Source organism: Uloborus diversus, chromosome 1 (genome assembly GCF_026930045.1).
Source record: "Uloborus diversus isolate 005 chromosome 1, Udiv.v.3.1, whole genome shotgun sequence".
Lineage (NCBI taxonomy): Eukaryota > Metazoa > Arthropoda > Arachnida > Araneae > Uloboridae > Uloborus > Uloborus diversus.
Window position 1 is genome coordinate 96,464,131 of NC_072731.1, and position 244,458 is coordinate 96,708,588.

General features: G+C 33.0%; 2 protein-coding genes across 3 annotated transcripts; one reads left to right on the plus strand and one right to left on the minus strand.

Annotated features, from left to right (window-relative positions):
- The first annotated feature begins 89,244 nt into the window (after positions 1-89,244).
- On the plus strand, positions 89,245-219,681 carry LOC129232853 (RNA-binding protein fusilli-like). Its single transcript, XM_054866989.1, has 14 exons — positions 89,245-89,559; positions 146,991-147,134; positions 161,737-161,959; positions 166,735-166,824; positions 181,925-181,979; positions 200,830-200,940; positions 205,372-205,547; positions 206,890-206,985; positions 207,793-207,836; positions 208,075-208,290; positions 209,512-209,745; positions 211,595-211,790; positions 212,685-212,866; positions 213,883-219,681. The coding sequence occupies exons 1-14, from the start codon at positions 89,437-89,439 to the stop codon at positions 214,042-214,044; spliced, it is 2,052 nt and encodes a 683-aa protein (XP_054722964.1). The 5' UTR covers positions 89,245-89,436; the 3' UTR covers positions 214,045-219,681.
- Positions 219,682-223,912: 4,231 nt separating this feature from the next.
- LOC129229643 (integrator complex subunit 8-like) lies at positions 223,913-235,248 on the minus strand. 2 transcript variants are annotated; one of them, XM_054864998.1, is made up of 9 exons: positions 235,118-235,248; positions 234,884-234,965; positions 234,661-234,763; positions 234,545-234,578; positions 233,397-233,456; positions 233,237-233,298; positions 232,158-232,276; positions 227,980-228,179; positions 223,913-224,592 (listed from the first exon to the last, which is right to left on the minus strand). In XM_054864998.1, exons 1-9 carry the CDS (start codon positions 235,202-235,204, stop codon positions 224,293-224,295), a joined length of 1,047 nt encoding a protein of 348 aa, XP_054720973.1. In that variant the 5' UTR covers positions 235,205-235,248; the 3' UTR covers positions 223,913-224,292. The 2 variants fall into 2 exon arrangements, with proteins under 2 accessions (XP_054720973.1, XP_054720311.1); XM_054864336.1 differs by having other exon boundaries at positions 234,545-234,593.
- Between the last annotated feature and the right edge of the window lie 9,210 nt (positions 235,249-244,458).

Sequence of the window (244,458 nt, forward strand, 5' to 3'; positions counted from 1 at the left end):
CAGATCCTACGTTTTTAAGCATGTTCTTTCAGAAAAAAATACTTTTAAAATTTTGTAAATGACCCCATTGCAAACAGCCTAGTAACCACCCTCCACCTTCGCCCCGATTCTGTCAGGTGATGGCCATTGCATAATATTAATAGAACCGTATGTTCGTTTGCATAGTTGCCACTTTCCTTATATTTATCTGTGGGCGAGATCTATTATGTTACTAAATTATATTTATTTCAGGGCTCCCAAATGGTCCGCTTTTCCCGCCAAAGTCCGTTTTTTAAGGTTAAGTCCGCTTTAGACCGCTTTTTAACATTTTGGTCCGATTAGTCCGCTTTTATATTGTTTTTACTTAAAAATCAGATTTTAAAAGTTTCCATTGTGTTCAAAGATACTGTACACCCAAACACGCGGCCGCGGCGCCTTAACCTGACTTTCCCGTATTATTTCGCTTCAGATTGACGTCATTACTCCTTCAACCGCTGCAGCATGGAAATCCATAAAAAAGAGGTTTGGGGGAAGAGTTATGACGTCGAATCGCGGAGCAGGGTGCTACCGATATTTCTCGGAATTGCAGCCTCACGTTTGCAATAACGAATGAACTTTCCGATCTCGGATCTCGATAACTCGAATATTCATCTCAAAGTTTTCATTGGATCCCAAGCTCTTGAGACTGTTGTGTCGTGCGTTGACTGTAATAGTAACGCTGCTATGAACCACCTCTTTTGCAAATAAATTCGGAAGTAATCTCGTGGCGCATGCGCCATTTTTTTTACAGGCGCATATATGTTCGTAAATTTTACGCCCTTGAAAAACCTTGAAAAGTTCCTGAAAAATATAGTTTTTTTTCCAAGTGCTTGAAAGCCTTGAAAAAGTATGGAAAGTTTCTTTATTGCTTGATTCTTTCAAAAATCATTACAAGCAATCTAAAGCATACTTTAGATTGCTTGTAATTCTTTTAAAAATATTTCATCAGTGCAATTTTCTGAACATAGGTTCGATATGCAGTATTGCGAAAAATTGCTTTCGTGTTTGAAGTTTCAATATTTTTGCATCTTGTAAATATTTTGAAGTTTTTTACAATCGGAAGTTATTTTGACATGTGCTACCTTAGATTAGCTTATTTTTCGTTTAATTTCAATAATCAACGAAGGAATTAGTTTGGAAACCATGACAACATTGAACTTACTCAAACTTTGCGGAAAACTGCTTCTCGCGTTTTGAAATTAAAATCCTTTTGCATCTTGTAAATATTTTGATGTTTTTGACAGCAGGAAGTTATTTTGACATATACTACTTTAGAGTAGCTTATTTTTCGTTTAATTTCAATAATTAACGAAGGAATTAGTTTGGAAACCATGACAACATTGAACTTACTCGGACTTCGCGGAAAACTGCTTCTCGCGTTTGAAATTTCAATCCTTTTGCATCTTGTAAATATTTTAATGTTTATGACAATGGGAAGTTATTTTGACGTATACTACTTTAGATTGGCTTATTTTTTGTTTAATTTTGATAATTAACGAAGGAATTAGTTCTGAAACCATCACAACATTGAACTTACTCGCACTTCGCGGAAAACTGATTCTCGCGTTTGAAATTCCAATCCTTTTGCAACTTGTAAATATTTTGATGTTTATGACAATAGGAAGTTATTTTGACATATACTACTTTAGATTAACTTATTTTTCACTTAATTTCAATAATTAACGAAGTAATTATTTTGGAAATCATGGCAACATTGAACTTACTTGGACTTCGCGGAAAATGGGTTTTAGTGTTTGAAATTTCAATCTTTTTGCATCATGAAAATATTAAAATATTTTGCCCAATCGAATGTTATTTTCCCAAATGCTACCTAAGATTAGCATGTTTTGTGTTTAATTTAGTAGAAAATAAATAAATTTATTTTATGGAAAGTATGCCAAAATTGAACTTGGTTCGTGAAAATTTGCTTATCTGAGCTTTCAATCGTTTTGCATCTAATAAATATTTTTATATTTTTGGCAATTTGAAGTTGTTTTGACATGCTGCATTAGATTAACTCGTTTTAATTTTTATTTAAATAACTAAAAAATTAATTTTTTTTTAAATTCAAATTTCTAGTTTTGCAACCTTAACTTGCAAACTTAAGTTTAATTATTATTAGCTTATTTTCGGTTATTACTGTTTCTTATAGGGGGGGGGGATATTAAATGTAAACAATTGAGTGCATAACATTTTAACTTAGTTTTTGTATTTAAAACAAAGTTGAAATATAAAATTTTATAAAGGTGGTACAATCGTCCCCCCCCCCACCCGCATAAAAGTTCAAAGCACTCATGGTCTTGCAATCATGGAGTTTTTTTTTAAATCTAAGTTGATCTGCTTCTCTTTGTGATTAAGCATTTCAGACATTTTTAGGAAAACTTTCAATACAGTAAATCTTTTATTAAAGTGTCTCTTGTAGAAAAAGCAGTTTGTTTTCGTATACTTTTTATATTAATTTCTTTTATTTATATGTTAGCATTAAATGAAATCTGCATGTAATATTTATAGTGCGAATTTAGGGTAGTACCTTGAAAAACATTTTTTTACACTTGAAAAGTGCTTAAATTTTTTTTTCTCCTTAAAGGGTATGAACTGTGTGATAAAGAGATTAAATTTAAAATTCAAATATAAAATAATTTTGTTATAAACTCAGTTGTAGCTTTGTTGAAAATAAAAACAATATTTTTTAGGTTTCAGTGTGAGTCATGAGGAAGTGCAAATTTCTCAGCAAATGGTTAGATGAAACTGATGAAGATGGGAACAAAATTAGAGACTGGGGAAAACAACAAGAGAATAAAGTTTTTTTTTTGTTTGGTGTATGATAACGCTATATTAAGAAACATTAAAAGACAGAAAAACATAAAAATAATATTAAACTAAATAAAGATGAAGTCGTGCAACTTCACCTATCCTTCAGTGAGACGTGAAAATGTATCATTATGCCTATTTAGTTCTAAAGAGGCTGCCTTAAGTGCTGAACTAAGTGCCCCCCCCCCCTATGTTTTGCACTTTTATCAATGGATAAAAAAAAATCAGTTTCACTGGTGATAAAAGAATTGTATCTCTCGTTATTATAGTAAATTAACGAATTATCTTCACAAATTTAGCAGCTGGCAACTAATTTGCCTTTTGGTGCTTCATGGGTTTAACTATGAGTGGTCCTCCCAAGGTCCTCTTTTTGATCCTAACTGGTCCTCTTTAGTCCCCTTTTTGATTGAAAATGGTCCTCTTTTACCCTTTTCTGAAGCTAAAATGTGTTGGGAGCCCCCTGTTTTGATATTGCTTGTTTTGTTTCTTATGTCAGGCTGTGAGGGATAAAAAGTTGTTATCCCCATATTGCAAAAAAAACTCTTGTTTAATTAGAAAAATGTATAAAAATTGTAAGCACAGTTGCAGATTTTAGGGGAGGGGGAATCAGGGGGTCTGGGCTCCTCCCAAAAGGATAAATTAATTTACCTATTTCATTTATTATTTCTTAATTGACTTCTCTACAACATAAGGCTTTTTTTTTTCAGTTGTTTAAAGATAACATAAAACACTCACAGCATATTTGAATTAAAGCATTTTTGTTTGCTAAAGAAGTAATACTGAAGTCAGCGGTCAGAATGGCAGTCACTGGTTTTGAATTCAAGGAAACGTAATATCGCGATTGGTCCAATAATTCTTCATTTATTGAATCAATAATCAACATTAAAAACAAAAAATGTGTAGAATTACATAGAACAATTATTTCAATTCAGGAATTTTTTTTGCAAAATAATATATTTCTTTTTCAGCTTATAAAAAATGCAAAATAAAAGAAATCACATGGTAGTGTCTTGAAAAAACAAAAATATTAATGGAAACGGCATGTAGCATCAAAATGTTATCCCAACTATATCATGGTTTTAAGACAAATCAGCAATGACTTAAAAATTAGCAAAGAAATAGTTTTTGAATTCTTGGATAAAACTTATGTATTTAATAGCTTTGAATGTCTTAATTACATGTTATTTTGTTGTTAAAATATAAATTAATTTATAAAAACTCAAGTATGGTTTTGTTAATATACTTGCCCTCAAGTTATTAGCATTATTACAATGTTCCTAATTAAAACCAATCATTTTATAGCATCTCCGTGAAATTATATAAAACTGGCTTGAAATGTTAGAAATATTTTACGTCCACATTCAAAGTATATTAGTGCAAAATATTTATGTGCTTAAAAGTAGATTAATTGGCTTTCTAAAACAGAGATCCTAAAAAACATTTAAAAATTAAATTACGAACACTTTTTTATGAAACATTGTATGGAGGGGAGCCGCTTTTCAATTTCCTTTGCCCCCTCCAAAAAATATATCTGTATCCGCCCCTATGTAAGCACAATGTAAAAACTGCACAATGAGGACAATTAGCAATAGGGCTTTCGTATAAGTGTTTCAGGGCTACAAGGAACAATTTTTTTAACAAGGGGGGGGGGGGCGGAGGAAGCTTATGACTGCATCTGGAAAAAGTAAAGATGAGAACACATCTTTACTTTTTCTGATGCCTTGTCATCTATATGCTTTTTCTTTTGCATTAAGGGGAGAACCAGTTTAGACGTATTTTTTTATGTCATAAAATGTTAGTAGAACTATTCAAGAATATGTTACCAAAATTTCAATTTAAAATTCAGTTTAGTTCCAATCCTATGAGCACTTAAAAAACTGAAGATTCAAAAATGTTCACAGCACTTTTTTCTATTGCGTTTTTCTCGAAACCACATTTTTTCAACTGGTGTGCATTCTAGCACAAAACTTTATTGGCCAATCATTCTGAAATTTTGTGTTAATATTCTTTATTCAATTACACTCTATATGAACCTATTTCTGGGATGATATTATTATAAAAAATATTTTTTTATGTGAAAAAGGCGAACAAAAATGGTAGAAAAATGTGCATTTTGTGATCAAACACCTCAAAAGCATGAAATGTTTTTTTTTTCTGTAAACCAGAAACCATTAACAATAAAAGAAATTGTAATGATAACAGATAAAAATTGTGACTTCAGAAATGCACACCAATAACAAGCTCTGATAGCTACCATCCATGGACATCAGCTTCTAACCCTTCTATTTCTGGCAGAAATGACTTGAAAGAATTACAAAGTGTGCTTCAAAATATGAGTAAAATATCCTTCAAGATTGAACAAATTTTGATTATTCCTTCCGTGTTGAAAAAAATCACGAAAAACACTAAAATTTCTGCCTCCTAAACTGATTTCCCCTTAAAAGAATCAGTTTTTTGTAAACCTGAAACAGGTGTAAATTTTTATCGTTTCTTTCACAATTTTATTTGTAAAATATGTTGTTCTCATAATTTGTTTTCATAAAGATAATTCTCACTTTAGCTTCTAAATTTTTAAAAATAATTTTTCGCTCATACATGCAATTATTATTAAATTTATGTTGCAACTTTACTTTAATATCAATTTTTGCATCATTTTGAGTAAATTATTATTATTATTATTTATTTATTTTTGTAACTCAAAACATTTCCAAAAGTTGTGTGGGAAAATAAGAGATAGTACAGTTTTATGCTTTTTTAATTTTTATTAGCTAAGTAGGACCAAAAATAGTCAAATCGATTAATGTAACCCAAATCTGCTACCTGTTGTGGAATAACACTGCCAACAGGCAACAATGCTAGTGAAATAGATGAGTCACAAATAAGTGGTTTGAGCAAGATAAAAATAATAATTCAATTTAGTTAAAGCAGACAGAAACTGTGTAATTGGGTGAAAGCAGGGACGTAAGTGCACTGTAGAATCTCAGCTCAATCTTCACATTTTTTCCTGACTGCTTAATTGCCACGATGAATCTGGAAGCAGTGCCTCACAGTCTAACCAATTTTATCCAATTTTCTGGAGCCGAACAAACAACTTTTGATCCCTGTTGCAACTGAGTTATGATCTTCGATCTATGCACTCAAATCACTTTACCTGTGCTCATATCTGGTGTGAATTAACATAAATTCAGAATTTTGTTACATCCAGGATTCTTGAAGTCTGATCATCAGTTAACCTAGGGTGGCTCCAGCGCCAGGCAATCTGGGTGACCGTCCAGAGCCCTGGTCTACTCATTAATACACCATGTACTGTAATGAGAAATGATTCCTAATTAACTTTTCATCATTTATGCATCTTTAGAGAGAAAGCTTGATGTGGTTCAAGGCTCGTAAAGTCTTCTTTTCAAATACAAGACTGGTGAAACCCGCTGGTTTGCCACTGTTGACTGAAAAAGCGACTATTGCTACTATTTTTAAAGAAAGGCAACTATGGCCATTATTTAAGACAAAATATAGCTAAAAATGACTATTTTGGAATTAGTTGCAAAAAACAGCAACTATTTTAGAGAAAAAATGACTGAAATACATAAAAACTCTTTCTTTTTTTTTCATCGGGTGTAAATTTGTTAAAAAATTTTTTTAAGTTTGTTTAGTATGCCCCTTATTTTCGAGGGAAAAAATAGAAACATTTTACTGCATTTATTTTTTTTGAAAGATTTTAAAAGTATTAAACTGAAATGTAATAAACATATTCAAGATCAGAAATATGTGATGTTCACATTTTTGCATGAAATGTTTAGTTTTTGTGATTGCAATTTTTGTAATGGGTTAGTTTCTACGATTGTGATTTTTGCAAAAAGTTAATTTTTGCTAGTAGTAATGTTTTCACTGTTGTTTGCTCTCTTAAATGACTGGTAGTAAAATTTTGTATTTAATTTCTTGTAACCTTATTGCATTCATTTTTGTAATGGGTTAGTTTCTACGATTGTGATTTTTGCAAAAAGTTAATTTTTGCTAGTAGTAATGTTTTCACTGTTGTTTGCTCTCTTAAATGACTGGTAGTAAAATTTTGTATTTAATTTCTTGTAACCTTATTGCATTCATTTTTTTGAAAATGAGTGCTAATTTTCACATGATTGGGAAAAGCCCTAATGCAGCCCTTCTATTTATTTTTACACAGTCAATCTTTTACTGTTGTTTTTAATTTACAATCAGACACTGAGGAGTTATACTAAAAAGTCTTCCTTTAAAAAGATTGTTCTGAAGTCGGAAAAATGTTTGTTAAAGCCTCTTTTCTTTATTTCAAGGGTTATTTTTGGAAAATATTTGCAGCATTTGCCCCTTGTATACATTTATGCTCCTGCTGTGAGTAGTTCCGCTTACATGCCATTCAACCAAAATGTGTTCATTTATTGAAATATCATTGCATCAATACAGTGGTGCCCAACCTAAGGGCTGTGGGCCACATGCAGTTCCTGAAGCTGTTCATGCAGCCGGTTTTCTTGTTCAGTGCTACAATTTGAAACCCAAGAATAAAGTTCCAAATCCAAAACTACCAATGTCACAAATTTGCAGCCAAATATTCAGAAATTGGTTTCTGGAAATCAGAGGCAATTAATGAAACAAGCACCAATGTTTTTTTTTTCCTTTTCTGTTTTTTTCTATGCTACTATGAATTTTTTAAAAATATTTTTAAAATTTTGTATGTGTTCCACCCCATAAGAATCGTTTTAATGCTACATTGCTTGACAATCGCTAAGTAACAGTTATTGTTTAGAGTGTGTGTATTGTGAGACTTAGCGTTGAGTTAAAGACAAATGGGGTCGTTTCCAAAATTTTAAAAGTTTTTTTTTCTGAAAGAGCATGCTTAAAAACATAGAATCTGACCATTTTTTAAATAATTTATTTAAGTTTAATATTTTTAAAAAAAATTACTTAAATCGGTGCTCTTTCATCGTTTAACGCTTCTGCGGATGACATCACAAATGATGAAATGCCATTCTGTGTTGCCATTCACAGTGCAAAATATTTATTTCGCATCTTTACTCACGTGTATTGGCAACGATATGGTTGATAGCAAGCATAGAGCGAAATTTTAATTCGCTGCTTGATCATCTCAACGTGGAAACATAGTAGAAAGATGCGGCAAAGTGCATCATTTGTGACGTCATAAAGACCACGCCTCGTTCGAAAAATTGGACACTTAAAAAAATTAATTAAAAAAAAAACTGTTGGGAAAATAAAAGCATTTTCTGGGTCCATGTTACTATTATTTTTTTTTTTTTTTTTTTGCTCATTCTATCCATTTCAACGACTAAAAGTAGTACTTTTGACAGAGAGAAACCACCCAGTTGTTGAAAATAATTGAATTGATAAAATAAATCTCTTTTCTTTTTCTTCTTTTTTTGCATCTCATTTGTTGATTATCAAGTGCTAAAAGCTCAATTTCCTTGATTTAACCTCAAAACTATCTGATTAATTCAAGCATATCCGATTTTTCACAAACTAGCGCTAGTTTAAATATTCATATAAATATCTTTAATTTATTTCTACATAGTCAATTATCAAGCCGAAACATGTGAATCACGAACTATACTCAGTTTTTGAAACAGTTTCTCCTGTTTTTCTTTAAAAAGATGTCTTGTACAAAGACTAATTATAGTAATAACTCTTGTATCTGTGTTGGGGGGAGAGGGGCCCTATCCCCCCAAATAAATACTAAATAAAATGAAATACTAAACTAATAAAAATTAAAGAAGTAAAAAGAATTTTCTGGGCCTCTCGGGCAGTCAAACCGTAGGGGATCGTTCAGGGGGTCAAGGGGGCATCTACCCCCTCACTTTTAAAAGTCACAGGACCTTGCTTCCTCACTTTTCAGAGTTAAGAATTAACGATCGATTGAAAAATGATTTTTTACTCGGCGGATTGTAAAATTTAATATTCCAGATAAATAGAATGTTCTGACGTTATTTCATAAAAATGGAAGTTTGAATTGAAAGGGGAAATCTAAAGTGGCCATTCGTTTTGCATTTTGATGCCGAATTCCACATTTTTTTTTCAGGTCATTTAATCAGCAGTTTTAAAATTCAATAAAAAAGCTTAATTTTATTTTAAAAAATAAAGATAAAGAGGGGAAAAGTCCAATTTTTAGATCTCTCCCTCTAGCCTCCACACTTCTTTTGAATCTCCATTTTTTTTGAAACGCCAGACGCCTATGAGTCAAACCTTCAAACCATTAATTTTTAGTCACTGGCTAAAACAATTTTAGCCGTTTGAAGGTCCCTGAAAAACGGGTGCCCTTGGCCTAGTCAGTTATCAGGCTGTGAGTAAAACGCATGTTGTCGAAATATGTTTTTCATTAGAAAATAATATGGAAATTAAAGTCGATTTTTCAGTGTGCTGAGTAGTTAACACATCTGTCAATAGATGGCAGCACTAGCTATAACAGGTTCGCAAACAATAATACTGAAAATAAATCCCAAGAACATAAAAAGGTTGACAAACTGGACGTGTGAGAGAATGAGCAGTCGGCATACATCAACTCCATTATTAAAGAATACCGGTTTGGACAGGTGAATTACGCACGTGATATTCCCCTTGGGTTTTCTGTCTGCATTCAATGATGTTATGGTGCACAGGATATCTGGTCTAGTGCTTTTTTCAAGATTATTAGAGAAATAAGTGGTTCTTATTTTCTTCGTCTCCACAGTATACATAGAGAATTTTGCCATTGCTGCCAGCTGTTCTTCTCTTTCTCCACTGCCTTCTTTTCAAGCAATCTGAATCCTTCTGCTCAATTGCAAAGAATTGGCATTGTATATTCATTTAATGGGGGTCTCTTTATCGAACTCAAAACCAGAGATGCCCAAACAGAGGGGGAGGGGTCATTGCGTATTGAAATTTGGAGATGGGGAGTTATCAAAAAAAAAAAAAAAAACACTCCCCACTAAAAAGTTTTCTCTTTGGAGAGTTTTGTGGCATTTAGGGGAAGTGGACACTTCTGACAAAACTTTGCAAACTGCATTTTTGAACACCCTTCATGTGCATTTTTGAGCCCTTATGGTCATGGGGGCTCCTTGTAATTGCGATATGATTAATCGGCAACTGTTCATTTTAGCATCAGAGTGGTGCCAAGCCCTCATTTCAAAGTTTTCCGGCCGGGAGGGGGGGGGGGAGACAATGCAAATTTTATCGGAAAACAACAAAAACCACGCCCACTTATGTATAAAAATATTTATTTTTTGAATAAATTTAGAGGGGGGGGGGGGCGACTACTTCCAAATGACAGGCCTGAGTGGTGCCTTTTTCTGCTCGCCTTCCAAACATCTTAATACTGAGATGAATCTCCCGAGCCGGAACCCGTTTAAAGTGTTAAAATATATTTAAATCTTTTTTTGTTTACGATGGGGAAAAATCCTTAAATTGCGTTAGTACAGATAAAGATTTTATGGCCAATATTCACCAGTACACTAATCAGAAAGATTATTTACAGCGTATAACCTTATGTTTTTTTAAAAAAATTTTTATCAATATTAAATGATGGGAATTAGTAAGCTGGAAATTTTGTATTTAGATGAAGTTTGGCTGCTTAAGTTCATCTGTGAAAAAAATGTAACGTCCTTTAAGACGTAATTTCACGCAAAAAATGTCTGTCTGTCCATGTGTGTGTGTGTCACGTATGTGTGTGACCATAGTTTTTTGTGGCCGCTCTAGAGCAAAAACAACCGCATGAAATCGAACGATATTCGGTACACGTATGTGCCACTATGTAAACTTGTGTCCATTGGATTTTGGCGCGAATTCCTCAAAGGGGGTGGAGCAATCGGACGTTTCTTGAGTTATGCGTTACTGCTATTTCCCAGGAAGTAATTGGCAGAATAAAAAAAAATTTGGTTCATACGTTGCCCTTAACATGTACAGGCGCTGATTCAATTTTGGTGTTTATATCTCAAACGGGGGTTGAGCTACAGAACATTTTTGTCGTCAATTGTGACTGCTGTATCTCAAGAAATAATGAATGGAATCAAACAAAAATTGATCGACAAGTAGCACTAAGAGGGTATAAGAGCCGATTCTATTTTGGCATCAATAGCTGAAAAGGGATTTTTGTCCATCGAAAAAAAAAACCACGAATGGATGAATTTACCGCCCCCACAAGTGCCCCCCCCCCCCAAACCGGGAAGCAACGGCAAGGGCCCTTTCTTTTGCTCCCCCGTAGATTTGTCACTGCATTTGGTTATCATTTTAGGTTGCGATGAAAAATAACCCACAAATAATTTAAAACCTGTATTTGAAATTCAATTGATTTCATGTCATGTTTTGCTAAGACCAACCTTCTCAAACTAGCACAAATGTTGCTCGGGCTATCCATTCATGCTGAAAACCCAATAAGTGTGCATGCACGGCCATATGGGGAAGGGGAAAGTGGGGGCTCAACCCCCCCCCCCCCCCCGCTCCTGCCTAAGAACTTTTTTGCTTTTAGTGCTTTTTTTCCTTGCAAAAATGTAAAAATATTTCTCCTCCAGCTAAAAAACAGGAATGGATGAATTTACCGCCCCCAGAAGTGCCACCCCCCCCCCCCACACTGCCGGGCAAGGGCCCCGGCTTGCTCCCGCTAGATTCGTCACTGCCTTTGGCTATCGTTTTAGGTTATGATGAAAAACAACCCACAAATCATTTAAAACCTATATTTGAAATTCAAATGATTTCATGTCATGTTTTGCTACCTTCTCAGACTAGCACTAATGTTGCTTGGGCTGAAAAGAACCCAATAAGTCTGCATGCACGCCCATATAAGGAAGGGGCAAGTGGGGGCTCAAGCTCTCCCCCCTCCCCCCGCGCCTAAGAACTTTTTTGCTTTTAGTCCTTTTTTTTGTTTGCAAAAATGTAAAAAACATTTCTCCTCCAGCTATTAATGAATAAGTTATTAAAAACGTCAAACTTTCATAGTTCTAATCCGTACTGAAATCGGTTTCTATGGAGAAAATATCTTGCTAAACCATGGGGAAAATATCTGAGCCCCCCCCCCCCCCTCCTTTAATATTTTTCATGTCGGTGCCCATGTAACTGTGGATTGATTGAATCTTGTTAAAATTTATAGAATAATGTATTAACGTCTCACAAATTTTTACCCTGCGTATTTATCGTATGCAAAAACCGCTTTTCCTCTGCAAATTACAATGCAATGGTAATAACTAGTACAGTGGAAGTCGGTTAATTGAATCAGTGGCTAATTGAATCAACCGCTTTAGTTAATCAAATTGTCAAAAACATAATAAAATCCAGCTTTACTGAGTTAGCCGCTTAATGAAATCAAAACTGTTTAGAACAATCGCGATTCATAAAAGCCACTGTAGTAGGTTTTTTTTTTATTTTACAAAATGCATTTTTATTGTTTATAAATTCACGAAACAATTAAATGTATATTCTCGTATATATATATATATATATATATATATATATATATATATATATATATATATATATATATATATACTTGGTTGATTAACAATATTGTTACAAATTCTGTAAATAGTAATTATTGTAGGAACGTAACCTGTAAATAGTTTCCCGTAATGAATATACAACCCCTTTTTCATTCGGCTAAAGTATATGACCCCTATTTTCTTTCTTTTCGTTGATAACGGTCTACGCATTTCGCGAAGAGGTAAGAATGTTGTGGAAAATTCTTTTCGGTGTATAAAAGCCGTTAGCGATGGATAAACAGTTAGTTTCGATTGAGAGTTCGAACTGAGTGCATTTTTGCTCTGTTTATTGCGAGGCATTTTCGCTGTGTTGTTTTCGTATTTGGAAGTAAATACGTGTGTAAACGTTGAGTTTACGGTGTTGTGTGATAATTGCTTAATTGCTGATGAATAATTTAGCAGTTGTTGAAGATCTTTCCTGTACATAGTGTAAATAAATTTCCTGTGTTTTTATCAAGAACTGTGTCTTCATTTCAAGAAAGTGGAAGTCGCACCGAATCCGTTACAATTGGCGCCCAACGTGGGGCTTCTTCTGGACTTTCTTGGAGTAAGTGTGACTTTGGACATTTTTTCATAAAGACTGTTTGAATTTATAGACTTTGTTTTTATGGTGATTACTCGCGCAATGGATGACCAATTAAAACAACTTCTGGAAGCAATTAATGCTGCGAAAAGTGACTTGGCTGAAAGTTTGGCGGCTAATCAAGAGCAATTAAAAAATGATATGGCGGCTAATCAAGAACAATTAAAAAATGATATGGCGGCTAATCAAGAACAATTAAAAAGTGATTTGACTGCAAGTTTTACTGCAAATCAAGAACAATTAAAAAATGACATTGCGGCTAATCAAGAACAATTGAAAAGTGATTTAATGGTACTGAAAAATGATTTAGCTTCTAACCAAGAGGAAATTAAAAACGACCTTACTTCGGTAAAGACTGTGATGGAAAACAAATTTAATGAGATAGAGCATCGAGTTGATGCTTTTGATGAAAAGTTTGAAACAGTAGAAAACCGTATCGCAACAGTTGAAAATCATGTGGATGAGAAAATTAAAAACATGGAAAGGAGATTGGCGATCGCGGAAAGCAGCTCTGTACAGTTTGGCGCTCCCACATCGGTTGCTCGACCGTCCATTAAACTTGCCACATTTGATGGGAAAACTTCGTGGCAGGTTTACAAAACTCAATTCATGATAGTGGCGGAAGCGAACGGATGGGACTCTGCTACCAAGGCCTGTCATCTTGCAGCATCCCTGAGAAGTGACGCAGCGGACATTCTTCAGACCCTTCCGGACAGCCAGCGCCTGGATTTCGCCGCCCTCACATCTGCGTTGGAGCTTCGCTTCGGTGAGAAGTGCCAGAAAGACTTCAGCCGACTCCAGTTGAAGTCCCGTTTCCAGAAAACCGGGGAAACCCTGCAAGAGCTAGCGGCGGACGTCGAGAGACTGTCTCATCTTGCTTTTTGCGACTGTCCTGCGGATGTTCGAGACAACCTGGCACTCAACTACTACATCGACGGGTTTCGAGATCCGGAAATCCAGAAAGCTCTACGGATGGCGGATGTCAAGGACCTGAGTTCGGCTGTTGTGTATGCGATGAAGTTGGAGGCCGCCCAGCAAGCAACCCGCAAGGATCGCCATTCAATCCGCGGCGTGAAAACTGATGAGCCTGATCCGGTTTCGTCACGCTTTGCTGAACTGGAAAAGCAAATAAAAGAAATTGCAGGAATCCTCAAAAGGACTTCGGGTCCCAAGTACCAAAATGGACAATCACTTAAGTGCTGGAAATGTGGCGGCGAGGGTCACTTACGAAGAAACTGTGAAGCTCGCCAAGAAACCAGAGGGAAGAGCACCTCTCCCTCGCAGGTCCAGGAAAACTAAGCCATGGCAATCTCGCGGGGCGGAGGTCGCCAAATTGGAATGAGCCCCATCTTAAAGTTTTCCAGATTTCATCGACGAGTGGCGGCAGTAATGGACTGTTTGTTTACGCATACGTAAACGGGTTTCCCTGCGAACTGATTATTGACACTGGAGCCAATGTTACACTCATTAGAACAGATGTGGCTCGTCAATTTGGACTCAACATTCTATGGACGCCGCCCTGCGTTACCCTCCAAACTGTGACAGGTGACAAGATCGAGATTGAAGGTAAAGTAAACTTAGAAATTGTGTTTGGAAATGCCACTTACCATCATACGGCATTCGTTGCTGCTATCACGGACCCCTTCATTCTCGGATTGGACTTTTTGAAGAAATATGACTTCACTCTCGACTTCAAGACTAACGAGCTGCACTCGATGAGAGAAGACATAGCCGTTTTCCCTGCAGAAAGTGATGTAAAATCCGCTCATCAAATAATAGCCCAGACAGATTTATCGATTCCCTCAAGGTCAGAATCATTAATACCTGGCTCCATTGAAGAAAGCAATAGTTTTCGATTTGGACTCATTGAATACCCCAACTTAAGCAATAGCCCAAAAGGAGTGCTGGTAGCATCTACGCTGGTGGACCTTTCTAAAGATGTAATTCCTGTGCGAGTCGTCAACGTGAGTGAAAGGCCAAGGAATATCCGGAAAGGTGAAGTGCTGGCAACTTGTACTCCAGTAAACTGCATCATTAGAAGAATCAATTCGAACGAGACTGTGTCTTCCGAGTCCTTGACATCGAAGTTAATTGGGAGTGCGCCGTTATCGAAAGATCAAAGAACTGCTGCGGAACAATTGGTGGATGACTTCAAGCATCTGTTTTCATCTACACCGGAGGATGTTGGCCGTACGAATTTAACGCAGCATAGGATTTACACTGGAGAACACCCCCCTATTAAGCAGCATCCAAGACGACTACCGTTCGCCAAGAAGGAAGAGGTTGAAACCCTCCTGAAAGAGATGAAGGAGAATGATGTCATCGAACCTTCATCCAGTCCTTGGGCCTCTCCCATCGTCTTGGTCCGAAAGAAAGATGGCTCCACCAGATTTTGTGTCGATTACCGACGGCTGAATGAAATCACCAAGAAAGACAGCTACCCTCTTCCACGGATAGACGACACCTTGGACACTCTTTCCGGACACAAGTGGTTTTCGACCCTGGACTTGAAGAGCGGCTACTGGCAGGTTGAAATACACCCTGACGACCGAGAGAAGACAGCGTTTACAACTGGACAAGGCTTATGGCAGTTTAAAGTGATGCCCTTCGGCCTCTGCAATGCACCAGCTACGTTCGAGCGTCTTATGGAGACAGTGTTAAGAGGACTCTCTTACGAATCCTGTCTGGTCTACTTAGACGATATCATCATTGTGGGACGCAGCTTCGAAGAACATCTGGCAAATCTTAGGAAGGTGCTGCAAAAGCTTAAGGAAGCCAATCTGAAGTTAAGCCCGTCCAAATGTAATTTGTTCCGCCGGGAAGTGAACTACCTTGGTCACATCATCTCTTCTGAGGGTGTACAAACCGATCCAGAGAAGGTATCTGCGGTCAGGAGTTGGAGTCGTCCCGAAAACATTCATCAGTTGCGAAGTTTCCTGGGGCTCTGCACGTACTACAGGAAGTTTGTGAAGGGTTTTTCCAACATTGCACGACCTTTGCATAAGCTGACGGAGAGCAAGCAAAAGTTTGAATGGTCCAAAGAATGCGAAGATGCATTTCTACGACTGAAGGAGGCTTTAACATCAACGCCTATCCTCGCCTATCCTCAGCCTGAGAAATCCTTCATCCTGGACACTGATGCGAGCAACGAGGGCATCGGAGCTGTTTTATCCCAAGAAATTGACGGAAATGAACATGTCATCGCTTACTGGAGCAAATGCTTATCAAAGTCGGAGCGAAATTACTGCGTCACCAGAAAGGAGTTACTGGCCATAGTGAAAGCTGTAGAACACTTCCATCATTACCTCTACGGCCGAAAATTTCTGCTTCGGACAGATCATGCCTCATTGACTTGGCTTTTGAACTTCAAAAATCCGGAAGGCCAGATAGCCAGATGGATACAGCGGCTCCAGGAATATGACATGGAGATCAAGCATCGAAAAGGGTTATCTCACGGTAATGCTGACGCTTTATCAAGGAGACCCTGTCCTGAGAACTGCCACTATTGTTCCCGAATCGAGAAACAGTATGGAACGACTAGCCCTACCGCCTATCAGGTGACAGTGACTCCAACATCATCAGAACCTGATCCATGGAGTGATGACCAAGTTCGAAAAGATCAACTTGAAGACCCCGACATAAAACCAATTTTAGAGTTCATGGAAAGTGACAGTCGACGCCCTAGCTGGCAGGACGTTTCCATCTTCAGTCCTGCAACAAAAAGATACTGGGCTTTATGGAACTCACTCCATTTACTGAACGGCGTGCTACACCGGAAATGGGAATCTGACGACGGCAAAACATCTAGGTGGCAGTTACTACTTCCCCGATCAAGGATTTCAGATGTTCTGAAAGAAATACATAGTAGTGCGACTGGAGGACATTTTGGTGTCTTGAAAACCCTCAATAAAGTTCGGGAGCGCTTCTTCTGGAGTAAGGCGAAGGATGACGTGGAGAAGTGGTGCCATTCTTGTGACGCCTGTGCTGCTCGTAAAGGACCGAAGAAGAGAAGCAGAGGGAAGCTACATCTGTACAACGTTGGAGCTCCTTTCGAACGAATTGGGATCGACATCCTGGGTCCTCTACCAAAAACTGCTGATGGGAACAAATACATTCTCGTTTCCATCGACTACTTCACCAAATGGCCGGAAGCATATCCCATTCCAGATCAAGAGGCTACCACCGTAGCAGAGACTCTAGTCCAACATTGGATCTCGAGATATGGAACACCTTTGCAGATTCATTCCGATCAAGGGAGGAATTTCATCTCTGCTGTGTTTAAGGGCCTATGTCAAATTTTCGGAATTGAGAAAACTAGGACAACACCACTACACCCACAATCGGACGGCATGGTGGAGAGATTTAACCGCACAATCCTAAATAATCTCTCGCTTATGGTCTCCAGAAATCAACAGGATTGGGACAAGAAGCTACCTTTGTTCCTGCTGGCCTACCGCAGTGCTGTCCACGAGACTACCGGATATGCACCATCTCAGATGCTCTTCGGACGAGAGCTTCGGCTACCTTGTGATCTCGTCTTCGGTCGTCCTCCGGATGCGCCTGCATCGCCTGAGGAGTACATCCAGGATCTCCAGGCCCGGTTGGAAGACGTTCATAACTTCGCACGAGAGCGAATCAACATCGCGGCGGAGAAGATGAAGACCCGATACGACACAAGGTCTACTGGACATGAATTCAACGAGGGCGACAAGGTTTGGTTATGGAATCCCATCCGACGGAAAGGTCTTTCACCCAAATTGCAGTTGCATTGGGATGGACCCTACAAAGTCGTTAACCGACTGAATGACGTCGTAGTGAGGATCCAAAAATCACCTAATGCAAAACCTAGGGTTGTACATTATGATCGGTTAGCCCCATACTATGGCCATAGTTCATGAGTATTACGTAAACAACCATGGTTGATAACATAAAAGTTGTAGATAATTTTTGCTTTTAATGTTTAGTAATATTGCTTGTTATTATTGTGTTTTCTGTATCTGTTAGTTATTAATTAATGTGTATATTTGTAAACTTGTGATAGAAGTTTGGCACCCTTTCTGGGGATTGTACTGCCCGGGACGTGCAGTCCTTAGGAGGGGGGCAATGTTACAAATTCTGTAAATAGTAATTATTGTAGGAACGTAACCTGTAAATAGTTTCCCGTAATGAATATACAACCCCTTTTTCATTCGGCTAAAGTATATGACCCCTATTTTCTTTCTTTTCGTTGATAACGGTCTACGCATTTCGCGAAGAGGTAAGAATGTTGTGGAAAATTCTTTTCGGTGTATAAAAGCCGTTAGCGATGGATAAACAGTTAGTTTCGATTGAGAGTTCGAACTGAGTGCATTTTTGCTCTGTTTATTGCGAGGCATTTTCGCTGTGTTGTTTTCGTATTTGGAAGTAAATACGTGTGTAAACGTTGAGTTTACGGTGTTGTGTGATAATTGCTTAATTGCTGATGAATAATTTAGCAGTTGTTGAAGATCTTTCCTGTACATAGTGTAAATAAATTTCCTGTGTTTTTATCAAGAACTGTGTCTTCATTTCAAGAAAGTGGAAGTCGCACCGAATCCGTTACAATATTGTATGCCAGAGGTGCCTTCTTCCGCTACATACCACTAAAACCCTCAAATACCAGTGAAAACACTTCTCTACAAATTTTATCGGCGCAGTTTATATGTGCCGGGACCCTAGGTACTCACCCTTCTATAAGCACATAGAAATCACTGACCTTTGACCCAGACGTTTGAATTTTGATATACTGCTATGATTTGTTAAGTAAAGAGTATCATTTGATCATGAAATGAGCAATGGAAACTTATGTATTGTAAAACGCGCTTTTACATTTTGCGGAAGCGGTAAAATTCCTGCTATTAAATAAACCTCAACATAAGTTGTTATTAAAATATGTTGTGTATTTTTCCATGCTTTGCAAAATGCTGAGAGATTAAAGGGCTTTATTTAAAACATCCGTTAAATAAATAACGCTTTGCATCAATTTAAAATAAATTATTTAATGCACTTCTCCCCCCCCCCTTTTTGAGAACAAAGATGGGTTGAAAATCCTCTTTTATCGACCCCCCCCCCCTTCCCTCTGAAATCGTAGGCAAAAACCCTGCTGTTTATCTACATTTCCGAATCAGCACTTCGAATGCGGATTTGCATGTGTTTCCAAATCTTGCTTAATCTTCAGCAAGATCATTTGAAAGTAATAATTACCAGATACGGTCGAACGGTTTCTCGCTCTAGCTGATTGAGGAGCTCTGTGCCCATACGGCCCATACAACTCTCACGGATGAGTAGGTCGTATAGATGCAGTGAATATTTGTCGTACAGGTGCAGTAGTGAGCATTTTAGGATATCTTTCGAAGTTTGGTTGTTGTCTTTGGTTGAAGAGCGAATGCAATTTGTGTAGTGCAGCTAAGTAACAACACAAGGAATTATGGGGGAAGATGTTATAAATTATGCAGGAGTACCCACAATATCAAGAACAAGGTCCAAGATCTTAAATTACACTACGCAACAAAAAAGAACTTATTGTCTGCATCCTGCTTTTTATTTGTCAATTCGTACTAATTTTGGGTCGAAACAAACAAATATGTGAATGGTTTTGTTTTATTTGCTCTTATTTTTAAGTACACAATATCCCACAGGACACAGGAGAAAGAAGCATAGCAAACCATGCATTGACTAGAAGATAAATTCAAAGAGAGAAAAAAAAAAATCCTATGTAATAAATGTAATCCAATGGTCCGGTTTCGTTAAACAATGGGTATTTTTCAGAAAACAGCTGTAGTTTTTAGCCTATTGCTGTAAAAGCTTTATTTTTGATTGCTTCTTGTACGTTAAAGAAGGATCATATTTTGTGATAGTCCAGCAATATTTGACGTGCATTAACTAAACTTAATGACCCTGATATCTGTGATCCATTGCAGAGATATCTTGGGGAAACCTCTTCCCAAGCTCATCACTCAAATCCGTAGTTTTTAGGTAAAATATCCTGGAGGAGTGGAGGAAATGGAGTTTTAGCTACGTACATTGCATCAATCCAGGATAGAAATTGTCCTATAGTTCCTAAAATTTCATATTTTGTCTCAAAATTCCTAAAATTTTGAATTGTCCTAAAATTCCTAAAATGTTCATATTTTATTCCCTACTTGCGCAGAAAAATGAAATTCTACCTAAAAATGAAATTTTTCATTGTGATATACCTGCATTTTAGGACAAAAAAAAAAAAAAAAAACTCCGTAGACCTTAGGGTGCGTGATTTTTTTTTTTTTTAAATCAAAAAAGTCGGATTTTTTTTATTCAAATCAAATTTAAAAAAATTATCTTAAAAAAATTTGTGGTTTTTAATTACTTTACATTTATAAACATAATGTATTTCTCACAATAGATGAATCCATTCAGTTTACTTTTAAAACAAAGATAAGTTCTCTAACTATTCAATACATTTTAAAGATTTTATAAATACGTTATAATACCTAGATGATTAGAAGTAATTTTGTTTTATACCTTGCTTAAAGATAAGGTATCCATCATCATGTACGTTTTAGTGTGAAAGAATATGTTGAGCAATTACTTTTCTTAACTATATTAATGATGGCGTTTTCGAAAAATTGCAATTTTTTATTTGGCTCTGCACTAAATTGAACTGTAATTTTGAAGTAAAAGCAATACTGCAAGGGTGAAAATCTGTTTCACGCACAGAAAGAGCGATCTATGTACCATATTTTCCTGCGTATAATCCGCGGATTATCTGCTAAAAAATTCAAAGTTTATGAGGTGCGGATTATACGCAGCCGCGAATTATCTGTGATTTTTTTTTCACTTAACACCAACGCATTGAACCTCAATATTTTTGCAGTAGGATTCACCGATCGCGACCATACGTCGACTGAATGTTGTTTATTTTACGAAGCATGCTTGTTCTTCCTCGCTGCCTGCCTGTATGTTGGTTATTTTACGTTGCTTGAATGTTCCTTTTGGCGATTCAGGCCATGTAAAATAAGCAACTTTACAGTGAAATAGGTAGCCATTTGCACAAGATTAGACCGTTTGCTCCTTTGTCTTGACTCTGCTTTTCAAGTAATTAGCGTACTGTTATCAAGATTTCAAGAAGAAATCATTATATTTTTGATTATATTTCAGATTAATTTCGATTATGTAAGTCAAAGTAATTACTTTTTCACGTTTTTAGTTTAGTTGCTCAAATGGTATGTTAAATTCAAACTTAATCTTTTTACATCGTATTATCCGCGGATTATACGAAGCTTTTTTTTTCTTCAGGACGATTTTAGGACGGATTATAGCCGCCCGCGGATAATACGCAGGAAAATACGGTAGTTTTGCCTGTTGAAGTTAAGACAGTATAATGCAGTGTAGTTATATTTAGAACAACACATTCTAAAGAAGCAAAATTATTTTTTAAAAATAAGATGATCTCATTTTAATTTTTGGTTTTGTTAAAACTATCACTTGATTTAAATCATGATTTTAATCAAGCTGATTTGAATCAACGAACCCAAGTAGACCCTAAGATTTTTTTTTTTTTTAAAGAGAAAAACCTATGCTGCTGCTCGGCTTTTTTTTTTTTTTTTTTTTGAGAGAAGGGGGGGGGGATGCAGTTGACCAAAACAATTTCTCAATATAAAGCTGTTTGTTTTATCTAAACTTAGTTACTCTTGCACTTATTCCTCTTCTGCAAAAGAGATATAAAGTGAAATAAGAACTCAATATAAACACAGGGTTCAAAAAATATATTTAGAGCAAAATTTAAATGGGTTGTCCCCAGGTGGGAAGTTGCATTTATTTTTATAGTGCTTATCTTGTGCTGTAGTCTGAGCATTAGCTTGTTCTTCCAGTATAGATTCAGTTTGGTTTGTGTTTCTATTCAGTGAAGTTGGAATTGAAGTTGTATTTCTTGCACATATAATTTTTAAGTTTAGTTTCTAACTTTTTGCTTTAAAAATGTGAATAGTAATTTGTTTTATTAAAATGCCACGGAAAACGAAACTCTCTTCGTTGTAATTGCAAAAAGCAGACAGAAACAGATGCAAAATCAGCACATGGTGCCATGCAGGAAAAGATCTATTCAAAGCATTTTGTTCTGCTTGTAAATTATCTTTCCAATATTGAGAATCAAGGATTTTCACAGGAAATTTTTCATGCTGATGCGGCAAAACATGATATGTTGACAAGTAACTTCAAAAATTCAAGCTGTATTTAAAATTCCATCTCCTTTGTCTTCCACTGAAAACAAATTAATAATGATGCAACAATCCAAAGCTTTTGTTCCAAATTCACTCCAAGGTAAAATTTCGGAAGCAGGAGTTTCTTAGTTGCCGCAAAAAAACAATTATTCATTTCCGTATTTAAATGATTTATCTGTAATTTACAAGGATATTTTTGATGATTCTGGGAGATCAAATTATGTGATAAAAGTCAAGTAAGTACGTAATAAATTTTGGACTTGTACCCTACTTTTAATTCCTCCTTATTAAGGATATTTTTTCAACAACAACAAGGCATATAAATTGCATTTAAGATTTAAAAAAAACTTGATATTTGTTGTCCTAAAAATGTCCTAAAATTTTTGAAATTACCACTCCGACCCCTGTCAATCCTCACAGAGTTTTTGTAGGAGTTATTTGACTAGCTGTTTTTAGTTCTCGTTTTCTCTTCTGCTTAAAAATTCTCGTAACACACCCTTAAAGGCTTCCAAGGTGTTTTTCTCTTCCTCTCCGAAACTTTTATCAAAAACAATGATCTTCTTTATCATAACGGAATTTTTTGCATCAATTGCAGAAAAACTTGCTCTTTCGAGTGATACATAATATTAATATGGGCAAAGAATTTTCCATCACCATATTTGGAAATTTATGTGAGAATTGTGTCTTGAATTGGAACAAAACTTTGTCGATTTTTTTTTCGAACTGGTCTCTAAACCTCTCCGAACAAACCAAAACTCCGGAAAGAAACAATCTATGAAATTTTTGGCAAATTCGGCTGGATAGTTCTCGATTTTATCATGTCTAAATTAACTCACACTTTTTGGAGAATTCATATTATACTGTATGCAGAAAAGTTCCCTTTTACTTTTAGATGGCATCAATATTTTTCAAATAGACAAGATATGCACAAGATGGTATACTAATTTTTTTCACGATCAAATAAAAAATACTGGGTTCTTATGAAAAATAAGTGCTATCAGGGGCGTAGCTAAGGGGGGATGGTTTGGGGACAAACCCCCCCCCCCCCCGAAACGTTAGTCTCAAAAAAAGAGAGAGAGAGAGAAAGAAGAGAGAAGAGAAAGGAAAAAAAAGGAAGAAAAAGAAAAAAAATCAAAACGACTTTTTTCTGAGTAACAAAGGTCAAAAATTCACTTCGCTAATCCCCCCCCCCCCAATGACATTGAAAATCTGCTCCACGTGTGACCCTCAAGCATAAGCCCTCTGCTGCGACAATTTTTTGATAATTGAGTGAAATTTGACACTTTGCTTTAGAAATGAGATTGATTTGTTAAATCTACGTATATGCAGCCTTTCTTTGTTTTAGATTCTGCAAATTGTTAAATATGTTTAATTTTATGAGCCGCGCAGTGGGAATATTGCATACAGTCGAATCTGTATAATTCAAATTTCACATTAAAGAAAACAATCGAGATAAAGAGGTTTTGAGATACGGGGGCTTTAAGTAAATTTTATAGAAATTTGAAGTATGATAGTGAAAATTTGAAATCGATACTAAAGACAATATGGGCTTTTGATTAAAATTCCTCTTATTAGTTTTGCTAGGTATTTATTCTATTACTAGTGGTACCCGCACGGCTTTGCCCGTAATAGAAAAATTAAAAGGTCTTTTGGTTCGCCTGTATATTTAGAAATAATGTATGGTGAATTTTCTCACCAATTGGCTTGTACCCATGTTACGGTTCCACGTTATGATAATTTCGTATCTCGCCAATTGGCTTGTGCCCATGTTACGGTTCCACGTTATGATAATTTCGTAATTTACTCGTCCATCTTATGACTTTTTTGTTCTTCAAATTGGAATAGAAAAAGAACCACATCGAATTTTCGAAAAATCGCTTCAAGGTGCACACCCCCATGTTACAAACTAACTTTGTGCCAAATTTCATGAAAATCGGCCGAACGGTGTAGTCGCTCTGCGCGTCACAGAAATCCAGACACCCTCCGGACAGAGAGACTTTCAGTTTTATTATTAGTAAAGATTACATTATTAAGTGCTTTATTGCGAGTTTAAGGAATCATTTTGACAGTAAAAGAAACTTTAAGCATATCTTTTTCAAGAAAAAGTCTTGTATTGCTTGAAAGTGAAACATCCAATTTACAGGCGGAAATGGAAGTATCTATTAGCTTTCAGGGATATCTCAGCTTTTGTAGATGTGTGTTAGCCTCTAAATTAAGCAGTCACACTGAAATGAACGGAACACGCTCATCAGATATTTGATTTCCCCCTGATTTGGATAGACTGGTTTCGACAAGACGTTGCTAGAAAATTTCACTTTAAATTAAATGGAGGGAAAAGAAAAAAAGTTGAATTTTCCATAACATTAAAAGAAAAAAAATCTTATTTTTTGTTTTGTTTGACACAAGTATCGGAATTGGGGCACCCCATTCCAAAGTATGTAAGATTCACCTCCCTCTTATTATTTTAAATGCTAAAAAAATTTGCATATATATATATATATATATATATATATATATATATGAATAAAAGAAGTAACCCCCCCCCCCCGAAAGTCGGGTCTAGCTACGCCTCTGAGTGCTATATTTTTTAAATGCTCTTATTTTCACTATTATTCAGATGACTTAATTGTTTTTCATTGAAAATTGCTGATATCTAAAAACTTAAGTTGAAATGTTCTGCATTTGTTATGTGTGTATTTACTCATTAAATCGCTCTCATTTCGAAAAGAACTCGACTCGAATTTTCAACCTTTTCCTTTTCTGTAAAATATATTTTTAAATAGTTATTTCTACCGCAGGATTATTGGTAATTCTGGTATTCTTAAATCAATGAGATATTGACATAGGAGCTGTTTTCACATGCACACGATTGAACTATTGATTTAAAAACGTACACATTTTTGTATGCGAAGAGCGAAAACATTTATGATTATGCCTATACCTATTTAATTGTCTGTGTTGTGTTTTTAAAGAAATAGGGTTGTTTCCGTCAGTCAAAAATACGATTTTTATTCACTGAATGTGCAAAAAAAAAAAAAAAAAACCTTAGAGCCAGAAAAAAAACTTTTATTTTCCCAACAGTTATTTTGCGGTATTCGCTAATGGCATCAGTGAATGTCATTTCATCTCTTGTGATGTCATGTGCAAAAGCGTAAAAAAATGAACTTCAATCTGCGCACCGATTAAAATAATTGATAAAAAAATAAATATTGTCAAATTACTTATAAAATGGTTAAATCCTATGTTTTTAAACATGCTCTTTCAGAAAAAAATACTTTTAAAATTTCGGAAACAACCCCATTTCGATGAATGTAATAAAGATTATTCGAAATTTAACGCTGCACGGCATCAGCAGTTTGAGTGAACAAGAAGGAAGATAAAAAAGTACATATATCCTAGAACCTAGAAACTTAGAATGATATTCGTTGATGTATAACTGAGCACCCCTTCCCCACTCAAACAATTAAAGGGTTGGCGGTCTCTTATAATAACCGAAATTGCTCTCTCTAGATTTTTTTCTCCTCGACGATCTGGAAAAAAAAAAACTGTTATCATCTCCAAGTTCATCGGCCATATGTCCTTGACTCCTTGGAGATGGCCTTAGGAATAAAATGCACGTCTGCTTAATGAAGCAAAGCGGACCTCACATTTTCAGCTCCATCTTTTTCTTTTCTGTTTTTTTCTGTAAGGGATGGAGGGCCGGATTCGAAGCGTTCCATAAGAGAAAATTCCCCTCGGAGAATTTTTATATGCCATTGATTAAACAATACATCCCTGCGGGGTTTTGATTTCTGTTGAGACTTACAGCAGAGTAAAAGTGTTCCATCTATTTTTGTTCTACTCTGATGCCTTCCTTTATTGTTTTGAAAGATAAGTAAATACAAAAAAAAAAAAAAAAAAAGCGATTCAGAATGAATAAGACAAAGATAATACATTTGTTCCTGTACTGTTGATCCATTTGCTCCAACACAAATTTGCTGCGAATACACACTCTCTCAGTGTCTAGAGATGTGTGTTCGCTTCTTGTCAATCGTAGCAAAATGCACCTGATGATATGGGATCACAGAACACCCCTTCTGTTACTGAACACATGGTTAGAGCATGTCCCTAATGATAAGAGGTTAGAAAATGTCTCTCATGCTGCGAGGTTATACGATATGTAATGCTCCTCGTTACGGGGTTAAATAATGTACGGGGGCGGAGGGGGTGATCCACTCGTGGTGTCACTCTTCTGGGGGTGACACCCAAAGTAGAATTGCAAGTTTTTCAAAATATAAATACTTCAATTCAATTTCCCCCAATACTTAAAATAATATTTACTGTATCAAACGCAAGAGCATCAACACGGGGAAGGGGGGGGGGAGGGGGAGGCGTTTGCATTGGGAGACGCTATCTAAAGAACTGCTGATACCAAATTGAATTTAAGAGTCAATGAAAAATATAGATACTTTAGTTCTGAAAACTGTTCTGTCCCCAACATTTTGAATTTTCAAACATGGGAGGGGTCGTCATTTGCGCCGGCTGACACTCTTCTGGTTGGTGATCTGCGGGAATACCCGCTGCTCTTGGATACCTACTAAGCATCTTTATGGAAAAAAATCTCCACCATCCTTTAGAAGTGCTGTCAGATCCAAGACTTGTCATCGCAACACAGAGGCGTAAGGATTGCAATACCGGTGTACCGAATCCCGGTATTTCGAACTATTTTGCAATTTCGTAATACTGGTATTTGTTGAAGTGAAATACCGGTATTTTCGGTATTAGCTGAAAGAAATAAAGTTTGTTATTAAAGAGTTTTCAATTTTACTTATTAGATATTTACTATTATTTTGAATTTGCATTTCCTTTCGATGAGGCAATACCAAAATCAATCAAATGATGTAAAAAGTTGGCTTGAAAAGTACTAATTAATTGAATATCAATAAATATAACAAGCAGAAATGATACAAAATGATGTTTCTATCATTAGATGGTGTGATGAATCTCATCTTCGTGCTTTTATGTGCACCATGTGTTTATTTTTTTTCTCTTTCTTGATCATTTGCTTGCCCTTTTTTTGTGAACGTTAATTTCAAGAATAATTACAAATGTTAATAATTTGTTTCAACCATCAATTACAGCAATACTTTGTAAAGTATGTTTTTTAAATATTTGTATTTACTGTACTGAATGCCGAGAAAAAAATTTCTTGCTCGATAACAAATGGTAATTTGTTGTCCCCGGCATTCGTGTGGTGTACTGTGTCACTATTTAACTGTATACATGACAAGATATCATTTAGCAATTCTATTACCTTGAAAATTTGTATAGAGAAAAGACACAGTTATCTGAAAAATATTTTCTGATATTAATATAACTGCAAAGAGTTTTGAAAAGAGAACGATAAGAGAAACTAGATCATATTGAATTAAATTCATTGCAAATTTCAAACCGAAGGGTTAATAAAAAGAAAAGGCAAACATAAACCCACCCTGATCGAGAGAAAACCGTTGAAATTATATTAAAATCGGAAAAGGATCGTCTTTCGAAAAGAAATCATATAAATAAATAAATTTAAAAAAAAAAGAAGAAAAAAAGCTACCCACAGTACAAAAGAAATACACGCAAAAACAAAAAAGATGTATCAAAATCAGGCAAGTAAAAGACCGAATTATTAAAAGATGAAGGACTTCGAGGCAATTAGAGGATGCGTCTCTCACATTATTAACAGTACCGCCGAACAGTGTGAATTCAGATAGAGTAGTTGTGCACTTGTTGAATGGGTTCCATGCTTAGTGACAATTCAATAGATGCATTTTGTTTCTTACTACTGTTGATGTTTTATTATAAAATTTGTTCCTTCATTTTAGATTTGGTAACAAGGAATTTTCATAATTAATGCATTTTTTGCACAAAATTATGAAATACGGCAATTAAAAACATGTTTTTGATAAGATTTTTGAGAAGTTTAGAATACCGGTATTAAAACCGGTATTCCGGTTCTGAAAATACCGAATACCGGTATTGCATTTTTGGTCCGGTATTGCAATCCCTACAGAGGAGAAATCATCTTGAATTTTTCGCACTGGAAGCAAAGTTTTTTTTTTTTTTTTTTTTTTTTTTTTTTTTTTTTTTTTTTTTGCGGGACGGATGCAGGGATAAAAATGAGCTAACAAACATTCTTTTCCAAAACAACAAACCAAAATTTCGTGTTCCATTAGAGCTGTGGGGTCTTCATGTTTGTTACTATTGCGTGCGCGTTTCTGTAGCACACGAGCATACCCGTGCTTTGTAGAAAGTGTATATTCATGCATGCGTACAATACATAAATATTAATTGAGTTCGTAACAGAAAACAACAGTTGAATGAACTGTATGTCGAAAATTTGTAATCTAACTTTCACATACAACATATGCCCTTGACAGCTGCGGAGTAAAACAATTTGTAAGGGGAATATTATTGCGATTTTGGTCAGTAAATTAATTTTATTTAGTAGCTTATCAAATCTGTTGATGAAAATTAATTTAAAAAGAAGGGGGAAATGAGAAATTTAAAGGGAGAGCTTGATTGATTTTTGTATTGGTTTATTTTTTGCACACCCCCCCCCTCCAGTTCTTTTTTTATTTTTTTTCCCTTTATTATATGACAATAATTTTTACGTTCTCTAACAAAAAAAAAAAAAAAAAAAACTGGCAGACTAAAATCATTCTTTTTTTAAGATAAAAATCGGTCTTCAACCTTTACGGACGCCTTTCACGATAAATATTTTAAACATAGAGCCTCGTCTTTGCAACGTACTGAAGCTGAAGTACGAGTAGTTATACATATACCAGCTTGAGTTCCTGAATCTGAGACGAGTTCTTCGTCGACTAATCCGGGAACGGGTGGGGGGGGGGGGGGGGGCAGAACATTTGTCTCATAAATATATGTGTGTGTGTTAAATTACCAGGATTGGCATCAGGACTGAAAACCAAATATTTCGGAGTGCGTAGTGCTTAATTCTAAACAACTCTTCGTTGCCCTTGTCAGGATTCGAATATTTCTCATTGACGTCCAGTAGTTCTAAAAAAATTGTGACAGATATATAGTACAGAAGTCATTGTGTGATGAATATTTTTCTCATTTTTTCTTTTAACCTATCTTAAATCTATGCAATGTTTCTACCTTGGTAAGCGTTTTCTTACTAAACCTTCAGCGCAGAATGTAAAAGACTAGCTACAACACTTTTCTTTCTGAAGTACATGAAGAATTTTGTAGCTATAAAAATACCATTTAATTGTCATAAAGGAGATAAATAATTCATTGAACTATTAGACGCAATTCTTTCCTTTGATAAAGATGTTAGCTATCAGTTGGGTTTCTCCCTTTGTTTTTTTCATATGGCCTCATGCTAAAAGAAAGATTGAGAATCTTTCTTGTTTCAACTTTTGTCATACAATCAAGTGTTAAAATCAGATGAATAAGGCATTAATTAAAAATAAAAAAAGAAAAAAAAAGAACTTTTGAACTCGACGGACAGATGAAAAGTTTCGTCGTTGTTTTTCCAAGAAAATTATTTTATGCTTCAGAGAATAATTTAAAGCGTTTGCAAAATTTTTAGTTTTTGGCTGGTATTCTTCATATTAAGGGAATAATTTTCAATTCTGAACGATATTTAAGAATTCGGTATTACATTTTCTCTCTTCCACGTAGGGCAACTGCTTTAATTTTCAGAGAATAATTTAAAATGAACACAAAATATTTTGAAACAAAAATAAGACAAACTATGAGTGTGATTTTTTTTTTTAAAGAAATAGGGTTGCTTCTTCTTTTGAGAGGAAGTGGCCGACAGAGTGAGATTTTCGGTTAGTTTATATGTGGCAGGAAAATTAATTGAGCCCTTGATTATCGGTGTCAAATAATTGAATCAGTTTTCAGTTAAATTTGTGCTACAGATGCTGGATAAATTGATTTTTTACTGGATATTTGAAATGATTGAAAATTACTGCTCACGTCACATTTTTCATGTACTATTACATGAAAAGAGTGTAATAGAACTAATGTTTTTGCTATGCCAACAGCAGACCATAGTAGATATTTTGAAAAATTTATCATTCTGATATTTTTTCTTTACAAGTTCTAAAATAATAGTTAGTCGTTTTTAGTAATAATAAATTAGTAATGGTTATCCTACTTATTGCTGAGTTATTCGTGGTCGTTGTTGTCTGTAGTATTTCATAGTGCAGTGGAATCCGCTTAATTGGACTACCGGTTAATCGGACCAGTCGCCTATACGGACCAATTCCTAAAGAACCAAAACAAATCCCATTGCACAAGCCTAATATTATTTGCTTATTGGGACCAAAAATCCGTTTAATCGGAGCAAGGAACATGAGAAAACACCGGAAAACATTAAATATCTCCCACTTGAAGCGAGTTTCATGTGGATCAATGAACTTAATTATTAATTCAATAAAAATTAATTATAGTTCCGCGAAACTTTCAATTAGCAATATTTATTGCGGAAAAAAATGCTTAATGAAATCCCCATTACATTGGGAACAGTGTTCTAGCAGAGATCAAAATTTCAGTGGATATTCAAATTTCTTCAGTTCAGTTAGCACGTTCAATAATATGTATTTTGTTTCAAAAAAGAAAATCTTTAACTGTAAAACTTATAATTTACATATCACTAAAAATTTAAGAAATCGATTAATTCTTAATTGCACTTATTTTTTCACTCTCACATTTTTTGTAATTTTCTTTATTGAGAATCAATATTGACTGGAAGTAATAACTAAAATCGTATCTTTCTGATGACGTTTTTGAACGAGTGTAAAATTAATATTCGCTTTATTTTAATTTATTTTTTAATGGAAAAATTTCTTAAACAGCAATTTTCTTTGTATGCTCGCCACATATATGGGGCTCACATATTTGTTTATTGCATGTTGATTTCGCTGTTATAGTTCGAATTAGCATTTTGTTTTGAAACATTGGATGAGTTTCTTTGTTTAAAGTGCATGCGACGTAATTTTAATTTTATACACGGTGCCCTCTAAATTCTTTTGTCACACCAATAATTCCTGAAAAGCAAGAGCTAGAGCCATATAAGAGTTGTCTGGGTATAGTAAAACTTACATGTTCTACACAATGAAACTCTTTAAAGCTCCACCTAGCGGAAAAACTTGGAATTAACGTTCTTATTTTAGAAACGGAACGATAAATAAAAAAGTAGATTAAAGTTTGTTCATCATCAGCAAATTAAGAAAGAAAAGACATCTCCATCACAGTGATGCTAAAATAGTAGACGTAAAATGAACTTTTTTTTTTTTGAACAAAACTGAACTTGCCGGAAATGAGCCTCATCTATCTCTAATGCTCAAAACGGCGTATTTCAGAACAAATACTTATCTGAACACGGGACTGCACTTTCCATTGCACATCGTACAACATGGCAGGGTACACGCTGACATAAGCATACGTAACACGGTTTCATAGTTCCTGCAGTTTTGGCGGAAAGGGCGCATACACTTGCTGTGTGATGTATTCAGGTCGTGGTGGCCTGACCGTTAAGGCGTATGGCTCGTAACCGAAGAATCCCATGTTCGATGTCAGGTGATCAAAGACCTTCGATGTTCGTTAACGGTGACTGGGTTTCGTTAAATCTGTCGTAACAAAATCCTCCTAATGAATCAATACCTCTGGAGTTGCTTGTCCAGGGTTTGCTCAACTTTTGGTCTGGATCAAAAATCAAGACTTAAAGACCCCATCCAACCAGTTAAACCACAAATAGTGGTAGGTACGAGAAACCCTGGAGTATCAAATGATATGTACGATGCATTCTTACCAAAAAAGGTCGTGAGGGTTCAAGTCAGGTGAACGTGGCGGCCATTCTACGCAATTACCACGACTTGTGCTAAAACGACTTGTAGCTGGAATACATTTTACACCCTCTATTTTTAACATTACTGTGCTGGAGGTACCTTTTCTTTCTTTATTTGATGATGCAGAATAACTTTTTGTCGACTTTTTTCCTGTGTCATACTCTTTCTGAGATATGAAAGCTAATTTTGAGTTTCGATAGCAGGCGGTACTGCCAGTGGCTTTACTGTGTTGCGCATGGCAACCCACTTTGGTTACTAAAGTTCTTACCGTTCGGAAATTTTTGAGAGGACAGCGGACTTTAGCCACTGACATAAATAGTACCCCCACACCTCCTCCTGAAAACATGCAGCAGAATTCATCCAGTCCTTGGGCCTCTCCCACTGTGATACTTACACTTTTCTTCCCTCTTTTTTAAAAATTAATTCAATTGATAAAATTGTTAATTTTATTATTTCGAGATAAGAAACAAATAAGTTGATTTTTGTGCTTGTCGTCGCATTTTTTTTTTTAATTTGTTGTAATTTTAGCTTCACTACGCTATTTTAAAAAACTGCTACTTTTATTTATTAAATATATGTTGGTCACAACTGTATTGGAGAATGAGTAATTAATTAAAAGCATCATAAGTTCATTAAAGTTGTGTACATTTTTTTACTAAAGTCCTAGTGGAATTTGAGAAATGTTAGTTTGTGTTCACATTATTATAATCTAATGAAGAAAATTATAAATAGTGTTATTTTTGGAAACATTACGTAGAAAACTAAAATCCATAAATAAATTGCTAATCTAATGAAAATTCTATGTATTTTTTCATTGGGATCAAATATCCCCCATGAAGGGATCGTGTGTCCCTTGATGTGAGGATACATGATCCCTTTATGAAATTATTGAAAACAATTGTTTTACCAAAGCCATATGGTGAATTTCAAGTAAAAAAAAATACACTCTCAAAAATAGAGGAAAATTAGCTTTATTCATGTACTAAAAAAAAAAAAAAACTAATAATTTTTGCAGCAGAGGAAAAAAAAATGAAAACTGTAATACGGATCAAGCATCCCCAGTCTCTCCTACCTTAATTCTTGAAAATTTGAATTAATTATCGTGCATATGGAACAAATCTCCTGCGTTTTTTCAAGAACTGTGTCTTCATTTAAAGAATTTCTTGAAGTCTGCCGGACTCCTTTTGTATTTATAACAGTATGTTATAAATACAAAAGTTACTTTATGCTCAAGTTCAAGGTCATAATTCTCATGCAAAAATTTGTTAGCATTATTTGAACTGAAGCCCAGCATAGGTATGGTATTTATTCTACGGTTTTCTGAACAATTGAAAGAAAAAAAAGAAAATACTAATGTAAACGAAGTTTCGACAATACCCTCACATATAATGGTTACATTTAGTTCATTTATTTATTTCATCTTCCGTAACAAGCCTGCACGTCCATTAAAATCAACGTATATCACGTGATGTGTGACGTTACAGACACCTGAATCGCTGGGCATTTTTGAACAACGCGGATTTCCCGGTTATTAAGAAGCGCCGCTGTTACGCGAAAGCGGGCTTCATTAAATCGTTTGTGTTATTCTCCGGTATTTTTTCTTTTCTTTTTTTGTTACTATCTGAAATGAATGGAGGATACTGGTGGATATTCAAGTGAATGGGTGGGAGTGTGAAGGGTAGATGAAGGATCATCGCCCTCAACCTTTTTTTCTCTCTATGTCTGGTAAATAGCGGTTCTAATTTCAAGCTCATAGCGGTCAAACATTGAAGTTGACTTTAGGAGTGGTGTTAGCCCTAAAGAGAAGAACTTGAAAACGAATCAGCGAAGGAATACGTTTTTGACATGGGGGAAAAAATGCCATTATTTTATTTTTAAGAACAGAATATAATGTTAAATATGGGATATTGATGTTGTTAATAAGGAATTCTTTAAAATGTGGTGGTAGTTATTCGTTGATTCAGATTGAATTTTAGGAAAAATAAATAAATAAATGAATAAAAATCATTTGAATTTTGACGTCTTCAATTCCAGTTAGGTTTTTTGCAATCATGAATTGAGATTGGGGTTATTATTTTTACAAATGGAAATGGCCATAAAATTTGCATCTGTCATATTATGACTGATGATTTTCTATTATGCGTAATGCGAGGAATATCCATAAAAATAGAAATGGTGATTAGGAGCAGTAATATAGATAAAGATTTTATGGGCGATATCTGCCAGTACCCTTATTATAGAGAATATTTACTGCGTATAATGTTATGTATTCTTATTTCTTATCAATCTTAAATGATGGGAATTAGTAATCTGGAAATTTTATATTTAGGTAAAGTTTTACTGTTTAAGTTTATCTATATAAATATTTTTCCTGAAAAAACGCAGTTTTACACAACAAACCTTTTTTTAATGCAAAGTCTGCTTGAATTTGGTCCTGTAGAAAATCAAGCCGTAGACGACTTGTAACAATGACAACAAAAATTTCGCTCTCTAAATAAATATTAAAAACATGCGCATTCATAGCAATCTGAAAAACCAAAGCAACATCAACTTTGATAAAGTGAGGAATAATAAATAAATTCGTGATTGCTCTCAAAAAAAAAAAAAAAAGGACAAAAATATCAATTGTCGAATTTGATTATAAAAATACAAGATCATTAGTATGTTAGTCAAAATATTACAGTAAATCTAATACGATACGAAGGTATGAATGCAATTAAATTTAATGTAAAGCCTAAACAAAGCACACATTTTCAAAACAAAAAAGTGCCTAGTTTTGATGCAGCGGTCGTCTTTCTTTATTACTGCAAAAACCACTGCTTTTTGTACGGTTGGTAAAAGGCTGTAGTAGGTGACTAAAATGCTCATTTTCCGATATTTTGACATGTGCCACATTTATTCATTTCATTTTGTTCTGTGCGATAGTCAGACAATGCGTTTACCAGAAATATCCTGGAGACATCTCCCTGCCTACAAGCTCAGAAAGTAGAGATATTATTTGCACGAGTTGTGAAATCCTCAGCGTTTATCTTCTATCGAAGGGTTCCTAAGCAACATCTTTGAGTTCTAGGTAAAGCTGGACCACGGTGGGTGACTTTGTAGAGGAGCAATCATTTGTATCATTTGTAATAGGTAGGAGCAGCCAGAAAACGCCGAGTAGTATGAGGCGCGCTCTCGCTAATCCAACTTATACAAAATAATAACAAACAACCTATCACAGATGTCCCAAATGATGCTTCCGCTTCAAGGTCATCCGCTATCTATCTGTGGTCAAGCTTAATCAATTTTAAAGTGGGTCATTCTCCAGAAAATGTAACTTTTGAACTCAAATATTTTTCAATTTCGAAACTTTTTTTTAAAATTCTTACATGAAAGTGTTACCTACCAGAAGTAACCATAAACAGTGGACCAGCTAAGTTTCAATTAATTTACTCATAAATAAAAACGATAAATAAATGCCTTGTTCACGGAAATAAAAAAAAAAAAAAAAAGAAAAAAACTTTTAATGTTTAAAAATCGAGACCAATTTAATATCAAAGTGGTAATTTTGTTAATTGTGCAAACAATGAGCTATTTTAATGATCAATGAGAATCTAATACAGTAAAACCTGTAAAGTTGACCACCTTTGTAAGTTGACCACCTGTCTAAGTTGACCGCTACTTTCAGGCACAGAATTAGATCTATATAAAGTAATTCAACCTCTGTAAGTTGACCACCTGTTTAAGTTGACCACTAAAGTAGTGCACCGCAAGTGGTCAACTTACACAGATTTCACTGTATTAAGCTCTCTTAATTAAAGTACGGCTTAATTAGTAGTTATCCTTTTAGTTCAAATGTGTGTTAAAAATAGTATTTAGTAGATTTGAGAATATTCTGCCATATTTATGATTTTGGTAGAATGCCTAAGATTGATGTATTTCCCCTCCATCATTTATTTTCACCTCAGAAATAATGACATTGATAAGATGGTCTATCACGGTGGTGAGGAATTTTCCATTAATATAGGCCTAATGGATACATTTTTCAGGGAAATATTTTTTTCTTCGTTGCTACAATCTGCACATGTTAAGCATATGAAAACATGTTCACTTCTTTTTTTACGTTAATTTCCATCCCCGAAATTCAAGTTCACGGAGGTGAGAAAGCACAATAACCACACCTAGTTTTTAAACCAAAATCTATCCTCTTGTTTTTCGACAAAAATCTCACAACTTCTTAATGGCTGAAAATAAACAAGGGGGGGGGGGGGGCTCCCTTGTATCATGGAAAATAAAAATTGATGTCATTACTGCTACTTGTTAACGAAGAATGGCATTTTGAGTTTAGGTAACGGAGGTGAGAATTTATTGTGTGACATGATTCCTTATAATACTAAAACGAAGTAAAACACACTATTAAAAATTAAATGTATTCAAACAATTAGTATTTGAGACACTTGTGAAATGAATAATGATTAGATAAGTATATACTTTTAACTAAACAAGTTATTAAGCAACATAAACATTCACACAAGTTGTGTGACATGCCACGGAGGTGAGAATTCACTTGTTGTGAACCGAAAAAATATTAAAAAATAATATTATTAAAAAATTGTTGGCAGGTTTAAATAGATATATTTTTGATGAAATTAAAAGGCATTGTGAAATAAATTGTTCCTCTTTTCTGCAAAAGGCGTGTGACAGAAAAGTTACACTTTTTGAAGAATGACTCATAAATAAGATACGGTAATCAATTGCTTGTTATTGATATCGAATTTGTGCCTTACTTTACCAGACAAAAAAAATTCTGTAGATCGTCTGGGCAGGACAAATATTTTTTCTTGCTAGAGCATCCTATATGGATGGAACCAAAACATATGCAGGAGGGTGGCAATCACGGCAGTTATTCGAAGGGTGCACGACAAATGGATTCCTGCGTAACATCCTGAGCAACATTAGTCTCCTCTAGCATAAAATCACGCATCAGGTTTTCGTGAGTTTATTTGACTACAGAAATCATTATGGCGGTCTTGCGTGATGTTAGGGACACGGTTGAGAATATGTGCATAAATACAACAGCATAGGTGTTTGGCCTTACAACGCACGATGAACGGTCGAAATGCGTAATAGACTGGCTTTATCATACTAAAAAGAGGATGGGCGTCTAAAAATCTCTGTACAGTTTTGTTGCTCTCTTTTCTTGGTATGAATATTAAGCCAGATTTAAGACGCCCATTTTCCCCCATATCCTAAAACCAGTGAGGGTCAATTTTTTATAAGAATTTAGACTTGATTCCAGTACATTCTAAATATTGTAATCAAGACATTTATCAACTCAATTTTACATGTTTCAACGAGTAATCACTTCAAAAAATCACGCTCCTTTACATTAAAAGCAAGTTAATCCATTACTTGGAAGCTTATAAAAAGAACATATTCTTGGCGCTAAATTTTTTCAGCTTTGCCGATCTATTTAGAATGAAACGATAATTGCCAAAATTACCTCAAAAGTTCAATTTAATTTTAAGGCCTGGTTGTGACTGGATTATAACAGAAAATTATTGGATCAAAAACATGCTTCAGACGACTTTTAAGGTGCTTGTTTTCAGAAAAATAATTTTACTGAGTTCGTATTCATGTAAGCGTACTATTCTCGGTAAACTAACAACAAAAGCTTTTTTACTCGAGCCTCTTGATAATAATAATAATAATAATAATAATAATAATAATAATAAAACGTTCATAGCAGTGTAAAATAGAATTTTAGAATATTGCTACTTGAAATTTTTTAACTCATTTCGAAAAAGATACAGAATTTTTTGTCCTTTTTTCGTATATTTTAAGAGGAAAATCATACCTAATACTTCAATTCGTTGTTTTTTCTTCTACTAGAGTAGTAGCGTGTGAGATTTAAGTTTTGAACAACTGGTACGTAGGAAATGAATCTCAATACTTTTTTGCTCATTGTCGAGTTGCTCCTTTAGTGTGAGCAAAAAGTTTAATTTCATTTGTCCAAATGAGAAAAATAAATAAATAAGTAAATAAATACTATTTTTAAAAAATAATATGATAAATGAAGTTTCAAGCGTTATTTTACATCTATACGATAGTATTTACGTCCATACTCATGTTTAACTTTAAGTGTGCCTATCTATGTTGAGATAAAATCATTAAAATGTTTTTTAGATAATTGAAGCATAAACGTTTCAAAGATCACAAAAGACACATCAAATCAACGTTTAAATATATTCATGTTTTAAAAATCGATTTAAAGCGAAAATTTTATAAATTTCCTCTTTTACAGTTGCAAAAATTCTTGTTTTTTTTTTTTATTTCTTTTTGTTTTATTTGAAGCAATTACATTGCTTATTGTTCTCACTTGACTGTACTTTGCATTACGTTGATTTTATTCCCCCCCCCACCCCCCTCTACTGCACCACCGTTGACAAGCTCCTCCCGATGCTGCTCCTCTAGCGAAAACCGTCTCCACATTGCGTCCATATCCTACACACACAAGCATGCAAACATACACCTACACACACACACATACACACACATACCCATACAAACACACACGCCTACATATACACACGTGATTGCGAAAAACATAATTTGAATTCAAAATGTCACAAAATTCAATTTTTTTTTCTTTCACAATTTATATAATGGGGTTGTTTCCTTCAGGCAAAAGTACTACTTTTATTCACAGAAATTGATAGAATAAGCAAAAAAAAAAAAAAAAAAGACATGGATCCCAACAGTTATTTTTTAATTATTTTTTAAAATGTCAAATTTTTCAAACAAGGCGTGGTCTTTATGACGTCACAAATGATGTCCTTTGGCGCATTTTTCACTGCGTTTCCACGTTATGATAATTAAGCAGCGAATTAAAAATTGCCTCTACGCTTGCTATCAACCATATTGTTGCCAGTACACGTGAGTAAAGATGCGAATTAAATATTGTGCTCTTCTGAATGGCAACAGTGAATGGCATTTCATCATTTGCGATGTCATCGGCAGAAGCAATAAACAATGAAATCGCACCGATTAAAGTAATTTTTTAAAAATATTAAACTTAGTCAAATTATTTAAAAACTGGTCAGATCCTATATTTTTTGCTCTTTCAGAAAAAAAATAGGGGTAAGGTGTACCTCGGACATATGTGCACCTTGGACCTAGGCTGATTATAGCTCTGCTTCTTAAAATAGTTGAATGGTAACATGTGTAATTAAAGTATTTGCCACTAGAGGTCTCAGTGCATACCTTTTTGCTTTGTTGAAAGCTCATCTGATTGAAATATTATTAAAAAAGGAAATCCACCATTCAAAAGTAAGTTTTTTTCAGATACTTTTATGTATTTTTATTATGAAACATATATTGTTTATTCTAAAATGAAGATTATGCATTATACAATCCTGTTGTAGCTATAACACCATGTGCTTGAAACAAAGTTAGACCTAACTGTAACATAATGGTCAGCTACTTTGTTTTTCATAACCAAGTGGTGTACCTCGAACCCAAAACAAGTGGTGTACCTTGGACTGGTCCAAGGTACACACTTTTGCATCGCTATTACAACTCCTAAAATTTTACTTGGTGATGGTTAACTAAGTGATGGTTTTACTGGCTTTTTACTTTATGATGTTACTGGTGTGTCAATATCTGAAGCTAGTGGGTACTTCTTTGCCAAGCATTGTCTTTCCTGAAGAAATAAAGCCATATTCAAAGGCACTAACGAGAAAACAATTCTGTAGGAGGAAGATCTAAAAGAAAGTCTTGTATTTTGACTGATACACCCGAGAAAGAGCGTCTTGAAATAGAAAAGGCTAAAAGGGCAATGAAAAAAGTAAAGCAAGCTAAGACAGTAAGAGCCCCTACCAAGCCAGCTAAGAGAAAACTTGATTATTCCTCAGAGTCTGAACTGGAGAATATTGAAGATTTATATGAGGAATTCGATATTTCAGAAGAAGATTTTAATGAGCTAGAAGATCCAGATAACGTCAATATTCAGATTGGTGTTTTTGTATTGGTGAAATTCGCTGGCAAGAAAACTATCAAATATTTTCTTGCAGAGATTATTTCTGTTGCTGATGATGGGATATGAAGTTAAATATCTGAAAAAAGATCCAAACTGCCAGAAGTTCACAAGAGAAGATCCTTCCATTTATGAAGGTGACAAAAAGGATATCATATTCAAGCTACCACACCCAATACTATCCGTTGAATCCAAAGGCAGCTCGAGAAGTTAACATTTGGACTTATCCAATTGCAATCTTAGTTATAAATAAGTGTACTTAAAATACACCACCAGCTCAGTTATTCCATCCGAGGACTGCAGTTTCGTGCTTTTTAGCACTCATCAGCCCGGAATAGGAATCACATGAGCTGGAGACGAAAAATCTCTTAACGGAGCCAAGGGAGTCAAACAAACTGGTAGCTAAACAAACTGTAACTTACTACAAAATAAATAAGTGTAGCTTTAAAAAATAATCTTGAGTATGGTTTTCAGAAGCAAGAGCATCTTGTTATTTTATTAAAAAAGTGAAACGTAATAAGATAATAAGATCTAAATTTTTATTTGACAAATTTTTGTTTGAAACAAATAAAAAAATGTATTTCTAAATTTATGTGTGGTTTACTGGTTAATAAATAGTGATGTTTTTATTGAAAATTATGTTTTCTTTACCTTTTAATTATTGGTCCAAGGTACACCATCCCAAGACCCAAGGTACACCACCGGTGGTGTATCTCGGTACTAGTTTCATTCTTCTGTTTTTCTTTCAAAATGTAATTGAAATAATTTAAATAAACTTTAGACTAAAATAAACTAAGATAATTATATGTCGTGTAAAAAATCATAAAGTTTTAACTATAGGTATTTGTATTTAGAGTTTGCAAATAATTATGAAATTAAAAATTGAAAAGTGAAAATAGGTCCGAGGTACCCCACCTTCCCCTACCTTTAAAATTTTCGAAACGACCCCAATGAAAAACTGCTGAGCATATATGATCTGAAGTTTTGATTCGAAATTGGGTAATTTTTTTTCCAAACATTTTTCAAACATAAAAAAAAAAACAATATATACTCTCCGATCTTTTAACGCGAAACCTTACTTGAATTTGCGCATGCGTCAGGCCTCTTCTGATTTTATCGAAACAGGGGTGATATCAAGAAGAAAGTAAAGAGCAAGCAAAAACTGAATGCATCGTGAAGTGCGCTTCCTTAAACCATCACCCCTATTTCAATTGGAGCCGTTCGCAGCTGCTAGTCGCGGAGTTCGAGAACAGACAGTACACTGTACAATAAAAGTCTTGATGTTTCACAGCAAGCCTCACGTTTCAAAAAGCCTTTGTTATCGAAGCGTAAGAATTATAATGCAAAACCTGTCTTTTCCATTTTCCGCGAGCTAGTTTTCATAAATATCTCATACTCAAAAATTAGTTTCCCTGTCATGGGCCATGGGATGAACATTCGCCTATGGGTGATAGTTCATAGATTACTTTCTTTCACATAGGACTTTTTCAGGGAATAACGCTGTCTCTCATTTATTCTGGAAGCACCAAAGGAGGTCGTTTATAGCAATTAACCCTCTTGTTAGAAATACGTTTAAACCGACTTTGACAAGCCAAAGAAATGGCGATCATATGAGGCATCAACAATTCTGCGCAAGGTATAATTTATCTTACTCAACTCCAACCCGGAACTCTGGTACACTGTTGCACAATGTAATATATTTACATACATTTTCATTAAATGGTTAAATCTCATATCAGCTGCAGTAATCAATTCGAGCTAACATAAGTTTCATCATCATTTGGTCGATTTGTTCTTTCTGCTAAAATGAGGTTAAGAATTGAATCGAATAAATGATGATATCTTCGCATCAGCTATGGCAATCAATCTGAACTGACATCGGTTTCATTCATACCGCTAGTAGCCCTTTGGAAGTAAAAATGGAATTATAAGCCGGACCGATTAAATACTGTCAGCTTCATAACAATTATGATCTTCAGTACTATTTACTACATCATTTTTATCTTCAATTCGGAGAAACAGTACATTTGTTTCATCTTCATTATTTTTATCTTTATTGGGAGGTCAAATGAGATAAAGAATAAAGTTAACAAAAGTTGACTGTGTAAAGAATCGTCTTTACTTTTGAATTTTCACCAATATGTATATGTGCTGATGTCACAAGTGAACAAATCGCTATGATTAGCAGAATCAAGTTTCAGGACATTGCCAAACTTCTCCAAATGAGTATTCTATTTAATTAACATTTTTCGTTCCGCTAATAATTGCTCGGAGTGAAGAAACACCAAAAGGCGATATCTTGCCAGAAAAAACAATCACGCGCTCTAATTCAAGATGGCTGTCTTCACTTGTGACGTCACATGATGAGACATTTTGTTTTAGAAATCGGACATTAAAAAAAAAATTTAAAAATAAATGTTTTCGAAACTAAAAGTATTTTCTGGATATTATTATTTGCTTAATCTATAAATTTCAGTGACTAAAAGTAGTACTTTTGACTAAAGGGAACACCCCCATCTATAGATACTTAAAATAATACATTTAATGATACAGACGGATCTCCATGTATCGAAGTAGCATCTTGCAGAGAAAAACTTCGCTGTATTGAAATTTCGATTGGAAGCGAGCTAATGTTATCGTAATTACTCCGAAAACATTTAAGTTAAATAGAATTTTTCATCCAAAACTCCATTTCTAATTTATTTGAGAACTAGTGGTACTCGCACGGCTTTGCCCGTAATAGAAAAATTAAAAGGTCTTTTGGTTCGCCTGTATATTTACAAATAATGTATGGTGAATTTTCTCGCCAATTGGCTTGTACCCATGTTATGGTTCCACGCTATGATAATTTCGTATCTCGCCAATTGGCTTGTGCCCATGTTACGGTTCCACGTTATGATAATTTCGTATCTCGCCAATTGGCTTGTGCCCATGTTACGGTTCCACGTTATGGTAATTTCGTAATTTACTCGTCCATCTTATGGTAGTTTTGTTCTTAAAATTAGAATAGAAAGAGAATCACATCGAATTTTCGAAAAATCGCTTCGAGGTACACATCCCCATGCTACAAACTAATTCTGTGCCAAATTTCATGAAAATCGGCCGAACGGTCTAGGCGCTATGCGCGTCACAGAAATCCTACAAACATCCTGCAGACAGAGAGACTTTCAGCTTTATTATTAGTAAAGATTACATTAGATGAAAGTTGATTATTGAAAAAGAATTAATAAGAAAAATTTATTATTATTTTTAGATAAATAGTAGTAATACAGACATAAGTTACAATCATAGTTCGTGATTTTTTTAAATTTTTTTTAAAAGACAGATTTTAAAAATTTAAATCGGACTTTTTTTGATTAAAATCAGATTTAATTTTTTTTTTAAGTTCAAAAATTTGGAGATATTAAATACTTTACATTTGTAAGCATAATATATTTCATACAATAGATGAATTCATTCTCAGCTTACTTTTAAAATTAAGATAAGTTCTCTATATATCTTTACTAATAATAAAGCTGAAAGTCTCTCTGTCCGGAGGATGTCTGTAGGATGTCTGTGACGCGCATAGCGCCTAGACCGTTCAACCGATTTTCATGAAATTTGGTACAAAGTTAGTTTGTAGCATGGGAGTGTGCACCTCGAAGCGATTTTTCAAAAATTCGATGTGGTTCTTTTTCTATTCCAATTTTAAGAAACAAAAATATCATAAGATGGACGAGTAAATTACGAAATTATCATAACGTGGAACTGTAACATGGGCACAAGCCATTTGGCGAGATACGAAATTATCATAACGTGGAACGGTAACATGGGCAAAAGCCAATTGGCGAGATACGAAATTATCATGGGTACAAGCCAACTGGCGAGAAAATTCACCATACATTATTTGTAAATATACAGGCGAACCAAAAGACTTTTTAATTTTTCTATTACGGGCAAAGCCGTGCGGGTACCACTAGTTCAATAATATTTTAAGATTTATAAATACGTTATAATGCTTTGATAAGATTTGATTTTTTTATGCTTTGCGTAAATATAAGTTTTTCATCATCATGTACGTTTTTAGTGTAAAATAATATGTTGAACAATTACTTTTCTTGACTAAATTAGTCATGGTGTATAAGAAAAACTGCAGATTTTTATTTTGTTCCAAACTGTAATTTTGGAGTGAAAGCAATATTGCAAGAGTGAAAATCGGTTACAGACACAGAAAGAAGAACTTATGTAGTTTTCCCTGTTGAAGTTAAGAGTGTATAATGCAGCGTAGTTAAATTTAGAGCAATACATTCTAAAAATGCAAAATTGGTTCATAAAAATAAAATCAACTGATTTTAATCAATGCTTTTGTTTGTTAAATCATGATTTCAATCATGATTCAAATCAAGCTGATTTAAATCCACGAACTCTGGTTACAATCATCATAGTTTCATTTTATAAAACGAAAAATAAACTATGAAAGTCTTGCTGAATACATGAAATACGCCGCCAGCTCAGTCATTTCCAGCCGAAGACTGCAGTTTCGTGCTTATTAGCACTCATCAGCCAGGCATAGGAAAGTGACTGAGCTGTAGATGGAAAACCTCTTAAGGAAGCCAAGAGTGCCAAACAAACTGGTAGCTAATACAGAATTAGCACAGACCAGACGAGTGACCGAAGCAATGGTTCGATTCAACTCGAAGATTGATGGCAAGGCATGGTATATTCAGTAATTTACAACCGATTAGCCAGGGCTAAAGCTTGTTGAATAGCCTGTTTTGCGAAAAGTTCACCAAAAACTTTGCATTTACTGAATTCACCAAAATCTTCATCAGAAACATTTTTTGTTTAATGAAGTCCAGGACGTAATGTTTGAAATACCTCTAGTATTTCACTTTTCTACGGCATGAATTTTTTAGATTTTCATGAGGTTTAGCAGATATAGGAATGAAGAAAAATTGTCTGAAAAAAGGGAAAAGCTTTTTATTGGTTTTACAAAATGAGTCACAACATAGAATTGGAAACGACTTGGTTGTTTGTTCTAAAATTCATAAGTTTCTCCATTGGTTTGTGTACATCTTAATCTCAGTTGACTGACTTGTGGGGTTCGTAGTGACAATCACTAAGCTTTCTTTTTCTCCTGACTTCAATTTTTGTGAAGTAAACGGTGTAAAGTGAAATAAAATCTCCTGCTGTGTACAAAAAAAATTTCGATATATAGAGATTTTTTTCGATACATGGAAACAGTTTTTCAATGTAATGAACATGGAGACTAACTAGAAGTTCGATAAATAGAAAATTTCGATATGTGGAAGTTCGATATATGGAGGTTCTACTGTATACTATGCAATTTAAGATTATTAATAATGTACCAAGCGTTTTTACATTCAACAGTGCTTGTTAAAATGCAGGGCTCATAATCCACCTATATCTCCTATATTTCCTATATTTTCACACACACACACACACACACACACACACACACACACAATTTGTTAGATATTCGCCTATTTATTCTACATTTTCTAACAAACTTCTATATTTATTTCATCAGATGTTAAATACTACCCAAAAATGCAAAAACCTTCAACCCATTTTTTTTTTTTTCTCTTTACTCCCTTGCACTGTGCACTCTTACATCTTTAATGTTGGAATACATACTGAACTTCTGTTTACTTTTTTTTACTTTTATTAATTTTACAAAATATAGAAAGATAATTTTACTTGCAACTTTTAACTTTTTTAATTAATAAATTTATACATTCTCTTTTAATGAAATTATTTTGCGCAATTTTAATAGTATAACAGGTTAACTTTAAGAATACTGCTGTAAAGATTTTGGAAGCTTTTAATTATGTTCCACATAATCTTACCCGTAGTTCAAATACTGTTTTTGAATTACATGTGACAAATTTAGTATATGAGATCATACTCATTTTGTGATTGCTGCTTTTGCTAAAGATGTAAAATTTCCAGAAATTTTGAGTTAGTGGGGGGGGGGGGACATTTTGTTTTCAGGAAAAATTGGAAAAGTTGATTTTTTACTCATTAAAAGGCATATAACAGCTATATATTCTCAGAAAACATACTTTTTTTCCCAATATTTAAGGATATATGAAATCCATGTTTTTTTTTTCTTTGTAACAGAAAAAAAAACATGCATGAATATATACGTGTACATCTACGCACATTAACTCAGTTATCGATGTTGGCTTTAAAAAGCTGTTACAGTGAGCGCCAGCTAGTTGAATTAGCTGCTTTAATGAATGAATTCCTCAAAAACAGAACAAAATCCAGTTTTAACACTTAAAAATTGCTAAATATTTGAATTAAATATGCCGCTTAAATCAATCGAGTGTAAGTGACAGACCATATTCCACAAACATGTGATGCATTGGCACAGACTTCTTTTCTTTGCCTTTGTTTTAGTAAAATGAGGTTATTTTTTAAACCTGTAAATAGTGAAACAAGGGGGAGGCAGAGTGTTTCACACTTTCAGTGACTTTTCTCAGGAAAAGTCCAACAAAACCAGTGATATGGAGAGAGACATGGAGTCGACAGGACTTCTGTGCTCTCGGTTTTCTCATTGTTAGTGTTAGCATTGAAGAGCAATGAAGTACCAATACCGAGGACTATAGGTAGATTTATGACATTGGAAAAAAATGTCTGAATTAAGTCTTACCTATTTTTAGCTATCAATAAGAGATGCCTTTTTCGAAGTAAAATCTGAATTTTGTAATTGTTTTTTCATACTGTTTCACGATAAAATTCTTTAAACAATCAGAGAATGGATACTTTGATGGAACGGTACACTTCTAATGATATCTCGTTTAATTATAAATTGATCTTAAATTTTCTGTAGAATTCCATGTTAAAAAAAATACAACAAAAACATTATTTTGCTTCATTGAATCAAAATTTTTTTCAACAAACATGATTCATATAAGCTGTAGTAGGGTTGTGATAATTTTCCGAATGTGCTCCGACCGCTTATTTTCTTGTTTGAGTGTTTCACTTTCACTAATTCCTGTGGGTACGAGGATTCATTTGCTCTAGATCTCTGTTACTCTTTACATTGCTGTAACTTCACACCTTGTAGAATCGTATTGATAATACAGCATTTTTTTTCTTTTTCTTTTTGTACATATGCTCCAAACATACTAGATCCTATATTTTTTAGAAACTCCTATATATTTTTCTACCAAACTCCTATATATATTTTTTTCCTTTTAAACTCCTATATAGTTTTTCCCACTTGCTATGAGCCTTGAATACATAAAACGCAATGAATCCCTTCGCGTTTCGACTCATCACAATCAATTCATGCATACAGCTTCTCACTACCATTCACCAGATCGTGAACTGCAAATGTGAGGGAAGAATGACTTAAAGTTAGCTTCTCACGTTTGGATCCCATCCCGAAACGATTAGGCAGAAAATATCGTCTCAGAAGGCATTCTTTTCTTTAAAGATGTTTCGAAAAAACTGGAAAAGCGCTTCTTTATGTCTCTTAGTTATCGTTTGTAATCTGAGTCAATGATCCGGCTGACAAGATTTTAAGGATTAGCAGTTACGATGGCATTGAGAGAGATTTTCGTTTTCTTTGTGCATGAGTCTTTTACGTGCAGTTATTTGACAAACGGTTCAGTTTTTTTCCCTCGGAACACGTGTGCAAAATCATGTACAACGAAATTTTCTGAATTTGCAACTAGGCATGCGGAGTCGAAGGGAAAATGACCGACTTCGAGTTCTTTATCCCAAAATCAGTGACTCCACGACTCCAACTCTTACATTGTAGCTCTGCCATACTTGTGAACTCGGAGAGAAAATGAGGAACTCCGACTCTTGGAATTTCAAAACCTTTGACTCCCAACTCCGATTCCGACTCTTAGAATTTCAAAACTTTTGACTTCCGACTCCGACTTTCGGAATTTTAAAACCTTTGATTCTCGACTCTTTTGACTTCAACTATTTTACTCCAAAATCAGTCCGACTCTTGCAATTTTTCGTGAATAGCCCTCAGTGGCACCACGAACTTAAAATTTAGGGAGGTCGTAGATTCTCAACGCAACTCCAAATTTTGCTGAATTATGATTTTTTTTCCGAATTGAAATACAAATTTTGCCGAATGATGATAATTTTGCCGAAGCGTCAGACAAAATTTGTCTATCAAGGAAAGTTTCGGAAGGTCGCAGTGACCTCCTATCGGGGCGTCCTTGACAGCTTTTTTTAAAACCTTTTCCTCTCAATTTGAACTGAATTTTGTCGCAAGGACTTACATGTAATTTGGTGGGTGTCCACAGGAACACAGTTTCGGTATTTTATTTTTTTCAGTGAATTTTTACGACTTGGATGGAATGCTATATTTACGACTATTTATGCATAAGTATGGATATAAGTCCTGAAGAATATTTTGCCTTCTGATTTTCTTTTCTTTTTGATTTGAAATTAAGACTTTCTTTGACGCACTCTGAGGGTTACATCGTCCTCAAAACCCATTGCCTCGAGATGTGATTGCCGATTATATTACGTTTAATAGAGATACATCAGCTGGCATTTTGACCTCCCGTATTTGGAGAGGACACTGTGCAAGTTGTGGTATGGATATGTTGGTGGAAGTGGTATTGACAGATAGCGGTATTTGTAGGCACTTCCACTATTTATTGACTGACATTTTTGAAGCAAAACCGTATGCATTTTGTCACATTCCAAGCAACACATACATCATTTTCAAAATCTTTTCAGTTGATTTGTTGTTCTCTGAAAGTCGAATTTAAAGATGCAATTGAATTTACAAAATATCCTTTGGGTGGTTTTAAAAAGTAGTAAAAAGCACGATAACTGACTGACATTAATGCAACCAGCATGTCATTCAGTTACCATGTTTTTAAGTATTTTTTAAAAATCGACTAAAAGTTATTTTGAAAATTTAACTACACCTTTAAATTTAGCTTAAAAAAAAAACAATAATTGAGGGAAAAATATTTTTTTAATGAAGAATAAAATAAATATGATTTTACTCCAAAAATGTCAGTCAGTTACCGGCGGAATTCCCCACATGCTACTTGATATAGTAGCAATAGCATGGTGCAGTAAGCATCGTGATGTGTTGTGGAGAATCACATTCGAAATGGTGATCTTTTGATTACTACTGAGCTGAAATTTCGCATTCAGTTCCAACTGGACCGGCATGATCCTGTTTGGCTAGAAAACTATTCATGTTGTGAAGATCACTGTCTAGAATTTTCCTCTTCTTCCTTCAAAAATCTCTGACCATCTGTATGTTAAAGTGACTTTAGAGATTCCTGGATGGACGCTCTCACGAGTACACCACACAGGCGCTTTTTTTTTCTTCAGTGAAGTGTCTGTCGCTTTAAAGTTTGGTACCAAAACATCACTTTTTTTCTATATGGAACAGGATCTTGTCAGCAAATTGAAACCGAATATCAAATTCTGGCTGAGTGGTAGTCAAAAAAAAAAAAATATCCTTTTGAATATACTCCTTCGTAACATACGATGATGCGTATCGAGTCATGCCATAGATACTACTGTAGATTGCACATATATTGCTATCTGTCGTTACCACTTTCACCACTGTATCCCCACCACAAATCACACAGTGCCCTCTCCAAGGTTAATATGTCAGACCCTGTATATCTGTTGACATCGCTGTGAACTGTTATACAGGAAAAAAATAAGACCGAAGACTGAAAAAACTCAACTCGACCAGATGAGTTTGTACAAAAATTGAATGAACGAGATGCAGCTGTAGGTAAGAAAAAAAAGGTAAATGCTTGTTGAAATGTTGTTTTTACTTCCTTTTACAAAAAAGGTATTCGCGAAGGTTTTGTATTCGCGAAAAATTGGCCTTAATTTCTATTTTTCTCACCCCCAAATGAATGTTGAGTTTTTTTTCGACCCGAACACACGTGGATATATGCCTAGGAACGTACAGACACCCGAAATATCCATTTTTACGCCCCCCCCCTAGTTTATTACAATGAATTTTCTCGTGACGTCCGTATGTACGTATGTATTTGCGTATGTGTGTATGTGTGTATGTATCACGCATAACTGAAAAACGGTATTTCCTAGAACGTTGAAATTTGACGCAGACTCCAAGTGGGGTCTAGTTGTGCACCTTCCCTTTTGGTTGTATTCGGATGTGCCTGAAGGGGTCTTTTGCCCCTTTTTGGAGGAAATCATTGTTAATTTCGATGTAAACTCCAGTTGTGATATAATTTTTCGGACACTTGGCGATACACCGCCAGTCTTTTGGTCGCCAAGTTTAGTCGCCAACTTGGCGATAAATTTGGTTTCAATTTGTCCACTGTTGGTGATATTTAGAGAGTAAACAATTGAATCATATTAAATTTGCCAATAATGAGGAAATTACATTAAATTGGAGTAAAAGGGGAAGTCATGTGATGCACACATCAGCTCGTTTAGTCAATATTCAAATGATTGCGAAGTTTAAAACTACTTAGTGTATGGCTTTTCCCTTTACACATATAAGGACAGTATTAAAATTCTGGTTACGCCATTGTACTGTCGGTTTACTCTGTAAAGTCTGTAATCTTTACCGATGATACACAGTACTAAAGTGTTTCTAGTTATCAATTTAAGAATATTCCAAGTGCTTTGTATCTGGGTTTTGAAATTCCTTCCAAAAACCTACTGTTTCCTATACTTTTCTATGTAGCAAAACTAGCAGATTCGCTTTTCAGTTTCTCCTGAATTTATCAGTGAAAGGTTTACACATAGTATACGGTAAAAAAGTATCGAAATTTCATCTTGCTCTGTTGTCACTATTCTAATGACCTATAAAATTAAAATTTCCCAAATCATAGCGAATTCCGAAAATAATATCTTGAATTGAATTCGCCTGGAATTCTACTTTACATAAAATACTGATTCTCCATTAGCATCAAATATTAGCTGTAGAAAGCATTGACGTCAAAGAAAAGTCATTCTATTATCGTTTTATGCATTTTATAGTTCAAATGAAAAAATGTGCTATATTAAAGGATTCAAGAGGAATAGCATCAATTTAACAAAATGTTCAAGAAGTAAAAAGGTATTAACAGGATGACTTATTTTGTACTGAAACATTACAGAATAAAAGATTTGCCACTGAGTCATTACAATAAATCAAAGAATGAAATTAGTTTATAATTTGCGTAGCACATCCTTATAAAGAACATGTTAGTTACCATTTGGGTTAATGTACCCAAGAAAACAAATACGCAATAAAGTTGACACGTGAATATACTGAAAATGAATTTGATCACGCGTTTTCGTTCCTACGCATCTTTTTCCATGGACTAATAAATGCAGGGAAAAAGAAGCTACACGTCACAATTATCAACATCTAAAAGCTGAAAATTAATTACTAAGGACACTTTTTAATTAGTATAGCAGCCTCAAGTGAGACACATTAGAAGTTTTGTCGTGAAAAATTGTCGTGATTCTAATCACATTAGAATCACGACATAGATATCAGGTATGAAAATAGAACATGCCGCCACTCATTCCAATTCAAATGATTCATGTTCATTTTTTGACCCTTTCGTCGAAAATATGACGATTTTATCAAACAAATTTTTCAACTTAAAGTGCAAAATGAACGACTTTTTCTGTTTTCTTTCCGAGAAATGGGCAAATTCCAGTTGTTTAAAATTCTCTTCACGCAAAAAAGCATAAAAAATATCATCTTTCGGCTGCTTTAAAATTCCTTAATTTTTTAGTTTTTGCTGCTAAAAAAAAAACACATTCTTCAAAATTTAGAAATTGTATCACGTGCTTGTTATTATTTATCGTCGATGCTACTGAGCAAATGCTACTAGATTAATTAGAATGCGAATATTCTGTCAGCAATCTACTCCAGAATTTAGTGATGACTTTTCGGCTGAACTCTGTTCAACCGCATTTATTTTTGAAGACATTTTTCCGCCTGCTCACAAGGTATGTGTTGCATTGAGAAATTTATACCATGGCGGAAGATACAACATCTGAATTAATTTTATTATTTTCATCGCTTCCATTGTTGGAGCTAAAATCCAGTAATGAATCATTGTGCAAAAAATGTTTCGAAATAAGTTTGGATTTGGGACAGTGGAGAACTAAAGGAATGTAAGTAGACTTTTCAAAGTTTCGACTAAAACGCGTTTTAAAGTTCAGATCCTAGGTAGATTTTCAGTGATTTTTTTTCCAAATCATGCTATATAGTAGCACCCACCAGAGCTATACTAGTACCATTTCTTGCACTAAAACAAAGGATAATCCTACCATTTGTATTGATTACCTCCAACCTTTTAACTTTGGCACATACATCCCTTTGCTTTTCACTGCCTCAATTCAAAACATAAAAAATGTTGGTTCCTGTAGTCTACATATAAATTACTGCAGAATTTTTTTTTTTTTTTTTTTTTTTGCAATCAATTTCAGTAGCTACAAACTGAAGAAAGAAGAATAATCAAATGTTGCCTATTCATTGCCGCTTCACTACGTTAAAGTAGGAAAATTTTTTACAAATTATCAAACAATTATTTCAATTATTCATTCATCATTCAAACATTTATTTATAACATCAACCAGTTACCATTATGAAAATTTAACGTCGGTTGAGATTATAGTTAAATTATGAAAATACCGCGCTACCAGATAATGCCGGCTAAATATACAGTCAAAAATTTTGAGATTTTTCCTTCATTTTTTGAAAAGAAGACTCTTGAAATTTCCATCAGTTTTTTTATAGTATTCAAAATCCTTTATTATGTTCGTGCTATTAATGTCAAGCTTAGAAATGAGTGATAACCAAGTTTTGTACATATTTTAATCATGTTTGTGAATGAAATAAAATTAATAAACATTAAGAACTTAAATGGTACAAATTGGGATGAATCGAGAGTAAACAGCATTTTGAAAACTTTGGATGAAAAATGCGTAAACAACAAATCTTATAAAATTGGGGTGAATAGCTTGCGAACACCAAACTTTATGTATTGCTTTAATTTCTCTATAATACATGAACATTTTCTTACTCATTAGAGAGTCTTCACAATACTACATGCAAAACCCGGTTATCCCATCCAGTGACTGCAGTTTCGTCCTTTTTATGGACTCCCATGTCTGATGACTCTCGCTGGTGATATAAATTTACTTTATCTTCCAGTTTGATGGCACTCCCAGGTTCAATGAGATGAGATCTGCATCCAGCTCGGTTAGTCCCCATTCCAAACTGATGAGTCCAAACCGAGGACAAAACTGCAGTCTCGGGATAGGATGACCCAGCATTTTGTATCGCATATAGTTCTGCCTTAGCTCTGGCTTAGGGACGGGAACTTACTGTTTAATAGTCTTCACAATAGACCAAACTAAAGTTAAAATAAACTGCGGGCTCCTTTGTTCACAAGTTAGAAATCAGCAGTCAACATGAATTGGAATCTAATGGTTTAGTAAGAAGGGAGGTTTTGCATTTTGGCTTCTTTTATACCACATCGTGGTGAACTAAAATTACCTGTTATACTAAATTTTACGAGAAATCCAATTGCTGCTGATCTACTCAGCAGTAAGGGGCATCGTTTTAGACAGGTATTCTAAATCTTTAAGGTTCTGCGCCCCCCCCCCCTTGAACATTGATGTGAGATCACGTTCTCTCCTCTCCACTATGCTCTCCAACAACCATCACCACTACCTAGGGCTGGACGATGTAGGAATTTCTACATCGTGATACATCGCCAACCTTACATCGCGATGTAGCGATGCATCACGATGTAAGGTTTTTTCCCCTAATTAAACTTGCTTGTTTAAGTTTTACAAAATGTATACAAGGTAGAAAAATTATATATCATGCCGGATACGAATTAACAGATTTCAGCACTACAAACTCATTTATCTTTATCTTTATTACTAATAATAAAGCTTAAAGTCTCTCTGTCTGGATGTCAGGAGGATGTCTGGATGTCAGGAGAATGTCTGGATGTCCGGAGGATGTCTGGATATCCGGAGGATGTCTGGATGTCTGTATCTCTGTGACGCGCATAGCACCTAGACCGTTCGGCCGATTTTCATGAAAATTGGCACAAAGTTAGTTTGTAGAATGGGGGTGTGCACCTCGAAGTGATTTTTCGAAAATTCGATGTGGTTATTTTTCTATTCCAATTTTAAGAGCAAAACTGTCATAAGATGGACGAATAAATTACGAAATTATCATAACGTGGAACCGTAACATGGGCACAAGCCAATTGGTGAGAAAATTTACCATACATTATTTGTAAATATACAGGTGAACTAAAAGACCTTTTAATTTTTCTATTACGGGCAAAGCCGTGCGGGTACCACTAGTAAGTAATACAATAATAACTTTTGCACATTACTTAAAAGAGGCCAAGTAGACTGGATGAATACCTTAAAAAATACGATACAACCATGATTCATTGAAATATATTTGCAAAATATAATTTTAAACAACAAATAGCTTTCAATTTTTATTAACTATATTTACAAAACATAATTTTTTTAGCAAAAACAAATGATTTAAAGGTTTATATCTCTTCCACACCTTAAAAAAAAAACAGTTTTTTTTCTGTTAAAGGACAATGTAATGGCTTCTTACTCTAGTATTTTCAAATTTTTATCACCTTACAAACATCCCATTTTTGGGGAGTGAAAAAGCTCATTTTTCATTAAGTTTCAGCAATATTTTCGTTATGAAGGACTAAAAGTATCAATCTATTTTTTTCTGTGCTTTTAGTATGCATAACTAACTATACAACAGGAAATTTAAACTTAGCTTCCTACTGAAAGTCCCTGATCGACTTTTTTAGGCTCAAAATGACGAAAACTGCACTTTCAACCATGATTTGACAACCAAAAATTTCTAATTAGGCTTAACTTAAATCTTTTCTTTTTATGCACAAAAAAAAGTCCATTTTTTCACTTTCAAAATAAGACGTGTTTGATCTTATACTAATTTTAATAAATTTACAGGAGTTTTTGAAAAAGGATCAAAAATGCCATATTTTACTCATCCGCCTAGCAAAAAATAGCTATGTCTCAGGAATGAATTTTTTCCCAAGAAAAAAATGTAACAGTTTAGGAATACAGAATATTGGCACATATTACCTACCAAATTTCATCAAAATGAAAAATGGTGCGGCAAAAAATTTTCTAAAAATTTGTTGATTTTCAATACAAAAAGATGCAAGTAAATGGATGCAAAGTCATGCATTCCATTTAAAAGTTCACATATTCTTGCATTAAAAAAAGGTTCCTTGTAATCAGTAGCTGGAAAGAGGGGTCGCACCGGGTGACATTCAAAGAGGATTTCATAGTTTATAAAAAAATATATAAATACTTTAGTTCTGAAAATTTCCATCAGTATTAAATTACATTTAACGCAGTAAATTTAACAAAAATAAAGTGCCCATTATTGAGGGAGAGGGGAAGGTTACATATATCGGTACTAGGAGAAATTTTGTGTAAAATGGATTCGTAGTTTGTATTTGTCTTCCAAACTTTTGTTTTGCCACCAAAATAGAACCGAGTCGTTTTTGAGAATTACGTATATAAATTTCATATTTCATAAAATATTTTTAAAGATTTTTTTTTTTTTTTTTGGGGGGGGGGGGGGGTCGGTGGCACTACGAGTTACCTACCCGTGTGACATCTGGGCTAGGAACTCCACTTTTTTTGTTGATATATATTTAGTTCTTTAAATTTTGCTTTTGAGGGGGGGGGGGTTGATGGGTTAAAACAGTTTGAGGGATGTTTTCAAATGTCTAAAATAATTGTTCATAAAAAATTGTTTTGATACCCTTTTCCACAACGCGAAATTTCAATCTAAGCGAGGAGTCTAGGAACGCATCCCTCGCGTAAGTTGAGATTCGACTGTATATGCGGATGACATAGATGCCGAAAGCTTTTTGTTAATGGGCTAAGTTTGCATGCAACGGAAAAATTTCTATTATCATACTTTTCTGCAACACTGTAATATTTGTTGTTTTCCGGTCAAAAAAAAAAAAGGCAGTTCAATATCATCCTCTTCCACAACATTTATAGTAGCTTCCAAAAAAATTGAATTTATTTTTCCCTTCATATTCTCAGAGTTTAGACCTTTAAGAATAAGTTTCTAAGAGGATTTATGGAAATTCAAATTATTTTTGGAGTTACAGTTAATTTTGTTGATATAAACTCTTTTGCTGAAATGAGACTGCAATTTTTAAAAACGTTTTTCTCAAAATTAGTTTTTCCGATACGGTCGACAAGATATCTCAATTTCTAATACACCGATTTACTTGAAATTTGGTACAGACTTTCTTAGCACTATCAAAACTGTTTTCACGTAGGGGTTTTTGAAAATTTTGATTTTTATTATTTTTAAAAAAATACCAAAGTTCAAAAAAGGAGCCAAAAAAATAACTTTTTTTTTTTCAAAGAGACGTCACGTCTAGACAATTCTAACATCCTTGTTTAGTAAGAATTAACCTTGACTTCATATTTCAGATCACTTGGAGGATTGGAATCACGTCAACCAGGAGACCCCCTTTTTTTAGAGTCCCCACTTTGCCAGCCACCTCCAACTACAATTTTGAATTGTTTTCCAACGATTATGCATTTTTATACTTTTAAAGTATTAATAAAACACTGATAAAATGGATAGTGAAATTAGCTGCTGTTCTTTTTTTCTATCACGCCCGTAAAATCACCTTAAAATTAAGCCTCTAGACTAGAATACTCCCTTAAAGAAACTCTTAAAGTGCAGACTAGGCTTACCTTTAATCTATGCTTAATTGAAAACTGTTGTCTTTGAAATTCCTATTCCGGGCTGATGAGTGCTAAAAAGCACGAAACCGCAGTCCCCGGACGGAATAACTGAACTGGCGGTGTATTTTAAGCATTTCTGCCTTAGCCCTGGCTTAGGGCGGTAACTTACTACAAAATACCATGTTTTGCCATCAATCTTTGAGTTGAACCGCATCATTGCAGCGGTCACTCATCTGGTGAGCTAATTCTACATTAGCTAACCAGTTAATTTGGCTCTCTTGGCTCCCTTAAGAGGTTTTTCTCCTCCAGCTCAGGTAATACCTATTTCGGGCTGATGAGTGCTAAAACGCACAAAACTGCAGTCCTCGGATGCAATAACTGAGCTGGCGGTGTATTTTAAGATACAAATGATGTTTCGCTTCAAGATCATCCGACTTCTTCTCGTGGTCAAGCTTTAACAATACGACATTCGAAAATCAAAATATTCCGTCTGAAATGTACAACTAGAAATAATCTTTTGCTCTTCCTTTTTACTTAAGCTACTTACCATATTTTTCCTTGCGTATGATATTGTTTCATACTTTTTAAAAAAGTTGATCAACTTCATTTAAAATTTTAATTCGTTTAAAATGTAACCCATTTCCTGCGCTTAGTCAGAAACATGATTCAATCTTGGAAATATTTTGACGAAGCTGAGATTTTCCAATGAGGAAATAGCACATAGACGAAAATTGTGTTATGGTACTACACTCAGAGCTTAATTTACACGGAATTCCACAAGAGCTAAGATCCTGTAATTATTTTACATTTTATGGTACTTTTTATACAGGGTGTTCCGTTTTAACCTGCAAGACCTTTATTTTCGAAACCGTTAGTCCTAGATGTATACTTCCAATTGCAAAATTGTTCAAAATCAGATGCAGAGTTAAGATATTGAAAGTTCGAAGCAAAAATAAAAATGAGTCAAAAAATACAAAATTTAACTTTTTATACGGGCCCTAGGTCCCCTAACTAATATTTAGATAAATAATCTTCATTAAAAACTATTACTAACAGAAACAAAATTGACATTTGTGCGACCAAAACTCAAGAAGATATTGCATTTCAAAGTTTTAAGGGACCATACAGAAAATGAGATTGGAACTTATCGCCCATTCAGAAGAATGACAGGTCGTCGAAGTAAGAAAAAAAAGGTATTTATATTTTTCATTGCTATTCAAAAATAAATTCAAATGTTATGCCGTGATACGCAAAAGTACTCTACAAAACCTCGAACAATTTAAAAAACCACACTCTATGCACACATATCATTTTAAACACTTGTTAACCGCTACATTTTCGCCCAAAAGATGTTATTGACCGCGAGTGAAAAGTGGTCTAAATCACAAAACGCTGCGTTTCATATCTCGGTGAATATTGGTTGTACTAATTTCAAATTTTTTGTGTTGGAATTATTTTTCAATGGAGATTATTTCCCTAAACATAAGTTAGAGGACCTGGGTCCCGTATAAAAAGTTAAATTTTGCATTTTTGACTCATATTTATTTTCACTTTAAACTTTCATTTTCTTAACTCTACATCTGATTTTGAACATTTTAGCAGTTGGAAATATACATCTAAGACTAGCGGTTGCGAAAATACACTATACACCCACTTTAGATGGAATTCGGGCTATTTACGTAAAAGAAAAAAGGGTTATGAAGACTATAGGACTTTATCACTTCTTTCAATAGAAAATAAATTCAGGATATTCAATAAATCTCACAGCGTTGTTGCGAAGAAGAAAATGATTTTTAATTAAAGGATTCTTAGACATTTAGTGCCCTTTTACTTTATTCAGACACTTATTGGAATCAGAATTGGCTGGATTGTGGAATCACTCCAAACGACTGTCTTTGACTGTAACGACCTCGTTTGTCGAAGGACACCCCGCTTGGTAAATTTGATTCCTCTTCTGTTTTGGTAAACACAGATGCAAAATATGCTTTTTTTTTTCCAAGTCCGCAGACTCTTTCGTTCAATGCACTGCATTCTAATCTTTCATCAAGCGCTCGGAGCAAAATTCGAATGGTAGGGAAAGAGAAAGAGAAAAAACGAAACAAATATCTGCAGACGGTTTTTCCTCAGAGACGGGAACCAGTTTAACCGGCCTTATAGCCAGTCCGATCTGTCTCTAGTTTATGAGCTGAAAAGTAAAGGGCCCTCATAGATATACTTTTTATTCATTTTCTAAATCTTTCTCTCTATCTTCAGATGAGTGATTTCGAAAACATTCCGCAGACGATTTATTTTTATCACTCTCGCAGTACATTTCTCTCGCGTTTTTAAAGACATTTTGTAATTTGAGTTCAATTACATATTCCGCTGTCATTCAACTGAGAGTTTATGCACACCTGTTGTTTGTTTTACATCAACACTCCGTCGAATATCGAAGACTTGTTTTGAAATATACCCTATGATTTCATTAATTGATAAACAAATAAGGTGTATGCACTGTTTCCCATTTATTCTTATTTGTAACAGCAGCAGTGGCGCACCGAATTTTACAAATATATGATTTGCAAAAAGTTATATTCGAATTCTCGAATGATCTTGAATCATCGAGTAGTTCAATTATGGTCATTCTGCACATTACTGGAATACACTAACGTTCACTCTTCACTCTTCCCCCACACTTGTTGACTTTCAGTGACCTTCTTTGAATGTCCTATTCACGAATAATTGAAGTTGCTATTTAGAGGCGCCCTTAAGGCTCTTCTAAACCTCTCCGTAAAATCAGATTCGACGAAAACACGAAATCTGTGGCAACACAGGGGGTGTATCTGGGAGGGGCTAACTCGATTTTTTTGCACTGCTAATTGGTCAGATTTCATGATGGACAACGTCAATCATTGAGTTGTTGAAAGGACAGTCGTAAATCTAAGCTGTCCCCATGAGGGCAGAGAGCGAGCTAAGAAGGATTCTGTTCCAAAACATGTCCCCCACCCCTCCGGCCTGTTTCCCACCACGACAACAGATCGGGTAGAAGGGTGTAGTATGAGGGTGAAGAAAAAAGAATCCAATTCTCCTATTCTATTCTACCACCCTTCTCACTTTTACTTGAAAACTTTGGAACCGCGAGACAATTCTACACATTTACTCTTCGAATCGAATTCTGTATTTGTTTTGCAATTCATGGGCGGCATAATCTTCGTTTTTTTTAATTTGTTTTATATTTATTCGTTCAGTTCATTCATTTATGTATTTTTCAATATATAATTGAGGGGGAGAGGGCGAGCGGAACACTGATGATCTTTATAACTTTATCGATAAAAGATTGTTTTGCTTTTTACAGAAATTTCTGAAACTATTCTTGAAAAGAAAAGCAAATTAATCATAGAAAAATGTCGAAGAATTTCTGCGGATGTCGGTGTGAGCATAAAATAAAAACATTTGGTAGTTGTGTAGTTAGGTTTGCTGATAGCTAGTTTGATGAATGTTACAATTAATAAAAAGGCATAAATAGTAAATCTTTCGAAAACAATCGCGCCCTGTACAAGGATTTTCTGTGCAGTTTTTAATTAGAAAATTATGCTTTTGTTTTGTCTGTGAATTTTCTGCGCATCAAAAGAGGAAATAAAGAAACTGACGAATCTGCATGTTGGCACGATAGAAAACAGGAAAAGAAAAAAAATGCTGTTGTCTTGTTAGTGATCAGAAGGATACCATATTACCAGTGGCGCACATGAATTTTTTAAAGGGAGGGTCCAAGGTCGAAAGTCTCATTCCATTATTACGCCGCCAAACATATTGACTTGATTTTATCGATTCCCGAGAACAAAAAACAGTAAAAAATAAGCTAATGAATAAATAATTAGCATTAAGTAAAGAAATAACCAGAAATTAAATAATTTACGCTTTTATTTTTCTCATAATAAAAAAATGAATTCAAGTTCAAAGGATCTCATTTCAATTTGTAATCACAAAACTAAAAACATACTTATTACTGTCTATTCATTTATAATCCCTATTCTTCTTCTCATAGGCTAAGTGCACAATATTTTAAAAAATCTCTTAACATGCGGGTTTTATTTTTTCACTTATTAAAACAGAAGTTATTGTAACCTTTGTTTGAAATTATTTCACGCACAAAATATAGAATCGTAATCGATCGGGGGAAAAAGCAAGACCTATGGGAGGGGTCCTGACCCCCTGGTCCCTAGTGTGCGCCAATGATAAATACCCACTAAGGTTTTCATTATTTATACACGTGTACTAAATAATTAGAATGAAATGACACCTCTCAGTAATGCTAAAAGCAAATTATTGCAGAGCTTAGTATTTTTGACAGTTGCATGCAGAATCAACGCTTGATTTAAATCTGAAAAAAGCCATGTTACTGCGTACAAAAGCCCTTTATCACGCTCTGAATGCAAATTGGGAATTTTACTGTTGTTTTTCTTGGATAAAAGCCTACTTCAATTCAAACTTTCGTCGATGTGCCTATTCATCAACATTTTAAGATAATTTCAATTCATTGAGCGTATTGTTAAAAGAATAAAAATTATATGTTCACAAATTTTACCAATGCATATAATAAAACGTAAGTAATTGAACTCTAATGGTTTAAATATACTTCGAAAGTATGAATGAAGTGTAAGAAAGCGTACAGTGGTTCAAAATAGTCAGCAAGTGGTATTTAGGAATTTCCGTATCATAAAAATTTGATTTCTTGATCTTGAGGCAAAGAATGTTTTTTTCTTTCAGTTTGACACTCTCTGTTATTTAAACATTTTGTTCACATAGTAGGAAATAAATAAAATTCCTTATGAAAATAGAGTGGCGTTAAACAATATGAGTAGCACAGTATACAAATGAAAAACGTTATCTATCATGAAAGCGTCTCGAAAAATATTTACGTGTACCAACAACTACGCTGTTGTAAAAAGATTGCCATCAATCATGAAACGAGAAAAAAAAAATCCTAAAAAAAGGAAGGAACATGGTTTTGTTAATATTTTCGAAAAATATTTTCGTTTAGAGTTGAAAACTGTCATATGACAAAAAGAAAAAAAATGCATCGATTCAATGAATCAAATGTATGATCATGTTCAATATCGAGAATTATAGGAAAAAATAGATTGCAAAAGACACAAAATTAAATAAGCATTATTCGAAAGGAGAGACAGTGAGGCACTCAATTTATGTGCCGAATTAATTATCACTATGAGGAACTTTCTTGTTCCCAGTCTCATTCGCTGTACGCAAAAGAGAAGACTTGTTTATCCGAAGTGGGGAAACAAAGTGCAAAAGGTGAGAAAAAATTATACATGAAATCAAATGAATTGATATCGTTCCATCTTCAGTATTGGAGGCAAACAAAATAATATGAAAATTCAAAAAAAAAAAAAAAAAAATGAGCAAGGAAAAAAAATAGTACTGTGGCCCTAAATTACTGTGACAGTATCACCATACTAAACTTTCTTGTTCGCAGCCTCATTTCTTTTCATGCAGTCACGATGATTGACAAATTCGGATTGCAAAAATAAACTTTATGTAACATGAAAAGATTTCGGAAAATGCATTGTAAATTGTGAATAGAGTTCTTTGATTGTGAGCATGCGCAAATGATCAAGACGAAAGTTCAACTAATGATACTTCTTGAAATATGGAGAATGTTTTTGATATGAAGTGCTGCTGGCGTCATTGCTTTCTGGATTCTTTGAAAAAAATACTTTCAATTAGTGTTTTAAAGAGCCATTTGGGCGGAAAAAAGCATCACTTTATACATGAAATTGAATGAAGCAAATATGATCTTGTTCCATCTTGAGTATTGGAGGCAAACAAAATAATATGAAAATTCAAAACAAAAAAAAAAAAAAAAAAAAAAAGAGCGAGGAAAGAGTACTGTAGCCCTAAATTACTGTGATAGTATCACCACACTGACCTTTCTTGTTCGTAGTTTCATTTCTTTTTCATACAGTCACGATAATTGACAAATTCGCCCTGCAAAATTCGTATTGCTTTCTTGATTCCTAGAAAAAATATACTTTCAACTGGGGTTTTAAAGAGCCATTTGGGCGGGAAAAAAAAGCACCAATTTATTCATAAAATTGAAGGAACCGAATATGATCCTGTTCCATGTTGAGTGTTGGAGGCAAACAAAATAATATGAAAATTAAAAAAAAAAAAAATGATCGGAGAAAAAAGGTTGTGAGGTACAAGGGCGGATTCAGGGGAGGGTCAAAGGGTCAGCCGACCCCCTGTGAGAAGAATGTCATTATGATTATTATTAAACTTCAATTCTTTACATCCGAAAAAATAGTACATGGAATCAATGTCAACATTTTTTTTTTTTTTGCTCGGTTCTGTAAGGTAGTTCTTTTTAGCGCGTCATAATTCAAAGAATTGACTGGATTTGTTTACCGAGGCATTGCTATTTTGATTTCTTTGTTCATTTTCAAAAGCGCAAATTTCTCTAATGAGCTTAACTTTTTCCCCAGTTCTCCTCCCCCTCAAACCACATGTTGTGCGTGTTATGGGTGCTTTTTATTACTATTTATAGATGTTATCTCATATAACTAAAGCTTACGGTGACACGACCAGCATATCTGCCGAAAGAAATGTGACTTTTGATGAAAGTTTGAGGGAATATGATCCATGGCTCAGGCTGTGGCATTGAAAATTTAGGGGGAGGGGAGGTAATTTGAATGGGTTTTGACTTGGGGGGGAGGGGAGTGCTTCGTAGCATATGAGGCGGTACGCTCTCCTGCATGGAATGATGGGCAACCCTGATTAACTGCTACTTTTTTACGTAGGAATAATAACGATATCCATTGAAACTTGACCCCCCTTACAAAAATTTCTGGATCCGCCCCTGTTGATGTACTAAATCATACTTGCTGATGACAGTATCACCGTACTGAGCTTTCATGTTCGCAGTCTCATTTCTTTTTCATGCAGTCACGATGATTGACAAATTCGCATTGCAAAAATAAACTTTATGTAACCTGAAAAGAGTTTGGAAAATGCATTGTAAAATGTGAATAGAGTTCTTTGATTGTGAGCATGCGCAAATGATCAAGACGAAAGTTCAACTGATGATACTTCTTGTACTAGCGAGAATTATTTTGATATGAAGTGCTGCAGGCGTCATTGCTTTGTTGATTCTTTGAAAAAATACTTCCACTTGAGGTTTTAAATAGCTATCTGGCCGAAAAGCATCATTTTATACATGAAATTGATTGAATCAAATATGATCCTGTTCCACCTTGAGTATTGGAGGAAAACAAAATAATATGAAAATTTCAAAAACATTGATCGTAGAAAAAAGGTTGTGAGGTACTAAATTACTTGCTGATGGCTGTATCACCACACTCAACTTTCCTTGTTCGCAGTCTTATTTCTTTTTCACGCAGTTGCGAAGATAGACAAATTCGCTTTGCAAAAATCGACTTGATGTAACATCAAAAGAGTTCGGAAAATGCATTGTAAATTGTGAATAGAGTTCTTTGATTGTGAGCCTGCGCAAATGATCAAGACGAAAATAAAAGTAATGATAATTATTGAAATATGTACAATCTTTAAAGGAGAAGCATTTTGATACGAGGTGCTGACTTTGCTGATTCTTCGAAAAAATACTTTCACCTGTGGCTCTAAAGTCACAGGGGAGGAAAAAATGCATGAAATTGTGTATTTATATATATATATATATATATATACATATATATATATTGGATTAATCAAATGTGATCCCTTTCCATTTTGAGTATAGGAGGAACACAAAATAATATGAAAATTTAAAAAAACAATTATCTGGGAAAAAGATAAATACTGGCTGATAAGAGTACAGTGAAACCTGTGTAAGTTGACCACTCGCGGTGCAGTACTTTAGCGGTCAACTTAGACAGGTGGTCAACTTATAAAGGGTGGTACTTTTTTTTTTTTTTTTTTGTCATTTCTTGCACCATGTATTCATTTTTTAAAGGAATTCACCCATAATCTTTCTATTCAACTCACTTTCATTGTTTAACATTATTGAAAGTAAAACAATAATTAAAAATACTATTCAAATAATTTTGTTATTTTTTCCTTGTTTTTAACTATATTAGACACTAGTTTTAGAAATTCCATATATGCCAGCTAAATTTTTCGGGCTTTCTCCATTTTCAATTAATTTTAATATTATATACTTTTTATTAATCTCAAGTTCAACTAACTTTCTTTTTGAAGCCTTTTATGTAAAACTTATAGCACAAAGAGCAACAAGTTTGACTCTCCCAGTTCATAAAGTTAAAATAAAAATTTACTATCTCTTAATCCCTTGCACGAGAAACATTTAACTTTACTCATTAGCAAGCGCAGATCAGCGTACCCGCCGTGCGAGGGGCCCGCGTCCTTAAAAGGGCTAATGGCCCTAGAAATTGAGGAAAAAAAAACTAGCACTATGACTTATTCACTTTACAAATGGACACTTTTGGCCACTAGGGAGGGGTCCTACATATTTTGTTACAGGGGGGCCCAAAATATATAGATCCGTGCCTGCTCTTTTTAGCACAATTCCTGTGTTGCCCCAACGTATTGCAACTGAAAGAAAAGACTAACTTTTCTACTGACACCTATTTTCATTGAACAGAATACAAAAAGCTATCTCAAGCAGAACAAGAAATGAAAAACAAGCTGAGAATAAGGAGCAGCATAAGCTTTATGCTGCAGTTTAGTTAGTAAAATGCTAGTCTGTCATCAAAGCATCAAAAAAACATTCTTAGAAAGCTATCAAAATAACAATAATTAAATAATAAAATAAAATAATTTGCTGAAAAAAAGTTTAAAAAATAAACCAAGTGGTCAACTTACAAAGGGTGTTTTACAATACTCCAAACCAAATTTGGCATACATTAGTGGTCAAGATAGACAGGTGGTCAAGATAGAGAGGTGGTCAAGTTACAGAGGTTTTCCTTCATTATATGAGATAGGACTAATTCCGTTCCAGACAAAAGTGGTCAACATAGACAGGTGGTCAACTTACAAGGGTGGTCAACTTTACAGGTTTTACTGTATTACCATAGTGAACTTTCTTGTTCGCAGTCTCCTTCTTTCCTTTTTTTTCACACAATTATAATGACTGATAAATTGATATTGTAAATAAAAAAAAAGAAAAAGAAAAACCTTTATCTAAAATGAAACATTAAAGAGTTCGAAAAAACCATTGTGAATTAAGAGAGTAGATCCATGGTCGCGCCGTCCTTATGTGCGAGGTCGTGAGGCGCACTACGGCGCCAGAGTCAAAACGGCGCCTTTCACTACCAATCAAAAATGTTCCAGATGGGGGGAATCTCTCCAACCAAAGAAGGAAAAAAAAGAACTTTTCATTATATCCAGTATCCAACAGGGCCCTCTCAGCCCAAAGTGATGCCCAGGCCCTGGCAAAATTTGGTGCCCCCTCTCACAGGAATATCTGCAATTTTTTTGTGTGGAAGTTTTCAAAAACGGGAAGAAATAAAGAAATTTACCCCCATTTTGGTGCTCCTAAAATTGTGGTGCCCAGGTCCATGGACCTACCAGACCGTGAGTTCATCAGGCCCTGATTATATATCCTATGGTGGCGGAGAAATTACACTGCTCACTGAAACAAGCAATCCTCTCGCTGCCTATCTAAAATGAAAAATTATTGCCATGTTGTGTGTCTAAACATGCTTTTCAAGAGTGCAATCTTTTACACTGAAATCACGTGATGCTAGTTAATGCATACATCAGCATTTTTCTTCTTCGTGTGGAGGCGTGAATGCTGTTTAGGGTTAATAGTACACGAAGCTGAACATATGAGGCGCGAGAAATTTTCTATTCTTCATTTTGGATCTTGAGGAGAATATGTTGTACTATAATTTGTGCAATATGTCTCTTTTTGATTTTAAATTATTGCTCGCGGAAATTCGACTATTTCATTTTATCATACATAAAAATTATGGTAAGTGTATTTGCATATATTTTACTTGTGCGTAATATTTGTATATTGTAGACTACAATTTTGACTAACTTTTTAGTTCCAAAAAGTAACGACTTGACCATAATTACTCGATTCCTCTCCCCCTCCTTTTTTTAAAACTATTTGTGTGTCAGAAAAAGAGCTTTGGACAATGTATTTGTTTTAGATATCATATTCAATGCCTTCCGTATTTTAGAATTGTTAATATTTAAAATATTTTCTTTTTCCTAAACGCATTAGCATATCAGAGGAGCTACTGAACTCGAAATAAGTTCGAGATATGAAGTGAAACTGTAATCACACACGTGCACTGTAATCCAAAATTAAATACACATTTTTTTCAAAATCAATTAAATGACAAACGTATTTTTTTCTACGTCATATTGGTCTACAAAACGTCAATCCAACTGTTAACTATATTTTCGCCGAACGCCACTGCATAAAGGCGCTCAAAAGAAATTTGCACAACGGCGTTGATCAGGCTTGGCGCGGACCTGAGTAGAGCTCTTTGATCTTGGTTATGCGCAAATGATTAAGACAAAAGTTCAAGCAATGACAATTCTTGAAATATGTATATGAATCTTCAAACGAGAAGACTCACATTTTTTCCCATTATAAGATGCAGTAATTTACACAGATTCTTTAAACAAAATAACTTCTACACTCAAACGGTGTACTTATATTAAAACAGCATTGAAAAATATATCACCTAAATAATTTCAAAAACTTATCGAGGAACTCGAAAAAAGAAAAAAAAAATGCGTTTTCTTTTTAGAACGGATGTCACCGTCGAGTCACATAGATACAAAAAACGACAAAGAATGAATGGTCATTAGTAGGGATCCAGTTTATTGCCTGGCGAGGCCTGTGGCGAGGCAGAGGGGAAAAGCGGAGAAGCAGCCAAAGACCCTGGGGGAGAAGAGAAAGTGGTCCCTCAAAGTGGGGTGTGGGGGGGAAATGGGTGTGGTCTGGTGGAAGGCGTGTTTTTCGCAGTTTTTCTCAATTTTTCGAAAATAAGGCTTTACTCCGTGGAGAATATCAATAGAACAAATTGTCTCAGAAACAAACTCAAAATATGTTTTTAAAGAGAAATGTTCAATCTCTTGCGCTCCTTTTTCCGTTTTTCCATATCATTTTTCAAACGTGTGAAAATAGTCGTTTAAAGTTTTAAAATGTTATTAAAAAAATTTCAAAATAACTACAGAAAAAATAAAAAAGAGCATCTCTAGTTCTAAGTCATAGCCATCGTTTAAAACAAACCGCATGAAAATATTCCAGTAATTTCTCGTGTTATGCTTTGTATAGGTAGCAGATTTTCCCGTAGAGAAAGCATTAGCGTCGAAAACCAAGATGGACGGTATAGAAGAGCCTTAAGGAAAGGTCACATACTCATGAGAATTTGTTTTGTTTTTTTTTCCTTCTCTACCTACCGTACTATTTATTGATAAGACATCAAAATCATGAAACTAAAATATGAATCAGTTTTGTTGAAAGGGCTTAAGCCAACTTGTCTTACGCTTTTCAAAAAAAAAGCAGCGATTTATATAGGTCTTTACGAGATTGCTTTACTTCCGACATTAACTGTAACTCTTAGTGTTCATATATGTTTTTCATTAAAATCATTTGTCAAAATCATAAGAAAAACCATCCCATCTCCGTTACCAACCAAAATAGATAAAAAACAAAATCGTGTCACATTCTAGAAAAAAGAAATCATTCTTCGATAGTCTATCTCCGTTACAAATTTTAAACCAATCAAATTCAAATCTCTTTAGTACTACTTAACCATGATGTTCAGATGCTGTAATTGCCTTGAGACACCAGCAAGCAACTGAAAACAATTAAATTTTGCACAAAAAATGCTATTATCCAAGCTAATCCTGTTCGAAAGCATTACAGGCAACGTTCAATATGCCTCTCTGAAGATGTCTCTATGGCTGTTTCGCGTTTTTGCAGCGATTGTCAATCCAATGCTCTTAGTACGGTATCCATAATTTCTACATTTCTTAATATCTATTTCTGTATCAATCAATATGTGTCTATATCTGTATCCATCTAAGGATATTTTTTGATTTCTCTGTATTTATAAATCTATATCTTCGAATTATTTCAAGAAAATATTTTCTACATCTGTACCCGTGTGCATCTATCAATCTATTTATCCAGTCCTTAATTTCTGCGAAAAAAAAAGTGGGGAAGCCCTATATTTCTTCTATTCATATATAAATAGTCTAAATTCTGACTTATAAATAAATTAATAAATATAAAAATTAAAAGCAATAACTAAATAAAACTAAAAGGATAAAAGAGAAAACGAATGAATACTTCCTCATGTTTACACAGAAATCAAGTACAATATCCCGTGGTGCACGCATAAAATTTTCAGTATGGAAAAGTTTGGTTTTATCTTATACCTTACTGCAACTCAGCAAGTGGGCGGCGATAAAATGAGAAATATCATAATAAATTGAGTAGTAATTTTTAGTTGGTTTCTTTAAGTGGAATTTTTTTTTTTAAAAACAATGAATGCTTTATCTTAAAATGAAAATTACGAAGGAAATTAATGTAAAACATATGCGAAAGGAAAATATTTTGAAAATTTCTGCTCTGCATGAGAAGTAACGACAGGAATAGTTAATACTGACATTTTTTAACCGCTGTGTTCTCATTCAGACAGAAAACTATTAGGAGTTTTTCTTGTGGTGATAAGAAGGAATTGCCAGTTGGGTGCCACTTTACGTCACAAGTCCGATTTTTTCTGTCTGTCAAAAACGTGTTGTATATTCTAGGCGAAATCATTTTTTGCAATTCCACATCGGGTAACGGCACCAGTAACAGACAGTCGTAAGTTTAGATTTAAATAATAAGAATTTTAGCCGGGTAAATACCAACCGATGTTGTTGCTATCCATAAATACGGTGCAACCATTCTGTGTTATAAAAGTGAATATTATGAGCCAGTTGGTATTTACAAGGCAGTGGTGGAAGGTTATGAACAACCACCACAAGGCCTGCCGGTGTTCCATGTTCATTTTAATTTAATAAGGTTTTAGGTCTAAAAATAAAGAACTTTTGCACATTTTGAAAAGAAAAGAGGAATTCTGTCCAGTACTCACACTTTCCTCATCCTATCTGTTACTGCGTGTCATCAGAATTGTCGGTGTCTGTTACTGGGGTTCGGACCTTTTTCGGAAAATTGAGCAAATAAAAATAGAATGAACTAATTCAGAGTATCCATAAACAGCCAAACGACAGATGAGATGTTGCATGAGAGAAAAATAGTTCTAAAATTCTAAATACATTAAAAGGCTCAGAAAATGGAGTTAACCTGAGAGCGATGTCTTAAGCATGTCTGTTACTGATGCCGTTACCCTATGCCACCAATTATAATCGTAATTTATCATAATCAGTTTTCATCATAATCGTTATGATTCAACACTACAATCGAAATCATCTTGCCAAATCCCCTTCTTGGCAAAATCATTCTTTGTTACTTGTAGTTGCAGAAATGTCCTCGCTCCAAATGAAATACAACTATTTGACCGGCAGAAATCAGAAAGGATAAGTTTAAAACCAAAACTCTTTCTCACTTCAACAAAAACTTAAACATACTACTTCAGTGAGAAATAAAATAGTATTTCAAACATTTTTACAGAAGTCAAGGCTGATGTAGACAGAAATACCAAAGCTGAGAATTTTTCACAACGCAGGAATTTTCACTTTTCCTAATTAGTTATGCTATTGTGCCTTTCAGAATGGTGTCAAGTCGTTTTGATTAGGTAGAAAAATTATAATCAAAGGGCGGTATCTTTCTAAAAGCTCATTAAATGTGAAAAAATTTCTGTTTCGGTGAAATGAATTCACAAAAGTTGTGTTACTTAGGAATTTTTAGGAACGATGTGATTTTCCTTTTCAAATCAAATGAATATTTTTCTAAAAATAAAATTTAAACAAAGTCTTTTAAATAATAAAAGGTGTTTCAAGAAATTCAATAAATTTTTGTTAGTTTCGCTTGGTTGAATTGCAGCTAGCTTTTCTCCCATGAATAATGATTACCGCTACATTATGATGATACTTGTCATATGTCATCACTACTCAAACGAGCAAAAATAAGTTGATTAGTTGACTCGAGAGTTAAAAGGCTTAAAATTCTGAGTTATATTGCTCTGAATTCGCTAAATGGTTTATTATGCATAGCCGAATATATATTGAGATAAGGAGCGCGGGAATACCTCCGGTCTTTCTGAGATTGCTTCAAACACTACTAATACCGATCAATATCGTTCATTATAATCAAGTCCCCCTCTGCCGCCCTCCTTTTCTAGTGATCAGAAAAGTCTGACTGCAAAGGCGAGGTCTCGGGTTCGAATCCCTGCTCTGGCATGGGTGTACTTTCAATCTCCTGTCCTTGTCTTTTCTTTTTGTGAATGTATTGTGAATAGTTGTCTCCCGTAGAAACGGATCCTTATGGCATGTGTGTACTGTGGAAGTCGAACTTCACACCAAATTCTGGTATAGTTGTAAAACTGAAGCAACGTACTCCAAATTGCCAGCTTAACTGGCGCAAGACAGCAACAATTCCCTCTCTCTCTTTAATATTAGATCCTACCAGGCCTAAATGACCAGAAAATAACACGTTACATGCACTGACCGTGTTCACATCTGATGTTGAGTGTTCACTTATCTTTTTTTCCCTTGATGGAAAAGCTACTTCCGTCAAACTCCGCGAGCTTAAAATCCTACCAACTTAAAAAGTATTGGTATTATTTGCTTTCATTTGAATATTTCAAGTCTTCAAGAAGCTCGACAGGTTAATCCAATCATGAATATTGCATTTTAACTCAAGAGGGAAGAGGACAAAGTCAACAGGTTTCACTGACTTGCTTGTCCACGACGAGAAGATAAAGAAAAGTTTTAATTGCCTACATGTTCATATACACAACACAAACACACACAACTTTAAGCGTTTTAAAAACTTCCAAAACATAAATTAAATGAAGATATTTTTTTTGTGAAAAAATTGAAATTATAGTTAGATTGAAGGTTGAAAAGAACAAATTATACAATAGAAGGAAATAGTTTCAGCGCTGTATATTAGGGATACACAATCTGCCTTTGCATAGAAGCACCGATTAATTAAATGCAAATTGTTAAAATTTGCGAAATAGACCGAAAATATGAAAAAGAAAAATATTAACTTTTGTGGATCATTGGAGCAGGTGTTCAGTTTTCGATGTACCGGACGCCACTGGTCTGACTAAAATAGCTTCCGTCGCTGTGCTATAACATTCTATTTCGGGACGTATTAACTTAATACATTTGTATTTTTTCTTCATTGAGCTTTTTGAAAGGGAACAACTTTTACCCGAAACCGCACTCCTCTACTAGGAATTTTAATTTCCAATACTGTTTATAGTAACCAATAAATGTGTATCTCAGAGCCAGACTGACGTAAGTCCAAAATTTGCGATTTTCTCTTTGTTAGTGTATTGTGTGTAGAATCTTAGTCCACATCGAATCATGTGAACGCAATTCTAAAAACAATAGTTTTAATTTTTACCAGTTTTGAAAGAGCGCGCGTCCCATGTTTCGCACGCGCCACAGACAAAAGTTTTTCCTCTCTCCTCCAAAGTTGCGATTATATGACTTACGTTATTCTGGTTCTGAGGCATAAAAATAACGCATGATGTTTAATTCATCAATGCCAAAAGTATTGTAATGTATATTCATTTCATTTCAGCTATTGCTGAAAAGATCTGTATTCAACCATTTTCACGATTTTGATTATCAATCACTGTAAATTTCTTTCCTGCATCGTTTTGCTACAAATTAGGATTCGTAGGCATTTAAAATGTTTCTCATCTCATACGAAGTCTCTTCATATAAAATTCTTACTCTTTCTACACATTTGACTCAGCTACAGTTATTGCAATAATTTTCTATTTCAAATGGAAAATTTCTTTTGAGTGTCAAAATGCCTTGCTACACTTGATACTTTCGCGGTATTTTTTGAGCAATAATGGCAAACATAGTGTTTATTTGTTTCCAAAAATTATATTGAATCAGAATCGTGGCATCTTTCAATATGGATGTTGCTGACAGCTCAAGAAAGTAATTTTTTCATTTAGTAAATATATTGACCGGTCAATTATAATAAATCAAACACCCTGTCTAAATCCCCAAAATGAGTAAGGCAAGTATGAGGACTTTAGAATTATGAAAAAAAAAATTATATCGATTTTTTTTTTTAATAGCTACGTCAAGGTTTAGTGTTCAATTTTTCCTTTTCTTTGTATTACAGTTTATTATGCTATTTATGTTTGCTATACCGTTTACTTATTTTATGCTTTTCATATCGTTGTATCAGATCTTTCTTCTATTAATTCATAAATAACGAAATCATTTCTTTCTTTGCATGGAAAAACTGTGTAGAGTTTTCAGAGAGAAGAAAGTGTCCTCCATGTGGAAGTCCATTCGTTTACAACCCTATTTATTTGCTGTTTTTTCTTTTCATTTATTTTTTCTTTGTTTATTTATCTTGTTTTACTTATTAATTTATTTTTTGTGTGAGCAAACACATCATCAATTCAATCAGTTTCGGAAACTACTTTGTTTTCATTCAAATAGAAGGTATTTGACACACATTCTTATTCTTGCAATAAGTGCGTCATTGTCCTCAAGGGTGTTTATATGTGTTCAAGTGTTCCATTTTATAACTTTAGTTGGAGCGTGTCACACAAGCTGGACAAATCTCATTCAGAAGCTTCTAAAAATAACAACTCCACGTCTCCAATCTAACATTCTTTGACAATAATGTTCTTAATAAATAATCAAAATGGTTGCATAAAAACAAACGCATAAGGAGTAAATGAGTTATTATTTATTTTTATTTCTTTCTTCGAGCGTTTTTCTAATAAAACATTAAAAATAATAATAATTCGAATTATGACATCTTGAATTCAAATTATGTTTTCCGCAATCACAAGCTACGCCAGGACCCTACTCGTTGGGTTTATTGTTTCTACGAGCGGATCCTGTCTCGCAGAATCGACTTTATTTCTACCCGACCCACTCGACTTTACACAATCCTTTTTAGACAAAAGCAGCATCCAGCACACAACAAACTTCAGCAAGCTCTTCTTCTGGGTAGTGGCATCCATGTCCTCTCGTCCAAGGGCCTCGAGCATGTTCCTCCTCCTGGGCGGTGTCGTGTGTTTGTGCGTGTGAATAAGCGTGAGTGTGTTTGTGTAGGCGTGTGTGTGTATGTGCTGGTGTGTGATATATGTATTGGCGATGTGTGTGTAGGCATGTGTGTGTTTGTATGTAGGTGTGTGTGTGTATGTAGGCGTGTGTGTGTATGTAGGCGTGTGTGTGTATGTAGGTGTGTGTGTGTATGTAGGTGTGTGTGTATGTAGGTGTGTGTGTATGTAGGTGTGTGTGTATGTAGGTGTGTGTGTATGTAGGCGTGTGTGTGTGTGTATGCGTGTAGGCATGTGTGTATGCATGTAGGCATGTGTGTGTGTAGGCATGTGTGTAGAGGCTTGTGTGTGTAGGCTTGTGTGTGTAGGCTTGTGTGTGCAGGCGTGTGTGTATATGTGTACGCGCGCGAGTATCTGTGTGCGTGTAAGGTATGTCTGTGAGTGTGTGCGCGTATGGTGTGTATGTGTGTGAGTGTGCGCGTGTAGGCGTGCGTCTGTGAAAGATATGGGCGCTACTGTCCAGGAGGAGTGAATTCCGGCGGATAGTGCTGCTGTGGGAGGCTCAGAACCAGATGAGCATCACCTGCAGGGATCGATAGATGTTGGTGCTCGCAAAGGACCCGGGTCCAAAAATCATACGAACATCAACTTCGGTCAGATGAGGAAAATAAGCAATTCTTTGATTGCTTAAATATTTCGAACTAAAAGTTGATTTAGCCCCAGTTCAATTTTCGTTTAACTGCTGTATCATCTACGAAAATAGTGCAAAAGAATTCTTACTTGTGTTTCATTTAGAAATTGTATACTATTCTGTTTCTTCTTTACATATAAGATGTCAACACGACAGTTAACTCTGACTCGAACCTTCAAAATGGTCGTAAGATCTCGTGAGGTGCGCCAAAAAATTCTAGAAGGACGAGAAAAAGTGCGAATAGAATAATTAATAATGAGACGGGACAACAGTTAGCCTGTCGAATAGTGCTTTTAAAGTCTTTTTGTAACTTCAACAACACAAAATTGTATCATTTTTAAAGCGTATGTGCTCATATACATAGAAGAACTTAAAAAAAAAGAAGAACTTGTTATTATGAAATAAGAATTTATTAATGTGCCAGAAAAATAAATTTTGCAAATAGAAGTTCTTTTGTTTGACCCAAAAGTTATTTATTCCTTAGGTGCTGCGAACCTACGCAGAAAAGACAGTTTTACAGATTTTAAAACTTCAATCAATAAAATAATCAAAATTACTCTAACACGGAGTTTTACCATAATTTCACCATTTATCGCCAAACTTACCTTGCAGAGGAACAAAAATCAAGCCAGTTTCGTCTCCAAGCTGAAGGAAAGGCTTCAAACATTTGATGATTGCCAAATGAGCACTAAGTTTAACTCGACGTTAAATCCCGGTTATCACAAATTTGCCATTTCAACTGCGCTTGCGCGCGGACTTAGCTGATTTCAAAACTCTTGCTCAAACTAATGAAAAACATTTAAATTTGTTAAAATATGAGATAAGAACAGATAAAAATTAGAAATCACCAAGCTTTCTTTGATTTAGTTTTTACGCCTCGGTAAAGATTGCGTTTCGCGTCTTAATTATTAATGGATTCGGAGTCTGATTTTTCTATTAAACAAAGGCGCTTTTCAGGGCCAAATTTTTAACCTCAGAAGAGCGTACTCGATTTGCAGCATCACTTCCATTTCCAATACAAAGCTGAACCCTCAATCTAAATACAAATATATAATACTAAGCTGTTTACGCCTAACGTAAAATATCCGCAAAAGACAGATATTTGTAATATTCCGATCATTTTTGAAGTACATAACGTGTTTTACGTTTACGTTAAACAAATATTTCCAAACCAATAAATATTGAAGTGTTATTTTTCTTTATAAAGGCTATCAGTTATTCATATCCGTAGTTTCATATATTGTATCCCGAAATCGCTGTGAAAATATTCTAATTGCATTCATTAATTTGTTGGGACTCTAGCACAGCCTAAATACGAGTATAAATAAGCAACACGAAATCTTAAAACAGAAAGCCCAAAAAGCTAAGTCCGTGAGCAAGCGCAGTTGAAATCGCTGCGCGCGATTTCAACTGCGTTGAGCGCTGGACTCTGGGCCCAGTCTAGCTGGGTTCAGAGCCCACCCAGGGCACCGAACCCACGACCTCCGGCTTAGAAGACGAAGTTTCTACCACAGGTCCGCGGAGGCCCATTTGGTCACACTTGTGAAATCATTGCTTTCTTTGCCGCAACGATAATGGCTAGATAAAGATGGGTGGTTGTTCGGCATACTGTCTGTATTATATAAACTATAAATAAAAGCTGTAATTTCTGTTGAAAATTTTGCTGTATTTTTTCAATCCTTGCAGTCATTAACTTTACTGAAAGTACTTTGTGCCATGAAATCGAAACATGTTTTATCACGTGCACCATTTAACCAGTAAAAAACTCGAATCAATTTCTGCGAAGCTACGTAAAAAGTTTTAGTAAGCATTGATGTCGATTTCAAGATTATCTGTAATTGTTTCAGTCTGGTTTGGAATATTTTAAATGTAAGTTGATTATTTACATTAATATTATTTACATGATGCAAAAGTTAGCATTTGTGCATTGTTGAGATTCTTATTTTGTTTTAAATAAACTTTTATTCATGATACTCTTTAAGTTGGGGAAGTATCTGAATAACTGAGTTTAATAACTATGCAATTTTAATCCTGATCTTTAGTCATTGATTATGCTTGGAACAAATACTTGCAATCTTTAGATCGAGACCCCCAAAAACAATGGAGGAGGGGGTATCATATGGTATTCTTATGATATACTGTGTCTAATTAACAACTAAGAAGGTTTTATCAGTGTACTTTTTATGTATTTTGATATTTTCTTTTTGTTTCAACAAACATTCAAGAAATTGTTTTTTTGAATTTTTGAAAGTTAAGTACGTTTGTTTGTAAACAAACCAGGCGGTCCAGCGTTTTGTGCATCCTTATCTGACTTTAAAGAAAATTGGAATGTATTGCTGTGTCCTACGGCTTAAAGTGAGTTCCGCTAGGATATGATTGAGACTGTTATACTGACGACAATAACATGGATGGTTTTTTGAACCTGGGTTCAAGGAGCATGATGTTTCTCCGAAAAATATACTGCTGTTTAAATCTTTATTTAAATACATTATAACTCATTTTCGAGGGAAAAAATACCTGCCATTTAGTACCTAATTAATAGCTAATTTGATTTATTATTTGTTTCATTCTCTGAATTTATGAAATTTGAGTCTCACGATTTATATTGCACAGAACATTGACAAAAATGCATAGAAGAGTAGCCGCCACTTATATGAATCACGTTTGTTCTATACAGTTTTGATTCCATAAAGCGGTTGATTCAATAAAGCGGCTAATTCAATAAAGCTGGTTTTCATTCCGTTTTTGATAATTGGATTCAGTAAATTGGAATGATTCAATTAATCATTGAATCAATTAATCGGCGTCCACTGTACCGCAGAAAAATAATGTTTGGATTTGTAATCTGAGCTTGAAATGTATGCTAAATATTATATCAGCTATCTTGGCCTGATTTCTGGAATTATTAAAGCATATTGTATAAATTTGAGGCCTTGTATTTAAATGGGTGTGTGTGTCTGTATGTGCTGTTCGTATATCGGGTCTGGGATTGTTTAAAAATAGGGCCTGGAAACAAAAGGTAACACTGGTTTATAAGATATTTCTGAGTAATTTGTCTTTTTTGTCTTATTAAAATCTCTTTTTTTAATCTGCTGTTCAACACTTTTATAGAAAGTTTCATATTTTAATAAAGTACCTTATCAATAAAACATTGTACAACTTGATGACTTAAAAACCAAAAAATTGGATGAAAGTTTTGATGAAAAATGTGTGGTTATATATATATATTGGATAGATTAAAAGTGCATTCTGTTGCAGTTATTAAAGAAATACATATTTCAATTATACATATATATTTATACAATCTATTACGACAAACATAAGTTCAAAGGGACACAGGTGGAAAACAATGGAGTTATCAGGATTTAAAAAAAAATCGACTTTAGCATTATATCGCAATTTTAGGTCATTTTTAATGTTGCGACAAGGGTGTAGGGACCCTTCCCCAGATATAACTGTTCTGTTCAAGCTTGAATTTGTTAGGCTGTTTTTTTAGAAGACGTTTGCATTTAAGTTTCCAGACAATTGAGGCCTAAATTCATTTTGTCATAGTTTGAAAGGCTTTGAAACAAAAGACCCTCTACACTAAATTAATCTAGACGTTCGACCAAAACAAAATTAATCTAAGTTAGGTGGTCTAATATGATCAACACTAAATTAGTTAGACGTTTCCCAAAAGACGACGAGGGTTCTACAAGATATCTTCCAGCAATGTGATGTAAATACAAATAGATACAGATTGATAAATATGGACGGTCTTAGATAAATTGCTAAATATAGAGGCATGTACGAAAATATATCGATAGATTGATAAATAAAGAGGTAGATAGATTAGATATATTTAAATAGGTATGTAAAGAAATATCGATATTGCATGATATATATATATTTTTTCATCCGCAGCCAAACTTATTCATGCCGCCACCAACGTAGCGTTTTGGACAACAATTGGCGCATGTCAGAAACAGCAATTTTCTCAAAAAAAAAGGGGGGGGGAAACCACCTAGCCGCCGAAGGCGGCTAAGATAAAATATTATTCTTAAAAATGTATCAAAAAAAGAAATTTTCCAAAAAACGATACACAATTGTAATCACCCAGAATAGCCAGTGGACGCCGGTTAATTGAATCAGCACTGAATCAACCGTTTTAATGAATCAAATTGTCAAAAACAGAACAAAATCCAGCTTTATTGAATCAGCTGCTTTATTGAATCAGTCGCTTTATGGAATCAAAACTGTTTAGAACAAACGTCATTCATATAAGCGACGGCCTCTGTATAACACGTTTTCATTTTGTCTGATTTAAAACTAATAACGTATTTTGCTTAGCATTAAAATTAATTTGATACAACTACTAAAATTCTGCCTAAATAAGAAATCTATTTGGTAAATAAATTATGTAGTTTGGTTCTGTTTGACTAAGTGAACTAATAGTGACTAATCGGTGATATTCGTGTCAATGTTAATCTAAAAAGAAAAAAGCGTGCAAGAACGAATGATCTTTGATTTGGTGTTTGCTCTTCACTCAATCCATTGAACACTCGTGATTCTTGGGGTGGCTGCGATCCTTATTAAACGTTATTTAGTTCGCTTGGTGTCTTAGTTTTTATTTCTGTTTTATGCATGAATCTAAAATTGACAACAGATTGTGTAAAGAAATGGATATGTCTTGAATATAGTGGTTATGTTTTGCTCTAAAAAGTATTTGGTTGAAATCAACTGAAACAGGGGAACTCGGTGTTTTGTTTAAAGCGTGTGCCTAATTCAAACCCATGTGCACCTTGATGAAGGTCACGATGGGGCACTGTGACCTCCCAAAAATTTCCTTATTCAGCAGGTTGTGTCTGACATTTCGGCAAAATTATCATCATTCGGCGAAATTTGGAGTTCAATTTAGCAAAATTATCATCATTCGGCAAAATTTGGCGTTCCATTCGTCAAAATTAGGAGTTCCTTTCCACAAATTCAGAATTTCTGCCAGTCAAAAATTTAAGATGTGGCGCCCCTGTTCAAACCATAGTCAAGCATCATTTGAGAAGTTTTTCCCGAATCATGCGGCTTAGCAGCACTTGCCTGTTATCTTCTCTTACCCCAAAACAATAGGAAGTTTCCCTTATCACTTTTACTAGGGTAATTCTATGGGTAACTGACTGATATTTTAAAGCAAAAACCGCAAGTACCTTTTCCTTTGGATTATGGTTTTTAATTCTGAATTTAAATGTTTTAATTGAATTCCCAAATGCATTTTGGATGAAGTGAAAAAATGTTAAAAACACACATGGTAACTGACTGACAATAATGAAAGTAGCATGTAGGTCAATTGCCATGTTTTGAGCATTTTTTAAAAAATTATCCAAAAGTTGTTTTTATTTTTGGAATTCAACTATATTGTTAAATTCAACCTAAAAAATTCCATTATCCAGGATAAAAGTTGTATATTTTGCATTGAATGTTACAAAATGCTTATTGTTTTGCTTTAAATACTTGTATGTCCATCAGTTGCTCAAGGAATTGCCAGCTTGTTACCTCCTACTTTTTATTTTCATTTTTTTTTTCCAACTTTTTGCTTCTAGTTGGCTCAACCGATACTTAACTACGAAAGCAAACGCAGTTACAGGCGAAATTTACTTCCCCCAAAATAGTAAAAAAAATCCAGTAATGATTTGGTTTTGTCTCTGATGAGATTATTCAAGTTCTTCCAATTTTTATTTAAAAATAGATTTAGTTTTAAGTAACTATCCATCACAAAAAATGGTATCTAAAAACATTAATTTTAGCTTGAGTTTTCAAGCGATCTCACGGTATATTATCTCTGCCGCCTCAAAATTTGTTTACGCAATTTTCGTTTTTGATTTAAGCTTAACTTCGATGCTTTAAAAACCATTTAAGCAGTCTGATTTGCGGTAAATGTTTTTTTGAACAAAAGCACACTAATTGAATGTTTTAAACTCGTTTAAATACTAGCAAAATAGAACTTTAGATGAATTCTGCAATTTTTATTGCAGTTTAAATAGGTGAAAAGGAATTGCAATTGCAAAATTTTTCATACAAACCACATAATATAGAAAGAAAATTACAAACTTGAATACGTATACTCTTTTCACAATCTTTGTAAATAGACGTGAATGTATACACGCAACGCTGAGATTTAAAACGAGGTGAAATGAATTCAAAAACTTTAGAATTCCAGAAAATAAATGCTCTTCAGCGATTTAAGAATTTCAAGGAGTAACCTGCAACTTTATTATTATTATTATTATTTTTTTTTTTTTTTGTTAAACATCGGGTAAGTTTTACCTGAGAACATTTCATTAAAATATGTGGGCATATTTCTACAGAAAATTTCTGAAATGTAAAGAAAAATGCTGATATTTTTTATTCAAGTAAACACTTTAATAAATTTGATTTACTGCAATTCAAAAGCAATTTGATATCAATTGAGATATTTGTAGTAAAACCGCATACATTAATAAAATAACTGTTAGTGTGTTATATGATAATCATTTCTGCATAACTTTTGAATTTTTGCCTTCACAGCCCATTTGAACAGAAAAATTATGAACATACGACTAATTTCCAAAATGATAGTCAGAACAACCCTTAAAGTTATTGGTGATGCATCAAATACTGTAAAGTTAGTCAACTTGATTAAATTCGTTATGAATAAAACAAAAAAGAAAGCATTTTAAACCAAAATAATATTGATTATTACAGAATGAAAAAATTGGAGAGCTACCTTTGTTAAGCGAAGTCACTTCCAATAAATAATACACCTGCAACGAGTTTTTAATTCCAGCAAAACTTCCTAATCATCAGTTGCAAGAACGAGGAAGAACTGAAGTCGATGCAAAGTAACTATTATTTTTTGATCCATCATTTTTTTCCAACCTTCCAAAGAGTTAAATTTCTTTAACAGTAGGATAGACTATTATCATACTCACCAATGCGCTATATAATCATCTTGTGTTTGTGTTGAGCAGAGACGGATCAATTGAATCGTGTTTCTCTTACTGGTTGTTAGCCGAACTCTTCGATTCAAGAAAAAAAGGTACGAAAACCCATCAGTTTGCATTTCTGATATGTATTTTATTTTCCCTCATGCTTGGATAGGTAAATGAACAACATACATGAATAAATTAGCTGAGGAAGAACTGAAGTTGATACTAAGTTACTATTCTTTCCTGATCCATCATTATTTTCAACTCACCAAAGAATCAAAACCTTTTGACACGCCTGGCACATGAATTGAATTCTCATCAGAGGGAAGATATAGTTCTGCACATGCTGGGGTGGTTAGAGACTTCTATTTTAGGGGGGAGGGGGTATGCTGAGAAATATAGTTTTTGGTGCGAAAAGTTTCTGAAACAGCTGGGTGTAAACAGGGGCGTGTCCGGGGGTGGGAAAGAACACCTGTTGGCCCGGGCCCGAGCGTGAAGGGGGCCCGAGATTTTTAAAATGAATGGTGAAATATATGAAGGGACGTAGGTGTAAACAATATGGATGTGGGGCCCACAAAAATTATTTGTGACTGACACCAAAAAAAAAAAAAAAAAAGACCCAAATCGGCCAGGAATAAGGTACATAATAGGGTATAAACGTCACATTAATTTCCTAAGCAACTGAAGGAAGTAGTATTTCAAGTACATTTAATTTAAAAATAATTAAGGCAATAGTCTGCAATCGGTTGCATTTTACTCTTAAAATATTTGAACACAACGTGGATCGATTATATCGTCGGTATTTTAGGGGGCGGGGGGGGGGGGGTCATAACCTCCATGACTCTTCCTTTGCATCCGTCCCTGTGTACATGTAAGATTTTCATAATTGAAAGTAAACTATTATTTCATTCTTTTTTTTTTTTTTTTTTTGGCATTTCAATGAGTTTTTTCTTTATATTATTACTTATTTTAAAAGTAGTATTCGTGTATATATCATAAAATCTAACAGAGTATTGTCATCAATGAGGTCGTTTCCAAAATTTTATAAGTTTTTTTTTTTTTTTTTTGAAAGAGCATGCTTAAAAACATAGGATCTGTTCATTTTTTAAAAAGTAATTTGACTAAGTTTAATATTTTTTAAAAAATATTTTAATCGATGCGCTTTTATTGTTTACGCTTCTGCCGATGACATCACAAATGATGAAATGTCATTCACAGAGCACAATACTTAATTTGCTTCTTTACTCACCTGTGTTGGCAATGACATGGTTGATAGCAAGCGTAGAGCGCAATATTTAATTCACTTCTTGATTAACATATCGTTTAAACGCGGTAGACAGATGCGTAGTTCATTATTTGTGACGTCATAAAGACCACGCCTTATTTTCATAATCGGACATTTAAAAAAAATTAAGCACTGAAAAAATGAAAGTTTTTCCCCTTGCTCCATGTTACTTTTTTTTTTTTTTTGCTTATTCTATCAATTTCAGTGACTAAAAGTAGTACCTTTGACCTAAGGAAGCAACCCCATTTAAGCAAAGCGTAATAAAAAGACTGACAAATACAAAGAAAAAAAATATCCCAAATTTTAAGGTGTTACAGGAGAAAGAATGACTTTTAACATTGGGTTTGAATTGTCAATGAATGAGTCAATTTGCCGAAAATAATGCCAATTACATATGAGACAGTGAGAAGCAAAGGGATGTTAGTGGACATTTTCAAGTTTTAAGTGAAACGCGTTTAAAGTTCATATCCAACGTAGGATTTCATTAAAAAGTTTCTCTAAATCAGCAGCACCCACCAGGACTACTAGTAATATCTCTATAGCCCCAAGACAGAAATGTCGTTTATCTCCCATTTGCAGGGGCGGCAAATAGGGGGGTCAAGAGGGGGCGGTTGCACCCCCAAATTTTTTGAGTAGAATGATAGAAAATGGGTGAACTCAATTTATGTAAGTCGGAAATCAATGTTCATCAGTAATAATTTGATGAAATTCGGCACGTTCCCAGACAAGAAAAAGTGTTTTTCGTTCTTTGGATGATGACTTAGAAAATCATGAAGTATTTTCCGGCCTTTTCAGATCATAGAAAACTGATAGAGAACCATGGTTGATTTTAACATTTCCTCATATAGGCTAAATATTTCATACTTGTGTGCTCAGTGTAACAATGGTATGTCCAATATGAGATGCCCGTGTAAGGTGGCGTGGCTGCATGGTTTTCACAAGGAAATTCCTTGATATTTTACATTCACTTTTTCGCTCATTTTTAAAGTGTATATTTATTTGATGAGTGTTCATTGCTTTCTTCTGCTAGAAACACGTTTTAGTTGCTCAATGCATTATATGCTTTGATAGAAATTTCTTAAAAATGCATGTGATTATTGAATAAAAAAAAACATGTCAACAAATACCTTTTATGGAGCTCTATAATTATGCTCAGATAATAATCTCAGAGTGACACAAGATGGTCTTCAAGAGTTAAAACCAAAAAATCATTTCTATATAACTTCAAAGCGGTGATTTGACAACTGGAAGAATTATTGCTAAACGATTCTTTCAATGGTGAAAAAGCTCATTCCCTATAGCATGTATGACTTCGTTTGAATTTTTATTGAAATTGTTTGTATTGAGGAAGTTTTTGAAAAATGCTTTACTCTATCAAAACATCATCAATCCGCTACCCTTAATTTTCGGACTATTCAAGCCACAGTTCAATCTACAATTGAAACTGAAAATAGATTTGATATACATGTATATTTCAATCAAACGTGAAACTTTTTAAAAAATTTCTTCCTCCGAGCCAAAAAAAAAAAGTGACAAATATCCACATGATGATGTGAAGTAAAACATTGTTTTTAAATATTTTGTGATGTAATAGATTCAGTTTTGAATGAAATTAACACAAGATTTGATGATAATTATTTTTCTGTATGGTTGGCTCAATATTATCTCTATTGGATTTTGAAAACAAAAAATAAAATGTTTCAATTATGAGCAAAGTTTTTAACATGAGGTAAAAAAAATTTCATGCAATATACCGACAGACCAGCTATCACATCCAGAGACAGCAGTTTCGCCCATAAGACGTTTGCTATTTAGTTGTACTGACAAAACAGCATAACACTAGGAACCGATAGATTAGTAACACGATTCCCTGCTCTTTCGAATTCCAAAAATTACGCATTAAAACTTTTCTAAAAGGTATAAAAACTTTAGTATCGAGATGTTTTGTATGATAACTTATTAGGAAGTGAATAAAAATTTTAATTGTTTCTAAACACTAATTTTAATTCATATTAAACCAATTTTATGACCACTGTTAGCTAATGTGTGTTTGGTACCGCATTGTGGTAATACATATTTAAGAAACTCGACCCCCCAAATGAAATGCTGAGATGCCGCCCCTGCCCATTTGTACTGGTTATCTCCAAATTTTTAGCTTTTGGCACTTGCATCCCTTTGCTTCTCACTGCCTCATATGTAATTGGCACTATTTTCGGCAAATTGACTCATTCATTGACAATTCAAACCCAAGATTTCAAAAGAAATAGCGTTTCTTTTTTTTTGGGCAAGAAGGAGCTCTTTTACATTTAAAAATATCAAAAAGTAATTAATAACCTATTGTGATTCCGTCGTCCTGCAATTTTATAACAAACAAGTTTGAAGAATAGGAAAAATTTTTGTTCTATTCTTAAGTTTTTGGTAGTTTAGCATATAACTTTAATAAAAATGGATTACATCATTTTCTCTTAATGTATAAGAAATCTATATTTAAGAGAAAAAGATTATTTTGCTTTGATATTCCTGTTTAGTTATAAGATTTATAAGATGATATACATTTATTTATTTTAAGGAAAATTTTCGCTATTTTTTTTTTCCATCTTTAAAATAACTTTTAGGGCATTTTATGGATTTTTAGGCTGTCAAAAGACCGGGCGTTACTTATGATAATTTTTTAACATGATGAGTCGCTGTATCAATACATAATAGTTTAATTAAACAACAAAACACGAACAAAAAATTAGTAGTAAATATTTTTTTGTGAATAATTATTGTGCTTTTACAGAAATTTCGATTTAATATATGCATTTTTAAATCTACGAACAATAATATTTAATTTGAATACATTAACGGTTATTAACTTTTTTAAAAATTAAAAGGAAATACAAAAAAAAAAGTGTGGGGTGGGGAGAATCTAGTACATAAGGATTGGAGTGTACATCTAGTACATAAGGATTCAATCGGATAACATTTCTTCATAATCCACTTTAGAAATTCCGCGATTTGGAGAAGCACCTTTGTTTAAATTTAAGAATAATCTTAATTAATAAAAGAGTCCATGCATTGAAAGTAAACTATAAATAAATACGCAATTTTTACTTACGTTATAACCATAAATCGACCATTCTGTTCAGTTTTGAGAAAAAATCCAAAACTTTTTTTTTAATCGAAAAGGGTGAATATGAAGGGTAGCTATGGATTAGACTTGCTTCAGCTTAAAGTAGGATCTGAACCACTATGATATTTTTTTTAAGGGCAAAAGTTTTGTGTAATTGATAATAAAAAATATACAAATTTATTTTTTCGTATCTCCCCATCATTATCTTCCCAGTTTTGAGGGGAAGAACAATACTTATGAAAGAAAAAACGACAATAAAATAACGTAAAATAAAAGAACTCCTGAATCAGACTTGCCGTGCCTTCTTCCAGCTTCCCCTGTCACTGTCACCCCACCGACAGTAAAAGGAAAGAACGAAGAATTACTGATTGCCAGGTGAAAAAGAATGAGAGAAAACGAAGAACGGGAAGGTAAAATGAGAGAGAGAGGGAAGCGAGAGGGGGAGGGGAGTGGGAATGTACCTGCCACGTTGATTCGCAAAGTTTCCCCTCTCAGCCAATAGGAGTGAAGTTAAACCGGCGAGTTTTCGAAAGGGATTTTTAGCTGATGCTGGGGAACTTTAGTTCTGATGCGCTTTTCATCGTTTCGCGGGGTTTTGGATCCTATTTTGTTTGCGTTGAAATTAAATGATGCATTGAAATAAATTCGTTGTTTTTTTGTGGTATGGACCACATTTTTTAAAGCCAAATTTGAGTCGGCTTTAAGTTACATTGAAAAATGGAGAAAATTAACAATGTTTTATTTTTTGTCAAAATATTAAATATTACTAGAAAATATAAAGACTGATAAATGAGAGCGATGTTACTTGCTTTAGAAGATAGTTGAAACTTAACAACAGTAAGTTCTAAAATAGCTTAATTTAGCTTAAATTGAGAGCACAAAATTGATTTTTACCTTTTTTTAGGATAATAATAAGTTTTATTTTTTATTAAATTTGTTTGAAAAATTTAAGTGGTGCAAAGGTAACCGGAGTGGTTCAAAGTTACACCGAATGACTGACATTTTGTCGAAATTTTCAGTGTAACTAAATTTATCCATAAAGTTGGTGCATCAAAGTTTAACTCACGTGCCTCAAAGATAACTATTCTTTTATCCTGCAGCACCATTTATTTCTTACTGATGGAATACTGACAAATGTACCAGCCCCCAAAACAAAATTTGGCAAAATGTCTATAGTTAGGTTTACTGTTCCAAGAATAGACAGTTGACAGTAATGTATCAAGGAGATTGAGAAGATTATTTTCACTCTACAAAATTAATATGTAATATAATTACGTAACTTTAAAAATTTTTATGGATTGTAAAACAAATGCATATATATATATATATATATATATATATATATATATATATATATATATATATATATATATATATATATATATATATATATATATATATATATATATATATATATATATATATATGCGTGTGTGTTTGTGTGTGATCAAACATTGCTTCTGAGCAGAAATGTGTTCTTTCAGTAAATAATCCTCGGATACTTTTAGTCCCTCAAAGGGAAAGTCGGAAACAGACGGACGGATTTTATAAAAACGCGCAATAGATCTGCTGATTTGCTTTTATCTTGTAAAGAAAGTGATTTTACCAAAGCGTTCTTATTTCTTCATCAGCAGAATCGTTTTTGCTATTTTCCCTTATGCTCGATAAAAGATCTTCTTCAGTAGGGTACTCGGTGATTAAAATGCCATCATCAACTGCAACAAAATCGATAAAATCTCTCTTTGAAGAAATGTTCATTTTCTTTTGTAAAAAACTCCTCTCATTTTTTAAATATATGTGAGAGATTCTTCAGATTCACATTGTAGAGACGCCTTTTGACGCAGTGTCGCGGGTTTCTTTTCTTTTTTTTTGTTCACACTATTTTGGGGAAAGAAAAAAAAAAGACTTCGATTTGTGTAGTTACGTTAGCAAAGAAAAATCTTAAGACAGTCATGAAATAAAATTCGGCTATCGAATATTTCGACTCAACGAAACTCGGCTTGTCGAAAATAAAAAATATCTATTTAGTTAGACGAGAATAAAGATTCTTTTCGATAAGTCAAATTTTTCGACTCATTAAAGTTCGACTTATCGAAGTCTTACTATATTAAAAAAAATATCGATATACGATTGGTAACGTAATTATAATGTACTTCGCTATTTACCAGGACCTTTTTCACCCCCAGGAAATTCACCCTTTTTACCAAATTCCACTGCAATAAATGATTCAGTCTTGAACTGTTAGATCTTTTTCTTTTATTTTTTTCTGGAGGCAACTTATTCGAGAAAACTATTTAAGGTTTTTTTTTTTAAATTATTTTAATAAAAATGTAAAATACTCAGAAAAATAATGTCAAGAAGTTTAAACAATGCTTCAAAATGAAGTGTTGAAAACAATATAGTCAAAGTGTTGATTCGACAGCAATATAACTATGCAGTAAATGTAGTTTGAACTATCGGTTTTTAAAGACGCATGAATAATTGAATTTGTAAAAACGACGAAAGTTTCAACAAAAGTTGAAACTAAGTATGTACTGCTTTCGAATTCCTATTTTTGGCTCATAAATGACTCCGTAGAAGTTATCCGACCTTTGAAGATAATTGGAATGAAACATGAGCTCTGGTCACAGTTATTAGTTGAATCAAATTCCCACAATTGAATTCACAGGCGACTGGTGCCCTAAAAATGGAGGGGGGGGGAGGGGGGCGGTGCCTCTGTAGCTGGCCTTTTATTTTTCAAAACAAAATTGCGCAATCGAATTTCAACGTCATTATTCAAGGGATGACTTTGAATTATTCGGGACACAAAAATCACACAACACACACACGGGAAACAATCACAAAAATCGTGGGTATCGCCACAAAAAAAAAAAACTACTTTCTTCCAATTCAAAACTAAAGTTCTATTTTTGTGAAATAAAACATGAGAAAATTATAAAACACATTTATTAATTAAATTCTTTGCTGTTTAAACACGTGAATGGAGCAATTTTATCTTTCTCAATCGATCTTCAATTTTGATCTTTGAAAAGGGGCAATGCCGTTTTTTACTAAAGAAAGTTAAGGGTAGTTTTCCCCCTTGCCCTCCCCCCCCCCCGTACGAACCGCTTATTTTTTAATTCCCTCATCAGTAGCTGTAGATAGAAAGAGTGAAAAAAGCGCACGAAATGAAGAGAGAGAGAGAAAAAGGGAAAATGCCATGGAAAGAAGTCATCACCAACAGGTTGTTCGGGAGAAAAATACCTGTAGGGATAAACCTGTCGCGGGATAGGGAAAAACGTTTTTACCTGGCTGGGTAACTCAGGATCAAGCATCTCGACTTCGCAGTATTGGGTTGCGGTACAGGTTGTTTGGTGTCTGTGTGTGTTGGTTGGTGGTTTCGTGCATTTTTCGTGTATTTATTTGTTCTCTGTCCCTCATTTCTCCCCCCTTTTGACACTCTGGCGGTGACCCGGGTGGTGTATGAGCACCGGGGGCTAACAGGTGTTGCATCTATTTAATTAACATTTCCAAAAATTAACTGATTCCCTGGTGATGGCAAGGTATCTGGTGGGGGTTTATACGGTTACTGCGGGGCTACATGAAGATGCACTCGGCAGCGATGAACAAGAAATTGTGCTGTTTTCGTGGGTGGTGGTGGATCTTTCTAACACAAAGGTAAGGAAATATTCTGTTTTGCCTGCTTTTGTTCAATCTTCTCTTAAAACAGGGTTGTTGCCGATCCAACTTTTAATTGAATCTCTCATTCCGACAGAAACTTTCTTAGTGTTAAGCCATACGTCAATATCAGATTTAACACATACTAATGTTTCGATTTTAAAATGTTTGATTGCTAAGAAAAGACATAACTTAGTATCAAATTCATCCAAAGCAGCAAAAGATGGGCTGTGGCGCAAAGAACGTGTGCCGTCTTAGAGTGACAAAAGCAATCACTAGTGATCCCGTCAGTTGGGTAAATGAGAAAGTACTAAAAAGCCTACTCACTGAAATCACTTAAAATCATTCTTTCTTAAGCAATGTTCAAAATTGCACTTGTATCAGAACAAACTAGGGCTCAAGTTTATCCAAGAAAAGGCATGTGATTTGTTCACAACTTTTCTTTTGCATAAAAAAATAACATGTCGATGCACGATGTGTATTACGTTTTAATATTTCACGTTCTTTTAGATACATGTCTGGTATTGATCGAGTTGAACAAACTTCTCTTAATTTTGAGGAGCAGTATTAAGCCCTAGTCGATACGCTTTAATTTTAGTTTTTAAAAACATTTCCTTATTATAATATAGTGATTCACATACGGTAAAATTTTCTTACTGTAGATATGTTAGCTATTTCCCTCTTAAACAACATTTTTCGTAAACTGCAAGACGTTGTTTTGTAAAGTCGTTTGCATGAAAATGTTAAAAATGTCAATATCTTCAGTCATAACGATTGGAAACCTCAAACCATTGAAAAAAAAAACTATTTTTATGTATGTGTGTGATGGCATCTTATGTGATATGAGGGAAAAAAATAATTAAAATCATTTTCACAGATCAGGTATGCTTCGTGTTTTTTTTTTTTTTTTTTTTTTAAGTATTATTTGATGATGACTTATTCAAATATTTTAGTGTAGTTGACTATGTAAAGTGAAATAAAATCTCTCTTTCATCAGCAAATCTACTTATCAAACATATGCGGTTTAAATTGTCTTTTCTTACTATCAGGCTTAATCATGCGTAAATTAAAAATGCAACTCGAAGACCCTTTAGTAAACACCTTCGGCATCCCTTAAATCACATGCTGGAAATAACTAATTCAAAATATTCAAATGTGGATTATTTTTTTACGTCACAGTAATTTTTGAAAGTGAAGCATGAAACTGAAGAATATTTAAAACGAAATATTTTTTCAATCGTTAGATAAAAAAGATAAAGAACATATTTTGTCATAAAAAATTTTATAGCACGTTTGTTGGCTCATCAAAATGGAAAAATTTATCTGCATTGAAAACTGAAAAATAAATGAATGAAATCAGTGATTTTTAGCTAAATCGATTAGTTATATACTGTTATGATACCTATGAGTTGGAACACAGAAATTAATATTAACGATAAATATTGATTATATTTTGCTACAACATATATTGAAGTTGCTACCACATAGATAAGCTCTTCAGACGCTTTGCTATGTTATAGTAACTACCTTAAACGTTAGTGATGTAAATTTCAATTATTTCTTTGTATGTTTGATTCATTTCGCATTCCTATTTTTATTAGAAAAACATAATTGCATTCAAAATAACATTAAGTGAGCAAAAACTTAAAGAATTTAAGAAAAAAGAATAAAAAATGAATTATAGAACTAAAGAATTAAATTAGAGAGAGAGAGAATTAAAGAATTAAAGAACTCACAATGCTTTATTTCTGGCAACATCCCTGTTTAAAGCACACTAATAATTTTCTACTGTAATCCAAATGGTCACTTTTTCTTTTCTCTCTGAAATCACACACGACTGAACAGCATAAAATGGCACCATCCTAACCTTAAGTTTAGGAATAAATTGCCACAGAACATGAGAAACAATCAATAAAGAACTTTTCTTAAGTGTGCAGCATTTTAATTTTCATTCTGTGACAACATTCCTGACAAAATTGCATTCATATTTTCATGGATATACAGCAATTAGGCAACAGCATAAACAAATTCTGAGTTTGAACTCCTCTTGAACGTTATTTTCATGAACAGTTGATCATTGATGTAAGTTCTAGAGTTGTTCAAAATGTCCAATTATGCTCATAATTCTTTACAACTTTAGTTCTATATTTTTATGCAATTTTTATTTTCTGGAAAGGTGTGCTACGTTAAAGAAAAAAAATTGATAAAATAAAATAAATACTAGATTAAGTTATGTAATGTGCAATACAGTAAAAAATGATTCTGCGGTTTGAATGTGTCCTTTGAAAATTAACATTGTGTAATGTTTTTGCTTTATGTATTGTAACTTGTTTCAAGAAGACTTCTAAAGAATGAAGCTTCTAAACATAAAAACAAATTAAGGAGTATCTGCTTTTACAAATAAACGTACGGCTAATTTCACTAAACCGAAATAAAGTGATGAAAGAAATAAACACGTCAAGAAGCACAAATTTCAGATTTGTGCTTTATAATCTGCCAAATAATCTGCAATTTGTGCTTTTTGACGTTGTTATTTCTTTCTTCACTTTTCAGCACAAAGTTATTTATTTATCTTACCGAAAGAAAGTGGTTTTTAATTTTGTTATTGCGAGAAACATCTATTAAAGCACACTTTTTTTAAAGAGAGAAGGCGAAAATGATTTTTCAGTAATAATCTGAAATAATTCTGAGTTAAAAATTGGGAAATTGAAAATTATAATTGAGATCTTTAATTTTAATGTTTAGTCAAAATTATGCGACACTTTAACATTAAACGCTTTTGTTTCTATATTGTTAATATATATAGTTCCGTTTTTTTCTTCTTAATTGCATGCACAATATATGACAACAGAAATGCAATTTATTGGTAAAAAGATCTTCCGAATATTATTGTAGGGATGAAAAGCAATCGCATTACTCAGGTTCTGTGAAAAATGCAAATACTTTTGATAAGAAAATGCGAAATGAAAACTAATCTAGTCAGCTGTTAGTTATCAATGTACTAGACAAACGTACTCCAAGTTTGAGAAGTTTAACATTTCTTTCAAGCATGAGATCCCTCAAATTTTATTTTTTCCAACTCAACTTTTTCATACCAAAATGTTAAATTAGATTAGGGACAAGATATGAGATATATTGAACGCAAGCAATTATTAAATTTCATAAATATATAATTTAATAACATAAATGTTCAGGTTGTCAGAAACTGGACTTCGTTTTGGTTCCTCTAAAATAAAATGAAATAAAATACATTTTCAAGTTACTTTACTCAAAAAATAAATAAACAAATAAATAAATAATAATAAATAAATGCAACTGAGCCGAAAAATATTATGTTTTTGGGGACACCTCTCGTTTGATTATGGTAGCCGCTCTTTTAGGAATGGAATCCAAAAGGTTTAGCAACATTTCTTTCATTATTTCATCGAGCCAAACTTCATTTCTTGCTTCTTCAACCTTCTTTCATACTTTTGTACTTAAAAAAGTTAATTTTAATTTCAAAAGTACTATTTTTGGTGACTTAACTTGAAAAAATGATAGATAGGGGAGCCTAAAGCCCAAATTTTTGGGAGAGCGGAAATTCTCATGTTGCCCAATAGAACTCCAAATTTTGCTGAATGATAAAATATGTGTGAGGAAGTCGGGAAGGTATCAACTCCCTAATTTTGTATATAAATTTGACTCCATTATATTACAAAAATCAATCAAAATTTTTAACATCACACATAACGTTGATACACCTCAAGAAGTCGTCGCTCAATTAAATAAAAAATCTATTGAACACGATCTCGTGCGTCTTTTACTTTTCAACAATGAGGTGTTGCCATTTCGCGCTTTGTGTAAAATGAAATAAATAAATATATTTAACAATTGAAATACATTATGAATATGGATGAGGTGTTGTCTTACATATTACTAGAGATGATCATTACGTGGGAACATTCTTAATTGAGAAGGGCACCCTCATGTGCATGCACAAATAAGTACATCTAACAAAAAGGTTCACACAGGCATTTAAAAATAGCATTATTGCAACTATGTCCCCAAAATTGTAGAATCGCCAGACAAAATGTGCCGAATTAAGAAATTTTGGGAGATCACAGTGACTTCCCGTGACTTCCCATTGAGGCGTTCCTAATTTCACAAACTTGCAGCACTTTTGTCCCGTAGTGTAAATTCACAGATTTATTATGTTTCTCCGCATTTAATGCTTAAACGGTATCTATGCAAAAATGAGAAAGACAAAAATAACTCTAGAAAGTTCGGGAATCGTTGTATGTGGTAAATATGTGTGAAAATGTAAACTAGTTATGTGTATTTCGAAGCGAAAGTAATAGCGTAGCTTTGTAAAGCAGTCATCTTTTCATGCGTCTGAATAAATGTCGCATGCTGAAAAATCTGCTGTTTCCCAGAAAAACAAGCGAGAGAGGAGAGCAGGGGGCTGTTTGTTTTGACGTAGCGTTCATATAAAAACGTCTGGATTTAACACAACGGACTGCTCCCAGCAACACGCGAGCGCGAATTTGATTTAGAAGTTTAGCTCTGCTCTCGTAGTTATTATCCGTTTCAGTGTTTTGAATATGGGTTCTGCTTCAGTAGGGGACAATGGGGTTAGTTGTTACGAAATTTTTATCATTCTTTGCGTAAAAAATTATTGCGAATAACTTTATGTAATATACTTTAAAGTTTGCTATAAATATTGTACGTTCGTAACATATTTTTTAAAAAAAGGCTTCATCTTAAATTCTATCTTAGAAAATTGTAACAACTTACCCTGCAACGATATATGTTGTTATTCTGACGGGGGTAAATTGCTGCATGAACTATTTTAACCGGTAGTAATGAGTGTAGTACATTTACATAATATATAATGCATATTTGTTATTATTTTGGAATTTCTATAGACAGTAAATATGGTTTCCTTCTCTTGGGACGTTTTTTCTTTTAGTGCATAATAGTGGTTTTAGTAAATGATAGAATGTGACTGAAGTTTTTCACACTCAAAAAGAAATATATTCATGATTACTTAACACTAATACTGATATTTGGTACGTAATTTTTGAAAAAGTGCATTTGCTGTATCTTACTCCAAATCGTAGAACTTTATTTTTTAACTAACTGGGATTTAAAAATTCCAGTTTTCACTCAATCCAAAGTCTTAAAATATGATTTAGTAATGTGTAATGAATTTAATACGTTTTGCTATTGTAAAACTTTAATTTATAACAATTGAACTTTTTCATCATAAAATTCAACTTTAAAACTTTCACTAAAATAAATAACATTTTTAATTTTTAAAGGCTGATTTTTCAGATTTATAATTAACTTATCCGTTTAAGCTGTTAATAACATTATATTTATTTCGATCTCTGTAAATTACTAAACTAGACCACTAGACTGATTTGCATGAAAACATGTACAGCGCCTCAATTAATGAAATACGACACTAGTTTGATAATTTTCTAAAATTCGACTTAAAAAATTTTTTCAGACAAATAAGCTGTTTCCTCAGATATGTACGTTCAACTTTTGTTCATTCTTTAAAATCATAGAAATCTCCACAACATTTTGTCTATTTAAATTTTCACAATAATCAGAATATTTCTTAATTATTTGTTTTGTGAATGTCCTAAAAGCAGGCTAAATAATACAATAGTACAAAATCTCCTATCACAGTTCTGACGTTTTGAGTTTATTTATTAAGAGATTTTTTGAGCAATCACGATTGCTTATTGTTCTCACTTGACTGTTTTTGGCGTCTTTTGATTTTTCCCACCGCCACCCTCCGCACCATCACCGTCGACGGGCTCTTCACGATGCTGCTCCTATAACGAAAGCCGTCTCCAGGTTGCATCCATGTCCTACACACACGCGCATATACACAACTACACACACACATACAAACACATACACACACATACACCTCCACACACCTACACACACATACAAACACATACACACACGCATACATAGACACCCACACATACACACACAAAAACATACACACAGATACACACAACTACCCACACATTCATGCCTGCACACAGACACAAACACATATGCCTACACACACATACACATAACCCCTACACACAAACACATACCCCCACACACAAACACACACGCCTACATACACACACTCGTGATTGCGAAAAACATAATTTGAATTCAAGATGTCAAAATTCAAATTAATTTTTTTTTCGGTGAATTATATAAATTTTAATTTTTTAAGAGGATATTTATGCGACGGATATTGATTTTTTTAAAAAGATGATAGTAAATATTACCTTTATGATGCTTGTAAAAATTGCGGATTAAATTCTTCAGAAATGAAATGGCAATGATTTCTCGCAAACATATGAAGAGGAATAAACGTCACACACGGTGAAAGTTTAAAATAATAACTTCAATCGAGCAGAGTTATTGAATATTTTAACTTGTAGTTTATTTTAAAGAAAAAGCTAACAATCAAAATAATAATAATAACAACATTGCCCATTTTTCTGTTTTCGCTAGTTATAAGGGTAAATAATTTGAGAGCCAACTGCAGGTTTTCTAGCGGTCTGCATTTGTAACATGTAATTAATCGTTGGTTTTCAGGGAAATCTTGCGCAAATAAAAACTGTCATTCCCATGTTGACTCAAATCTTTTGAATCATGAATAGTTACGTAATATGCTCTGTTTCATAACTTCTCATGTTGCAATCAGAATATTTATTACTACGCAGAATTATTCAATTTAGATTTTTTTTCTCCACTTATTTTATTGAACTGGGGCTTCGTACTTAGGAAAAGAAATCAGTCGATAAAGTTCGTCGGTCGCTTTTCGGTTAAGGACAAGTAAGAAATTTAGTTTTATTTGTATGAAAAGAAAAAGTCGCTTCTAAAAATAAAACTTGCAGTATTTTAAGAATGATATTAGTTGATTACGATATTAGTTAAGAATGATATTAGTTAATTATGATATTAGTTAAGAATGATATTGGTTGCTAAAAAAGAATTGTGTGCAGTTTTTGCTGACAATGTATTGATTACTGTTCCACGGGAGTCTGACATAAAAAAAATTGCTCATTATTTGCTATAGAATGATAATTAAGATATTTTGTGCTTTTTAATGTAGTATTTGACTAGTGACAGAATTGTGCATTTAAACGCAGCCATCTATTCTAGTCAGGAAAAAAATACCACTGAAGATTAAAGCATATAACACAGGTAGTTTTCAAAAATCGATAGGGTCTGGTGGGGGAAAGTGGTCAATGGGGTAAAGTGGTCATACGTTAAATAAATGGCTATAGCTTGGAAATAAATGTTCGAATGAATGTAAAAATTTTATTTTAGAGTAGGGCAGTTAGAAACTACATTTTGAATACAAAATTTTACAACTGGCAAAATTTTATTTGGTTAAAAAAATATTTTGCATGAATATGAAATTTTTTAAAATCTAAACACCTATTTTAACTTCCTTGGAAAATTTTGTTTGTTAGAATTAGGAACAGATTGACTGCACAGGAAGCTTCCTACATGTCTCAAGAACTCTTACTCGTTAGTAGTTAGCTGAATCTATTTTAGGTAATTTTTCAGAACAATTTAAGTAAGATGGGGTAAAGTGGTCATAATATTAGGCTTAACGAATATTGTTCTTCTAATGTCACTTAATCTTTAAGTATAAAGCAGATACAGATTAAATATTAGTTTTACTTAATATTTATTGTTTTTAAAATAAACGGGGTTAAATATACGAGTATATGCGTATATATACGCATAAATGCTCGTGTAGGCACGTACATAGGCATATTCACATAAATGCGCCAATAAATACGTATATGGGTATGTCCAAGTATTTTTTTTTTATCCATACAGCTATACATTCTACTATACACGTATATGTTCGCTTATACTCGTATATACATGAAAACTTATATACTCAGGTAGACATGTAATATACGCGGTCGTACTCGAGTAGACACTTAGCATAAGAAATACAAGTATACATGATGAGTTTAAACTCTTGAGCAAATTATTAAAAAGTGTTAGAAGGGAGGATAAGAAGCAAGAATCGTAAGGAACATATGGTCACAAACACAATGCTGACGCGCTACATGCATGCAAAGCCAGAAACTGATGGATGCAAAAAAAGTCACAAATTTACTACACAAAGACAATTTTACACAACATTTTAGGTCTCAAAAAAGTTTTCAAGAGATTGATGAAATTTGCGGCCTGCAGCTGTAATACATGTGCCTTTCAATCACAAAGCACTCTCTGTTGCAATAACTAGACTTTTGAAAAACTTTCATCAGCCTCTGCGCCTTTGTTGCGATGCTACTACAGGCCGTAACTTTTAACAACTGCTCTAAATATTCTTAAAAACTAAAATATTAGGTAAATTAAAATTTGTGCAACAAATTTCTGCCCTGCTTTGCATCCATCAGTTTCTGGCGTTTTATGCATCTAGTGCGCCAGTGATTATAACTTCCTTATGATTCTTGACTTTTTATCCTTCTCTCTCACACCCCTTTGATTTTTGCCCAAGAGCTTAAATTCACTCTGTAGGCCGACATGCGTATATAAGCGTATATTCTCGTACTGGTGTATGCATGTAAATGAACGTTATACGTCTATACAGGTATATGATCGTGTTTACGCGTTTACATGCAAAAATACTTGTGCTTCCATATTACATATACGTGAGTAGATACATACCAAAGACGCACTGGATGTATCCACGAATTAACTCGTGTATACCCGTATATGTATGTATGTACACATATATGCGTATATACGTCTACTATACACATATATACTCAAGTATGCACGTATTTTCTCGAGATACAAGTGCATACGCCCATATGATGTTCGTTTATACGCGTATATACTCGTATACACATGACACGTGTATACACGTGACACGTATGTACTCATGTAGACACGTATACACTCCTGTAGGTAATCACGTATACATGCTTTATGTACTCGTATATATGCTTATATACTCGTATACACACTTATATACTTGAGTAGGCACGTGCATGCATATATCTGATGTATACATGTATCTGCTCATATAGGTATGTGTTTACTCGTGTATAACACACGAATATATTCGTGTATGCACACATGTACTCGTGAATATACTTGTAACTATAAAAACAACCGAAATATACAAGTTTTAGGGTTATTTAAAATGGTTTTGCATCTATTTTTAATTATGACCACTTTACCCCATGCTATGACCACTTTCCCCCACCCCATGGGGTAAAGTGGTCATAAAAACATAGGGAAAAGAAAGTGCTATAAAACTACTAAAATCAATGTTTTTCTTCCTAAAATTCAATGTACCGTGTTCTTTAATAATGCAATGTAAAATAACAATAAAAAAAATTTAAGTGTTTAAAGAATTTGTTGTATTTATTATCCACGTAAGTTGAAAACCTGCGATTTTATGACCACTTTACCCCACCAGACCCTACTCATTACTCATATTGTAATATTTTGTTGTAAGTCAGAAAATATTTTTGTTATTATAAAACAATTAAGCTTTTGTTTTTAACATTTTAAATACTGATTGAGATCTACTAATATTTGGTCAGATATTAATTTTGTTAAGATTTAGATTACTTGTATTTTAAATATTTTGTACAATTAGTCAAGTCGGGGAATGTCGGGCAAAGTGAAATGGTTAAGATGACTAAGTTTTTTCAAAATGAACAAATCGGAAATTTGTTTTGAAATTTACAGTATTTTAAGAAAGGACATTGTATTAAAAAAAAAAAAAAAAAAAAACTTGCGTTGAAACAGTATTTTTTATTTTTTGCAGTAAGTTTGAGTTTTCAAAAAAAGATGGAAAATTTTCACTTTTTTTTCCGTGGGGCAAAGTAAAAATAAAATATTTTTCTAACGAAATATTTTCAATTTGATTTTAAAACAAATTTTTGATCAAAATAATCAGCAAATAAAAGGTTGAATGAATAAATGAAAAGATAATGAAACAAAAAAGGAATAATTAAATGAATAAATCAATTGATATATTGAAGAAAAATAAAGGAGAGAGTAAAAGAATGAATGAATAAGAAAATAAGTGAATAAATGAATAAATACGTGAATTACTAACTGAAGGAATGTAAATTAATTTAGTAATAAATGAAAATGTAAGTGATTTAGGTAAAATGATTCAGTGACTAATTGCACAATTCATTTAAAATACAAATACTCGTAATCTCAATATTAACTAAATTTTTACTGCATAGAATATTAGGAGGTCTTAATTAATATTTCAAATGACAATAACAAGAATTTTATCATTCTATAGTAACAAAAATAATTTTTGAGTTACAACAAATATAACAATATGAGTTCCATTTTTTAAAAGTTGCCTGTATGACCAAATGTACAGATGCTTTAATTCGCAGTGCTCCATTTATAACTAGTTATTTTGTCATTCTCTGTAGCGTACATTTCCCAGACAGCTGATATCTAGAAAATTCTTCTAACAATTAGTCTTCACTTTGTTGTAACTAATAACTAAATAAGTTTCAAGATATGATTGATCATAACGTGACATTTTGGTTTATGTAAAAAAAAAAAAAAAATACAGTAACTCCTTGTTATATCGCGCTTGTCGGGAGACAACAAAAAAGCGCGATATATCCAAAACCGCGATGTAACCGAAATCATAAAAAGTAACGAATTAACTATTGTACAAGTTGATGAAATGTGCACCTACAAAAATATAGGTTATTTTCAAATTAGGACGGTTTTCTTAATAAGAACCAAGGGAGAAGAAAAGGGATGTAAGGAACCATTCATTAACTACATAAGGGTCTTCGGGGGGGAGGGGGTAGGAAAAATCTCTACATACCCTTTTTGGGGGGAGGGGTGTCAAACCCATTCTTACGTAATATTTTCCAAATCGATATTTTACGTTAGAAATCGCGCGGTCAAGTGGTTTGGCAGGCATCATATTTCATTTGCATCTGGAAGGTAAAAAACGTATTAGGATGAGCTTTTTTTTTTTAAATTTGTTTTGCAAAGAATGAATAGTTTGAAATATAATAAAAGAATCGTACTGTGTGTGGCATGATTTATTTTGAATTAGTATCGCATCGTTTCCAAAAAAAAAAAAAAATGTCAAAAAAACATTCAGTCTGCATTCCAACTTCTTAGTAAATATTTCTTTACAGAAAAAGGTTTAATTTAATAATAGTGATTTAATAACAATTCCAGTGATGTAAGATTCGTTACTTTATTATTTTAAAATATAAAATGGAATCATACGTAAGAATTGGGGGTAGGGTTTGAAAAACTTACGTACCCTTACATGGGGGGAGGAGGAGTCAAAAATTGCCAAACGTAATTAATGAATGGCCCCAAAATGGACTTTTTAAAGTTTCGACAAAAAGCATTTGACGTTCAGATCCTAGGTAGGCTTTCATTGATTTTTTTTCAATAAATTCTTACTCTATAACGGCATACCAGGGAAACAAGTTCTATCTCTTCCCCCGAAGCAGAGTACAGGTTCACCTACCATTTGTACAAATTATCTTGAAGTTTTTAATTTTTACACTTACATCTTTTTGCTTCTCACTACCTCAATTAATCGTTTATAATAAAAGAAAAAGATATAGTTAAAAATATTTCGATTGTTTTTTGAGGAATACGAATCGAAAGTTACAGTTCGAATGGCAGCGAATTTGATGTACAGAAAACATACCAGTTTTGTTCAATGATTGAGAGAAGAAGAAAATACTTTGTATGTGAAATATTTTATTTAGCTTCCTGCGATGTCAAATGTAAAGTAACCTTTTTATCACTTTTATTATACTTGGCCTGATTGTCACGGAAAAATTTGAGACCGGCTTTTGCTTATATCTCAGCAACTAGACCACAGAGAGACTTCGGAATTGTGCTAAATGATTTGCTTAATTACAACGTAATGCTGAAAAATTAAATTTTTTTCAAAAAAATATTATTTCGGTTAGGATGGAAAACAGCAAATTTCATGTAATTTCCCCATCAAATGTTTAACTATAAAACCCATTGTTGCAAATTTTGTTGCCTTACAACAGTAATATTCATAGTAATCACAATCAAATTTTTGAATCAAGGCTTCTCAGGAGCAAGCATGAAATTTATCCCCTATCATTGCTTTCTTAGAATTGTTATCCTCATCTGTACCAATAATCGAAAACGGGGCTAAGTAAATACACATATTAGGATCTTTATCAAGAGTAACTTGTATGTTGTGAAATATGAATTAGTTTCTCAAACCTTTCATATTTAAATGGTTCTAATTAAATTAACACACAAACAAATCCTAGAGGGGAACAAGGATTAATTTTTAGTGTCAAATAACTTAAAGTTTTAGACACGTAAACAGTCTCAAGAGATTGGGATCCGATGAAAACTTCGAGATAAAGGAATATTCGAGTTATAAGATTTGAAGTATCGAAATTCGACAGCATGCAGTTTTTTCCCTTTAGTGTGAAGCATTTATATGAAAAAAAAAAGATGAAACTTTGTAATGGTAACATTATTCTATTTCTGAAATACATTTACACTAAAAAGAATAAAGTAACAGAATTTTTAAAAAGATACTAAGTTTTTTCATAATGTACTCAAAAGGACAAAATAACTTTTCTGGATCAGAAAGGACAATATTTTAAGTATTCCTGTATTTCTCAATTATTCCACGAAAATGATTCCATTAACGAGGAAAAGTGCGGCTCTAGTCATTCCAAACCAAACTTTCACAGAAAAATATGCATGTTTCAAAACTCAAAGCTATGACAGAATGTTAGATAATGATAAAAAATTCTCTACTTAACTTGAACCGCACGTTTCCTCGTTCGTGGAGTCATTTTCTTGGAATAATTGAAAACTACAGCAATACTTAAATATTGTCCTTTCTGACACAGAAAAGTTATTTTGTCCTTTTGAGTGCATTATGAAAAGTGCTTAGTGTTTTTTTTAAAGTCTGTTATTGTAAATATAATTTCTCGGGAGACAAAGGAAAAACGCGATACATCCGAATGAGTGATTAACGAGAGGTTTGTACTGTTAACAGCTTTGACACAATACTTCGTTCCATTTCATGACCCCCCCCCCCTCTACCCCTTTCTCTTTTTTTCGAACTGTGAAAATTTACTATTTACCGTAATGTTTCACATTATACTACCAAAAACATTACATGGGACGCATATCACCGCTTACTTTCAAATGTTATTCTAATTTTGCTATTGATAGTGATTGTCTTTTAAGCCGTTTTAATCTGCAAGACCTTCATTTTCACACCTATTAGTCTTAGATACATACTTCCAATGCGAAAATTATCAAAATCAGATGCAGGGTTAAGGTATTGAAAGTTTGAAGCAAAATAAAAATGAGTCAAAAAATACAAAATTTAACTTTTTGTACGGGCCCCAGGTGCCCTAACTTTATATTTAGGGAAATAATCTCCATTAAAAAATAATTGCAACACTACACAAGAAGTTTGACATTTGTACGGCCAATATTCACCGAGATATGAAACGCAGCGTTTTCTGACTTATACCACTTTACATTCGCTGTCAATAGCACATTTGGGAGGAAATATAGCAGATAACAAGGGTTTAAAACTATATGTGTGCAAAGAGTGGTTTTTCAAATGGATCGAGGTTTCGCAGTGTGTTTTTGCGTATCATGGTATAACATTTGCATTTGTTTTCTAATAGCAATGAAAAATAAAAATACTTAAGTTTTTTCACTTCGACAATCTGTCATTCCTCTGAAAGTTCCAATTTCATCTTCTGTATGGTCCCTTAAAACTTTGAACTCGAACATCTCCTTGAGTTTTGGTCGCACAAATGTGAAGTTTTTTTTTTCTTTTTTTTTCTTTTTTTTGTGCGTTTGTTCTGTTTTTCAATGTAGATTATTTCCCTAAATATAAGTTAGGGGACTTAGGGCCAGTATAAAAAGATAAATTTTGTATTTTCGATTCATTTTTACTTTTACTTCAAATTTTCAATATCTTAACCCTGCTTCAGATTTTGAACATTTTTGCAATTGGAAGTATGCATCTAGGACTAACGGTTGCGAAAACAAAGGTTTTGTAGATTAAAACGGAACACCCCGGATATTTAGTGCCACACATATCATAAAAGCTCTATCGTAATCAAACTGATAAGAATTAACCAAACCAAAATGCAGTTACTCCTAATGTATTATTTTCTTAATTGATATGCAGAAATCGTATTTAGCCTTCATTTATAAATGAAGTCAAATTGACTTATGTTACGCTAGATTTATGTGTTTATGGTTTCTGTTTCATTAGTATACCTATTTGAATATCAATTGACTAATGTAAAGTTCATTATATTATTTTTAATAAATTTTTTAAGGTAATATACGAAGAAATTTTATTCAGTACTCGCGAAAGTCTTACGAAAAGTTGTAGTTTCTACCTTTTTTTATTTTTAATTTTATAACGATTATTACAATAATTATCATTATTTTGCTATTAATTAGATTTTCTTTAGTCGGTTGATTTGTATAGCTTTAACTTTCAAATCAGAGGTGATGTTTTCTCCCCCACATTGAACTACATTTTAAACTTCAGTAAGCAGTTTTAAAAAGAAAAAGATTTTCCCGTCAGTTAACACGTTTATCAATTTCAAATATATATATATATATATATATATATATATATATATATATATATATATATATATATATATATATATATATATATATATATATATATATATATATATATATATATATATATATATATATATATATATATATATATATATATATATATATATATATATATATATATATATATATATATATATATATATATATATATATATATATATATATATATACACATTTTTTTAACGTGCTTTTGAATGTTTTGGAACACAAGAGAAGATTTTCAGACATCGGAGAATATTCTTGAATTGTACTTTCAGAGGAACATTCTTGAATGTCAGAGAACCTTAAATTTTCTATATACACTTTTGCTTACCCTTACACATATGCCGGGCTTGCAAAAATAGTTGTTATTTTCACGCCTCTTTTTTTTCTATTTTAAAATTTTATATTGTATTTAATTTCATTATTGTATATTCTTTGATAAAAAAAAGGAAAGTGAAGTGGATTATTTAATATAACTCCCTTCAGCTTGATAAAATCATGACCCAAACACGCTTATTCAGTTTTATTTGGCGTCTGATGTGTTGATAAGTTTTAGAGCTGCCTTACTTCCAAACATTTGTTGATGATTTATGCTGGAAAATTCATATACACTCTAATGTGATACGGGTTGTCACAGATTAAAAGTTAAAACGAATAGCCACATAAATAGACAAAAAGTGCTGAATGATTCATCAACATGAAAATGTTAGGAATATACTATGATAAAACAATGATAAAGGAAACTCATTCATGAATATAAAAAATATATATAAAGTTTTAAAACAGTGGCAGAGAATTATTCATGCATTCGAAATCCTTTAGATCATAGCCGTAATTATGTCATCGCTTCCATCCATTTTCATGAATATTATTTATTTTAGTTTTAACATGTGGTAATGCGTTTCTTACATATAAAAGAGCAGAGGGAAAAAAAACGAAATATCAATCTTTCATGTTCGAGAAAATCACGTTCCATCGTTATGCAATTATACCTTTATTACAATTTCTTTCAACGCTTCTGTTTCGGCAATAGTGAAAAAGGGGAGGAATTTCAGGAAATCGATTAAAAAACTAGTAATTAAAATGACTCATCGTATGCTCCGCACATGTGTACAACAAACATTTTAATGCGTTCTCACATATGTTACGAAAGTAACATAATTACTTCGTTAAATCATAAAAAAAAGTTCGATAATTTTCCACCTGTGAACCATCCTCGAGTAATGACTTCGATTTGTTGCCATTTCTGTATTCTATTTAATCTGATGAAAGAGTTCTTTCGAGTATACAACATTGTTTGTGCTATGAAAGTAAAAACTCAAGAAGCATGTGTAACTAAACACCCGGCTTTGTGTTATCGCTGAAGCATAAAACGATATCAGTCTCAGTAAATTGGTGTCGGAGAGAATGTTTTTATCAACACATGTCGGAGCTATCATTTATTTTGAAAAACATTTCTGAATCTTCTTCTGTCTTATAATATTTGTCTTATATTCGTTAGGTAGTTTCACGATTTGTTGAATAAAGGAAAAAATAGCTTTTATATGAGAGTAAAAACTTCTAAGTAAACAAATATTTTTAACATTACTTATCATTTTAAAGGTTTTAGTGGAGCAATAAAAGAATAAATAAGTTAATTAATTAATTTTGTATGAGAATCGATAAATGAGTGATCAAAGTAGTGAATGAATAAGAAAATAGAGGAATTAATGAAAAAAATAAATAAATTTCTAAATGAAAGAATGTAAATGATCTCATAAATAATTTATTATATAACTGAATAAGAAAGCAAAATGATATAGTTTATTTTGCCTCGCGTGTATTTGACCAATTAAACAAAACATTTAAAAATAAATAAGCTTAATACTAATTCAATAAATACTGCACTAAATTTTAGTAGGTCACATTTACTTTAGTTAGGTCTCAATTAATATTAAAATGTTAAAAATAAAAAATAATCATTTTGTAATGACAAAAATAACTTTGAAAAAAAAAATTGCTACAAAAATCCAAACCTCCCTCAAATGTATTGATTTTTTCTGGAAGCTTTAAGTATGTAATAAAAGAAAAATATTTTGCTACAATGTGTTTACAAATCTAAAGCAACTTGTACACAATTATTATGAACATATTATTTCTTCAAGCACAAAATTTTTATTGAAGGTTTAAGGCTAAATGTATTGATTTTTCAGAATAAATTTTCAGTAGCAAATTTGACACATTTGTTACACGCCCTCTTTCTGTTATTATTTTAAAGCGTTCTTTACACTTCTTCATCTTTTTTTTCTTGTAGTGTAACATTAGCTTTTGACTGCTTCCCGTAAATCATTAAGTTTCCGGATAGTTTAGACATCGGTTTTATATATACATATATATATATATATATAAAATACCTTACGTATATATATATATAAGGTATTTTAAAAGTAATTTAATTAAATTAAAAAAAAATCAAATCTATATTATTGCAAAATTTGAACTTTTATTCAACTGACATCAGCTATAAAATATTATATTATATTTCGACCTTTGACTTCTTTTTTTTATACATAGCATTTAGTGTGTTTGAAATGATAGTAACTCTTTCGAAGATGCGGAAATATTAAAATAACACTTATTTTTCTTTGATTCCCATTTCTAAATTCAAAAATCCCTATTCAACCAAACTTAATCACGACAGAAAGCATTCAGAGTAATTTAATTAAGAATTAAAAATAATTTTTAAAACTAATAAGTTTGACTCCTAAGCTCACTGCTTCTTCACTCCGCAAGAGAAGGAGCAACAGGTGTGTTGTCCGTATGCCCTCATCCTGTCGTGGGTATCTGTCGGTCTTTTTAATATTTATCCTTGCGTTTTAATAATGAACTTTTATCTGTGTGGAGGAGACAGCTGCTGTTGCACGATTAGGAAGCTATCCCCTCACCTTCCCACACTTTCTCCCAGCTCTCTCTCTCTCTCTCACGTTTATGGAGAATCCCAGAGGTCTTTTTTTCAACGAACCGCCATCTTAAGATGACGTCATTTACACCTGCGCGTGCCGGCGATGGCGTGTTACAAAGATGAGAAAAATATCCGCTAACGTATTTGTGTTACTCATGCGATTCTTTGGCACCAAATTTATCAGGTTATAATCAGATTTTATTTTTCGGTGTACCGAACGAAATTGTCAAAATATCACCCTCGTGACAATCACATAGTATGCAGTTATTGCAATAGTAGAAATGTTAACTCTTATCTGGTTAACTTTAAATTGTTTGTAATTGATATTTAGACCTTTTTGTTGAATTGTATTTCCTTTATATTGAGGGAAATAACAATAACGCTAAAGTGGCATAGTGGTTGGGTGTTGGCCTCGTACACCTAAGGTAGCGGGTTCAAACCTTAATTCAGTCGGTGGATTTTCGAAATGAAAAACCGTTAGTGTCCATACCGCATGATTATGGGACAATGTTAAAGATCCCTAGAGTACCGTCAAATGGGACATCTTGGACGGTTTTTGTAAACGATAATATTCGGGGCCCTACTAATTTCCAAGATCAGCTGATAGTGCTTTTGTACAATGAAAACAATACTTAAAAATAGTATCTGCGCTAAAGAAAGTAATAAATGCAGCTTTTTGGAAAAATTTCTCCTGTTAAAGTAAAACATGTCAAAAAATCTTAAAGGGAAAAAAAAAAAAACGTGGTAATGAACGTAATCAGGTTTTCCGTCATCGATTAAGAATTTTGTGTGCAACAGCGTTGGTAAACACTAACTAAGCTTGTGTTTTAATTGGATTTTTTTTCATGAAATCGAACACATTGTACAGCTATTGAATGCATTTTTTTTTTTTTTTTTTTTGACATAATAAAAGTATTACGACGAAAATATGCAAGTAAAATAAATTAAATAATAAGAGATAAAAAGTCTTTGGCTCGCATTGAAAATTTCAATATATGATGTAAATCAGAAAAAAAGCAGGAATTCGACAAAACGGAGCAATACTTAAAAATGTTATTGATTGTGACGAAACAAACTGAATAAATAATCCTCCACATATTTTCTTTGATTATAAAACTTTCAGGATTTCTTCTATATTTTAATTAAAACAGTATTTATTTATTTAGTTTGTCACTCAAAAGTAGGTTTTAAGCAACCCTTTCCGTAAACTAAAAGAGCAGATGAGAACCGTCACCCATAATTGATCTTTATTGTTCTAACCTCCTTTACGCGGCGATTGCCAACAGACCGGTGGACGACCTTTACGTTATTTAGAGACCGGTAACTGCGTTGTCTCTGCGTAGATATATAGTTCTATTATGTCACGGTGAGCTGTCATATTTTTATTGCTTTGCTTGTCCGCTGCGGCTGCAGGGCCACTACAACTACGTGCTATTTCTTCGAACACATATTTGTCACAAAAATGAGTAAGGGAGTCACAGTTTATTTCTAGTATATTAATCAAAATCTGTTTATGTTTCACACATTTATGAATTTGAGAATGGCATCATGACGATGAGAACAATGCCTTCTACTGTGTTTTAAACGTGCCATCGAAGGTTTGTTGTGTTATGTAAGTCAAGAATTACGAAATATGTATTATTAAACCAGGGGGCCCAACTAGGGAGGGTCATAGCGCAGGCTGCGCCATTGAAATTTGGGGACGGGGGATGTTTTGAGGGGTATTTTTCCTTTTAGGGGGTACCTTCGTGATGTTTGGGGGAGCGCGCCTTCGCTTTTAGGGGGGGGGGCATCCCCGATTAAACCAACTTTTTTTTGGTAGTAAAACAAGTAACAAAGTTTGTTGAAACATAATTTTCTTTTTTGTCTAAAATATGAGTGGTAAAATGATTCAACGTAATTAAAAGTACAAATGAGGGAAAAAAAGGGGGGGGGGGGTTAGCGTAATTCTATTTTTTTTTCTTTTTTTGGTTTCCATTTGTACTTTTGATTGTGTCATGTCATTTTCTCTCTCAAACTACAAAATAAAATTTTAACTGAAAAATAAATAAAACTTGAAAAGGCTGTCAAGGCTGATTTTAGCTCCATACGGTCCATCGGCTAACTTGAAATCTGTTGCGCTCTTCCCTTCTGAACATCTTCAATTAGTTTATTAGTAGACAAGGAAAATATTTCATTTTCATGAGGTGCATAGTATAATGTTATATAAATACGTCGTAATTGAACTTAAAAATTCCCTAGTGTTGTGCTCTTAAGAATAGTAAAGAAAACGTAAAGAGCAATCTGTCGCCACTGGAAAAATGCAGTCATAGGTAGCTGCCTACTTCGCCTAGTAAGAAATTTAATCTGATATACAGTTGACGCTCGATTTTACAAACTATTTGAGATTACATAAAAGTTCATAAACTCAAGAGTTCATTAGATTGAATTGCATTGCTTCAAATAAGACAATTTGGAACTGGTTCGTAAATCAGAAGTGCGTAAAATCGACAAAATATCTGTAAAGTGGTTTCCAAGTCTGTGTCTGTTCTAATTACCTCTATAGGATACCATCTCAGTTTTACCGAAAACATTAGCGTGAATGATCAATTCACGATTTTTTCAATCTAATTGATTATTTCGGTTTTATAAAACGAAACACATAGCTTAAAAGTCTCAAGTAACAAAACCTAAAATTAAAACATCTTGTAAAGTTTTAAATGTAAAAAGATTTGTAATATTTACTATTTCAAATTGAAGCAAAGGTCAAACATGACATAAGCTGCTAATGAGATAAATTGTTTTCCATTTTTTATGGGGTGGAGAAATAATATCGTGAAAAACTCTACAATTACAATTGTAACACAGATTATTAGTGGGATGTTCGCACTTTTTTGTTTGAAAATTTCAAATATTATATTTGAATAAAATTCGGAAAAAAAATCCAGTAATAAACTCTACCACCTACTAAATATGTATAACTAACGTTCAATGACTTATAGACAGCAGTCTGTAAGTCGTTGAACTTCTAGTTTACCGGTAAAATTGTTTAACGAAAACCCTAAAGCAGTATGCTGTGGTAAATGTTCTTTATTGCACTATAACATATATTTTGCCTTAGCCATGTTATACCTGTACACGCTGCATAATAGATATACAGCATTTTTTAAAGCAATGTGTGAAATTACTCCCAAAGTGAAAACTTCTAGAAATTGAAAACTTGCAACTTCTTAAAGAAAATTTTCATTCCATATCTTTCTCTCCTCATCATTCTTCTGTGTTTTCTCGACGAATATAATTTCATCATTACTCAGTCAAAGAGAGGTGTAGTACAGGGATATTTTTAACGACTCCGAAAGTGTATTCCATGCATTAAAAATCGAAAATTCACTTCAAATGTTTCGTCAAGTGTATTTTGACGCTTTGCATTTTGAATAAAAATTTAGCATCGTAGAAAGGGGGGGGGGGGGGTAAAATTTTAAAATATTGCATTTAAATACGTCTTTTATTATTTTAAGCACATAATGTCGAACATTGCTATTGATAAAATTCGAATTTGTACACATTTCTTTTTGTCTTGGCATATTTTACCCATTTCATCTTCCGGAAAGTTAGTTACTATTTTTAAAAATGGGATTGAGCAGTATTCTGCCGTGCTAAGCTCAAAAGTAGTATCTGCAGCTGAGTTCAAAATGGAAGAATTTCCCGTTTAAAGTCTTGCATCTCCATGTATTTGGTTCAGATGCAACTTTTTTAAAATTAAAAAAAAAAAGAAATCCCATTGACAAAAGACCATAAAGCATTATATTTAGGTGAAATATGTGACAAAGAATCACCTGATGAGCGTAATTCAATTTTTTATGAAAAGTGAAGATACGACTTTTATGCTTAGCATGGCAATATTGTGGTCCTCACTATTTAAGAACATTTTACTGATCCAAAATGAGTATTATTCCCCTAAAAAGTTTCAAGGAGCATTTTCACGCCTGAAGAAGCCCATAGCTATATTTCTGGATGCAGGGATTTTTTAAAATACGGGATTTGCAAAAGATTTGTTTCATGTTTCCTAAATGTGTAGAATTTTCTAATTTAGTTTTCTTAGTTTGAAAAAAAAAAGGCTTGAATAAGATTTTTCATATCACTGAAGAACAATATGAACAATCTACATGTTGTTCGAGTACTGGTTTAAAACTTAGCTTTGGCTAAAAATTTGCTGCAATACGAAATGGAGACAAGAAAGACGGGAAAAAAAGGCGGATATAAGAAATTGAATTTCTGAAGTGTAATTTACAATAAAAATTGTTCACAATATAGGAATCACAATAACGAAAATGTTTCTTAATCTAATTAATGCATGAGGACTTTTCATTTTGATTCCAAGGTTATGTCTGAAAATACTTCACAACCATCCTTACACAGCGAAAGATATTCTTATTCTGATCAGTGAACCAAATAATTAAAAGCTTCTTTTAAATTGCCATTCCTTTCGTTTTGTGTTTCAAAACAAAATTGTTCTCGTGTTTCTTTACGCATGGGTGTCCATGTTTTTTTTTTCTTGCATCGGCCATGAGTCACTTTTCGGAGCCGTACAGAAAATTTTCAACAACTGCTTATTCAAAAGATAATTAGCCACGACTAAAAGCAATTTGCGTTTTTCTTTGTTGTTATTCGTAATGATTGATTTGTAGCAGTTTATTGCAAACATTGTTTGAAATTCCTAGTTTTCCTTTGCTTAAGTTTGAATAACATGTTTCTGTGAGGAAAGAAAGAAAAAACAGATTTATTTGACACCATGTCCATAGCGTTGCCTAAAACTTGGCCCACTAAGTGAAGAAACGGTACAAGGTAAAGAAGGATATCGTTGCAAAACATGAAATTTGTTTTATCCTAAATTAAGTAATATTAATTTTAAATGAAAGATGTTCCGTACGTGTTTTAATGAAGTATTATTATTTTTCTGGATGCTGAATAGATTAAAATAATTATAATTTGAGACTATTATTTAGAATTTAAAATATTTCCTCTCTTCATAACTTTAATTTCTAGCTCTTCGTTTTGTTTTTAATTTATAATTTTTATCAATTCAGTTTTTAATCAATTTATCTTTTCAACTCTTTTAATTCTCTCATTTCAGTCCTTTTAGCCTTTCATTAGGCTGCCGAAAGCATTTTGGCGTCAGAAAGCTCTTTCTAACCACTTTTTTTTTTCTGAAATATTCACATTATGCTTTTGTGTTATGCTTAGTTTTCTTATTGTATGACATTTTATCATGTAATTCAATCTTTTATAATTGTTATTTAATACTTTTGATTTCTTCGATCTATGACACATTTTCAGCCTCCGGTTTTTGAAATAAGATATAACAACATTTAGTTGCACAAAATTGCAGATTACGTTGTTATATCTCATATTATTTTTAGTTCACAAAGGTAGTTATTCAAGTCTTACATTTGTGGTTTCAGAGGTTAGCTTGTATTTAATATCAAATCCATTGACTATCTAATTTAAAATAAGATATGACAACGTAGTCTGCAATTTTGTTCAATTAAACGTTGTTATATCTTATTTCACAAACAGAAGGCTGAAAATGGGAGAGACAATGAGGAAAATAAAAAGTAGTTAATAACAAATGTAAAAAATTGAATCATCATCGCTCCAATAATGCTCCTGATTCGAAAGAAACTTGCAAACTTATAATTAGGTGAAGTGATTTCCTATTTTCCCCTCCTTTTATTCTTTTCTTATTTATTTATTTATTTATTATTATTATCATTTTTTTAAGGTACCAACGTTGATCACTGTTTATATACTCTTCGTTTTTCACTGCCTATAAAATTTTCCTTTTAAAACTATCAATACCTGCTATGCAGTATAGCTTAAGCACATTATGCAGATCTATAATGAATCGTATAGCAATCGGTCAATCAACTGCTATCGAGCTCTGGACCCTGATGCAGAATAAAACTATGATTTATGTCATGCCAAAAATATCCATTATAAACGCTCAATTTTAAAATTAATAATTAAATCTACATGAATATATTTTTGATTCAATATATTTTACCTGCTTTCTGCGGCGCCCATTGAAGCATTACTGCGAGTATGAATATTTTTCAATAGTATTATACTGCCGTGAGCAGGTAAACGGCAGTATCTGCAGGAATGATTTTTCAAGATATTTGAAGAAGCACGTTTTGAATTCAATATTAAAAATCAGGGAATGTTGGAATTAGATGCTTTTTTTTTTTCAAACTTTTTTTTTTCTACGGAAACCAAATAAGTAAGCTTGTACAATTGATAACAAAAATATTTAGTAAAAAAAGCAAAAAAAAAAAAAAAAAAAGAAAGAAAGAAAGGGAAAAAAAAAAAGAAAGAAAAGGAACATTTGTAGTTTCTGCTCTTTACCTGCCCACGGTAGAATACAGTACGTTATGTGACTAGAGATAAATAACTGCAATGCTATATCCTATTTCTAAGTAGCCATTTGTTTTCAGTAGTCATTCCCCACTTGTTCGCTCCGATTTAAATTCCACAGACACCTGAGCTGACCTCCTCCCAGTTTGATAAAGGAGGGTGCGTCAAAACTACCTGTCTGCGTTTTGAAAAAGAAACTCCCGGGTCGGGGAAGTGAAGTCGGGGAGGTCTAGTTGATGGATGGGAGGACTCTACCCCACTTCGGTCTTCGGAGGGTCGAGACCTTGGAGAGTACCGTTGGAATGGGGGGAGAGGGTCTGGGCTAAGCGTTTTGTGGAATAAACAGGCCAAGGTTGTTCCCTCGGAAAATAATAATAAAAAGAAAATGTTAACAGCTTTAAACTACGAAATTGTTGTAGTGTTAGGTATAGAAACTTTTTGACAGCTGTTTCTCCTTTTAAATACTCCGTAACATGTTTTCCTGTGTATGAGGTGACTATAACTGTGCTCAATTTTTTGTCAAAATGTTTTAATCTGAGCAGCTCCTCAAGATACTTCTTTATTTTTAACAAACATTTCAGTCTCTTTTTTATTATTTAAATCATCAATATCTTTAACAAAATATTGTTTCGTGAGCATTACATTTTCCGCACAAAAAAATTAATAGCAGTTTTATTAAAATTAGGCGAAATTATCAGTAAGTCAATAATGTATTTGATGATAAATAAATGCTTTGTTGTTTTTATTAGGTAAAGTTTTGTAAGTTTTAGCAAGTTAGATTCTAAAAATTTCGATTAAGTTTTTGTCTACTTTTTCTCATAACTTCGTTCATATTTAATTTTGAGAGAAGAATATATCATCGCCTCAGAGCAACAGTAAGATATCTTAGTGCTATTCCCAGGATTGGATGTCTTACTGTTGCTCTGAGGCGACGATATCTAGAAACTCTGCAATAGTTTCCGATTTTTACAGCACAATTTTATTTTTAAGACTACCTTGTTAGTTATTTATGTGTATTTATTTACTTGCTTTTGGTAACTAAAATGTTCAAAATTCACAGTTAAGAGTGATATTTATTATTTTCAGGTGCTCAAAAAATGTCATTGAAAGGATCAATTTAGCCTTTAACGGGAAATCTGTCATCAATTATTTAATTAACTGTTGATATTTTGTTTTGCTTTAAATAGCTTTTTTTAGGGAAGTAAGCCAATGAACGGAAAAATAAAATTTGCAAGCGAGCAATCTGAAAGATTGTTCACCTGCAAATTTTAATTGATGCTATTCACATGATAAAAAGTAAATTATTTCAAAGTTCTCAATTTTTTTTTTCCTTTTTGCTTGACAATAGATGATACTAAATTTGATTGATAGATAAATAGCTTTTCTCACAAATATTTTTTTAGACGAGAGAAGAAGTGATACTGACAAAAGTTGATACTGAAACAACTCTTGTGAAAAAGAAAAGATGATGAATTTACTTTCGCATTAAACTAAAAAACAATAAGGACATTTTAAAATGACACCAAACCTGAAAGAAACTATAAATCAATATGGGAATAGGCGCACACTTTTTTGGTTAAGCTTGCTAGTTTGATGTGCTATCAATTATCTTGATAGGCTTCGTTCAAAATTCTTAATATTTTTACTAGGCATTTGCATACTTCAATCAGACTTAATGCCTAATAGTTTTAGAAAAAAATTCAGTACAGAAAAACAAAAATAAAAATCAGAAGTTAATTATATCTTACAAGTTATACAGGTAGTTATCAAAATGATGGATACACTTTGTGGTAAGTGTGTTGGGAATCGCTACTCTGCCATAAATGTTTTTTGAAAAAGGACTGACTCTAATCACTCACACTGGTGAATCCAGATGGTAATTGAGTTCTCTGGTCATTTTTGCTGATATTGTTTGCTTTTTAGATATTACAATCCTCTTCAATATCGTCGGTTTCCTTTACTGAGCTTCTCTTTCCGTCCACTATTTTGCTTTGCCGAGCTTGTCATACCGCGTTGCGTGTATGCTGTCATGACCTTTAGATACTGTACCTCTAGAAACACCAAAAAGTTGAGATGTTTCAGTTACACTTGCTTCAGATAGACGCGCTCCAACAGTTTGGCCTCTTTTAAAATTTGAGAGGTCCGATATTTCACGCACTTGAAAGAAATCCAAGACGCCCAGACTTTCAGTTAATTCACCATATACTACCAGAATATGTACATTGCTATTTATAAAAAAACCAGATTTCTAATTTTATTTTTTACTAGTGATACATGCACGGCTTTGCCCGTAATAGAAAAATCAAAAGCTCTTTTGGTTCGCCTGTATATTTACAAATAATGTATGGTGAATTTTGGCTTGTACCCATCTTACGGTTCCACGTTATGATAATTTCGTATCTCGCCAATTGGCTTCTGCCCATGTTACGGTTCCACGTTATGATAATTTCGTAATTTACTCGTCAATCTTATGATATTTTTTTCTTAAAATTGGAATAAAAAAAGAACTGCATCGAATTTTCGAAAAATCGCTTCGAGGTGCACACCCCCATGCTACAAACTAACTTTGTGCCAAATTTCATGAAAATCGGCCGAACGGTCTAGGCGCTATGCGCGTCACAGACATCCTACAGACATCCAGACATCCTCCGGACAGAGAGACTTTATTATTAGTAAAGATTACGTACGAAGCACATTCAAAAATATCATTTTTATTCACAGGTGTTTCCATTATTTTGATAACTACCTGTATGTAATTACATTTTTTTCACAGAAAAAAAAATCGTTTTGGATTTTTATAACTACATTTTATTTCTACTAGTAGTTACCGATGTGAAAAAACAAAGACACTTGATAGTTGATGGAAACACTTCACATGCACGTAATGTTTTATTAGATATTTTAGCAATGGTACTTATATGAATAATGAATAAATTCGCAACTCCAATAAACTATAGGGGCGCTGCAGTCACTGTCTAAAAGGCGGTTAAAAAAGGTAAAACAAACGCACGCCGTAACTTATAACTTGCTTTGACGCTTAGTGAATGACAGTAATTTTTCATCGTGTTTGTGGGAAGCTTCCTTTTTTACAGTTCTGAAATTACATAATATCAAAAACTGTCTAAAACCTGTAATTTACCCCAAAGAAAACACGTGGAATGGAATGTTTTACTTTTTTCTTTAGTATTATTAATCACCGCAAGGTAGCGTATTCGAGCTCTGGAGTTGCGAATACCCTTGGTGAGGAAAAATCTGAAATGCTTATCGGTCTATTGAAATAAAGTGTTGGATATTGCAACGTTCACTAAGGAAAAGTGATTAAAATTCAACCAAAAGAGGTTGTTAACATTTGTTTAAATAAGTCGAGTGGAAGAACAAAATACAAAAAGGTATTTATTTATCACTGAGAATGAATAAAGAAGAAAACATCCTAAGAAAAAATTGTAAAAAAAAAAAAAGTAGACGGTAGAATCCATGTCAATTCAACAAGTGCTGTAACATGATGGTCTCGGATTTTTTTGAATTTAACATATGTTAAAATTTATAAACAAATAAGACATACGTTTTTTTAAATTTGTTTTGCAAAAAAAAAAAAAATACTTGGTCGAGATACAGGTCACCAAAAATGTCATTCCTGTCATGATTTCTCACTTGGGATTTTCGTCAAAATCCCAAGTGAGGGGGGGCATCATTATCTCAGGAATGGTAGAACATATTTTGTTGCGGTTTGTTTTATTTAAAAGGATATTTTTTCTTGTTTAAAAACATATGTAACATTTTGAAATATGTGCTTTAGTTCCTTTTCCACAGTCTTTTGAAAAAAAAAAGTTTAATTTTTTTTTCTTAAATATGTCAATTTTAAAAAATTTCATTTTTTTACAGTTTATTAGTACTACTGAGCACTACGTTCCCTGAAAAGGAGAGCTTTCACTTTTTCGTTTAACAGATTTTAGAGGCATTTGAAAAAAATGAGGGTTTCTAAGGAACTCTTAAGGTAATAGCTGACCTGAAAATCCAAAAAAAAAAAAAAAAAACGAAACAAATAGCAACAAGTGACCAGAGACACTTTTAATTAAGTTATATAGCGAAATTTTCATTTTGAGTCGCCATTTTAACCTGGATATTGCATTTAGTGAGAACAAAATAGCAGTGTGCTTAACTATTCTTCAGGCGCTACGCTGAAAGGGAAAAGAAGCGAATCGGCTGGAGGCCGCGTTCTTGTTTTACAAAAAAAAAAAAAACTATATCTTGATTTTTTATGAATTTTAACATATGTTAAATTCAAAAAAATCCGAGACCATCATGTTACAGCGCTTGTTGAATTGACATGGATTCTACCAGACGCTATTTACATGTTTAGAAAGTGTCTAATCCAGAGAAAACTAGCGACATTTTCTTGAAATGAATCGTTTTCCATTAATCTTACGCCTGATTGCATTTTTTGAGTATATTTTCCTGAAATTTTTCTATTTTTTCGAATTATAAATTCGTATTACCATAAAAAATCTGCCACGTGATAATAGCAAATCGCTTGAGACGAATAAGAAATATTTCTTACTCCGAACATATTATTTCACTTCCTTTTTAAATGGAAATACTTATTACTTATTGAGCTATAATACTAATGCATAACTAAAATTTTGTTAAACAAATTTATTTATTTTTATTATATATATATATATATATATATATATATATATATATATATATATATATATATATATATATATATATATATATATATATAATATTTTTATTTCAAAACTAAGTTAATTTTGTATTTGATTAATTTTGTTCTTTGACATCAATTTTAAATACTTAACGTTGTTTTCATGCTTTAAGTTCTGCCTGCCTTCGCTTTCTCGTTCATAGTTTAAAATATTAATAATATGCTCTTTATAAATATTTTATCTTTATTTTTGGTAACAAAGGTGTTCCTTGAGAATGAGAAAATGTTTCAGGAATTTTTAATACAAAGAAGTTTTTAAATGTTTAATTACCGATTTAACTGATATTTCGACTATATAAATAAAGCATTGCCATATCCTTCACATAACTTACTAGTCTTAACAATTGAAGTAAATGCCAAATTTCAGAAAAATCGGTGTTTGGAAAGCTGTACTCCAGGTGTGGTGTAGTTGAAGTCCGATTCATTGTTACTGATTTATCCGATAATACAGCTGCAGCTTCCACTCTTTGTTACTAGCTCTGAAATGGTTCATTTTCTCCTAACTTCCGTGTTGTGAGGTATATGAACTTCAATATGTGCTACTTTATGCTCGTATTTAAGCTGCCAAATGTATTAACATATCGTCGCCTCAGACTAGCAACACTAAGTCATCTAATCGCAGAAATAATACTAAGATATTCAACTATTGCTCTGAGGCGACGATAAATGATAAATTCTTCCAGAATAATTCCTTTTAATGTTGTTCTCTATAGAATGTCTTTTTTTTTTTAGATAATTATTATCCATTTTGATAGCGAATGTTTACTTTTTGTGCCGCACAATCCAATCACGTCCTTAACACAACGTGAATTATTATGAATTTATTTTTACTCGATTCGTATCTTTACTACTAATAATAAAGCTGAAAATCTCTCTGTCAGATCTCTGTGACGCGCATAGCGCCTAGACCGTTCGACAGATTTTCATAAAATTTGGCACAAAGTTAGTTTGCAGCATAGGTGTGTGCACTTGAAGCAAAAATTTTTCAAAAATTCGATGTGGTTCTTTTTCTATTCCAATTTTAAGAACAAAATTATCATAAGATGGACGAGTAAATTACGAAATTATCAAAACGTGAAATCGTAACATGGGCACAAGCCAATTGGCGAGAAAATTCACCATACATTATTTGTAAATATACAGGCGAACCAAAAGACCTTTTAAGTTTCTATTACGGGCAAAACCGTGTGGGTATCACTAGTGGAAAATAAATTCATAATACAGCAATACAAGATTCTATACTTCACATCAATGCATGATTATTGGGTATGGAGCAAAATTATCTTAAAAGATAATTTCAAATGCAGAACATTGTAAACGAGTACTTCCTCGCTGTCTTAGGCTTTTTTTTACACAAAAAGTCGCTTCATTTCGCTTTTTAAAACCCGTTAAAAATTTTCAATCGTTCATCATTTTATTGTTGTTTCTCAGAAATTTGTGAAATACTTGTATATTTAAAGGCCAATCTCGTCCGAGTTCGTTTTATTTCCATGGATTAATCATTAACAGAAAGAATGAGTTTTTTTTAAAGATTTGTTCACTTCTTTACTGGCAATACCTTAATCTGTATACCCTAAAATATGTTAAATAAAATTAAACAAAAAAAAAAAAAAAAGAAAAACTCATGTACTTTTTTTGATTAACATTTAACGTTTTATAGCACCTTTTCCAAAAACGAAAATCAATATTGTTTTTCATCATTTTCTCCAAAGTAGCTTTTAAACAATGTCTATTGACCTCAAGATATTTATCTGAGAATATTCATCTTTTAAAAAGGATCTACATTTAAATCAAAAGTGTTTATTTAAACGACTTTTCCTGAGACTTAATTTATATGCGACATGAATGTTTCATAGATTTCCAGTAAGCGCTTCGGTAAATCCAGTAAATCCGTTAACTTATTAATATTAATTTATAATAATTAATTAATACAATACCCTTATTTTCTGATTATTTTTCATTTGTTCTTTAAGACATTCCAAAGAAACATTCTGAAACAGGAATTAAACTCAAAGAGTAAATAGCACAAAAATCGAAAAATGTAAATTACGGTTGTTTATCCGAGTTTGAAAAATGTAACTGTTTAACAATTAAAATGAAGCGAGGAGTGAAATTGTGTTTCATTAAGTGCTGAATAATATTTAATGATCAGAAAAACCTTTTGTTAAAAAAGAGAGAGAGAGAGAGAGAGATCTTTGAACGTCTTTTGAAAAACCATTTCTTGTTCAAACATGACTAGGATCTAACCGACGGGCTTGTTCTATAAAATTTATCAAAAAATAAGGATTGGTAAAATATTTTTAAAAAATGCAGAAAATCAAAGAAATTGAGAGAACATTTTTCTTTCATATACTCCCTGTAATTTTCAATGGCTCAGCGGTTTTTTCAATAGCCATTTCATTTTTAATAGCTGTGCCATTTTCAATATGTTTGATGTTTTTAGTTTCCTACCATTTTCAACTCCCAGTCATTTTCAATTTCGTAATAGACCATTGGTGACATAACATTATGCTCTAAACATACGTTCGTTACATAAAATAGTTTTCATTTGTCTATTCAGTTATGTTATGAAGAATCAAGACCAGCTTTGTTCTCGATTTTCGCTTACAGTTGTAATTAATATATTTTCTGGGTATCAATTATATTTTCTATCTTTTTGTAGTCATTCTTTGCTTACCCAAAATATTACCTCATGCCATAGTTTCGAAACTTATTAACTTTATTTACGCAATGTTTAGACTTCTCCATAATTTGTCGCCTGGGATTACACCGTAAAACGATTATCGCCGCATCGTACGCTCCGTCGAGTTTTATCTGAAATCTGTGACGCCCGGTGGTGCGAAAATAGCAACGACTGTTGTGTCAGTATTATTGGATCGTGAATTCTGAGACGCGAGAGGTTTTGGATTTATTTCGATGGTACAAAACGCGAGACCTTTTTTATGCACGCGTTTTTTACTTCTTTTACGGGTTTTTTGTCGAGGAAGTCGTTTCCACGGGCTGCAGTCATCAGGTGACGTAATTCAATTCAGTGGTTCGGAACCGTTTCCGCATGAAATTCTGAGAGAATAAAAATAAAAACAAACTGAAATAAGCTTTTGGTAAAGCTTGTGTCTGCTGTGACGATTGGGAAGAAGGGAGTGCGTGCAGCCTATCGGAGATTAGCCGAGGTAAAAAGAAGGATTTGCGGCAATTTGTGGAGGATATCGTTCATTAAACCGACTTAGTTTTCTCTACTGCTCTGTTGGTATAATCTGTTAGCATGCATCACAGACTAAACAATATTCTAAAAGTTGGGACACGACAACTCTCCAAATGTATAATTTTACTACAATGCTAATGTGGATCAGTGGCTAGTGCGGTGGGTCATTGGGGTCATGACCCTACTTTAAAGCGACCAAAAACACCCTAAAATACTACATTGAAGCATCTGCTAGCGCGGATCATTGGCTAGCGTGGTGGGTCAATGGGATTATGACCCTACTTCAAAGCGACCAAAAGTAGCCTAATATACTACAGTAAAGTATCAGCCTAGCACGGTGGGTCATTAGGTTCATGACCCTACTTTAAAACGACCAAAAATACCCAAAAATTGCGTTTTTGGGACTTCAATTTTGAAAAAATTACCAGGGAGAATCTTCTGACGATTACACGTATGACCAACTCCCCTTTAGATTTGTTGGTTCATTCTTTAATTATGACTCCATCAAAAACCAGAAACTGGATTCACCCTTTGGTAGCACAAAGTGCGTGGTAAATCTTATTTGCCGCTGATTTTGTATTACAGCAAGATAAAAGGTTTAAATTTCTTCTTCATTCTTTGAATTTGATAAACTACAAAACAGCAACTCTGAGTCCGCATAAGAAACGGAAATGTGGGGCAAAATGAAATAGTTAAGATTTTTTTTTTTTTTTTTCAAAATGGACAAATTAAAAATTTGTTTTTAAGATTTCGGGGTACACAAAAAAAACCCCAACGTATTTTATCATAAAACTTGAACTGAAATATTATTTTTAATTTTTGGCGGTAAATTCGTATTTTCAAAAAAAAGGGGAGGGGGGAATTTTCACTTTTTTTCGTGGGGCAAAGAGAAAAATGAAATATTTTTCTCTTAAAACAATTCCTTTTTGATAAATAAAAATTATTTTGATCAAAGAAATGAGTAAGTAACAGAATGAATGAAGAAAGGACTAGATAAAGCGAATAAAGCAATAAGCGAATAAATAAATTAAATGACTAATCAATGTCTTAGAAAAATAAATGAGTAAATAAAATAGTCAATGAATGAGTAGATAAGTGAGTTAATAAGTGAAGGAATGCAAATAAGTGAAATATTAAATGAAGGAATGCAAAAAAATGAGTTAGTAAATGAATACGTAAGTAGTTAAAAACATGATAGAAAAATATAATTTAAGTGTTTGCCTATGTCCTACTAGGAGACTCATTCCTGGCCAATTTGGTGCTTATTATTGATAACCAAACAGTTCCAAAAATGTTTGGTACCCCAAACTCTTTTTTCTTCAGCATGCTCCCCCCCAGGGGCGGATACAGAAAAATCTTTTGGAAGGGGCACGGGAAATTGAATACCCCTCCCCCCCCCACCTTCAATGTTTCATAACAAAGTTGACGACTTTATTTTTAAATGTGCGTGTTTTTTTTAATTTTATTTTATTTTTTGGATTCCTTAAGGTCAATGAAGCTACTTCTAAGTACATGAATATTATGCACTAATATACTTTGAATGTGGACGGAATACATCTTTAACGTTTCAAGCCATTTAAATACTAAACCCAATATAATGTCACCAAGATGCTAGACAATGAGTGGCTTTACCTAGGAACATTGTCATAATGATTATAACACGAGGGCAAGGTTATTAAATAAGCCCATACCTCTCTTGAGTTTTTTAAAATTAATTTAATCATAACTTCATAACATGTATAAGTTTCACTGAAGAATTCAGAAACTATTTCTGTGTGAATTTCAAAAGAATTGCTGATTTGTTCTCAAAGCCATGATGCAGTTGAAATAACATATTGATACTACATGCCGTTTCTATTAAAAATCATTGTTTTTCTAAGAAACTACCACATGATTTCTTTCATTTTGCATCTTTTATTAGCTGAAAAAGAAATCTATTATTTCGCAAATAGGTTCCTAGATAAAAATGACTCTTTTAGATGCGCCTACACATTAAAAAAAAAGTGTTAATTATTGATTCCATCGAAGAAGAATTAATGGACGAATCGCGATAATGCGTTCTCTTGAATTTGAAGTCAATGAGTTAAATGTATTCTGCAACTCTGGGCCTCTGACTCCAGTAATACTTCTTTAGCAAACAAAAATGCTTTTATTCAAAATATGCTGTGTGTGTGTGTGTGTGTTTTGTGTTCTTTTTAATTAGCTACGTAAAAAAAGTGCAAAGGAAAGATCAGTTAAAAAGTAATAAATAAAATAGTGAAATTAATTAATCCTTTCGGGGGGAGCCCTCCCTAAAATCCGCTACTGCTCTCCCCCCCCCAAAAAAAAAACCCTAGATTCTTTTGCATGACCCTTCTCCCCTAAGGTGGTAGGCAGTATCCACCATCGATCAAGTTTAGTAAACAAAAAAGGTTTTTACACTTTTTAGCCATTAACGCAGTTTTTTGCAAAGATGAGTTCCAAGAAGGTTTGAATGAATAAAGGTCTAATGCTTTGAGGAGACATCCACTGCATGAGTTCAAACGTACCATTAACATACAGATGCAGCCAAAATAACATTCCAAGAGAATATCGTACAATAGAACAACAATTTACGTAACACAGACACAACAGTAGCTGACAGAAGAAGTGTTCATAAATATGCTGCGATTATTTAAATATCTAGAATATCACACATCAACAATGGGTTCTACAATTCAGGAAGTTCGCTTAGAATTGATGTCTTGCGCAGTTTATTCGTAATTCAGTTCATAATTTTTTGTAACGCTGTAAAATCTTCATATAGCTTTAAATATTTTTCAATTATAAAAACTCCAATCTAAATTAGGCGGTGTTTTGATGAAGATAATCTCAGTGCTTTCCAACTTATTTTCTAACGTGAATTGTTTTGATAAATTTTATTCCTGGAATAACCTCAGCGCTACTAATCTTATAAAAACTAGAAACTCGCCCGTCAAGATATGATATGACGGGTGAAAATTGCTTCTACATTTGAAAGAATCAGTTGCCTGTTTGGTGATATTTTGATAGTTGAAATTTTAGCCTTAACTTCAGTGGATTAACCCTGAACTCCAGTAGATAACGTTCTAGGTTGACCACATTTTCGTTTCTGCATTCCCCTGAAATGACAGTCTTACCAGTAAAACAGTTAAGGTACCGAATCCAGTTCAGCCTTGTCACAGTAAAGCCTTTCCCTGCATTTTTAACACTACCAAAGCATATTATCAAATTATGATGTCATGGCACGAGTTTCATTGTTGATGACGTGAGGAGCGTTACTCGATCATTGACTATATATGAGGATATATTTCTGCAGTAGTCTTTTATAATTATTTCACTGTTAAATTGAGCTGAAAAAATTGGATTACCACAACAAAAGCTTGTATGATATTTTGCCTTTAATGACGTTTATTTTTTATTTATTTATTTATTTATTTTTTTTATTATCTCATATTTCCCAATCAGTGTAGATGCAATATAAGGTATGAAATACAAAAGAACAAAGACATGAAGAAATTATCATGAAGAATTCATTCTTTGTCAGGAAAAGAGTGACTTTATCACTTTTTTCTATTATCTATAAATACAAACTATAAATTATTTTAAAAAGTCAGTAATCCAACGTGTTTTCATTTTACTGTAATTTGGATGATACAATAAAAGGTAAAAAGGAAAAAGGGGAAAAAATGTGCTATAAACACACAAGATAGAAGATAAATTTTTATCTTTTTTTTTAACATTCTGAACTGTCACTTCACCCGCACGTTTTCTCTCACAACATGCTCTTGATACTTCTGCGCCTGACTTAAGGCATATTCAGAAAACAATTGTACATTTTAGGTAAGAAAATAGAGTTTAAACAACGAGAAAACTAAACAATACTCGAAATCAACTCTTTTGTTATTACTAAAACAATGAAATATACTAACAATTATAAAGTTCATTTTGTTAATAAAAGTTAATAAACTAATTTCAAGACAGATTACGATTTAAACTGGTGACTTGAATTGAATTATATGGTTGCTGAATTTCAGCATTGAAATCAGTTTGTTAAATTATTAACAAAACTAACTTTATGATTACTATTATTTTTCTTTGTTTTTGGAAACAATCAAAAAACAATTACGTCACTTCCGTCGCACAAAAAGCTAGCGGATCAGAATTGCAAAGCCCTCGCATAAGATGTCTTACTTCAACAAAAGCGGAAAGAATGTCTCATGCAGGAAAAATGTAAAGTCAAAATTTCGAAAAAAAAAAAAAAAGTAACTCGCCCCATGTTTTTGACCATGCTCTTTCAGAAAAAAAAAATATTTTTGAAAACGGGAAGCTACCCATTACTCAGAAAACTAATTTTATTACTTCATATAAAACAAATGGTGAACGGAAATTTCTTTGAAGCTATCTCAAACTGATCAGTTGACACAGTGAAAAGAAAAACAAAGGTAAATTCCTTGTGTAAAGCAAAACTGCAAATGTAAACAAAAATTTAAAAAATAATAAATAATAAGTGCAGCTGGAAGAAAAGAAAGTGTAAAATATAAAAGGGGAAAAAATTCCTAGCTCTTTTTTATTTCATTTATTTCTTTAGAAGAAAACGTTCATTTGAGGCAATGAGAAGCAAAGGGATGTAAGTAGATTTTCAAGTTTTTCATTGAGTTTCTTTCTAAATCATGCCGTACAGCAGCACCTCCCAGGGGTACAATCTCTTGCCCCAACGCAGAAGAAAGTATTCTCTACTATTTGTACTGGGTATTTCCAAATTTTTAATTTTGCCACTTATTTGCTTCTTACTGCCTCATTTGTCATTTGAAAAAAGAAAAAAAAAAGCGCTGTTTTTAAGTAAAATCTCAATTCATTCTATCAGTCATTTATTTTTCATCAACACAATTTTTAAGCTTATAAGAAGCATAAGATGCCACAGTTATCTCGTGTTTCAAACAGTTTTCTTCACAATGCGTAACAAAAACATAACACATAATTTTAATTATTGTCTAAATTGAAAATAAGAGTTTTAAACATTCATTGCATCCTCCATTTCCTTCTCAGAATAGCCTAACAGCTACTTTATTGCCGTCTTGTCGTCGTTCCTTCATTGTTGTTTCTCGTTCTAATGATTCGTTGAAGAAACTACTTTCCATCAGACGTGCTTGTGACCGATCGGTGAAACGAGTCCTCTACTTTGTTCTTTGACTCGTTTTCTTTATCAGCTTTTGTTTTTAGCTCGTGCTAGACTAAATTGAGGAAGTTATTCTTATTGAGCTACGCTGTCCGTGTCTTTCTGATCGCTTTCCTCGAAAACTTACTCGAGTGAAGTGGTCGGTTTTTGGGTAATTAAACAGAAACGATGTATGGTTTCTTCCACGAGGTACATTTTAGGTGAATAGCGACGCTTATTCTTGCATGGGTTGCTTACGCAAGTACATCCAAAGAAAAATGAAATTCGTGTAATTAAAAATTGCAATCTTGCAGTTGTCTAAAAATTGCCTAATCGTCAGATAAAATTTGTGGAATAAGGATATTTTTAGGAGGTCACAGTGACGTTCCGTGACCTCTCGTCCCCTGTTCCCATTATTTTACCTGCCCAAATTCTAACTAATTTTACAGAAAGTAAAACTCACAAGTTCTTTATGTACAGCGATTGTGGTGTTTCCCTTTCTATGTCTGGAATTTAGGACAAAAAATATCGTCTGATAGTTCGTAGTGAACCAAATCAAAAAATGTTTTGAAAGTCGCCATGATAAAATTTCCTTCTTTTTCCAAACAGTGAAAAAAAAAGAAAAAAAGAAAGATGTTCCATTTTTGGCTCTTAGTTCTTTAGCATTTTAAAATTTAAATAAAGTTTCAAGAATAACTTATGTTAAGTATTTTTAGAAAAAATTACATTATTTTGAGCATTGACTGCAATCTTTCAGTTTAACTACAAATTAGATACATTATTTATGGCATAAAGACTTCGAATAAATAACCACAAATCGATTCATAACACTATTTAAATGATATTACCTTTTAAGTAATAATAAAAAAACTGGGATCGTGTGTGTTATGTTTTCTGTCCTTCACCTAATTTGAAGAACAAAGTACTCCTATCAGCAGTTGTTTAGAAAAATTAAGGTGCTTCTTGATTCACGAAATGATGTTGTTCCCTATAAAACCTCGAAAAAAGTATAATTGGATTATGTTCACATGTTTTTAAGACTATTCCTTCGCAATTATTAAACGACACATAAAATGCACGAAAAAGATTTTAACAACAGTACATTTTAAGAATTTTTTTTTTGAGCAATCACATTGCTTATTGTTCTCATTTGGCTGTTTTGATGTTCCTATATGATTTTATTCCCCCCCCCCCCCCCCCCGCTTCCCTCTGCAGCACCACCGTTGACCGGCCCCTCCCGATGCTGCTGCTCTAGCGAGCACACACACACACACGCCTGCACACACGCCTGCACACACATACATCTACATACACACCTACCCACACACACACACACACACCCACACACTCGTGCCTGCACATAGACACAAACACACACGCCTACATACACATACACACACGTGTTTGCGAAAAACATAATTTGAACTCCAGATGTCAAAATGCAAATTATTATTATTATAATTATTATTATTTTTAATGTTTTATATTTAAGCATAAAATTTTAATGTCAAAAAAATTATCCTGCCTCGAAAACTCAAGCTGTTCTTATTTTTAAATGAAAAAGAAAATATTTTTAATAATACTGGGAGTCCATACCTAAACGACACTACTTTAAAGTTGTCTAGTTGTAAAACAACACTATTGCTCAGAAATTTACGAAATTTTGTGTACAGCATAATAAAGGGATGGGAATTCGTTTGAGTGAATTTAAAAATAAAAAAAAAGGCTCAAAACTTCGCCACCAGAGGGAGCACTTTTATGAGTTATGCATACATTATACATTTACCGCTGGCACAAGACAACAACAACAACGATGATTTTAAAACAAATCTTGTATCAAAAATGTTCAACATCATGATGAATATCATTTTCGTGTACCTTCTGGAATCGTGAGATAGCATGTTCTACAGTCGACCACCAATATGCTCTGGGAAATGCTAAGGGCATGACGTGAAATGCTGTATTTTAGATCTGGTAAAGCTCTAGAATTATCACGATTTTAGATATGTTTCAAGAGCCTCCATAGCTAAAAGTCACATGGATCGAGGCTTGATGATCGAAAAGTAATGTTAGCATTAAAAACGCAATCTGGCGGCGAAATTGTGTTTTTTTTTTTTTTTTTAATTGCCTCAAAAAAATTCCCAGCCCTTCATTATGCTGTACATAAAATTTTGTTAATTTCTGAGCAATAATTTCACCAATAAAAAAGTTTAAAAATGGGTAGTTTAACTATGGAAATGTAAACATTTATAAAAGTTCTATACATTAGCGATTAAATCAAAATCTAACAATTTGACAAACAGTAACGTAATGTAAGCCAGTGCTATAAAGGTGCTACGTTCAAGCGGAAGCACTGTTTAAGTCTGTTAAATTCTAACAAAAGGGTCATTCCATGCGAAATGAGCAAATCAGCTGTGGCTGACATGTCACAGATTTCAATGAAAATTTTTATTTAGGTAAATCATGCATATATATGAAGGAATGCAAAGTATGGAAGTTTAAAAACTGTTTGCTACTTTGTTATCGAAATTAGAAGTCGATGCTTACGCTAAGCCTAAATTTTCTGAGTTCATGGCAGCCAGTTTGTGCCTCAATAACTCCGTAAGTTACAAACGTATACTTAAAAAATAAATGTTTTCACATTCTATAAACAAATCTCTATAAGGAAATAAGAAAGTAAAATTTATTCGGAGCTTTTTTTTAATCTGAGACATTAGCAAAGATTGAGAACTTGCCAATTTACTTCAGATTTCAAATCACTCTTCTAGCTCTTTTAGTGAAAAAAAAAGCAAAAAGGATTCAGATTGAAAAACTATCTATAACTAACTGTCTGCTCCAATTAAGAAAATGTTTTTGAATTCCTTGATGATGAAATCGTATTTTAAAAATCAAAAATTTTTCGAAATTTTCATTTTTTCCTCCATTTTAGATGCTTGTTTCAACATGAGGGAATGCCCTTAATTTACTCATTTTCTTTTACGTAACATATTGAAGTGTCTTTTAGATAATACTAAATTTTAATTATTGGAATCAGCGTATTTTCGTTACTAGAGTTGCACTATACTACAGTAACTTGAACTAAGGTAAAATTCCATTAGTTACGGCTATTAATTAGCCAGACTTAACCATTTCTTTCATGGTTTCATGTCTCATTTTCTCAAAAGTATGTTTATAAAATACTTGCTGAAATGTTTCCTTAATTATTGTGAAGTATATAATAGTCCAATATGCATAATTAAATATAATTGTGCCACTGAAAGTTGAATTTTCCTCTCTACCCGTGGTACGGGAAAAAATAACAGTAAAGTTTCTAGAAAACCTATCATGTCAGCATGACTAAAAGAACATATTGAGTTTAAAGATTAAGAAAGAGGAACATCTCGTCTAATTCTCAATAGCATTTGAGATTGGGCTATGAGTTGAGGAAATTTGTTTTATCCATGAATAAGTATATTTGACGAAATACACCCATTTATTTCAACCGTCCTGCTGTGATGTTCTTTGAAACAAAAGGATTCTTTTGGTAGCAAAACTCGTCTATGTTAGATATAACTTTTCTGTCCAGAATACAAACGACCGGTTAAACAACATTTGCCACACAATTAATCTAATTTTCAATGGAAAGTAGATTACTTTTCTTTTTACTATCAATGGCCAAAATGCATATTATGGCGTATTGATAAAACTATGAAACTATTATCCGTCAGAACAGGTATGCATACGACATACAATAATCTACTTATAACTGTATATATTTTCTCTAATGTTTTCTCTCTTCCTCTAAAATCCTTGGAATGAAGCTTTGGTACGAGAACCCATGTGGAACATTTTTTAGTTGGGCTATGAGCGAAACTGGTACCATTGGAATGCATTATTTGACATTTTTTTGAAATACAAGTTGTTCGAAAATGTCATTTTTCAATCTGAGTAAAAATAATATTCTGACTTTCAAGAGTTACTAAACTTCTGTTTATCTCAAAAACTAGGCTGGACTTCAGCGACATTTCATTGCACATCCTTCCTTTTTGCTGCTAGAGCACTTTCGTGATAAAATCCATCGAAAGTTATTTCTTTAGCTTCGGGCAAGAAACATATTAAACTCCCACGTGAGCTGGCAGTGATAGGAAGAACTGGATCTAGAGTGGTCTAAAAGGATCAAAAAGAAAAAAGGAATCCGTGTAGTCCCGGAGGCGTCGTCATGTAGAGTCCATCAACCCCTTGTTTTGCTCCACTGATTCCAAAAGGAGAGAAAAGAACTCCAGATTGCTCAAAGCTTCGATTGTCTCTCTGAGAAGTAACCAAAATGTAGCAGTAAAAATAATCGCTAGTGCAATCGAAATCATTTATTTTATTTTACTTATTTGTTATTATTTTTATTGTTATTATTATCTGTCTAGTCGTTAGGTTATTGTAATATCTTAATATCGGCCTTGGCTTACTTTCGACTGGCAGCCATAGGCAGACTGTTGCTCATAGATTTGTCGCAAGTTGCATCATATTGCTCAGAATATAAGTATTGTTCAGTAAAAGAGTTAATATTTGACTCGTTAACTGATAGTGCACCTTTTAATTTTTGCCGAATAGAACTCCAAATGTTGCCAAATTATGATAATTTTGCCAAAAGGAATTCCAAGTTTCGCCGAATGTTGATAACTTTGCCGAATGATGATAATTTTTCGGAATACAGCTCCAAACTTAATGATGATAATTTCACCGAATCGTCAGACAAAATTTACCGAACAAGGACATTTTTGGAAGGTCATGGTGACCTATCATGACGTCACATCGAGTGACTCCTGATCAGGTGCCATTTAGCTTTTTTATCTTTAATATTTTAAAACCGAAACCGTTTTCAAAAATAACAATCGTGTTAAGTTCATCTGTAAAATGCTATATTCCTTTGAATAAGAAGCATAAGTAATTTACTATTAGAACGCAAATTGATTTATTTCGCGAGCAAGCGAAATTTTTTGCAAACAAACTGTTTTTACGATATTACCATTTTAAAGCAATGAATATATGTCAATTGATATATTTTGTTCCTATCTCACCATCGTTTTTATCATAAGTAGTAAAAATACGGATTTTCTTGTTATGGTTAATTTTAATGTGCTAGCGGAGTAACGATGTGAAATGTATCGAAGAAATAGTTTATTTTTTACCAGTTCCATTTTATTTTAAAACTAGCGGTAACCGCACGGCTTTGCCCGTAGTAGAAAATTAAAAGGTCATTTGGTTCGCCTATATATTTACAAATAATGGATGATGAATTTCTCGCCAATTTGCTACGTTCATTTGCTCACCCATGTTATGGTAATTTCTTCGCACACGTTATGATAATTTACTCGACCATGTTATGACAATTTACTCGACCATGATATGATAATTTACTCGTCCATGTTATGATAATTTGCTCGATAAAATTTTCCTAAAATTGGAATAGAAAAAGAAAAAAATCTAATTTTCGAAAAATCGCTTCGAGGTGCTCACCCCTATACTACGAACTAATTCTGTGCCAAATTTAAAAAAAATCGGCCGAACGGTATAGGCGCTATGCACGTAACAGACATCCAGAGACACAGACTTTCAGCTTTATTATTGGTAAAGACGGAGTAACGTATTTTGTTGATGCAGTTAACTTCTCCTAGGTGCAAACAATCAAATTTGTTAACATTTTCAGGTGAAAAAAAAGTTAAATTAATTGAGTTAATATAAATAACTATTTAGACTTAAAGCAAACATTTTGTAATTTATTTTTCTCACTTTTATTATTGACGAAAGTTTTGCTGAAAATTGCCATTAGATGGAAGTCAAGTCGTACGGGCTGTTTAGGTGGTAATTTTTATTTCGATACTAATGTTCTAATTTTCTGTTGACGCAGAAAAGTCGATTTTTACCAACAGTATCAGGACGGGAGCGTGACTGGTGTTACTGCCTCTCGATGTTGGAAGGCAAGACACGTTCGCATGCGTTGCAGCTGCGGTTGAAAGTAAGTTTAGTGTAGACATCATGAAGGGCCCAAATGTTTAGCTTCTTGACTAAGTAGCTTTTCCCAAGTCTTGAATTCTGCCGACCGAAAAACTGCAGAAGTTGCTTGTTTGGATTGAAAAACAATTCCTCGGAAATAGGACGTGATAGCACATTATCGAAAATCTTTCTGTGCACTACAAGTACTGTCAATTTCAAAGTTAAATAAATACTTTTGTGTTTGAAAAGTAAAATAAGAAAACAACGTTAGGTTTCACAAAATTGCAGTTTACTGCATGAACATGATCAAGGAACCTCTTTTGCAGTGCCAAATAAGTGAGATTCTGGATGAAACGACATCCTACAAAAGCAAAGAGGCAAATAAGCAAGCAACCGCTGCTTTTTCCTTCCTAAGTCGAAGTATGATGTTTCATTGTATTTCATAATCAAGCTCACCAATCAAAATTCGATGTAATACACTTTTTTTAAAAAAATGTAATGGAATTAAGTATGCCTTTGATGCAAAAATACCATTCAAATGTCCTAAATTCAGATAAATGTTTAATTCCACCATGTTTATCAAAAATAATCAGTGCTGCAGTCACGGCTTAGCTTGCATGGGAGCTTACCGGAACTCAGCTGCTCCGGCACTTCAATTTTTACAATGAAATTGGCAGCGAAGTTCATCAAAAATACGCTCCGGAGCCCACCGATGCATCCATTCCAAAACCGATGATCATTTTCTATACCCGCATAATCTTTCCCTTCGTTTCTTGCAGAAATATTCAGATGTGTGACGGAAATTGGTACATAGTTGGAAGTTTCTTTCAGTCACCAGAAGTTATATACACCCAATAGTTTTCTTTCTCAGTGGGAGTACAGCGACAAGAAATGTCATTATTTTCTATAACTTCCGTTACTTCTGATGCCTAGCAGAAATTTTTAAAATATTTTCTTTCCGCAAATGTTTTGTATAAATGTTTTCCCTGTTTTCCAATTAAAGATGAAGCATCTATTGCTCTTGAAAATTTCTTTACATACCACTTAGCCAGGGGCGGCATTTCAGCATTTCGTTTGGGGGGTCGAGCTTTTTGAACATGAATTTTCTCAGTACGGTATATTGGTTAACAGGAAGTGACAATAAAATGGTTTTAATGTTAAGAACAATGAAGCAATATTGAAGTTCAGACACAAATGTTATCTACTATAAAATGTACCTGATTGTGATGAAATGTTGTACCTGATTGAAATAGTCAAAAAACAATGAAGGCAAGAAAGTTATATTAAAAAACACATTTCCTTCAAATTCCGCTCTTTAAAGTAACCAAGAAAACTTTTTAAATTGGGCTAGTATTTATTTAGCTTCGCTTAAAAGTATAGTCGCAATTCACAAAACAATTCCTCTTTCCTTAAATTTTACTTATAAGTTTAATATTTTCTTTTTCGCTTTCTATAACCGATCTACATAATTTTGAACAGACCAATGATAAATATTTCGTCAAATCCTGTCTCAATTTCTTGAGAAGCTGAAAATTGATCATTTTATTCAGAATAGTGATTCAATATTTTGACTAAAACTTCATAAGGTTTTGTCACCTCTTCTACATTGGCATCCAGTAGAAACTGTTATGGAAAGTTCTGTCACAAAGTTTTTCATTTTGTTCAAGGGCTCAATCATGAATTAGTGCGAAAATTACTAAGAGTTTCAAATGTCAATCCAAGAATTAAGATTAGCGGATTGAAATTTTTGTGATAGAGTGTTAGTGTAGCATTGTTCAAAAAACGCTCCGCAGTATAAATAAAGTAAACAAAAATTGAAACAAAGTCATACATATTAAAATGACATCAGATTTTCTATCATTGAAAAGGTCGCTCTCCAGGTATTCTTCCAGGGGGCTTTTATAGATTTAACTTTTGAATACCATCGTGTGTCACTCAGAGATTGTCAAGTAAAGAGCCTCAAGATATATTTGTTGATTTGAAAGTATTTTTCGATGTGGGATGTTTTTCATAAAGAGCATATCTTTACAAAGAGTTTCTAAGAAAGGATATAATGCATCGAGTTGCTAAAATATGTTTCTAGTGCAAGGAATCAACGAACAATTATTAGCTAAACATTAATTTATAATATGAGCATAAAAATTTATGTAAAATAACATGGAGTTTACGCGTAAAAATTGCGCAGTCTAAACACTTTGCGGGCATCTCATAAAAGATGCACCAGCATAACATAGAATACACAATTTTGAAATATTTAACCCATATGAAGAGATTACTTCTTTAGTTAAGGCAAACAATTATTCTCCACCTGTTTTTTCTGTTCTTAAAATGCAAGCAAATAATTTTCTAAGTTATCTAAATTGAATGTAGCCATTTTTTTATTATTCTTAGTGAAGAATTTGGGGGTGCAACCGCCCCCTCTCGCTCCCCCTATTTGCAACCCCTGCACTTAGCCAAAAAATACTATTAATTTCATGACATTTTTTATTTTATCTCTGCATATTGCTGAGTTGCAAAATGGTGTACGATAAAAGGGAACTTTGCGGTGCTGAAAATTTTATGAGTGTAATCCAAGACATTTTGCTTAGCTACTATGTAAGTTTTTGGAAGCATACATTCGCCTCTTTTATTTTCTTATTTCAATGTTTAGTTTCATATATTTATGTGTTAATTTTCATATGTTTTTTTTATCTATTTTTTGTCAGAACTTGTACATTTATGTATAAATAAAAAGTATGTGGAGCACTAGCACTTTTTTTTAAGAATTGTTCTTAGAAATTCTGGAACGCCGTTCCTCGAAATATTTGGTTTGCTTTTCACTGAAAAATTACTTTAAACTGGCTAAAACCAATTTTTGTATAAATTAATAGAATAAAGGAGAAGAAATATCAGCTCTTAAAATTGAAGTTGGCTCAGAAAGCTTGACTGTCCTTTCTTGACCCAACAAAAATCCGTCTGCCATAACATCTTCCCTGAAAAAAAAAAAAAAAAAAAAAGAGGGGAACTCTCCGAAATATTGGATCCAGCTACAACACGAATTACTACACGTTACTTAGACGTTCAGAAGGGAAAAGTGCACATGATTACAAATTCATGTTGCTTCAGGGAGAAATGGTAACCAAAAGTGCCACTGCTGATAAGAAAGTAAAAGTAAAATAAAATGATTAAAAAAGAGAAACTCTACTTCATTCAGTATTCAGTTTCATGACATTTCAAATACAAGCATCCACTTTTTCCAAAATCACCCCGCTGGGGAAAAGCATCCGTTACGTAATATTTAATGCACTTACAAGCATTCATCCCACTTAATTCCTGCTGTCCAAAGCCGGAGGTTTTAACCATCAACTTGACATCATCTAAATACCGAACTTGAAACGTGGTATTTGACAGTTTCCTCACTTTGTTTCTAATTAAATAAGAAGAGAACATAAAGTCGGCTTTCAAAGACGGTCGTCTTGCGCAACGGCTTTTTTTTTTAACCTGAAGACTAATATCACCTTAATTCCTTATTTTGCCAACTGCTGCGCCTTGGCAACTAGTCAAGGTCGGCAGAAAACATTGACCTGGAATAAAATTATAAACAAGTAAACTTGGTGCAGATCACAGCTTGTGAAGTTGGGTGAGTAATACGTCCGGATTTCGGATTAACAGAGATTAAAAAAGATTTTTTTTTCAAACCAAATTCGGAATGGATAATTTGCAAATTAGATTGTTCAGAAAGATTGGCAAACTATGCATCAGTCATAGGCATCAATAACGTATCTTGATATGACATGAAAGCATGAAGTGTACTGATGGAAAACTCAATTACATATGCCATCCAAACGGTCCCTGAAGTATTTTTTTAAATTTTTTTCATTATGTTCCAGTCTTCGAAAACAAATGGAATAATCGATTTGTATTCTCAAAACTATTTTCCTAAAGGTTCATTCGACTTGTATTTACAATAAATTAATCTTTAAAATACAGAATACTAATGTGGTGATAAACTTTGAATATCATTTTAATAAAACGGTAGGAAAAAAAATCTTTATAAAATTCATCTTTGTGACATATTTTTGAGTTGACATGCAGCTGCAAATTCAAGGTGCAATAATAAAAAGATTATTAATAGTTATTTTGTGGGAAAAATTGGGATTTAAACCTTGAGTCTGGTGAAATGGCATCGCTCTGTGGAAAAATTTGACCGGTCATTAAAGATTTTCTAACTGTCTGCGTTGACATTTACTGCTTTGCATTTAAACATTAATCTAAGAAAATCATGTTTAAAACGTCACTAACGTATAAGCAACTAATGTAAATTAATTTTTGTAATAATTACTTATTGCAGTAAAAAGTCGCAAAAAAAAAGGGCTCACGGTCTGCGACCCCCCCCCCCCACCCACCCAATTTTAACAGGTCAACAAAGGTTGTGAAACGCTGGTATAAAACACATTGATGCATCAAAGAGCCTGGTATTTGCTTATAAGTTTTTGTAAAAGTGCAGAAAATGCAATTCAATAGCATTTTTAAACGATTTTTTTAAATCAATAAAGGACTTCGACTCTTGTATCAGACGAGCTGATGTGTGCATCACATGACTTCCTTTTACTCCAATTTAATGTCATTTCCACACTATTGGCATTTTTAATGTGATTCTATAGTTGACTCTCTAAATACCACCAACAGTGGCCAAATTAAAACTAGATTTAAGAAATAAATAAATAAATAAATCGTCAAATTTGTCGTTGGCGACAAAACTTGGTGACCAAAAAACTGGCGATATATCGCCAAGTGTCCGCTATATTATAACACCACTTGAGTTTACACCGAAATTAACAATGACTTCCCCCCAAAAAGGAGCAAAAGCCCCCTTTAGAAACACCCGAATGCAACCAAAAGGGGAGGTGCACAACTAGACCCCACTAGGAGTCTACGTACCAAACTTCAACTTTTAAGGGCATACTGTTCTTGAGTTATGCGACATACATACGCACATCCGCACATACGTACATACGTCACGAGAAAACTCGTTGCAATTAATTCGGGAATTGTCTAAATGGATATTTCGCGTGTTCTTGGGCACTTATCCACGTATGGTCGAGCCGAAAAAAAAAAAAAAAAACTCATCATTCATTCGGGGTTGAGTAAAATGGAAATTCAGGTCGATTTTTGAGTGATTTTTTTTTTTTTTTTGCGAATACAATACTTCGTTTTTACTTCCTTTTACAAAAAAGGAAGTATTGTATTCGCGAAAAAATTTTCACTCAAAAATCGCCCTTAATTTCCATTTTGCTCACCCCCAAATGAATGTTGAGTTTTTTTTTCGATTCGACCACATGCGGAAAAGTGCCTAAGAATGTATAGACACGCGAAATATCCATTTTGACCATCACCGAGGTAATTACAACGACTTTTCTCGTGACGTCTGTATGTATGTGCGTATGTGTGTATGTGCGTATGTGCGTATGTGCGTATGTGCGTATGTGCGTATGTATCTCGCATAACTCAAAAATGGTATGTCCTAGAAAGTTGAAATTTGGTACATAGACTCGTAGTGGGGTCTAGTTGTGCACCTCCCCTTTTGGTTGCTTTCGGATGTTCCTAAGGGGGTCTTTTGCACCTTTTTGGGGGGAAATCATTGTTAATTTCGATGTAAACTCAAGTGGCGTTATAATTTGTCGGACACTTGGCGATATATCGCCAGTCTTTTGGTCGCCAAGTTTTGTCGCCAACTTGGCGACAAATTTGGCGGAGTTTTTTTTTTTTTTTTGGTTTCAATTTGGCCATTGTTGGTGATATTTAGAGAATAAATATTGAATCACATTAAAATAGCGAATAATGGGGAAATGACATTAAATTGGAGTAAAAGGAAGTCATGTGATGCACACATCAGCTCGTTTGTAAAAGGAACTAAAAATAAGTCCAACTCCGACTTCGCAAAAATTGGTATGCGGACTTTAAGGGAAAATGACCGATTTCAACTCCGAGTCTTTGAATTAAAAACCTTCGAAAATCCGACTCTTTTGTCTCAAACTGAGATTGACTCCGACTCCGCAGCCATGGTTTTTACTGAGAAATAAATATTCCTTTATGATTTGTTTTTAATTTTACGCTAAAGTGTTGTTAATTAATTAGTCCAGGATCTGAAGGGGGTTGAGCATGCATGGAAAGGCTGACGCAATATTATTTCTGATTATTGTTACAGGCACGATGGTGATTATGAAACCACATGTCGTCGCCCCCCTGGGTGGTCGACAACCCCGGGGGAGGGGGGAAAGCAGTGGGGGAGCCGTTTTCTAAAACACTCATAACTCGCGAACTATTTGAGATAAAACACTGAAAAAAGTGGCAATCGAAGCAACAAAAGAAGGGCTTCATAAAAGCTAAATATAGTTATGGACTTATCTTTGTTGGTTTCTGAGTAAAATTCCATTTTTCGCAAACAAGTAAAATTTTTGAATAAAATGCGCAAAACAAACTTTTTTTGACCAAAATAAATTCCAAATCAAAATTGTTTTATTTTATTTTCAAATAATGTCCAAAATATCATTATTCAGTTTGTTAAAATCATTTAAGTACTGTTAACGCGTTGGAAAACAAAATGACAGTAGCAAGCTCGAACACGATTTGCATTATAGTTCAGGATCTGAAGGGGTATTTTGAGCATGCATGGAAGACACGACGCAAAATTATTTCTGATTAATGTCACATAGGCACTATAGTGAATATGAAACCACATGTCTTCGCCTCCCTGGATGGTCGACAACCCCGGGGAAGGGGGGAAAGCAGTGGGGGAAGTCGTTTGCTAAAACACTCATAACTCGTGAACTATTTGAAATAAAACACTGAAAAAAGTGGCAAAAGATGCAACAGAACAAGGGCTTGAAAAACCTAAGTATGTTTATGGTCTTATCTTTGTTGGTTTTTAATTCAAATTCCTTTTTTAACAGCCATGCAAAAATTTTGAATAAAATACGCATTTTTTTTTTCAAATTATCAAAATTATTTAACTGTTTAAGGAACCAATAAAATCTGAAATATCATTATCCAGTTTGTTTAAAATTACTTAAATATTATCAAAGCGTTGAAAAGTGAAATAAAAGCAAGCTCAAAAAGCATTTGAGGTAATTCACAAAAGGAAAAAAAAAAAAAAACAAGTTTGCGGAATGTACCTTGAAGACTCGACATAAACCAAAGTAAATTTTGTGACTCTCCTGTTTTGGCGGTTTTATTTCGTAATATTGTCAAAACAATGTCCCAGTTAAGTAATTACTTAATTACTTAACCTTTAGCGCATTATAGCTGCTTAGTATGGGTCACAATGGGACTTTTTTAAAAATTAAAACATGCAAGTTTGCAAGTACGAAGTAATTACGGAAAGGATAAACGATCAGGATAACCCTTTTGCAGATTTTACACCTGAGTTATGAAACATAGTGAGCGAGGCTATTGCCACATAAGCAGCATCAAAATTTCAGTGGAACGTTAAAGAAAATATGAATAGTCTCTTATCCAGAGAAGTCCTGCAATGGCAATGTCTTCAATAGCAACTGCAAAACAGCAAAAGAAAACCAAAAAAATATTTAACCTGGGAAACGTTAGCTCAAAAGTGATGTTAGTACATCTAAAAATCATTCCCATACAATAAGCCCAATGCTAGGTTAGGTTCATCAGAATGGTTCACTGAAGCAAAGCGCGAGGTCCGATTTCGTGAATGTAATTGAAAATGATACTTCTTGCAGCAAAACTCTGGAAGATGCACCCTATTTTAAGAACAAAGTTCAAGTTATCAATGGAATGAATGACTCTGGTCCATAATGTCCCAAACACTACTTTCAAATGTAGCAAAGATTTTGCAGGTCTCCAAATAAAAAAATAATAAAATTTTCTCTCCAACAGTCAAACTACACGAGTGGACCTTAAACACGATCGGTACACCTCAGTCGTTTTCATAACTTGAAAACCAGAAGTTCCGGAAAGTACATTACAATAATTTCTTGTCATTTCTATCAGAAATAAATATAATATCAGCTCTTTACCATGCTCCTGCAATTCTTTCCAACATGTGCTAAGAAGTATTGCTCAACTTTACTATTGAATCAATTCCCCTGTACCTTAGCAGTGCCTTTAGATGTAACCAAGTTTGGGTTTCACTTGAATGAAAATAAAACAATAAAGCCCCACTTATGATGCAGCCAGTGTTACCAGAGAGTTTAATTCCACCCTGCGCAGGCAAGAACTGTAAATAATCTTGTAATTGTTTTATTAATAATTCATCTTGCTGTAAATACTGTGCTTTTAAGGCTAAAGCAAAAACCCATAAACAACAAAATACTCGGAAGAGAACGATTCAATAGAACAATTACAAGTCAACAAAAAAGAGTATGATCCAGCTTTCAGAATTTCTGATATATTAATGTTTTATGTATGCATATTGATATTCTACAATTATTTTTCAATACGCATTATTTTACTAATTTTATTTAATTAGTTTTTTTAGAACTCCAGTGTGTAATTTATATTTACATTCGTTTTCATAAAAGCTCAAGCTTCTCATTTTTTATATTTATTTAGCACATATTATTTCTTGTATCATTGTTCTTTGTTGAGTAACTTATAAAAAGCAATATCCGCAAAACAATATCCGCAATATTCTTTTGTGCAAAATGAAAACACAAATTAATAGAAATAAATTAAAATTATATTTGAATTGAAACTACTCTGGGCATGTTCCCTAGTTCCTCTCAAATTTAAAGCAGTATGTAACAAAATTAAAGCCATAGTTAAATACTTTGCAATTAGAATAAGTTTGTAAACTGAAGAATGAATAGTTCGTCATAAGGATTAAGGCTATTTTTTTCTCCTTAGCATACTGCCGTTTTATTCAATGCGCTAACTTAGGCTAGTGCTTGCATTTTCTATTTCGCTTTTTAACGCTCACGTTGGTAATAATTAAGCAGTTTTAAACAAACTGAATAATGAAATTTCAGGTTTTATTGATTTCCTAAACGGTTAAATAATTTTAAAAAAGAACTTATCTTTGAAAAAAAAAAGCTTTTCGTATTTTATTCAAAATTTTTGAATGGCTGCTAAAAAAGGAATTTTAATTAAAAACCAACAAAGGTAAGACCATAAACATATTTAGGTTTTTCAAGCCCCTGTTCTGTTGCATCTTCTGCCACTTTTTTCAGTGTTTTATTTCAAATAGTTCGCGAGTTATGAGTGTTTTAGCAAACGACTTCCCCCACTGCTTTCCCCCCTTCCCCGGGGTTGTCGACCATCCAGGGGTGCGAAGACATGTGGTTTCATATTCACTATAGTGCCTGTGACATTAATCAGAAATAATTTTGCGTCGGGTCTTCCATGCATGCTCAAAATACCCCTTCAGATCCTGAACTATAATGAAAATCGTGTTCGAGCTTGCTACTGTCATTTTGTTTTTCAACGCGTTAACAGTACTTAAATGATTTTAACAAACTGAATAATGATATTTTGGACATTATTTGAAAATAAAATAAAACAATTTTGATTTGGAATTTATTTTGGTCAAAAAAAGTTTGTTTTGCGCATTTTATTCAAAAATTTTACTTGTTTGCGAAAAATGGAATTTTACTCAGAAACCAACAAAGATAAGTCCATAACTATGTTTAGCTTTTATGAAGCCCTTGTTTTGTTGCTTCGATTGCCACTTTTTTCAGTGTTTTATCTCAAATAGTTCGCGAGTTATGAGTGTTTTAGAAAATGGCTCCCCCACTGCTTTCCCCCCTCCCCCGGGGTTGTCGACCACCCAGGGGGGCGACGACATGTGGTTTCATAATCACCATCGTGCCTGTAACAATAATCAGAAATAATATTGCGTCAGCCTTTCCATGCATGCTCAACCCCCTTCAGATCCCGGTCTAAATGTATTCAGTTTCTTGCGAATAAATTCATAGTCCTTTATGTTTCTACATAAAGATATATGCGCAGACGATTTTTTTTTTTTTTTTTTTGACAATGAAAATTTTTTTTTTAAGTTGACATTTTATTGTCTTTATTTGTTTTTGAAAGTACATTTATTTATATTTATTAAAAAAGTTATTTTTTGGCAACAGAAGAAAAACAAACGTTTTATTTTGTTATGATACTATTTTAAGAAACTGATAAATTTTAATTACTTTTTTTTCTTTTTGAAAGAGATTTAAGATTTTTTAATAGAAAAAAGTGCGTTAGCTGCTTTGTTTAAAAGGTGCTGCTATTTTATATGTTCGTTTATTTATTTATTTATTCATTCTCTTTTATTTATTTATTTATTTATTTTTTATTTATTTTTATTTTTATTTTTTTTACGCATCTAATTCTTGAGATGAGTGCGGCGTATTTTATTCCTAGAAATCAGCTTGAGCTTAAAATGTTAAAAAAATATGTTTGAAATAGCTTGCGGTTTTAGCTATTTTTGAGAATATTGATTAGATTAAAAAGTCGATATTGGTACACGGGAAAATAGGCTCGTTTAGCTCTGAATGGAACTTCTTGTTTATTTTCTTTAATCATAATTTAGTTTTGTCTGGAGTAGCAGCAAAGGTATAATGTCTTTGGTTGTGGTATTTGTGTTACAACACAACTTCTAATAGATTTTTTTTTTCTACCACCTTTTTATAAAACAAATTTTCTTTAAACGGCGAATACACTTTTTTTTTCAGTCAAGTTAAAATGTCTTTAATAAATATTATTTTTATGCGTCGTTAATAAATAAATACTTTTGATCTTCAAAGGCTCGGATGAAATTATTTACATATCATCGTCTCAGAGAAACAGTAAGACATCTAATCCCAGAAATAACACTAAGATGTCCTACTGTTGCTCTGAGGCGACAGTGATTGTATAAGCAACTTCAATTTGCTATGATCATTCTCTTTTGAAAGTTTGCGCAAGTTTGCATAGAATCTATAAAAAATTATCCGCTGCACATAAATTCATCACGACATTAAAATCATCTCTGCACTAAGTTATTCCAATCAAATTAACTCCCGTTTTTTTTTTTCAGAAGTTAAATCTCCTCCATAAGAATTTGTCCCAAACCACATAATCGCTGTCTAAATTCACCACATTTTTCATCTAACATTTTAATGCCAGCAATTTTTAGTGTCTTGAACATTTTTCCAATGAAAATACGTTTCGTGCCAAACATGTTAGAATATAAAGTGAATAAACAATGAAATTCTTTTAACAATATTTTTAAATTATAAGGACATGTTTAAGAACTATACCCGCTAAATATAAAGGTTATCAATTGATTAGCAATTTATTTGTCTAGAGGATTTAACGTTGCAATCAACGCTTTTCATATGTTTTTCAATATTCACGGCAGGCTCTACTGCTATTTCCCCTTGTCAGTGTTCATACATTCCATATCTACCTTGAGCATAAAATATTTCACTTGCGCATTCCTCGTATAACACGGTACTTGTACAATACGGTTTCGATATTACACGGTACGAAACTTGCGATTATTATAACACGGATTTGATATTACACGGTACAAAACTTAAAATTAATGCTACACGATTTTTATATGAAACGAATTTTAAAGATTGAATTTTATTTTTGTTCAATACGTACTTGTTTAAAAAATTATTTATAAAAAAGTCTTACATAACATGGTTTCGATACTACACGGTACGAATTAAACGTGTTATACGATGGTCACCTGTACTCATTAAAGCGAACTTTACAATCATCCCACTTTATTCGCATAATATATGCAAGCGTATACAGATTGTACAAAAACTTCGAAAAAAAATGTAAACACTTTCTGCAGAAAAAAATACAAAAGACAGCAAAATCTTGAATCGTGTGTAGTAAATGTAATATTGCTCCTTCAAGCTAATGAAGCGCTAACTTGTTCTTCTCTTTAAAATAATCCGTAAATTGTCCAAAGTAACAATTTACGGATTGGTAATTTCTTTACCAAAATCTTGCTACAGGTTTATCGGCGGCCAAGTTCCATCCCTTCACTTATTAATTAAATACCTGTAACGATTTATGCTAACGATCTTAAAATAAGCACTCAATCTTTCACAGGAAAGTACACATGAAGCCTTTGTATGACGACTGTCTGTTTAAACAGAACAGACGCAATCGCCCATTTCTCAGCTTGTTGGGAAATTTGGGGAAACAGGAATAACTATCTCTTTTACTATCGCACCTGACTTCTCACGAGCACTTTCATACTTGCATAGAAGGTGCCGCAATAGGGGGCTTTTAAAGCAGGGGGCTCTTGAAGGGACTCTTTCAACGGGGAGCAGACGATGTCTATTTCTTCTTTTTTTTTTTTTTTAACGAAATCCTGACCTCATTCTTGAGACTTGTTAGTGGAAAGTGAAGGTCGTTTGCCTCAGGTGGATTGCCCAATTTTTGGAATGCCCCCTTCTTGGAGGTAATGTTTAAGAGGAAGTGTGTGGGATGTGTAAGATTAGTTGGGGCTCCTAACAGGAGTGTTGTGTGTACATGAAAAGGAGTTTCGAAACAGAGTTTCTGATCGTATTTATATTAATGAGGGGTTTTACCCAAGGAATTCTTTCAAGGGATCCATGAACTACACAATTGTTCGGAGGAAAATTGTTAGGTTGGAACAGCTTATTAATAATCTTCCTGTTAAGTTATAACCTCGGAAAGTGGTTTTTCTGCATTTCTTATTCTGAAGATTGGAACAAATTTCATATCATTATCACTATTGTGAGGAAGTACTTAACCCTTAAACGTCGCATACCATAGCTTTAGCTTCTATACTATTATGAAAACAAAGTTGAAGCACTTGTTGCTTAGCCAATACGACCTGTAAGATTTACTCTAATATAAACGAGTTTTACCTTGTAGAAAACAGCACTAGTTCTAATGGAATATAAAAATACATTTTTTTTCTCAGCAGTTGGTGCAGGTACGTTTTTTTTTAGTTAGCATGAGAAAGCTTACTTCCTATTTCTTGTAATTCTGCGGCGTTTTCTACTTTCACAATAAGGTATTTTTGCAATATTTTTCAATGTTTTAGGATATTTGATGGTAAAATTGTTTTTTTTTGTTTATTTTGCTGCGAAAGGGTTTTTTAACCGAAATCATTTTAAATGTATTTTCCATGTACCCTAAGCTGAAGAGGAACGCCAAAGAGCACTTTAAAAAATATTTTTAAAATAACTGGCATTTAAAGATTAATACGAAGATATTTTCGATCAATTGTCGTTCGTTTTATTACAGTTTTGATGAAGGGACTTGAATTAATTGTTTAGCACAACTAATTCATTTCGATCTTTCATTCTCTTACTTTTAGCAATTGTTTTTGCGATATTTCTAGTTTAATTGAGACAAATGATTTGGGTTGCATCCAGTGATGTTCCCATCAATTTTTCTGAGGGTATACTCTCAGTAATCAGTTATGCATAATATGTGTATGCGATCATATATATAAATATGTCATAATATCAAAATTTTTAAAGCTTGAGGGTATACGGTATATGTCTAAAAAATATTTGAGAGTATACGGCGTATAGGGAGTATACCCTATGGGAGCACCCCTGGTTGCATCACATTATTCATCATTTTTATTCAGATTTTGAATTACTTTATTTGGAGTTGTCAACATAGATCAAAACACTCCTGGAGTGTTTTGGTCGATTTTGAATTTCCATTGATTTTGAGGCATTTAACAAGCAAGATTTGTAGCAGAAAATGCTTAGAATAATAAGGTTTGACCTTTTATTTTTCCTTCCATTTGAGGACACAACTTATCCAGTTAAAGAGGTTACTAATGTCTGAGGTTAAAAGAAATGCATTTACCATAAGTATCCATTAATGTGGATGTATGAATGATAGCATTTTATGTTCAAAATATAGAGGAAAAGATGTACTTTGAAAAAAAATCGCGACATTGTTTTCTGTAATGCATCATGGCAAAATTTGCGTTGCCACAATTCTGTACCTCAGAGCCAGACTGACGTAAGTCAAAAAATTTGCAATTTTACATTTATTGTATGTGGAAACCTATTCTGCATCGAGCCATGTGATGCTCTTAATTCTTAAAAAATTGATTGATAAATGATTTAATTCTTAAAAATATATATAATTTTCAATTTTTTACCAGTGTTAAAAGAGCGCGCGTCTAATCTTTTGAATGCGATACAAAAAAAAAAAAAAAAAAAACTCTTTCTTGTAAAATTACCGTTATGTGACTTACGTCGTTTTGGCTCTGAAGTACAGAATTTACGATTATTGAATACTACTTACAAGCTAGGAGAAGAAAACTATGCATTTAATTTTGCAACAATGAATCCTTTGTAAATAGTAAATTGTAACTGTAAAGAAAATTGAAGGCGAAAAAAAAAGGTTGTTATATTTATTTTTTATCTTCTAGGTGTTGGCTGCACAGACACACGTGGTCAAGCCTCGGGGCTATGACATCAATGAAAACGCTTTATCAGAGGTCTGCAAGTCGGAGTTGGGCCTCAGTGAAGAGCAGGTCAAAACAGGCCAACCCCTGGAACAAGTTGTCGAACAGGTGAGTTTATTATACAGCAGAAAATTCCTCGGAGTGATGAACTCGACTTTCTCTTTTTCGAGCTTGTCTGGGTTTTGCTCTTTTTTTTTTTCTTAAATCCCTAAGGCTGGGGTGTCAAAAGGTCCGGTATTTTTTTCTTTATACAGTCTGGACTGAAAGCTTTCATCGCAGCTAAGACAATGGAATTCAGATTCGTTCAGATTTAAAGAAGTGGTTTACTGAAAAGTTTAAGGATGCTGGTTTAGGGCAAAGATTTATTTATTTTTTAGAATACTTGTAAAATTTCTTAATGGAAATTTTTTCAACAACTTTTTAAGTTTTTTATATACTTCTAAATGTGGGTATATTTCTTCGGAAAGTAAAAATGAATACTGTTTTCGACCAAGAGAGCAAGTGACTACTCCTCATGAACAACTGTCAAAAGTGTCATTAGTCTCCTTTGAAAATCCCGCTCTTAAACAAGGAAGGAATGATTTTTTAGAAAGTAAAAATCTGATTATCAACGCATTTAATGTACAGAAATATTTTTGAACAAAATGTTTTAATAATGCGGTATTGCTCGGGTACCTTGCTCGGGTTGCGGTATTGTTCATTGAAAAAAAAAATAGTCCAAAGTATTTTTTTCTCGAGAGAAGTGTTAAGCTAATAGTTGTTACATCTACAGCATCTCCTGTTGTGAAGCAACGGTTTGAAAGAAACAAGGAGTCCTTTTAAACTTTTAAAGTATTCTTTAAAACTTTTAAAGAAAGGGAAAATTGTGTGTGTGTGTCCTATTATATCAAGCTGGGGTGGGGGAATTTTGAGAAAACTTACCAGCCAAAATTGTTTTCAATCAGCCTACAATATACCATACATAAGCAAAGTTCTTAGCAAAAAAGAAATATGATTTTTTTTTTCATCGGGCTCTACTTTAATGTGCTTACCTCAACCGAAACATGCGTTTCTGTACATCATAATGCACTCCAGGATTCCTTGTGCGCAAGGTTCTATCGATCAAAAACCAAAATAAAAATAATTTTTCGTCCACAAAACTCACGCTAGTTTTTTTTTTTTTTTAATCTTCCCCTCCCCTCTTTTTAGCCTACTTTCCCAGTAAAAGTCAGAGAAAGAAAAAGAAAGCATGAAAAAAGGCATCTTAAAAATATCGCAAAAAACAAAAAAAGAGTCAGAAATAAATAAAATAATTGAATTAATATCAAAAAATTAAAAATTGAGGTATTGAGGTGGAGAAAAATGTCTGTCTGTCTGTCTCCCCCCTCCCCTCAATAACTTTTGAGTGAATAGTCCGATTTGAAAGATTTTTTTTTTGTTCGAAAGATCAAGGACACCTCATTATTATATTTCATTTTTTGATTTGAACATTTTGTTGTTCAATTTTGAACAGTTCAAAAAAATTTTAGCGCCTACGGGAGAATTCAAGGCTTGGCATCCTGAACTTAGAGGCGAATTTGCTTCTAATAAACTTTATAGGAAAACGTTTTTGAAGAAGAGCATGTATAGAAAATATATTATTGATTTGAACGATTTTCCGTTCAATTTTGAGCAGTTCAAATCCTTTAACATTAGTGCCTCCGGCAAAACTAAAAAATCAGTGTAGTTCCCGAACCTAAAGGTGGATTTACTTCAAACAAATTTTATTGGAAATAATTCTTGATTACTATTTCACGACTCCGACTCCTATAATTTTAGGGCAGTCGACTCCGACTCCTGAACCCGACAATTTGTCTGACTCCGACTCCCCGATTTCGAGTCTGAATTCGTAGCTTCGGCAAAAATTTATACACGGAGGAAAGATGACTGACTCCGACTTTTGGAAATTCAATTCCGACTCTGACTCCTTAATCCCAAAATTAGTCCGACTCCGACTCCTCAAACATTGGTTGAATTGTAGACTTCAAGGGAAAATGACCGGTTCCGACTCTTTGAATTAAAAACCTTCGACTCCCGAATTTGGCTCTTTTAACCCAAAATGAGATTGACTCCGAAGTCGACTCCGCTGCTTTAGTTTTTTAGTTTGAAATAATTATTGTTGATATGATTTGTTTTTATTTTCACGCTAAAAGTTTTAATTTATGCATTCAGTGTTTGACGGAGAAATTAGGAGTCCTTTATGTTTCTACGTAAAGATATGCGCAGACGTTTTTTATTTATTTATTTATTTGATAATGAAAATTATTTCTTTAAGTTAACACTTTTTTAAAAATTTATTTTGAAAGTATAATAATTATTTTTTGGCAACAGGGGAAAAGCAAACGTTTTTTTTTTTTTGACATAATGTATTTATTTTAATGAGCTTTTTTTTGAAAGCGGTTAAAGATTTTTTTAATGGTTATTAGCTGCTTTTTAAATGTGCTACTATTTTACTCGTTGCTATTTTATTTTTTACGCATCTAGTCTTCAGATGAGCGACGGATACTTTATTTTTAGAAATCGGGTTAAAATTGTAAAAAATTACGTTTAAAATAATTTGCTATTTTAGCTAATTTTGAGAATATTAATCATATATTAGAACGTAGACATTGGTTTACGGGAAAGTAGGCTCGTTTAGTTCTAGACGGAACTTCTTGTTTTATATTGAATCTCTATTACGCAAGGTTTAACCGATTGGACGGGCTCTGAAGACAGCTTTTTTTTAAAATCCAGATTAGAAGCCGAGCAACCCTGATCTAGCACCCCTAGAGGTATTGATTTAGAGTGGGAACTTCGTGGACATCGTGACCACACGATAAATTAGTTTTCCTATTATTTTTCAAAACATAACTATCGGTCAAGTAAAGACATAAAAGTTTATTTCAATGCATTTTAAGCCATACACTGAACATATTATAGTTTTCTTTTCAAGATACAGAACAGAAGTTGTACCTAGAGCATAATTTACACTTATTTTCAGTGTGGTTAAAATTTCCTATTAAATGATAGTTAAAGAATCACCATTTGAAGCTCAAATAATTTTAAATTGTCTTATTTTTACGTACAAAGTAAGCATGATTTCTCTACAAAATAACAAAATTAAAGCACATTAGAGTTCATTATTTTTCCGTGAATGTAATGAATAAATTCCTTTACCAGCGAAAGTAAAAAACTAAAAAAAAAAAAAAATGGTATGCAGCATAAAGCAATTTAAATTGCTCTTAGATTGCAGAAGCCAAAGAAAAAAAATTGTTCAATCGCAAGAGAAAATACAATGAAAAGACCTCAAATGCAGGAAATGGATTTTGTTTGTATTGAGCCTCCTCAAATCTCATATTTTAATTTAAAAGTAATTGTTATACGTTATATTTCGCAATCTTCTATTATTAGGTGCGAGTGAACTAATGAGATGATAGAGGCTTTTGTTCCAGAAAGACACCTACTCACTTTTTCCTTTCGAATACTTTTTCTTTTCTACTTTGTCCCAAACATTTCTTTCATTGTTTTCGTCTGTAAACAAAATTTCTTTCAAGAATACAATCAATCAAACAATTAATGAAATATTGTTCTGTGTCGAATGAACTGAACGAAAAAGTAAAGGTGAATTACCTTTGCATGCAAATGTGCGAACCAAAACCGCTCTTAGTGAATGCTTTTCTTGAAGAAAATGGTTGCTTTGCTTTCACCTGAAATAGTTACAGGAATCCTTATCAGTTACTAAAATTGGAGAGCTTGAGAATGAGCAAAATTTCCTTGTTTGAAACAAATTATGTACTTAAGCTTAGCGTCATCTACTTCGTAATCCAGTTTCGTGAGAATATTATAACTCTTTTTATTAGCTTCAAACATATGTTTCAGTGTAAAAACAAATGACGAAGAAATGCATTAAAAAATACCTCGTCATAACAACAGAATAATAACTGCACGTTCTTTGCATGTTGCACAGTGCATAGATTTTAAAATCAAGTTTAGTACATATATATAAATTCATATAAATAGTTTTTTTAATTAAACGTTTTTCATGCATATGCACAATCTCATAAATGCATGAACTAATAAAAGCCTCGTTGTCTGTTCAACCGATTGTTCCTGGTTTAGTCAAACCTGGTTCACGATTGTGAAGTTCTCTGCAATCAGGTACTGATATACTATGTACAAATACTTTAATTTTTAAAAAATGATGAAAAATGCATTGTAGATTTTTTTTTCTTCCTTTTAATTTACAAGATTTGTTTTGTTTTTTTTGAAAGAGAAATTCTTCTTTACTCATTAGAATTATTTCCTCAGCAGTTGTAGTTATTGAAATTAAAAAATAGTCGTAGTTTCCTGTTTGTTTAAAAGTAATTCCCATTATTGTTTTACCGCTGTTATTTATACTATTAGAATTTTTCGCTTAGTAATTAGACTTTCTTCCTAGTCGTGAGGAGTTTCAATTACATTCATTTGTGGCATTTTTAATTTTCTTTAAAATACACTTTTTTCGTAGTTAATAAGAATTTTCTCTTTGTCATTTAAAATTCTCCCTTACTTAAAAGTACATTTTTTTCAGTCATAAATTTTCTTTCTAGTCATAAGAGTTTTTTTTACCAATATTTTAACAAACCTCTTGTTTTAACAAAGGTAAAATGCGCATGTTTTATTTTAAGTACATTAATACAGCCATGGAAAAGGTATAAGGACACGTTGAGAAATGAGTGTTATGTATGAAAGTAATTATCACCTGCAAACAAAATCAAACATAATTTACTGCTTGTAAATAGGAAACATTAGAAACCTGTTAGTATGAAATTAAATCACAGTATAGGGGAGAGTGTTGTACCTCGGGACGTTTGTACCTTGGGACACTGCTAATTTCTAAGAATCTATTTTTAGCAACCATGTTTTTGTAATCTCTAATAGTAACCTTCACCACTAAATGGTGCCATAATAAAAAAAACAGCATAAAACGAGTAAAATTGACGATTTTGTGAGAGAAAGAAAATTTTATGACTCCAAAGTAAATATTTTCTTCATTTTCACTTCATTTTCTGTCTTTGTATTTGTAAATTTAATCAACTGAATTTTATTTTGCCATAAAAGAGGAGTACTTTAAATATTTTTGTTATGAGAAAATAATGATAGTGCATCTACTAGATTGACCACCATTTTGGTTTTTCTTAAACTACTTAGTGATTGTACCTTGGGACAGCCAAACATTTGGTACCTTGGAACGCGATGCGTTACAAGGTACAGCATATGTATAGTTCTTAATAATTAAGATATGTTTAGGAACATGGAGCAATGTTCTAATCTTATGTAGTCTTTTAAGCACATTTAATGTTAAATAAAAATTCATAATTTTTATTCATAAGTTATAATTAATTATTCATGATTTAATTCCTTACCATGTTTTTTTTTATGGTGCAAAATTGGTTTAAGTATATGGCTGTTTCCTGATTCATGAAGACTTTCCCATAGTACAACAAGACGTGTCCCAAGGTACAATAGAATGTCGTACCTTGGAACAGCTTGGAACATGGAACTATTATTTTAAATGGCTGACAATATTTTATTTTCAAACTGTCTGAATTTAAAAAAAAATATATTGCATAGAAATATGTTGGGGTAATTTAATGTGACTTTTAGATTTTAAATTTGATTCAAATAATTGACGTTAAAATTAAAAATATGAAAAATGTTCCAAAGTACAACACTCTCCCCTAATTGTTAAATCACAAATGAACACAAATGTATTAGGTGAAACATGAGGAGAATTATAAGGACATAAGCAATTTTGTCCTAAAAAAATTAATATTCCACAAAATCACTTTTTTTTAAAAAATTACCTTCATCAATCGTCCAGTCGTTGACTCAGAAAATTCAGTTAAAGTTCATTTAGAAATGTTTTTATACGCCATTTCAATGGATGATGTCCGTTCATCTTCATTTGCACATTTAGACACTTTTCTTTTAAAATGCCCTACAAATTCTCTTTTGGGATTAAATGTGGGCTTCTTGTGGGCGAGTTCAAAATTTTCACTGAATTGGCCTCGAACCATGACTAAGTTGCCATGTGTTTTGTGATCCACAAGACACATGGCAACTTGCATTGTCTTTTTGAAACAAAAACTCACGACCTCTGATAAGGGGTGCTTCAGGTAATAAATTTTCAACTAGCATATAAACATACAATTCTGAATTCAAGGGATCTCCAATGGACACGATTGATGGTGCTCCATAAGCTACAAAACCTGTCCACACCCATCACAAAACCACTTCCAATTGTCGTTTGAAAAAAAAAAAGTTTCGTTTTACAAATCATGCCAGTAATGATGAAAATCATCTGGTTCATCCAAATAAGTCTTTTTCATGAGAAAATACGGCATCTTTCCATCGAGACCAAAAAGAAACGTGTTTCTTAGCGAATTACAATCAAAGCTTCTTTTGAAGCTTTGTGAATAGTGAATGGGGCCGTAATTTAGCATGAATAACATTAAAATTCTTTAGCAAAACATTACGCACTGTTCGGCTAGTGCAAGGTACATTAGTTTATCTTTTAATTGAGTAGAACTCTTTTTTTAAGCAATCCTTATGAGCAATTGCTCGTTTCTGATGCTTAGTAAAGAGTGGGAAGCTTGCCTGTACGCTTTTTCTTGCCGTAGTCTTTTGAATTGAACAAAAAAATTATAAATTACTGTTTCAGATATGTTTACTTGCAATTTCACGCACACCCATTCTACATTTTTTGTAAGCAACAATTTGTCACTTTTCACATTCAGAGAGCTGTGTGCTGTTCGGCCTGATGAAGAACGAGATAAAGTGAACAATCTTACTGGGGAATAGTTTTGAGTTATTGTAAATAATCATATGATACTACTATATGCAAATTTTTGTTCTCGATCTCAAAATAAATTGTGTCCTTATATTTTTTTCCAAGTGGCAAACTAGTAAAACCTTAAAAGTTCATACATTTTAATAATTTTTCAAACATTTTTAAGCAAAGTTTGTTTTAAAATGCTTTGTTTCGTGCATTTTTGTCATGAAAATGTTTTGCATACTTTTTCAACAAAGTGACTTCTAGAATTGGCGACTTTTTGCATATCCTTTCCATGGCTGTATTAATAATATGAGTTTCAATTTCATAATTTTAGTTGAAACAAAAAGCCATAATGTTTGTAACTGTTTCTGAATACATGATAAAGACTCAGACGGATACAATGATTTCAAGCATGAGACACCCGTGGTTAATACCATAAATTCAATCATAGCAATTTCATGCGAGGTCGCTGCCAGCTATTATTCTTTTGAAGGAATCACGTGCCTGCTTTTGGAGCAGGCGTTATCGTTGGAAAAACTCCGTATCTTTACAGAAGAAACGGCAGAGTTCGGTTCTGGTGAGAATAGTTTGATGATTTTGAAATCTTTTCATTGTCACCTCAGATCGGCTTGATTGATAGTGAAATTCATCCAGATCTTATGAACAATGTGAACAAACAAAAATTAGCAATTTTGTAAGGAATAAGGAAATTTTGTGAACTAAGAGCAAGCGTGTGGTAAATATTTCTTTGTATTGATTATGTAAATATTTCTTTTGAATGGCAAAAATTAAGTTTTTTTCCAATAAACTAGATGCGCACAAAATAGTTATCATTTTTAAAACTTTTGTCATAGGAAAAATACGTTTACTTAAACATAGCAGGCAAAAGCATATTCCTAATGATTACGTAAGCGTATTTTCTTTTTTCTAACTGCTTAAAAGCAATAAAGAAATAAATAAGCAAATGGGTTGATCAAAAATGAAACACGCTTTAAATGTATAAGCATATTAAGTATTGAATAAGTTGTGAATACATTGACTGAATTTCATTTTATTAATATTTTCTAGTAACATTTTGAGTAATGATAAACAATATTGAATATTGAATGAAAAATAATGTCATAGTAGAAAGAAATGCAAGAGTGCATACAAAATTATTTTTCAGCTATTAAAAATAATGCGCATAAATTAGAATATTTTGCCATAAATCCGTTGTAACAATCGATTTAAACGTACTACTCCAAATTAAAAAAAAAAAAGAACTTAACTGAAATACTGTATTCTCACAGTAAATATGCAACAAACATAGTGTGACTGTTTTGCACGTTTAACTTTTTAATTTAAATGAACTTGTGGCTCATTTTGAGCAGTTCAAAAAGCTTAGCAGTAGGATCTACGAGAAAATATAAAACCTCTTCTTTTATTAAAAAAATAATGCTGCAATTCTGAAAAATTGAGATAGAGTAACAGCTGAGCTTGAAACCTATGAAGTGTATTAAATCTATTCTTTGTTAATTAGCTCTTCGAGGAGGTTTTTGCAAAACTATACAATTGTGGGTGTTTGTGGACGCTTGTTTTTAATTAGTTTTATCACATAATATTTTTTATTACATAGGTTCTCTTCATCACTCCTACCCTTTTCTGAGCTCGAAAGGTTTTCTCAAAAACTTGCATCATCCTCAATATTAGCTTGATTTTTTGTCCAGCTGTAAACTTTACTTTCCAGCATATACATATACGTTAAAACTATGATTTCATAAGGTGGTTACTGAATTTGATTTTTTCCGCATCGCCCACTAAAATTCAATGAAACGCACATTAATGGTGTGACGTTCGTTTTTAATTAGTTTTATCACACTATATTTTTATTATATAAGTTCTCTTAACGTTCATCACTCCTACCCTTTTCTGAGCTCGAAAGTTTTTCTCGAAAACTTGTTTCATCCTCCCCAGTATTAGCAATTATTTTTTGTCTAGCTGTAACCTTTACTTTCCAGCATAGACACATACGTTAAAATTATGATTTCATGAGGTGGTTACTGATCTGGATTTAATCCGTATCACCGACTAAAAGGCCATGTAAAAACGCACATAAATAGTGTGACGCTCGTTTTTAATTAGTTTAATCACACTATATTTTTTTATATGTTGTTGTTCTCTTATCCTTCGTTACTCCAACCTTTTTCAGAGCTCGAAAGTTTTTCTCGAAAACTTGTATTATCCTCTCCAATATTAGCAGTTATTTTTTGTCTAGCTGTAAACTTTAATTTCCAGCATGGACACATCGTTAAAACTATTATTTCACGAGGTGGTTACTGAATTGGATTCAATCCGTTCGCCAACTAAAAGGCCACATTAAGGATGCACGGTATCTGGTAGACTAATTAGTGAGGCGATTATTAGTGAATAAACTGACGAGGTAGTTGAAAAAGAAAAGAAAACAACTTTGATTTCTGCCAAAACACTTGTATTTCGATTCTTATTTGCTTAATTGTTTTGTGTAAATTCTGTTTCAAGGAAATAAATAATATAGCTACTTTATTTTGAGGATTAACTTTTCAAAAGTTGAACTTTTTTCTTAACGTAAATAATAATCATTTGCTTCTTTTCATATAAGTATGAAAGAGTGATACAATGAAAATTCCCTTCATTACTTCTTTGTTTAGTGAAATTTTAAAGAGTCTTTTGTTTTCCTTTTCGAATTGTGCATTCTAACCTTTTTCTTTGATCTTGAACAGCATGTTCACTGAAAAGGTCATCACCAAGGTGCCATTGCTACGCATGCTTGAACAATCAGCTTAAATCAGATAGCCTTGTAAGACGGATTCTGTTCCTTAAAAATATAAGTAAAACAGTATTTTTCTTATTCATGAAAACCCTGATGGTGAAGGTGTTCTAAACAAGTTCACATTGTGAAGGTGTTTTAAACAAGTTAACGTTGTGAAGGTGTTCTAACCAACCAAATGTCTACTGTCCATTCAAAGATCTGAAAACTTTCCAAATTTTGCCTACTTGATTAAACAAGTTAGGTGTTAAAAAATGAGACTGTGAAGTCTAAAGAGTTAAATGTCAAGAGTATGCTATGGATCATTTCTTTTGTATATAGATTTTCGCTCAAAGATAAAAAAAAACACACATTTCATGAATAGACAACATCAGCAGGTCTTTTGTTGAATTTATATCAATCAGCTTCTGGATTGATATAATCATTCATTATTTTTTTTTTGTCTCTGTTTCGCCGATCTATTATTATGGGTACGTGTAAAAGCTATTTTGTTATGGTTTATTGCTATTATCAAGCATCCTACAGTGAAAGAAATAAAAAACTTGTCTTATTTTTGATATTTACCGCATGAAATAAAAGAAAATTATTTTTAAGAGATATGACTGACGTTGGACTTACATTCATTGAGGTAGAGACAAAAAGGGTCTATCATTATAATTTAGCATACATTTTTTTAACAAAGATGTAACGCAAAAAATCACTTCGTTGAAGTTTGGTTGAACAGTGCGCATAATTTTTCCAAATGTATTAATTTATGCATGAATAATTGAACATAAAAATAGTGTATGCCTAAAAATATTCACAAGTAAATTTTAACAATAACTGCTCGTAAAAAATATTTTTTTCACCAAGAAATTAAGAGACAAATTAATCAATTAATAAAAATACAAAAAAGTGAATTTGATTAGGGGTTACTTAAATAGAAGAACGGGATATTTCAAAAGTGACAAATAGGTTAGTTCGCTACACACTTTTTGTTTATTTAAGTTTCGTTTTTTAAAATCAAAACTCAATGGTTTAGTTTATATACCTACAGTATACAGTTGTTATACGGTTACATTGAAAGTAGGGGAAAACAGCAAAATTTTTAAGAGACACATTTTATTTACATTCAATGATTGTTATATTTATTTATTTTTTTATTTATTAAACTTTTTATGAGCATTATGGTTCTGTTATACGTATTTTATTGGAATAAAAGAGGGTATTTAATAATTTCATTTGCTTTTTTTCTGAGTATCATTAAAATATCGAAACAAAACTGCTTAATAATTGGAAAAACTTATTAAATTTATATTACTTTAAATTTATTCGGAACATTATTCTTCTTTCTTAAAAAAGTAATTATTAATGAAGACAAAATACTAATGTTGCTAAATTGCTTTAGTACTGACTCAATTTTCCCAAGTTCAACGGATTTCTAAATTAGTTGAGTGCTGGAAATTAAAATAAAATTGAAACTTTTGAAAAGCATAAGTTTCCTATTGTATGCTAGCATAGGGCTGCGGAGTCAGAGTTGGAGTCATGAAGTGGAAATCCGACTGGTTTCGGGGGTGCAGTATTGTTGAGAAACGCCGATTCACCAACTTAACATTTTCTTTAGTATTTTTATTTATTATTATTATTATTATTTTTTTTTTTTTTTTTTTTTACAAAGGACATCTTCACATTCAGTAAAATATATGACCGAGGAAAACTATATTCTGCGCAGAATTTGGTATGCAAATTTTTTTTAATTTGAAATTTATTATATTGTCAATTAGCCACCACTAAAATTTACTAACCAGATATTTAAAAGTTCCGCATCTGGTAAGTAAATGTTACTCCTGGCTACTTAATTTATTTTTTAATAGAAAAAAGGAATTTGTTTTTGCCAATCATTTTGTCTTCTTTCCTACCATAAAATACGTATACTATAGACATTTTTGATCCGATTTTAGAGTAATTTCTTACAAAGTTTTACAAAAATTGTGGCATTCTTTTTCACATGTTTATCATATTTTATTGCTTCTCCAATTCCAGTTATTACATTTTAAAGATGTTTATTAGATTTATCTTTCTAGTTAAACTCTAATTAAATAAATTTAAAGAGTAAATTAATACCCACTCTTTGCAGCAAATCCCATATTTCACTTTCTCATTGATTTCACTGTGAATTAGTCCCGTAAACCCTCAGTACGTACATTAGTTCTGTGACCAAGAAAACTAAAAATCCGCTTTGTGTTTACAATGAAAATTGCATTTCTAAATCTGTTATGCAAAAAGAATGGTGCAAAATTTCGTGTTAATATATTGTGAAATGAACTGAAAATTAAATGAAATCAACATTGAAACGAAATTAAATGAATGAATTACCAATTTTTTTTATGCACAAAAATTGCAAATCAAAACGTTGGTAATTCATTCATTTAATTTCCAAGCACAAATTTATTCATTATTCGCTATTGAAACCAAAGTTTTAGATTAAGAAAATTCAAAGTGATAGTCTATTTTTATTTATTTATTTACTTATTTTTTAGATGAAAAATTTGCACATAGTGTGTTGGGAACAAAGACAAATTAAATTTCACTAAAAGTCGAAATTTACCGAGTAATGTTGACAAAAACTATTATATTTGCTTACTCAAATAAGCATGAAATTGAGCTTACAAATTTAGTTCAAGCATAATTGCTAGAAATGAAGTATTTACCTTTATTGTTGCAATCAATGAGTATATGACCTTGACTTTGAATGTCTGTTTTAGCAGCTTTACGTGCCATTGAGAATCTCTCTTTTTGGCCGATTCCGCATCATTCTAAACCGGCGTTGATAAGAGCTGAGATTATACGGTTTGCAGTTACAACTTCCGGGGTTACTTACAAAAGCTTGGTCTGCGCTAATCTATCACTGTAATTTATTGCACGCAGATTTAGATAACTGATAATGTGTGGTAAACGCTGTTTATTAAAGATACGTTGGGAAAATACCATTTATTAGGGAAAAAAATTTTTTTTTTTAGTAATTAATAGGCTACATATGATAACTTTTACTATAATGAAACCTGTGTAAGTTGACCACTTATATCACACTTTTTTGACTTTTCACTCCACTGTCCCCCATACCTACTACTATTTGGGGTTTAACCAGTTGGATGGGACCCTGAAGACAGCTAGGATTTTTTGATCCAGATCAGAAACCGAGCTATTGCTGATTGGCGCTGAAATTTTAATCATTTGCATATCGGCTACCAAACCGCATTTGTGCCGAGTTTCATGATTGTGGCTCTAATTCTTCTAGGTGTATATATTTTTTTGCGACAGAGTGTATTTAAAGTGTTTCTTTGCTCACTCCGAGGCACTATTATCTTTAAATTGGAGTAAAAAGAAGTCATGTGATGCACACATCAGCTCGTTTCTTGCATACGAACATGAAATTTAAATTTAATGCTACAAATTATTTTTCTAGGGGGCTTCGTGAGCTGCTGAAACTAAGCGCGAGTCGACCGCAACCGCAGGTCGCATGTTGAAAAGTAATGCTCTAAAAAATGTATTACAAAATTATCTTTTCTTCGGGTTGTGATTGCAAGGAACAGTAGAAGTCTGATAAGTGCAAAAGTAAAAAAAAAAAAAAAAAATCAAACTTTGCAATTCTAAATGAGTTAATGTTTTTTCTCTAGATTATGGTTTTAGTTTATTTTTCTTTTTGCATTGTTTTGAGTAAGTTATAGCAGTAAAATCGTTTTTTTTTTCTTTTTTTAATTCAGATATTTTGTTTAACAAAACATGTAAGTATACAGCATCACTATTTATTATTCAATTTAAAATCCTGTTTCATTCAGTAAACAATTAAATATTTTCTGAAAGAACAAGCTTTGTTTCATTATTTAACTTTTAGCTGTTTTTACAATTTTATATTTTTTAATACTTTTCATGGCATACATTACGCAGCTTACGTTATTATATACTAACTAGTTCTGTTCTGAGATATCTAATGAGGTTTAAGTACAAAACCGCCACTTCAATTTACTTTTTCAAATTGCAATGGTGTAAATTTTAATAGCTATTATAATGTTTTTCTAAGTCTTAACAGCGATTTTTTAGTATTTGGACACTGTGTTGATTTTTCATAGGTAAACCTTCGTTTCTCCTCTAAATAATATAAACTTATTAGCTAGATTCCCCATTCCCCCTACAAGGCGAGTATTATGTAAACAAACCGGTAAATTTGAAAAATATTCAATAATTTATTATATTTACCAAGTTTTTCGGTTACCATGAACAATCACTAGTTCCTCACATTTACCGTAGCATATATATATAATATTATGCGCACGGGTGTTTGTCAACGAGTGTGCACTGTAAGAAATTTTGTGTAACCTTAATTCATAAACTCGGTGGCAGCTTAGCTGTCTCCACTGCTTTGGATTAACTTAACTGATATAACTGGTGCAAAGTTACTCATCGCTTGTGGAAGGTTACTCCATGGTAATGTAACTATAGCGTAACGTCTCACTAATACCTGCGTAAGGTTACACCAGTATTTTATGTATGCTTACTGAGAAATGGCTTGAAAGGTTACATGTTAGCAAAAATTAAGTTTTCATCTAACTTTCTTGTTATCAAGTTCATACCTTTTAACAACTGATGTGCACCAATTATTTATTTATTTTAATATACAAACAAGACATTTTTATTGAATTGAACTAAGAAAAGAAATGTCTTGTGTGGTCTCAGAACCCCCAACGTGAATCTCAGACAGGTCGCACAGCAGAGCTTTTACTTCTCGGCCCCCAAAAAAGAACGGTTTTCGTTTCGCTAATAATAGTTTACCTGCTCGGCGCCGATTCATATCTTTATTCATGCGTTTTGAATTCAACTGAAACCATAGTGCAAAATTCCTTCAACTATATGAGTTTTAAAACAACGATGCTACACACTTTCAGAATTTGTGTAACGTTGCACCCATTAATATTGGTAACCTTACACATTTTTTTTTAGTGTGTGGTTGTGTGCGGGTTAGCACGCATTTCACGAGTTAAAAATAGTTTGTATCTTTTTGATATTTTCATAATAATATTTAATGTCAAATTTTATTTCCTTATTTAATCCCTTATTTGTAATGTTTCTTTCAGTTGGACCAATTTGTACAAACAAAGATCATTCCAGACGGCCATGGTCGAAATTTTCATTTGGTGACCGATGGCCAGTTGCACCTCAGGCAGGTGCTTCACCCCGAAGCTTGCCAAAAGCATATCTCTCTTCCAGACTACTATTACTCTTTTTTTGACCTTCGGAAAGAATTTAGGAAACTCTACAGTTCTGAAGAAATTCATTCTATCCAGGAAATGCTTAACTGTATCCTTCATCAGTATTTTTCTCATTATCGAACAGTATTTTATTATTTGTTTTTTCCAAGATACTCCTTCGGAGAGTGAACATTTCTTGAGTGTAGAAATAGCAATATCTGTGCGGTAAATTAATGATAAACTAAATCTTTTAAAGCAAATGGTTATTATTATTCATATTATCATCATTATTATTTTTTAAAACTTTTTTTGCTTTACATAGTCTAAAACAAATGGTAAAAATAAATGTAAAAAGAGTAGATGCAAGACATGAATTATCTATAGTGTCTCACGCGTTTCATGTCAAATGACTCGTTATCCAAAAAATAAAAAACTGGTAAATAGTGAAAATTAATAAAGTTGCCGTTTAACACTACTTATACCTTACACACATTCCCCCCCTGCATGAATAATTGATAGGAGGCTCTTACATTTCTATAGAACTTGCAAGCAAAATCTAATTGTTGACCGTGGTCTGATCCATAGGAGTTTCTTATGTTGCAAGGTACAACTTAGACTATAAGCGTAGTGCGTCAGATACTTTGTTTGGATAGAGTGCGTTAACTATTTATTACACCAATGCATTTACGCAATTCGATTCTGTAAGAAAAAATATTTAAGAATTTAAAGTATCACGTATAAACGCCCAGATATTTGAAACATAATTGCTGATGGTGAGCCCTTGAACCAAAGTCTAATCGTAAATATCTCTTGCACGTGTTGTGCACACACTACGTCTGACACACCCTTACCTATGCTTTAGACAAGTGGGCAGCTAACAATCAGTAATATTTTTACGATTTATGAGTCAATTCCTCCTACTCACTTAAAAGTAAAAGTAGCTGTATCGTTTTTCAACAAAGGGAAGGACAGCAGAGCACGTGGATTTTTTTTTCGTAAAGACTTGATTTTAACTTTCGAGGAAGAAATGATAAGTGTTTGAAGTTGAACTTTCTTCTCTACCTCTCGAGTTTCAAAGAATGAAAAAAAAAAAAAAATAAATAAATAAATAAAAAAAAACGGTATACTTTACAAAAACAAACTATGTCTAAAGGATTTTGTTCACTCTTTAAATGAATCAAAGAGATTCAATACTATTTTTTATTTATTTCTTTAGCATTTTTTAAGCGTTTTTTATTTTATTATCTTGAGCAGTTGGATGTGGTACCTTAGTTTCAGAGTTTTAAAATGGAATTATTTAAAAAATGCCCAAAAATTAAGCATATTGAATCACTTGTTTTGTCCCATGGCACAGTATCTTAATAACGTTAACTTTAAATAATTTCCTGTTTAGTTTTAAATTCATTATGCAAATAATATCGATAAACCACAAAAACCACACCCACTTATATGTAAATACATTAATTTCTGAAAGTCAGGGGCTGGCAATGGTCCCCCCTGACCCCCTTAAATAACTGGCCTTCCTAGACTAAATAAGAACCGACTCAACTAAAGTGGTCAAAATAAAGAGGCACAATTAACAGCTTCGGTTTGTTTGATTTGCTAGTTCATATTACAAGAAATGACCATAGGGCACTTCAGTTGTTTGAAAAATGCTGGTGAACTGGCACCATCAGTTGACAGTTTAGACTAGCAGTACTCGTGCTTTTTTTCCCCCTCGGGCATACATGCCAAATATTCAACAGCTATTTCATGTACACCGCAACAGGAAAGTTACTGAAAACTACTATTGTGCGTTTTTTTTTTTTTTTTGACAATATCGTGGAATTTATCAAACAAATGGTGATTTTTTAAGGTTTAACGAAATAATGGTTTCTTACGAAAAGGAAAAAAGTATTTTCCGAAAGAATGCAAAAAAAAAAAAAAAAAGATAAATAATAATAATTATAATAATAATTTCTGTCATGGTTTGTTTAGTTTTTTGACTGGGTTTATGTTATTAAAACTTGCATTTTAGACTGCCTTTATACCGCTTGCCCTCATTAATTCTGGATGAGCAGCGGGTTGAGTATTGCTGATATAGACAATTAAAATCAAGCAAATTTCACAATTTTTGTTGCTTCACCGCCTATTATTTTGTGCAAAAAAGTGGAATGAAACACGATACTTCGTTACGAAATTACCAAATTTTGAATTGAATTAGAAAAACTAACTAGTTGTAAAAGATGAAGCAATAAAATAAAGCATCAAACTGAAACAGCGCTATTCGTCGAACTGTATTCTTCTGTCTGTCAAAAAAGCATTTTGTACCATTCTACAGAATACCCACCAACCCAAATTGTTATTTCTATCAAAGTGATTAGATGTGTGCTATCTCCTATCAAAAGCATTCGAGATTGTGCTAATATTTTGACGATGACTTTTAATGAAGAAAGTCCGTTGGAAAATTGTTAATCGTGAGCTCATTGAAGAGCTGTAAGTATAATGTTTTAACTTATTTTCTGACCAGATGCCCTCATCGAGTCCATTATTTCCGTTTTTAGCCCAACTTAACGCAACTATTAGGAACTTACAGCTACACACTTAGGCAATAGTTCTAGTGTTCTATAGCCAACTAATAACATAGTAAGGTCATGGTTAACCAAGTTCGGGTTTATGGAGACCCTAATTATCCAAATTGATCCCACATTCATTCCGGGGCCCCTTGCCAGATCATGTAACGAGCCTCTTCCATTCTTGCCAAGCTTTGAAATAGGCATCAAAATATATGTTTTAAAATGTTTTCTTTTCATTCCGGGGCCCTTGCGAACCCGAGTCCTATTGCTTGAGTACCCCAATGTACCCTCAGAGGCCATGATTCCAAGTGCCTCTGAACTCACGAGTTAAAAAAGCTCATTCTCTTCTGCACAGGAATAATGAAGAGAGAAATAGCGGAAAAGCTATAAATTTTTGCAAAGTATTTATTCATACACTGTAATCACCTAAAACTGTAACTTTAACAGTAATAAGTGATTGACAGGTAACTTATGAAGAAAGTTCTAAATTCAGAAAGTTCTGAGGTCGTTCCATATCAAAAATATTACTCAGGTAACACGAAAATTCTGTGAGCCACATTTTGATTGTACAAAAGAATCCCCAAATGAAGATTATATTAAGGAGAGAAAAAGAGTTGCAGTACAATTTATATTTTCAAAGTACACCGCCACGTATTTTTCAGTTCAAAACACATATTTTTATTCGAAATAGCTGTCAGTAATGGAACGAAACCAGCTTTATAGGTCTTAACAGATGGCAAAGACCTAGCAAAATGGAATTCAGTATAGGAAGCTATTTGCACTTTTACGATTTGCTATTCAATTCAAACTGCTGTGATTTAATGTGTACATTTTCAAAACCTTATCACCAAAGTTTTTGCACCGTAACAAAGATTTAGAAGAAAGGCATCCAAGCTGAAAATGAGATGCTGTTTGATAAAAGGGAACATTTTTTGCAAGCTACAAAAAGTGATTAATTATTCATTCGCAGTCCTCGTGGAGTGCGCCTGAAAGCACTGGCCAGAGTGAGTAACTCCTAAGAAAAGCGTTACGCCTAAGTTGGACAAAAACTGTACTTGACATTGAACCAAAGGGTCAATCCCACGTGTTTTATGCCAGGCTGGCTTGTTGCGTTCTCAATTCCTAATGATATATTTTTTTAATGGAATTTTTATGCGACCAGGATGACCTTCAACCGGGAATTGTAATTCAAACGGCTTATTTTTTTCTCCCCAGAGTTAGTAAAAATGACTTTTTTTTTTTTTTTTGCTGAACGTGAGTTGTACCGTTACAGTTTGTAAAATTACTGGTCAAAGTTTAAACACTTTATGGACGAGTTGAAATCATTTTCAATCAAATTCTAATTCATTATTTCTTGGAAAATTATACTATATGTATATATGCTTGTGTAAATTTCGAAATCTGGTAAATGTTGACATGATCTGGTGAATATCAGCATTCGCATACCAAAAACATAGATGAAAGATCAAACATTTCCGATGAATCACTGGAGAAAGTCTAGATTCTCCAATTTCGGTGTTTCACGGTAACATTTCCACTACTGGCCAAAAATATTGAAACTTTGAGATATGTGAAAGCATTTTATTCATTTTTTAATAAGCCCCAAAAAATAAATAATCTGATACTTTTAATGTTATGGTGTTAAATCAGCTTAAACAAGATGCTTATTCAATGTTTGAAAAATAGCATGCAAAAGTTGTGAACATTTTCAAAAACCGACATTTTGTTTTCCCGAAATAAAATGATAGAAAGAAATAACGTCAAGTTCTGAACTCAAATAATGAGAAATTAGTGCAATTGAACCAAACAGCATTTTAAAGATGTAATTGGGCCGTCTCCGACATTTATAACTGTAGTCACTGTTTCATGCATGGAATCCATAAGATTTTGGAAAAAATTTTTGGTTTTATTCCTTAGTGCAAAACTTGAGTTATTGTTTTCTGAAACTCTCGTTTTGTTCTGGGATGATTTTGAGGTTTTTCGAATTTATTTAATTATATATTTTATTTATTTATTTTGAAAAAAAAAGAGATTTTTGAAACTTGTAATACTTTTAGCCAGTAATGCATATATATAGAAATGACAATACATATTTTTTTTTTCCAAAATTTTCTCGATCGATATTTTATTGCTATACTTTTTGAATAGTTAATTTAACTCTTTTAATTTGTTTGTAAGATTTCTGAATTATTTTAATCAATGAGTTGCTGTCGGTTTTACTTCTTTTATTGTTCTTAAGGAACAAAACGCACAATTATTTCTCAGCATTAAATGAGAACAATTTATGTATAAATATCACTTTAAAAAGTTGATTTAACAAAACAATCAGATCTGGGGCTGGAATCAGATGGATCTGCTGAATTTTCTATGCAACAAGTGCAGAACATAGCCAAGATTGCACGTCGATTGACAGAAGACGGTAAGTTGATTTTTTTTTATTGCTGTCAATAACTGTACACAAATATATATATATATATATATATATATATATATATATATATATATATATATATATATATATATATATATATATATATATATATTATATATATATATATATATATATATATATATATATATATATATATATATATTACATGTGTAAAAACACAAATTTCCTGAAAAAAAATGTAAAACATGCGTATAATGTGTATCATACGTGATAAGCATTACATATTCATACCTATTTTTTTCTACGTGTTGCAGCGTAAAAAGAAATGAAATTCGTTTTGATGTAATTGTGAGCAATAAAGTTCAGGCTTAAAATATGGATATTTAGAAGAAATAAATGTGTACTTTGGATTATGTAAGTTAAGTAAACCTTTTTTTTTTGTGTGTGTCATTGCTGTAGTTGTACACAGAAACCCCTATCTTGAAGCTAAGAAATAGTTACTTGCATTTAGCTTTGCAAATTCGTCTGTTAAATTCACTTATTTTATAAATTTATGCGGCTCATCTAGAGAGTCCCGAATGAAAGTGAAAAACTAGTGTTTCGTAGCGAAAATAAAAAGTCACGAAAGGAGAAATACATATGTATTCAAGCAGATGAAAAGAATAAAATCTTAAATCTTGCATTTTGGTCCTCAATAATATCCAAATCACAAAGGCTTGATGCTACAGATTGTGGCGTCGAGTGTATTAGTATAATACCGCAAGGAATTATGTCAGAAGGTAACGTATTAATATAATAGAAGAGTAGAAGGAGACATATTAACATAGTAGTAAAAAGGAGAATGCGTTAGGGAGCAATAACCCCCCATGAAGAATAGAATTCCGCACGTCAGAGCCAGAGTAACGTAAATCACATAATCGTTAACTTATAGACAGAGGGGAAGTAATGTTTGTCTGATTCATGCAAAGGATAGGACGAGTGCCCTTTTAACACTATTAAAAAATTACAAAGGATTTTTTTCTTTTTTTAGAATTACATGCACACGACTCGATGCAGAATAGGATTAAACATACAACGCACTCTAACATAGAGCCAAGCAAAAACGCTATTTTTCTCTCGAAAAAATTACAAAAATCTGCATCTATCTACCTCTTTCCTTTTGTGCATCTATTTGTATGCCCATCTATCTTTCTATCAATTGTGAAACATTCCTTGCTACGCCACTGCTCACGAAAGGGCACTTTACTTGAAAGTCTGTTTTTTTTTGCACCAACTATATATCAACTATCATTCAAAAATACGTTGGTGTCGTCCCTGTTGCTATATACACATGATTTAACTTAACACCAACAGCGGCTACTTTCCTGTCCTATTTTACGACAAAGCGAATCAAATCATCGTCCTCTGACTCACAGTACAGTTTAACACGGACAGGGAAAACAACAATGCATTTGTTGCTGTAGCGGCCGATTTGGAACCAGTACAAGTTATAGTGAATTCATTCACATCACGACGGCGCAAAAAGTCAGCGCAAACTTCCAAAGCACTCAATTTCTACACCACTTCATTGACGAATCTATTAAAGTTTTTATTTCATCGAAAAGTAAATAAATACTTTCCCAAGAGCGCTGAGATACTTGCACTTTTCGATGACTTTATTAAGAAAAGATAAACCCTCGATGTTACTTTGATACTCATAGCAATTTGCTCATAGTAACAGTCTTATTCTACAGACGTAATTTATTGCTTTTATTGTGGGCAGGGCCGGCTCTAGTAATTTTGTCGCCCCAGGTGATGTTGACAAGTGCCGCCCCTCGTCTTAATATATATATATATATATATATATATATATATATATATATATATATATATATATATATATATATATATATATATATATATATATATATATATATATATATATATATATATATGTATATATATATATATATATATATATATATATATATATATATATATATATATATATATATATATATATATATATATATATATATATATATATATATATATACAAGCAATTTGAGTTGCAAAAGAAAAAAAACTAAAGAACCAATTTAAGTTTTTCATTTTCTTTTTTTTTTGCCTCCTTACATTTTGCCATCATGAAATTTGCCGCCCCAAAAATCTGCCGCCCTTGGCGGTGGCACAGGTCGCCTACCCCAGGAGCCGGGCCTGATTGTGGGTACAGTCTACCATTGGATATTAACGGTTGTGGAAATAAATTCATTGTTTCGGAATTTGTCATAAAATATCGTTATTAACAGAAACCATTTCAAGTTTCAGTCAAACGAAAACAAGCAAATTTTCCTTAAATCTATTATTTTTCCGCTCTTGGGTTCAAATGAAAAACTTAATACTTGATGAAAAATATTGATATTTTTAACCTCACATTATTGTTTTAAAAATGCAGATCAATTTTGACTTTGACCCCAGTGAGACATTTCGACAAGAGGAATGAAAAAAAAAATACATATTTTGTAAAATTGCTATTTTTAAAGCGATATGTTGGCCGGACAACTAACGACATAAAGTAAGCTACTCGTAGAAAATAAAAAAATAAAAAACTTTCGAAGCAAACCCTTTTCTACTTATTAATTGACACCATTTTACATCTGCTAAACTCAATGAAGCCAAATGGCTCTTTTAAAAGGAACACATTTTTAAGCAACATAAACACTATTGCTTGTTATCTTCTATTCGAATTACATTTCAAAAAAGTTGGCAACTGCTATACTCTGCTGCTCTCTATCAGTCTTTTACCAGCTTGACTCTACAAAACTTATCAGAGCTTAATGGGATGCTAACGTTACCCATGCGTTACGCAATAGGGTACACTTTCAACAATAAATATCGGTAGAAAAGTACAATCAGCTTCTGTATACGTGATGTGCAGACAAATGTTATGATTAATCCCGTTCCTAAGAAGATCTGGTGGGGGAACTCGTGGTACCCCAGCGACATTTGCGTGTAGATAATTGACATTGGTCGACCAGTGAAATAGTTGGTCAAGGCCACCTTGCCCCAAGAGTTGTCCATCGAAGGACGTCCACGACTACGACAGATTCAGCAGCGGATGACAACGGATTCGCAGAGTGAAAAATGGAAAACATTCCATGGAACGAGAACGGGGTGGAACCGGCCGATTGTTTCCGTACCATGAACCTAGCGGAAACTATTGCGATTAATATGCTCAGGGCATCTTGTGTGCAAAGATGGTTATCGAGTTGTAATTGAAAGCGTTGGCAGGGAAGAAATCACATCTAGGATCTCAAACTTTCAAGAAAAGCATTGTCTAACGGTTTTTGCAAAAAGAAATGGTTCATTCTTCTCTTCCTCGAATGAGAAATGCAAATTTTACATTAAATGCTTAGAAACATTTAATTTAACTGCAAGACTTTTTTTTCTCTCACAGTAAAAGCTGTAAAGTTGACCACTCTTGTAAATTGATCACCTGTCTATCTTGATCAACAATATGCACCAAATTAGCTAAGAATCTTGTAAAAAATCTCTTTGCAAGTTGACCTCTAAAGTACTGCACCGCAAGTGGTCAACTTAAATAGGATTCACTATATTTATGTGGGAATAATGGAAAAAGTATCTTATTGAACAAATATACCATTTCTAAGAAAAATATTTCCTAAGTATGTATGCTGCAAAAAGTTTTCCAATGGTACTCAAAAAATTATCATTTAAACGTGCCTGAAAATACTATAAGGAAAGTGAAAAGTTTTGTCCAATTTCAGCTGCCATTTTTTCTTCGACCCCAATTATTTGCCGAACGAAACTTCTGTTTCTTAAGTGGCACTTCTTAACTACCATTTTCAATTGTGAACTGTACAACCCTTCACTCTTTGCCAACTCTTTATTCTTGATATCATATTTTGGAACTAAAACTTTCTTTGGTGTTTTTCTCTGTACTGTGCAGGTTAAAGTCCATAAAGGCAAAAGCAGAAATTTAATTATCATCATAAAAAGCTTCAAAAACTCACTAGTTCATGATATTTCAGTTTTCTGAGAAGAGTAAAAAAAAAGTCACTAAAGGTAATCCATCCCAGTTTTTAAAATCAATGGAAAGGTAATAGCCACTGTTTGTTCAAAATATGCAATCGTCACTACATTTTGCATTGCTTCCACATTTTTGGTAAATCTCCATTTTCTTCCTAATATCTAATCTCATTTCATAACATTATAATAAGTTAGTAAGCTGGTGGTAAACATTCAATCGTTTAATTTTATTTTTCTACATCCATTTTGTTCCTTTCACGAATAGTTTTAAGCGCTACGATCGATAATCCATAAATTAAACGGAAAATTCATTACATACTACTATAGTTTTATGAAATGTAAAGGGAAAACCTTTTCTTTTGTTAATAAATACTTGCTTCAGCATATCTTAAAAGAATCTGTTAGGGCATTTAAGTAAATCGTATTCATGAGTTAAACGAGCAAACATCAGTTCCACATTTCTCATTCTAATTTAAATGTTTTTTTTCTTATTTATTTATTTTCTACCTTATCTGCTTCCTACGATTTTTGCCATGTTATGAGCTATGTCTTTCCAATATTTATTCATTTAACTAAATGCTGAAATCCAACAGTCACTTTCTGTATTTATTTCCCATGACATCTTTTTAAAGAGATATGGCCGAGAGTTTCTTTTGTTTTGCTAATAATGTGAAAAATTAGCAGCAAAAAAAAGTAAATAAATGCAGACGTAATTTCATAGGCAAAACTGAAATACTAAATGGAATTTGGATGAATTCAGAGGTAAAACTTACGAAATAATTGAAAATCTCATAGTAACATTAATATTGTAAAATCCAAATAAAACGAAAGTAAAATGTTTTATCAAATTCGCGTGAGGGAGAGAGATTATAATCATCTTTTTTCGTTTGAGCGATCTCCCACTTAAGAATGTCTGACATAATGAATTATTATTTTTATTACTACTGTTATTATTATTATTATTTTCTAAAATATGCTTATTTAATGAAACATGTTATTTTGAATTGATTCACTAAAGTTATTTACATCTATACTGCCGTGCTAAGCGCAAAAGTCGTATCTGAAGCTGAAATCAAAATGAGAAATTAATTTTTAAAGTTTTACACCTCCATACATTTGATTCATGTTATACTTCATCAGAATTTTTTAAAAAATATTTCCCATTCACAAATGACCATAAAACATTGGTATGGGTAAAATATGTTATACGGACCCAACATGTGACAATAACTCAATTTTGATAAAAAGTGCAGATACGAATTTTATGCTTAGCAGACAGTGTAAATAAGTAATTTTTCATCAAGACGACTAAATTTTATGCTAAGCTGTTTCATGATAACAATTTCACGTAAAAAATCTATTTCCTTGGATAATTCAGTTTTTATCACATGCTTTTCACATACGAAATAATTTAACTCAATTATAAACTTCCAATAATTATATGTGTGAAATTGATGCACTCTTCGTGTGATTTGATGTTTTTACACCATCAAATGAATCACGAATATTTCACCCAGACCATCCATCGCCATAAAACAGAGTGAAATAACGGCTAATGAAATGAAGCAAAAATCAATTCCATTTAATCAGCTGTCACATAATGTAGGAAACGATTCTACTGTTTCTACAAAGAGCAGCGAAAACCCGTACCTTACTACTGTTCCCGAATGGATATCGGGCGGGGTTCTGCAAACAGGTGTAGTGAACAGAGGCAAGTGCTACTGTCTGTGTGACCATGTCACAGTGCACCGGGTGTCATAAATCGCCTTTATGCCGTTTGTCATGCTGTTCTTTTTTGTCCAGCCTATCCGCCTCTGCTTACCTATCTAGACGTATTTGTGTCAGTGATTGCAGTTCGTCTTCCAGTTTTATTTATGGGTACTGGAAATTTTAGTCATTTGAATATGAAATACTTTAGAATAGGCCATATTTTTCTCCACTTTTGTTCCTTGGCAGATCCTTTCAAAAGATATTGATAACTATGTAGGTTTTGCATGGCAAAAAGTGTTAGCCAATTTGCATTTTCGGCAGTTTTTGGTATTCCTTCAGCATTAGCATACTTTGTAATAAGCTTGTAGTTAAATTTTTTGTTAGAAAAATTTAATTTTACACACTGTTGAAAGTTTTGAGAAGAAATTTCAATGATGTTTTAGAGCTAAAATTTTTTTAAACAATTAAAAAAAAAAAAAATCTCATTCCGTACTGAGCGTAAGCAAGAACTGATATACTGATATAAGGGGAGAGCTGAAGGGTCCCGGGTCGCTTTCAAAATGAATTAGAAACTACTTATTGTTAATAAGGATTCAAATGTTAAGTTTGAGCACTTTTTGGAATAAATTCTATACACTCACCTGAGCGTAAGTTTGTTGCATAAAATTTGTTTACTCGCGTTTTTTGTTGTAGGGAGTTACTTCTTCCCTGTAGAAAGAGAAAATAATTACATGAAAAACGGCAAAATTATGTACAGAAGATTTAGTAAAGTTATCAGATTAGAATATTTGTTCATCTCCTGGTTGTTAATTTCCGTGGAAAACGAAAGCAATTGGGAGCGAAAAATGTAGGGAGACAATCTTAAAGGAGTAATGAAGTCCTTAACAATAAACAAGTCCTCCTGATCTACGTATATCAAAATCTAAAGTCACTGACTCCTGAGGAATTAAATTTATTGTTCGGAAAAACTAGTAAATGGCAATTAGAAATTGGCCAAGAGTAAAAAGTAAGCTCAGTTCAACAATTAAAAAAATAAATCTACTGCATTTTTCAATAAAAGATATTTTTTTAAAACTACTTCTCGAATCAAAATGCTTGACGACGTAACTTTTTATGAACTATATCTTCATTGTAAGTGCATAACTAACGTCTCTAATAGTGGAACCACTAAATGACCTTCAATAGCATGATATGGCCTATTTTCAGGCTCGATTGTCTCATTTTAACGCAAAAGATAAGTCACAAATTAGAAGCATTTCACAAGAATACTTTTTTACCGCTTCGACTCTCGGCGACCCTGTACAAGAAGTGTGAAATCACAAAATTTTTGTAACAATATGCTTATGTGGTTTTGCATGACATGTGATAAGGGAAGGAGAGGGATGAGGTTATGGTGAAGTGTGACACTTTGCAACCAAGGGGAGGAAAGTGTCAAACATGGTGAAAAAAAATTTGTTGTTGTTGTTTCTTTTCCTATGGTTGTCTGAAGAATATCCAGCAAATCGCTGACCCTTAAAAAATCAATAACAAGAAGGGGAGGAGCAGAAGCGTATATAAGCCTTCTTTGATAAGACCCAAGCAGTCCAGGATGTGCTCGGCTGAGGCCTGCTGAACCCTCCGCTTGGAATATACCGCAAAAGTTTTTCTGCTCTCACAAAATGAGAAGATTCTTCGTATATCCGCTTGCAAATCTATCCGCTTGGAATATACCGCAAAAGTTTTTTTGCCCTCACAAAATGAGAGATTCTTCGTATATCCGCTTGCAAATCTAGAAACTGCCGATTTAGACGCTCTTTCACAGTTGAGATCAAAAGAAGAGTCCGGTTCCCTAGCCGCATACCAGTGGTGGGAGGGAAAGATCTTCCACTCCTTTGATAGGTGACGATTAATTTTGGACTAGTGCTCTGGAGAAGGGTGTCGAGAGACTACAGCACTTCTTGGTTAAGCGATCTGCTTACTCGTTTCCGTAGAGAAAAAAAAAAAGTACATCATTTATGAACATCTCCTAACGCCATTTGCATATAAAGTACTCGCATGTTTAGTTTTTATTCCGAAAACAAAACAAAAATACATTGACAGATTATTTCCTTAATAACTCAAGTTGGTATATTTATAATTTTTCAAGCTTCTTCACAGCCGAACCAGAAGCGAACCAACAAATCTCAAATCTGTAAACAACTTAACAACTTTGGTCTATTCCCATAAATTTAATCATGCAAATTAAGATACATTTCCATTCGCAACTTGAACTATATTTACAGCCAGTGCCATCTGCTTCAGGCAAGGATAAAAGAAATAAACATATCATCTGGAACATTAACAGGTTTTTGCCTTTGTTATTTCCATGCAGTAAACAGGAAGCGTAGAAAATATTTTTTCATATCCTTATTCAATTCTAGAAGGTAATGGGTGCAGATGATTAAAAAGAACGAGGTCTGTTGCCACAATTTTACATTTGTACCCCAAAGAAAGAATAAGAAATAGATTAAACACCTATTGATTTCAACCACACGTTTTAAACTAATTTATTGAGCGAGTAAATACAAGTATCGCGAGCAGAAACTGATGTTTTTACGAATGCTATATGTAGATTTGTTGCCTCCTTCATTATTTAATTGTTTGAAAAAAATTCTTTAGAAAATATTCCGAATGACTTTGCTAATATCTTTGATGGTAGTTTCTTTTACTTTTTTTTTGTACATATGTACAGTATTATTCGCTATCTCTTGAATTGAAGAATGGTACACCGGAAAAGTTGAATTTTGATTTTAAATGACCCACAAAAAATACTATGAACACTTTTTATTGATTTATGAAAAAAATAAAAAAACAGGTTGAGCTTGAATTCTTAATATGATATAAGGGAAACCGCCAACTGGGTGTACCGGTTTTTCCTACCCTTTTCATCCAACTCAGGGGCTTGGATTGGTTCCAAAAGTAACGAACTGGATTTCTTTTCCTAGTTTAAAAGTCATAGTGAATTTACATAGACTGCTGGAATTTTTTTCGAGCCTCATGCTAAAAACATGCCCGTCATTTCGAATTTTTCCAGTTGGGGGGAAGAGATTATAATACTCAATGGTAAATTGAACCAAAAAATAGCGAAAACCACGTACTACATACATAACTTTTTCAAAGTCAGGGGGCCAACTGACCCTCCTAAATGACAGGGCCAGTTAAAAATCCAGAATGTCAATCGCAACCCGTTTATTTCAACGAACTTTCATTTCTTCCCTTTACATCGATGTTTTTTCAATACGTTAATTTCGTCAAAAATTAAAAGAGATCGTCTGAATTCTTTTACACTCAAGCAGTGTTTCTTGCAGACTTTTTGCTCGGGGAGGGGGGGAGGGCAAGGGCATATTTAAAGGGGCGAGGCACTTTGAGAGTCTGAAGGGGTTCAAGGGCGTATTTAAGTAGTGGAACACGCCCCCTCCCCCACCCCAAGAAATAAATTCAAAATTACCAACTCTGAATAATTTTATAATATCAATTTGTAAAGTTACCTTCATGTTTGGATTACCCACCCCTTTTGAAATAAATCCCTGTATGCGTCCACGAGCGAGACAGTATGAGTTTAAAAAAACACTCCTGGTTCGTTATATTGTTCCCATAAAAATGTAACAGATCAAAAGTCTGACAGTACTGCAATATTATGAAAAACGGAAAATTTTGAAAATACAAAAATAAAAGCAATGAAAACATGAAAATGTACACAAAATCACTCAAGCAAGAAAAATATTATCAAGTTTAGTATTGACAGTCCTCCGTCACACTGCAAATGCATAAGAAACTTTTAAATTTATAAAACACTCCATGAAGCATGAATATCGTGTAATAAAAATAATTAGAAACTAAGCACATTTACAGAAACAAATATTTGTTGAATTGTTTATTCCTTCTGAAGTTGAATTTTGTTTAACTAAATTGTCTTAGATGTGACTGACAATAACATGCAATAAAATAAAAATTGCAAATAGTGATTGATGAACAATAACTCTCACTAAGTTTCACAGGAAAAAAAGACAAGGAATATGATTCGAGCCTGGATTATAAAAATACAAATATAAATGTGACGACCAGCTACAGGCTCTTGGCCCAGCTAGGCTGGTCCTAATTAATTTATTAGTCCTTAATGAAGATCAATGGCCCTCTTAAAGCTATCCACCCCGTTGCTCATTACCACCTCTTCCGGTAAGCTGTTCCAAGTGCCCACAACCTTAATAGTAGTTTTTCCTTATTTCCAGGTTAGCCAGAGATTTGAACAGGGTCTGTCGGGGTAATTTGGTTATAAAAATGGCCTACTTTGCACTTTCCAATCCTGTAATAAATTTGTATCTACATATATTTTTTCTTTTTCTTGTTCAAGCTTAACATTATGACTTTCCAGAATAGTTTTCTACAAATTACATGTTAATAGATCCATTTGCATATAAATGGCAAACATAAGTTTGACTATACCCAAATTACCCCGTGGATGGGGGAATTTGGGTATAGTGATGGTTAAAGAGCAAAGCATGGTTTTAATAACAATCTTACTTATTTTTTTCAAACTTAGGTTGAATGTAGGTACAATAGAAATAATGGGATAATATGAGTACTAATTTTTTTTAAGTATTAAGATGAGATTTAGACTGAAAATAGCACAATATAGCAAATCGTTAATGGACGGGAAGTATTTTTTTGTTACGGAACATTTAAGCAAATTTAAACAACCTTCCAATTCATTTTTAGCATATATTGGGTGATGAGGATGCACATATATGCCTATGTTTGAAGTCCAATAAAATTATTATTTTTCCTTCTGATTGGTAAAATGCAATGTATACCCTAATTACCCCATGATTTTAAATCATTAATTACATGAAAACTAATTACGTTAAATGTTTCAATTCAATGTCAAATTAAAGTAAGCATATGTAATGTCTACATACCTAAACTTGAAAAACATAGATTGGCAGGTTAAATATAAGCACTATTTGGAATTGGTTGGTTTGCATTGCATCGACATCACCAAAACGTTTAATTTATTTTTTATCAATTTCGAAAAGGGTGTCGGCAACATTTTTTCAGCATATATTCATAGGCAAGGATGATGTTTATAACTGTGAATTTTTGTAGGGGTATCAAATGAATAGTTTTCATTTTATTCAATAAAATATACCTTATACCAAATTACCCCGACTACCCAAATTACCCCGACGGACCCAAGCTTAAAACAATGACTTCCTGCTTTCCGTGCAAAAATTTAATCCATTAACATCATTCATTTTGATAAATTTAAACAACTGAATCATGTCCTCTCTGATCCTCCTTTGCTCCAGGGTATACATATTAAGCCTACTGGTATCATAATCTAAATCTGAAAGTCCCCTTACTAGTCTAGTTACACTTCTTTGAACCCTTTCAATACACAGATATCTTTCCTTAGATAAGGCGACCAAAACTGCACAGCACACTCCAAATGGGGTCTTACTAAACTCCTATATAAAGGCAGAAGAACCTTCTTAGATCTTTTTGAAATAGATCTATTGATAAACACAAGCATTCTGTTGGCTTTGTTACTTGCAATGCTGTACTGTTGACTAAACTAGTTTAGTCAGAAGTCCTGATTTATTAAGATACCCAGAACAATAACATTTTCTGCCTGACTAATGATTGAACCCTGTAAACGATAACTAGTACGCTTTTTTCCATGGTTTAAGTGTAGCACTTGACATTTCCCTACATTAACTGCAATACCCCACTTATCCGCCCACTTAGTAACGTAATCTAAATCCTCTTGAAGTTATTTTACCTGTTCCTCATTTTCTACAATCCCCATAACTTTTGCATCATTGGCAAAACAATTCATGCTTCCAGAAATATTCTCATTGATATCATTCATAAAAATAATAAACAAGAGAGGCCCTAAAACTGAACCCTGTGCAACCACGCTTAAAACATCACTCCATTTAGAATGATTTCCCTTCACAACTACTCTTTGTTTCCTTCCTGTCAGTCAATTTCTAACTCAAAGTAAAGTTTTTTCTCCTATTCCTATATCAGGTAATTTGCTGAGAAGAGCAACATGCGGTACCTTATCAAAAGCTTTTTGAAAATCAATGTAAACAACTTCCACACACTTTTTGTTATCTAAAGCCAAGGTAACATTGTCGTAGAAATGCAATAAGTTATTAGCACACGATTTACCTTTCTTGAACCCATACTGCAACCTAGTCAACAGACTATTTGTCTCTAAGCAATTCATAACATTAATTTTGATCAGAGTTTCGAAAATCTTACAAACCACTGAAGTCCAACTTACAGGTCCCAAGCATTAACCCTTAATTCCCAGCGTTACCTATAGACTCTTTCTTGAAGAGAGCGGCGTTATTTTAGCCAGTTTCCAGTCTTCTGGCACTGTCCCTGAGTTATAAGAAGCATTGAAAATAGTTGAAATAACATTCACTAATTCCTCTGCACATTCAACTAAAATTTTTGGATAAATATTATATGGTCACAGAGCTTTAGTTGCTTTAATTTTTTTCAAATGAAATAGAACCTCCTCTCTGGAAAACACAAAATTCTCAAGCTGCATAATAGCTTGAATCTTGCTAGTGACAACTGTTGAGATACAGTTATCGTTAAACACACTGGACAAAAAATTATTTAGAACATTTACACTAAAACATCATGAAAAAATGCATCCATATATATGCACTAAAAATACTTAAAACATTCACTAAACACTAGAAAATATGCTCGAAACACGAAAAAGATATTTGCTCTTTTTTTTAAAACTTACGTAAAGAAAGAAGTGAAGAAAAATCTTGTGAAAAACGCAGTAATATGCATTTTTTTTTCAAATTACCATTTTTATGCACTTATATGCACTAAATGTCGAAAGGTGCCAAATTAGCGATTACATATGCACCTATGCAAAAGACGGTTTTGTAATATGTGCAAAAAAAAGTAACTAATTAAATAAATAAATAAAACTAAAGTGAAAAAGATACCTGAAAGAAACACTACCCTCAAGTTTACGCTAATGCATCAGGTGAGTAATGATCTTCTCTCATCTAAGTAATGCTGGTTTGTAAGACATCTTCTGCGCTTGCCCTGATAGATAGAATGCACGATTGATTAATTAGTCTTTCCATCATTCCAACTTAAAGTTTTTCCGCATGCAATCTTCTTTTATTATTTTTCTACAAAGCTGATTGTTTCAAAGTTCTATTTTTCTTCTTTATGAATGTTTAAAAACGGGAGCAATCACGTCTCTTCTAAAATATTGGTCCAAGGGATCGTTCACAAATGATATCACGCTTGGAGGGGGTTATGAAAATTGATTATATATCGCTAAGTGGTCGCCAAATTATAAAAACACTTAAGGTTGCATTGAAATTAGATTTGATTTGTCCCAAACAAACGTGTAAAAGGCCCCTTTTGAAATGTCCAAATGCAACCAAAAGGGAACGTGCACATTTAGACGCCACTCAGAGTCTACATACGAAATTTCAGAATCGGCAAACCTTTTCTGAATTGGAGAGAAACATACATGCGTACATACGTATACACACATACAGACGTCACGAGAAAACTCGTGATAATGAACTCGAGAATTGTCAAAAAGGATACTTCGGGTGTCCATACGTTCTTAGGTACATATACCTGCAATGGCGGACGGATCGAGAAAACCCCTCAACATTCATCCAGGGGTAAGCGAAATGAAAATTTAGGCCGATATCAGAGTGAAAATGTTTTGGCGATTACAAAATACTTCTTTTATTATGTAAAAGGATGTTGCTGCCGAATTTGGTTGTTTATCATGTTAAATTAACCCATGTTCTTCAAAGTTCAGAGGCCACAGGATGTTGGTTCACTTTAGAATTGTTATTTTAAATTAATTACTTCGCTGTTTTGTTAGTAAAAACGATCAACTGATGTAAGAATAAAACATTTCTTACGCTAAACGTGACAATTGATTACTCGTAGATTACTAGAATATCGGCTATTGACGTGATGGTTAGACGCTGGTTTTTTACGCCTGTGGACCCAGATTCTTACCTGGGGTGGCCAGTCGGTGGATTTTCGAGATGCAGAAAATTATCACCGCCCATGTCGTATGATTATGCTGCATGTAAAAGATCTCTTGGATATTCGTTTGGCTTAGAATTTCATCGGCAAAATTAAAACTCCTAGTGCAATTTCATTTCAAAGAGAGCCCAGATGCCTCCATCTGGTGGAAACTGGGCGTTCAAATTATCCGTGCCATTGACATCCGCGCATTAATGGTGGCACATGCAAGACGGATGCCGTATCCTGGGATCGCACTAGGTTTACTAAAAGGCTAAATAGCCTAAAAACGCAGCTCCCATTAGACGAAAAAAAAAAAAAAAAGTTTACCAGAATATTCGATTAAAGTAAGCCGAAATGACGTAGGAATGCAAAAAGTCATGGATTTCTCTTTCAGCTTCTATTCCATTTGCCTGCACTGTCCATTCATTGTCAAAGCTGCTTATCACGACACACTCAACAGTTTGATATTCCAGCTTGCCTGTGGAATTGATACCATTTTTTTTCCTGAGATTTATCAGATCATCTTATGAGCAAAGCTTGCGTTTAAAAAGGTTTAGTATGTGATTAAACGTCATTATTTTGAGTAGGTGTGAAATAGCTGCATATATTTCAACCTAACCGAAATCCAGGAAATCTGATTCATTTCCGGAGATTATTTTCATGAGCAGGTAAAAAGTAACTTTCGTGAAAATAACATTTTATGTTTGCATTTCATTGGTTAACACTGATTTTTTTTTTAAATTATGATTTAGGAAAAATAAAGTTCCATTAAACAAGAAAAGTTTACTTATTTTATTCACGTTTTGAACTGTAAATTCAAATACTTTGCAGCATGCTTTAAAGGGCATCAATCCTTTGCTTATTTTTACGAATTAATAATAAATTTGTTAAAATACGGTAGGCGTAGTATTTTACTACTGATGTCACTGTGAAAAGTATCTAAAGATCATCCATTTTCGTATCAACACCGCACGGCATCTTCAAACAACTGTGTTTGGTGCAGATATTTATCACATTGATTATGTTGATCAGTATTAGCACTACATAAACTGTTATCATGTTCTTAGGTACGTGAGCTTTAGTGTGTCTAAAAGCAGAGTGTTATTTTCAAGAATTTTGTTTTTAAATTTTTAAACAAAAACACTTGATTTGGTATTAAAACTGCTATGATTTTTGCTATGATTTATTTACAACGATGTTCAAATGTAAATTATCTTTTTTGAATATCATACATAAGTGAATGACTTTTCGTAATAGTATAAAGTATAAACAAAATATTCATCTTGAAATACATTTATCTGAGTTTTATTTCTTTTATTTACTCTAGGACATATCTTTGAACAACCAGAAATCATAAACACTCATTTAGAACCAGGTATATGGTAAGTGGAAAGATATTGTTATTCTTAAATTAATTTGAAAAGTTTCTATGTGAACTTGGATTTACATTCCGAGTCATCTGTGCAGTAAAAAAACGGATTTGAAATTTAATTCATATGCACCAGCCTGATAGTTTTTCATTAGTTTAGACTTGCATTATAAATAAAATTGCGAGATGTATTTAAAAATTGCAATCTTTATCTTCTACACCCTTTACTTTTACTTTGAAATAAATAAATAAAAGGATAAAAAATTGAAGAGCAAAATGGCTAACCATTTTTAAAATATGCAGTATTTCATTTAAAGGGGTTCATATGGCCTGCTTTTCCGGTAAAAGTAAACTTGTAAGTTATATAATATCCCCTTTCCAACTACGCTAACAAGTGTAAAACAAAACCTTTTGTAAGTAATGCTGAGTTTTAAAATTTTATCAGAAATCAAACACCTATTTAAAGACTTTAAAAAAACTTCTACAGTTACCATATAGCGAGAATACTGATGAGTAATATTAATTTGAATGCGGAAAGAGCGAAAGAACAAGTTAACATTTCTACATAATTTTACGAAGCATTCCACTATCGTTGACCATTATTATGGAACGCCAACATCGTACCATAACTTGAGTATAACGTTCAGATCGTTGCCAAAATATTTTATTCTTTTGTTCTTGAAAGAACTTTTCTGGAAAGTAATAAAACCACAAAAGAATATCCTAATTTTATGGTTTAATGTAGGTGGTTAAATACACAGAAATCTCTCGATATGTAGAGAGTTTTCTGTGTATCAAAACCAAAGATATTATTCCTTTACCACAAGTTCTCAAATGATGGATGCGAGGCTCTTTGGCTAAACAAATATTTTCATATGTGATGCATAGATACAGGCACAAAATTTAAGGAGTCAAGGGAGGGGGGGGGGAGTCAATTCCTTCCCAGGCTTGAAAAATAAATGTTTCCATACATAAGTGTGTGGTTTTTCATGTTTTTCGATAAAATTTGCATTGCTTGCCCCAACCCCCGGAAAAGTTTGAAATGATGGTCCTGTATAGGTTACTAGTTAGTTCGAAACCTTGTAAATGTCGACATTAGCCGGTAAATTTCTACGATAGCCGATGAATGTATGCATTCCTATAGCTAAGACATCGACCAGATCGAATATGTCCGGTGAATCACCGATGAATGCTGACATTGTCTAATTTCGGACAGTCACAGAATTACTGTACACTACTACTAAATGAACTATGGATTCACGTCACGCCCTTCTTTTCGTGGAAAGCTTGCTAGCTCAATATATTGCCTGTATATTAAGCTATAATACTCGTAGTTTGATTGTTTTTAAATTTTAACGCATATTTTTTAATTAAGAAATGCGTTAAATGAAAAAAAGGCTGCCCACAAATGATGTCACGCTTTGAGGAAGGAGGAGAGTTCATAAAATTGTGAGTTTTTGACGGGGGGGGGGGGGAGATGAAGAATGACACTTCGTGACAATGGAGGGGAGGGGGTCAAAAATGTTGAAAAAAGTGAGACATTATTTATGGACCCCCCCCCCCCCAAAGAAAACTGAGTTTTCTAATCTACATATTACTTGTCAGATACTATTGTAGGCTTTGAATTTCACACTATTATCGGCCATTTATACCCTAAGCACTAAGCATTTACACACGAAGCACGTATACCTGTATATCCCATACGCTTAAATAAAAGGATACTTATTGTTTTAAATTGAGTATTGTTTCTATCAAAAAACCGGACTGACTGACAAGAATTGTATTCTTATTTCGACTCGTATGAACGAAAGAAATGCTTGGACTGACTGAATTGTAGTTTTGAAATTTCTGGAATTGATCCCTTAAGGGAAAAGCGATACGACGAAGGTGTGCTTCAACTTTCGTACCATTAATGAGAACGAACTTTCGTAGTTTTTATTTGAAATATTTCCTGATGAACACAACGGAAAAATATTTTAAAGCATACAACTGCAATTTTCTTATAGAAAATTTCTATTCATTTCATTCTCTGGTAATTTTTAACACCCCACGCTCAAAATGAAACAACGTTAACTCTATTTTAACTATTTATTTTGATAAAATCTCATTTTAAAACATTGTTATCGTATAGGAAAATTTTTGAGCTCTAAACTTTTCTCAAAATATTTACATACACAAGTAAAGAGTTAGTTTTGATTTTTATAGTAAAAAGTCTTTATGATTGGTCAAGGAAGTATTTTTGTTTCTATGCGGCTTTGCCAATTTCAAATTGATTATCTGAAGATTAATAAGAATAATTCATAAGTTTTAGAAGTCAAAAAGGAAAAGCAACACACTAAAATAAAAATTGCCGTCAAATTACGAACAAGTTACATTTTTAAATTTATTTCACTTTAAAAAACAAGTTGGTCTTAATATGACTGATGCGGTTTTTTATTATTTAGCTGTCTCCTATTCACTTTTTACGAATTTCGATTAGTTTATCGAAAAATTTTTTTTTTGTTTGGATATTCCAAATTTTAAATCGGTTAAAAGGTGCTCCTACAAACGTGCACATACAGCAAAAAATTATCCAAAACAAAAAAATATTATAAAAATAAAAATATTTTAAAATTGATTTTTCAATGCAATTTTTTTTAGTTGAAGATATTTTATGAACTTTCTAGTATAAGCAATGAAATAGGTAGTGCAATGAAATAATTAATTAATGTTTAAGAAAAGTTTTTGCAAATCCGCATTTAAAAAAGAACAAAAAATAATGATATGGAACATGGGATTCTGGAAGTCGTTTTACATAAAAAAAAAAAAAAACAGCAGGCATAGCGACAGAAGCATTTTTCATGTCACGCAGTGCAATTAGTTCATATGAAAAACTTTGCTTCAACTGAAAAAAATCCCCTCTTTTGAGTATCATGCGGGAGACCTAAATGATGCACGAAAAACAATTTTTTTTTTTTTTTTGTATTAACTATCTCATTTTTCATATTCTTCAGTTGAAATTTAAGATATATACATATATATATATATATATATATATATATATATATATATATATATATATGTGTAAATTATTTTCAAAAAAAAAAAAAAAATGAAAAATCAAGAATTTTATATAAAACTTAAGCTTTGTGTGGGATATCTAAATATTTTTATTTTAGATAAATTTTTTGCGGCATTTGTGGGTCTATAGGGACAAACTTTTATCAAATTCAAATTTTTCATTTTGAAAAAAGCAAAATTTCAAGAATTAATTTTGGAAAAAAAAGAGAGCTTTTTTTTCAAACTTTAAAGTCGAGGGGAGGGAGACATCTCTCCTTCCTCTCTGTAAAGTAATAGTAATAGTGACATATAACTTCTGATTTTTAACTAAAAGATTACTTAAGTACATAAAAAAAAATGCTAAGGGAAAACGAAAAAGAAAAAGTCGAAGTCCCGGATAGACCGAACCAGCTGTGCGTGTCGTCACATCACAACGGGTCGTTGGCCATGTGACCCCTATATTACCGAAATTGCGGTCTTCCTTCCAATCTCAATACTCGTTATTGCTCGGCCATTCTGCTCACTAACATCTCCAGCTAGGGTTGCCGCAGTGAAAGTAAATGACGCCAAACGATTCGTAAAAATCGACCAATGTACAAGATGTCAGAAAAATAGCTGATTGACTACATTTTCTCTCTCGAAAAAATTTTGTTCTGCTAATCAATGTCCAAAAAAGTATTAAAATAATAATAATAATTGAAAATTAACTTGAATTCTGAAATTTTGAATTCAAATTATGCTTTTCGCAATCACGAGTGTCGACAGGACCTTGCTCACTGGGAGCTATTATTTCTAGAAACGGCTCCTGTCCTCTCAAGCCTGCCTCTCCTCCTGGGCGGTTACGTGTGTATAGTTGTGTGTGTGTGTTTTTGTGTGCAGGCGTGTGTGTGTATGTGTGTAGGCGCGCGTGCGTGCATGTGTAGGCTTGTGTGTGTGCGTAGACCTGTGTGTATGCACGTAGGCGTGTGTGTATGTGTGTAAAGGCTTGTGTATGAGCGTGTGTGTGTGAGCGTGCGTGTGTGTAGGACATGGACGCCATCGACCGGGAGAAACTGATTCCAGGATGCAGTGCTCAGAGCCGCGCCTGCTGAGGACGGTGGGCGGTGGTCCTGCAGAGGCCCCTGGTCCAAGCTGAAAAAGGCACGGACATCAAAAACGGTCAAATAATGACAATAAGCAATCGTGATTGCTCAAAAAAATGCTGATTGCCTGCATTTTTTCTCACAAGACAAATAGCGGATTGACTACATTTTTTTCCTACGAGAAAATTTTGTTCTGTCCTGAAAATAGCCGATTGACTACATTTTTTTCTCGTAGGAAAATTCGTTCAGCTAACTAATGTACAGTATGTCCTAAAAATAGCTGATTGACTACATTTTTATCACGACAAAACTTCCTTCTGCTAACCAATGTACAAGATGTCCAAAAAAAAAAAAAAAAAAAAGCTGATTGACTAAATTTTTTTCTCACAAGAAAAATTCGTTCTGCTAACCAATGACCAATATGTTCTAAAAATAGCTGCTTGACTACTTTTTTTCTCACAGAAAAATCAGTTTTGCTTTCTGCTAAAGAATCTTCATAAGCTGTTCATTTTCTTATTGTTCATATGTTACCATAAAAAAAAGAAATAGCTTTAAAAAATTCTTAATAAAGAAAGTTCTTTGTCTTAAGGTCCACCTAGTGCACATCCCAATACAGTTGAATAACATTTAGTTCTTGGTTTTATATATGAGACAGGTGAGCCTAATGTTCGTAAAATTTTGCAGCTTATCTCTATTAATGTTACAGGAAAGAAAGTAAAACATTGTTGAATTCTTAGACACAGTTTGGTCTGTAACATTAGTTATTAAATTAAGTATTAAACTAGTATACTCATCTTGCATGATTAATAGATCTTTTATAAAAATTAAGTTTTACCACATTGATAAAGTTAATGGAGATTACTTGTAAAAGCTTTATCAAAGTTGAAAAACTGGATACTTCTGCCTTGGGCAGCAGTTAAACCTGTTTTCTCAAGTTTAGTCGCATTAATTCCGTAGAAGATCAGTATGAAATATTTATATGCATTTAAAATAAAAACTAGAAACATCTTCACAATGGCTTCCAAAAGTACGACATAAATTTCGTGTTCAATAAAATTGTTTTCAATAACACCAAATCACAAAAATTTAAGATTAAAAGCGCCAATCTGGCAACCCTGTATTCATTAAGAGTGGATGTCCTCCGTCAAGGTTGCGAGGATAAGCATCTTGAGCTTCTGGAATTATAGAGACGGGGAGGGGGGAGATGAAAGCGATGCATCAACTTACGAAACTAAGGACCATTACAGGTAGATAGTTTGTAGCTTTTTCCCTGGGGCTAAACTTTATATCTGAGACTCATTAAGAGTACTGAAATATTTATCGTTTTGTCGTTCGTCACATTTTTTATTGCCACAGCACGTGACAGAGCATGTAATTTAGTGTCATTTATTTATAACAGATTAATATATTTTGTTATAATATTGCTTCAGTTTTTATTTTCTTCTGGGGGAGCAACGGCTGATTTTTTTATTTTTTTTTTTCGTCGCCTTGTCAGCACTCAAAATTTACTTGTTCAAGTGTAGATAACTAATACATGTTGGTTTTTCTTTTTGGAATCATACAATAATACAATTCGTAACTGCTAGGGATTATGAGTCTTATACAAAGAGATATGTTTTCGGAAACCGTAAGAATTTTGCTACAGTTATTGGGTACGATTTGAATAATAATTGATGGGAACGTTTTTTTTTTTGGGAGGGGGGATTTGATTTCTTGCTTTGACAACTACTAATTTGAATTGCAGGTGCTTTAATTTTAAAGACAATATGTGATGCAACTGAAAAATCTAACATAATCGAAAATGTAATTACTATGTCAAATTGTTAAGTCATAACATTTCATGAACGTTCTTGCGAAAAGAAAAGAGCAAAATATATTGATGTAAATGTTTTTCATAAAAAAAAACCTTCAACCGCTTTCAAAAAGGGAAAAAAAAGAATTCAAATTAAAAGCTCATTAAAATAATCATATCAAAAAAAAAATTCTTTGTTTTTCTCCTGTTGCCAAAATAATTTTTAAAAACGAATTAATGTACTTTCAAAAATAAATAAAAACAGTAAAATGTCAACTTAAAGAAATAATTTTCATTGTCAAAAAAAAAAAAAAAAATCGTCTGGGCATATCTTTATGTAGAAACAAAAAGGACTCCGAATTTCTCCGCCAAAAAACTGAATACATAAATTAAAACTTTTGCTTGAAAATAAAATCAAAACATATTTGAAACAATTATTTCACAGTAAAAACCATGGCTGTGGAGTCAGAGTCGGAGTCCATCTGATTTTGGGACAAAAGAGTTAGATTCGAGAGCCAAAAGTTTAAAATTCAAAGACTCGGAGTTGAAATCGGTCATTTCCCCAAAAAGTCCGCATATTTGCTGAGACGGAGTAGGACTTATTATTTGATACAGGAGTCGGAGTCAGAGTCGAGTATCCAAGAGTCGGAGTCAGCCTTTTTTCCTCCGTGCATAAATTTTTGTTAAAGCTACAAAGTCAGATTCAAAGTCGGGAAGTCGGAGTCAGAGTAATTTTCGGGCACAGTAGTAGGAGTCGGAAGTAGGTCGTCAAGAGCTATTTCCAACAAAGTTTGTTTGAAGTAAATCCGCCTTTAAGTTCGGAATCTACATTGGCTTTCAGTTTCCCCTTAGGCCCTAATGTTAAGAGATTTGAACTGTTCAAAATTGAACGAAAACTTGTTCAAATCAAAAAGATATTTTCGATACATGTTTTTCATCAAAAGCTTTTTCCTACAAAGTTTGTTTGGAGCCACTTCACCTCTAAGTTCAAGATTTATTTTTGATTTGAATTTCCCCGTAGGCGCTAATGCTAATTTTTTTTGAACTGTTCAAAATTGAACGAAACATTGTTCAAATCAAAAATGAATTATGGGAATGAGATGTCCTCGCCGAGATCTTTCTAACAAAAAAATTTTTGTTCGAATCGGACTATTCATTAAAAAGTTATTAGGGGGGACAGACAGACAGACCCGACAGACAGACAGACAGACATTTTCCCCCATCTCAATACCCTACTTTCCAATTTTTAGTTTTTCAATATTTATCTAACTATTTGATTTATTTTTGACTTTTTTTGTTTTTCGGGATATTTTTAAGATGCATTAAGCCTTCTTTTATGCTTTTTTCTTCTTTTTCTGACTTTTACTGCGAAAGTAGGCTAAAAAGTCCCCTTTAAGGAAGTTTTTTAACAACACAAGCCAAAACTTTGTTATTATTTCAAAAATACATGTATTTTTCATATAGTTGTAATGCTATGCAGAGTTCTTTAAGAAATTAGAGGCCCCTTTGGAAGATGGGGCCCCAGGCAGTAATCAGGCCCTGATAACAATGTTCAACCTGATAACAAAATAGAAAAATTCCCAACCTATACTTGATACATACTTGAACTCAATGTGTACTCATTTTCAAGTACTCAATATGTGCTTGAAAATATGTTCACACTACCCCAAAAATTGGTCCTATTAATGGTTATAGAGATACTTTGTGATATTCACATGTATTTTAGATTAGCGCGATAATATTAGGTACTAGCTTCCATTGCGGGGACATTGTCCCTTACTTGCCATTTGCGGCGCAGTATCGGTTCTATTTTTCGACATCGTATCATATATCATCATATTTTTAACATTTTAAAAGTTTAAGGTTTAAAAACAAATTTAGGTTATATTTTTAACGACAAAGGAAAAGGGAAGTTCTCGCTGAATTTGTTTTCGAAACTGAAGGTTATTTTAGGCTTTCTTTAGGAAGAAAGTTTTCGGGGGCCCTCCACCTTAAATATTTATCGAAACTGAAGTTTTAAGAAGGCCCTTTTTGACTATCTTCGTCGAAAATTGAGTTTTTAAAACTTGAAGACGTTTGTTGAGGGGAGGGAGGGATATCTCTTGGTAACATTTCGAAATTGAAATCTTAAAAGACGAAATTTCAGGAAATCTTTTGTAATAGTGTTAGGGAAAAGATAGGGCTTCTCTCTCGGGAAGTTTTCCCTCGAAAAGTTTTCAAAATTGAAATTTTAAAAACGCGACTAGGCGGTCTTTGACAACGTTAGGAGAAGGGTCAAGATTCGAGGTTAGTCCCCAGATATTTTTTTAATATTGAAGTTTTAAAAACGCAATTTAAGGCTATATGTTGAAGATGATAGGAAGGTGGTTTGCGCTGTCTCTCTTAGTTTTTTCGAATTGGAGGTCTAAAACTGCATCTTCTGGTTATGTTTGATGTCGTTATAGCATAAAAAGGATTTGGAGGCATTCTCCGAAATTTTTTGGACATCGAGGATTTAAAATGAATTTTAAACTGTCTTCGGATGATGTTAAGGGAAGGGTAGGAAATTTATAAAATTCTATTTATATATATATATATATATATATATATATATATATATATATATATATATATATATATATATATATATATATCAGCGATTTCAATGCTTAAGAAGCGCATTTAAAAAGTCTCTCTCTCTCTTTTTTTTAAAGAAATATAGTTTTATGTTTTTCTTTCTTTATTTCTTTCTTTCTCTCTCTCTCTTTGTTCTGAAGGGAGAGTGGCAGTTTTGTGATAAACGACAATAAGGGTACATTTACCAAACCTAAACGCCAGGTAGGGACTTCAAGTCCCTAGTAGAACGTCTACAGAGAGCTTAGAGATACGTAGCCTTTTTTTTTTTTTTTGAGCGTATCTCTGTTTTGAAATACAAAATTGATTTTTTTTTCAATACTTTCATTACAAATATTTCAATTTATGACAATAACGAAGTCTGCAATATTTACCCGATCCCTTACTTTTTTTATGCCATCACAAAAAAAAAAGAGAAAAAATCGTCCTTGGTTTTTAGGCACATATATTTCTGAACGAAGAAGTTCCGCTGGGAGAGAGGGTTTCTGCCCTCTTAAATAGCAGTGCGTGTGTGTTGTGTACCGGATGCAAGTAGTAGTTCTGGACGTCTGTTTTGTCTTGTTTATTTTGCGTGTGTGGTTTTTGATGCTTTAATGCTATGCTTCAGTGGTTTTTCATACTAAGCTGAGGATATTTCGTACAGACTAAATGTTGCTATTCTTGTTAACAGGTTTTTTGCTGAAATGATTCATTCTTGCTGACAGATATTCATCAGCATGCAATCAATCTCTTTGTATCCAGTAAAAAACTTCGCAACTAAATTAGTAAAATACTTAAATTTTTGATCTAATTTTAAATTATTTGCGTAAACATTATTTTTTCTCCATACGTTTTTCGACCTTTTTTCGATTTGTATGTGTTAATTTATGTCAACACTAAATTATTAAAAGCAATTGTAAGTACTTTGACAGTTGTGTGCAAGAAAATCAATTCAGAAAAATTTGTACGTAAAGTATGATAATGCGCTGTAATCAATTAAAATGAACTGTTACTGAACAAAGCAGCTGTGTAGGTCATAACGGGCAGCCGAGAGCCAAGGAGGGCCCCTTGTCAATTCGATCGCTCCCCCCCCCCTACAACTAAAACTTGCCAGATTTATACTACTCCAATTCAAAACCGGGCCCCATAAAGAGACGGATCCCTAGCTTCCGACTAGGCTGACATGGCCTCTCGTCGACCATGTGTAAAACCACCGTCATTTTCATTTTTATTATTCAAAAAAACTTCATTCAAACTTTTTAGAGTTAATGGTGGATTTGATAGAATCTTGCTACATTAAAGTACCAGAAGGAACCTGCTCCATAACAAAAATTCAGGCAGTACAATTTGTTTGACATACCTGCTCGCATCTAAACAAACTACTATCGCACAGGTTGTCTGTTATCCTAATATAGTGTCATTCGAAATATATTATTGCAATATGTAATTGGTGTATCTCACAAAAGTACGATTTGGCTAAAACCCAAGATCGTAGCTTGGATCACGTCCACCATTTTGGGGCTAAATACCGCTTTCTGCCTATATGTTTTGTGATGAAGTAGCGCGTTTTACTTCTTGAGTGTGGTTGTTCTTGATTGATTATTAATGTGGAGTTAATAAAAAAAACACAATCAAGAAACAAAACACGCTACTTCACCATAGCAGACATAGGAAGAAAGCGGCATTTAGCCCCAAGATCGCGGACGGGTCGCCACTAAAGATGCGATCTCGGGCTGTATGTTAGGCATGTGATTCTACAAAATACCCAGCAATTATCCATAGCCCACATTTCTCCATAAATGAAAGTAAATTTTGCCAACCAGTAACATTTTATTCTATTTATTGCTTCAGTGACGGCTTATAGGTGTGGTACACAGGGTTGCTATTTTGTCCACTTTTTTGTAAAAAGTCCGGGACGCCGGAAGAAACTGGACAAAATGAAGAATAAACTGATCATACATACATTTATTGTTATGGTGTAATAATATTAGTATATTATTACACCACATTCTACACATTGTCTATTACTATTAGTATTCTAATACATTTTCTATTATGAATTAATCATTTAAATAAAATAGAATCATTAGCTTTAGAATTTCATAAATTAAAAAAAAATTAATTACACATTGTTGCAGCTAATTTTAGATCATAATTTACTTAAAAGTAATAAAATTTAACAATGTGAATATGCTATTGGGCATGATTCGACTATTGTATACAGTAGTAGAAAATAAACTCAATGGGAAAGTCAAATGAAATTCTAGAAACATACATACAAAACAAAGATTTATGGACTAAAACTATTTTATAATTGTTACATTTTTCGAGTTTTTATTGATGTCACCCCATATGTACTCGCATATTTTATGGATATGTTAATGTCATACAAATTAAGAAAAATTAATACTTTAGTAGGTTTGTGAGTACTCAGAACAGTGTACCGGAAGAGGCTATAATATGCAAAAGGGTAGATAGCTTTAAAAAGGCCATTAATCTTCATTAGGGACTAATAAATTGACTAGGAACAGCCTAGTCAGAACCTGTTGCTGATCATCATATTTGTATTTGTATTGCAAGCTCATATTTCACTTCATGCCAACATTTCTTTTATTAATATCAAGTAGTTTTTCTTTTCTTTTTTTTTAATATGGTTTTCAATGTTTTGAAATTCCAATCTTTAAAAACTTTTTATTTCTACTTTTTAATTTTATAAATGCACTTATTATGGGCAATGAACCTCCATATCACAAATAAACATCATAAAATTAACAGCTGATGTGCTTCTTTTATAAATGCTATTATATGCATTATAATTTATTTTAACACTTATTTGGTTTATTAATACACTTACATAAACTTTAACTGGTCTTACTTTTTTATTTTCACTTTAAAATATTTTACCATCAATTGTTTATATACAGATTTATGTACGCTATTTTTATATTAAAATATTACTTGAATAGGAAAAATCTATATATTTATTTATTATTTTCGAAACTTCAAATTATTAACTCAAAACTTTCAGTTTACTGATGAAGTGGACAAAATGGACGAAATGACATTTTGTCCGGGACGGTTTTTTCCACGTTTCTTCCGGGGTGGACAAATTAGGACAACCTTGGTGGTACATCTCAAGTATTAACTCAATAAGATCGCAAGGAAAATCAACATGGTTCGGTACATAAAGTCGTTAACTGCTAGTATTTACTTTGTGGGCGAATCCGAAGCCATTTAGAACAGTTCTTTACTTTTTTCATAGCAATTTGAAACATTGTGAAAACGCCACAATCCGAAATGAATTGTGTGAATAATTAATATGACGTGTTTTATGCAGAAACTAAATGAAAAGAATTAGCCATAATAACTTAATGATTTATTTAAGTCTCACATGGACATTAAATATGATTATGATTAGACCATACGAGAGCTAGAGCATACCTAACTTCATGGTAACTCCATTTCACATTTAGGTACAGAATTTATAAATGCATGCGTGCATGCACACTCGTGTACCAATGCAGTAGACTTCGTTCATCAATCATAACATAAAAATGAAACTGAAAGTAAATGATGCATTGAAAACAAACAAAAGAAATAATGACGTTGATATTTTTGTTTGATTAATTGTGAAACTGAATAAAATGAATTTGCATTTAATAATACAAGAATTGTTACTATTTCAGAAATAGAACGATAGCATAAAAATGTGAAAATTCATCGAATCTGACTGTGCCGTTTGTGTCTATGCTACTGACCTAAAACGTTCTTCATTTATGTACGTAGTGGTTTCTTTCTGCCCGCAGCCATAAGAGTTCACTGGTGTTTCCTTGCACATATTAGCGGCAAATTTAGTGATCAACAAAACATATTTTTCAGAAAGGAAAATTTCAATGTTATCATTATTTTTATTCATCTTCAGCATTAAATGGAAACATGTTTCACCAAAACTGCAATCTTCTCTTTTGGCCACGTTAAATTAAAAAAAAAAGAAAGAAAGGAAGAAAGAAAAAAACCTTAGATCCATTATGATGCTGTATTTCTTAATGCTTTTTCGGCTGTTAACAGATATTCATCATTTCCTAAATGTTTTTAAAAAGTATTTTATACCTCATACTCCTCGTTAAAATGTTCATCAACGAAAAATATCCCCTCCCTATCTCATCTTTCATCCAGATTAAACGAGTCGAACCTTGTGGAGAATCATCACGAGTGAATGCGTTTGTTGTTATGGTCTTTCAAGTCAGTTGCTCCTGCAGAGAAGAACGCTCTGTAGAACAAAAGACGTGGTGGGAACGACCTTCTCCATCTGCATTCTTTATCTACTTTTACTGGCTCATTATATCCAGTCTGAGCGGCATTTCACTTCACTTCCCGTCTTTTCTTAATTATCTTCTGTTTTGCCCACCACACCCACACTTGACTAACCCGTTTATTCTCTGCAGAACGGCCACATATTCTCCTTGTGTTGCTTTGAACTTGAAGTCAATGACGTATATAACAAGGGGCATCGAAATAGTAAGGCAGATGAAGTCAACAGGAAGAACCATGAAGATACATTAAGTTGAATGGAATAGTATGGGTGAAGAAACAAAGATTCTGAACAACAGCTTTAAAGTATTCTTAAGATTCCCATCTTCGGGTGATCGTTATAGTAATAGCACCAATCATACGCAGATACGCAGATTATTTTGCTGCATGGAAGAACATTAACTCTCTCACTGCATACAAAGTGCGTCTAGTTTGAAATTCCAAACTTCAAATGACACATAGTTTTATTCTTCATCCAGACATCTGTTATTTTACGATTACATTTGTTGGATATCATTTGAGGTAGTGTGAAGCAAAGGGATATAAGTGCCAATGCTGAAAATTTGCAGATAACCAGTACAAATGATAAGGAAAGCTCTCCTTTGTCTTGAGGCAAGAGATTGTACTAGTTGCCCGGGTAGGCACTGCTATACAGCATGATTAAAAAAATAATAATAATAATTTGAACTTTGACATCTTGAATTCAAATTATGTTTTTCGCAATCACGAGTGTGTGTGTGTATGTAGGGGTGTGTGTTTGTGTCTGTGTGCAGGCATGAATGTGTGTGTGTGTAGGTTTGTATGTAGAAGAATGTATGTGTGTAGGGGTGCGTGTGTGTGTGTGTAGGTTTGTGTGTAGGGGCGTGCGCGTGTGTGCGTAGTTGTGTATGTATGCGCGTGTGTGTACGATATGGACGCAACCTGGAGATTGTTTTTGTTTGAGGAGCAGCATTGTGAGGCCGGTCGACGGTGGTGCTGCAGAGGGAGGCGGGGGGGGGGGAAATAAAATCATAGGACATCAAAACAGTCAAATGAGAACAATAAGCAATGTGATTGCTCAAAAAACTTTTCATTGAAAGCCTACGTAGGACCGCAGCTTTCAACGCATTTTACTCAAAACTTGAAAATGTCCACTTACATCCCTTTGCTTCTCACTGCCTCAATGGAGACACTGAGAATCAAAGGGATATAAGTGACAAAATTAAAAATTTTGAGATAACTATTGCAGATAATTGGTGAACCTCTCCTCTGTCTTGGGGCAAGAGATAATACTAGATCTGGTAGGTGATGCTATACAGCATGATTTAGAAAACATTTCAAGAAAGTCTATCAAGGACCTTATCTTTAAACGCGTTTTACTCAAAACTTGAAAATGTCCCCTTTGCTTCTCACTGCCTCAATTGTCCATTTCAGCACTAAACCTAATTTTCAACCCATAAAAGTGTGAACTTCTGTTAAATAGTGGAAAACATTATATTACTGTTACAATTCAAATAAATAGTGAAAAAAAATCGACTGCTATGTCTTTTCTTTTCATATCTCTCTTAAAACTTATCCAATTTTTGTCAGTGATGGATGGATATCCTACTATAATATATCAATTTCAAGCTCAACAAGTACAAGTTCGGCATGAATCAAATATCAAAATGATGCTACCAGAAAAGACATGTTTAACGATCCGCAACAATGCTTTTCGGTAACGAACTCAAATTACGGTATACAAACGAAGTCACAAAATCGCTCCTGATTGCTGGATCTACTATTGCCTCTTTATTTCCAGTAACAATTTCTCCTCTCTGCTAGTTTCGTTATCTGTGGGAAAATTCTTTAGAGTAATGATTTGCAATGGAAAACATTAAATGATGTTCTTGAACTTCAGCTTGTCTATCGCAAATGATCCATGGTAATGAAAATTGGTGAGAGCCGATACCCTGGCAAAATAATATCAGAAAATTAGAATTTCGTTGAGCTTCGCAATCCAAACCTTTTTAGGAGATTTCAAAGTCATGTAATTTTAATACAGTGAACTCCGCTTAATTGAATCAGTGGTTCATTGAATCAACCACTTTGTTGAATCAAATGGTCAAAAACAAAACAAAATCCAGCTTTTTTGAATTTGCCGCTTTATTGAATCAGCCGTTTTATGGAATCAAAATATTTAGAACAAACGTGATTCATATAAGCGGCGGCCACTGTATAAAAGGAAAAAAGGGGTAGCACAAATTTCAAAAACTCTTAAACCTTATTCGTGTTGATTGGGTTTTTAAAATAAATACAAAAGGACAAATTTGCGCACTCACATTGAAACATATGAAAGCAATTGAAAGTAAATCTCAATTTTATCCTTGACTATTGATAAAAGTGCATGTCTAGACTCATGCAGTAAAAGTGCAATCAAAACTTTTTCAGAGATTTTTAAAGTAAAGTTTCAAAGTCATGTATTTTTAATAGAGGAAGAAAAAACAGGAAGCTTAAATTTTAAAAATCTTAAACGTCACACGTGTCCATAGGATTTTAAAACAAACACACAAAGGGATAAACTTGCACAATCACATTGATTCATGCAAGTATAAAAGCAATGGAAAGTAAATCTCAATTTAGAACCTTTAGCAAGGACGGATCCAGAAAGCATTCAAGGAGGGAGCGATTTATTTCAGACGCTTGTGCCCCCTTTTATAAATTCCCAAACTTCCTTTACCCCAAAACTCATTAACATCACGGAAGATCATTTAATTTTTCTTTTTCATTTTTGAAATTTCCATTTCTAAAAAACTTCTGGACGAGTGTACTAAACATAATCTTTTAATCTTTACGTCATCAAAGGTATCCTAAAATTGCTTTGTTTTTGGACTTCAATAAGAAAACTTCTTAATCAATGGAGGAGCCCCAGAACTCCATTTAATATCTTCTAAAATCTTCTAATTGAGTTTTTGAAACTTCTAAAACTTCCTGTGCAAAGTTCCGATCCCTATCACTAAAGTGTTGACAGATGTGCTACAATTTCGTTTTCAAGACTACAATTATAAAAAAAAATTTGATGAGAACCCTTCCTTTTCGTAACATTATTGAAGATCGTCTAAAGTTACTTTTTTTTGGCAACTTTAGTATCGAAAATAACCGAGGGAGAGTTTTTGCGTCTTGACTCAAGGAAGGGGCGATCACCCCACCCCCATCGCCCCTCTCTTGTATCCGTCCTTGTCCTTGAGTATCGATGAAAGTGCTTAATAGTCTCATGCGGTAAAAGTTGAAATTTAAAAACGCCTTGTTTATTTGGTTTCCGCTGAAAAAAACATCTAATGGGGTCGTTTCCAAAATTTAAAAGTATTTTTTTCTGAAAGAGCATGCTTAAAAACATAGGATCTGACCATTTTTTAAATATTTTGATTAAGTGTAATATTTTAAAAAAATAACTTTAATCGGTGCGCTTTCATTGTTTACGCTTCTGTCGATGACATCACAAATGATGAAATGCTGTTCACTGTTGCCATTCACAGAGCAAAATATTTAATTCGCATCTTTACTCACATGCGTTGGCAACGTAATGGTTCATAGCAAACGTAGAGCGCAATGTTTAATTCGCTTCTTGATTATCATAACGTGGAAACGCGGTATAAAGATGCACCAAGTGCATCATTTGTGACGTCATAAAGACCACGCCTTGTTTGAAAAATAGGACATTTAAAAAAAAATAACGAAAAAATAACTTTTGAGAAAATGAAACTATTTTCTGGGTCTATGTTTTTTTTTTTTTTTTTTGCTTATGGTATTAATTTCAGTGACTAAAATTAGTACTTTTTTGACTAAAGGAAACAACCCCATTCCAAAATTTTCCTATTGTTGGTATTAAATCCAAAACGCTTACCTCTAAATCTCATTTCTAACGTTTGGAATGCCAAATAACAATTTTCTGGAGAACTACCCGAAAATGTATAGATATAACATGTGTGTGCGTGTCAGAAAAAAATATTAGTAACCCCCACCTTGCTTTCTGCTCTTCGATCAAAAGGAAATTCCATGGATTTCGAACTAAAAAAATATGAAGAAAATTTCTTTGCATAATCTATTCTTTAATGCTTCAACCCGAACTCATTGTTCTGAATTGTGAATGCGGGGAACATATTAACTGCAAATAAAAAAGGTTAAAAAAAAATTAAGAAAGTGAATTCAATGGCCGATTACGCATGCACAATTTAGAAGACGGAACTTTAAAAGTGCGTTGAAACTTGTTTTCTGAATACTTGTTTTATTGTTCTTAGTTTTTCCCTTTTTGTATTTCCTTTCTGTCATATTGGTTGCTGTTTCAGGTTTCCCAAATTCTTTCGCTTCATTTCGCACGGTTTAACGAAACTGGTTTAACTTCAAAATGAAGTTTCCGCATTTTTTTTTTTTTTTTTTTTTCAAATCGTCTGCGGTGAAATTCGTGACTCGTCCAAATTTACTTTTAGTTTCTTTTTCAAAGCGTTGAGTGAAAAACGCTACATATAGAAAAATCTGTATAAAATCGAGTCTAGACAGAACTTCGAGCTTAATTGCCATTTCAAAATACTTTATGAATGCTTGCGGTAGTTTTGTGAAAGCAATTGAAGAACAAATTTTAATAGACCAAGGTAAAGAAGGAGCACGACGTTTGAAACAAGTACAAGTAACCCACTTTCGATAAACTGCAGCGATCGCAGTAGTTTCTAATAACAGAAAAAATGTGTGAGACTGTCAAATGACTATTGAAAAAACATTGATAATACGTAATTTATCAAAGGAGAGGATCTCAAGCGTAGCAAATCCAATCATTTTTGTTTTGAAAATAGTTAACGTGAAAGATGTAGGAAAATCTTGTTTACATTCACATTAAGCCAGCTCCCGTACTGAACAGTATGCAAAACTACAGACTACGGACTCTGGCAATCAGCAGATTTGGTTACTCTTTCTGCTATTTTTAAAAAAACGAACAAGAAGTTCGTGTTGAACAATACGAGCACAGTCTCCCATTTATAATCACCGATAATCCGACATCCCCCATACATATTGAATTGAGGATTGTCTTACGTATAATTTTATCGATTAATTTATTTATAGTTAAATAGGTAAACAGAGGGCAATCGATTCAAGATGTGCGATGAATTAGTAATCTTTATCTTCTTTACTAATAATAAAGCTGAAAGTCTCTCTGTCTGGATGTCAGGAGGATGTCTGGATCTCTGTGACGATGTGGTTCTTTTTCTATTCCAATTTCAAGAACAAAATTATCATAAGATGGACGAGTAAATTACGAAATTATCATAACGTGAAACCGTAACATTCACCATACATTATTTGTAAATATACAGGTGAACCAAAAGACCTTTTAATTTTTCTATTACGGGCAAAGCCGTGCGGGTACGACTAGTTATTAAATAAATGTTCAAAAAAAATTTCATCCGGAGTCCAAATTCTAGAACTAATAAAAATAAGTCAATAAGAGTCTAGTGCATATGAAGATAAACCAAGCTAAAAACCAGTTCATGTTTAAGTATTCTATGATTCAAGAAATTATGTGCATAATAAGTTCACCTACGTGGTGACACTGGCTGTGAAAGAAAGACATTGTAACGCACAAAATTTTCAAAACAACTAGCATGCACTTGTTACAAAGAACCCCCTTTATCGATTAAAAAAGTTGTGTGCTTTGGGATGTAAGTAGCCAATCCCGAATAAAAGATTCCTTATAACACAGATGCATATGTTTATACGTATGTGATATGTTTTGCAATTTTTGCGCATTACAATATTTTCACTCATACTGTTTATGTTTTAGAATAAGAGAACAGTTTGAAAAGATGATATGTATAGCCCCCAAACATGAAGCTTAGGTTTATCTACATGCCCTCCACGGAAATTTTCACACGAGCAATTTTTAATAAGCCTATTATAAACATAGGGGTATCAAACTCATAAGAAAAACTGATAAACTTATCTATATCGCTGATAATGTGTTATCAGCCTCGCCTCTTTCGCTCTCTTATTACAGTTTATGATATTAATTTTATTCAAACTTCCTTTTCTTTTCTTAGCACCAAGAACGAAGTGGTGGATAACAATACAGTAATCAGAGCGAGGGGTTTGCCTTGGCAGTCTTCAGACCAAGATATCGCCAAGTTTTTCCATGGATTAAATATTGTCAGGTAGGTCTAAGTTTTTAATGTGTAAGTTTTCTGAAAGAAATTATAAATATCATCGTCATAAAAAGTACGCATAATGTATTGAAGTGACCTTCCCCAATACCCTGCGCAATACTGTCACGATATAAATACAGAGGGCATAACAGCAGCCCGAAGTTCTTTGGGATCCTTAAAGAAATAAAGTAAAAATAAAATGAAGAAAAAAAATAAACATAAACGTAAACCACAGCAATTGCAATGCTCAAAAGTTGCGTTTATAAAAACCACTGAAATACATTTCTTAAGCACAGTTATTAAAAAAATTACAACTTTTTCATCGTTAGAAAAATAATTTTGATTTAAAAAAAATCTCTTGATTTTCCCTTTTATCTATTTTGTTAATATTTACAAATTATTTTTATGTTATACTGTAATCTCGTGTTACTGTAAATGCTTTCATTCTCCTTGAACAACAGCAACAATTTTTCAGAATGATGCAATCAGGAGGGATACAGGTGGAGTGTCATGGGGGCCATGGCCCTCCTCCCCTAAGCCGTCGACATTATTGTACATCCACATTGTGTTCAAACAATTTATGAATAAAATGGTAACAATTGCAATAATCTTTTTAATTCATGAAAAAAAAAATTGTAAAGTAAAGATTTGAAATACTACTTTAGTTAGTAACGTTTTTGCTCTATTATGTGCATTATTCCTGTCCGATTTGTTGTTTTATATTGACACCTAAGCAATTTCAGAAATTTTCCACACCCAAAACCGTAATTTAAGTAGTAGAGAAGGAGGAGGGTGAAGGGGTCATTCCTCAGCAGATAAAATGGTAATCTGTATGGGCACCCCTGTGCGCATTAAAGTTTTTGTGATTTTTTTTAATGGTTTATAAGGATGGAATTTATGTCTTTGCTGCTTGAAATACATCTTGGAAGAAGTTATGTATGTCTCATGATTTTCAACGAGTCTAAAAATCTCAACATCATATATATAATAGCGAATTCACTGATCGAGTAACGCTCCTGACGTCACCAACAATGAAACTCGCGCCACGGCATGATAATTTGATAATATTCTTTGCTAATGATTGACATGCAGGGAAATAGTTTTTTTCCACAAGGCTAAACTGGGTTCGGTAGATTATCTGTTTTGCTGGTAATACTGTAATTTAAGGAGAATAAAGAAACGAAAAAGTGGTCAACAATTAATACTATCTACCTGAATTTAGGGTTAATCCATTGAAGTTAGGGTTAAAATTTCAACTATCAAAATATCACCAAGCATTCACCCGTAAAACATGCAATAAATATTCATACAAAACACAATTTAGAAACTCATTATAAATAAAACAAAGAGAAAATAACAATATGTTGAAAGGTAAGAAATAAAAGTTGTATATTCTGAACTGTTTATGCAGTTGTTTCTGATTTATTGCTGTGGAATTACGTATTTATAATGAATACTAATTTCACTAATATGAATTTTTTTAGCTGTTTATAAAAGTTATATTTTTTAATGTCGCTAATTCACAAACAAAATGAAGGCAATTCCAAACTTTACGTAGTGAACAATGCAATTTAAGTGCTCAGTGAAAATCTTTTAAAATCAAATGAAATAGTAGGGGAATGCGGGGCAAAATGAAATGGAGAAACATTTATTCTGCTTTGAGGGCCATCTATAAGTTAATATTTTAACTATGTAGTAACACATGTAGTATATTCCAGTCAGAAAAAATTTACCTCTGAAGAACAAAACATGTGATAATACAAGTAATTTTCAAAAATTGATCTCACTAATGTAATATTTTTTATTAGTACATTTTTTTTTCTTTTTAATTTTTAATGGAAAATGTTCTTTTTTTCCCATTTTAAATATCAATTGAAACCTACTGATATTCGGTGCAGTATTTATTTAGTTAATATTATTAGTCAATAAGTGCATGCGAGGCAAAGTGAAATAGTTCACTTCCGTTTACTTATTTACTTATTCAATCATTTACTAAATCACTTACGTATATTCATTTATTAATTAATTCAACTACATTCCTTCATTTATATATATATATATATATATATATATATATATATATATATATATATATATATATATATATATATATATATATATATATATATATATTCATTCACTCACTTATTTTCATATTTACTGGCTATTTTCTTCACTTCTTTACTTTTCCTCACATATTATTTAATAATTGATTTATTTATTAGTTTATTGTTTCATTACCTTTTCATTTATTCATGCACCATTTTAGCAAAAATATTTTTTTACTAGCGAGTAGAAAATATTTCATTAAAAAAATATTGTTTTATGACTTTGCCTCATAAAAAAAAGTGAACATTTTCCAATTTTTTTGAAGGGATAAATTTACTGCCAAAATAATAATAATGATAATAAAAAAATGTTTCAATGCAAGTTTTATTATAAAATACATTGTTCTTTCGTGATGTAATGTAATTTTCAAAACAAATTCCCAATTTGTTCATTTTGAAAAAGCTAAGTCATCTTAACTATTTCACTTTGCCCCACATTCCCCTGCACGTTAAACATCATTACACAAACGTCATAAAAAGGATGTTAAAAGTCTACATTCCTTTTTCAAGTAATGCAGTTACGAAATATGTCTTTAAAACCAACCAGCCTGGTGGTACGTCATGTTGTCTGAAAAAACGTTATGCATTGGCGTATCTTATCTTCATCTGAAACAATGTTAGCAGATAATAGAACAAGCTCGTAAGAATGATGTTTACCAGCCTATCATTGAAAATTATTACCTTTCAGATTCTGTCAACATTTCCAAAGCTTCATGTGGAAACTAGATCAAATTCTTCAAAAACACTAGGATAAGCGAAAACAAAGGATGTGTCTGAGTGGAAGAGTAGGCGAATTTTTTTGTTTGCTATTTGTACACTCAGAACAGCTTCTTTTTGTGTATGAAAAATTATTTAGGGCCACTTCGAATGCAATGAATCGTAATATTAAAAAAATATATTATACGAGAATTTTTTATGTACTTACACAGAAATTTTTGCTTTTTTAACGTCCAAACGAACTTGCTTGGGAGCTTAATGAATGATGTAAATAACGAACCGATGAACTATCGTTTTGTACGAAAGTAACTTTTGATTTCATAAGACGACACAATAACATTTGCAATGCATCTATTTTCTTGATACGAAATTTTCCAACCCGCAAGAAAGCAGAATGTTCTGAAATAACTAAAGAAGACAATCAATGTAAAAGAAATAAAGGAAAAAAAATGATTTGTAACTTTGTTTTTCTTTGAAATACAGAAAGATTCGAAATTTGTTCACTGGTTTTTGCTGAACAAGAGAAAGTTACTCCTTCTTTCAACAAAGGGGGGGGGGGGGGAGGTGAGCAATGAATATGTAGAAAAAATATTTCTCTAGATTCTAGAACTTTTAAACACGGATTAATCAAGAAACATTATACGTGTGTAAGCTATTAATTTCACAGTCTGATAAATATTTACTGACAGTAGCTAAGCATGTTTTTGTATTAAATTATGTCTTCTAATAATATTTCACTTTAATATAGCATTCAACTTGATTCTTGTATTCTTCGGGTTTAACTTTGCTACCGTTTTTGACAAGGCCAAGAGCTAAATTTGATGTCTGATTGGTGAATTGTATACGATTTCGTCTTAGTGACTGGTCAAAAATGACATCAAAAGAAATTCGACCGGTCCGTCAATGTCCTGACGGTCACTCGTTCGAATTCATTCAGTGTACTTTTTTCTCATCTAATGATGGATCAACATCAAGGTTGTGAAAATGAATATTGAGTGGATGCCTCTTGGAAGAGGATATGCTTCAAAGTTTTTTCATTGTAAAGCATAATTTGCATATAATCGTGCAAATATGAAAACATACATTTGTTTTATTGAAAAAGATATACATGTCTTTTTTTTTTAACCACAACGCCTTATAAATTTCTGAAAATATTATTAACGTGTTTTTTATATATATATTTATATATAATTACTATTACCATTAAAAGTCACTCTAGCCTTTGCTCTGAAATAGTTCATGTAAATATTTTTTTATTTTAACTTTGCAAGTTTAATATCAATTTCTAAAGTTATTTCCACCATTTTCCAAAATGTTTCGGACGGATTTTTATATGGTATTATTAATATAATAATTATTATTTTTGACATCGTTAGAATCGGAAATGTAGATTCATATTTCTCAAAAAATGCTGTACAAATCTTGGTAGAAAACGCTTAAAATAGGCATTTGTCTGATAATTGTATCCCCCCCCCCCCCACCGAAAAAAATGTGTAGATTTTTTTGCAGGGTATTTGTTGTGATGTAATTACTTTTAAACCCTCTCCTCACTTGTTTATTCATTCATTCTTTTTTTTTTTTTTTGACTTTGTTAACCACTTTGCTTTCTCTACAGAGGTGGTGTGGCTTTGTGCTTAAGCCCTCAAGGACGGAGGAACGGTGAAGCCCTAGTTCGCTTCGAAAGTCAAGAACACAGAGATATGGCTCTCAAGCGGCACAAACATCACATCGGACAAAGATACATCGAGGTATACCGGGCGACTGGAGAAGATTTTATCAACGTCGCCGGTGGTACGTTGACTTATTTTGAAATTTCACATAGTGGAAAACCATTGTATCTTTTTGCAGCAAGAAAAACTGCTAAGTGGTAAATAGTGAACGAATAAGGAAACTCATCTGTAGTTCGAAATCGAAACTTCTTTATGGGTTTTAAATCAGTACTATAACTGCTACCTTCCTCCCCCCTCCACTAGTTTTGTGTGTGTTTTCTGTGTTTCCTTACTTTGCTTAGTCACCAGATTTTTTGGCAATTATCGCTTTATTCTGGAAGCATCGGCGAGGCCGAAAAGCAAAAACTTCATTAGCGTCTAGTCTATAAAGCGGAAACCTTATTATAAAAGCAAAGTGAAAATTCAAAGATACACATTTTATGGAGAAAAAATTATCTGAAACAAGCTGCGATCAAGAATAATGCTAATCGTTACAGAAGATCAATAATTAAGTTTTGCAACATCCCATAGAAAATATCAATTGAAATTGCTTGCATAAAACCAAATTTAACTAAATATACACAGTCTTCGCTTCTGTTGAATATAACCAGTTGGTGGATATTATAAATATTTTTCAGAAAGCATACCATTTTTAACAGTTTTCATTTTATCACTATTAAACTGAACATTATTTTTTCTTCTTTGCTGATCGACCACCTATTTCGGATGTTCTTCACTCAAATTGATTTACCACCATCTTTGACACTGCGACATCGTTATCTCACCCGGATGGAACTTAGTTTTACAATCAAGAGTTCCATTTATCTCTTTAACAGACGGCAATATTTATTGCTTGTGTTTTACTGGAAAAAAATAATATGAACATTTAACATCAACACATTTTGTCATTTTTGAGTCGGAAACAAATACAAAAAATGAACACGAAGCACCTACTGATCAACGGCATTCTCGTTAATCAGCTAGAAAAAGTTTCAAATTAAAAGTAATCCACGCACAAAACAGTTCAAGATCACATGAACTATTTGCCATAACACTAAAGGATGAGTAAGAAGTTTAAAAAAAAGAGTTAAATGAACAAGAGTTACATAAAACGAGCGGGGAAAATATTTTTCGGGAAACCATACCATTTTCATATTTTTCATACCATTTATTTTTTAACTAAGGCCTCATATTTTATGAACATAACAATGAAGTTATTTTGACATTTGTACATATTTTTGTCTTTGTTGGAACCCAAAGCTTTGAGTAATGTGATCTGAACAATTGTGTTGCAATCTATATTTCAATTCATAAACATTGAATATAAAGTAATATTAAAACACGATTTAAGTTGTGTAGGTTACAATTTCACTAGAATCTACTCTGCACACTTAAGAATAAATCAATGCGCATTTCTTTTCTAGGAAATAATAATGAAGCGCAAGCATTTCTCTCTAGAGGCGGTCAAGTCATTGTTAGAATGCGAGGACTTCCATATGACTGCACCCCAAAACAACGTTGTAAGTTTTTATTTTCTTCATTCAGAAAATTAATTTTTATACCTCAAATGCAGAATGTTTTACAATATATAAAAACGTTTCTTTTTCCTATCTTAAATCCGAGTTGCAAAACCTCAAAACCCGAGTTGGAGCAATCACTGTAACATAGGCAGTTTGTCCTGAGAAAAAAAAAATCCAAATTTACTTTTATCCTCGAAACTAAAACATTCTCAGAAATTTTAATGATATAAAATTTAGAGAACGATTTTTTTTTCAGTATTTTTATTGATCTTAACATTATATTCTATATATAAATGCTTTTTTTTTTTAACTAATGAAAAATTATTTGACAAAACTGTCCGTGATATTTAAACCATGTATAGGGTTTTGAAGATATAATAAAATATCAGTATTCAACATCTACCAGTGAGTTTCATTTATCCAACTATTTTTGTCGATAATCATAAGAGTAGGGCCTGATTAACGCCCGATTCTGCAGGTCCGTTTGAACTAGGCATCACAATTTTAGGGGTACTAAAATAGGGTAAATGTTATCTTTCCTCCCTGTTTTGGAAATTGCTACCTTGAAAATGATTGAATTGAGATTTTCAAGTGAGAAGGGCATCACATTTTTACTAGGATCTAAGCACCACCTTGGCTTGATGTTTAAAGGTAGGAGGTTTAAGCGATGAAAACCTTGTAATGTAAACTCTTCTGTGTATTGTGATAGTCAACAAATATCGTTTGTGTGTTTGCTGTCTGCTCCACGTACTATGCTGTTTCAGTAACATTCATGCTAGTTTGGTCACATGTCCCCTTGAAAATTAGTCTCTTCTGAAGACGAACGTTTGATAATTCTTCTGAGGGTCAGGGTTTGAATATCGCACAGACCTAAGGGGGATGAGCCCTAACACCTAAATCTAAAAGTGTCCAAAAGTCTCTTTTAATGAAGTTACTAAACATCTATTCAAATTACTACTTACCTTCAATATTTAAATTCGATATGTAAAAAAATAAATGAATAATTGAATTAACCAACCATTGCAATGTAATTTATGTATTTTTTAAAGTTAAATACAAAACTCTATCATTCAATCTCTTCCCGTACAGCTGTTGTTTTTCGCATCGGGGGAGCATCCTTGTCGAGTGATGGACGGGGAGGACGGAGTGCTCTTTGTCAGAAAGGCGGATGGCCGGGCCACCGGAGACGCTTTTGTGCTCTTCGCAGGAGAAGAGGACGCCACCAAAGCTCTGCAAAAGCACAGAGAAGTCATCGGTTCTAGATACATCGAACTCTTCAGAAGTACCACTGCAGAAGTCCAACAGGTTGGTATATCTGGACTATGTTGAATGCTTCCCAATAAATTTACAAGAGTATTAATGTAAGTTATCGACTGTTATCGTATTTGCACAATCTTTCCTGAAAAGTATTTCCCTCTGCAGTGTGATTAAAGTTCTAGAAATAAATATTGATGAACGCAAAGAAAATGTAGTGAAGATATTTTGTTTTGATGCGACCTGCTTTGTGATTCCATCTTTTCATCATGGACTACACCGGAGGCATCAGTGAACAGTTTTGCTCCTGATCCGAAGTACAACATCAACAAATGGAAAAAGTTTTAAAAAAATATTTAGATTCAACAGAGATAATAGCTTTAATATGCGTTATTAAAACCGTGAGGTTCATTTGCTCACACCAAATACGAATGTGACGACCAACAACAGGCTGGTCTTAGTTTATTAGTCACCTTGCTCATTACCGTCTCTTCCGGTAAGCTGTTCCAAGTAGTCACGATCCTACTAAAGTAGTAACTTTTCTTCATTTCCGAGTTAGCCTGAGATTTGAATAGCTTAAAACAATGACCCCTTCTTCTGCTTTCCGTGCAAAAATTCAACCTATTAACATATTTCATTTTGATGAATTTAAACAACTGAATCAAAAACTGAACAGCTCTCAGTACAAACTCTCTGACTCTCCTTTGCTCCAGGCTATACATTTGAACATTTTCCAATAAAGAAATACCTTTCCTGAGACAAGAAGACCAAAACTGAACAGCATACTCCAAATGAGGTCTTACCAAGATCCTACATAAAGGCAAAAGAACCTTTTTAGATTTGTTTGAAATCGATCTATTGATAAGTACAAGCAACTAACATATATTGTGTGTTGGTCGGTGGAAGAGTCAAATACATCGAACAATGTCCGAAAACGGTCACATCGCGAATGGATCACCGAATAAAATGCTAATCCCGAAATGGTGTTATTTCGGAGTTAGCGCACTTGAATTTGATCAATTCGCAGTGCGGCAAATCATCAGTGATCCAAGTGCAATTTCACACTTGAAGGACGGGTGAAATATCCCTCATCGATTTAACGACTATAAAAATGAAAACAAGTAACAGTTTCTTATAATTAAATGGATATTTTTATACAATATGATCTCCCTGTACTTTACAGTCTGATAATGGACGTGAATTTTCGATTAAAACCATAAAAAGGTTACTTGTACGAATCAGAGTTTTCTGAGTCACTATTTATTCTTTCAGGTTTTGAATCGATGTATGGATCCAAGAACATACGAACAACCACAGCCATTACTGTCAAACATTCCACAAGTGCCTTTAATTTCCTCACAACTTCTACCACCCGGTTCTCGCAAGGATTGCATTCGCCTCAGGGGTTTGCCTTTCGAAGCAGCAGTGGAACAGATTCTCGAATTTTTAGGCGAACACTCGAAAAACATCATTTATCAAGGTGTCCATATGGTCTACAACGCCCAGGTACTTGATACTACTTTTGAAATTTATTTCCTTTCTTCTTCTCATCACGATTAATTTTTCATTAACTATAAATCATGCAGAACATCTCTGCACTAGATCTTCTCTTTAGAATCAAGCAATACATTATATCACCATAAATATTGGGGCACTTTCAAAAATTCACATTTTTACAGATTTCTCCAGCTGTCATTTACCAATAAAAATTAAATCACCCATGCATTTAGGAGACCAGCAGCAAATTGAGAAACCAAAAAAAAAAAAAAAATGTTTTTCATAACCCTTCATCGTAGATGAGTAATAGCTGGGAATAAGTTATAAATTTCAGAAATAAGTTAACGAACTGTTTTACATTTTCGTGAAAGTATCACTTATATTCATGAAGATATGAGCATTTCTTTCAAAAATAAATTTTGTTTGAAGATTTTTGGCTCAAAACATGCATAGTTTTTTGTCACTTTACTAAACTTTCAGAAAATTTGACAGCATACAAGGGAAACATAATACTAAAATTTGAAATAAAAATATTGAAAGCTTGATGAAATATGAACCTTTTATCAAGTTTTCAATGCTGAGAGAAATATGAGGGTTATGCGATAGGAGGGATGGAAGAATGATGGAGGAGGGGATGAATGATGGGGATGAAGGATGAATGATAAAGGTTATTAATTGCTATCTGCGCATGAGTGAAAGATATTAATTTATAACCTTCATAATTTTAATCCCAAATAGATCTCTCAACTCATAATCCAATTCCTGTTCAATATCTTGAAAATTTCGGCTATCTAAAAAGCAGAATTACAAAAACTCTTGGATATGCGACGAATCGTAAGGGATCGTTCACGTTTGTAGTGCTTATTCTTATTGGTAAATACTGTCTGATCACGGATCGTATGAAACGGCAAACATCTGGTTTACAGCCGGAAATGGATGCATCTATTACTTTTCAGGGATGCCAGCTTTTAGATGTATGATGGCCTCTGAATTAGGCAGAGTCTCATTCAAATGAGCGGAACTCGCAGATCAAAATTTTGCTTTTCCCCTCATTCAGATAGACTAGTCTTAAAAGGATGTTTGCCAATTCCACACAATCCGTGGTCAAACAGTAGCTTGAATTCCGTTTTATGTATAAAAATTCACATAAAATCTACAATCTCTAGGAGAAAGAGCTCGGCTTCTGTCCCGTGAGGTTACTTGTAAATTAGTCCTATTTATAATAGTTGTATGTTTGCTAAAACAATCACTGCCAAAAACGCTGATCTGCTCATTCAAATACAAGAGTGACCACGAGAAACGGACTCTAGGTTCACCAAGGCTGGTCGTAATCAAGTCATCATTCCCCAGTGAAAACCAAGAGGCTTTTTGAAACTATCCACTTCATTGCAATTAACAGCTTCTTCTGGTAAACTTTTCCAAATGCCTACGACCCTGTTTTTTTTTTCCTGATTATAAGATTTAACTAGGGGTTGAAAAGCTTAAAACAATGACCGCTGGTGATGCCATCTGAGCAAAAAATTAGCTCCCATGTTAATAAACTTAAATAACTGTATCATATCACCCCTTACTCTTCTTAGCCGAAGACTATACGTATCAAGCATTCTAAGCCTGGAATCATAGTTCAAAGTGGAAAGACGATTTACTATTCTCGCAGCTCCTCTTTGAACCCTCTGCATTGAGTTGATATTTTAAGATACGGAGACTAAAATTAAACAGAATACTACGAATGAGCTCTAGCGAAACTTCTGCACAAAGATAAAACTTCCTTTTAAATTTGTGAAATAGACCTAAAATTCTTTAGTTCGACATTAGCTTTTTTGGTAATAAAGCAGACATGCATAATTTCTCTTTTCAGGGTCAACCTTCTGGGGAAGCCTTCATACAGATGGATACTGAGCACTCGGCTTTTATGGCAGCTCAGCAAAGACACCATCGGTACATGATATTCGGCAAGAAACAACGTTATATAGAAGTCTTTCAGTGTTCAGCAGACGACATGACCCTGGTGCTGAGTGGAGGAATACCAGTGACGAGGTCTCTTATTTCGCCGGGTAAGGATCCTGAAAATGTTTTCTGATTTTTGAAAGAAAATCTTTCCAATATTTTATTCAAGAATTTTTTCACTTTGGTAATATGTTAATTTAGACATGATTACATTTTACGAACCTACCTTGAAAGAAAGGATTAACTTAAACAATCGAAAGTAAGTATTTGGCAATTTGAAGTTTTCTGTGATTACCTGATGACAGAAACGTACAAGGAAGAGCAAAAGACAATTACTTGCCTCCTCTGAAAATGTTTCAACATATTTACCTAACTAGAAAAAATAATTAAGCGAACAAGAAAGTAAAAATAAAGAAAAACTCTAGCCTTTTAGTTATAGGCCTCCCAGTGGCATGTTGAATGGCCTCGGAGAATTAGAGGGGTTAAAACTGAATGACTATTTTCAATTTGAAAACTAATTTGCTTCTTAATGAGGTTGTAATCAGTTGTTACTCTTTTTGAGTTTGCTAAGTCTAAGTTATTTTCTAAAATCCCGTTGCACTTTCCTTTTGAGAAACGTCTCCGGGTTTCTTTAAAACCTTACGCGACACTCGCGCTTTCACATTTGTACTTTATCATCGATTTCGTCTTTTTTGTATAATATTTAGAATGAATTAGAATTAAAGATTTAAACTTTGAAACTAATATTTGACGCAAAAGAAAATTATTAAAAATGTGTTATACTGGTTTCTGGAGAATAGCTCCCATTGTCAGTGGGATGTCAAGATTTTCCTCAGTGTGCAGATTGACACTGAGAAAGTGAGCGAATTGCCTCTAAAGCAGGTTTGCTTTTTTTATATTTTTTATTTGAGCTACTTCACGTTGTTTTTGCCTTTAATTATAGTACGTTCAAGTGGATTTTTAAAATAATTAAACTTATTGTGTTCTTTTATTCTGAATAGGAGGGAACATGCTTCCACCACCCTACGGAGCCTTCCCCTATGTACAGACTCCCCAAATCCTTCCAGCCGTGGCTCCTCTAACTCCACGACTTCCAGCTTATTATTCCCCTGTTTTCTACTGGCCCTATCCCAGTCCACCGGTGTCTCCTACTACCTACTATCCACATTCACAACCAGCAGTGGTAAGTATAATACCCATGAAAAAACAACAAAGGTGTAACAAGATGTATGGTTTAGCCTATACGAAGCCAGTCTCCATAACTAAGGCAATACTACATTCCAAATAGTTTTGACCAAAAGCTAGAATGGAAGCGGTGCTTTACTCGTTTTCGTGCTCGGATTTAAAAAAAAAAAAAAAATTAAAAATCAACGTTTGATTTTCAGAGTTCGGCATTGGTGCATTTTGAAGTTTATAACTGTTTTAACAATAATTAAGCGTCAAAATAGAAATATTTCAAAGGTGGAAACATTCCTATCCTGGAATTTTCAAATCAAATATGAAAAGATTTGAAATTAGCTGTAAGAAAATAATATATTTTAAAAGTCAGTAATTCAAATAATGTTATGATTTGGTTCGCAAGCTTTTGGTCGCAAACTTGGCGATAAAAATTATTTTCGAATGTGGTTTCAATTTGGCGCTATTGGCGACATTTAGAGAGTTATCCATGGAATAACGTTAAAATTGACGATATTGGGAAAATTAATCTCTATAAAACGCTTTTTTGCACCAGTTCGCGACAAACTAGTTAATATTGGAAATGTTTTTAGATTTCTTAATGTGAGTGACACGTTCAAATCAGGTAAGGTATTGTGTAGGTGTTTTTCTGAAAGCGGTGATTGAAAATCATTTAATTGGCACAAAAGGAAGTCATGTGGTGCACACCACAGCTCGTTTTTTGTATGATATTCAGTGTGAATAGATGTATGAAGAGATATTCTGAAAGTTACGCAAAACTATCTTTTAAAAACATGGTACAATCAACTATAGAACATAGAATTTCCAGAAAAGAACGTTTCGCAAAAATAATAAAAAATTATAACAGTAATGATTACAAAAACTATAATTCGTCAGAAACAAAGTCATTTTTATTATTACTTGTTTTTAAATTCAACAAGTAAGAGTTTGATATACTACTTTTCTCATGCTATTTCTCACACACTAACGAAATACTTATCCACTGATTTCTTTGCATTCCAGTTAACAACGGACTGCATACAGGTTCAACGCAACGGTGATGTGCGTGTGAACGGAGACGCAATGGTCAACTTCCCGGCCACTAGACTAGAAGCTGAACGTGCGTTCCAAGAAAAGAATAGGCAAAATCTAACTAATCGATACATAGAACTTTTCATGGCTTGATCGGCAAACGGTCAACGCGACTAAGGACTGCGCGAGGAACATTCCAAAATTCCATGAGGTTTGAAATGTGTGCTGTGATTTCTTCTTGCACAGGATAAAAACGCAAAGGAAACCGTACTTTTGATAATAATACGATTTTCTCTGCATATCTCTTTATCTTAAGAAACATATTAAGTTATTGGAAAGAGTTCAAAAGAGGGCTAAATAGGGAAGAATGTAGACTTGCAAAGTTAGGTAATGATAGATAAAGTTTTTGGCTAGAACAAAAAAAAAAAAAAAAAAAGAAAAGAAAAAAAGAGAGAGTAATAGGGGATATGATCCATTTAGGATAAAAAAGGAGAACGATGGAGGGTTAAATTTTTGCACAGATTGTCAAAACCAGGGGTCATTGTTCTTCTTTTTTCAAATCCCAAGCTAATCTTGAAATTAGGAAAAATTACTATTTTAACAGAGTTGTAGGCCTTTGGAATATTTTACCAGAAGTAGCTGTTACTTGTATCAGGGCAAATAGCTATTTAAAAAAGTCTTGATCTTTATTGGGCACTGATGACTAGGGTCAGCCTAACTGGGTCTTGAGCCAGTTTCTAGTCGTCACTTGTGTATTTATATAAGAATTTAAAAAACAAAAAAAAGTTATATTTCACTAAAAAATGCCCATATAGCAATCAAGAATCTTGTAAGCATTATTAAAAAATTACTTTGAAGATTGAAATGAGAGGAGGGAAATGGAATTTACGTTTTTCCTTCAAATGACTTCTTTTGAATACCTTTTCAACCGCCGAATGAGGCTTTTGAAATTTAGAATATTTACATTGTCGGAAATTGTTTTAATTTTTCAGATAGCATTTTGCTAGAGTAGAATCAGAGTTTACTAGTATTTAGGGCCTTTTCACGCGATGCAAATGTGCCTTGTTAGAACTATCAAGTCTTTAAGAATAGTCACTTTATAAGTCCATTGATAATTTATGGCAAATAATTCAAAAGTTTTACGATAAAAAAAACTGAAATTCCAGTTATATCAATTAAAAAAAAAAACGGAATTCTAGCGTTGCACCAAAAAGATTTCACTATTGAAATGAATAAAAATTTATATTAATCTTTCCTTTCTCACAATTAAAAGTTACATTTTGATGGGTCAAAATCAAAATGCAGCCCTCAATTGTTGTAGAAAATAATGATTAATATATAATATTATTTACTACCATAAAGCACTGCCCCTTATAGACATAAAAAATCAAAATATGTAATAAAATATAAAACACCTTTAAAAAATCCCAGGTGAAAATCAACTGCCGTTATTTTTGTTAATCTAAAATTCTTAGAAAGTTTCCAAATGCCTAAAAAAAAAACCCACTTTGTTCTCTTTAATCACTTCAAAAAGCTAAGGTAACCAAACAAATTCAAATAGTTTTGAAATTCATACGAATAATTATAAATTAAAAGTGAAATTTGTGGTAAGTTTGTATTTCTGAAGAATCCATATGCATGGGAAAAGCTCAGTTGATAAGAAAAAAGAAACATCGCATAATTCAAAACTCATGACATTATGTCTTTGCATAAAGATAAATAACTTTCCTTGCATGTGAATGATACATCCCAGTGACTTGACTAGCACTAAGAAGTCATTCGTGACTTTTGTTTATATGTTATTTTGAAGCAACAAAATCACGCTTCTTCCATTTTGTAATATAAATGCTAAAATGAACCATCATTTTTTTATTGGAAAAAAATATGCTGCTTAACTTGATCCTTCTGTATTGTGTTGTAGACTTATGACAGGAAGCAGCTATATGCATATAGTTCATTTTTTATATTTTCAGTGACTTTTGTTGTATTTTATGCTTGCAGCGTTGATGCGCTGGCTTAGATCAAAAGTTAGTGCATCATGACAATTAAAATCTCTTTATCACAGAGGGCAGAATGAATGGACTTTAAGTCATGTGGATCAACAGTTGTCTAATCAAAAACTGAACCATCTAGAAATTATATATACATTTCTTTAAACCATTCCATTGTGTTAGTCTTCTTTTACATGTCTAGTCTCTTGTCTAGATGGTTTTGCAATATATTTGTACTATAGACATCTGTTGCAAACAATAGTCCTTCCTGAGTGTTTATCTGCACAAATTATAGCAGCAGTCCCCAGAGACATGTTAAACTTAAAAACACTGCAATTATACAGTGCATGTTCCAACATTTCAGCACACTAACATCGATACAGAAAACTAATTGTACTTGGTTAATGGTTATGAAGAGTTAATCAAGATCTATTTTTGCTCTTGTCAGAAAAATAATAAATATATTTAAAAACAATAACTCTATTAAAATAAACAATCCTATCTGCAAACAAAGTTTTTGTTTCCCCATTGGATTTGTTAGTATGATTAGTTTAAAAATTCATCTTCGAACAAAACAAAAAAACATTTATTTAAGTTCCTAACCTAGTTAAATTCTTAAATCTAGATGCTGATTTGTGTCGAAGAGTAACACTATTTAAGTTTCTGCTATAGTAAAAAAGTTTTTATTTTTGCATACTTTTGTTTTAAGTTATATATTTTATATTTTACTAATTTATGTCATCAATTTTTATTAATTTAATATTTGAACCTTAAATTCATTTTTTTCTAATTTAAAATACAAATGAAACATAGCAAAAAAATATAAAATAGCAAAAAGGATAAATATTTTTTTTTTCTCTTTGAAACTGCAATGCATAAAAATTGTATAAAAATGAAACTAATGAAAATACTACCTCACTGTGATTTGGTTCTTCACAGAATTAATGATTTACTTCTAAGTTACTACAAACAATTATTAAGAGTGCATAGGAAGCTTTAGATTCTAAATTTTTAAGCACTAGAACTAAGCTCCTTTAGCAAATTTTATTGCATCAAAATAATTTGCATTTTTTGAACAAATCATTTGAGTTGGACTTCTTTATCCATTAATAACCTAAAAGTTCAGTATAATAATAATAACACTTAACATGTCCATGTAACTCTGGGACTGGTTATAGAAGAATAACTAAAAATATAAAAACTACAACATCATTAGAAGTTTCTCTCACAAATTATCTGATTGCTTCGCTCTTAGAACGTCAATTATGTATCCAAAAAAGAGCAGTAAAACTATCAACTAGGCCAAATCATTCTGCTGATCTGTTTGTATAGAAAAGTATTTTATGTATTTTTTGTATGCAGATATTCTATTCAATGCATGTATTTTTGTGTTCACTAAATGAGTTTTATTTATTTTGAGAGATTGTGTGTTATGCAACGAAGAATGTGTTTAACAAAACACTAATGCATTCCAAGTGCCTTAAATATTATTGTAAATTGTATTTTGTGTTAGTTACATTCATAAATATATTAGCACTTTACAAAACTGGTGCACTCTACAGATTGTATTTTTTATATTTATATACAACTAAGACATTAAATACAACCTGAACTTGTAAACGATTCACATTTTTTAGAATAATGTATTGTTACAGTCAAGTAGAAGGTACTTTTTGGATGTTGCTTTAAAGAAGAATATTGGTTTGTTTTTGTGATATAACAGACATTCCTAGCTCAAATTACAATTTAAATCATAATTTTTACTATGGGTGAATTTAAAAATTTGTACGTTAAAATGACAAATAGCTGTCCTTACATCTAACGTATTAAAAAATACGTTAGTATATTGTATAGTTAGTATATTGTATACGTATATTTCTGGATATTGATATTATATACAATAACTGTACATTAGACACACGAGTTTTTTCAGTCCTAGGTACTATTAACATTATATACTACCTGAGACATTGGATTTGGATTATACGATATTAGTGCCTTCTACTTGAGACATTTTACGAGTGATTTAACAAAATATTATATTAGTCATTAGATACTGTGTTTGTGTTTCAGAAATTAAATTTTTAGAATTGCTTAGGATGAGATTTCTTAAACTATTTAAAAGGCAAATACTTTTACTTGTGTTATAGTTTGCATCCTATTTGATATTACATTGTATGAGACTATATTAAAAATCAAAATACTTTTGTGATGTAGTCCTATATGTGAAGTGCCTAATGTGTAATGGAAAATGCTATGATAAAGCTTGAATTTTAGATTATATAGATATATGAATATTTTTAATGACAAATTTAATTTCAAGTAATTAAGCTATGATAACTCAATTTTGTACTGAAATGCATTTTCCAAAACATGTTGTAAAAATATTCGTGCAATACCTTGTAGAATTATATACATATACATAAATTGCATATGCACTGTGTTAAATAAAACTATGATTCACCACATTATTACAAGTAAAGGATAAATTATACTTTTATATGCAGCCTTTTTAAAATGCTCTGACAATTATACTAAGACTGCTTTATGTAACTAAAATTTATACCACATCACTGTGCCTTATATTTGTTACCATATATATTTTTAAATAAAACTCTGATATGCATTTATATATCATATATAAATTTTACTCTTATATATATAGATGATTGAATGTATATACAAATATTTATACATAAGAATACATAATATGTTCTTTTTCATTACTGTAGTTTTAAACAATATACTTAAATATTATATTGTCATTTTGGTTTTATTGCAACCTTAAGAAACTAAAATTCAGATAATTTTTAGTCAATATTGGAAAATTATTTCAAATGTGAATATAAAGAATAAAGTATATAGAAAATCAAAATATCAAGTTTTAAATTGCTTGATAATAATTAAAATTTTATTTTTGGTCAAAGACAAACATGCATTCTTTATTATATGAAGCTTTTGGAGAGTGAAAATTTTTTTGGTAAATTAAAAGCAGTACTTACACATTAAATGATAAACTACTTTCTTTCGCAGAATAAAAGATTTTTTACTTTGAATACTCGTTTTCGAGATTACAAATATTTATTTTCTACCAATTTAAGCTTTGTATGATGTAAACAACATTCTTTAAAAAGTAAACATAAATTTAACAACTTTCATTCTCAGCTAAACGTACTGGGTAAAACAAATCGTCATGATGATCTTTTTTATGTATTAAATGATCTTTGAATGTATTAAGTGAGTGTGTGAACACTGAAGTTTAATTATTTTATTATTACTACCATTAAATTTGAAGAGCAGTAGCATGTAGTGTCTAACCAAGTTTTCTACTTACAGTTTCAAAAATAGTTTACTAATATTTAACATCTATTTCATTCACTTTTGCAAATTAAAATGCACAATATGTGTACGAGGCAGTTTTTGGCACAGCAGGACTTAACTTTGAAAAAAGTTATTCCTAAGTACTCTTTATAGAGCATTGTCATTATGATTGTTATTAGACACACTTTAAAATATTAACTCCCAATTTGGATTACTTTAAAAAGGAAAAAAATAATGGGCAATGTGCAAATATTTATAATTAAACCACAAAATGAATCTAAAAATTTCAAATCAAAACAGTAGTATGAAGTTGTCACAATTCATATTGTTACTGTGGTACAATGTGAAAAATCGATTTTGTTATGTGTAGTGCGTTTAAAAAATGTAAATGAAATGAATGTATCCAGCTTACTTTCTTATTATGTGTTCTGTACACTTTTGTCCTGTTGCTAAATGTTTTAATAAAATTTTATGTACATTTCTGTCTGAATGTTGATTATTTTCTGTCCCATGAAAATTATCACAGGAAATTTCTTTTACAAACATCAACAACTTTTTGTAACCTTGAAGGAAAAAAAAAAAAAGAAAGAAAGAGAGAGCAAGTGCATGATTTTTCATGGAGCAATTAAAATCATTTGGTGTAAAATTGGTAAAAAATGTGAACTTGAAAAATCCTGAAGAAATTAATTTTAAAAATAAAAAATGAGGACAGGCGTTTTTGCATCTTTTTCAAAACTATCTAAAAAAGGAGAATATTTCAGTAGAATAAAATCCAATTAAAATTACAATAGAAGGAACAAAATGTTTCATTTTATGAAACCCATTAATGTATTTGAGCAATGTACTAACAATTTTTCTGTATAAAATATGACTAATAAGATAACATATAATTGTGCATAAATTTTTGTAAATTGTGAGGATAAAAGTTTGGATATTAAAAAAAATTGGAAAAATCAATAATTAACAAACTATTTTATTTGTGTGTTGGCTGTGTAAAGAGTGCTAAGACTAAAATGTGCTGAAATGAGATATCTCAAGAGCGTTTGAAACATAAGAGCTATTGCAGGATACATAAATCTCTTATAAGGCATTATCACACTCAGTGGCGGCAATTTGGGAGGAGGGGGGCGTACAACCCCCCCCCACACTTTTTAGAGTTAATTAATTTTATTTTACTATTCAGGAACCAAAACTAAAATTACAAAAAAAAAGCAGAAATGTCAAAATTTTCAAAACTAAGTTATTTGTTTTTCTTTGCATATCTCTTTACGAAAATATCTTTAATATCTTCATATTGCATAAGGGCTTATGGAGCAGTTTACAAAATCACTGCCAAGAGATGGGCAATGTTTCAATGTGCTCCAAGTTTCCAAAACTGTCTGCAGCCAAACTGAAAGAGCAGGTTTTTAATGGTCTCAACATAGGAAAACTTTTATCCGTTCAACTCTTTTCATAAGCAGTAGAAAAAAAAAGAAAAAGAAGCATGGGAATCCTTCAACAACTTTCTGCACAAGTTTTTGGGTAAGGCTCAAGTACTTCTCTACAAAACCCTTGTACAACGCATGTTGGCTGCAAACAAAGCTCAAATTTGCAAGATGAGTTTAAAGGACCATTCCTTACATTCCCATTTCACCTAGTTTCCCGAAACATTGAGAGCCCAGTGAACAATTTCACCAGGATGTCCGAAATATCAAAAATGCTACTAAGGAAGATGGAATGTAAATATGCTAGCAGACTACTGTTGGATGATCAAGAGGGAAACGGAAAGGGAAAGCATGTTTGGATGAGCATCAAAGAGATGAAAAGGATTCACAGACAAGAGTGAACACAGAATGGAAAATTATCATGGACGAATATTTTGTTTATTTTGAGAAATAATGTTTAGTTTGATGTAATAAATTTTTCAAGTTTTTTTCATCGCTATTGGGACATTTTTTATATTTTACACCACTATTATTTACTCAAAAAGTGTACGTAATGGGAGGAAATGGAGTTTTTTTTCTTTGTTTTCTTTTTAGATTTAGCATCCTCCAAAACATAAAGTTTACTAAACATATTCCATGCAACTAAAAAAAAAAAGAAAAAAAAAAAAGCTTGCAGACCTGTGATTTCAAGGCAGAGGTGTAAACAAGTCATATTTTTTTAGAAGGAAAAAAAAAATACAAATGAATAGAAGTGGTTGCAGGGAAAATTCAAATCAAAGACTTTGAAAAAACAAATTTTAGGGACTTGAAACTAAAAAAGGAAATTTTAGGAGAAAAGTTTACTAGTGTTGGAAGCCTTGCACAAACTATGTATTGAAAGCCTGTTATCTCATCAAAGGGAGAAAACAGGCCTTCAATGTGTATTTTGTGTGATTTTATGATTTTTTTTCTCAATGTTCTTTTCATTTTTAATTGTTAGTGTTGAGAGTTTTATATTATTCTTTTTAAAATTCACCCATTAGAATATTTGGTTTTGTTTTATTTTCCATCTAAACTATTTCAAATATGATAAGAAGTGCTGCTCTAAGAGCCAAAGATGAAACACTGATACGTGATAAGATACATCATCAGGACCGCTGGGGGGGGGGGGGCAGCAGGGGCAAAATCCCTGGGGTCCGGCTCGAGAGGGGGCCCGGGGCACCTCCTCGAAAAAAATTTTTTTTTTTCAGAGTATAATGCTGCTAACTGAACTTCTTTTTAGTGTTGGAAAAGCAAAAACATCTCTCATTCAACATGTTAGCCCATTATTCAACATATGCATGTTCACAGCATCAAATGCATATGGACCAGTTCCTTAGGGGGTTATCTGGCAGAGACGTTTCTATTGGGAATTAAAACAAACAGTAGCCAGACCATGAGGAACAGCAAGTGCTCCTTTCGTCGCGCGCTTTCCTACTTTTACAAGGAATTCACTCCCGTCAGCTCTAAAATTTGTTACTTGTGGAAAATTCGCGTTATAGCCATTTCGCGTAAGTTGAATCACGTTGTAGCGGGAGTCGAATCTACGTTGGAAAAAAAATTGAATGATTTCAAGAATTTTGAAAGTGTTGAGGTCAAGATATTGATTTAGAGTGGTTAGCTTTTTTTAAATTCAACCAGCTTCTTTTTAACCTTTTTTATGAAGAAAAACTACCAAATACAATTCAGTTTCTCCACTGGACACTAAATCATGGTATGACACCTAAGATTGCTATGAAGAAGATGTTGCGGTATAGAAGGCGCACTTGAAATTACTGAAATGTAATTAAGAGGTGAGGGCAGTCAACAGGATTTTTTTTACTTCCTTTTACAAAAAAGGAAGTATTGTATTCGCGAAAAAATTTTCACTCAAAAATCGCCCTTAATTTCCATTTTGCTCACCCCCAAATGAATGTTGAGTTTTTTTTCGATTCGACCACATGCGGAAAAGTGCCTAAGAATGTATAGACACGCGAAATATCCATTTTGACCATCACCGAGGTAATTACGACTTTTCTCGTGACGTCTGTATGTATGTGCGTATGTGTGTATGTGCGTATGTATCTCGCATAACTCAAAAATGGTATGTCCTAGAAAGTTGAAATTTGGTACATAGACTCGTAGTGGGGTCTAGTTGTGCACCTCCCCTTTTGGTTGCTTTCGGATGTTCCTAAGGGGGTCTTTTGCACCTTTTTGGGGGGAAATCATTGTTAATATCAATGCAAACTTAAGTGGTGTTATAATTTGGTAAACACTTGGTGACGTATCGCCAAGCTTTTGGTCGCCAAGTTTTTTCGCCAACTTGGCGACGATTTTTTTTTTCTTCTAAGAGCGAACATCCGGATCTGATTAGCTATTTGGCCTATAAAACCCTCCTTAGGGCCCTCTAGTTTCTGGGGCCCTCGAAAATATTAGACTATGTAGAGATTTATACCAAAATATGACTTCGTTTTTTTTTACTTCCTTTTACAAAAAAGGAAGTATTGTATTCGCGACAAAATTTTTACTCAAAAATCGACCTTAATTTCCATTTTACTCACTCTTGAATGAATATTGAGATTTTAGTTAAAACGAGTTTTCTCGTGACGTCTGTATGTACGTTAGTATGTATGTGCGTATTTATGTCGCATAACTCAAGAAGGGTATGTCCTAGAAAGTTGAAATTTGGTACGGAGACTCCTAGTGGAGTCTAGTTGTGCACCTCCCTTTTTGGTAGCATTCGGGTGTTTCTAAAGGGATCTTTTGACCCTTTTGGGGGGGGGGGGAATCATTGCTAATTTCGGTGTAAACTCATGCGGTGTTATAATTTGGTGGACATTTGGCGATATATCGCCTGTCTTCTTCGCCAAAAAACTTGGCGATTTTTTTTTAAATTTTTCTATTTGGCCACTGTTGGTGAAAGAGAGGGTAAACTATTGAATCACATTAAAATTGCCAGTAATGGGGAAATGACATTAAATTGGAGTAAAAGGAAGTCATGTGATTCACACATCAGCTCGTTTTTTTTTGGTTGGAGGGGTCCCGCAAGTCACTATTTTGCCCCGGGACTCGGGTTGAGCTCTCGGCGGCCCTGTACATCATTACTAGATTTGAAGCAAGAAAATTAGAAGTAAATGTAAATCGCTTTGTTTTCCAGAACTACTACTCAACAAAATAAAATTCTTTTAAATTTTCAGCCTGCGTGTGTGTGTCATGTTACATAAAATACAAGAAATTTTTATTAAAAAGAATTAAGGAAGCAAAAGAATCCATAAAAATAGATTTATTTACAAAATTATATTATACAATGTGGATGAAGATGAAAAGTTTTGAGGAGGAAAAGATGTTTGAATAATGAAGACTCTCCTCTCTAAATCAGATTCTAAAAAATTATACACAATTCATATTTTTATGAATTTTTTTAATTACAGGTGTTTGATGTTTATTATTCTCCTTTCAATAGCCTAAAAATGTTGCAAATATTTTGAGCCACTTATAAATATTACTACATTGATGTGTAATAGAACAACAAATCACTTAAAATATTTAAAGGAAGAAAATCTGTTTTCCTAAATTGAAAGCAGCCCCTGAGTAATAAAAAGAAATTTTTGGAAGCACTTTCATATGGGGAAATATTTCTAATTATGTTTACAAAAATTGACATTTTTTTATAAGTACTGTTTTGCCATTGCTCTTAAAAACCATCCTTTTCGTAGACTTGCGGCTTCTCTTTGGATTTCTTCATTATTGTTAGAATTCAATTCCAGCTGACCAATCAGCTGAATCACATACTGACGGCAGTCCATTTCTCCCCTTTTTGTATGGTGATGGACAAGGAATTCCAAAAGTGTCACATCCCATATGCATGGGTAATAAGTATCACAACTATCATTACACACTCTTTCACCAAGCGCTTTGAAGGCCATTGTGTAATTGGGCTCTTCAAGGAACTGATGAAGAACAGCAGCCTGTAAAAGAACGGAGATATACAAATAAAATAATCCTCTTTATTAAAAGAAGGGAAAAAAAAGCATATTAATTCAGATTTTGCATTTTTTTATTAAGAAAAAGGACACAAAAGATTTTTGTGGAAGGATCATGAAAAAAAGAGCAAATATGCTACGAAATGTTTATTTAATTTTAATCTTGAAGAAAAAACACAAAAGAAAAAAGTTTCTATGGAAAGAACAGGACAAAAAAGATGACGAACTGTTTTAGAATGAAAGGTGTTGATAAAATCTAAACCATTTTTGAGTTCATGCAAACATGCTTTACATACACTCACTTTTTGAAAAAGAAATTTCAAAAATACCTAGGATGACCCATTATGCATAAAATTTTCCACTTAAAAAAAATCATTTTTGGGAAAGTCATTTACGATATTTTTGAAAGGTTACTATGAGATACAGTTATATGCTAGTTGAATCCAAGCAGAACACTTACTGTCTAGTACTTTTGGAATCTAAGAAAATGATGTAGCACAATATACAATGTGTGTACCGGTATCAAATAACAGTGGAAAACATTTAACACAAAGCTTAAGAGAACGAAATAATTTTTCATGTTAAAAGAATTTTGTGTTAAAAGATTTGTATTAATTTGCACAGTATATTCTCCGGACCGCTACATCACTTTGCGTTAACCAATTTTTCTAATTAAGCGTTTTCGTGTTAAACGTGTTTCACTGTATAAAACTATGTGTAAACATACTTCTTTCATTTTTCAAAACATAAACTTATTTGCATCATTTTTTGCAGTCAATTTAGCTCCTTTGAGCTTCAGAGCATAGGGAAAATCTTCGAAGGGGGTACATTTATTGGCTTTCCATCAGTACTAAAATTGAAAATATCAGACAATTTCTTCACAAAATAGGATTAATTTAGGATGTAACACTATTTGTATCTAATATCAGTATTTTTTGTCTGGATGAATAACCTCTATACTTTTTTGTACCCGACAAAATGTGAAATGTGTGAAAAATCTCAAGATGATCAGCTGAGCAAAATTAAAGAAGAAAAAAAAACTCTTGCATTCACGATATTAGTAAAAATATCAAAAGGTGAAGTATGTAAAATATTCATATAGAAATAGTTATGCCAAACAGGACGATAGCTTTTTTTAAAAATATCCAAAAATGACTGTTGCTATAAGCAAAAGCAAAATCTAATTTCTTCATGGATCTGGGGGGCACAGGACTTAAGAACAGATAAAAGTCAAAAGGTCAATACAGTTAATCAGTGTTTGAATGAGAAATTCTGAAGCACGAAGATAAAATATAGCAAGATTACATACAGTCGTCCCTTGCTACTTTGCGCTTCGACTTTCGCGGCTTCACTACATTGCGGTTTTTTCTAGTTTTTTTTTTCAAATATAGTAACTAGCCTTTTTTTATGCGCTTTAACTTTTTCTACAAAAGAATAACAAAGTATATGTCTTTTAAGTATGGTAAGCTTTTAAGTAAGGTCTGAGGGGCTAGTTGTACGTGGAGGTATAAAATCGCCGAAGAAAGTGTAGGGGATCGCTATCTCATTTTAACCGTTAAGCACTAACTGGAAAGTATAAATCACTGTATTCTAGGGGATAAATGCATCTGTAAATGGTGTTCAACAATGTACTAGCTTTTTAAGTTGTAAACATAAATGTAGAGGAAGAACGGGGGGCTCCTACGGTCACTAACAGGCAATTGATTCATCATCGAACAAGTTGAGGTTTTTCTATGGACTAGTAGTAATGTGTATAGTTTATTTCCCAATAATTAACAATGTGATATCTATTACGTCTAACATATCTAATTTTCTCATATTTTGTGCAATGTATTAAGTAATACAAATGTAATGGTGGCTAAGGGTACTGTTTTATGTCTAGGGAGCGCTAACTATGATTAAAAACTTATTTAAACTGCCGTAAGTAAGTTTTATGCACTCTAATTAGAAAAATTATACAGAATCCTACTTTGCGGAAATTCAGTTATCGCGGTAAAGTCTGGAACAAATTAACCGCGATAAACGAGGACTGACTGTATTTGCATCGATTCACGTTTTTTTTCTATGTTTCGCATTTTCTGATTTTCAATAATTTAATGGTGTCAGGCATGATTTTGGCAGCCTTGTTTTGTGTTCTTCTTCCCGCTATGTTGTTGTTTTGCCGTCTTTTCGCTCATTGGCTGTAGTTGTGGTCAACTTTCGGTGATGTCACTTTTTTGCTTTCCCATCGGCTGCGCTAACGACGCTGCGTATTGATAGGTTTGTTTCACGTGCCCGCAAGGGTTTTTGCCATGGCTAGTTGGAAATTTTGGTGGAAGTATATGGCTAGCGGAGAGATGTGTTGCTGAAGATCTGCGGTGGTCTTACTTGTGAGTGAAGTTGATGAAATGATGGAGTGGATAATGAATGCCACTCCATCTGCTTTCCGCGATCTAAAAAAAATAATGTAATAACGTAGAAGCCGTGAAGCCCTGTCAGTCTTCAAAAATGTATATTTCGTTTATAAATTTAATATCATCATGTTACTCAAGATATAACTAAAATTAAATGGCAGCGTCCACCTGATGTTTATTCTACAAAATGCAAGTTTCCCTCGTTTTTATTTTCCACACCAGATAATCTCCATCCCCTGCGCTCGTTTTCATTAGCTTGAGAATATTCTGCATCTAGATGGGCGATTCTAAAAGAGGGGATGCCTGAGAGGCATTCCGTTTCTGCACCAACTTTGCCATTTTTTGCTGACCAAACAATGCCGTCACATCCATCTCCATTATCACAGTGCCAGTTCCAGGAGTGTTGATGCCTGCCTCGTCACCATTGCCACTGTGAAAAATCTTTAGTCACCTTTTTTATCATTTTTTTCAAGTGTTCATCATTCTACCTCATAATGTTCAAGTTGGATTATCTTCAATAGACCGGACTTTCGAATTTAACCTTTTCTTTTCTGTCTTTTTTAAAACTTGTAATCCAATTTTTTGAATCTTATAGGTGCGTAACCATGAAAATCAGTGATACATCTCGTGGGAGCTCTCACGATCCCTGTGTAAAAAATGATGGTCAGGAATAAAGATCATCGTGTGACCCTGTGAATAAGTGTGAAGTGTGTATGTGTTTTTTTTTTTTTTTTTTTTTGAGTTAACAACACTGGGGTAAGTTCATTTTTTATTAATGTTTTTCCTCGCTGGCACCAAACATTGTGACGTCCTGGAGTTTTTGCGGTAACACTTTAATGTGATAGACCAAATTACTGTTTTCAATTTGTCTTTTGATTCTGTCCCTTTGTGAAGTTGGTGGTTCCTATTTTCCCCCACAACATTTTTTAGTACTTTTCTACCACAATAGGCCATGAAAGGAAAGAAAAGAATTTCTTACCTGAGTATGATTACATAGCTTTGTACAACAATGAATCATGTGTTTGAACTGTAAGTCATCAAAAATTGCTTTCGGCAATGGCAAACTGAAAAAGTCACTGCTAACCATAGCAGCTGATATGTAATACTTTAAAGCACATGCATAATGACCATGCACTGAAACTGTTGGAGCTTTTTTGCTATTTTGAAGACTGATAAGAGCTAAAATAAGGATAGAAGAGAGAAAAAAAAAAGGATCAATTTTCAGAAATATTTCTAAACAAACAACACTACAAAAATGTCAAAACATCCATTATAAAGCAACATTAAATTACAAAACCTGTGCAAAACTTTCAGTCAGCAAAAATATATAGGGCATTTATAAGTCTTTACTAAAACTGAAAACTAATTAAAAAAAAAAACTGATTTAAACATAATTCTTTTGCAGTTTTGATCCTTATCTTACAGTGTTTTCCCTTACAACGTTTATACACTTCTACGCAGGGGCGGCTCGTCACTATGGGCCGGGTGGGCTTGGCCCCCCCAGAAAAATTGTGCACCGAAAAATAAATTATTCATAAATAACGTTTTGTATCTCAGTTAAAAAAACAACAGAAAACAAAGAATTGGGGGCGTGAAACAGATTTTAAATCTCTAAAACATTTTTCATATCGCTAATAAAATATTAGAAGTTTTCCATCTGTTAGCGTTCGTGCTTGCAAGCTTGGGGCTTCGACTGGTTTGCCCCAGCCACACCTCCGCTCCTAACCAATCACGACGACTCTACCAGACAAACCAAAACCGCAAGACGCACCACCCCAATTAATCCTCCGTGGGCAAGAATTCTCTAGCCCATGGACGGGCAGCAGAAGGTGGGGGAAGGATTTTAAGTACGTCACTTGTACGAAAAAACAGCTCGGAGGGCAGAAAAAAGGGAGCCCACGTGAATGAAAAAAAGGTTTCTTTTCCTCCGTCCCTCTTTTGTCTTGAATCCGGAAAGGGATTTACAATTTTATGGATTTATCGCATCTAATGCAGATTTTTATTAATTTATTTTTCTGCTTGGAACTAATATGAGCTGAATTTCTGAATGGGCAGTTTATTTTCGAGTAGCACAGATCGGTTTTAAGTGAGGTACTAATTAAAAGCTCTGAATTTGTCCGAAAGTTTTACAAAAATCCTTCAATTCGGTGAGATCTATTCAATTTTCTGATTTGTTCTGATAATTGGCTAAAGTTAATAAGTACTAATCGTAAAATAGCCTCTATTAATTTATTTTCTATGTTAAAGTAGTCTATCGCGGAACAAACTTGACTTTTTTCTGTTAGACCCGGTACATCGCTTTCAGTCCTTAAAAGACATAGCGGCTACATTACCTCAAAAATGACTGAACTATTGAGTTTTGTTTATTTGAAAACTTCATATTGTTTCAGAAATCATGGGAATTTCAACGCACTAGCTTAATTATTTTTTAAAAATATTGGCTTTAAGTCACTCACGCTAGGTGTGCGTTTTCTCGATGAACTTCTTTTTGGGCAATCACAAATTGCTTATTGTTTTCACTTGACCGTTGGATTACATCCGTCGTTTGATTTTATTTTTCTATGCTTATAGGGTAGGTGTCCATGTGCTTCGGAATCAAATTATTTATAAAAGACCCTTCTCGAAATCACACAATCCTTTTTACATGAAAAAAGTAGCCAGCATACAACATCCAGCCCCTGACATTCATTTGAATTTTGACGTCTTGAACTCAAATTACGGTTGCGATAAAAGCTATTAGTAGAAACAAGAAACCGAACGAGCATTAGGGTCTTATCGCAATTTGCGATTGCGAAAAGCATAATTTAAATTCAAGCTCTCAAAGTTCAAACTTTTTTTTTTTTGTGCGTTTCCATGTTATTGAAATAGTTAAGGTTTTTTTTATATTGAAGATACAGCTTCAAAGTAATACGTTTTGCTGTCAGTACAATATACTATTTAGCAAAATTGTGCATTGGATAAGCACTTTATAAATTACTAAAATGTTGAGAGTTTTTTTTATCCTTGTAAACAAAATTTACTATGGAAGTTTTATGATTTTTTACATAATTAACGACAGAATATTTTTAATAGAATAAGCAAACGAATGCACAGCTTTTAAGAAATGATTATTATGATCATTTAGCAAAAGCGATTTCTGAAATATCTGCAAAAACAAAAAACAAAAAAAAAAAAAGCCTTATAATTTTTTATAAAATTGAAATATTCTTAAGTGTTTTGAATTTTTTAATGGCATTAAAAAAATTATTGATTAATCAGTAAGCGCGTGCAAAGATTTCAAAAAATTACACATTTTATTTAAATGCAAAAAAAAAAAAAAAAAAGAATTGAACTATGAATGTGATGTGGCCCCTAGGTATTGTAATGTGGTTTCACACAATAAAAATTCAAGGATTTTTATAATCAAGAAGAATAAATTGTCAATTAAGGAAACTGTTTCTAGATAAAATATTGTTGCCGATTTCGTAATTTGGTTTAAGGGAGCATAGCTAAATCGAAATTAATACTACTGCGCGATCAACTTGATTGTTATTGGTATAAAGACAGTAATAGTAATTTGATTAATGCTGTGTGTTGTTTATTACTAGTTACATGGGTTGGTTGTCTTTAAATTTAGGTTGTTTACCTTGAAATTGAAAAAAAAAATATTAATCAAGTGAATTATTTAGTAAAACACCAATTTCAAACTTTGACGCTTGAAGAGAAGCTCGAAATGAAGAAACTGCACAAGGATCATATTTTGTTGCTCAGCATTACTTCATTGTTACTCAACATTAGCTCTCTTCATTTTATCTGTATAAATATTATTGTGAAAGCTTTACAGAGCAGGCCCACCCGCCAAATTAAGGCACGAGCCGCCACTGCTTCTACGTGTGCACTTACCTTGGGGGGGGGGGGGGGGGGGGGGGGGGGTGGCATGACAGTCCAAACAGGAAATAAACAGTCATATTAGAATTAGCAATATGTGTTAAAATCAAAGGTTTTCACTTGTTGACATTCAAAATCCCCTCATGGCGGACATGCAAGTTTTACTTTCATCAATGTCATTTTCAGTTTTCGATGTTGTTAGCGCCACCTACATGACTTTAGCTAATATTGTACCAATGGGGGAAAAACTTGATGAAGGATCACACTAAAAAAAATTATGCCCAAACAAAATGAAAAAAAGGCTAATTCCAACATTTCCTTATTGTTAGCATTGAATTCAAAACGCGTTTCATTAAATATCTCAAAAACTATATTCTGCAGATACTGCCATTCACTTGCATACGGCAGAATAATCTCTCTATGCTCATAAATCATTTAACACATATATAATAGTAAAACTAGAAAGCAGCAAAAACAAAACAAAAAATAAAAAATAATAATTAAATGAATAAAATAAAATTTAAAAAAGGCTAAACTATATTGATAATTCTCATTGTTTGTTTTGCTCACACTAAGTTTGTACCCAATTTCAGAAATAAAAATAAAAGAGTTTTGAAGGTAAAAAATAGAGATTTTGAAGGACTACTTATACTACATAGAAATTGCAGTTTAATAATCAATGTTTTTAACATGAGGATTTAATATAATGCATTTACGTTTTAAAAGATTTGAAATAATAGATGAAGTGACATTTCACAGCTGGGAGTGGTGTGTGTACATGAAAAAAGTAAATTATTTAAATCTAGTTTTCAGATTCAGCGAACACTAAAGATCAAGATTGACCGAGTGGGAGATGTATGTACGATTAAGACTTGCATGGTTGTGTTGCATAAACCATTGTGTTGAGATTGTGTTGCACTATAAATTGAAAATTAACTGTTAGTAAAACAGGCTTTCATCTGATTAAATAATTCTTTGGAGTTGCTGAAATGATGTTATGTGAACTACATAAACAGATCAAAGAATTTCAGACACTAATATATTATGTTTTAAAATTGATAAAGTAATGCTAGTTTGTCTTTTCTCAAAATTTTTTTTGAAATGCTCGTGTCTTGATAATGACTGTCATAGAGGAAGATTATCTAGTCTTAAACTCTTAAGAGGAGTTAGCACCAAAATGCAGAAGTTTGAGGGGCCCTTCAAAAAATTTCCTAAATGAAGGTGTATTGGAGGAGTTCTGAAGAAGCGTACCAATCCTGTTGTATGAAGAAAAGAATCATTTTTACTTACCATACATAACATCACCTTTAGTTCGCAACCATGCAGTATGAGTTGGATGGATTGATAAAGCATGATGTAGAGTGCTCTGAAATACTTCCCCAACAGCTGTCATATTAAAACCATCTGAGCTATAAAAACATTAATAATAATTAGAAAAAGGATAAACAGTAAAAAAGAAACAAAATATAATGCATTCATTCTGTGCGAGATAACAATCTGAAATAATTCACAAACCGAAGAATATTGCATAAAGGAACCATAAATTATAAAAAATTGCTTAAATGCATAGCAATATGAAATGCTTTAATTTAGAGCTAAGTACTTTGAAATTGCAAACTTCACATCAATAAAATAAGAATTAAGTACTGATATTAACATTTCTTAGCCTATAATTTTTTCTTTTCTATTTTCCTATGTTATCTGTAAAAAATTTAGAAATTTTAAAATTTTGTGTGCTACAGCCTGCAAGATTCATCTAAAATAAGGTGTGGCTCTCATTTAAAACATGGTTGAGTACCACTGTTCTATGACATTCAAAAGAATGTTTTTTTTCTGCATGAGATAAAGTTAGTTCCGATTTTCTCAATCAGTTAGAACAGGAAATATAAGGGTTTCGAATTTAGTGAAAATCTGAGGTTAAACTCAATTCAAGCAAGGAGGTAAAGAGTTACTGGAGACTAAAAATGTTACTGGAGACAACTACAGAAACTCTGTAGAAATACCCAATCATTGAACGACAATCCTATGATTTGACGGCTTTTGCTTAGACAACCCTACGCCATCCAATTTGTAACATTTTTATATATAACATGTAAGGAAACTCAATGAGGGAAGGAGAACCTAAGTCCAATCTTAGAATACTAGCAAATGATTTAGATCTCTGCAAACCAAATTAGACTGCAAAGCAATCTCGGGGTTTGATGAATGTTAGCGAGCAGGTGACAGAGCACTCTAGTATTAATAAAAAAGCTGATCACTGTAAAAAGTAGGATCATATTATAAAATTAAGACACTTCATGTTAAATTTAAAAAAAAACTACTTGGTGAGAAAAAATGACCAATTTATGGTGTTTAAAAATTAATCTTACTTGGTAATTATAGTTGGCCAAATACCTTGATACTCCAAAAATATTTCACCAATCGAGTCATCCTTGATTTAAAAAAGTAAAATGTGCTATTAAAACAGAAAACCACCAAGAACATTACATTTATGGTAACTAAGAAAGAAGTTCAAGAAATAAAACTTACTTTTAGTATGTTGTAAAATTTAGCTAAACATGAAATGATTATTCCCAAAACAAGAGTGTCCTAAAACAGAAAATGGAAACAGAAATTGTATAAAAATGGGACTGAATTGACGAATTGAGCATTAAGTGTGTTTTCAGCTACCTTAAAAATAGTACACCATTTGAAAGTATTACAGTTGAACTTTGTCAATGCCAAATTCAAAACCATGATATTTATTTCATGTTAAAAAGGTTTCATCTTATCTGATAAATGATTAGGTGATTGTTAACTCACAGGACCAAAAGAGTACTTCATGTCAAGAGATATTTCATGTTAACAAGGATTGACTGTACAAGATTTTTTTCCTTCAAATTTTATGCTAGAAAACTTGTGTTCAAGTGCTACACTATGTTAAATATATTTGAGCAATAATTACAAAATATCACTGCATCACTTTGAGTAATATGTTGCGACCGAGTGAAAATAAATCATTGAGATATTTATTTATAAATGAGTGGTTACTTTTAAAGGAAATAACATCATTTTAAGAGAGTTGAAATTCCATTAAGATGAAAAGAAAACTGTAAAAAAGTATTTAATCCTAGCATAATTATGATGTCTGTGTGCCAGTCAATATAGTGAAATTATGCTGACACATTTATAAAATGATCCATGAGTAAAAAGGGCCTGATCCAGTGGGACATTCAACGAGTTGATTTATGCGATTACATAAGTAAACATATCCTCATATATATATATATATATATATATATATATATATATATATATATAATAGCAAATTCACTGATCGAGTAATGCTCCTGACGTCACCAATAATAAAACGCAAGTCATGGTATGAAAATTTGATAATATTTTTTGGTAATGTTTGACATGCCAGGAAATGCTTTATTTTGAAAAGGCTGAACTGGATCTAGTAACTTGATTGCTTTACTCGTAAGACTAATTTTAGGAGAATGGAGAGACAAAAAAGGGGTCAGCCATTGATGCTATCTACTGGAGTTTAGGGTCAATCTACTGGAGTTAGGGTTAAAATTTCAACCATCAAAATGCCCCAAACAGGTAATTGCTTCGTTTAATTGTAGAAGTAACTTTCACCAGTCATACCTTGACGAGCGATTTTCTAGTAGTAACATAAAATGAACACTTACCTTTAATTTTTTGATAAATTGCTGCAATTGTGACCTACAGAAAATAAAGCTAAAGTAACTAATCACAATAAATACAATGTAATTTTAAAAAAAAAGAGAAGAGATTTTATACAAACCTTGTCATAATTGCTTGAGATGTTTCTCGAGAAGAATCTTTCACTATGCCGGTACCAGAACGTTTATGTTGTACAGATGTAGAAGTTTGAAATATCGGTAGAACTAAACAAATAAAAATATGTCTTCAAGCAAACATTTAAATTTATTCCAGTTTTATTTACACAAGGAATGAACAGAAAATATATTGCTGAATAATTAAGTTAAGTTTAGTCAATATATTACTTGTATCCCAAAGTTCTCGAGGACCATTTTTCCCTCCTTTATTCAGCATTTCCTTGCATGCAGAGGCAACGACTTTTGAAAACTGACAACAAAGAAAAAAAATTATAGTAAACAACATAGAACTACTTCGCAAATAAAAGATCACACAAATAAATAATAAAAAAACAAAAACATTCCAAACATTACAACAACTACTTGAAACAACGGAGAGATTCTTGTTTTAAATTTTCTAACCTGAATGTATGAATCAATTTTAGCTTCCAGTTCAAGCAATTTTTCCCATTCTCTAAAATTTAATAACACAGCAGCACATAACTCCATCAGGTTAGGGTCAGGAGGCACTTCTGTAAAGAAAGGAATAGAAAATTGACAGGCCTGAAATCAGGAATATAGAACGCAGAAAAGTGAAAAACATTTCATTAATTTGTCAAAATTTCTTATACTGATTAGTATAAAAATAAACTAAGAAACTGAACAAACTACATTATACTTACAGTTAAATTACCAGTTCGAGCCATGATATGAGGTTATAAGACAGCAAAATGTGTGAGTAGCATTGTCGTGACCAATTGGAATTTAAATTCCTAAATTTGCGCAAGTGATATACTCATTTTTAAACTGCTGCTTTCTAAACAGGATCAATTTCCCGATAAAAAAAAAGTTTCCTTATTTTTTACTAAGCTTCATCTCTACATCGTATTGCTATCGTACATAAAAAAAGGTTGCAAAACAATCATATTTCACTCCTGGAATAGCTTAGGAATAAAACAAGTTTTAATCCAATCAAAAATCCATAGAGCTACAGAAATTTTACACAGAAACAGTTCAGCAATAAAACAATATGAATCGAAATAAAAATCCAGTATTGATGTCACTTTGATAGCTGAGGAACTAAAAACATGTGAATCCCAGGGAAAGGTTTTCCAAGGCATTAATGGATATAAAACAATGCCTAGTCAAGTATCAAATGTCACACTAGGGATTTTTCATACAAAACATTTTTACTATGTTTTGCTTTTCTTCTTTTAATTGCTGTTACAATACAAATCTCTTTTAGAAAAGATGAGAAGAGTGATTTGTTCCATGTTTTGTAAAATTATCCTATAAATCAGAGGATCTTAAAATCTTGGCCACCACGGACCCCCACTTGAAAATGAACCAATTTTGTGAACCAATTCTCCCTTCCCTGGCGGGAGGGGGGGGGGGGGGTGGCACTGTATGTATGCAGATCATGGTTATTAGGGATGACTTAAGAGGAATTGTCACACTCTTACTATAAATGTCATGCCAGTAAAAACTGTTACACAAATGACATAACATTCAAAGGATTGTTAGAGCACAGTGGTGTTCCCAGAGTAGACACCCCTGTAAAATACACCAAACTCATATATCTTGTTAAATGTACAGTAAGTATAAAAACATAATAATAAATAGCATTTGCTTTCAAATACAAGCTGAGAATTACAAGTCTGTACCAAATCAATATATACATACATAAGAAGTAAATACAGTTATAATTCAATAGTAAGAAATATAGATGGAAAAAGTATAGTGCCTAGAAATAGTGTGCCGACTGGCGCTTTTTTTCCCCGTAATTCTTGAAGACAAATTTTATGAAAACCGCTAGAGGGCAATGCGGTCCAGGTGCATGTTCAATTTCGCGGTGTTTACATTAGTAGAAGCGGGATTTTGATACAATCTAGTTCCGGGTTTCTCTTTTTTACCTTTATTTCGTGAATATTTCATGAAACAGCGTTTAAGGCTTTTAATGGAGGCATTAGTGGACCATTAGAAAATGTAAAGCTTCATCTCGTTTCGTACCAGAATGCAAAAGTGGGTACAAAACATGCAAGAAAAAAGTTTTGCTTTTTAAAGCTCCAGCAGATGAAGAAAAACTAAAGAAGTGGAACTCGTTAATTCCCAGGTTAGATAAAGTTTTTGATAAATATAACTCAATTTGTGCTCTGCATTTCGAAAAACATTTTATTGAAACGCATTTTAAGCATATTATAAATGGTGAGGAAGTTTTGATTCCAGGGGGAAACCTTTCTTGAAAGATGAGGCAATTTTCCCAAATCTGCCAACATACTTTCCTTAAAAATTACCAAAGAAAAGGTCCATCAGGAATTATGCAGTTAAGAAAAATATTCCCTGTTTTAAAAAAAATAAAACTTGATCTTTCTGCAGATGAAACTGAAATAACCACATATAAATCTATTATAAATGAAATTGTTCATATTAATTTGCCTAATGAATATTGGGTTTGTATGAAATTTTAAAAAATTCCAAATATTGTAGTTTTTGTATATAATGAAAATTGTTGTGCAGTTTATTTTCACGAAGCTACATTGTTTCATTAAACAGATAAATAAAAATTGTCAGTAGAAAAGAAAAAAAAAATCGCTTTTTTAAAGATGAGAAGAAATAACTGAAGGGTAAGACATTAGTTGTCTATCAATTTGTAGACACAAGACAATTGAATCTGAAAATTTGATAATTATATTTTAAGGCAAATGTATTACCAATTGAGATGACTTAGGATGCAGTTTGTTGTTGTTTTTAATGCCACTTGGGAGACTCAAGCCCCATTCATGTAGCCAGCATGAGTTTAAAGCAGAAAGGAGCGATTCCTGAGTAAATGAGGCCCCTAAATGAGAGAGACCGACTTGGGCACGGTATATGGTAGCACCACCTCTACAGTTTATAGGTCTGGAGAATAGGTTGGAAATCTCCAGCAATGCTACGCCTGGTAACTTTTAGCGACCAACTATTAGCCTTTCAGAACAAACGGAATCAACAAACTCATAATAGTCCAGTCAATAGATACATTTTACCTTGCAAAAAATGGGGTCAAAGATTTTATTTTTTTAATTTGTACATATTGGTGCCGACATGGAAAAACCAAGTTATCCAACACGAAAGACCCCGGGAGAACTTTTGGGGGCCGAAAAACCACCAAAATTCATGACTTTTTTTGTTTTTTCCAAAATATCTCCGAAATGGTTCAACTTAGAAAAAAGTTTTAAATGTAAAGTTTAAAGAACATAAAATTTCCTACAACTTTTGTATTTACAACTTTTTTGTAGCACAAATAACAAGCTTGCTATAGCTCTTTGAAAATAGGCAGTTTTCCTCCACTCCGAAAAAAAAAAGCTTTCACACTGAAAGCAAGGCGTCATAATTATTAGAACTTTAATAGAAACTTTAGTTTCAGAGAGTTTATCGACAGTTCGAGTAGTTTGAGTTTCTTGCTCACCTCCCCCCCCCCCCCCTGCTGGACACAGTAGCAATTCTGGCTGACAGATTAGTTTCCACTAGACTCCAAAAACAAACGATGTATTATGAAACTGAAATACATATATACGCATTCATTTAAAGCACATACGACGATGCAATAATAATTTTAAAAAAAACCTTCCCCACTGCTCACGAACTAACTTTTCTGATCTGACAGAGGTAGTCTTCATCAGACTCCAATAATAGATGATATATTGTTGTTTGTAACCGGATTACACAATATATACATTCATTTGAGGGATATAATTCGTACATTCTAGTCTAATTATTGCAAAGAAAGATGCGATTTTTAAATATTGATGTGAAGGAATGAATATTAGGCAGCTAATAAGCAAACAATCAACACAGTCATACATCCTATGCTCTAATACAATAATAATAATAAACCCTCCCCCACCGCTCACGAACTAATATTTCTAGTCTGACAGAGGTAGTCTTCAGTCAGACTCCAATAACATATGATTTATATTGCAGTTTGTAATTGAATTACAAAATCTTCTCATTCATTTAAAGCACATAATTCGTACCATCTATTTTATTACAATCGAAAATGCAATATTCGAATATAAATGTGAATGAATAAATATTAGGGTGATAATAAGCAAACAATAGACATAAAAATGAATAAATAAAGGTACAATAGTAATACGTAATGAACACTTTGAAAAACTTCTGCAGAAACTGACTTTTTGAGGCATGAAAAACCCAAAAGAATTACCTTACAAAATGAAAACCCAACTGTAGAAGATTAATACATACATCTAAATTACAGAGAGATTCATTCGATCTTAAAGCAAATAGAGAAATAACAACAAAATACGCTGTTTATCTTCTTCGAAGCCGTTTTGAAGGTCCAGGTTCTCCCAGTTCAGAATCTGTAGGGGGTAGAAAGAAGCTGTGGTCCTTTAATTGTTCATCTCCTTGTTGCGGTAATTCCAAAAGCTCCTGGAACAAATTATCTTCTTCAGCAGTCTCATCCAAAGATGAAATTTCTGCAACATTTTCACAATTTGTGCCACTGCAGTGTTTGCACGTGCTGGAGCATTTTAAACCTGCCTTGTGACAAGAACAGGCTCCAGTACAATTTTTCTTGCAGGTACAAGGTACACTCTTCAAAAGATTCTGAGTAACTGAATCTCTTTTCGTGTCAACATGCATTAGACCTTGCGTCATGCGTTCCCAACCCCATTTCTCTGGATCAATTATGTTGCCCAATCAACTTTGAATTTGGTGGTAGAACTGATATGAGTGATAACGTCCAGCATGCCCCCCCCCCCTCCCCGCACGTTGGAGGTAGCCCTGCAAGATTTATCTTAGCCCTGTATACTAGTTTTATAAAAAGATTAAATTGCAAAGTATCCAAAGATAGGTTTAAATACTTTACGTCACCTATGTATAATATTTGCAAAATGTTTTCTCCAGCTGCAGCTAAGGAAGGCAACAGGATGACAGATTGGGTCTATAACTACTTCAATACTTCCTTAATTTCAGGAGTTTTTTTTTTTTGACTATTTTGTACAACTTAATTTTGCCTTTGCCAAAGATTGCCGAAGTCGTATCACACCCACTAGACGCATGGATGAAAATAATATTGCTGGGTTCAAACTTAAAAGATTTCGTGGGGAAAAAAACAAATCACAAGCATTCCCTCTTCCAGGTTTTAAAAAGAACAAGTTGCTGAAAGGCTGTCCTAAAGCTGTCATCAGTCCTCTCGCTCACTATAACAACCTTTTCAATTTCTTTTGCCTTTGAAAGAGCAGTAAGTGAGTGAGTCGGCATCATCTTGAGTCTGCCTGACTTCAATGCCACACTCTTCGAAATATGTCTCAAGAAGTAGAATAAGACAATTCTTTTTGTTATAATTTGCCAGAAATCTTTCTTAAGGAATTTAGTTAACATGTTAGGTTCAACCATTACTTCAAGGGAAGAGATTGATTGCTCATTGATATAGCATTTGTGACAGGCAGTGTGAATTGTCACTTCTTTTAAGAACTTCAAAAAACGTTGATGTTCTTCATTTTGCCGTTTTGCGCTGCATCTTTTAAGATTTTCTGTTCCCTTCTCCTTCAGTCTTTATTTCGCATTCATGCAAACTGATTTCGCAAATAATAATGATAATAATAAAAAAAAAAAAACATCTTGGTCAGGCGTAATCATTTCTAGGAAAAAAATTGTAATTCAGAACACACAAATTGATAAAACATACTCTCGCTCAAACCCTGAAGTGACCAACATGAGTAGCTATTGAGTCGATTCATCTCATTTGGAGAAAAAAAAGGGGGGGATGGAATGGGGGTGTTTTGTTTAAATTAAAGGGAACGGAGGCATTTACCCTCAGCTGTGAAAGACAAATGATTTCCAAGGTCAGACTGCCGGCGTTTCTCCTTTTTAACTCCGTTATCCGATGCGCTTTCACGCACTTCGTTGGAGGGGTTCAGAAAAAGTGAGACTTTCAAGAAGCTGTAACTCGCTTGCTTTTCATGCTACAAAAATGTTGTAATGACAAAAGTTGAAGGAAATTTAATCCTCTTTAACATTTGTATTGGAAGTTTTTTTGTAGTTTTAACCATTTTTGAGATATTTTGAAAAAACCACAAAAAGTCACAAATTTTTGGGGGTTTTCGGCCCCCAAAAGTTCTCCCGAGGTCTTTCGTGTTGGATAACTTGGTTTTTTCATATTGGCACTAGTATACACAAATTCAAAAAATAAAATCTTTGACCCCATTTTTTGTAAGGCAAGCCCGTTTTTTTCTACCTATTGACTGGACTATAAGTAATATTAAAAAAAAAAAAAAAAAATTCTTGAATTTGATCTTTTAAAATCCTGTACGAAATTGATAATTATTATCGTTATTGAGATAAAAGTTATTTAAGTCTCTTGAAATTTTAAGCAGAGTGGCAAATTTAAACACTTGGCGAGGGATTGAAAGTACCAATTTCTTACAGACGATTTCCTCGTCTGCATGTGGCAGGACATTCATATCTACAGAGAGGAAGAAGCCCTGATAATTTTAATTAGCTTCAAGAATTTAGAAGCAGTTTCATTTTGAAATTAGCGGCACCCACACGGCTTTGCCGTAGTAGAAAATTAAAATGTCATTTGATTAGCCTGTATATTATTTACAAATAATGGATGATGAAATTCTCACCAATTGGCTATGTTCATTTGCTCTTTCTATGTTACGGTTTCATGTCATGATAATTTCATAATTTACTTGTCCATCTTATGATAATTTTGCTCCGGAAATGTTCTTAAAATTGAAATAGAAAAAGAATAAAATTGAATTTTCGAAAAATCGATTCGAGGTGCACACCCCCATGCTACAAACTAACTTTGTACCAAATTTCATGAAAATCGGCCGAATGATCTAGGTGCTTTGCGCATCACAGAGATCCGGACAGAAATCCAGACAGAGAGACTTTCAGCTTTATTATTAGTAGAGAAATAAGAGACGCGCAGTTATTGAATACTAATAGTCTACTATTTTCATTGAAGATAAACCAGCATTAGGTCATTTTATATGCTTCAAAAAATAAATGAACACCCATGTAACAAATATTACTTATACAGAATTTGTCTTTTGCTCAGAAATAAGTTCAATCCGAAAAACGGGGCTTTTAAACTGTGAAATCAGTGTGCAATCGCTGATTTAAAACGAGTCTGATTGAGGAGCATAATGTACTCCTCGAGCACAGCGTCATCTGGATTTTACTCAGATCTGACCTCACTTTTTCTCCGTCGATCGGCACACTACTCTTTCTAGGCACTATAGAAAAAGTAAATATTCAAATTGGCATCAATATTCTAAGAAAGAAATCGGTTGATGTTAAGAATTTCTCTTGTTTATTAAAGATGATTACGTAACTGATACGATAATATTTGAATAAGCATTATTAACATTACAGTAAAAAAAATATATATCAACTGAAGAATAAGGTAGTTGAAACAAAACTGTGTTGGCCCTAGATTCTTGGGCCCCATAAATTTTTTTGCATGAATGCAGATTTCCAATTCAAACCAGCAATTTAGTAAACATAATTTCCTGTAATATTCTTATAGGATATTTATTTTTAATATACAGTAAACTCCTGATTATCAGCAGTTAGATTATCCGCGGTTTTTTTTACAATATTCATTTTTTTTTAAACTGTTAATTTTGTTATTGTTTGCTTTTAGATTTTTTATAGATGCTTCATATTCAATGTTAGTAGAAGTGATGTAGAAATGTCTGTAGTTATAAAAATTTAAATGCATGTGAGAGTGTTATTAATATTTTTTCGCTATTGTATACACTAAGTTTTTTTTTTTTTTTTTCAACCTATTATTCGGATTATACCTCGTTGCTGTGACACCTCCTTCTGCGGACAATCAGCAGTTTACTGTACTCATTGAAGTATGTTGATTATATAAATACCTACAGTGGCTCCCAAAAGTCTTCGTACACCTACGACTTTCAACGAAATAGGTTCCAATTCATTGGTTAGAATTAATATTTCGGAATAGGTATTTAATTATAAGATCTATGATCAATTTTCAACAAAACTGCATGAATTTTTTTTAAAAATATTAAAACTTAATTTTTTAAAAATTAAAAATCAAAAAGTGCCGGAAATTTTAACTCACAAAAGTCTTCGTACACTTTATAAAATGTCTATATGTTATTGAATAATCTAACTTTTGATTAAGTTATTAATTAGTAGAATATCATACAGTATTCATAACACCTTTTAAACGTCTGGGAATAGATTTCATTCTTTTTTCTTTTATTTTTTTGCGTAATTTCTGAGTAAGTGTTCAACTACACTTCGAGTCTTACTGTTTCTAGCTCTATTTTCGTTTCAAAGCCGTATTTTCGTAATCTAGCCTCCAGATACCACTAAATATGTTACATTAAGTTCAAATCTGGAGATTGAAGGGATATTTTCTGAACTTTAGGACAATTTTCGAGGCACTATACGCAAGCATTGAAAACCGTGTGCTTCTCATCGTTATCTTGATAAAAAACTAAGTTGTTTCTAATAACCAAATTTTTGGCTAAAAGTTTAAAATTGGTTTTTAAAATATTTAAAGTAACAGCATGATTCATTATTTCATCAAAAAATTACATACTACCAAGTCCTGATGCTGATATGCACCCTCACACTAGAACACCTCCACCGTCCTGATTAACTGATCCAAATAAGTTCTTAAGATTAAGTTCCTATTTTTTTCTTCTACTTACAGTTATACAACAATTTAACCAAAAATGTTGAATTAATTTTTATCTGTAAGTAAGACGTGATTCTAAAACGTTTTTAGCTTATTTATCATTGATTTTGCGACGAAAAGCGTAAGCTTTCTGTTTTTCGCACTACCCAGAAAATTTCTGCGGGAAGAGATCCCATTTAATCCAGCTAATCAGAGAACTTGGCGAACAATTTTAGGTGAAAATTAAATGTAAAATGTTTCATTTAACTCTGCAGAAACTTTTACAGCACTCAAATGTGTATTTTTCATAATTTTTTTAACTTTAAATCTCCGATCACGTTTTGTCAACTTTGCCGGTTGACCTTTTCTTACCTTGTTTTTGGTCCGATTCCTTTCTTTAAAACATTTTATCAAGCACTTTACTATACAAACAAATAAATTAACTAATTTAGAGACATTTCAAACCAATTTACGACAACTGTGGGAAAAAAATTCAAATTTTGAATGGTGTTTGCGGTTTTTTACGAATATCAACCATTTTAACAGTAATAAGCACAATATTAAGGAATAAATAAACAAAAAATTAAAGCCAAATGACTTATAAGGGTCAACATAGTGCAAAAATATTAATAAAACGGCATATGATAATTTTAATCATGAATTTATTCGAAAATATTTGAGTGTACGATGACTTTTGTGGCGTGTTATTTCTCTGTTTCTTCGTTTTCTGACCCATTTCAAAAAGAAGATCCGTCAATATTTTGAAAAAACCAATGGGTTGTATTTAGAATGACATAGGAATGATGTGAAAAAATATTGGACTTCATATTCGAATTCAGTCTTGAGTTATTTTGGTTTTACTAAAAAATTTAAAAGTGTACGAACACTTTTGAGAGCCACTGTATATGTTCATTTATAACAGAAGTCTAGAAAAAAATTACTTAAAAACAATCTTAAGCATAATTAAAACTTCAAAAGAATGAAATGAAACTATTTATTGAATTTATAAAAGATTACTGGGAGCACAGCAGCAATAAAATTAAGTTTATATATATGCCTATAAAAACTTTGATAGTAAGGAATGTCTGAG

What these genes read in the sequence shown, in the direction of transcription:
- LOC129232853 (XM_054866989.1), top strand. Translation starts at nt 89,437, where the DNA reads ATGGCAAGGTATCTGGTGGGGGTTTATACGGTTACTGCGGGGCTACAT. An exon ending in TATCCAGGAAATGCTTAACT is followed by an intron (nt 161,960 to 166,734) that starts GTATCCTTCATC and finishes CAAAACAATCAG; the next exon opens with ATCTGGGGCTGGAATCAGAT. An exon ending in CACATTCACAACCAGCAGTG is followed by an intron (nt 212,867 to 213,882) that starts GTAAGTATAATA and finishes TTTGCATTCCAG; the next exon opens with TTAACAACGGACTGCATACA.
- LOC129229643 (XM_054864336.1), bottom strand. Translation starts at nt 235,204, where the DNA reads ATGGAGTTATGTGCTGCTGTGTTATTAAATTTTAGAGAATGGGAAAAA. An exon ending in TCTCAAGCAATTATGACAAG is followed by an intron (nt 234,594 to 234,660) that starts GTTTGTATAAAA and finishes TAGTTACTTTAG; the next exon opens with CTTTATTTTCTGTAGGTCAC. An exon ending in AATTTATCAAAAAATTAAAG is followed by an intron (nt 233,457 to 234,544) that starts GTAAGTGTTCAT and finishes TTTCTGTTTTAG; the next exon opens with GACACTCTTGTTTTGGGAAT.